The 288,358-nt window shown below is 42.4% G+C and overlaps 2 protein-coding genes and 3 pseudogenes across 8 annotated transcripts; 2 read left to right on the plus strand and 3 right to left on the minus strand.

Moving 5' to 3' along the window:
• Positions 1-72,739: 72,739 nt before the first annotated feature.
• Positions 72,740-73,657, minus strand: LOC147891797 (mitochondrial uncoupling protein 4 pseudogene; annotated as a pseudogene).
• A 26,997-nt stretch (positions 73,658-100,654) lies between these two features.
• On the minus strand, positions 100,655-232,490 carry LOC147891798 (mitochondrial uncoupling protein 5 pseudogene; annotated as a pseudogene).
• LOC147891799 (uncharacterized) lies at positions 179,780-182,279 on the minus strand. 6 transcript variants are annotated; one of them, XR_015542413.1, is made up of 4 exons: positions 182,049-182,279; positions 181,027-181,965; positions 180,344-180,933; positions 179,780-180,180 (listed from the first exon to the last, which is right to left on the minus strand). XR_015542413.1 is itself a non-coding variant. In XM_087387937.1 (4 exons), exons 3-4 carry the CDS (start codon positions 181,061-181,063, stop codon positions 180,515-180,517), a joined length of 456 nt encoding a protein of 151 aa, XP_087244063.1. In that variant the 5' UTR covers positions 181,064-181,823; positions 181,900-181,965; positions 182,099-182,279; the 3' UTR covers positions 179,780-180,514. The 6 variants fall into 6 exon arrangements, 5 of the variants coding, with proteins under 5 accessions (XP_087244063.1, XP_087244060.1, XP_087244059.1 ...); XM_087387937.1 differs by having other exon boundaries at positions 179,780-180,933; positions 181,027-181,823; positions 181,900-181,965; positions 182,099-182,279; XM_087387934.1 differs by having other exon boundaries at positions 179,780-180,933; positions 181,027-181,814; positions 181,900-181,965.
• LOC147891800 (uncharacterized) lies at positions 182,291-197,839 on the plus strand. Of its 2 annotated transcripts, none has more exons than XM_087387931.1 (5): positions 182,291-182,570; positions 182,675-182,829; positions 183,079-183,157; positions 183,318-183,452; positions 197,490-197,839. In XM_087387931.1, exons 1-5 carry the CDS (start codon positions 182,370-182,372, stop codon positions 197,547-197,549), a joined length of 630 nt encoding a protein of 209 aa, XP_087244057.1. In that variant the 5' UTR covers positions 182,291-182,369; the 3' UTR covers positions 197,550-197,839. The 2 variants fall into 2 exon arrangements, with proteins under 2 accessions (XP_087244057.1, XP_087244056.1); XM_087387930.1 differs by having other exon boundaries at positions 183,079-183,166; positions 197,490-197,838.
• Positions 221,513-222,460, plus strand: LOC147891801 (mitochondrial uncoupling protein 4 pseudogene; annotated as a pseudogene).
• Positions 232,491-288,358: the final 55,868 nt, after the last annotated feature.

A 288,358-nucleotide genomic window follows, 5' to 3' on the forward strand; every position in this document is an offset into this window, starting at 1 on the left:
GGCATGGTTCTTAGCAAGTCTAAGAAAGAAAATCCGAAAGGATATGAAAAAGATAAGTAGCTATGAAACATTCAGTGTTGCTCATGCGGCAGCCATTGACATCGAAGATGGCATGACAGACTCAGACACTAGCAGTGATGATGACTGAGCAAATGTACGAGATAAGTGCTCGAAAAAGGGTAAATCAAAGGACACTGCCGAAACATCCAATGAAGATCGCCTAGAGGCCATGACCTTGAAGCTGAAAGAAGATATGATGCAGGCCATGGATAAAAAACTCCACTTGTCTCAGCCGCTAAATCAAACATATCCATGGCGAGAAAATGTCTGGTGTCCACACTACCTGGCAAATCATACAACAAATGAATGCCCGGTCCTCAGAGCCAGGATCACTGCACAAGCAAATCCACTACCACGGTTGTGGTGCCATATCTGCATCGTCGGCGGCCATGATGAGAATAGTTGCATCTTCAACATGCGCAACCATCCGCCTCGACCTCCACAATACCAAGCAACACCCATGCCAGTATATAGGCAACCGGCACTTGCACAAGCACCACCAGCTCTGAGGCTAAATCCTGTTCCCGTTCGGACACAAGTCCCACAACTACTCAGGAATCCGAATCCATGACTGTATCCAAGAGCACCAAATCCAACTCCTCAGGCAGTTCCCATACATCAATTACAAGCCGAGGAAGTAGACTCACTATTTGAGTATGAAGCAGCGTATCCAGTGTACTATGTAGAAGGTGCAGAGGGTCTAATACCAAGAATACCTGTAAGACCTTGTGCCAATCATGGGACTTGAGCCCACTAAGCTTATTGTCCTTTAAAAATGCTCCTTTCAAGCAACGCATGTACCCTATCAGTGTTTGAAAAGAGGCAATGTCTACCTTGACCGCTGCCTCCTCCCTCGCAGAGAGGATCCATGTTGCTTTCGGGAGGACAACTTTTCCCAGAGCATGCACTTAGGGCAACAAACGAGACATCCTATTCATAGCACGCAAGTCTTCTCGCACTCTTCTCGAGTCTTTGGAACCAACCAAGTGTGCCCAAACAGTAGCCCCCACATTCTTGAAGATATACATGGGATCCAAGAGATGATTGATTTGTAACTAAACCCAATAAGGAAGCTGGTGAAAGATCGATACGAGGACGAGGAGGACGATGATGATGATTCGAATGAGTAGTAGTAGTTTGCATATACTTCGCCATGTATATCATTTTGTATATCGGCTCATTTGAGCGATTTTGTATCACCCTTTTCGAAAGGGTAATTTGGTAACAAACAATATTGTATATCTTCGACATGTATATGTTTTTGTTTCTCGATCATTTCATTTGAGCAATTTTGTATCACCCTTTTCGCAAGGGAAATTTTGTAATAAAAAACTTTTTTTGTAATTACAAAAAAAAAAACATTAGTGGGGCAAAACAGGGCTTGCTATGGCCCTGTTTAGCCCCACTAATGCTTTTTTTAAAGTTATGTTAATCTTCGCTATATAGCGACATTTACCAGTGTCGCTATATAGCAATGTTTATTAGCATCGCTATATAGCAACGGTTTATAGTGACCATTCTTTTTTGACGCTTATAACAATGTTAATAATGATGATTGCGCCTGTTTTTTTTTTAATAGTGTAAAAAACATCGGTATTTTCGTCTAAAAAGGGCCTATGCCTTGTAGTGACAACTCAAGTGCGCTTGGTTGTGCACATAGTTGATAAGGTGGTCATTGCAAGTACAGTTGATAGTCGGTTGATGTTTTTTCTCGAGCGGTTTATGAAAACTTCGAAGGGATTTGTAAGACAGAGGAAGACTAGAAGCAATCATGGTAGAGGGATGGCTTGTGCAAGTCATTAGTATATATCACGGAGTTTCTTGCATCCACGGATTCTGATATACCACAAGCTTGGCATAACAACGATGATGATTGCATCGTTAGCAAGGTTCCAAAGGAAAAGGGATTGAAAGAAAGATGATCGAAGAGCAAATGGAGAAATTCAATAAGTTTTATATCCTCAATAGCCAGGAGATGCAAAAGTGGATTGAGAGATATGAAGCAGCCAAAGCAGAAACAATCAATGCAAGGACGAGATTCAGAGTAACATACAGGTGGTCGACGCAACCACTTTGTCATCCTCATAGTTCAAGGCTATGGCTATTGACTTCAATCTCATAAGTGATGATGATGACATGATCCAAAAGGCCAAAAAAACTCTTGGCAATAAGTTTGAGATGGCAAGTGTATGATCGTGGTCCTTTATGTGGACGACCTTGTCATAACAGGGAACCATGAAGAGAAGATCTCGCAGGCAATGCATTTGCTAGGAAGAGAGTTTGAAATGATAGACCTCGGACTGATGCATTTCTGTTTGGGGATTGAAGTTTGTCAAGAGCCAAAATAGATCTTCATTTCATAGCTGAAGTATGCTGGAAAGATACTGAAGGCATTTGGCATGGCTGAGTGCAAGACAATTGGCACCCCTATGGAGGTTGACATGAAGCTCTCAATTGAGGATTCATCACCACTAGTGGACGAAGTGAAGTACAGAAGGCTTGTGGGCAGTTTGATTTACTTGTGCAACACACGGCCACGGACATTACTTTTGCGACTGGTGTACTAAGCAAGTTTTCCAATAAGCCCCAGAAGAACCATTGGAGGGCAAGGATGCGAGTGCTGAAATACATCAAAGGCACACTTGATTATGGCATCACCTATACCAAGGGCAACGCCTTGACCGGATTCTGTGACTCTGCAACATACATGGACAACATACATGGACAGCAGAAGATCAGTGATAGGTTACTGTTTCTCTCTTGGATCTGGAGCTGTGTCATGGGTCAGTAAGAAGCAACCCACAATTGCTCTTTCTTCTACCGAGGCTGAGTACAAATAGCATGTTTTGCTTCTTGTGAAGCAGTGTGGTTGAGGAGGATTTTAGGGAACATGGGTGCAGTGCAGAACAAGCCTACACAATTATCATGTGACAATCAAAGTTGCATGGCAATTGCAAAGAACCATGTGTTCCATGCTCGCACAAAACACATTGAGATTCAATATCACTTTGTACGCAAGCTCATCATGGATGGAGAGGTCGACTTGGTGTAATGTCCGACTACAGAGAATGCTGCGGACATCTTCACAAAGGCTCTTAGAAAAGACTTGCTGGAGAGACTCTTCATTGACTTGGCATTGGGCCGAAAAAGTAAGTTCACTTGCGGGTGGACATTGAGGGGGGGGTGTTAGATATCAATGCTCCACTCTCATGTAACTATGTGGGAACCAGCTAACTCTACTTGTAAGCCCCCCATATGAGGAGAAGGCATTTGAGTAGCTCGGTTATCTGATAAGACCTGGTTTGGACACCAGATGGGGGCCATGTGTGGCCTGATGGCTGGACGGCTTCAAATAGAGTTGGCACACTACCAACTAGACTACATGCAAGTGCGGGAAGGCATCCCATGATTGACCGCACCGAGGTAGATGGAGCATTTCCCGGGGCAGCCCACTCTCAGGTTGTCGGGCCCGTTTGGAGCCCTAGATGATCCCGGATGGCTCTGGGCCGAACAGCAACCGTAGGTTAGTTGCTCTATTTTGTGCCACGGTTCTAACGTGTGGTCGGTGGTCTATTTCAGGGCCGACCTCTAGTCGGTAGTTTTGGGTGAATTGGGTCGGTTACCCAATTGGGTCTAACCGACTATGACTGGTGGCTATATAAGAGCAAGCCCATGAAGCCCATTATCACCACTGGCTACAGCTACCCTAATTCCTTAGCATCCAACCTCTATCCTCTACTGTTTCCAGCACGCCATTGAAGCTTCTCACACAAGAGCGCACGGCTGGGAGGCAGCGCCATCTATTGTATAAGTTTTATAGTAATCAAATTTTTGATTCTCCATACTATCTGCTTTTCTCTCCTACATATGAGATCCTGTTATCTGTTGAGCACAGATGTATTGTTTTCTTAAGGAGCAACCACATGCCTTCTAACTATGCATGCGATATCACCCCCACTATGAGAGGATGCATTGAAGACTTGGGGAAATGTCACACTGGTTTAAACCAATAGGAATTTCCCTTAGTTTTATGAACCGCATTGTCTTTCATCTCTGCTCTAGTACTACTCCAATATGCATCACGTGATAGCCTAGTAAACCTTGGTATCCTTGATTGCAAATTTTTATCCCACTTACCATGGTTACCAAGTGAGGTTTACAGCTCTTGTCTTAAAGTTCTAATGAGCTTGTTAAAGGTAATAATACAATTCTCTCTCACCTATCAAGGATAGATGCTAGAGGTCCTCTTGGACTTCTTCACACGATTACTCTGCTAGAGCTTATACAATATCTCCTTAGATGTCAAGATGATTTAGATTCATTAGAAGGGATCCTTCAACTAGTTAGAGAGCACTAGATTAAAGTGAGACATATGATATAATTTGGACCAAGCATCTTTTGCAATTGAAGATGTAAGAGATTGTGGTAGATCAACCAGTAGCTACTAGTAGCAGTGTGGCACATCGAGTGCAATGTCTTAGTGGTTTTGGCATAGTTAGCAAAAAGCGGTTGTAAATAGGGAGAGGCAGAGAACAAGAAAGCAGTGTGTCAAGTTCTCTCCCTCTCACCTAAGCTTGCTAGATTAAGAAGTTTACTACTTGTTTGTAACCAGAAGATCAATATAATTTGACTATTTTTGTTTATAGTCTCTTGTTCTTCACAATGTCCTGCACTCAGTATCACTTTGCTTAAGTGCATATGAACTTGGGATTCTCCCATCATCATATAGTTCTCTTGTAAACAAAAAGCCCCGAGCTCTGAGTGTTAATGTTGTCATCTGTTCTATCACTGGTGATGTCCAGGGCCATCTCAAAATTTGCCGCATAGCGGCACCAAGGTCACTTTCTCCTAACACTTGGCTAGCAAATCCTTACATAGGACTCAAATGTTAGTTCACATGGCCATTGCCTTTGTGACATGGCTATTGATTAACCTCTCAAGCTCCCACTAAATTTTTGAATATTAAGAAGGAAGCTTGGGCATGGTCGGTTTAGGTAGCTAGCGAATCTGAGTAGTGATCAACTGTCATGGTCATCCTTGAAATTATTATACTATCACACGGCTTGCTCTTCTACAAAATGATTGAATTCCTTTATATCCCGATCGTACACCGATCGTACAGTGAGAGAACAGGATGAACTAGCCCAAGTACACCTTGATACAAAGATTGTGGGGGAGCAATGAACTCATCCTCTTCAATCTGCCGCTATGCATGATATCTAATAGGTATCTCCTCTCACCCTGGTACTTGGTGTACAACTTCAGCATAACTGGCACAGCCTCAGGAAGGTCTTTCCTTGGCAAAATTGGTATGGCATACAAAACTTGGTTGGATGTCTAGATTTTCCATGTCACATATGTCTACCAAAATTGTGACTTGTACTGCAGCGTCTAAAAATCATAGTAGCAAGTTTGGGTGGTCAATCGTATAGTTTACTCAGCCCACTGGATCAAGTAGGAGTAGTGCTTGGGCTATTACTTCCTCTACTACCTTATAGCCTGGGTTACCTTCATCTTTATTGGGCTTTGACCCTAAGGTAGTTGTCTAAGTATCGATCTTTAAGAGCTCACATACACCAGCCTGGCCTCCTAAATCATCATGGTCTAGTGGCTGTCTTTGGGGAAGCTTGGGGGGGTGTTCATTTGGAGCTTGGAGGAGACGTATGAGGGATTGAATTTGGGCATATTGCTCCAACTTTTCCTGTAGACGAGTATTATCCTTCCTTAGTTCTTTGGCATCAAGGCATATTGCTCCAACCTTTCCTGTAGACGAGTATTATCCTTCCTTAGTTCTTTGGCATCAGTAGTACCAAACTATTGAGCCATCGTGGTTTGGTGGCTCTCTTTGGGGAAGCTTGTAGGGGTGTTCACCTGGAGTTTGGAGGAGACGTATGAGGGATTGAAGTTGGGCATATTGCTTCAACTTTTCCTATAGATGAGTATTATCCTTCCTTAGTTCTTTGGCATCAGTAGTAACAACCACTTGTCATAGCCGAGAGTTCTCCTTTTCTAGCATTTCAGATTGAGCTTGGGCCTCCTGATAGAACTTTGGGTCAACCCTTGTTTGTTGCATCTTCGCCAACATATTTTGCAATTGGATGTTGGCCCCTACAACACCTAAAAGATAATTTTGGGACTTGGTAGCGACCATTTTTAGTATGTCCTCTTCAGACTTAAGATTGCCAAAATTCGTTTCCAGATCGGTGTGGCTTGGCTCATCTAGGGGTAATTTTGGAGCAGCTCATCATGCACCGCTCTCTTGCTATGTAGGCTCTTGCACTCTACTATCAGATGTGTGTCATCTCCATCTCAAGCCCACCGTCTGCTCTTTGAAAAACTTTGCCATCTCGTCTTGGCACTGAGTGTAAAGAAATAGATTATAATCTACAACCTAGGGAGGGAGCCAGTGGTTCGCTAAGTAGTCTAGAGCTTCTGCTGCATGCACTATATTATCCTTAGGATCTGCCAGTGGGACTCTGGTCTTGGTAATTATTATGTGTCAATAAGGGATCTAAGGATAATGACTCTAGAACCAGAAGATCTCGTAAAGGAGGAAGGGGCAAGGGTAGTGCAAGAGTTGTGTTTGGAATCTCTGTACTACCATACTGCTGCTTGGGCCCCTATTTGGTGGGGGTGTCTACGGAGACTGCTTGGTGTTGCCTTTGTTTGTTCCCTCGGTAGCTCCTCTGTCCTTTTCTCCCTACGCATTTCACTTCCATCTATTGCCTTAGCAGAACCTTGAAACACCTGCTCCTCGGAGGTGCCCTTACGTTGTTCCCCTTTGGAGTTTGATCTTACACATGCTCCTCAGAGGTACCCTTGGGGCTCTTTCCGTCTGGAGTTTGTTCCTATGCATTCTTCTCATCCCTTTGGTTGTTGTCTTTCTGTGCTTGACCCTGCTCTTCTAAGTGGTCTTTGTCATCCTTGTCTCCTTATGAGCTTGCTCCACCTGGTGCTAGAAGAGCATTGGGCTATTGTACCTAGCCTGTTGTAAGACAATGATGCAGCATACAAAGATGAGGGATGATCTTGCAGTGCATCGATCCCCTACTCACTGGCTTCAGTTGGGACTCAAACGCCATTTTAAAAGAAGTGAACCAGTCTACTACAAGGTCATCCTCTGATGGTCCCACCAAGCAAGCTACATATTGTCATGGAACATAGCGCACACTCTTCTTAAGACCGATGAACTCGAACAAAAATCCCTTAGGCCTTCATCCAATGCCTTGTTACTGATGAGGTAGCCCTATGAAGTCGAGTAGCTATCCTTGTCGAAGTAAGCATCGCTTGTTTTAGAAGAGGCTAGTTGTATGGGCCTTAGGTGTGCTTTGAAATGAAAAACTTCCTCCACCAATTCTAAGCTCAGATGGACATGTATGTCGTCTATCACAACGTTGTGATCTTCTTCTCATCGTATGAATCTAAGATCTCCTCCACCAAATCTTCATTCCACACCTACTTCCATGGATGTCATGAGAACTTTAGGAGATTATTGCTCCTCAAGCAAAAAGAAACTTAGCAGTGTTCAAAGCTTAGTTATCTCAGAGTGCCTTAGCTTCAACCCACTTAGTAGCATAGTCAATAGCTACAATGATGTATTTATTTTGTATAAACCTTGCGGGTTTGAAAGGGCCAACAAAATCCAAACTCCATCTTTGAAAAGCTTCCCAAGGTCAAGTGGGTTGTAATGGCATAGACTGATTGGCTAATAACCGTCCAGTGCACTGATAAACATCACAATGCATACATTTACTTTGAGCATCCTTAAACAAGGTTTCCCATCATAATCCAATTTGCAGCACACTTTTTTGGTAGTTAACTCCCCTTGCAAATGTCCTCTTGCAAAACTATTGCTCACTCGTGCAACCTAACCCATCTATGAAGAACTCCATTTGCACACTAACGATAAATATGTGCAGTAATTAAAGTGTATTTCTAAGACTTCAAGGCTAGTTGTCTACGCTTCTCATGAGGCATTATATCGGGAAATGTACCCTTGGAGAAATAATCCATCAACTCAAATCATGCTCACAATAGTCAACTACAAAGAGTCCAACATCTAGAAGTTTAGTAGTAATTCCCTGAGGATCCTCGAGTGTAGGAAGTCTAGATAAGTAGTTAGCTCCTACGTGGGTTTTCCCGGGTTAATTTAAAGTTGAACTCTTGAAGAAGAAGCATCCAACACACAAGGCGCCCTTGAATAGCAGTCTTATTGATTAGATAAAGTAATGCCTGATGGTCCACATTAAAAAATTTGTAGGCTTGTGTCTAGATACATGGCATTAGTTATACTAAAACTGAAGATATCAATAGAAAGGACACTACTAGTCGCCAGATGCATGGTGTTACTTTATGTTAAAAGTGAAGATATATACTAAAAGGGCCAAGTACCAGTGCATGATTAATGGAGCTAGATATTAGTCTTGCAAGCCCTCTTTTTCCACTTGTCGTATAGCCTTCTTAGCAATCCCTCTTTTGACACTAATCGTATAGCCTTCTTAGCAATCTCTAGCTGACTTTGATCCCACTCCCTTGCCTTGGTCCAACTCTGATCATACTCCTTACAAATCTTCACAGATTCTTGATGTTCTACCATAGTTGTATTTTGTACTACCTTTTGGAGTCCTTTTCCCCACCAAATACTTTGGATACTGACACTTCATCCACCACCCACCCTGGCTAGCACAATCCTAGCTTAGTTGCCCCTGCGAAGTCAGTTGTCCCTTTCATCCTTAGCGAAGGCCAATAGTGCTCTAAATACTCCCCATTATGTTTAGGAAATGTGGTTCCCTAAGTATGCAATGAAATTTAATAACCACCATATGAATCGCAAGGAGACAGTGCTCCAAGAAGAGATTCATTGCTAGATAAAACACCACAAGAGTTCACTATTGCAAAACCCCAAATAGCAATCTCATTTCAAAGGCTGTGACGCGCTTTTTTTTTGGGGTTGAAATAGGATCACACACACACACACACTTACTTCACACATATTACCCTTACTACACATAGGATCTTAGTCCTAATCCTCAATAGACTTGATGTTGAATAGAATTTACAAATGATTTTTCAAAACATCAATTTTAAATCCCTTTGTAAGTATACTCATGTTTACAAAACATATAAAATGTCTAATTAAGAAACCCTTTCTTATGAATGAACATGCTATCTTTCATATTCCTTAATGAACTAGTAAATTCCTTGGTATGTCGTGGACCAAAGGGACTTGTTATAATAAAGCTTTTAATGAGTTGCATCTTATGAAGCCCCTTGATAACTTCGTTCTTGCCATGTATCAAGCAATGGCATGCTAGTCCTCTCCTTGATCATCCAAGACTATACATAAGCACAACCACAATTGTATCCAAATTTTGCTTGCTTTCAATACATATGCATCCAACCAGCTTAAATTAATGCATACCCTTAAAAAGAACTGAAAATGTAATTTTGGAGCTTTTCTGCTAAATGCTTAAGTTGCATGCCTCAATATGCGACTAAGAGCAAAGACAAGGAGGCTACTGGAGAGTTTGTAACTAAATCATCCAACAAACAAGATGAACTTGTTGGTCAATGGTCAATTTTGTTCAACATTTTATCTCCTCTATGCTTGCACAAATAGTGATATCTAGCCAAGTGATGACGTCTTTACAATTAATCAGCTTCCATCATTGTCCAATACAACCAAGTACATCCTTCCCAAACAAATGACATGTCTTTAGCCAATAAATCCTCCCACTATGAATTGTCACAATAGGTGGCTTTATTAGATCCTAGCAACATTTGGCTTTGATTTTTCATTCCTTGTGTGTCCATTAGATGGCTCAAGGTAACCCTCCCTTAAAAAGGCAAAGAAAGGATGGATCATAGGAAAAGTACAAGAAATTGAAATTATACTTACATGCAAGCACTCATTCAAGAATGCATATCAAATCATTTGATTAATTCTGCAATGAAATATTCCAATAAGTTCATGCCCCAAAGTTACATGTTAGAACTGAAGTGGCGATGAGTGAATTAAGGTGGTTGAGTTTGTTAGTCTAGGTCTTTCTGAAGATCGCATTAAAAAATTGTAACTTCAGTCTTCAACAATAAGAGGGCTCTACCCTTTAGCAATTGGCTAGAGTCAATTTAAAACAAGGGAGAAGAAGGCATAAAAGGAATATTGTTTGAAAAGCTGAAAGGTGGATTCAATTAGACCTACCGAGTGTGTGCATCCATTCAAGCATGTCTAAGTTCATATGTTATGTATATATGCAAGCACAAGCATACAATTCTGACAATATGCTTTGTGCATTACAAGAAGAATTGATTGACCTACGCAAACAATATGATTGTGAAAGGGTGGCTTTTTAACCTTCCTCTAGATGAGCACAGTTTCAAATCTCCAAATATGAAAACTGCACATTAATCGACAGAAAAATCAGTTGCAACCAAGCAGAGCAGCCCCTCTCTGAGGCAGCCTTTAAAAAGACTCTTAATTTTGTGCACCAAAAGCTGCTGTACATGTTAGCAAACTCAACCTGCTGCTGCTCCTTTTTGTGAAGTAGAAACTCATCACGGCAACCTAAAACCTGTGAATTTCCATTCCACGAGTGTCACCTCAGCATCCCGTATATTCTATGGTACAAAATTCACCTGAACACTGGTTCAAAGGTCATTAGATCTGACCAGCATCCATGACACCTCATGAGCTGTATAACTTTATTTTCACACAACACTGGGCAATGTCTGTCACTGGAGCACTATTCCTGTTCCTCAGACCTGCAAGCACGATCCAAACAAAGTCATTTTACGGCACAAGTGTACTGTCACAAAACTCACAAAGCGTGACAACAAGAAAGAGAATGTGTGCATAAAGTCTTAACGGCTTCAGATCAAAAGGATGAAAGATACAATACTGACGTAAAGATTTCTATATAATTTATATCATGAGCAACCATATTTCCATAATGCAACTATTTGAAAAGAAGATTCACATTGACAGAATGATGATATGTATTGTACATATGGATCTCAATGTACAGACTCAAGGGAGGACTTCGTAACATCTAAGAACGAAAAAGCAAAGCAATAGGTCAGCCATAGTCACTACAACTTGCAGTAGAAAACACAAGTACATATTCTACAATGAACAGAGGGAGTGAGACCTGAACAGATCGATGCAAGGCTAGACGGCTTCTCATAGTGAAGGAAGGAAACAATGACTGGAGGTGAATACCCGACGTCATAGACACGATTGCCAAGGGAGTAGGTGCCTTGCAGTGAAGAAGAGGTGCTCATGAAGTCATTGATGCCATTGCCCAGGGAGTAAGTGCCTTGTGATGAAGAAGAGGTTGACGCGGCGTGAATTGCCCATCAAATCACCCAAGTTATCAAATGGAAGACCAGATAACCCCTGGATTTGTAGAGGAAACTCCCAACCACAGTGCCTCTGCACCGTTCAGGCATCGTCCTTCGTCCACCTTCATAGACTCAGCCTAGGAGATTCATAGTAGTCCAACAGCCTAGCAGATTCGGTGATCCAGATGTATAGAGGCCATAGATGGCTCTTAGACTGACCCTCTCCGCATCGTAGCCGGCCTCTTCCTTGGGCACCTCCCTCCTCCGTCTCACAACCACTCTTGGAGCAAATACAGTCCCTCCTACTCATCCCTCTTCCCTCCAGCTCATCTTCTTCTATTTAGCTGTCTCCTGCACGTCGTCACCTTCTAGGATAGCTCTCTTTTCTAAGAAGTCTTTGAGTGACATAGGTTAAGAAGACCTAACAATTTGAACAGAGCAATATGCCTACAAAGGAGAAATACGAGCCAAGATACAGTTCTTGGATATTATGCTTCCCATTGAAATGGTGGAGCAACAGATGCTTCCAGTCACCTGCCAGTTCCAGCTGGAGCAGCTTAGGTGCAGCTGACAATAAAAAGGTCGAGAGACCACAGCACATGGTAGAGAAGAACACACTAGCACCCAACCTTAATAAGTTATCCTCCTTGAGTCAAGCAAATATGACTGTAGAGACATCATCCCAAAAAGCGAATAAAAAGGTCGAGAGATGTAGGGCCACGTCACATGGTAAAGAAGAACGCACTACCACCCAGCATTAATAAGTTATCCTCCTTGAGTCAAGCATATACGACTGTAGGGACCTCATCCCAAAAGGCGAATATCAGTGAGGTCATGTGTGAGGGTAAGGCTTCCAGCATCCAGTGTCCCGATAGCTTTCTTTTGTATGGGCAAATCCACTAGTTCCATGTATTGTTTTCTAGACTTCCGTGCAAAAGTTTGAGTGACGCTCCTGCGAATGCTCCCACCCCTCCCCCGCTCCCGTCTACCCCCCCCTTGCGCTGCGCGGCCCCCTCTCCCCTCCCCCTCCTTTCTCTCCGCTGCCTCCCAGCTCGCAGCCGCCGCGCCTCCTCCGTCCCCCTCTCCTCCTTCTCCGCCCGCCATCCCCCCCCCCCTCTCCTTCCTTCTCCGCCCCTCCATCCTCTCCTCACCTCCCCCCCCTCGCATTGCGCTACCACCCCCCCGCCCCCTTCCTCCTCTTCCCCACCATTGCGCAACGCTGCCACCCTTCCCTCCTCTCCTTTCTTCCCCGCCCCCCCTCGCGCTACGCTGCCACACCCTCCCCTCTCCTCCCTCCTCTTCCTCACCCTGCGCTGCGCTGCCCCCCCCCTCCCTCCTCCTTTCCTTCCCCCCTTCGCCTTTTGATCCCCACTCCACCACCTCTCCTCCCCCCGCTTCCCCGTACTTCTCCATCCCTCCCTCTTTCCTCCCCCACCTCCGTCCCACACCCCCCTCCCTCGCCTCTGCCATTTCCTTTCCCCCGCCTTTTGGAGCTTTCGCAGTTTGTCGGTGCGGTATGGCAGCCGTGAGCCTGGAACCGGTGGCCCAGACGGACCCCCCCCCCTCCATCAGCCTACCGCATAACACTGACAGAGCATCAGGTCTCCTTGGTGAAGCAGGCCGCCACTGACTTCTCCCAGACGTTCGTTTATGGGAGAGTCATTGGCTACGCCCCTTCACGAGCAAACATCAAGGACTGGTTGCAGTCCACCCTCTACCTTGAGGACAGCCACATTGAGGAGGTCGCACTCATGGGACGTGGTATCTTCTGGCTCAAGCTCTCCTCAGCACAGGCTGCGAGCGATATGGTCAGACGGTCCCCTACTTCTGTGGGTGGGAAGATCATCCTTATGGTCCCATGGTATAGGGGTTTCAGTGTAGCGGACTTCGACGCCCGCTTCCGCATTCCTCGCCATCCAGTTACCCTCATTTTCCCAGGCCTCGCAACAGAGCTTCGCCCGATCATCAAGGACCTGGGGTGCACTTTGGCTGGCTCATGCAAGACACCTTCGTTGATGCGGCGACAGCCCAAGGGGTGCCACGTGTCAAAGTGGCAATCCTAGATCCGCAGAGTATCCCCTCAGAGTTCGAGATTGAGACGGACACAAGTGTGGTGACGCAGCGCATTATGGTCACTGGTCGCCCAGATTCGTGTTTGAGATGCCACGGCTTCGGGCACCAGGCGCGCTCCTGCCCTCGCTTCACGAGGACAGAACCTCAAATGGCCCCCATCCAGGCAACTCAGGATCCCCCCCGCCAGGCATCGACACCCCCTCCCAAAGGGAAAGGATGGACTGAGGTCAAAAGAAAATGGAAAGGAAACAAAACAGGACCAAAAAAGCCTTCCCATCTACAGCAAGAGACCCTTGTGGTCACCAATCAGCAGCAGCCCAGTAAGGAGAAGGAGAAAGGGAAGGAGAAGATCAGCCAGCCTCCCCCTCATCCTTCACCCCGCCCCCCCCCCTCCCCCCTCCTCCTCGGTCCCCCTACCTCCCCCCCCTCCGGGATCCCCCCCAGCACCTTTGGTTTCAGCCCCCCCCACTCCCTCGAGCATGATCCCGAGGGAACCCCCCATCCGCCTGCGGCCCCGAAGCCAGCACAGACCTCCTCCGCGCCTATCCCTCCTGGCCCAGTGGAGGGGGGAGGCCCTTCCCCGCAGATGGCCAGCACCACTCTAGCTCTCGTTCGACAGCCAGCACCCCTCTTTCTGGTTTTGACTCCTCATCCTCATCCCCACACCCAAGGGCAGCTCCTAGAGCTCTACCTTTGGAGTTTTACCGACCAGGACCTTGGGATTATTTGGATGCAGCTGGTATTGGCTCCTTCCCTGCATGCCTAGACATCAGCATCTTCTTCCTCCGAAGGGGGACGGAGGGTAAGGTGTCCGTCCTTGCCCCCCATGATGGTCCTAGCTATTCCTTCACTATCACCAGTGACGGGAATGAGCAATGGACGAATGAAAATATTTGGGAGATGATTCGAGATCAGTCCCAAGAGCAGGTGCAGGACTAGATCGGTAGCAGAGCAGCGGAGCTTCTTCAACAGCAATGGAAGGAGGGTGACGTTTGTCTGAGATGGCGCCATAGCGCCAAACGATTCTGCCTTTTGGTCATCATTCGACCGCCTCTGGAGTGGATCTACGCGGAAGGGCTCCGCCCTTGGAGGACCTCAGAGGTAGCGGGCTTCTACAGTATTTCCCTGGCGGAGGCTTCGAGTTGGTTAGAGAGAGCTTACCACCATGGGACGAAGGGCCTCTCCCCTCTGTTGAAGGTTTTAGAGGATGGGTCCAATGATCCGGCCTCTCCTTCGAAACCCTCGTAGAAGCGCCTTCGTCTGCACACTGGACATCCTCCGACCACCTCGACATCGACCACAAGTAGACAGCTATTTGTGGCCCATCTCCCCTCTTCATGAGTATACGCATTATCTCTTGGAACGTCAACGGGTTCCACTCATCAGGAACCCGTGGCCCCAGGAAGATGGTGCTCAAACAGGAGCTCCAGCTAGCCTTGGTGGGAAGGGTAGATGTGCTCCTATTGCAGGAACACAAGCTTTCGGCTTCTCAGACCAATAAGTGTGGGAAGGTCCTCACAGGATGCTCCCACACCTACTTGGAACCTTCGATTGGCGAGCAGGGGAGGAGTGGGGGTGTCTGTAGCTCCATCGATGCTTCTCTAGTTCAGCATGTGTGTGGTTTTGGCACCTTGATCCCAAGACGAGCGCTTTGGGTGGGCTTGAATATTGAGGGATCCCACATCGGCATCCTCAATATCTATGCCCCGACCGACCTCAGACGGAGAGCCGCTATCTGGAGCTCTTTGACAGACTTATTGCCAGAGATGGATTCTTGGATTGTAGGAGGGGACTTCAATAACCTTGAGACTTTAGAGGATCAGTAGGGACGGGGCCCAGAGTTCCTCGGTATAGCTCAAGCGGAGTAGGTGGATTGGGACTCCTTGTTCATTGTGGGAGGTCGGGACAGTTGGAGGGAGCCTTCCTTTTGCAGATGGACAGGGAGTCTGGACTTCTCTTGGGGTTACAGGAGGGAGGGAGGCAGACTTCTGGAGCGGTTGGACTGTTTCTATGTCAGCGATTGGGCGCTAGGCAAAGGTGGAGAGTCAGGAGTGGTTCCAAGAATGACCCTCTCTGACCATGCCCCAGTCATCCTAGTCCTGGACTCAGCCTCTCACTCCTTACCTCCACGCTCGTGCCAAATTCCAGACTCCATCTACTCTAGAGCAGCGGTTCGCAGCAGGATAGTGGACCTGTGGGAGCAGGATTGGGACCCCATGGGGGATATGGCAGCTCAGGTAGCTCAGGTTCTTGCCGAGTCTAGTCTCATCTATCAGCAGGAGGTGATTCAGGTCAGGCAGCAGTGGTGGGCGAAGGAGAGGGGTCTCAGACAAGATCTTGCCTCGATACAACAGATGCAGTAGTCTTCTCCAGGCTCTGAGGAGCTCAGACGACAGGAGGTTAGAGCCCGAGCCATGCTAGAGGAGATCACCCAGCGATGCTCAAAGTTCTCATTTCATGCTTCCAAGTCCTTTTGGGCTAGGAAAGGCGACAGGATGTGCAGAGAGTTCTTCAGGACTCATGGCTAGAGGTCAGCAGGGGAACAGCTCCGATCTCTTAGAGCGCAGGATGGTAGTGTCAGGACAGATTCAGACAAGGTCAGAGACTTGGCGACAAATTTCTACAGATCCCTGTTCCAACAGGAGCCCCCAGACCCTCGTGCCCGCCGATGCAGGGAGGTGTGGAGGTATACACTGTCGCTCGTGCAGCCTAGCATGAGTGAAACCCTTCTCGCCCCTTTCACCGTGGCAGAGATACAAGATGCGGTGAGTGCTATTGATGGGCAGAAATGCCCAGGTGAGGATGGGCTCTCTAGAGCTTTCTTCACCACCTTCTAGGAGCAGGTCCACCAGCCCTTGCTCACAGCCTTCCAGCATATCTTCTCCAGCGGATAGAAGCCAGAGAGCCTTGCGATAGGCTTGTTCTGCCTCATCCCCAAAGGGGGGGACCGTCAGGAGATCAGACAGTGGCGCCCTATCACCCTCCTCCCAACTGCCTATAAAATCCTCGTCAAGATGATCAATAGCCACATCCGCCCCCTGCTACATGACTTGATCCATGACACCCAGACTGGTTTTGTCCAAGATCGCAGCATTTTGGACAACATTTTCACATTCTCAGAGGTGACGGAGTGGGCCCAGTACAGTGGCCAGCACCTTGCCATACTCCTTCTTGACTTTGAGAAGGCGTACGACAAGGTAGACTGGTCCTTCTTGGAAGGTACACTCTCTCGATTCGGTTTCCCAGACGAGTGGATCAGAGGTATTGCTAGTCTCTACAGATCGGCCTCCAGCCGGGTTATCATCAACAACGGCAGGATGGGGGAGAGATTCACCCTCGAACGCTCGGTGCGTCAGGGCTGCCCGCTTGTGCCCTACCTCTTCCTATTTTTTGTGGAGGCCATGACTCACTTCCTACGAGCCCATACCACTAGTCTTCGAGGGATGCACCTCCCTATTTGGGATGATGCAGAACTTCTGGACTCCGAGTATGCAGACGACACGGCCCTGTATGTGCAGGATGATATCGAGTCACTGGAGCGAGTGAGACTATCTTTAGAGGTTTTTTGCCCAGCCGCTGGGGCGAAAATCAACTGGCATAAGTCAGTTGGTTTTCTCACGGATCCGAGTGCCAGCTCACAGTGGGGTATTTTCCTGGGGTTTCACTGGATCCCTAGAGGACAGACGACACGTTACCTGGGATTCCAGGTAGGTCTGGATATCACGCCGGCTCAGCAGTTTTTACCGGTCCTAGTCTCCATACGACGGAAGCTAGCCTTCTGCGGCTATCTTTGGCAGGCAGGGCCCTTGTGGTCAATCAGGTCCTTCTTGCCACCGCTTGGTACGTGGCATCTTGTTGGTGTTTCTCGAGGTCCTATGTAGCCCAGCTGAGAAGACTGGTGCGGAACTTTCTTTGGTCTGGCTCAGATGGTTTCAGCACCACCAGAGCCTGGGTCGCCTGGCAGACGCTCATTCTCCCCCAGACAGAGGGCGGTCTTGGCATCATAGATCCAGAACTGCAGAGTCAGGCATTACTTGGCAAGTTAGTCATCCGCGGTCTGACCCCAGGAGGGCAAACATGGAAGCTCTTGCTTCAGCATGGTCTCAGCACACGTGTATCCCCTAGAGAGGGGGTGATTGGCAGCCGTCTATCTGGTGGATTTTCAGTTCAGCCCCACTGACTCAGCCCCATTCCCCCTTCCTCCGTGGCCTCGTCTCGGTCTAGAGGAAGTTGCGGCACAACCTCTCTCAGGTTCCCCCAGCTGTCGAGAGGAGATAGACAGACAGCCCCTGATCTGGAGCAGCCAGGTGACAGATGATACAGGTCGCCAGCTTGGAGAGAGATCCCATATCCCATAGGCGCTCTAGGCGCGTGGGCCTGCGCGCTCGCTCCGGGTTTGGAGGGAAGTCTATAGCTAGTTGAGCCCAGGTGAGCTGGCAGCAGCAGTAGGTACGGCACGTGGGATCCAGGCTGGCGAGCGGAGATCAATGCTGCCATTCCTGTAGGTTGGAGGATTCCCATGATCACCAGACAGCTCCTCCGAGAGATGAGAGGTGGCTAGGGCAGTTCACACCCCGTGGCATTCCTTTGGTGGTTGCAGGCCTTTTCTCGGACTCCTTGATTCACTTCTTCTCCATCGTCGATGGTACCGTCTCCAGAGCAGAGAGGCTGTGATCGACCCCCAGCTTCCCTGGTAGTGCCTTCACATCATAGGGCTGCAAGGGAAAACGTGGCATATAGACCCCCTGATTATGCAGGACCAGGGGAGACTCTGGATTTGGGAGGGCCGCTCCTTGACAGAGGTAGAGTGGGACCTAAGGAGTGGCGCTGGCCACCACTCGAGACCTCAGAGAACCCTACCCCCTTCTTCTCATACAGTGCGCGTACTGGTAGGTGTGCTCTTGGGGCTCTCCAGCGCAGGCTACCCACACAGGCACATAGTTGGTATGCCCAAGGGATATCTCTGGTTTTTCTTCGCACATTCTGGAAGACTCTTTGGGCAAGCTGGCGACCGAGGAAGATCTCTTACTTTCTTTGGATGGTGGCCCACAAGGGGCTACCAGTTGGCAGATGGCTGAGGTAGATGGGGCAGGAGGGGCACTACCAGATGTGTTTTCAGGAGGAGTCGTCCCTGAAGCACTACCTTTGGAGCTGCTCGCATGCTCAGACAGTGTGGAAGGGAGTCATGGGGATCTTAGCGAGGGCTGCACCCGAGCTACCGGTCACTTGGGGAGCCGTTTGCTGGTGCAGCACCGAGATGGGACATCACTTGGCTTATGAGTTCTCTAGGCAGGATCCAATTTTCTTCATCATGCAGGCCACTTGGGCATACATGGACAGCTTCCCTTGGCATCTGACAGGGACAGATGCAGGAGCGATGACTCGGCACCCAGTTTGGGAGATCATAGGGAGTATTGTAGGCTGGCATATCTGGACTTCATGATGCGCGCAGATCTTAGGAGATCAGGCTTCTTCAGCTACCCAGACCCTAGCGGACATTCGGAGGACGATCATTCACACGCTCAAGGGTCAGTGGGATCAGATTCAGGGGGAGTCCTAGGCAGGGAAGGAGAAGAGACGGCGCTTCCTTCGCGACTGGGACCATCAAGACCTGTTCTTCCAGCACTCTGCTCAGAGTCTTCAGTGGCATTACTCCCCCCCACTGTGGCTGTTTGTCCACAATCCAATGATTATGCCCTGAGAGGCTTGTAATTATTATTTTGTTACCACGGGCTGTATCCATTTTGTGATTACAGCCCACTGGCCTTTAGGTCCTATTGTACGCTCGTTTTCAAGCAATATAACTAGCACTACATTTTGCGCAAAAAAAATGTATTGTTTTCTGGATAGAATCCAAATCTGACTTCATGGCTCTCATCCGATGATCACAGTCTTGAGCATCTTCAAAACTGTTAAGTTCATTTGTATCACACAGTGAACTTATCCAAGCCGCATCCGAATAGTTTGCTGCTCCTGTTCCTCTTGAACCAGCTCTTGTCCTATTGGAGACGAGGGCTAAAAGTCTGCTGTCCTGCAGAGTTTGTAATGGCCACCTGGGGACTATTCTAGCTTCCTGTGAAGCAGCTCTCTCCTCTCTGACAACCCCTTCAACATCATTGGATAGGCTGATCCTGGACCTGATTGGAAGCATCCAAAGGCTACTGAGTATCAGTATGTGCTGGCTGAATATTGATCTTAAACTGGCTGCTCGGAAGTGCCTTCAATTGCCAAAGGACGTAACCCTTTAAATACGTCCTGAGAACCTGTATACAGCTGCATAGCCTTCCTCCGTGGGAAATTAAATGAAGAAGTTTTTGTTAGTCAGCCTGTTGGTTTTCAGAATCCAGATGCCTGGTCTGGAAGACAAAAGTATGCAAGCTGCATTAGACACTTTATGGCCTGAAACAAGCCCCGTGGACTTGGTATGAGAAGTTTCATACATAATTGACCAGTCAGGGTCTGCAGAATAGTCCAACCATGAGTACCCTTTATGTCAAGAAGGACCAGAAGGATTTGTTGATTGTCATCTTGTACGTGGATGATATAATTCTCACGGACAAACGTGAATAGAAAATTGCAGATTTCAAGAATGATGTTGAAGCTTCATTTGAGATGTTTGGTCTGGGGCTGTTTACAGTATTATTTGGGCAGTCGGTTTATGTATTCAAATGACAGCATTTGCCTCTTGATCTGTTCTATTATCTGACATGATGCTTTCAGTGATTCAGATTGGGCTTGGGATTATGGGCTTGGGATTACGATACCAGTCACTCCACTCTCAATCCTCCCCCATTTCTAAGAATGCACCCAGCTACATTGGGCTGCATGTCAAGGCTTTCACTGTACATGGTTTTATGGATGGATTCAGCTTTGATCATATAGCAAAAGAGGGTTCATTGTGGACAGTTTTTGTTAATCTTGCTGCTCCACCATCTTGTCTTTATGTACAATTTCATTTCTCCTTTGTTAGAATAGCCTGTGAAGAACCCGAGGCTCCATAAGAGGCCACACGTCCTTACTGTTATGATAGGCTTGCATAGCAAGGGTCTCCCAAACTCAGCTGCCTACCACCGTGGAGCTCACATACCCCAAAGAGCACTCACCAGGAGAATCACCTCCTTGCACTAAAACCTTACTTATAGTACGTTAAGACTTTGTGCCGTCCCTATGTGGGATTTCTTCACATGGCACACATGCCACTTACTCCCATCAGGCACATAGCATAGCTGGCATATTTAAATATCCCTATGAGGGAAGAGGGCCATCATTCCAACAAAACCCCATGGGCTACAGCACCAACCTGTTAAGATCTTCAGCATTGTTAGCAACCTGCCACACAACAGGTATATGACTTCCCTGGCAGAGGGGCCACATGAGCTGTTAGTCTCGCCGTCATGCTTTCCCTTGTTCAATCACGATTGTGGCAACCCATGTGTGCAGTCGAATGGTACATGGACCCGTGATGTCCCACAAGGACCATCATCCATGCCGCCACATGTCTACATTATGAGTGGTATGGCCAGCCGCCATATACACTAAACCACTGACCACTCGTTACTTGCTTAGACACTTGAAGTTGCACCAATAAAAGCCACAGGGCTAGCTTCTAGTCTTACAACTCTAAGATCTTAAAGTCATTGGAATGCTAGCCATATTGGACTCTCTTAAAGCCATTGCAATACTAGCTACACATTGAAGTTGCACCAATAATTCCACAGACGTAGTTTCCAGTCTTACAACTCTCTTCAAAAATAAATCCAGTCCCATCTAATGTGGATCCTACTTGGATGACCAAAACTGCCAAGGACCTTCCCTTATTATGTGGTAGACATGAAAATCTAATGTCAACAAAAACTCTAATGCTGCATGGATGGGAATTGTTTCAAATGCACCCATCACAGGACATATACCTAGATGAATCTAGGAGCATTTCCAAACTCATCCTCTAAAAACACAACATAGTGCAGTTTCAATCTCATGATAGTCACTCATAAGGTTGAAAACCATAAAGTCCATCACGCATAGCAGGGACTAACTACTATGACATCCCCACTGACGGCGCCCAACAGTGGGGGTAGACCATAGTATAAAAATATGCTCTAACACCAAATCCACACACCCATACATACTTGAGCATCCATTTATACAAAGTCTTCATACTGAGCACAAAAACAAAAACTCCAAAAATGGAGTGAACACTATCCGGCCTCATAATCATGAAGTACAAGTTTATCTTGTAGCCGTTGCAGTCAACTGTCGCAATGAGATGTCACATTAGGTCGAGACATTGAGTATAACCCTTCTTTGAAATGTGTATGAAATTCAGGAAATGACAGAAATCCAGAAACATTCTTTGCTCACCTTAAGAATAAACCTATGGTCGTCGAAATGGCAGAACAATAAGCAACACTGATCTGTTATAAGCCACCGTGATCTTGATCCTCGAGTCCACGAGATGAATTCATAATGAAAATTAAAAGTTTATCATCGACTTAAAAAATTGTCCAACTGTTTCATACTCATACTTTGTAATCTAAATACATTGCCAAATGATAAGAATCCAGCAACAGGCCAGTCCTGCATAGGTGTTGCCTGTATCTGAGAGCAGATCATCTTTCAAAATGCTGGAGAGCACCAGAAGTGTTGCAGGTCGATGAGCATAGTCTCTTCAAATAATCATTTTTCAAATCAGCTAAAAGAATTTCATGAATCCTTCACATCACTCTCCACCTACTTGGTTGTTCAGGGTTAATCTGGGGATCTTTTCCCCATCTGGATGTACACTTCATAAACTGCTTTGGCCGTTTTATTCAAGTTTGAGCAACTGGCCAAGATTTGTAGAAACAAAGCAATTTAACTTCACTGCATAACTCTAAGAACGAATGTATGCCCTAAGTTTTCATTAACTGCCCATTACAATTTTGCAGGATAGAAACTGCTATCAGTGGCTTCATTTTTCCGGCTTGTACTCAAAAGAACCTCACAAGGCTTATTAGAACTACTGCATGAGAAGCTGCAATCTAGTACCTTAACACTAATGTAAGGCTTGAAATTAGAATTGTAATGGATAACTGACAATTCAATGATGACACACAGATTTCTTTGTTTACAAGGGATTTCATATATAAAAGGACCTCCAAAGTGACACATACCCAGCTGGGGTCAAAAGTGGGAGGCATGATCAATGAATTATTTGAATCAGAGATATCACTCATACGTATATTCGAAACAGTGATATCACCCCTCTGCATAGGCAATTCTGTAGAATCTCTCCTAATCTTTTGCAAAGGTGAAGACTCAAAGATTCCTGCAGGAAAGTCCAAACACACAAAGAGCACTGTAAAAAAGGATCCTTATTATGCAGAAAGCACCTGCAGGAAAAATGTTTTGAAAGGCAAAACTCTGGTATTTCACATTACACTACCAGTAGATGTAGCTGCTCCCTCTAAAACGTTCAAGCAGTAGTGATCAATTGTTTGTGCAAATGTGGTTTAAAATTTTGACAAAATGTTTGCTGCTCAGACCTAACCCAAGCAATGATGCACATATTGAAAAGCCCAAAATAGAAAAGTCCATTTTGTAGAGCGTCTCAAGCATGACTACGCAAAGGCTTGTCACCAGAAGATGTTTTGGTGAGGAAACTCCAACACGCAACCTGAAGCATACGATCAATCCCAATTAGAATCACCTACTTCAAGAACTCAAGGCATGGTGGTGGTGTCACTCATAGCAATGCATTGCATGAGATGTTCGACTGGTTTTTTAGATATTTACTAGGAAGGACTTTGAATTCTAAAAAGGCAAAGGCATTAGAACTTGCAAAAGCAGTTCAAATTGTATCAAAGAATAGAAGGCATAGTGCTTGGAAAGCATCCATAGGGAGTCGAGGAGTCGCACATTGGTTGCAAGCTAGAGTGAGAGAAGGGATCACATATGTCCAATTAGCAATAGAAGCTATGGTGTAATTGTCTCGTAATTGTATACAATTATAAAATAAATATATTGCTTATTTTGACCATAATTTGTGTACTCACTCTTGAATACATTTCTTATTTTGACTACAATTTTTGTACTCACTCTTGGAGTCCAAGGTTTATGTGAGGTAATGACATTAGGGAAGGTGGGGACATGCTGAAGGAGGGGGAAGTGAAGGGAGGGGCGTGGGGCGAGGCAAGGGGAGGGGTGGAGTTGTAGCACGGATGGGGGGAGGGGGGGGATGGGGGGTATTGGGGAGGGCGACTAGTGTGGGCGAGGCAAGTAGGGGGGAGGGTAATGGGGGGGGGAAGGGCAACGAGGGGGGGGTTGGAAGGGTTAGGGCAGGGGCAAGGGGCATGATGAAACCATAAACGTAATTAAAAGGAGTGTCAAAAGATGATGGGCCTAGTGAAGAACACTACTAGACTCACAAGACGCCGCCTCCACCCTTCCTCCTCTAGCTCTACCACCTCCATGGCATCTGCGCACATGAGCCTATCTAGGTCTAGTGGCACCTCATCAATCTCTTGTGAGCCCTCCCCCAAGTTCCGTGAGCTCACTCCTCAGTCTCGTGAGCCTTCTCCTCCTCCCGAGTCCCGTGAGCCCACTCCACAGTCTCGTGAGCCCACTCCAAAGTCCTAAGAGCATGAGCCTTCCCCTCAGGCTCCTTCCCCTCAACCTTCCCCTTATCCTTCCCCTCCCCATGAGAGCACTCCCCCAATTGAGCAAAATATATTTGAGAACCTCCCTTCCCCTTAGCCTTCCCCTCCCCATGAGAGGACTCCCCCGCACGAGCAAAATGTAATCGATAACCTCCTTGATATAGAGAGGCTTTCGGATAGGGGCCAATAGATTGCTAGAAAGAGCACAATCTTCCCTGTCCCACCCATCATGGAAATGGTACTTGTGCCCCTAAAGAGGGTAAAGTAGACGCTGAGCCCATCCCAAATAAGGACAAAGCTCAAGACATCCGCGAAAGGGGGATTCATAGGAGGATCAACATAGAGAAGAGCAGTGCAAGAAATTCAAGGCAGACAGGAGGCCGTGGAACCATGTTTGGGTACTTGTAAATCCTCCACCAAGAGTCAAAAAGCCAAACAGGAGCGTGGGCCCTAAGGGAGATCAGACAAATGCAGAAGACCACCGACAACGTGATCCCGCATGGTTCCTTCCAACGTGTGGTACAGGAGATAGTATAGGGGTACAAGGACGATGTGCGATACATCATAGGAGCTATGGGGGCACTCTAGGAAACTGCGAAGCAAGTGACCACTGCTATGTTCAAGGACGCCAACTTGTGTGCCATCCCCACAAAGTGCATCGTGATCATGGACAAGGACATGGCTCTGGCAAAGCGGCTACAGAGTGACCCAAGCTTGAAGCCCTAGATTCTCTTGGAGCCCACCCTTAGGACTTAGACTACCCCCTGCCCTTGAAGGCACTATCTTGTATCTGAGGCCCAAGGGCCGATCTTTTTTAATAAAATATATCCACGTTCTCTACACTATCCCATTGTTGTGAATTCTCCATGTTTATGACTGAAATTACTATTCATTTTAATGTAACTTTTAAATTCTATCAAATCCTGGAGGAATTTCACTGTGGTGTAGAAGGGAAAAGTATCCAGGACATTCCAAGAGCCTAGAATGCCTAAAACCCGCCACATTCAGGCCGTGGTGAGTTTTAGGCATTCTAGGCTCTTGGCGATGTCCCGGATACTTTTCGCTTCTGCGCCACGGTGAAATTCCTCCAGGATTTAATAGAATTGAACTCGATACCCAGAATTGGTGAAAATCATACTAAATTGGCTAAAAATGCAATAACAAAATTAAAAGGATGGAGAAAACATATCATCAACGACTTAAAAAAAATACAATGGAATAAATAATATGAATTCATGACGAGCAATGATGACTTAAAACAAATAATAAAGACATGTAGTCATGTATTTTTTGAAATAAATGTTTATATATACAAAAGGCCTCACAGGCTATCTTTCTTCTTAGCTAGTTCAAGTACATTGAGAATAGTTGTCTTTGAATCCCCTAGTGGATCCTAGATATAAACCTAGCCACAATAGCACTAACATTCTCCTCTCCTGCTGCCAAAGACAATTGTTGCCGTCAATGCCCTGCCACCATGAATGTGCTATCGAAAAGCATTGATAGCAGCCACAGGCGGTGTACCAAAATCACTTTGTCGACATTCTGAGTAATGTTGGAGTATTCGATAGCACGCAATAATGCCTTGTACTTCAGCAGCTCCGAAGGACCTCGAGGAGAAAATTTGTTGTGGAAGACCACGAGGTGCTCTACGACTTTGCCAAGGTAATGGGCCAAAGAATGATCTCGCCCAAATGCATTGCAAACATCACCCCATCAAGAGGAGAATTCATCAAGCTCAAATGCATCGTGCAACAATTCAACAAACATTAGAAGACCGACAAAACAAATTATACCGAAAGAACATCAAAATAAAAAATATTGTTTGAACTTACCACTACAACATCATTGACTTCTATCGCTTCCTCATTTGCAATGTTGATGGAACCAGGTGCTGTGTAATGTTCCATTTGGGAGGTGGACGCTTTCTTATAACTTGTGCTGGAGGTGGAAGCTTCTGCTTGAGAGTGCTGTGCATCATATACGGACATGTCTGCATCCCTCATTGAAACCAGCATCGTCAAGAGAAACTCTTCCACTGTCTGGTCTTCAGAACCTAAAACCTCAGGATCTTTGACACTTCCGTCAACATCGAACCTAGATAGGACTTCGAGTGCCTCATCCTCTCATAGTCCAAAAAGAACCTCTATGTCATTGCTCCATCGATGATGAGGGGGGACAAGGACCATAAGTTTGATTCTAGGTCAACGGTCTCCGTTGTAGATTCTTGCTCTACTGGGGGCTCTTGAAGTAGTCTCAATGCTTGTGCTACTTCCATCTCCTCTCTTGCATGGTCAAGACTCTCTTCCATGTACATGTCAGAGTCTAGTCTAGGGAGGAGCAGATCAACAATTGTACTAGAGGGGGTGCTAGACGATGAGGCTTCTTCCTCTAAATTTCCTTCTTAGAGCAGGAAGATGAATGCCATCTCCCATGAAAGGAATTTAGTGCCTATATTTCCCGTGATCCGTGCTTCTAAGATGTTTTTAAGGATATTAGATGTTTCTCTAAGTTGAGAGATGGACCTTTCAACTTGATTAGGAGGAATCGGTGGCCAGCTTCAGCTAGGGTTTTCAATGTGTCACTGATAACCCCTAGCTGTGTTCCTATATTTTGCATTCAAGTTTCAAGTTTTGTGAATTCCGTATACGAAATTCCATAATCACCATAGTTTATGACCTCCATTTCCATGCTATCCTCTTGAGTTTCAATTTGTACCTCCTCATATGTGTTTCCTCTCCAACTATCACTTTTCCTTTTCTAGCCCTTTTTTTGGCTTCTCTAACCATATCATCCCTTGTCATTTTAAAGACGCATATTTTCTAGAAATAACAAAGCAAAGCGCTTTATGTCAAAGAGAAAAATATGATGCCCACTTCCTTGATATTTGTTCGAGGTTTTGGATATGTCTTTGAAATCGACGCATCCTCGTGCTCTTTTAATTCACGATCTCGCTTTCTGATCTTGCTCCTTTTCTTCCCTTGATCTCAAATGTCTCGATTCGATTGTAAATGAACCTTAGAAAGAAAAGAGGTGAAATGAACTTTTGGACCTTTAGAGAAAGAGGGGGACTTATGACTTTGGAAAGGGGTAAAAGAACTAGATGACGTGGCTTTTTCAAAGCCCAAGGTAGCCTTAGATGATGTGGTTTTTCCCAAAGGTTTATCAACCTTTGTATGATGTGGCTACCAGCTCTCTGTAAATCAACGACCTTCTTCTATGCTTTTGCGCGGGCGACAATTTTCAATCGGGCTACTACATTGCGTCGCTTTTGTTCTCTTGACTGTCTTTGGAGTGGAAAGGACAGACCGTAGACATTTGTTTGAAGCAGTAGGCAGCAGTCCAAACGTTGCAGCTTTTCACATCAGTCCGTAAGTCATCTCTGATAGCCTTGGCGAGTCTGTGAAACGGGTCTGGCTGGTCATCAAAAGCTACCTTAACCTTGCAACTATCCTTGGAATCCCTTTGCTCACGTTAGAACCTCTGAACAGAATCCCAAATAAACCTGTCGCTGCGTGTAGACCCGCATCGTGAAATTTTCATCAAACCTTCATAAGCGTACGGGATTTCGTCATCAGTCTGTGCTAGCCCCTTGCGGACAACTGACGCTTATATCAGCGTTACGGATCTCCAAATACTTTCCATCAGCTGCTCAGGAACCTATCACTGTTTGCAATTCCATACACCTGTACACACATTTATTACGGTAGAACTGACGAAAGAATTTCCTCAGCCTCTGCTCCTTCTACGCTCCTACCCATTCTAGTCACCAAAATAATGTATCAACAATGGTAGAGCAAGGATTCTTGTCAGATCATCACTGTTAATGAAAACAGTGAGACAAGGCTCTTAATAAACCAATGGCAGACACTTGAATAAGAGGGCCAGTCGTATATTAGCTCCTTCTTCTCACTATCTTTCGTGAGGTCTTAACCTCCTTCCTTTTTCGAGATCCCTTTAGAATCCTCCCGTGAACCCAACACTTGACAAACGGCTCCTTCCGTTACTGCCACGAGTAACCTGACCTGTCTACGACGGGCTAGCGACCCGCTCCGCTGGGTCTCAAGATGCTAAAATGTCTAAAACCAGCAACATATTCTAACCAAAAAAAAAGTCTATGACATAGTACTTCAAAATATTACATCCGAAAGTAAAACCAGAGAACTCATTGATATGTCCAAATACACATCCGCATACAATGTCATAACTGAACATACAAAATCTACAATAGATACACAAACATCCCTAAAGGGAAAAGTCTGCGGCCATGTACTATAGGGAAAAGCTTGCATCAACCATGTACTCCACATCCGCCATGTCCAAAAAAAAATTTTGTATGACAGAGTACTTCAAAATATCCAAAAGTGCAGTCAAATGTCTGAACATGCAATAGCTACATCAAAGAACTGATTGATATATCCAAATACACAGCCGCAAATAAAGTCATAACTGAACATACAAAATCTACAATAGACACACAAACATCCCTAAGGGAAAAGTCTACGGCCATGTACTGCACGGAAAAGCTTGCGACGGCCATTCACTCCACGTCCACCGCGTCCACCACGGCTACGAACATACAACGGAGTACCAGCAATCGTATCTGGACTAGCATCACATAGAAAGATAATTGAGGAACTATAATTATTGAGCCATAAAACTTTTATACATGTATGTTGGTAAAACCCAACTCATTCTTTAGAGTACTTACTCAGACGCAAAGGGCTATCAACAATGCTCACATAGGTGTACGTGCAGTCCCCATTTTGCCCTCGATAGAAAAATCGTGTCCCCATACATTCATAGTATCCCAGCCAGCGAACAGTGATGGTCTGTGGTCCATCATCCCTATGAAGCCAACAAGCCAGGATAGCGTAATATCCCAAATGGACTCGTCCATCCAAAGGATTGTGGATGTGGAGATTCATTAGAAACCTTGGATCAGGAATAGTCCTAAAAGACAAACAATAGCATGTTTTTTCACTCACATATAACCGAAAAAAAAACCTTTTGTTTTAACAAAAAAATAAAGCAACAAATAATGTACACGATTCTTACCCAAGGTAGCTCTCCAGCTCAAGCAAATCCAACAACAGTTGTGCGCTCTCCAGAGATCCCCAGCCTGCAGGATCTGCAATTTTCTAAAAGTGAGTGACTATACTATTAAACATGTCAACATAAAACATGGTTGTCAAGAAACTATGTACCTTGCACCTACGCTCCTGTTTCGATGACAAATGTGAACTGCTTAGACATCCTATCGCATTGCAAAAAAAGAATGCATGTGTCAATCTACATATACTGGAAAAAAACAATAGGCTTGAAGAGAAAATAGGCTGTAGTATATTGCAAACCCATGACTCAAATGAAAAATGAAATCCAAACATTATCAAGGACAAAGTCATGAAATATTACGTCTCAGTTCATATTTCTGTAAATAGGCAACATTCCCGAAGACCTATGACAGTTGGAATATTGAAAGAAGTTTAAAAAAAGCTATACAAAGATTACCGAAATGAAGATTTGCCACCCAAGAAAGTCTCAAGAGGGCTTGAAAGAGCAATGTCATACTCTTAGGCTCTTGCTGTTGCCAATTGCAAAACTTCCTTGTACACAACATTTGTGGTAGAAGTATTATCCATCTCCTCGCCCCTGGCATCAGATGCACTCTGCAAAATAAAAACCTTAAGTAACAGCATTTGATGCTCGGATATGTGAAAATGCCACATAAAGTTGGCCATGATTGAATACCGGTGTCGCCAACTACAGCCCCAAAACAAACAATGTTTGGCCCTGTGGCTTATTGATTGTCATGCCAAATGCCAATCGGATAGGAAATTGCCGTCTCCTCATGTCGAATGGGAGTTTAAGGTTCGTCGGAATGAATGTTATCCTTCGAATAAACATTCTATCACCAGCATTGGTACCAGTAATGATTTTAGCTTCTAACACTTTCGTGTGAAACTCTTTCCAAATACACATCCGCAAACAAAGTCATAACTGAACATACAAAATCTACAATAGACACACAAACATCCCTAAAGGGAAAAGTCTACAGCCATGTACTATAGGGAAAAAGCCTACGCCGACCATGTACTCCACATCTGCCACATCCAAAAAAAATTTCTCTATGACAAAGTACTTCAAAAATATCACATCCAAAAGTGCAATCACATGTCTGAACATGCAATAGCTACATCAAACAACTGATTGATATATCCAAATACACAGCCACAAATAAAGTCATAACTGAACATACAAAATCTACAACAAACACACAAACATCCCTAAGGGAAAAGTCTGCGGCCATGTACTGTAGGGAAAAGCCTGCGACGTTCGCCACATCCATCGCGGCTATGAAAATACAATGGGGTACCAACAATCGTATCTGGGCCAGCATCACACAGAAAGATAATTTGGGAACTATAATTATTGAGCCGGCAATCTAGGACAATGTAATATCCAAAATGGATTCGTCCATCCAAATGATTATGGGCATGGAGATCCATTAGAAACCTTGAATCAGGAACAGTCCTAAAAGACAAACAATAGCATGTTTTCCCACTCAAATAAAAACTTTTGTTTTAACAAAAATAAAGCAACAAACAATGTACACGGTTCTAACCCAAGGTAGCTCTCTAGCTCAAGCAAATCCAACAACAGTTGTGCACTCTCCAGAGATCCCCAGTGTTTGATGCTCAGATATGTGAAAATGCCACGCATTGATGGCCATGACTAAATACCGGTGTCGCCAAGTAAAGCCCCCAAAACAGACAATGTTTGGCCCTGTGACTTATTGATTGTCATGCCAAATGCTAATCAGATAGGAAATTACCGTCTCCTCATGTCGAATGGAAGTTTAAGGTTGGTCGGAATGAATGTTATCCTTCAAATAAATGTTCTATCATGAGCATTGGTACCAATAATGATTTTAGCTTCTAACACTTCCGTGTGAAACTCTTTCGAGTAACCTGACCTGTCTACGACGGGCTAGTGACCTGCTCCGCTGGGTCTCAAGATGCTAAAATGTTTGAAACCAGCAACATATTCTAACAAAAAAAAATGTCTATGGCATAGTACTTCAAAATATTACATCCGAAAGTGAAACCAGAGAACTCATTGATATGTCCAAATACACATCCACATACAAAGTCATAACTGAACATACAAAATCTACAATAGACACACAAACATCCCTAAAGGAAAAAGTATGCGGCCATGTACTATAGGGAAAAGCCTGAAGAACTGATTAATATATCCAAATACATAGCCGCAAAATAAAGTCATAACCGAACATACAAAATCTACAATAGACACACAAACATCCCTAAGGGAAAAGTCTATGGCCATGTACTACACGGAAAAGCCTGTGATGGCCATTCACTCCACATCCACCACATCCGACGCGTCCACCGTGGCTACGAACATACAACGGAGTACCAACAATTGTATCTGGACTAGTATCACATAGAAAGATAATTGAGGAACTATAATTATTGAGCCATAAAACTTTTATACATGTATGTTGGTAAAACCCAACTCATTCTTTAGAGTACTTACTCAGATGCAAAGGGCTATCAACAATGCTCACATAGGTGTACGTGTAGTCCCCATTTTGCCCTCGATAGAAAATTCGTGTCCCCACACATTCATAGTATCCCAGCCAGCGAACAGTGATGGTCTGTGGTCCATCATCCCTATAAAGCCAGCAAGCCAAGACAGCGTAATATCCCAAATGGACTCGTCCATCCAAAGGATTGTGGATGTGGAGATTCATTAGAAACCTTGAATCACGAATAGTCCTAAAAGACAAACAATACCATGTCTTCCTGTTTTAACAAAAAAATAAAGCAACAAAGAATGTACATGATTCTTACCCAAGGTAGCTCTCGAGCTCAAGCAAATCCAACAATAGTTGCATGCTCTCTAGAGATCCCCAGCCCGCAGGATCTACAATTTTCTAAAAGTGAGTGACTATACCATTAAACATGTCAACATAAAACATGGTTGTCAAGCAACTATGTACCTTGCACCTGCGCTCCTGTCGTCTCCTCATGTCGAATGGAAGTTTAAGGTTGGTCGGAATGAATATTATCCTTCGAATAAACATTCTATCACCAGCATTGGTACCAATAATGATTTCAGCTTCTAACACTTTCGTGTGAAACTCTTTCAAGTAACCTGACCGGTCTACGATGAGCTAGCGACCTGCTCTGCTGGGTCTCAAGATGCTAAAATGTCTGAAACTAGCAACATATTCTAACCAAAAAAAAAGTTAATGACATAGTACTTCAAAATATTACATCCAAAAGTGAAACCAGAGAACTCATTGATATGTCCAAATACACATCCGCATACAAAATCATAACTGAACATACAAAATCTATAGTAGACACACAAACATCCCTAAAGGGAAAAGTCTGCGGCCATGTACTATAGGGAAAAGCCTGTGCCAGCCATGTACTCCACATCCGCCATGTTCAAAAAAAAGCTTCTCTATGACAGAGTACTTCAAAAATATCACATCCAAAAGTGCAGTCACATGTCTGAACATGCAATAGCTACATCAAAGAACTGATTGATATATCCAAATACACAGCCGCAAAATAAAGTCATAACTGAACATACAAAATCTACAATACACACACAAACATCCCTAAGGGAAAAGTCTGCGGCCATGTATTGCAGGGAAAACCTGCAACGGCCATTCACTCTACATCCACCACGTCTGCCGCGTCCACCGCGGCTACGAACATACAACAGAGTACCAACAATTATATCTGGACTAGCATCACATAGAAAGATAATTTAGGAACTATAATTATTGAGCCATAAATCTTTTATACATGTATGTTGGTAAAACCCAACTCATTCTTTAGAGTACTTACTCAGACGCAAAGGGCTCAACAATGCTGACAAAGGTATACGTGTAGTCCCCATTTTGCCCTCGATAGAAAATTTGTGTTTGCACACATTCATAGTATCCCAGCCAGCGAACAGTGATGGTCTGTGGTCCATCATCCCTATGAAGTCGGCAAGCCAGGACAGCGTAATATCCCAAATGGACTCGTTCATCCAAAGGATTGTGGATGTGGAGATTCATTAGAAACCTTGAATCAGGAATAGTCCTAAAAGACAAACAATAGCATGTTTTCCCACTCAAATATAATCCAAAAAAACTTTTGTTTTAACAAAAATAAAGCATTAAACAATGTACACAGTTCTTACCCAAGGTAGCTCTCCAACTCAAGCAAATCCAACAACAATTGCGCGCTCTCTAGAGATCCCCAGCCCGCAGGATCTACAATTTTCTAAAAAGTGAGTGACTATACTATTAAACGTGTCAACATAAAACGTGTTTGTCAAGCAACTATGTACCTTGCACCTGTGCTCTTGTTTCGGTGACAAATGTGAACTGCCTAGACATCCTATCACATTATTGCAAAAAAAGAATGCACGTGTCAATCTACATATACTGAAAAAAAACAATAGGCTTTGAAGAGAAAATAGCCTCTAGTGTATTGCAAACCCATAACTCAAATGAAAAATGAAATCCAAACATTATCAAGGACAAAGTCATGAAATATTACGTCTCACTTCATCTTTGTATAAATAGCCAACATTCCCAAAGACCTATGATAGTTGGAATATTGAAAGAACTTAAAAAAAGCTATAGAAAGATTACCGAAATGAAGATTTTCAACCCAAGAAAGTCTGAGGAGGGCTTGAAAGAGCAATGTCATACTCCTAGGCTCTTACTGTTGCTAATAGCAAAACTTCCTTGTACACAACATTTGTGGTAGAAGTATTATCCATCTCCTCACCCCTGGCATCAGACGCACTCTGCGAAATGAAAACCTTAACAATGTTTGATGCTCGGATACATGAAAATGCCACATATAATTGGCCATGACTGAATACCGGTGTCGCCAAATACAGCCCTAAAACTGACAATGTTTGGCCCTGTGACTTACTGATTGTCATGCCAAATGCCAATCGGATAGGAAATTGCCATCTCCTCATGTCGAATGGAAGTTTAAGGTTGGTTAGAATGAATGTTATCCTTGGAATAAACGTTCTATCACCAGCATTGTTACTAGTAATGATTTCAGCTTCTAACACTTTTGTGTGAAACTCTTTGCATATCAACCATGTCTCATTGCACAAACCCTGGCGAGGATTCAAATTACGCAACAAAATTATAGGAGCATTCCTTTTCAAAACCAACCGATGCGGGGGATATCCACCACCAAGATCAAGACTGTTCAAATACTCGACTGCAAACAAAAAGGAATCTCCCCCTAACTTGTCCACTGAGTCAGCACTTAGGTACTCCCTTTCCTCACCGGGCATTGCCTTCAATGCCATAGCATTAATTGCATCAACCTCGATGTTTCAAGGTGCAAGAATAGCGCTCTCTCGAAAGTATGGTGCACAGTCCAAAATAGTTGCAAGCCCTCGATACACCCATCCAATGAGGCCTTCCATGGACTTTGTCTCTAAAAGCATATGTGATGGAATCACAACAATATCTTCTTTTGTACATCTATTTATCCCATTGCCAATGTCCATAACCCATTGCATGAACTCTTGCTCAGCACAATTATCACCATTCTGAAGGACCCGCATATTCTGCGTCAACTTCAATACTGTAGTACGACCCCAAATCCTTGAGTGGCATAAGGTAGCATTGACAATGTCCTCTCTAACTGACTTTGGAAGAACTGGCAAGACTTGCCTAAAATCCCCCCCAACAATACCACCTTCCCACCAAAAAGTTGCTCATTGGACATGATATCTTGTAAAGTTCTGTCTAGTGCCTCGAAAGCAAACCGGTGAGTCATGGGTGCCTCATCCCATATTATCAGCCTAGCCATCTTCAAAACATCTGCGAGTTGACTATTAACCTTAATATTGCAACTGCTAGTACCATCATGCTCCAACGGTATCTTGAATCATGAGTGTGCTGTGCGTCCATTGGCTAGTAGCAATGCAGCAATCCCAAAAGATGCACATGCCAAAGCGATGAGCCCCTCCCCACGCAATCGAGAGAGCAAGCAATTGTAGAGAAAGGTCTTTCCAGACCCTCCCATACCATCAAGAAAAAAGACCTCACCACCATCTCCATAGACCCTTGCCAAAATCCGATCGAATGTAGCACGTTGATAGTGATTCAAGGACATTTCCATTTGCTGGGCAGTCTGTGCTTCTTTCACACAATCAAACATTCTTTCTTCTTGCAATAAGCCATTTCTAGCTTCTGACAAAGATGTTCTATCTACAACAGGCATTCCATCAAACTCAGACAACCTTCGCCCATGTTGTTGAAGAATGTGCTCCAAGTGCAATACAGCCTTCTTTATTGCTAGTTCACGACGACTAATTAAATTCCCAATACTTGATTCCAATATATTAAAAAAATCATCCGAAAGCTCAAGGGAAAATTTTTCCCACAAAAGTCGAGGAGACGTTGGCTCACAAAAAACCAATATTGTGACAAATAGGTGTCTCAGTTGTGCACTATTTTGATAAAACACAGCCTCTTGCATACACACAAACCATTCATCATCACTCTCCAACAATCCCCGTGCTATGCATGTTGCCTTAAAAGTAGGGTACACTTGGCTGTCAAAAGTACGTAGGTCATCAAAGGACTTGCATCCGGTGCACACACATTAAGAAGCATACGCATGAAGTAGAGCTCACCAGCTAAGGGGGAAATATTGTACATCCGACCTATGGTATTCCCCTTTTGTCTTCTAGTCCACCGCTTATTGGTTTTGTTCCAAACCAACTTGTCTGGCAAGTCACCATATAGAAGTTGCTTACGTCAGATTGCAACTGATTATAAGTGAACCATTCTGTGAGGGTGGTCTTTTGATTTTGTTCCCTGCCTACAACATTTTGCAAATCATCATCATCTCGAAAGATGACATTATTGTGCATCGGAAGATGAACCTACAATCTTTGCACATCGGGTTTTTCATTGTGCATGGCATACTCATAAATCCGCCAACATGCTTCTGATGTTGACACGTAACGTGCATCTAAGTAACTACTAATCTCATCAATGCCACCATCAACTATGTTGCGCAAATGCCCTTGCTCTCCTGCATTATTTAGCTGCATCTTGATAATGGCTCTATCATGACCTTTGTACACATATTTATACAAATACTTAACTGTAGTTATTGTGGAGCATATTTCAACATTTATGTGTGCCTTGTACTTCACGGAGAGGAAAGGATTAAATGGCACAATCCAACGATTATCAATCACACACCCTTTCACTTGCATCTTTCTACCATCATCACGATGCATGTAAACTGGATAGCCATCGTTGCCAATAGTAGTCATCTATGAGAATCCACGTGGATAATGACGAATGCATTTTCCATCAACCATGCAAGCTGCAGATGGATTTAGTGCACCACACGGACCATGGACATTACATTGCCCAATAATATCATGCAACTCTGGGAACATAGCCTTATCTGGCAATTCCGCACACACTAATCGGTCATAGTGACCGATCTCCACGGGTTTGAAACCACTTTCTAATATCAAAAATATGTGCCACCTTCCCAAACAAATTATGTTTTGTAATTGACTGCATCATGTCCTTATGCTTTTGGAAAAACACACGGGCTGTCAAATCTGGACGGTCTTGTGCAGTTTGCCCCGGTAACAATGCTATAGATATTTCAAGCCATTTGGGATTACAGGTGAATGTTATGAATAAATCAGGTTTGCCCCTTTTTTTGACAATTGCCATAGCATCTTGGTATAGCTGACACATATACCGAGGCCCTCCCGTAAAAGAAGGCAACACCACCCTATGCCCTGCAGCATTGCCAAGCACAGTACATGTCCCATCAGCTGTATTCACCATGTCCATCAACCCTTGATAGACTTCAGTGCATAGGGAAGCTTGGTTGTTTCGTATCCACACCAACTTGGACTCTTCCATGCTACTGTAGGCATCAACCATGTATTGCTGCAGCAATCTACCCCCACGCAAAAGACATGCATTTGTATCATATCTCACTTGCAAACGATATGCGTAGTATTGTCTCTGGGTGACACAACTCTGTCCAAGTATCTCGTGCAATGGTGTGTGATTAGGAACATCACTATATGGGATATATGGATGCCAACCATCTTTCCCCTGAGGGAACAAAAGAACATACATGAGAGGCATGTATGATCGGTGCAAATTAGATATTCTACGCACAAACCCATTGCGGCTAAAAATCTGAATGCCTCGATTTCCAATATCGAAGTCATCCCCTTGTCCTGGCATGATTGCAGCAACCTCGCTAGCCATAGGAGCCAAGTACTGCCTTGAGGTGGAGCGGCTCTCACAAATAACCATCCTCAGGTTTGTATGTGGATTTGTTCTTAGCACTTGCCCAATAGCCATCAATGCACTGGCATATGGATTGCACTCATGCATCATCCTCTACAACAACTCCAAAATGCCTGGCAAACCAGGCATCCCATGTAAACGGTGTTCTAGTTCATGATCAGTGTCATACACGTACAACTGTGCAAAACGTGGCATCTCTTGCCTAGCCTCATCGGGCAACAAATTTCCAACCCGATGATACACACTACCATGGACCTGAAAAGCATCATGTCCGTGTAGTAGAACTCTCAAAATCTCTGGTGGTTCTGCAAATGGCAACAATGACACATGACCAACTTTGCAACAGTGCTTGCCCACAACTTGATGCATATGCATTCGCGTCTCTTGTTTCCACAGTTGAGCTTGGCAAAAGCTGCATGTATGATCCATGGATCCGAGTGCATGAACAGAAGGAGCATTAAAGACCAGTGGATACAAAGATGGATGCTCTACATTTTCCCTTAACGAAAAAGTATGCAAGATAGAGAGGCTCCCTCCTGCACCCAAAATCACAGCCCTATTGTGAACAACATGCCTTCGGGCTCTTAAATGAGTAGCATCCCTGGTTGCATCCATTTGAGTAGTTGTACATACTACTGGAGCAGGTTCATGCTCATTACGTACTATTGGTGAAGTATGGAGGTCCATTGTATTTTCAGCAGTGCATGCTACATTACTGTGCCCATGCATTTGATTCTGTTCTCTGCATAGGCCAACTTCTACATCCATAGATTCCATTGCCACCCTCACGCTTCTAGCAACTTGTGTTCTCCACCTTGTTCTTTGTATAGCATAAACACGACGGGCCGCCCGCGTTGAATCCATTTGAGTAGTTGTACCTATTATTGGAGCATGTTCATGCTCATTATCTATAGTTGGTAAAGTATTGACATCCATTGTATTTTCAACAATGCATGCTACATTACTGTGCCCATACATTTGGTCTTGTTGTTTGCGAAGGCCGTCTTCTACATCCATAGATTCCACAGCCACCCTCACACTTCTAACTCCTTGTTTTTTCGACCTTGTTCTTTGTATAGCATAACTACGATGGGCCGCCCGCGTTGAATCCATTTGAGTAGGTGTACCTATCACTGAAGCATGTTGATGCACTCTACCTACTGTTACTGAAGTATTGAGGTCCATTGTATTTTCAGCCACAATGCACGCTACATTACTGCATCCATGTGTCTGATTATTTTGACTGCAAGCTCCTACTTCTACACCCATAGATTCCACAGCCACCCTCATGCTTCTAGCACCTTGTGTTTTAGACCTTGTTCTTTGTATAGCATAAGCACGACGGGCCGCCCGCATTGAATCCAACAATCTTCTCCTATGAGAACGTATTGAATGTAGCCTCTCTTTTATTTGTCTTGCCATCTTCTGTATCCACTCAACCAACTACATAAATATCTATTCCTCAAAGGGAAAAATAGCTTAATCAAATAACTAATGCATCATCCCTAACCATGACAAATTTGATGGATCTCAACAAATGTGCCCTAGGAAGAAAATAATTTAGAAAAGCAAGAAGCAAGGTTAATTAGCAAAGCCATCCCTTTCCCATCTATCTAAAATTGAGAGCGGACCATCTATGCATTGAACTCATAGTGTCCCATGACCAAGTTTTAGTGTCTCACTATGTTTGGTAAGAGTAATGCTCATATTTTTTCAACATGTGAGCAAAATACAATACCATATGTGCAACCATCATTTGAAACATAAAAACCAAAGCTAACATATCTAAAAAAACTCAAAGTTGACCATCTCAAAAAATTATAAGCATTGCATCAGCATTTATGCGAATACATGATTCAAAAAAATTACAAATATTTGAGTATATCTTAAATAAAACGAAAATGGGAAGGAACAATAGGCAATTCAAATATTGAATTAAATTAGCTTCCATTGCCATATATATGTCAAATGAAAGTAAATATAATCATTTGCAAAAAACTTGTCTTGCCAAATAACATAAGGGCAACCCAACTACATGAATCCCATAGAAGCATTTGGGATCCCAGTATAAAAAGTGACATAAAAGTCTCAGGAGTCAAACTTGTCTTGCCAAATAACATAAGGGCAACCCAAGTACATGAATCCCATAGAAGCATTTGGGATTCCTATACAAAAGGTGACACAAAAGTCTCAGGAGTCAAACTTGTCTTGCCAAATAACATAAGGGCAACCCAAGTACATGAATCCCATAGAAGCATTTGGGATTCCAGTACAAAAAGTGACATAAAAGTCTCAGGAGTCTCTTAATTATCACGGGTTGCGACCTGCTCTAGTTTACGACTCATCCTGGTCATCAAAGCAGTTAGCCTATTTAAACCAACTTTGAACATTGACACCTCAGTGGACAGTAGCTAAACTTGTTCTTTTAGCTTATCAACTTGTAGTCTACACCCATTCTCACATACAACTGCCCCTTCTCCACCTCTCCCCAAAATCTATTGCATCCATTGATTAGAGTCCTTAATGCTATTCTCAATTTGAGAAATCCTTGCAATGAGAGTTCCAGGCAATTCTGCCATGCCCTGTGCTACTACTGCAGCACCATCTGAATGGATTTCTCCCCACAAAGAGCCCAAATATCATGTGTTCATGGCACATGCATCCTTGTTATTCTCACACATGGATTGAATGGACTTTAAAAGATTGTAATGACTTGAATGCTCAGTTGCATGGGTTGAAGCTCTCCCCCTTGTAAGTTGTTTCATTTTTTGCACTTTGCGACGTTCGTGGCTAGACTTAAAACGCTTTGAAGGCAACTTGGGACCGTGATTTGCTCCATGGGTTGAAGTCTCGGCCCTTGCAAAAACTTGATTTATCACATGAAGGCTATCTGGCTCAAGAAAAGATGACAACACAATGTCAGAAATTGCAGAGCTCTCCACCCTTGCAGCTCGCTTTATTGCCCGAAGGCTTTGTCACCCATGGAAACCTGACTCCCCAAGATTTGAAACAACGGTAGAAGCCATTCCTAGAGCTGCATCCATAATAAAATACAAAAACCTTTTCGCGTATGTATTGGCTCAATTGTATAATTGGATCACATAGATTCCATAGAATAAACATGAGCAGAAATCAATTGGCATAGGAGTAGTACCGGTGCGCAAAACAGAGCAACTAACCTACGGTCCCCGTTTGGCCCATAGCATCCGGGATCATCTGAGGCTCCAAATGGGCCCTGTATGGGCTGCCCCGAGAAATGCTCCATCTACCCTCAGTGCGGTCAATCAAGGGATGCCTTCCTGCACTTGCATGTAGCCTAGTTGATGGTGTGCTAAATCTATCTAAAGCTATCCAGCCATCAAGCTACACATGACCCCCATTTGGTGTCCAAACCAAGACCTACCGGATAACCGAGCTACTCAAATGCCTTCTCCTCATATGGGGAGCTTACAAGTAGAGTTAGCTGGTTCCCGCGTAGTTATGCGAGAGTGGAGCATTGATATCTAACAATTAACAATATATATTTTTAGCAAAATAATATTTTAACATTAGTTACTAAAATTTTATTATATTATGGAGTAAAAATATTATAAATGGATTTCTCATATTAATAAAGTGTCGTGAGAAGAGTTTTTGGAGAGATTTATGGTTAAATTTTGTTTTGAAGTTGTTGCGTATGCAATAGGTAGGGAGGTTTGAGTGGTTTTAAGGTTGAGAGAGAAATTTGTAATAGATTGTTTTCTAATTTAATTTTTTTGAAAAATTATTGCATGCCTAATAGGTTGGGAGAGTTTGAGTTTGAGAGAAATTTATGACAATAGGTCATGAGAGTTTGAGGTAGAGAGGAAAATTTGTGGGAAAAAAGATTTAATGCAAAAGATGGTTTTTTGAAGTTCTTGTGTATGCAACACGTTTTTTGTAAAAGAATCGGATTTGGAAAAAAAATAAAATTCAAAAACTTGATCCTTAGAAGTCCTTGCATACACAATAGGTTGGAATTGAACTCACCTCTTGCAACATTTTGAAAATTTTGAGAATCTTGCAACAGGTTGATGAGAGAAGAGAAGTGTGGAGTGTGAAAGAATGAACTTTGAATGAAAGAGAGAATGAAGAATGTTCTACTTATAGTGAACCTAAAAGAACTAAAAAACCCTAAAAAACTAAAAAAAGCTGACTTGACCTAAAAGCTATCCATTTCCTATAAAACTCTACTTCTCCTCATTCTCTCTCACAACTTTCCTCGAGTTTCTCCACCACCTCCCCGCCTAGGTACTCCCTCCCTCCCTCCCTTCCCCTCTCCTCCCTCCCCTCCCTTCCCCTCTCCTCCCACTTCCCATCCCCTCTCCCTCTTCCTTCCCCTCTCCTCCCTCTTCCCTCCTCCCCTCCCTTCCCCTCTCCTCCTGCTTCCCTTCTCCCCTCCCTTCCCCTCTCCTCCTGCTTCCCATCCCCTCTCCCTCTTCCTTCTTCTCGTTCTTTTTATTCTCCCTTTCACCCTTCCTCCAACTCGTCCTCCTCTCCCTCTCTCCCCTTCCCCTTCTGGTGATGAATCCTCTCCCTCCCTCCCCTTTCCATTTGGGGTGACCTTTTCTTTTTACAGAGGCAGGGGCTTGGAGGCGAGGCAGTGCTAGTGAGGCCCGAGGGAGAGGGAGCAAGGCTCGGGGGGAGGGGTTGGTGAGGCGAGGTAGGTGAGAGGGGATGTGCAGACTGGGGGAGAGGTCGTAGGACAGCGGGGAAAGCAAGAGGGTGATTAACCCCCCCTAAACCTATTGCATGCACAATAGGTTCTGGGGGGGTTAATAAACCTCCCTTAAGTCCCCCAAGGGAGGGGGCCTATTGTGCATGCAACAGGTTCGTTGGGGGGGGGGTTTAATCCCCTCCCCTTATGGAGAGTGGGGGGCCCTTTCGGGCTCCTAAAAAATAAAATTAACAAATAATTTTAAAAAATGCTATAAATAAAATTAAAAATTTTAACAAAATTTAAAAAAATTCAATTAAAATTTTAAATAGATAGATAAATAAATAAATAACAAATACATAAATAAAATAATTTTAAAAAAAAATAAATAAAATTTTAGAGAAATTAAATTTAATTCTTTTATCTATGTTTATAAAATATTTTGACTTAAATTATTTATGTAAAAAAATAAATATATTTTTAAAAATATTTTTTAACTTTTGAAATCTTAATTAATTTTTAAATTTCAATATTTAAGTATTTAATTAGCAACTTTTTAATATTTTGAGTTTGAAAATCATTGTAATTCTCATTTTTTATTTTTGATTGCTTTGCAGAAAACTATGGCTTCAAGTTTTGGTTCCAAGGTGTCTTTCAAATATCTTGAACATGCTTGGTATTTTATGGAGTGCAAATCAAAGTTTTTTTTGGTGATCACTGCTGAGAATGTGTCAAGTGTGAAATATTCTCCAAAGGCAGTAAGAAATGGTGGCGTGGTCTCAACCATCAATATTAAAGAAAACAATTTGATAGAGGTTGTGTGGAAAGGAAAGAATGATAGAGGTTGTGGTCTACAGGTTACGAGTTATGCACAAGCACTTCTTGAAGCCCTTACCGGATTCAATTGAAGGATCCCAAGAATTACTTAGTGCCTTGGAAGCATTGAAGAAAATGTGGGATGCATTTCCAAGTGGTAGTGCTATACCTTCAGCAACAGTAACTATGCCATCTATAACATGAAGCCCTCAAGTTGTACCGCCAATATCTGTGGTGATAACTACGGTATCTTTGGTAAGAGTAACTACAATATCTATAGCAGTAACTAGTACAGTATCTCCAACTGTACCTACACCATCGACTGTTGCAACTATAGGAACAAGGAGTGATCATGGAGCAGATTCAAGTTCCACAGCTATTCCTAGAAAGAGAGCCAAAATAACTCCTACTCCACTTACAGATCGTTCAAGTGCAGGTTATTTAAAACCAGGTGAAAAATTAGACAGTGATGATCAAGAGGATCCGCAAGAAGAAGATACAAGTCTCATTGACTTTTCTATAAGTGTGGTAGACTTACATCCTCTAGAGGATGAGGGGTACATTTGGGGATTTTCACAATTCAGCGTGGCCAGAATGCTTATTGATCCAACTTCATTGTTCACAAATCAAAGAAAGCTAGATAAGACATTTGCACACAAATTGTATAAAGATACGAGGAAAACAAGAACTCTAGTTGCCACTAATATCACTCTTCATCCTATGGCATTTAAGAGGCTTCAAGAAGATGATCCTACATTGCCTGATGTCACATTTCAAAAGCGCATGGACTTTTTTGATGCCTTTGAGAACTTTAGGAGTGACTTTGTTCATGGAGAGGCTTTGTACCAAAGCCAACATGGGACTAACATTGAGAAGAGATATATGCTGGCAAAGAATAGATTCTTGGAAAGATGCAAGTTTGAGCCCATTGATGGGCAACACTTTTGTGAAGCTTGCAGGATCACCCTTGATGAGGGAAGAAAAGGAAACTTACTATAGATTGAGTGGATGGAAAAGTTTCAACAGGTCATTTGTCATGTATGCATATTTAAGATCCTGATAAAGGCAAGGGAGTTATGGGTGGGCTGTGGAAAGCCGCAAACAATGAAGGGTAGGAGACCTACATCTGAGTACATGGCAAAGAGGACTCAATTCTATAGATGCTTGAAAGGTGTTGTAAGCAATACGCAAGGCATACCAAGTAATAAGGTTGAGGCCAAGGATCTAAACACTGGCATTGCAAGATACAAGGATGTTACTTGCATTGTCTTCCACGAGGACTCAATGTTTTAGAGCATGGTGGATGTTTGTCAAGCATATGAGATAGGAAAGATATCCTTTGAGGCACCAAAGCACACTGCAACTCAGAGGAAAGAAATAATGAAACCGATCTGTATTGTTTCATGGAGAGCATTAAGGTTCATTCCAGATGCAATAACACAAGAAGTATGCAAGAAGATCCTAAGTGACTGCATCTTTGGAAAGAAGAGCAAGCATAGCAACTTGGATGAAGTGGTCACCCAAATGACTCAAAGTGAGGCTGCTCTCTCGGCACTATTTTTTTTATTGAAATCTGATGGTGAGTTAGCTAGCAAGTCGATTGGTGTGGATGAGAAGAAAGCACTTAGCCTAGGTCAACTCCTTGATAAGACATGGGCTAGAAAGTGTGAAGATAGTGGGAGAGAAGGAAGGAGTCTCACTTGCAGCTTTCTCACATACACAATGGGGGAATACACACAAAGGTGGAGGCTGAAAACAGTTTTCCTCTTCTTAGTTGTGAAATAGAAGAACCCTATATGTGGGTCTCAAATCAAACTTAGCTAACTAAGGTGGCATACTAACTGAGCCACGAACTAGAGTACATAAGGATAGCTATCATCCAGGTATTATTCATGGGCGGTGTAGCAACTGCATCTGCAGCTAACAAGTTGGTAACATAGATACACAACGGTCACCCTGGCATATCACGAGTGGAGCTCGATATCTCAACACTCCCCCTCAAGCTCAATCCCAATTCCTGCACACCAAGTAGGTCTCTGAACTTGCGCAACTTCTCTGCACCCAATGCCTTCGTGAATATGTCAGCTATCTGATTCTCTATGCTGACATAAACTAGATCAATAAGACCTAGTAAAACCTTCTCCCACACATAGTGATAATGCACCTCAATGTGCTTTGTTCTAGCATGATAGAATGGGTTATTTGCCAAGTGTATACTACTCATGTTGTCACAATAAATGACAACTGGCCCATCTGTAGACTAATGCATATCATAAAGTAGCTTATGCAACCAAGCTACCTCACATGCAACCATTGCTGCACCCCTATACTCAGCCTCTATCTCGACAAGGCAACTGTAGGCTGTTTCTTGCTACTCCAAGTGACTGCAGCACTCCCAAAAGAGAACACATATCCACTGGTAGATTGTCTATCAGAAGTACTACCAGCCCAATCAGCATCAGTGTATCCATGCAATTGTATCTGAACCCTAGCCTCATAAAATAGTCCATACTGCAATGTGGACTTCACATACCTGAGTATGCATCTAGCCACACCCAAATGCGGTTTCCTTCAAGTCTGCATAAACTGACTTACCAATCCAATAGCATAGCTCAAATTTGGCTTGGTAATAGTCATATAAATCAAAGTTCCTACTATGCGTTTGTACATAGTAGGGTCTTCCAGAAGCTCACCTACATCTGCGCTCAGCTTGACATTCTACTCCAAAGGAACTGAAATAGGCTTACAGCCTGTCATCCTATATTTGGATAGCATGTCCAATCCATACTGGCTCTGCAAGAGCCATATCCCACTTGGTGATCTAATCACCTCAAAGCCCAAGAAATAACGTAGCTCTCCGAACTCCTTCATCTCAAACTTCTGCTTCAATAGCATTTTCATATGAAGGATATCTTCATCACTATCACTTGTGATGATCAAATCATCAACATAAATGACAAGCATCATAATACCTTTCTCTATTTTTCTCACATAAAGTGAGAAATCTGCCTTGGAAATCTGAAAGCCAATAATGACAAGATACTATCCTATCTTGTCAAACCATGCTCTAGGTGCTTGCTTCAAGCCATACATGGCTTTCTTCAACTTGCATAAAAACTCAGGATGAATAGCATGAACATAACTTGGTGGCTGCTCCATAAAGACCTCTTCTTGCAAATCACCATCCAAGAAGGCATTCTTTACATCCATCTGATGTAAAGACCATCCCTTTGATGCATCCATAGCACTATTGCTCTTACAGTTGCCATCCTTGCAACCGGACTGAATGTTTCTTCATAATCAATGCCATATGTCTGTGCATACCCCTTGACAACTAATCTTGCCTTGTATCTGTTCATAGAACCATCTGCATTGTGCTTCACCTTATAAACCACTTACAGCCAATTGCATTCTGTCTTTAGGCAAAGGCACCAATTCCCATGTAGCATTTGCTTCTAAGGCATCCATTTCTTCATCCATGGCTTTCTCCCATTTTTCTTTTCCCATGGCTTGCTCAAAAGAAGTGGGTTCTAGTTCTTGTATCACTTTGACCATATAGGCATAGTGAATGGCTGTAAATCCATCATATTTCAGCCTATCCATAGGATACCTAGCTCTGGTAGACCTACGCAAAATAGGCTCACTTCCAAGTGCTCTCAAAACATCCCTGGTCTTCGTTACTCTAGGTGTAACAATAGAAGGAATACCCAACTCATCATCAATGCTCTGTTCTGAGCCATTGGATTCACCATCCACATAAGAATGACCTGCATTCACATCAAACATGGGCTGATCTACCTTCTCTTTTCCTTTTTATGATACCTGCATACCACTATCTACATTGCTTTGAGGAGATTCTCCTAATCTCAATCTGCCTGTCCATGGCAAAGTATGTGAACCATTGCTAGAGAACACTGTAGGTCCACTAATATTTTGTGATTGTTGCTGTGAATTCTATGTAGCATTACCATTTTGTGTATCTACATCATCAATCACATTTACTGGTTTATACCAGCTACTCACCTCATCAAAAACAACATCTCTACTCACTGTAAACCTAGAGTAGAAGGGTTATAGCATCTATACCCTTTTTGCCACTTCTCAGCTTTTGGATCCAACTTGGACCTCAACTCATCTGGCACATGAACATAGGCAATGCAGCCAAAAATTTTCAAATGAGAAATATCTAGTTTCCTACCAGTATACATCTCCTCTGGCATCATGCCATGTATTGCTGTAGTGGGAGCCCTATTCATTATGTAAACTATTGTAGCAACTGCTTCAGCCCAATAATAATTTGGTAGGTCTTTTTCATTTAGCATCGTCTGAGATACCTCTCCAATATGCCTGTTTTTCCTTTCTGCAATTCCATTTTGTTGTGGGGTATGACTGTATGAATATTGCTGCTTTATGCCATGCTCCTGTAGGAACCTTGCAAACTCATTTGAGAGGTACTCTCCCCCTCCATCTGACCTTAGGCCTAATTCTTTTTCAACCATAGCTGCTTTAAAAGCTTTGAAATGCCCAAACACTTCACTTTTCTTTTTCATAACATACACCCAAACTTTTCTGCTGTAGTCATCAATAAAAGTGAGAAAATAATGACAGCCTCCAATAGATGCAGCTTTAGTAGTCCACACATCAAAGTGGATTAATTCCAATGGCTTCTTACTCTCTTGAACATGTCTAGGAAATGGTTTCCTTGCCCGTTTTCCAAATTGATAGGCTGCACATACCTTATGCATTTTTGCAACCTTGAATTTAGGCAATCCTGCAACAATATTTTGGGCCTGCATTGATTTAAGTCATTGTACATTAACATGACCAATGCGTTTATGCAAGATATCAATATCTACAACTACACAAGTCCCATGTGCAAACAATGCTACACTCAATTCAGGCATGTCTGCATCCAATGTAAACATCCTGCCCTTCTTCTTTCCTTTTGCTATCAAGCGACCGTTATTTTTCATATCGTCAACAAAGCATCCATGAGGATTAAATCTGACTTGCAAGCCTTGCTCAACCATTTGACCAATAGAAACTAGGTTCTTGGTGATATTCAGGACATGAAATACATCAGACATGTATTTCTTTTTTCCATCCTGCATAGACAAAGGAATTTTACCAATCTACACAATAGGATGTGCAGTATCATCACCAGTCTCCACAAATCCTGGTTTTTTCATTTTCCTTGCATCTTGCATCCATTCTGCATGACGAGTCATGTGGTTTGATGCACCTAAGTCAACATACCACACATCATTGCTTTCTTCTGCACTTGTCACAGATTTGGTCATGTATTGCACCATAAACAAATGCTCATTTCTGTCATCACCCTATCTACTAGAGGATGCATAATTGCCTTGCTGCAATTTTCCATTCATAATGTCATTCTGCTTTTTGTAGGAGTCTTTAGCCATATGACCCATTTTACCACAATAGTAGCATTCAACATTGCTATTTGCATTTTGGCCTCTCTGCCATCCACCACGACCTCTTTGGCTCCCCCTTCCTCTAGAGTTACCACGTCCTCCTCCATAGGACTAGTTTTTTTGAGTTTGCTGCATATTCTGATTTCTAACACGGCCTCCAGATCATCGGCCTACTCTACCTCTACCTCTACCTCTTCCAGCATTCGAATAGAAGACAATATCTTTTGAAGTTTCTCTTGAAGAAGATGCACCACCATTTCTCTGCTCTTCAAAAATTAGAAGAGCAAACAATTCCTCAAAGTCAAGAAAATTTTCACGGACTGTGCATAATCCTTTCCTAGACCATTCAAGGTCACAGGAACTAAATCATCATCTTCCACTGGTGACCCAATGGAAGCAAGTGCATCTACAGTTTTCTTCACCTTCATGTGGTAGTCATTGATGCTCATATTTTCTCTCTGCACATTGTGCAACTCTTTCTTGAGCTGCATTTTTCTAGCTTGCGTATTTGTGCTGTACATTTTTGCCAAAGTATCCCATGCCTCCTTTGGCGTACTTGCATCCTAAATATGCACAATCATAGAATCTGAAATACTAATAGACAGCCAGTACATAACTTTTCTGGCTCTCTCATGCCATCCTTTAAATGCCTGCATTTCCTGTTGATTTGGAACATTAGGAAGAACTGGTTCTTCTTCATTTCCTATAATGAACTCCCAATAGCCTTTTACCATAAGGAAATTTGTCATTCTAAACTTCCATGCCTGGAAGTTGTTCTTGTCAAGCTTTTCAGTGACAATCTGTGAAAGAGAATCAGACACCATTATAGAACACTGCAAAATATTCTGTCACCGCGAAAAATACACCTGCATCACGAGCAAATCTGCAAAACTGACGAAAGTGATATTTGACCACACAGTCACTTCCTAGTGACGATTTTGCATCAACATGCAATAAGGATGATTCTGCAACTCCCAATATCTATGTGCACAGGCATACGATGCAATTCTTACGGCAACTTTTCACCGACCTGCAGAGTCGTGGTCACATAGAAAAGACAAGGCCTTTTTCTCAGTGCTTGCGGAGAACTTGCACCTCTAAAATGGGCCCCAAAATGGCCTCGAATCAAAAAAATAAAGTTGAATGGCATCTCCATCTAAGACAATGCACTCTTGCACTTTCCAGCTGTGCTACATGTAGAGATTCGCTCCCAAACTCGAAAAAGGAAAGCAACACTGGTTCTCTTACCAGGACGCCACGAACTTGGTTTGCTTTCTTGAGCTCCTTACCACGAACCAGGATCTGATACCATGTGAAGATAGTGGGAGAGAAGGAAGGAGTCTCACTTACGACTTTCTCCTATACACAATGGGGGAATACACACAAAGGTGGAGGCTGAAAACAACTTTTTTCTTCTTAGTTGTGAAAGCCAAAAGAACTCTAGTACAAAGAAATAGAAGAACCCTATATGTGGGTGTCAAACCAAACTCAACTAACTAAGGTGGCATACTAACTGAGCCACGAACTAGAGTGCATAAGAATAGTTGTCATCCAGCTATTATTCATGGGCGGTGTACCAACCGCATTTGTAGCTAACAAGTCAGTGACATAAATGCACAATGGTCCCCCTGGCATATCACGAGTGGAGCCCGATATCTCAACAGAAAGTGGTTGGATTCAATGGATGCAGATGCCACACCAACAAAGGATCTAAGAGCTAAAATGCCAAAGGTTGTTAAGATAGAATATATGGACATCAAGAAAAAGGCCTTGCAGTCCACTGCCCAAGGTAGAGCAATTGGTGGTTTAGATGATGGTTCTCCATTTAGGTTCTCCTATGATATCTTACTATCAAATAATGATACAAATTTCACACACATCAATGGCATTGATACAGAGCATTTCATAACAATGAGTAGTGATGCTTGGGAGAAGCCATGTATATTTTTCGCAGATGAATTGCAAGACCTTACAGTGTCACGGATAGTTGGACTTGTGTGGTTTATCATAGAAGGTCCTATGGCAGATAAGAAAAGATCAATGTTGGTCCTGTTCATAACTAAATCACAAAGGGATGCCTTGTATACGAGTTTAACATTTGCATTTGGGTATTACTTTCAAAAGTATACCATGGTATAGTCTTATGCAATCATATGACTATCTTGGAAGGCATTTCCATTCAAGTCTTGCAGCCTTTCTTTATGTGCTTCTTATCCAGGGGTGGTGGAAATCTAATCAAAATTCCTTTAAGGACTCTCGAGCTTTTGTACTTCGAGGACAATAAGGTTAAGCTTGATGTAGCAATGGTGGATTACAGAAAGCCGATGGATCCTGATGTGACACTAGAGATGACAAAGAATTTACTGAATGATGGGTGGGAAGTAGCATTGTATCGAATGGGTTTTGCTTGTTGAGAAATCGCTATGCCAAGGCAGAAATGTAAATGTCATTGATACCCCCCATCAGATTGACTTCTTTGACACATATTACAATTGCACTCCTTCTTTGAATAGGAAAATGTCAAAGAAGAGGGTAGTGAGTCTGAGGGTGATGATTCTAGCTCACGTGATGATGAGGATGAAAGCTCTGCATCCGATGACTTACACCGAGAAGAAATCCACATAGATTTTGAATCGGTTTAAATCTATGAAATCAAGTGATTGAAGACAAGAATAATATAATTAGACTCCCTTCTTTCATCCATTCTAGTCCTTCTACAAGCACATTCTTCGTTTATCACTCTTAATTTATCATATCTCCACCCACCATGGATGTCATTGGCATCGTCAGAGATGTGGAGTCTGGAATCGATAGTCTTAAACAATGGGTTGCTCACCAAGGAGCAAGGAGAGATGCAAGAATTCGACAAGGCTCTCCACTGACATGGACAGAGAGAGGAATTTGATGCACAAAGGCAGACAGAGAGGAAGGAGAATCAGAAGATAACAGAGAGTGAAAGACTTATACAATGTATTATAAAAGCATGACAAGATCTCTTGGACTTCTTAAGCAACCTACATTATTGAAGCACTCGGTACAGCCGATTTGATCGGGATGCTAAAAGAACAATAAAGGCCTCCCAAAGAGATTATAAAGAAACTATCTGTGACTGTTTGAATTTCTTCCTTCATTGTAATTATGTTGATGATACAGAAGTGGAGTCTGTGGAAGATTGGATTGTTGAGAAGATAAGAGATACTAATGATGAGATCTTCTATTGTGATCTTGGCCTCTGTGGCCTATCCATGATGATTGCTTGAATTTCTTCCTTCATTGTGATTATGTTGAGGATATGGACATGGAGTTTGTGGAAGATTGGATTGTTGAGAAGATAAGAGATACTAATTATGAGATCTTCTAGTGTGATCTTGGCTTCTAATAGTTTTGTATTCTCTGCAACAAGTCTGGTAGGGCTGAGCAGATCATATTAGAATTACTAATACAATTTATTTTTTTAGAATTGCTAATACAATAATAATAAAAATTGAATAAATATCATAAGTAAATATCCTAATGTATTGTAACATTTAACATAAGTTTAAAAAACACTATCATTAGTCAACACAAACAAGATAAAAATATTCAAGGATTCATGTTTCTTTCTACATGCTTTACAACTAAATAGAGTTTGATGAGTCCTCTTGAGGCTGTGATGCTCTAAGAGTACATTGAGTCTCTACTTATGGTGTACATTGAGATTCTACTTTTGGTGCAATCAGGATAGACTCAATCTCTTCCTCCTTTGCAAGATGTGATGTTGTAGATGCACACTAAGTCTCTACTTCTTGTGTAGGAAGAATGCATTGAGTCACTAATTTAAGTGGAGATTGTAATGCTTCTACTTGAGGCTGTGATGCAGAAGGAGATTGAATTGTCTCTTGTTTTTCTTTGGCTCCCTCAGGTTCTTCATTGAGTCCATCATGTTGTTTCCCAATGGTAGCAGTTAGGTAGTGAACAGTCCTAGCGATAAAATCTTGTAGCTCTAGCTTTGTATATGCTTTTATTGAGACATGTTCAAAAATTTCATTGAGGAACAACATGAAGTTGTAGGAAATTCTCCACCCACTAGTAAACTTGTCTTTCTGCTCCACTGTGAGGCATGTTTGGAAATTTGGTTGGTCTTGATGCTCCTGATTTTCATAATCGTAGATACTAACTTGTTTGCAGACCTGTCCATCATGACATATGACAAAGTAAGATGCATGTTCATAATTATGTGATAAAAGAACACTTACTTGAACACCCCGTGAAAGCTTGTAAATGAATTGACAAACCAACAATGGTTGTCATCAAGATCCCATACTATCAGGCTCTAATGTGAGCTACATCACCAATAAAGAGCAATGAGATTTATCAAAATATCAAGTATTAATTGACACAATATTACAAATAAAAGAGTTAAAGAAAGATTGAGATGATACTAACTTCTCATAATATGGTATAAAGACGACTAGCATGCCATCCAAGTCTAAAGGTTGTAGCATTGAACAAACATCAAACTGTGGTCATCATTTTGCTTTGTTGTGGGGCATGTTACATACTCTATTTGATCTTCTAAGTCACCTTCCATTTGCATAAGTGCATCTATAGCACCTTCCAACTTTCGAGCCGATCTACACATCAAAATAGATAACATAAATGAATGTGCGCATTGCATAGGATGCATCTCATTGACGTAATTGTGACACAAGTAGGTTATATTGTTAGATATCAATGGTCCACTCTCGTGTAACTACACAGGAACCAACTAATTGTACTTGTAAACCCCCCATATGAACAGAATGCATTTGAGTAGCTCAGTTATTCAATAGGTCTTGGTTTGGACACTAGATGGGGGCATGTGTGGCCTAATGGCTAGACAGAGTTGGCACACTACCAACTAGGCTACATGCAAGTGCGGGAAGGCATCCCATGGCTGATTGCATTGAGGATAGACGGAGCATTTCCTAGGGCAACCCACCACTCTCGGGTTGTGGGGCTCGTTTGGAGCCCCAGATGATCCTGGATGGCTCTCGGCTGAATGGCAACCATAGGTTAGTTGCTCTATTTTACACACCAGTTCTATCGTGTGGTTGGTGGCCTATTTCGAGACCGACCACTAGTCGGCCAGTTTGGCTGGATTGGGTCGGTCACGAAATTGGGTCTAACCGACTACAACTGGTGGCTATATAAGAGCCCGTGAAGCCCATTTCATCACTAGCTACAGCAGCCCTAATTCCTTAGCATCTAGCCTCTGTCCTCTACTATTTCCAACATGCCATCGAAGCTTCCTTCACAGGAGTGCATGGTTTGGAGGCAACGCCATTTATTGTATCAGTCCTATAGTAATCAAATTTTTTATTCTCCATACTATCTATTTTTCTCTCTTGCGTATGAGATCCTATTATCTATTGAGCATAGACGTTGTATTGTTTTCTTACATGGTATCAGAGCCTGGACTCTAGCAAGAAGATTTGGTAGTGTGTTTGTGTTTGTGAGCAGTTGTGAGAGATGGCCCAACCCGCAAGACTGCGAATCCCACCGTTCGGCGAAAGCGAAAAGTTGGATGGCTCTAACTATCCACTCTGGAAGTTCAAGATGAAGAACATCCTAAGTGCATACGAGCTTTGGGATACAATTACTGGGCTGGATGTGAAGCCGGTTGTGAGACCAGATCTAGCTAATGCAGGACAATAGATAGTACCAACTGCGGATGAGATTCTCCCGTAGACAAGAAAAAATGCAGATGCAATGTGTTCTATTGTCTGCAGTGTAAGTGATTCCATCATGGCATTAATTCAACATATCACCACAGTGGAGGAGGCATGGACGGTCTTGAAAAATCAGTACGAGACCACGAATCAAATGCGAATTCAGAATTTGGAGACTCAACTTGCGAACAAGAAATTGTTTGAGTCTGAAGTGACAGAGAAGTTCATCACCAGGGTAATAATCTGTGCAATCAGATGACTACGATTGGCATCACCATCACCAATGAGAATCTAGCACGAAGGTGCATATGAATTCTCCCACCAAAGGACAATGGTCTTGTTATGTAGAACAGAAATCCACCCCTCAACTTTGAGGATCTCAGCACGATGCTTCTGGAGGAGGAGATGCATCAAAAGACGAGGACTAGAGAAGATTCAGCTTTCTATGCGGGATCAAAGAAAGGTAAGGGTAAGGACTCTAGTAACCCATCTTCTTCTAATGATAAAAAGAGAAAGAAGAAGATCAAGTGCTTCTATTGCAATAAGGCAGGGCACAAGCAGAATGAGTGCCAAAAGAAGATTGCAAATGAGAAGAACGGAGTAAAGAAACTACCCAGCAACAGTGCGTAGGCAGTACTAGTAGAGTTGTTCATAGCAATTGAGGATATTTGCACGGAGGCAATTCATGTACCTGTGGATGAACCTTGGATTATTGATAGTGGTGCATCATGTGATATGACCAGTTGGAAAGATTGGTATACCTCTCTATAGCCGGTAGGGAATGACATCCTGGTAGCAGTTGACAATGATGCAAAATGTCCAGTAAAAGAAAAAGGTACGATTGCTCTCAAGTCAAATGGAGTTGTAAAATAGTTGTCCGATGTTCTTTATGTGCCAAATATCAAGAGGAACTTCTTGTCCATTTTTGGGATCACAAATCGGGACCTCAAAGTTCACTTCAATAAGAATGGCGCACAGATTTTAGATCTTTAAGGGAAGGTCATTGGTAAAAGTACAAGGCACAACAACATCTACAAACTCTCATCTTTTAGTGCTCGAGCCGATGTAAAGGACACCAAGCTGTGGCATGAGAGGTTTGGTCATCTAAACCTTAGTTCTTTAAAGTAGATGCATAAAAGTGGAATGATTGCAGACCTACCAGAAATTACAGATCTGCCCGATGTATGTGAAGCTTGCATGATGGGCAAGCAGCATTGGAAGCCCTTTCCTAAAGAGGCTAGTAGGGCAAAGGCTCCTCTAGAGCTCATTCACACGGACCTCTGCGAAAAGATGGAGACGGAAGGTTTGGGTGGTTCCTACTACTTCATGACACTGATCGACGACTACAGTAGAAGGATATGGATATACTTCTTGAAGACTAAAGACGAGGCTTTTAGTAAGTTCAAGGAATGGCAGAATGGTCGAGAAAGAATCGGGGAGGAAGGTGAAGAAATTGAGATCAGACAGAGGTGGGGAGCTCACATCAACTGAATTCGAAAGTTACTGTAAAAGTCACGAGATCAAGAGGCAAAAGCCCCCGCCACATACATCACAACAAAATGGAGTAGCAAAATGCAAGATACGCGTCATCTGTGAAATGGGTAAGAGTATGTTGAAAGGGAAAGATTTGCCAAAGACTTCTGGGCTGAAGCATGTAATACGATAGTTTACATTCTGAATCATAGCTACACGAAGGCTGTGAATGGGATGACTCCACTACATGCATTTTCTAGTAAGAAACCTTCAGCTGCACATTTTAGAGTTTTTGGATGTGATTGTTTTGTGCATGTCCCTGATGCTAATAGGACCAAATGGGAACCGAAGAGTCGGTAGTGTATTTTCTTGGGCTACAGTGAAGAGGCAAAGGGTTACCATCTCTATAACCCTGTTACCAAGAAAGTAATAGTAAGTCGCGATGTGGTCTTCTCAAAATAGCCGCATCAATTGGAGGAGGATGCTTCCTTCCTAGACAACCAGGACCAAGATATCCATCCAGTACCACCACCAACAACAAACCGAACTCCCCAAACGGTGCTTGGGAGGATTCAAGATAAAGAAGATGAAGAAGAGTTTATTGAGGAGGAACCATCCGAACACCGCCGGTCCAAGAGATTAGAGGAGAAAGAAGGGCGCAGGAACACTTGGTCAACTATGCTTTGATGACAGAAGTGATCCATGCTAATGAACCCAAGTGTCTTGAAGAGGCACAGGGTGATGATAGGTGGATGGAGGCTATGCAGTCGGAGTATGGCTCCATAATGAAGAACAACACTTGGGACCTTGTGGATCATCCACTAAAACACAAGGTAATCGGCACCAAGAGGGTCTACAAGACCAAGTACATGTTCGATGGCACATTGGATAAGTACAAGGCTCTCGGCTCATGGCAAAAGGATTTGCACAGGTACATGGTTTTGATTATTAGGATACTTTTACTCCCATAGCTTGACTAACCACAATTCATAGTGTTTTGGCTTTAGCTACCCAAGGAAGTTGGCCCATGTTTCAGATGGATGTAAAATCTACCTTTCTGAATGGAGATCTCAAGGAGGAGGTATATGTGGAACAACCACCAGGTTTTGAGATCCCTAGTTCAGAAGGTAAAGTTTGTAAACTAAAGAAGGCACTTTATGGGCTGAAATAGGCCCCATGAGCATGATGGTACAAGCGAATTGATGCCTACTTTCTGCAAAGTCATAACAGAGAACCATGAAGAGAAGATCTCGTAGACAAAGCATTTGCTCAGAAGAGAGTTTGAAATGACAGTAGACCTCGGTGGACTGATGCATTTTTGTTTGGGGATTGAGGTTTGGCAAGAGCCGAAATAGATCTTCATTTCATAGGTGAAGTATGCTGGAGAGATACTAAAGGCATTTGGCATGGCTGAGTCCAAGACAGTTGGTACACCTATGGAGGTTGACATGAAGCTCTCAAATGAGGATTCATCACCATTGGTGGACAAATCAAAGTACAGAAGGCTTGTGGATGGTTTGATTTACTTGTGCAACACGCGGCCGGACATCAGCTTTGCAACTAGTGTACTAAGCAGGTTTTCCAATAAGCCCCGGGAGAACCATTGGAGGGCAGGGATGCGGATGCTAAAATACATCAAAGGCTCACTTGATTATGGCATCACCTATACTAAGGGAAACATCTTGACTGGATTTTGTGACTCGGATTGGGCAAAAGACGTGCACAGTAGGAGGTCAGTGACAGGTTACTATTTCTTACTTGGATCTGGAGTTGTGTCATGGGTTAGCAAGAAGCAACCCATAGTTGCTCTTTCTTCTACCGAGGCTGAGTACAAATCGGCTTGCTTTGCTTCTTGCAAGGAAGTGTGGTTAAGGAGGATTTTAGGGGACATGGGTGCACTACAGAACAAGCCTACGTAGTTATCATGTGACAATCAGAGTTGCATGGTGATTACAAAGAACCCTGTGTTCCACGCTCACCTACAAGGCTCTCCCTTCTGCCTCCTCTACCTTGGCTTCTGCACCCTCCCTAAGAATTTCCTCAAGTTGCACTGCCTTTGCTACATCAATGGCTTTCTCTTGTAGAAAAGTCACCTTCTGAGACATCTTCTTATCGTATTACTCAAAAAAAACACTTTGAGGGTAAATGTCATTAGGTGCATTGCAACTCCAGCGATTTGAGATGACAATTGGGATTTGCCATCTACACAATTCTTTAGGTTGGTTATCATGCTCTTGATCGCCCTTAAGAAAGAGACATCACGTCCTTTCAATTGCTCTACTACTGCGTGAACATGCCAGAACTTCATGGTTCCTCTCATATTAGAAAAGATGTGCATTGTCTTCTTTAGTAGATCTTGCACGTCTGTTGGCAAGATAGAAAGATTGACTCCACCATCTTTTCTAATTTGAGCATTGGGGCATACATCTAGAATATCCTATCTCTTCCACTACTTGTTGAAGAAGTGTGATTGCAAATTGCCTCCAGGAATGCTTAGTGCATTTTCAACCACGCTTTTAGTGATGGTAATCTTCTAACCTTGAGACATTATTTGTCCCTCCTTCATGTTCAACTCTTGTACTAATTGGTGAAGTTGCTTAGAGCATCCAAATTGGGATTTTGAAGAGCGAATGAGGAGCTCCCAGATGTCACGATTTCAAGATCAAGGGAGGAAAGGCTCTCACATTGTGCTACAGAGGGGGTGGAAAGATTGTGTGAGGAGCTCTTAGACCATGCAAGGTCCAATAGAAGAGGGAATAGAAGTTTTAGGAAGAGTGCAAGGGAGATAGAAATGGTCGAGAGGGATAGAAGATGAAACAGTGAAGGAAATGGAATAGCCGAGGCTTAAGTTTGTAGTCCAAGTGCAAGGGATAAAGAAACGGTTGAGAGGGATAGAAGACAAAACAATGAAGGAAATGTAATAGAGGAGACTTAAGTTTATAGCCCCACTATAGGGAACTGTCAAGGTGAGAGCCACCATGGTGGTTGGACCGAATTTTGATTAATTCAAAGTAGCAGAACTACCTTGCATGGTAATGAGTGATTAGAGGTGGTGGCATCTAAGATTACCAACCACGTCTATGGTGGCGGCTAAGATTCCACCAGGCTAGCAGTTAACTACCAGCCACTATAGTGGCCCACAATTACCTGCCATTTACCACCACCGGGCTTGCAGGTATGATTACTACAAGTGCAGTAAATTACTAGTCACCAAGCTTGCATGCTTAGTAGAGTACTAGAGTTCATGGTAATGAGAGATTAGAGGCGATTAGGCTTCATGATTTAATTTTGTGGTCATTAGTGCCTAGTGATGATGGCTCTCATTAGCCATGTTCGTGGTGGCTAAGACGCCATCGAGTTGGCAGTTAATTACCAACCATCACACTGGCCTGCTCACCTATCTATTACCACCACTGGGCATCTACTTCACTATTACCAGCCTGTGTGGTGTGGCACTTAAGATTCCACCGCGGTGGATTGCATTTAATATGGATGGCACCCCGGGCCTCTAGGCTCCAGCCACCATGATGGATCAAACTTTATAATATATAAGATCTGTGGCATTTGGCATTTTAGTATGTTTCTCTCATCCACACCTACTCTGCTACTTTGCTCCACACACCCTCCTCTAGCTCTTTTCTGGCCCTACTCTACTTTTCTCCATGCTCCCTCCTCCAACTCTCATCACTCATCTGCTCCCTTGCTCATCTGTTGCTCACCCACTCATCTTCCCCATGCCTACTACCATCCCTCAATGCACTACTGCAATCCCAATGTTATTTGCCTTGTCATATAAGGTGATTGTGTTCACTCACTAGAGTAGAAATGATGGCACTAGTTGATACCCTTCGTTCCCACGGTCGATTCCCCCCATATCTGCACGTCACCACCTTAGATGACATGCTCACCTCTGGTCTCTTTATAGCTGTGCTATATACGTTCCCCCTAAACATCAATGAAGGCCTTAGGATTTTCACAGTAGAGTACTCTCGACTTGTTGGGGGGGTGTAATCTAAGTCATGGAAATGTGCATGGTCCACCCTAGTCTCCACCCTCCTTTGGATCCATCAAGTGCTATGTCCCACCTCCAACTTATTCTGCTCTTATTCCTAATTGTCTCTAAAGTGGTGGTAGTTCTCTTCCATGATTATCAAGTGGTAGATATGCGGTAAGACCTTGGTTGGTTGGGAAATATGTATATATATATATACATATATATATATAAGTTTTTTTGTAGATTGTATATGATCCACATTCACTAGTTGATTAGACCACATGGTTCAATGGGAGTAGATGACTTTTGAAATTTTCTCTATAAGCTTGGAGAAAGCTTAGTACCTCTACACCAAACTGCATCAACAAGCCAAAAAGTTGAGTTTTTTTTTAATACTTAGGCTAGAAGAGAAGACTCTTACCTCTAGTCAAGAAAAGATACTCAAAGCACATTGATGGAGAAGAGTGCTCATCTTTTCCTAAGAGTATAGGGAGGAAGCCCATGCAAGAGGTGCAAAAAGGTCCTCTTACGCAAGAGATCTACAAGGAGGATCCACAAGCTTTGTTTAAGCATTGGCATGTCCAAAAATCTCCTCATGGGATCCACTCAAAGCCAATGTAAGAAAAAATGTCAGTAAGGTGGCTTTCACAATGAGCTTGGTTACTCAATAAGAACATCAACCTGACGAGGCAAGCCAAGTTGCTGATTAATCAGATAGGGGAGCTGTTCTAGTTAACGTCCCCTGTGATGAAGTCTATTCAGGCCTTCTAAATGAGACAACACGATGGTGGCTGAGCACATAATGCTATTGTTGGTCATTGAGCACAAAACGCTATTGTTGGTGATAATGCCCCCCTAGCTATGTTTCTCCGACATGGATGAAGAAAGGGCCTTTATTTTTCAAGCTAGCATGAGGAATAATAGGATCTTTAGATATGAGTTGATTGATGCTTGCTAATGTTTCCTAACATGGTGGTTGCTTTTAAGAACAAGGTGATAATTTGGAGAATCGTGTTTGCTTGGTCCACCAAACTATCTCAAGAATGAGGTCACTATGTGTAGACACCAAGTTGATTTGGTTGCTAAAACGTGTAACTTATTGGAAAACATTGTGGAAGGCCTACTAGGATAATGAGGATCCAGATGTTGTTTCTCCTTCTTTAGCTCAGTTGTTTGCTCATCAACTTCTTATGCAGCCAGTCTGTCAAAACATTTAGCCTCTCAGTTTGATGGTACTTTGAGGAGGGCTCCATGAGTGTCACTTTCTAGCAAGAGAGGAGAAAAAGGCTATTGATGCTTAGAGCATTGAATGAGAGGTAGAAATTCAGAGATATCTAAAAGTCAATATTTGTTCTATCCCAAGAAAAAGGGATGTAGAGAAGACAAAAGCCATAATTTTGTGGAGTAGCAATCACATTGTATGGGGCTCATGTGCAAGAGATATGGGAGAGAAATTTGGAGACGATTGGGTGTCCCGTGAGATTCTATCTCCATCACAAGCCTCTCTTAGCTCACTCTTTTTTGGATTCCCGATGTTCAGCAAATGCATAGCGCACGGGCTAATTTGCAGTTAGAAGACAGAGAGTAAGCACTTGTTAATGCCATCAAGATTGCATGCTACACTAGAGGAAAGAGACATAGCAATGCAAAGACCTGTACAAAAATGCTTTGCAATAAGCCTCATAAGTAAATTGTGGGTGAAAACTATTTTCTCACAATGACAAGCAATTCATTTAAACCTTGCATTCTCTTAGCTTGCTTGTATATACTTCCAACATGCTACATACTTCATCTCACAAAATACTCCACAACAAAAGCACATCTAGTAAGCCTGGGTGAAGGTAGCAATATGAAGAATAGCAGCTCGTGAGGCAGCTATAGCCATTAGCAAACCAAAAGACAATATTGAATCGTGGGAGGTAGCATCAATAGATGAGAAAGACACTTGCATTAAAAAAAAGATCCATGATAGAGGTGAGAACCCTACATCAGGCTGGGCGATTGGCCAAAACCAACATCAGCACATGCAGAAGCAGAAAGATTACAACACTTAGCATAAAAAAAATTACATCATGATAGATAAGGGAAGCCTACAGTAGGCCGAGCGACTAGCCAAAATGAGCACATGACATATTTTACCCTTCTATCTTATCCACTCTATCCCCTTTGCTTTATATTTTTACTCTCCACATGACTCTGTGAAGATAGTGGGAGAGAGGGAAGGAGTCTCACTTGAGGCTTTCTCACAATCACAATGGGGGAATACACACAAAGGTAGAGGCTGAAAACAGTTTTCCTCTTCTTAGTTGTGAAAGCCAAAAGAACTCTAATACAAAGAAATAGAAGAACCCTATATGTGGGTCTCAAACCAAACTCAACTAACTAAGGTGGCATACTAACTGAGCCACGAACTAGTGTAGATAAGGATAGCTGTCATCCAGCTATTATTTGTGGGCGGTGTACCAACCGAATCTCCAGCTAACAAGTCGGTGACATAAGTACACAATGATCACCCTGGCATATCTCGAGTGGAGCTCGATATCTCAACACTCCCCCTCGAGCTCAATCCCAAATCCTGCACACCAAGCAGGTCTCTGAACTTGCGCAACTTCTCTGCGCCCAATGCTTTCGTGAATATGTCAGCTACCTGATACTCTGTGCTGACATAAACTAGATCAATAAGACCTAGTAAAACCTTCTCCCACACATAGTGATAATGCACCTCAATGTGCTTTGTTCTAGCATGAAAGACTGGGTTCTTTGCCAAGTGTATACTACTCATGTTGTCACAATAAATGACAACTGGCCCATCTGTAGACTGATGCATATCATAGAGTAGCTTATGCAACCAAGCTACCTCACATGCAGCCATTGCTGCACCCCTGTACTCAGCGTCTGTGCTCGACAAGGCAACTGTAGGCTGTTTCTTGCTGTTCCAAGTGACTGCAGCACTCCCAAAAGAGAACATATATCCACTGGTAGATCGTCTATCAGAAATACTACCAGCCCAATCAGCATCAGTGTATCCATGCAACTGTATCTGAACCCCAGCCTCATAAAATAGTCCATACTGCAATGTGGACTTCACATACCTGAGTATGCGTCTAGTTGCATCCAAATGTGGTTTCCTTGGAGCCTGCACAAACTGACTTACCAACCCAACAGCATAGCTCAAATCTGGCCTGGTAATAGTCATGTAAATCAAACTTCCTACTATGCGTCTGTACATAGTAGGGTCTTCCAGAAGCTCACCTGCATCTGTGCTCAGCTTCACATTCTGCTCCAAAGGAACTGAAATAGGCTTACAACTTGTCATCCCATATTTGGACAGCATGTCCAATCCATACTGCCTCTGCAAGAGCTGTATCCCACTTGGTGATCTAATCACCTCAATGCCCAAGAAATAACGTAGCTCTCCCAAATCCTTCATCTCAAACTTCTGCCTCAATAGCATTTTCACATGAAGGATATCTTCATCACTATCACCTGTGATGATCAAATCATCAACATAAATGACTAGCAGCATAATCCCTTTCTCTGTTTTTCTCACATAGAGTGAGAAATCTGCCTTGGAAATCTGAAAGCCAATAGTGACAAGATACAGTCGTATCTTGTCAGACCATGCTCTAGGTGCTTGCTTCAAGCCATACAAGGCTTTCTTCAACCTGCAAACAAACTCAGGATGAGTAGCATGAACATAACCTGCTGGCTGCTCCATAAAGACCTCTTCTTGCAAATCACCATGCAAGAAGGCATTCTTTACATACATCTGATGTAAAGACCATCCCTTTGATGTAGCCATAACAATGGCTGCTCTTACGGTTGCCATCCTTGCAACCGGGCTGAAAGTTTCTTCATAATCAATGCCATATGTCTGTGCATACCCCTTGACAACTAATCTTGCCTTGTATCTATTCACAGAACCATCTGCATTGTGCTTGATCTTATAAACCCACTTACAGCCAATTGCATTCTTGCCTTTAGGCAAAGGCACCAATTCCCATGTAGCATTAGCATCCAAGGCATCCATTTCTTCATCCATGGCTTTCTCCCATTTTTCATTTCCCATGGCTTGCTCAAAAGAAGTGGGCTCTGGTTCCTGTATCACTTTGACCATATAGGCATAGTGAATGGCTGTAAATCCATCATATTTCAGCCTATCCACAGGATACCTAACCTGGTAGACCTGCGCAAAATAGGCTCACTTCCAGGTGCTCTCAAAACATCCCTGGTCTTCCTTACTCCAGGTGTAACAACAGAAGGAATACCCAACTTATTATCAATGCTCTGTTCTGAGCCACTGGATTCACCATCCACAGAAGAGTGACCTACATTCACATCAAACATGGGCTGATCTACCTTCTCTTTTCCTTTTCGTGATACCTGCGTACCACTCTCTGCATTGCTTTGAGGAGATTCTCCTGATCTCAATCTGCCTGTCCATGGCGAAGTATGTGAACCACTGCTAGAGGACACTCCAGGTCCACTGATATTTTGTGATTGCTGCTGTGAATTCTGTGCAGCATTACCATTTTGTGCATCTACATCAATCATCACATTTACTGGTTTATACCAGCTGCTCATCTCATCAAAAACAACATCTCTGCTCACTGTGAACTTTCGTGTAGAAGGGTTATAGCATCTATACCCTTTTTGCTGCAGAGAATAACCAATAAAGATGCACTTCTCAGCTTTTGGATCTTGGACCTCAACTCATCTGGTACATGGACATAGGCAATGCAACCAAAAATTTTCAAATGAGAAATATCTGGTCTCCTATCAGTATACATCTCCTCTGGCATCATGCCATGTATTGCTGCAGTGGGAGTCCTGTTCATTACATACACTGCTGTAGCAACTGCTTCAGCCCAATAATAATCTGGTAGATCTTTTTCATTCAGCATAGCCCGAGATACCTCTCCAATATGCCTGTTTTTCCTTTCTGCAATTCCATTTTGTTGTGGGGTATGACTGCATGAATATTGCTGCTTTATACCATGCTCTTGCAAGAACCTTGCAAACTTATTTGAGAGGTACTCTCCCCCTCCATCCGACCTTAGGCATTTTATTTGCAGGCCTGTTTCTTTTTTAACCATAGCTTTGAAAGCTTTGAAGTGCCCAAACACTTCACTTTTCTTTTTCATAAAATACACCCACAGTTTTCTACTGAAGTCATCAATAAATGTGACAAAATAGTGACAGCCTCCAATAGATGCAGCTTTTGTAGTCCACACATCAGAGTGGATTAATTCCAATGGCTTTTTACTCTCTTGAACATGCCTAGGAAAAGGTTTCCTTGCCTGTTTCCCAAATTGACAGGCTTCACAAACCTTGTGCATTTCTGCAACCTTGAATTTAGGCAATCCTGCAACAATATTTTGGGCTTGCATTGATTTAAGTCACTGTATATTAACATGACCAATGCGTTTGTGCCAGATATCAATATCTGCAACTACACCGGTCCCATGTGCAAACATTGCTGCACTCAATTCAGGCATGTCCGCATCCAACGTAAACATCCTGCCCTTCTTCTTTCCTTTTGCTATCAAGCGACCATTATATTTATATCCTCAACAAAGCATCCATGAGGATTAAATCTGACCTGCAAGCCCTGCTCAACCATCTGACCAACAGAAACCAGGTTCTTGGTGATGTTCGGGACATGAATTACATCAGACAAGTATTTCTTTTTCCCATCCTGCATAGACAAAGGAATTTTGCCAATCTGCACAATAGGATGTGCAGTATCATCACCAGTCTCCACAAATCCTGGTTTTTCCATTTTCCTTGCATCTTGCATCCATTCTACATGACCTGTCATGTGGTTTGACGCACCTGAGTCAACATACCACACATCATTTCGTTCTTCTCTACACTTGTCACAGAATTGGTCATATGCTGTACCATAAATAGATGCTCATTTCTGTCATCACCCTGCCTACTAGAAGATGCATAATTGCCTTGCTGCAATTTTCCAGTCATAATGTCATTCTGCTTTTTATAGCAGTCCTTAGCCATATGACCCATTTTGCCACAATAGTAGCATTCAACATTGCTGTTTGCATTTTGGCCTCTCTGCCATCCACCATGGCCTCTTTGGCTCTCGGGGGGGTCACTCATCATATGTAACCCTATCACGTGAGTTCAACAGAAGGATATTTTTTATTTCTAAAATTTACAGAAATAAATATACATAAGGGACTATTTAAAATAGTTTTGAGAAAAATTTACAGATTTGTATAGAAAAGGGGTACATTTTATTAATGAAAAATTTACAGATAAGGGATTTTAGAAATAGGCCTTGAACGCACGTGGTATAGAGGGTTTATACATAGTGACCCCCCCGAGCTTTGGCTCCCCCTGCCTCTAGAGTTACCACGTCCTCCTGCATAGGACTGGTTTTCTTGCGTTTGCTGCATATTCTGATTTCTATGATGGCCTGCAGATCGGCCTCCTCTACCTCTGCCTCTACCTCTGCCAGCATTTGAGTAGAAGACAGTTTCTTTTGAAGTTCCTACTGAAGAAGATGCACCACCATTTCTCTGCTCTTCGGAAATTAGAAGAGCAATCAACTCCTCAAAATCAGGAAATTTTTCACGGACGGCAATGGATGTCCAGAACTGTGCATAATCCTTTCCTAGACCATTCAAGGTCACAGAGACCAAATCGTCATCATCCACTGGCGACCCAAAAGAAGCAAGTGCATCTACAATTTTCTTCACTTTCATGTGGTAGTCCTTTATGCTCAAATTTTCTCTTTGCACATTGTGCAACTCTTGTTTGAGTTGCATTTTCCTGGCTTGCGTATTTGTGCTATCATTTTTGCCAAAGTATCCCATGCCTCCTTTGGCGTATTTGCATCCTGAATATGCACAATCATGGAGTCCGAAATACTGATAGACAGCCAGTACATAACTTTCCTGGCTCTCTCATGCCATCCTTTGAATGCCTGCATTTCCTGTTGACTGGGAACATTAGGAAGAACAAGTTCTTCTTCATTTCCTGTAATGAACTCCCAATAGCCTTTTCCCATCAAGAAATTCGTCATTCTAAACTTCCATGCTTGGAAGTTGTTCTTGTCAAGCTTTTCAGTGACAATCTGTGAAAGAGAATCACATGCCATTACAGAACACTGCAAAATATTCTGTCACTGCCCTCTCGCCACACTGCGAAGGGCGTCTCAATCTGAGACAGTGCACTCTTGCACTTCTGGCTGTGCTACCTGCAGAGATTTGCTCCCAAACTCGAAATAGGAAAGCAACACTGGTCCTCTTACCAGGACACCACGAACTTGGCTTGCTTTCTTGAGCTCCTTACCACGAACAAGGCTCTGATACCATGTGAAGATAGTGAGAGAGAGGGAAGGAGTCTCACTTGAGGCTTTCTCACAATCACAATGGGGGAATACACACAAAGGTGGAGGCTGAAAATAGTTTTCCTCTTCTTAGTTGTGAAAGCCAAAAGAACTCTAATACAAAGAAATAGAAGAACCCTATATGTGGGTCTCAAACCAAACTCAACTAACTAAGGTGGCATACTAACTGAGCCACGAACTAGTGTAGATAAGGATAGCTGTCATCCAGCTATTATTCGTGGGCGATGTACCAACTGCATCTCCAGCTAACAAGTCAGTGACATAAGTACACAACGGTCACCCTGGCATATCTCGAGTGGAGCTCGATATCTCAACAGACTCTACCACATTTGCATCAGATCAATATCATATAGTATATTTTCTATATTTGTGCACAATTTCATTGATCACATGTATACATCTTTTTGCATGGAGATGGACCACCTCGCACATGATATTTTTCACCTTCCACCTCCCATTATCAATGTATGTCTTCACATTCCACCTCCAACACATAGTGATGCATTCATTAGCTACCTCATTTGTATCCATAGCTATGATGTTATGCAAGCATTCATACCATTTCTTGAGTATGCATATGATGAGCTTGGAGACACACTTCAAGATCCATGGACTGCACATCAATATTGCATCCTTTGATAGTCATTGTTTTTTATGTCACTCCATGGTTTGCCTCGCTTCTTTCCAGTGTTACAAGATCATCTTGACTTTTTTCATCCCAAGCTTATACGTAATGTCATGCAGCTTAATCCTTCTTTTGTTCCATCCCATGAGGCACCCCATGATTTATCCTCACCATGGAGCACCCCTCTGAGCCTATATGATTCTTCACTAATCATCAAATACCCTACCTTTATCATCCATATTTCCTAGAGACGTCTCCTCATCTCATCATCCCATCATTTGAGGAGACATCTCTTCCTTCATCGTCTATAGACATCCTACCATTTTCATCGAGCACCGCTTTGATGTCCAATGTCTTAGAGACTCCTCCTTTGCTCACTGCTACATGATTTGACGGAGAGCCTCTTCTTGATTCCATGGACACATCACGGTCAAATCTAGAGGTGTTAGCTCCTTTTAGACCTTGTATTCATTGATTTATGCTCATCACTGGCTATTGCTCGAGTGTTAGTTCTTAGAATGTACATGTCAGATATAAGCTTGTACCCCTGATAAATTTACAAAATTGAATGGGGTTTTACAAATAGGCCTTGAATGCACGTGATATATAAACTTCACACATAGTTATGCCCTTAAGAATTGACATTGGCTCTCACTCTACCCTTGGCCAACAGAATCAACTCTTGGGCACCCAAATGTTTTGGGAAATATAGCCTTCCCCATCTCATCTAAGGCACCTCGTCCTTCCACATCCCAACCCTTCTTCACCTGCCTCCCTTACCTCTACAATGCCAGTGCCTAGCCCCCAAAATTTGCAACACCACATCCAAGCCTCATTGTCAAAAGACCCTCATTTGGCCACCAAATTTTGAATGGAGTCTTGTTCATGTGGGTTTGGATCTGTGGGGACACAATTCAAGTAAAGTGGAGGTAAAATGTTTCCCTCAAGCTACCCAACCAACCCAAAGTAGGTCCTAGTAACTTGGCATGGGCAAACTAGGAGCTACCACCAAGAAGTTGAGAGGTGTGACCCCAAGCATCACATAATCCACATTATGGAGCCAACACCTAGTAGTGATATTGATTGGGTTCCCAAGTCTGAGATCAAATGGTGAATCACCAAAACCAACTAAGTTTAGACTTCTAGGCTACATAGGTCAGGATTTTAATCACAACAACCCTGCCCTGCTAGCTCCCTTTCTTTTGTGAGTGGTCAAAGTCTGAGTTAAGTAGGCTAGATAGGGTTGTGCCTTGCTACTCCTAATCAATGTCGCTTGTGGATTTACAAACTTTATCTCATTTCACTTCCATGCAAATCAAAATGGCAACTTTGGTGGTTTAAGAACCATGATAAATAATTATAAGTAGATGATTGGTTTAGGAATAAACTAATGGTACTTGATGACCAATGGTGGTACAAGATCATAGGAAATGGTGGGGAAGTTATTTGCATGGACAAATCAACCCAAGATCCCATTTCTCCCTTTAATGCCCATAGAGATATTAATTTTTGCACTGTCACAACATCATAGACAACTTCTTATCCATGATTTTTTTTAAGTGAGCTAACCACATCCAATTGGCCCTTGGATGTGGTGGAATGAAGATTTGTGCAAGTCTACACCACCATGGGATATCATTCTTCCTAATAAATAGAAAATAAAATTCCCTTTTAGGTAATGATGGAAGGAGGGTTATGTAGAAATGAATCACTAGAAGATCCCGCTTTCCCCTTTGATGTGCATGGAATTGTTGTTTTGGCACTTTTCACACAATGATCAATAATTAATCAACTATTCAAATCTCATCTAACACTGAGCATGCCAACTAGGTGGACAACTACCATAAATAGAGCTTCTAATCAACACCTTTGGAAAAACTAGCTACATTAGGTGGCCGCTGCCATCGGTTATTATAAAATGCATTTAGGACTTATTCTCTAATACCATACTAGCCAAACCAACCACGTTGATGACTACCATAGATAGAGCTTCGAATCAAACCCTTCAGCCACATGAGGTGGCTACCACTACCAATAATTATAAATTGCATTTAGGACCTATTCTCCCAATACCACACTAACCCAAGAATACACCAATATCTACGGTAGCTATGGGGAGCTGTAGCATTCCCTCTAGCAAGCATTTGCATTCATCATTGTCTCTACTTGACTATCTCTTTCCACTCTCGGGGGGGTCACTCATCTTATGTAACCCTATCACATGAGTTCAACGGAAGGATATTTTTAATTTCTAAAATTTAGAGAATTTAAGTTACATAAGGGATTTTAGAAAAAAATTATAGATTTCTATATAAAAAGGGTAGATTTTATTAATGAAAAATCTACGGGTAAGGGATTTTACAAATAAGCCTTGAATGCACGTGATATAGAGAGTTATACACGGTGACCCCCCTGAGTTTCTACTATTCAAAGTCAACAGACCATGAAGGCATCACCATGAAGCTCGCCGCCGGCATGGCCATTTTCCCTCTAGCAAGCATTTGCACTCATCGTTGCTTCTACTTGAGAACCTCTTTCCATACTATTCAAAGTCAACAAACCATGAAGGCATCACCATGAAGCTTGCCGGCATGGCTGCATGAGATCTTTCTAAGGCAATGAGAGAATTTATCATTGCAAGGCTTTGTAGTGGGTCCATCAAAAAAGTACTTGAAGGTTGTCTCGTGATTCCTCTTGAGGAGCTTGTTCATCTCTATAGAGTTGGAATCTTCAAGTTGGCTTTTGTGGGATTCGATCAGACAAAGTGTGGGTTTTGCACATTGGAGAAATGGGGGCCAGAGTCATATTCCTTTAATGATATAGAGAGAAAATGAGGCGTGAGTGGCAAATCAAAACTTTACAATCCTCATAGTTCACTAGGATAGAGATTATCTTATCTCAATGTTCATTACCTTATCTCTCAAAAATGTTGGATGATAGGTCAAGTTAAAAAGTACAAATATTTCACAATTTGTTTATTGAATCTCTCCTCTACATGTGCTTATTCCCCTTGCACAACCTCGGCAAGTTTGTGTACCATTTCATTTGTGTTTTATTCTCACATGTTTTTTCTTCCTATGAAATAGACTTCTATTAAGTATGAAAGCAGAAACCAAGAAAAGAAACTGAAGATAGTTAAAACTTTGGTGGTAAAACCCATATGTTAAACTAAGGTGATATGACAAGTGATCCCCTTGGGAAGGAAGTATACATCCAAATGACCATTTTGACATTTTGTAATTCGACATTGCCCTCAGGGGGGTCACTATGTATAAACCCTCTATACCACGTGCGTTCAAGGCCTATTTCTAAAATCCCTTATCTGTAAATTTTTCATTAATAAAATGTACCCCTTTTCTATACAAATCTGCAAATTTTTCCCAAAACTATTTTAAATAGTCCCTTATGTATATTAATTTCTATAAATTTTAGAAATTAAAAATATCCTTCTGTTGAACTCATGTGATAGGGTTACATATGATGAGTGACTCCCCCGAGACATTGCCTTGGATATATATGCACAAAAGTAAAGAAATCCTACTGCAACCAAAATGTGGATGATAGTGAAAAGTAGCTTCATGCCTTTGCAACATTATAAAGTTTACAAGCAACACATAATCTATTTGATTTAAAAATCAACAATAAATAAGTTGTGCAAGAGAGAAAAGTGGTGATGAGGGATTCAAGATGAACAATGCAATAAGATACAATTAGAGCACTAAAATGATGAGAAAATATCTAGAATAAGAGATGTACAGTTCGCTTAGCTTTACTTTTTTTTTGGGTTGTTTTTCTTGCAGGTGCTTCAATTTATTGTTGGACTAGCACTAGCTTCTCTCCACAACTTTTATTTATCCAGGTAGGTGATCACTTTTTTTCCAATTGACATTGTGTGTGTGTGTGTGTGTGTTTGCATCTTAAACATTTTCAAAATAATTGTAACCATTCCGATCTAATAATTCATGAATTCTCTGTTACATTCATGAAACCATTCTGATCATAATTCGTGGACGCTTAGATTCTTGGGAGGGGAAAATTGAACTAAGAACCATCTTTTTTCAAAAAGATAATGGAGGTGAGAGAGAGAGAGAGAGAGAGAGAGAGAGAAGCTTAGAAGCTACATTTTTAGAATCATCCAAACCATTATGATCTTATAGTTTCTAGATGATTATATTATTGAGACGGAAGAACTAAAAGATAATGGAGGTGAGAGAGAGAGAGAGAGAGAGGGAGAGAGAGAGAGAGGAAAAATATAATGGTGGATAGAAGTGAATTAAGTTAGTGTATTAGTTAGAGACAAGGCGATGATGGGGTTGGACCAATAATCATTAAATGTAATTGTATCTTTCATAAGGGCATCTTGATGACCTGGCAATATGTCTAGAGATAAGCTTGCACTGTCTACCCTAAGTGATCTAATCTAACCTTTATTTTGAGAAGCTAGCCTTGCTTTTCAATTGACTTTGCTTTCTATTTGGAATTCATTGCTTCCTTAGGACACGTTGTGTGTGTGTGTGTGTGTGTTTGCATCGTTTAAGACAAGCTACATTTTCAAAATCATTGAAACCATTCCGATCTGATAATTCATGAATTCTTTGCTTCCTTAGCACACATTGTGTGTGTGTGTGTGAGTTTGCATCATTTGAGACAAGCTACATTCATTGAAACCATTCTGATCTTATAATTCGTGGACGCTTAGATTCTTGGGAGGGGAAAACTAAACTAAGAACCATGTTTTTTCAAAGCACAAGATGAAAACACAAACTCTCATGAAGAACTATTTGCTCCCAACTTATGCATTTGGCACCACCACTTATACCTTGGCTGAGTGTGGTAATCATACCTTGTGTGCTTGGATGAAATGTAGATGATTGCATGCATTTTGATAGTTTTATAATAGCGATTCTTTGGATGGAAGTGTCCATATGTTGGATATTGTGCCTTTTTGGAGCCTTGTTGTGCTTGGATGAAATGTAAATGATTGCATGCATTTTGATAGTTTTATAATAGCTATTCTTTGGATGGAAGTGTCCATGCATGAATAAACAGTAGTTGTTGCTTCTCAGGTGTCAATGCATTTTCTGAGAAAGCTTTTCTTAAAAGTTGAATAAGAAACAAAGCTGATGTTTGTCCCAGCTAGTGTATAGGAAATCCGAGAGTGAGAAAATGCGCAGAGCTCAAAAATGTTGAAGCAAGTGACGGATCTGCTCGAGAGTGACGAAGAGAAGCACCGTGAAGGAGCCTTGTTTCATCAAGGTGGGCACGAACCCCTTGTACAGAGCCATTGGCCCTTCTGCTTCCACCGTCTTCATGGCACAGTCGAGCGCCCCTCTGTAAGAAACTTCTTGCCCAGCCTCCGCCTTCATGTTCATCACCCTCTTCTTTATCACGTCTATGGGATTCGACGCCACCGCCGCTACCACGCCTGCCGCGCAGCTCGCCGTCACATGCATGGCTGCCCCATCCTCCATCACACCTCTCTCCATCAAACTCTCCTTGGCTTGATCATACGTCGCTGCCTGCGACGCCGTCAACACCATCGCTCTTTGCACCCTCAGCGCCGAGCCCCTCCACAGAGACGTGACCCCTTCTTGCTTCACCATCCTCGCCAACGCGTCTGCCACACTCTTGTAGTTCCGTCTTTCGTGGAAGGGAAGCCGCCCGTCCGCCTGCATCCGTACCCTGGCACCCACTCCTCCTGCCACCAGACCAGCAGCGATCTTCTTGAGAACTAGAAAGCCCCCTTCCGTCGGCGGTTTGCTCCATTTCTGTTTCAGGACCTCGTACAGGCCGAGCCGCGTCGTGGAGTACAGGGGTTGCCTGAGAACGGTGGCGGAAAGGCCCGAGAAGAGAGCCTGCAGGCCTTGGGTACTGTGGGTGATTCGGAAGCCAACGGCGATGGGGCGTGAATCGGGGGAGGTGAAGGCGAGGGGGCCCGATGAGGAATTAGCGAGAGCGAGGGCGTGGTGAAGGGCGATGATCTCTTTCTGGAGCTGCATTGGGACGTTGATGAGATCGTGGAGGGGATGATGGGTGGAGCAACCATTGACGATGGAGGCGAGGCCACCTTCCACAAACCCGTTGAGGTTCTGCATGGAGGGATCAATGTGATGAGAGGAGAGAGCAGGGTAGATTGGCGAGGCTAAATGGAGAGCTTGCGATAAATAGCAAATGAAATGAGGGGGGGTTTAAAACTTATATACCCGAGATTTGGACGCGGTTGCACCTGCGGAAAGCTACGCTTTTCATTCGAGCATTCCCGCCTTTGCCACCTGGCTGAAAGCTACGCTTTTCATTAGCTCGAAATGTCTCTTGGGGGTTTTGCACCATTTTCGACTCATTGGCAAATGTGAGCATTGATGCGCCATTACTAGTACTCCAACCAATGGGCTTTTACCAAGTGGGATTCTAAGTATTGCATTCCTTGCTCCTCGAGCTGGCACCCTCCTCTTTCTATCCAATCAAACAACACCGCCTTTAAGTTTGCGGCACCCTGCAGCTGTCCCTACAAATCGTCAGACTTTCAGTGAGCTGAAAGAGATCATTAAGGGCACCTTCATTTTGGTTCACGCGAAATATTTCATTTGGAGCCTAGATATCACACGAGCCACACATTCTAGGCTACGTGTGCACTAGCCCTACAAGGAGCAACGGTAGCTCACGCGGTTTGGGAACTCTTTCACTTGAGGGGCTCTTCCATTCTGTTTCCTTCAAGGAAAAGATACCTCCTGCCTATTAGCGTAGGCCACAAACAATAGCGAGCATAGGCCACGGGCAGCATGCTCCTCATAGTTGTGCAGTGTGAGTTCAAAACAACAATTAAAATATTTAAAAATGCATAAATTTCTAAGCTTTTTCAACTTAGTTTCGTTAAGAAGCTAAAATTTTATATTCGTCTTGAAAGTTTGTATGCCCTAATAAAAATGAACATTTGAAAGATTCGCCAAGATTTGGAACTTCTATGCAAAAAATTTTAAAGTTTCGCCAGGATTTATATTTTTTACTTCAAAATTCAAAAGAAAATATATAAAAGTGTACTGTATCATATTAATATTGTGAAACTAAAAAACTGAACTCGATAAACTTTCGCCAAGATTTTTTATTAATATATAAACATAGCTTTGATAAAAACATCCATGGATCTTGCTAATATTAAGGCCTTTGAAAAGTACGAGATCCGTAAAATACATCCTAGATACATACATATATGGTAGAAGTTGATTGATGTGTTTTTCTCAACACATGAAAAGCACTAGTATACTCACCTCTAAGTCATTATCTTTAATCTGAAATTCATCACTCAAAACCTCCCATAGAATCTTGAATGTCTTGTAAAAGAAATGGTTCTCATTTCTCATTTGTAGCTTTCACCAAGTGCATGGACGTGTTGATGCTTTGGTTCCCTCACCCAAGGCTATCTCAGAAAAGGTGCTCAGTGTTAGCATAGCCCAATGTTGTGCTCAGTGAAGATGCCTTCTCTTGTAATCCTGAATATGGCATGATCGAGCACAGAATACATGACAACAATTACACTCAGAGGTTGAGGTCCTCTTTGTTGCAAGAGAACCATCTGATTACAAGAGAATACCGAGTTTTGTAAACTTAAGAACAATTAAAAGAAATAAAAAGTGCAATACAAAAGGGAGCAAAGTAATGAGTAAAACATAAACTTGTATTGGAACTCAAACTATCTTCAAAATAACAAGCCACCTCAGCTTGTAATGAACACTTTCTATTATAGCAAAGTTAGGTCAGATGAAGAGAAATTGGCACACTGCTCTCCTGTTCTCTTCTCTTCCTGTTACAACAATATCAATCTACCTAATGAAACCACCTTCTAAATGACTACACTTAGTGCACCAACCCCTAACTAGTGGTAGCGCCACAATCTCCTGCACCTCCACTACAAAACCGGTGCTCCATTAAGACTCCACCGCTTCCTTCCTAGGTCACCACTCAGTGACCACACTTAGTCATGGCTCCATGTTAGGCTAACCCAAGGGCTAACATTTTGCCTCATCTACCCTTGGTCATGCCCTCACAGACTAGAAGGGACCAACTACTCTGCTCACACATGGAGGCTCTAGCGTTAAAACCACATGGCTGTTGATGGCGATGCCTTCATTGGAGTGGAGGTTGGGGTCAAACTGGTTGGCGAGAAGGGCCAACATCTTTGGTGGAAGCTTGGGGAGGAAAGCGCAGTTGTTTGGCCTCAAAATGTTGCCCCTTGGGTGGCCATGGATATATTTTGCTGACGTCCATGGGAGGCCGAGTAAGCCACTCTATGGTCTAGGCTTCGACTACTAGATCTTTAGAGGGCACGTTGATGTCCAGTACCATTGTGAAATTGGTCATGTAGTGCTGGACCTGGCTAACCCACTCCTGCCACTTCATGCCTAGATCTTTAGATAAATTGTGTATATTATCTTGCATGGGCTTAGCTTTGGTCACATGAGTATTGATAAGCTTTTTGAGCTCTTGCAAAAGGTTGCCATAGTATGAAGGAAACTTGAGCATCGACGGCTAGGGCAGTTGGTATATTTGGATGATGATCAACCTATGCTCGACCTTGAAAATTTTGTGTTGATGTTGAGCATACTCCCCAATAAAATGGTTGAATGCCTTTATTGCTCAATCATACACCAAAACCAATGGTTGTACTAGCTTGGTGCATTGATTATGGGGGAGCAAACAACTCCATTTCCTCTATCTCTATAGGATAAACCCAGTAACAGATAGGCATCTCCTCCCATAGCACAAAACTATCGTAGTTGGGATTGCAATAGGGAGACCTTGAGTGAACAAAATACGCTCGGCATCCATCATTTTCATGGTATGTACACCCACCTCAGTTGTGTCTACCAAAATGTTCACTATACTGCAACATCTTCAAAAATACAAGCATCCCCAAAATTGTAGTAGGTCTGAGTAGTGATCTCTTTGCATTCTGATCAACCTGCTCAATGGAGCATGAAAAGTGCCTAGGCTAAGATACCTTCTACTACCTTAGTCTCTGAAGCAGCTCTTCCCGACTTATGCTCTAAGGTGCCCACCTGCCCACTCGAATTTCACAATTCCTCCCTCACACCAGCCTGGCCATCCAAGCCATCATGGTCTGGTGGCTGTTGGCAAGGTAGCTTATTGGGGTGTTCATCAGGAGCTTGGGGGAAGTGGTCTAATTGTTGGGGTTGGTTATACCAGTCTATCTGAGCTTGTAACCATGCATTCTCCTCCTTCGGGTCCTAGTTTTCTACAACATCTTGCCTTAGTCATGCATTTTTTTTCACAAGGACCTTGATCTAGGTCTAAAGCTTTGAAGGCTTATTGTTGACTGCACTACAGGCATGCTCCATCTACATCTTCTTCCCTGCTAGGTTCATCACCTCACCCTTGGCCTTGGTAGAGAGTGGAGTGTCCTTAACTTGTCCACCTCTACCTATAGGATTCCATAATCCATATTTAGCTCAATGTGGGCCTACTGCACGGTACTTGCAAATAGTTTTGGAGCATCTCTTCATAAGCCATGTTCCTTACATCTAGTTGCTTTTGGGGGCACTTGGACTTTGTAGACAAATATGCCTTGGCCCAACACAGGCTTGCGGTTTTCTCTTTGAAAAATTTGGGCATCTCCTCCCGGTACCGCATTTGAAGGAAGAGATTTTGCTCGAGTACCTGTGGAGGGAGCTAGTGGTTGGCTAAGAAATCCAATGCATGTGCCACATGAACCATATTCTTTTTTTGAACTTTCCACTGGTTCTCAATGTAGCCTGATCCTGTCGATGATTGTTCTCTATTGAGAGATCTCAACAATGAAAGCAAAACGGAAGAAGGTGAGAGAGAGGGAGAGTCTGAAGAGAGAGCCACACAAATTTTGGTGGGTGCAAAACACCCTAATCTTTTATGTCATCCATATATATATGTGTTTGAGTATTGTACATAATTGGGGTTAAGGTACAGTGACCTTTAAACCCACAACCTCCCACTAAAAGACCAATGTGTCTTTAAGGGAGAACGACCAATTGACATACAAGCCAATGCCCATCAATGCACGACAATACTCAAATCGCTAACTAGGTAGACTCTTCGTCAACATATCTACAGGGTTATCATCTGTATGAACCTTGAAAAGCTCTATGCGCTTGTCCTCAAGTACCTCCCTGATAAAATGGTACCTGACCTCAATGTATTTGGTCTTTTCATGAAAGATCTGATTTTGTGCTAGCTGAATAGCACTCATGGAATCACTATGCAATGTCAGTACACCTATATGAATCCCCAAATCTCCCACTAGCCGATCCAACCATATAGCCTCCTTGTAACCATCTGTGGCTCTGCAACATACTCGGCCTCTGTGGTAGACAAAGAAACGCACTTCTGTGCACGAGACATCCATGACATTGCACCACCTACACAGGTGAACACATAACTAGAAGTGGATCTCCTACTATCCACATGCCCTGCATAGTCTTAATCTATGTACCCAAGTACACGCATCTCTCCTTTGCCAAAGCAGATACACATCTCCTTGGTACCCTTCATGTACCTCATGATGCACTTAACTGCCTCCCAATGCCTCTTTCTTGGATTAGCCATATACGGGCTAATAATTCTCCCATTGCAAATGCAATGTCCGGTCTAGTAGCTATCATAGACTCTGAACCGTTGATGGATAAGGAACCTCATGGCCCTCTCCTCATCTGATTTGAGATTATCTGCCTTCACATATGGAGGCAATGGACTGCCTTCCCCCCCTCCATATTAAAATACTGCGACACTTTTGTAACATACTCCTTCTCTGAAAGCCAAAGTATTTTCCTACTCCGATCACGCATGATGCGCATACTAAGGATATGACCTGTAGGTCCCAAATCCTTCATGTCAAAGGCCTCATGCAACTCTTTCTTCAATGTATCTAGTGTTGAGATATCGAGCTCCACTCATGATATGCCAGGGTGACCGTTGTGTATTTATGTCACCGACTTGTTAGCTGCAGATGCGGTTGGTACACCGCCCGTGAATAATAGCAGGATGATAGCTATCTTTATGTACTCTAGTTAGTGGCTCAGTTAGTATGCCACCTAGGTTAGTTGAGTTTGGTTTGAGACCCACATATAGGATTCATCTATTCCTTTTTGTAAGAGAGAGAGTTTTTTGGCTTTCACAACTATGAAGAGGAAAACTATTTTCAGCCTCCACCTTTGTGTGTATTCCCCCATTGTGTATGTGAGAAAGCTACAAGTGAGACTCATTACCTCTCTCCCACTCTCTTCACATGGTATCGGAGCTCAGTTCATGGTAAGGAGCTCAAGGAAGCAAACCAAGTTCGCAATGTCTTGGTAAGAGGATGTGTTGCTTTCCTTTTTCGAGTTTGGGAGCAAATCTCTATAGGTAGCACAGCCGAAAAGTGTAAGAGTGCACTGTCTCAGATTGAGATGCCCTTCACAGTGCGGCGAGAGGGTTGTATATGCTACGGGACTGGGCAAAATGCTCAATGACATTATTTTTCTAATCTCAGGTCATTTCAGGGCCCCGTTTTGGTGGCGGAAGTTTTTCTAGGGGCACTCAAGAAAGTGGCTTGTTTTGGCTGTGCGACCATTGTTCTGCAGGTCTGTGAAAAGTTGCCGCAGAAATTGCATCATATGCCTATGCATAGAGATATTGGGAGTGACAGTATCATTCTTATTTCTTGTTGATGCAAAATTGTCAGTAGGAAGTGACTGTGTGGTCAAATACCACTTTTGTTAGTTTTGCAGATTTGCCTTGTGAGGCAGAAGTTGTGTTTTTTGCAGTGACAAAATATTTTGCAGTGTTTTGTAATGGCGTCTAACTCTCTTTCACAGATTATCACTGAAAAGCTTAACAAGAACAACTTCCAAGCATGGAAGTTTAGAATGACGAATTTCCTTATGGGAAAAGGCTATTGGGAGTTCATTATAGGAAATGAAGAAGAACCAGTTCTTCCTAATATTCCCAATCAACAGGAAATGCAGGCATTTAAAGCCTGGCATGAGAGAGCCAGAAAATTTATGGACTGGATGTCTATCAGTATTTTAGATTCTATGATTGTGCATATTCAAGATGCAAGCACGCAAAGGAGGCAATATGGGATACTTTGGCAAAAATGTACAGCACAAATACGCAAGCCAGGAAAATGCAACTCAAGCAGGAGTTGCACAATGTGCAGAGAGAAAATATGAGCATCAATGACTAGCACATGAAGGTGAAGAAGATTGCAGATTCACTTGCTTCCATTGGGTCACCAGTGGAAGATGATGATTTAGTTTCTATGACCTTGAATGGTCTAGGAAAGGATTATGCATAGTTCCGAACATCCATTGCCGTCCGTGAAAAATTTCCTGATTTTGAGTAGTTGATTGCTCTTCTAATTTCTGAAGAGCAGAGAAATGGTGGTGCATCTTCTTCAGGAGGAACTTCAAAAGAAACTGTCTTCTACTTAAATGCTAGAAGGGGTAGAGGCAGAGGTAGAGCAGGCCGATCTGGAGGCCATGGCAAAAATCAGAATATGCAGCAAATTCAAGAAAATCAGTCCCTATATGGTCAAAGTGATACAAGAACCAGAACCCACTTCTTTTGAGCAAGCCATGGGAAAAGAAAAATGGGAGAAAGCCATGGATGAAGAAATGGATGCCTTGGAAGCAAATGCTACTTGGGAATTGGTGCCTTTGCCTAAAGACAAGAATGCAATTGGCTGCAAGTGGGTCTATAAGGTGAAGCATAATGCAGAGGGTTCTGTGAGCAAATACAAGGCATGATTAGTTTTCAAGGGGTATGCACAAACATATGGCATTGATTATGAAGAAACATTCAGCCCAGTTGCAAGGATGGCAACTGTGAGAGCAGTCATTGCTATGGCTGCATTGAAGGAATGGTCTTTACATCAGATGTATGTAAAGATTGCCTTCTTGCATGGTGATTTGCAAGAAGAGGTCTATATGGAGCAGCCACCAGGTTATGTCCATGCTGTTCATCCTGAGTTTGTTTGCAGGTTGAAGAAAGCCTTGTATGGCTTGAAGCAAGCACCCAGAGCATGGTCTGATAAGATAGGACAGTATCTTGTCACTATTGGCTTTCAGATTTCCACGGCAGATTTCTCACTTTATGTGAGAAAAACAGAGAAAGGTATTATGTTTCTTGTCATTTATGTTGATGATTTAATCATCACAGGTGATAGTGATGAAGATATCCATGTGAAAATGTTATTGAAGCAGAAGTTTGAGATGAAGGATTTGGGAGAGCTGCATGCATTTTGGAGCCAACCCCTAGCAATGATTTTGCTCGGGTTCCCAAGTCTGAGATCAAACGGTGACTCACCAAAACCAACTTTAAAGTCTAGACTTCTAGGATGCATAGGTTTGAATTCTAATTACAACAACCTTGCCCATCGCTAGCTCCCTTTATTTTGTGAGTGGTTTAAGTCTAAGTTAAGTAGGCTAGATAGCGTTGTGCCTTGCTATGCCTAGTAAGTGTTGCTTGTTGATTTAAAAACATTATCTCATTTCATCCTTCCATGCAAATCAAAATGGCAACTTTGGTGGTTTTAGCACCATGACAAATAATTATAAGTAGATGATTGGTTTAGCAATAACCTAATGGCATTTGATGACCAATGGTGGTACAAGATCATAGAAAATGGTGGGGAAGTTATTTGCATGGACAAATCACCCCAAGATCCTATTTCTCCCTTCAATGCCCATGGAAATATTGATTTTTCCATTGTGATCACAACTTCATAGGTAGCTTCTTATCCATGATTCTTTTTAAGTGAGCCAACTGTATCCAATTGGCCCTTGGATGTGGTGGAATGAATATCTACGCAAGTCCACACCACCATGGGATATCTTTTTCCCCAATAAATACAAAATAAAAATGAACCTTTAGGTAATGATGGAAGGAGGGTTATGCAAGAATAAATCACCAGATGATCCTGCTTTCCCCTTTGATGTGCATGGAATTGTTGTTTTGACACTTTTCACACAATGATCAATAATTTATCAACTATTCAAACCTCATCTAACACTGAGCATGCCAACTAGGTGGAAAACTACCACAAATAGAGCTTCTAATCAAAACCTTTGGAAAAACTAGCCACATTAGGTGCTACCATAGATAGAGCTTCGAATCAAAACCTTCAGCCACATGAGGTGGATGCGACTACTAATAATTAGAAATTGCATTTAGGACCTATTCTCCCAATACCACACTAACCCATGAATACACCAATATTTGCAGCAGCTATGGGGGATTGTGGCATTTCCCTCTAGCAAGCATTTTCACTCATCATTGTCTCTACTTGACTTTCTCTTTCCATACTATTCAAAGTCAATAGACCATGAAGGCATCACCATGAAGCTCGTCGGCATGGCCATTTTCCCTCTAGCAAGCATTTGCAATCATTGTTGCCTCTACTTGACTACCTCTTTCCATATTATTCACAATCAACAGACCATGAAGGCATCACCATGAAGCTGGCCGACATGGTTGCATGAGATCTTTCCAAGGCAATGACAGAATCTATCATCGCAAGACCTTGTAGCTGGTCCACTCTGAATTAGGTACTCAAAAAATTTCTCGAAGGTTGTCTCACGATTCCTTTGGAGGAGCTTGTTCATCTCTATAGAGCTGGAGTCTTCAAGTTGGCTTTTGTGGGAGTCGATCATACAAAGGATGGGTTTTGCACATTTGAGAAATGGGGGCCAGAGCCATATCCCTTTAATGATGACATGATTGGGGTTTTACAGAGAGAAAATGAGGCATGAGTGGCAAATCAAAACTTACAATCCTCAGAGTTCACTAGGATAGAGATTATCTTATCTCAATGTTCATCACCTTATCTCATCAACGGAAGTTGGATGATAGGTCAAGTTTAAAAGTGCAAATATTTCACAATATTTTTAGTGAATCTCTCCTCTACATGTGCTTATTCCCCTTGTGCCACAGCCTTGGCAAGTTTGCATACCATTTCATTTGAATTTTATTCTCACATGTTTTTTTTTCCTGTGAAATAGAATTCTATTAAGTATGAAAGCGAAAACCAAGAAAAGAAACTAAAGATATTTAAAATTTTGGTGGTAAAACCCATCTGTTAAACTGAGGTGATATGACAAGTGAACCCCCTAGGAAGGAAGTGTACATCCAAATGATCATTTTGACATTTTGTAATTCGACATTGCCTTGGATGTATATGCACACACAAAAGGAAGGAAATTCTACAACCAAAATGTAGAAGATAGTGAAAAGTAGCTTCATGTCTTCGCAACATTGCAAAGTTAACAAGCAACACGTAATCTATTTGACTAAAAAATCAACATGAAATAAGTTGTGCAAGAGTGAGAAAAGTGGTGATGAGGGATTCAAGATGAACAATGCAATGAAGATACAATTCGAGCACTAAAATGATGAGAAAAGATGTAGAATACTAAAACTATTGTCATGTCGTGTAGAAAATGTACTTTAGAGGGGAGGCATTAGTTAGCATTACATTCTAGGTTACCAATTTGAAATTATTGGCATATAAGAAATGCATTCTAATTTGCACCAAAAGTTGCAAGAGAGAAAAGAGAGTCGAGAACTTTATGCATGTGGTGACAATTATGATTTGCTTTTTTTGCAATCATGAAAGGCTTTGGTTTATTATTATTTTGGTGAATAGAACCAATTTGATAGTCTAATGGGATTGGGAATTGTGTATGTATGTGTAGAAGTTTGTGAGGAGCCATTGTAAAAAGAAGAATGTGAGAGGAAACTTGAAAAGTAACAACGCATGCCGAATTTTAGCCTTTTACCATGGGTATGAAACTTCCACGACTCTCCTACCATGCTTGAAAGTGGTTTTGGCATACCAAACACAAAACTATAGCGTTTGTTTTGGGTTCTCTTAATTGTGCAAGGGCCTTAAAAGAATACTATGATAGAAGGGTAAAGCGAGAGGGGCTTTAATCTAAGGATGAGGTTGCCACATCTCCTTTGGTAGGCCTAGTGAAATTCTCACCTTGCTTATCCATGAAAAATGCAAAACAATGAATAGTAGGGCTTAGAAATTTATGCATTTAAAAATATTTTAATTGTTGTTTTGAACTCACACTGCACAACTATGAGGAGCATGTTGCCCGTGGCCTATGTTGGCTATTGTCTATGGCCTATGCTAATAGGCAGGAGGTATCTTTTCCCCAAAGGAAATGGAATGGCAGAGCCACTCAAGTGAAAGGGTTCCTAAACTGCGTGAGCTGTGGCTATTTCTTTTAGGGCCAGTGCACATGCAATCCGAAATGCGCGGCTAGTGTGATCTAGGCTCCAAATGAAATATTTTGCATGAACCAAAATGAAGGTGCCCTTAATGATCTCTTTGAGCTCACTAAAAGTCTGATGATCTACAGGGAGTGATGCAGGGTGCCACAAACTTATAGGTGGCACTGGTTGATTGGATAGAAAGAGGAGTGGAGTAGTAGTAATGGCACACCAATGCTCACATTTGCCAATTGGAGTACCAAGTAGGGCAGGGGAGCTCCAAATGAGCATCGAAAATCGTACAACACTCCAAAGAGACATTTTGACCTAATGAATAGCGTAGCTCTTGGCAAGGGCAACCGCATCCAAATCTCGAGTATATAAGTTTTAACCTCCCCTCATTTCATTTGCTCTTCATCGCACGCTCTCCATTCAAGCACTACATCTTTCCAATCTGTCCTCGGGGGGGTCACTCATCATATGTAACCCTATCACGTGAGTTCAACAGAAGGATTTTTTTTATTTCTAAAATTTACAGAAATAAATATACATAAGGGACTATTTAAAATAGTTTTCGAAAAAATTTACAGATTTGTATAGAAAAGGGGTACATTTTATTAATGAAATTTTTTACAGATAAGGGACTTTAAATATAGGCCTTGAACGCACGTGATATAGAGGGTTTATACATAGTGACCCCCCCGAGAATCTGTCCTGCTCTTTCCTCTAATCACATTGATCCCTCCATGCAGAGCCTCAAAGGGTTTGTGGAACGTGGCCTCGCCTTGTCAATGGTTGCTCCACCCATCATCCCCTCGATGATCTCCTCAACGTCCTAGTGTAGCTCCAGAAAGAGGTCATCACCCTTCAGCTCGCCCTCGCTCTTGCTAATTCCTCATCCAGCCTTGTCCCCTTCACCTCCCCTGATGCAGGTTCCATTGCCATTGGCTTTCGAATGCCCCACAGTACCCAAGGCCTGTAAGCTCTCTTCTCTGACGTTTTTGCCACCGTTCCTAGGAAACCCCTATACTCCACCATGCGGCTCGACCTGTTTGAGGTCCTAAAATAGAAATGGAGCAAACCGGCAGCTTCTCTTCCATGAAAGATGGAACTACAAGAGTGTGGAAGATGCGCTGGCAAAATTTAAAGTTTCAAATCTTGGTGAATGTTGCAAACATTTATTTTTTGTTGCAACATACAAACTTAACCTCCTTGTTCTTTTGAGAATTGGTAACATAGTGATCCTCATCCTATTGGTGATATACTTTTGGATTTGGGAACAACACTTTTTTTCAATGTCAATAATCTGAATCACGCACAATGGATCATCAACAATTGGCATGGCATGTACTTTTGATGCCAAATATGACTCCTAATTTATTCTTCTGTCATGGCAAAGGCTTTGGGTTGGGATGTCTTCGATGCATTCGTCATCTGTCTTACTTGGTAGATCAGATAGAATGTAGTGGATAAGAGCAAACATTCATAAGCAATTCGAATGAAGAACTCTCTTCATCTTGAGTCACCCCTTCATTACATTTGGATCATTCCGTGAAAGCATTTTTGGTGGCGCCTCAGGCTTACATTTGGGCTATGGAATACTTGAGCTTAAAAAATGACCCTTAATTTTCATTTACTTCTTGACGTCGATGCCACATCTTACCTTTTCTTGATCGGAGTTTTCTATCCATAGCCCTTATGCTTGGATCTTATTGAGCTTGAAGACCTAGCCTAAGAAACATGGTGCCTAATTTTATCTTTATTTCTCGAAGGCAACACCACATTTTCCTCCAATGACAACACATCCATAATGGTAAAATCGCAACACAAACACAACTAGCTAAATTACACACAAAATAAACATTAAAAATAAAACCGAAAAGAAATTAATTACATTATAGACACAAGAAATTGACACATTGGACTAAAAAACCAAAATAGACATTTTATTTTAGTCAAACAAGTATCCTCTACAAAGAACTAATTCTTTTGGTAACAACATCAATCCAACCAGAACTCTAGTCCCATAAATTTACATCTATCAAAAATCAACATCTCCTTCTTCAACCTTTGCGGATAAACTGCATGCAGCAAAACCATCCAATATTCCAATAGGAGCACCGCGAAACTTCAAACCCAAGGCCCTCCCTGTAATAGGAGAGACGTGACAGCTCCTCTAAAATCCATGAATTGTCTTCCCTTGAATACAGTGCGCCATAGTCCTTCTCTTCCTTATGAACAACATCAGTGGAAACATCACCTCCAGATGGACTAGGAGAAATAGAAACCACTTCGATGACATCATCAAAACCATCAACATTTTCTCCATCACCGCAAAAACATCAACCTTGTTCTCCATTAAACTAGAAGATCTTGCCCCAACAAAACCCTGCAAATCACCACTAGCCAAATCAACAATATTAACATTAGCAACACCCAATAATTTAAAACCAACCAAACCAGAAAGCACAACATGCACACTGACCACACTTGTAGCATAACCACCAATACGAAAAAACAAGAACAAACATAACACACCAAAAGAAACCGCAACTAGAAAAAATCACGTCCATCACCAGCAGAAACCGACGATGTCTCCACAACATCACCAGAATAGGGAACAAATGTTGAAGAATTTACAACACTATTGACTCCACAAGCTGGCAGTCCGAGACCAACCAAAGTAGAAACTCCACCATCAAGATTTACATATGAAAGCATACCACAAACAACACCTGCAATCAACAAAACACATATTAGCAAAATGTGTAAAACACAAACTCAAAAAACCAAACAAAACAACACCCACCAAAAGTGCAGAAACCGAACCATCACCACGAACCACACCATCAAGCCTCTCAGCATGCACCATGATAATCTCTTCCAAAATGTTTAGATAATTCCTCAAACCACCAAACTGATCATAAGGATTAGCTAATGCACCCACGCACCTATCTTGAGATTAGTCTTCTGATAACGAGTCAAGCTTACAGAGTAATTCTTACTCCTATATTCATTATACCTACAACAAAAACCAAAATGTTAACCCAACCTAAACAAAAACCCAAACAACCAATCAAAAACCCAAACAACCAAACAAAAATGCAAACAACCAATCAAAAGACAAAAACAAAAATACACATACTTGAATTAGTGACCAAGCTCGTCCGAATTCATCAAAAAATTAGCTTGTAACATCCCCTCCACCATCCATGATTATGACTTATCAAATCTATATCCAGACACGTACATGTCCACATATACACTCATGTGTCCCATAGCCTCTATCCTAATTACATTCTGCCCAACATACCCCCTTCAAATTGATCACCTCAACCCTGGTAGTAGTCCATGTGAAACCTCATGGTGCCCACCTCTAGTGGCAACACCCACGATCCCGACTTGGCACTCATTCTAGTTGCATCGGTAGTCAGGGATTTAAAAAGTATGTTTTTCAAAATAAAAATACGTACTTTTCAACTGAAGATCGCGTCCTAACATCCTAAACGCAAAAAAATGTGGTTCTTTACACCGGTTCTGAATCGGAAGACCACCGCATGGTATATGCTCTTAATGCACGATACCATTACGAAAACATTGTGTGGTGTCTATCCATACCATTCGATATCAGTTGCCCCACATGGTTCGTGGTCTATACCGACGGTAATTATTAGAGCACCACCGATAACATTCTTGTACCGACGGTAATTATTAGGCCATCAATAAACACCGTCGGTAACCTTCCTATACCACACGATGCATGTCCGATCGGCACATGTGATAGCTTGGATCATCCGATTGGGAAGGATATGAGATCTTGTACGTTGAGATACCACGCGGAATAGGAACCTCGCGATGCGCGGTGCTTTCTTTAGCAATCTCTATTGTAAGCTACAATCTCTCCTCCCACCTATTTCCGACAACCTCCCACTCTATTCTCCACTCCTCACCACTACTCACCCCTCTCCTAACACTTGTGCTCCCTCTCCACCCTTCTCCCTCTTTGGTTTCTTGAAAGGAAGTTTTTCAAGAAGGTGAGTCTCTTTGAACAATGTAGATTCATTTTTTGTGAGATTTTGTTTTGTGAGTGTTGAAGCATGTTTCTCCTTGTATTGCTAAAGTTGTGTACTAGTTTTCATGCTTGATTTCAAAGGATTGAAGACAAAAAAATGAGATTTCAAGAAAGAAAGAAGACTCACCTCTTCTAGTCTTTTTTGTATTTCTCTTCCTTCTCTTTCTCCTTGTCTCCTCAATCCAATCTCTTTGAGAAGTTGCTTCTGTAATCTCCTCCTTCCTCTAACTAGTTATTTAAAAAATGATATGTTTACTCTCTTTTGTAGGGCCAGTCCATAAAACACCAAGCGGGACGTACTATTCCAGGTAAGTGCTTCCTCTTTTTTCCATTTGTTATTTTTGTTATTTGCATTGGCCTACAGCTAGCGCTAGCTGCAGTGATGGGTGTAGGAACCCTCTCTTCCCCCCTCTTCCCCTCTCTCCCCTCTTCTTTCCCTCTTCTCTCCTCTTCTTTCCCTCCTTTCCTTCTCCTTATCCTTCAATCTTTCGATCTCTTTCCCCCTCTTTTTCCCTCTTTCCTTTCCCTCTTCTTCTCTCTTTCCCCCTTCTCTTATGCTCATGCATAAGCATGAGCATATGTCTCTTTTTTCCTCTTTCCTTTCCCTCTTCTTCTCTCTTTCTTTCCCTCTTTCCCCTTTTCCAATCTCTCTTTCCTTTCCCTCTTCTTCTCTCTTCTCCTCTTTTCCCCCTTCTTTTCCCTCTTTCATGCTCATGCCCTTATGCTCATGCATAAGCATAAGCATGTGCATATGTCTCCTTCTCTTATGCTTATGCTTATGCTTATGCATAAGGCTCCTAGATCATCCTAGATATGTCACCCCTTGGAATGAATTACCCCCCATAGTCACTCACTATAGGAGATTGGATGAGAATTTGGGACCATCCACGACTCCTCCTCCACTCTGCATGAGCCGGTAAGGGTTTGTAACTATTGTGTGCTATATTGAATGGAAATAAAGATTGTATGATAACACCATCTTTTGTCTACATACTCCATCTTTTATCGGCTACCATATTGGTCCCATCTCAAGATCAATCACACTACAAGGCATAGGCCATTTTCCGACGGAAATACCGACGCTTTTTACATTAAAATTTTTTTTTTTCACGGGCGCAAAGGTCGCTATAAAAGTCGTTAAAATCGTCGGAAAAGGAGCGTCGCTATAAATCGTCGCTATATAGCGACGCTGTTAATCGTCGCTATATAGCGACGATGTAAACGTCGCTATATAGCGACGATATAAACGTCGCTATATAGCGACTCTGTTAATCGTCGCTATATAGCGACACTGGTAAACGTCGCTATATAGCGACGATTAACAGAAGGTAAAAAAAAAGGTTAGTGGGGCTAAACAGGGCCAAAAGGAAGCCCTGTTTAGCCCCACTAACCATTTTTTTTTTTTTGTAATTACAAAAGAAAGTTTTTTATAACAAAATTTCCCTTGCTTGCAGGGTGATACAAAATTGTTCTTGTGAACGATGAGGAAGAAATGCATATACATATACAACTGTGTTTGAAACAAAATTACCCTGTGAAAGGGCGATACAAAATGGCTCTAACGAGCGGATATGAAAAATGCTACTACCACTACTAATCCGAATCCGAATCCGAATCGTCTTGTTGGGCTGTTCCCTGGTCCTCGGCACCTGCATCTTCTCCCTCGTCCCCGACACCTGCGTCTTCTCCTTCGTCATCGGCACCTGCGTCCGATCCTTGCCCCTGTTGATCGCTCGTCTCTGATGATGGGACGCTTGAGCTTTGACCCTGAGACTGAACCAAATAAATCGAAAATTAGATTGGAACTTAAATTAAAAAGTGAGATTACAAGCAGGAGTAAACTTATACCGTGCGAGCAGCCACCTCAGCCCAATCGACTGTCGCTCCCATTGCCTCTTGCTCAATGAACCACGGCTTGGTTCCTATCCGAAATGCGCGCCGCGTCTCTGCATCCGTAGGAAGACGACCCATCGCAGCTTGCTGTGGATCCAATTTACGAGAGTTAGAGTTAGCTAAAGTGCATGTAATATGTAAGTAAAACAAATAGAACAATACATTAAATGGAAAGAAGTAAACTTACCACGGTTGCCTCGAACGCATACCGTCCACCTGCACCAAAGTGCGAAGTACCTACGACATCCAGCCGTCTCTTCGCAGCCCTCCTCTGACCCTCGAACATTTCAGGATGGTCCGTATTCTACTTCTTCAAGAACTTCCAATCAGCTTTGTCTGCCCAGCTGGGTTTAGACAACCCCTTTGTAATGGAAGTACGCATGGTTGATCTGCGATGCTTTAGGACCAAACCCATGCGCTCGAGCATATAACTGTTATTAAACTCCACATTTGGCGGATTAGGAAATCTGAGTTTTAACTCATCGATCACCGCCTGCTTCTTTTGGCCATCTTGATACCGCCAATCGATATTTATGCCGCTCTTGAAGTGATGACTCATCAACCGCCTCATGGCGGCCATCACTGCTTTGCCCTTTTTGTCTTCTATTATCTCTCCGGCAGATGTGATTTGATAGGAGAGATCCCCTGATGAGTAAGGGGGACTGACGGTAGCAGAGTCTGAAGGAGTGGAAGCTGCGCGACCGCTTCCGGATCGAGGAGTAGCTGTGGGAGTAGGAGAGGGAAAGGGACCTGACTGATACTGTGTCTCCGGACCAAGTGGAGACCTAAAGGAGCGTGAGTGTGCTGACTCGTCTACATCTCCTGAGTCAGCACAACATGAGCCGCCCATCCTACTCTTCCTTCCCTTGCGGGAGGCATGCGCAGGTGATGATCCCGCGGTCGAAGGGGCACGAGGGGATGGCTGGGCTGTACGTCCACCCGTCGGTGTAGGGGAAGGAATTGCGGAGGTCCTCTGAGAGAGCAGAGAGAAGAATCTCGCTGCCTCCTCATCGCTCATCTGCGCTACAAACTCGTCGGGAGTCCCAACAAATCCATGCGCGGCTAGCAAAGGAGTCCCCTGAGGGGTAGTGGCAGTGCTACGTGGAAGAGGGGTCGGACCAGGGGTAGTCACAGTGCTAGGACCGAGAGGAGTCGGACCAGGGGTAGTCCTCGGGGTAGTCGCCTGAGAGGAATCAAAGTCCTCTGGAGCATATAGATCGTGAGCTCTCCTCCTGCGAGGCTGTCTGTACTCGTCGGATGAGCGACGTGATCCCATGTCTAACATAGACACAAACACGAAAACAGAAAACAAATAAACAAACATGAGAATAAGAGAAGAGGGAAAAAAGAGAAGGGGGAAAATGAGAAAAAGAGAAGGGGGAAGAGAGGGTTCCTACGCCCATCACTGCAGCTAGCGCTTAAGGCGCTAGCTGCAGGCAAATGCAAATAACAAAAAGCTTAAATGGAAAGAAGAGGAAGCACTTACCTGTAAAAGTATGTCCCGCTCGGTGTAGTGGACTGGGCCCACAAAAGAGAGACTATGTCCCGCTCGGTGTAGTGGACTGGCCCTACAAAAGAGAGAAAACAACCCATTTTTTCAAATAAGATGTTAGTGGAAAGAGGAGATCACAAAAGCAACTTCTTGAAAGGAGACAAGGAAAGAGAAGATTGAGGAGACAAGGAAAGGAGGAGATTGAGGAGAAGAGAAGGAAGAGAAATACAGAAAGAAGAGGTGAGTTTCTTTCTTTCTTTCTTGAAATTTCGTTTTTTGTTTGAATCCTTTCTAATCAAGCATGAAAACTAGTTTAAAACTTTAGCAATACAAGTAGAAACACTCACAAAACCAAAGCTAACAAACAAACAACCTACATTGTTGAAAAAAACTCACCTTTTGAAGAACTTTCTTTCTGGAAACCAAAGAGGGAAAAAGGAGAGAGAGGGTGCACAAGAGGTAGGAGGAGGGTGAGGAGTGGGAAATAGGGTAGGAGGTTGCTTGGAATAGATGGGAGGTCAGTGAAAATAGGTGGGAGGAGATTTTGGAGAGCTTAGTTTAGAGATTAGGAAAGCTTTGAGCAAAACGCCGCGGGTTTCGCCGTTTCGGGTTTTAACCCACAGCGTCACTATATAGCGACGCTTATTCGTCGCTATATAGCGACGTTTTTAATTGAAAACGTCGCTATATAGCGACGCTTTCAATTAAAATCGTCGCTATATAGCGACTGAACAGAGCGTCGCTATATAGCGACGCTTACTGTTTGTTTTTTAATGAGGCCTCTTGTGACTCAAACATGCTATGCCTATAATTGTCAATATCTCCTCTTACTACATAGCCTTACTATATAGGATTTTTTGTTTCAATCCTTACTATATAGCGATGTCATTCTTTTTATATAGCCTCAAGAGAAGCTCAAATTAAACATGCTATGCTCATAATTGTGTACATCTCCTCTTCATGCTTATGTTTTGGTTTTATAAGTGTAGATGGAAGGGACGAGTGGAAGCTCATCCGATGATGCGCCAACGCCCGGGAGCACGAAGTGGCTTACGGAGAGGTTATATTGTCATTGCACTCATTGCAAGCGAGAAGTACGACATCAACGTCGTATTATCATGTGCCACTTGCGGATGTATGGGGAGGAGCCGGAACCAGTACCCCCCGTTGGTGTTGCACATGTTGATGGATCATCGGTAAGTCAAAGCTATTTAAGTTCGCAATCTTATTGTATACCCGGAATTAGAAGATCTTCTATTTACACGAATGAGCTTATGACAGGATGACGAGGGTGACGAGGGTACACATATACCTTCTCACTTTCAACAAGACTATAGTCTCCCAGATGACGACGAGGGTATGGTCGACATGATGGATTCCATTTTTAGGGGCACTACATCCCACGTACACGTGATGTCAGAGTTTGAGGTGAAAATGCGAGAGTTGCAATCAACACAATTGTACGAGGGTGCCAGGATGTCTAAACTACGTGCTTGTCTCTCAATCTTGAATCTACAAGTACAGTATGGGTGGTCGGATACAAGTGTCTCGGCCTTAATGAGGTTAGCCCTTGCATTAATTTGATTGACTCATTATTTGGATATTGTTTGTTTTGAGAATCATCATTTGGATAGTGTCTTTGTCATAGGTTGCTCCAAAAGATGTTGCCTGCACCAAATACCATGCCCGCATCAAGAGATGAAGCAAAAAAGATGCTAACAATGGTGGGTATGGATTATGATACCATCCATGCTTGCCGTAATGATTGTATTCTCTTTCGTCGTGAGCATGGAGATTTGGCTAGTTGTCCAAAGTGTGGGGAACAACGATATAGAGATGACTTGCAGGGTGAGAGGATACCGGTAAAGGTCTTAAGACACTTTCCCATCATTGCAAGAATACAACACATGTTTCGATGCAAAACCATAGCGGAGTTGATGACATGGCATGCATCTCATCGGTCCACTGATCACACATTGAGGATTCCCGCAGATTGTGCGGCTTGGAAGCACATAGATAATCAGTGGCCGGACTTTGCGAGAGAGCCACGCAACTTACATCTTGGGCTAGCCATGGACGGCGTGAATCCTTTCGGGTTACGCTCGACATCTTGGTCGACATGGCCCATAGTCGTGGTGAATTACAATATCCCACCATGGCTAACAATAAAAAAGGGACACCTCATGCTTGCACTACTTGTGCCAGGAAAGTACAAGGCAAGAAACATGGACGTGTACATGGCACCTTTGATAGAGGAGTTACAGATATTATGGAGAGGAGTGCAGGTCTTTGATATTTCCAGAGCTCCTAGGCATACCAATGATATTTCCGTCAGGGGTATCTTGATGTGGACCATGCATGACTACCCAAGATATGGAGAGTGCGCAGGTACGTGGTTATGTCTTTACATGTACAATGAGGGATTATGCTTTTTTTACTCTCTTTTGCACGCATGTCTTGTACTAACATATTCATGCACGCGTGCAGGGCTTGCTACAAGTGGGTACCATGCTTGTCCTGTTTGTGGACCCGCTCTGAAATCGCTTGCACGCTACTCCAAACACATGAGGAAAAATGTTTATGAAGGTCATGCTCGATACCTTCCGCTCGACCATCTCGCACGTGGAGGTCAGCTTGATCCACCACCATCATATTTAAAAGCAAGTGATTGGATTCAAGCTTGGAGGGAGAATGGAGAGGAACCTCCTCCTGGTATGAAGAGGCTATCGATCTTTCACGAGCTTCCTTATTGGGGTCAGTTACAAATCAATCATCTCTTGGATCCCATGCATATCTTTAAGAATGTGGGGGCTACCATTTGGGCACACTTGGTTGGTTCCAAGGACTCGAGAGGAGTGCGAGAAGACTTGCATGCTATGAATAGGATGTCTCGTTTGTGGCCCCAAGTGCATGCTTCAGGAAAAGTTGTCCTCCCGAAAGCAACGTGGATCCTCTCTACGAGGGAGGAGGCAGCGATCAAGGCAGACATTGCCTCTTTTCAAACACCGACAGGGTACATGCGTTGCTTGAAAGGAGCATTTTCAAAGGACAATAAGCTTAGTGGCCTCAAGTCCCATGATTGGCACAAGGTCTTACAGGTATTCTAAGTAGAATTAGTGTACCGATAATAGTGATGCATTAGCGTAATTATTATTATGTTATATTGTTGACATGATTTCATTGTTGCTTTGATAGTTCATCCTTCCAATTACAATAAAAGGGTGCTTACAAGAAGATGTTAGAAATGCTATATTCAAGATCTGTGGTATTGTGAGGTATGCTTACTATCAATTCGCATTATCTATTTTCTTCATGGACATGTGAAATAGGTGGATATCTCAAATATCTTACATATGCATGGACATGTGAAATAGGTGGATATCTCAAAAAGAGATCTCTATATCAAGCATCGAGAAGGCTAGGGTGGAATCCATCGAAGCCGTATGCTTGCTTGAGAAGCACTTTCCCTCAAGCATTATGACAACTCAAGTCCACTTGCTTGTGCACATAGTTGATGAGGTGGCTATAGCAGGTACCGTTCATAATCGATGGATGTTTTTTCTCGAGCGGTTTATGAAAACTTTAAAGGGGTTTGTAAGACAAAGAGCAAGACCAGAAGCAAGCATGGCAGAGGGATGGCTTGTGCAAGAGTCATTAGTATATATCACAGAGTTTCTTGCATCCACGGATCCTGATATGCCGCAAGCTTGGCACAACAAGGATGATGATCGCATCATTGGCGAGGTCCCCCAAGGAAAAGGGATTGAAAGAAAGATGAGCGAAGAGCAAATGGAGAAATTCAATAAGTTTTGTATCCTCAATAGCCCTGAGATGCAGAAGTGGATTGAGAGATATGAAGTGGCCAAAGCAGAAAGAATAAATGCAAGGACGAGATTCAGAGTAATGTACAGGCGATCACAACCATATCCACGAGATCTGGCTCTTCTCCCTACTCACATGTCACTTGATTGGCTACAACTAGCTATACGTAAAGCCGAACGTGATGGAGAGACAATAAACGAGCGCGAGAGGGAGTTATCATCTGGATGTATGGTGCATGTAAGTTTCTTATCTCTTGATGTAATTAAGTAATTATTTGTGGCAATATATGCTATAAAATAGGTGCATCTTCATTGTTTTAATGATGCTCTTTTACAGTACAAAAAGTACAGTGCATTATGGTCATATGGACGACATTTTCGCATAGAACGCATCGATTCAAAGAGAGTCACGTATGATTGTGGAGTCATGGCTAACTTCACACAAGATAGCCGAGCAAGTGCTTCGGATACCAATCTTCTCTCCTCACAGTTGGATTATTGTGGAACCATACGCGACATCTATGAAATTGATTTCAGACGATTTACTATTTTCATTCTTGATGTAAAATGGTTTAGAACTACTTACAACGGTCCCCATGCAACTGTGAGAAAAGATGGTAGCGGTCTCTTTGCAATAGACTCCACCAAACATTGGACCGATGAAAGTGATACTTTTGTTCTTCCCGAGCACTGTGAGCAGGTGCATACTAATGATTTAATTAGTCGAAGCTTTCGTTTTTTAAGTCCATTGATATATATATAATTGACGACATTTGGCACGTGATTTTTCATCTTCAATATAGGTGGTTTTTCATCCGGATCGTTCTGATCCAAGATGGTGGTACGTGATCCAAGTTGCGCCACGAAGTAAGCAGATTTTTGAAGATCGAGATGTGGATATGGAGATGCCACTACCAAATCCGAATCCAATTGATGAATCTAGCGAAGAAGATGTAGATCACCATATGAGGCAAGAGGAAGATGCGCATAATGACATCGCACGGGAGGAGGATGGAGATCACGATATTGACGAGGAAGACAACAATCGTCAAGATCGATCACCACACTTAAGCTTAATTGAAGAAGATGATCAAATACTTTTAGGTGAACGTACGATGCTAGAGTACGATGATGATATAGGAGATCAACTCGGTATAGAGTTGGAGATAGACTTGCTTGGCGCCTTAGACTTGGCTCAAGATGAAACAGTTGATGTAAATGCTCTTATTTAATTTGATTTTTCTCATCTCCAACTTGGACATGAATATATGAGCTTCAAAGGCTTGATGTACATGCTCTCATTTTTTATTTCTCTATGAGCTCAAACATGTATGAAAATTTAAAAAATTTTGTCATTGGAAGAAAATAAATTTTAAGACTTAAAAAAAAAAAAAAACCTCTCTGTAAAACGTCGCTATAATATAGTCTCAGTGTCGCTATATAGCGACCTTTAAAAGTCGCTATATAGCGACTTTAGTAGAAGTCGCTATATAGCGACCTTTCATAGTCGCTATATAGCGACCATTACTAACGTCGCTATATAGCGACGCTTCTTAAAAGTCGCTATATAGCGACGATTTACGACACCCGATTTTTATACCGACGATTAACGCTAAGCGGGCGCTAATCGTCGGTACGTAAACGTCGCAATAGGATGCGTGTGTAGTAGTGTCACCTACTTGATCCCATGCATATCTTCAAGAATGTGGCATCTACCATTTGGGAACATTTGAATGGGACCCGAGATTCCATAGGCATAAGAGAGGATCTATGCACCACAGGGAGGTTGCATGAAGCTTGGCCACAAGAGAGACCAAATGGGCATGTCTTTTTACCCCGTGCACCATGGAAGTTATCAAATCTAGAGATGGTGGCAGTGAAGCAGGCTATCACTACAATTTGTTCTCCCTTTAGATGCATGAGGTGTTTGAAGGGGCCTTCACAAAGAGAAAGAAAAGAGGTGTAGAGTAATTATATGAATTGAAATCTCATGATTGGCATAAGATGCTCCAAGTAAGTATGACTTGGCATAATCTCTTTTTCCTTCCAAATTTGTGAGTGTCGAAGTAACTAATCAACCATCGCTCATGTGTTCAGTTCATACTACCTACTAGCATTTCTCATAGTGCATCAAAGGACATGAAGGATTGTATTTACAATATGGGCGAGCTTGTGAGGTACTTCACACTATACAAAATGTGAAGCGTATCAATGCTCCATGCAAGGTTTTCATATTGCTAATATGGTGCACTTTTTTCTTTCTAGGTATGTGAGTTCAAAGGAAATAGATCCCACCATGCTTGAGGATGCTCAAGTTATGTCAGTGGAGGTGGTTTGTTTAGTGGAGGAGACCTTTCCACATTCTATTCTCACAAGCCAACTACATCTCATAGTGCATTTGGTAAATGAGATTGCTATATGCAGCACTATACATGCACGATGGTTGTTCTTCCTCAGGCACTTCTTCATTGAAGACCTTGAAGGGTTTCATGAGGCAAAATGCAAGGCCCAAAGGTAGCATGGCCACGGGTTGGTTGGTACAAGAGTCACTTGTATATATTTCTTAGTTTCTTGTTGATGTGGATAGCTCTCTCCCACGACTATGGAGAGATGATTAAGAACTAAGGATGACTTCTGTTATGCCTTAAGGGAAAGGACGGAGCAAAGTAATGGACACGGAGTTGCTTAATAATCTCAACCTCTATTGCATGCTTAATAGTGATGAGATAGTGATGTGATGAAAAGATGGGTGACAAGATACGAGGATGCAAAGGCAAGAAGACAAGGAGAAAGGGACCTCTTTCATACACACCATAAATCTCGTGTGCCATAACCTGAGCATCTAAGAGCACTTCCAAAGGATATTCATATGGATTGGCTACTTGACGAAATGAAGAGAGTAGAGAGAGACGAGGGGATGCATATCACAATGGAAGAATGGGAGTATGCTAGAGGATGCATGCAAAAGGTCGGTATACAGAATGTTATGCATAAGTTAGGGGCTTTCAACAATTTAGATTGCTTATTCTCAATTGATTTTGTCTTGGTGTAGTGTACTATGTTTAATGCTATATGGTGTGAGGACAAGCATTTTCAGACACAACAAATTAATGATACAAGAAACACATAAGATTGCGGCATCATTGGTAGCTTTGAGGGAGCCAATGGAGCCATGGATGATTATTGTGGCATAATCCAAGATATTATTAAGCTTGACTTTCGATGCTTCTTTGTGTATGTTTTGGATGTCAAGTGGTTTAAGGATGTGGTGTAAAGAGGCCCGAATGCAACAATCAAACGCCATGCAAGTGGCTTTGTAGCTATTGACTCCACAAAGTTTTGGCAAAGCAAGAAAGATACAATAGTACTACTGCAACAATGTGAACAGGTACTATACACATATATACAAATACTCACATTTTAATATTGGATACCTTCGATGCAAGAAAAATAACATGTTTGTATTTGTGTTTGAATTAGGTTGTCTATCAACCAATGGTGGATAATAATAGATGGTGGCACGTCATACCTATTACGCCATGTTCCAAAGTGATGTATAGTACATTTACTAATATAGAGCATATGGAGGATGATCATGGCCATGGAGGTGATGAAGATCATGAGATAGGAGATACAGATATTCAAGCCATTACCCATGAGGAAGAGCTTATCATTGGTGATGCTGATTTTGATGAGCACACTAACATAAGTAGTAGTGGGCTGAATGTATTTGTAGATCTCAACATTGGTTTGGATATTGAAGTAGATAGGATGAGATCAAAACTGTAGCCCATCATTGATATTGCCAAAACTATTATATATATTGTCTCATTCTCCTCACCTCAATCTTTGTATATGTGGGTTTGCCAAAAAGCATATTATCATGTGTGACACATGCATAGCACTCATATTTTTTTAAAATTATGTGCTTTGGTAATCATGGGCAATGTTTGGAAAGCACTGATGTACATTTATCATCCTGTAGAAAAATTTTACTCTCTGTTGCACGTTTATAAATGCATCTAAAACACAGTGTACACATGCTAATAGACACATGAATAACTACGCAATTAGATGCACTAATAGATGCACAAGTATTTTCACTAATTCTATCTGCACCTATAGACGTGCCTGCTATTTTGCACATCTGTTAGTTGCTTTGTCTTGTTGTGGCCTAATGAAGATGAAGAAGAACCAAAAGATGTTGAGGAAATAGAGGAGGCCAATTTTATCGAATGTAATTAATTTCTTTTGGGTTTTATTCTTTAATGTTGATATTGTGTGTAATTTAGCTGGTTGTTTTTCTCTTGCGATTTTATTACTACGGATGTGTTGTCATTAGAGGATCAGGATTAATTCTCGTGCAACCCTTGCCATTGATGCGAAAAAGTCATGCTAAAATCTGGTGTTGCTTCGAGAAATAAAGAGAAAATTAGGCACCATTGTCCTATGGCTAGGTCTTCAAGCTCAATAAGCTCCAAGTACAAGGGCTATGGATAGAAAACTCTGATCATGAAAAGGTAAGATGATGTGGCATCGACGTCTCATGAAGTAAATGAAACTTAGGGGTCCTTTTTTAAACTCAAGTATTCCATAGCCCGAGGTGCCACTAGAAATGCTTTCACAATAGAATGATCCAAATGTAATGAGGGGGTGACTCAAGATGAAGAGATTTCTTCATTCGAATTACTTACGAATGTTTGCTCCTGTCCACTACATTCTATGTGATCTACTAAGTAAGACAGATGACGAATGCATCAAAGCCATCGTAGTCCAAAGCCTTTGACATGGCAGAAGAGTAATAAATTAGGAGTCAGATTTGGCATCAAAAGTACATGCCAATTGTTGATGATCCATTGTGCGTAATTCAGATTATTGACATTGAAAAAAGGTGTTTTTACCAAATCTAAAAGTATGTCACCAATTATAGCATGAGGATCACTATGTTACCAATTCTCAAAAGAACAAGGAGGTTATAAAGCTTTGTTTTCTTCAACATTCACCAAGTATACTCGTATGTAAGTAGGCATGAATGAAAAACATGTCCAAAAGTTGACACTAAAAATGCTAGCAATATAAGCTCCTCGATTAATACTTCGATCCAAAATGGGGATTTGTGGACAACATCAAAACTTAGCACAAGATGAAAACACAAACTCTCATGAAGAACTATTTGCTCCCAACTTATGCATTTGGCACCACCACTTATACCTTGGCTGAGTGTGGTAATCATACCTTGTGTGCTTGGATGAAATGTAGATGATTGCATGCATTTTGATAGTTTTATAATAGCGATTCTTTGGATGGAAGTGTCCATATGTTGGATATTGTGCCTTTTTGGAGCCTTGTTGTGCTTGGATGAAATGTAAATGATTGCATGCATTTTGATAGTTTTATAATAGCTATTCTTTGGATGGAAGTGTCCATGCATGAATAAACAGTAGTTGTTGCTTCTCAGGTGTCAATGCATTTTCTGAGAAAGCTTTTCTTAAAAGTTGAATAAGAAACAAAGCTGATGTTTGTCCCAGCTAGTGTATAGGAAATCCGAGAGTGAGAAAATGCGCAGAGCTCAAAAATGTTGAAGCAAGTGACGGATCTGCTCGAGAGTGACGAAGAGAAGCACCGTGAAGGAGCCTTGTTTCATCAAGGTGGGCACGAACCCCTTGTACAGAGCCATTGGCCCTTCTGCTTCCACCGTCTTCATGGCACAGTCGAGCGCCCCTCTGTAAGAAACTTCTTGCCCAGCCTCCGCCTTCATGTTCATCACCCTCTTCTTTATCACGTCTATGGGATTCGACGCCACCGCCGCTACCACGCCTGCCGCGCAGCTCGCCGTCACATGCATGGCTACCCCATCCTCCATCACACCTCTCTCCATCAAACTCTCCTTGGCTTGATCATACGTCGCTGCCTGCGACGCCGTCAACACCATCGCTCTTTGCACCCTCAGCGCCGAGCCCCTCCACAGAGACGTGACCCCTTCTTGCTTCACCATCCTCGCCAACGCGTCTGCCACACTCTTGTAGTTCCGTCTTTCGTGGAAGGGAAGCCGCCCGTCCGCCTGCATCCGTACCCTGGCCACATCTGCGGGATTCATGCCCACAGCGGCACCCACTCCTCCTGCCACCAGACCAGCAGCGATCTTCTTGAGAACTGGAAAGCCCCCTTCCGTCGGCGGTGATCTCTTTCTGGAGGAATTAGCGAGAGCGAGGGCGTGGTGAAGGGCGATGATCTCTTTCTGGAGCTGCATTGGGACGTTGATCAGATCGTGGAGGGGATGATGGGTGGAGCAACCATTGACGATGGAGGCGAGGCCACCTTCCACAAACCCGTTGAGGCTCTGCATGGAGGGATCAATGTGATGAGAGGAGAGAGCAGGATAGATTAGAAAGAGGCAGTGGCGAGGCTGAATGGAGAGCTTCCCATGAAGAGCAAATGAAATGAGGGGGGGTTTAAAACTTATATACACAAGATTTGGACGCGGTTGCACCTGCGGAAAGCTACGCTTTTCATTCGAGTATTCCCGCCTTTGCCACCTGGCTGAAAGCTACGCTTTTCATTAGCTCGAAATGTCTCTTTGGGGTTTTGCACGATTTTCGACTCATCGGCAAATGTGAGCATTGATGGTCCGTTACTACTACTCCAACCAATGGGCTTTTGCCAAGTGGGATTCTAAGTATTGCATTCCCTGCTCCTCGAGCTGACACCCTCCTCTTTCTATCCAATCAAACAACGCCGCCTATAAGTTTGCGGCACCCTACAACTATCCTTGCAAATCGTCAGACTTTCAGTGAGCTCAAAGAGATCATTAAGGGCACCTTCACTCTGGTTCACGCGAAATATTTCATTTGGAGCCTAGATATCACACCAGCCACACATTCTAGGCTACGTGTGCACTAGCCCTACAAGGAGCAACGGTAGCTCACGCGGTTTGGGAACTCTTTCACTTGAGTGGCTCTTCCATTCTGTTTCCTTCAGGGAAAAGATACCTCCTGCCTAATAGCGTAGGCCACAAACAATAGCCAGCATAGTCCACGGGCAGCATGCTCCTCATAGTTGTGCAGTGTGAGTTCAAAACAACAATTAAAATATTTAAAAATGCATAAATTTCTAAGCTTTTAAGTCAAATAGATTATGTGTTGCTTGTAAACTTTGCAATGTTGCGAAGGCATGAAGCTACTTTTCACTATCTTCTACATTTTCATTGTAGGATTTCCTTGCTTTTGTGTGTGCATATATATCCAAGGCAATGTCGAATAACAAAATGTCAAAATGATCATTTGGATGTACACTTCCTTGCCAAGGAGGTCACTTGTCATATGTAACCCTATCACCTTAGTTTAACAGATGGGTTTTACCACCAAACTTTTATATCTTCAATTTCTTTTCTTGGTTTTCACTTTCATACTTAATAGAAGTCTATTGCACAAGAAGAAAAAACATGTGAGAATAAAACTCAAATTAAATGGTATGCAAACTTGCCGAGGTTGTGCAAGGGGAATAAGCACTTGTATGCTAGCTTGAAAAAGAAAGGGGCTTTCTTCATCCATCTTGAGAAACATCTAGCTAGGGGGGCATTTTCACCAATTGTAATAGCATTCTGTGCTCAGCCACCATCATGTTGTTTCATTTAGAAGACCTGAATAGACTTTACCACAAAGGGTGTTAACTAGAATAGCTCCCCTATCCAATTGATTAACAACTTGGCTTGCCTCGTAAGGTTGACGTTCTTCTTGAGTAAGCAAGCTCATTGAGAAAGCTACCTTACAGATTATTTTTCTTACATTGGTGCTAAGTGGATCCCATGAGGAGAGTTTCGGGCATGCCAATGCTTAAACAAAGCTTGTGGATCCTCCTTGTAGATCTCCTCCATAAGAGGACTTTTTTTGCACCTCTCGCATGGGCTTACTCCTTGTGCTGTTAGGCTGAGATGACTACACTTTTCCATCAATGTGCTTTGGGTATCTTTTCTAGATTGCCAGGTAAGATTCTTTTCTCCTGGCCCAAATATTTTCGTAAAACTCAACTTTTTGGCTTGTTGATGCAGGTTAGCGCCGAGCTGCTCCAAGCTGATAGACAAACTTTCAAAAGGCATCTACTCCCATTGAGCCATGTGGTCTAATGATCAACTTGTGAATGTGGATCATATACAATCTACAAAACAACTTACACACACACACACACACACACACACACACATATAAATACAAATATTGCCCAACCAACTAAGGTCTTACAAAATATTTGCCACTTGACGATCATGGAAGAGAACTACCACCACTTTAGAGACAATTAGGAACAAGAACAAAATAAGTTGGTGGGACATAGCACTTGGCGGATCCAAAGGAGGGTGGAGATAAGGGCAAAACAAGAGGTGCAACAGGAGTGTTGAGTGGGAGGTGAGGGTGGAGTAGTGGGCTATGGAGATGAGGGTGGAGAAATGTGAAGTCAATGAAGGTGGTGGCTCGATACAAGGGTGGAGTCATGTGAAGTGGACGAGGCTGCATGGCACTTAAATAGCCACTACCTACACAGCCACCTTGACGAGCAATTGGCTATTTTGATCAAATTGCAATCAATGAGAAACTCATTGCATAACTGAGGGGAACTACCATAAATTTTTCCCAACATGGCACTTTGTTTTGAAGGAAAAAAAGGGCAAAACCCCAAACCTCTTTGAAATGCATCGCAAACTTCACTAGCCACAATGGTGGTATAAGATGATAATCCCATCATGAAAGCCAGGTGCTTGTAGAAGCTTGGCCCAGTATCTCATCGGTTATAAGCTTGATGGCTAAAAAGCAACAAATTTGAGTCATCCCACTTAATTCTAATAGATCTTCAATGGTAGGCACTTAATCCTAACCACCCATTAGTTCACCTAGACGACGCTAGGTCTACACCATCTTTTTTCCAAATACCATTATGTTACGTCACATTATCAAATTTGTGTCTATAAAGATGAAGGCGACATAAGTTACAAGGGTTAAAAACTAGTACTCACTAAATATTTTTGCTAGTGTTAATAGTTAGAAGTCACGTATGCACGATCACTAACTAGTAATACGTGGTAGTGCCACCAAGGTGGCCAATTTCTACCATGATTATTATAAGTGTCCATGTTCCAATTAAGCCTATTCAAAGCCATCCTCGGGGGGGTCACTCATCATATGTAACCCTATCACGTGAGTTCAACAGATGGGTTTTTATTAATTCAATTACTTATAGATTTATATATACATAATGAAGTAATTTAATACCCAAAGGTTAATATACAGAAGGGCGTTTTATATTAAAAATTGTCTAGAAGCTTGCAACATGTGACATGGATATTTGCATAGAGTGGCTTATGTCATGGGACATTTTGAAGTGCTATTACTGGCATTTTCCTTTTGAAATGAGTCAGCGCTCCTCTTGCATTTTCTTGAATTCTAGAGAATTCTAAAAACCTTTTCTCTCTTTATTGCTCTTTTTGGCCTTTGCATTAGGATGAGATTAGGATACTATGGTTTCTTGAATTCTAGAGAATTCTAAAAACCTTTTCTCTCTTTATTGCTCTTTTTGGCCTTTGCATTAGGATGAGATTATGATGCTATGATTTTCTCTCTTTATTGCTCTTTTTTGGCCTTTTCATTAGGATGAGATTAGGATGCTATGCTTTCTTGCATACATTGATCTCTAATCTTGATGAACATTAAATTTGAATTTATTTTTTGAAGTTTTTTAATCTCATCACTTTCTTTTTCTTTCTATCCACAGAGAGATTGCATTGAATCAATGGTGGAGGAGTATTTTTGAAGTTGATGCCCCTTATACTTGATTTTCTTTAGTTCTACTCAGTCTATTTAGCACTGCCTTTGTAAAGATCCTTCAGGCTCTCAAACAATTGATCTATTATTTGAAAATGGATAGATAGTGGAGAAACACTTCTATAATTAAATCCATCGGATAAAACCTGTGAGAGTAAAGAAGTAAGGTATCTATTTTTAGATACCCCTATTCAAAAGGATTCTCCCACTTGGGAAAATATAGTATCCATATAGCACTTGTGCCTAGAGTTGTAGATTAGCAAGTACCATGAGCATCACTACCAGTTAGTTTGAACTAGAACATGGTAAACATGATCAATTTAAAGTAAATGAAAGAATAAAACATAGGTGTTAGCATGGCTCTCTACAAGCTCTCTACAAGCTGTGAAGGTAATAACTCATGCAATCTTATCTTAATCTTGCTAAATCTTGCTGCCAAAATCTAATGGCCCTTCAATGGGCCGCCGCTTTTGAAATCCCCTCCTAATCCTCTTCCATCTTCCTCGCCATCTCCTTCTCCCCCATCCTCCACGATCCCCTCTTGCTAAATCAACACCCTCTCCACTTCTTCCTCTTCGAACACTGATGTGGATCTATCAAAGGCTTCACCTTCCCTGGATTCCTTGAGCATGCAATGCTTTACCTGCCTCGATTCAGGCATCCCTAGATTCCTTTTGATCTCTTGCAGGTTGTAGATTACTGCCCAACTCTCCAGGACTGCTATTGGACCTATCGTAATCTTGGTTGCTTTGGGCTGCAGCACTGTGATTGTTGCATGCATGAGACGTTGGTCTGGTGCAGTCATTGCCAGTAGCTTCATCCATTGGTCATTGAAGGTCTCCATCTCTAGGATCACATCCAGGTTCTTATTGATTTTGCAATTGGCCCTGTGGCTCACCAGGATGGAAGGGAGGGCTAATCGTAAGGCAAAGAAAGAAAAAATTCTTTTTCTTTACCATTCTGGGATCGTCGCACATTTCGATGTCTGGCTTTGTTTCACCAAATTCTACTCCTGTTTGGGGTCGGAGTCTACCCTCATCTTGATCTTCCATTTTTGGTGAGAAAGACCTTTTGTTGACGTCAGGGGTCTTTAAGTTGCCCTATTCTGTGCCTCTTTTGGGCGAGAGAATGCCTTGCATGGCTTCTACAACTTTGGCTAAGGCCTTCATAGCCATTTCTTTTGGGTTCTTGCCCATTCGTACATCTACATCTTTTGGCTGCAGGTCGCCTTTGATGTTTCCTACATTTTTTGGTAGCAGGTTACCATCGCCATTTGTGGGGTCTTTAGCTCGTCGTGTTTTTCTCCATGACTGGGCTGGAGGGTGCCTTTGTCAGTGTCTTTGTGCCCTTCTTTTTGTCTTTGCCCTTCGGTGAGGGGATGGAGATCTATGTCTACTGTAGTGTCATTGGCTGCTTTACTATTTGCCTGGTCCTTTCTTTTTGTCAGGTCTTGCTGGGTCTTTCCTGTAGGAGCATCTGCATTTGTAGGCTGCAGGTTGCCTTTGTTTTGTAGGTCTATGTTTGCTGCATATTAACTTTGCCCTTTGATTTTGGGTAGGCCCAAGATTGTGTTCTCTGCTCGATCGTCTTCCTCATTGAGGAGAATTAGGAGACCTGTGGGTCACGGAAGTCCATGGCTGGTTTAGGTCCATGCCCAGCTTGATACCATGTAGAAATCTGAGTCGTGCGGATAGACATAGAATTGATTATATTGAATCTTTGGAATGTGTCAATTACATAGGTGTTGATAAGACGGTTACCAAGAGTTGTGACCTCTTGGATCTTTCGTGTGTGTGCATGAGACCTTAATGGCCTTAGTTCCAAGAGAAATGCTCTTGATATCCCAGACTAACGAACATAAGTGATGACATCACGGCCCATAAGCTCATTTGAAATGTGCTTACAGGGCATATTTATTCTCAATAATGGATTCTTCTGTCTACCTCATGATACTCCGAAACCCTTTTAGAGATACCCACTTTCATTCATGGCTTTCCACATGTATGCAAATCAGTTTCATGGGATCCTCATCACTCTATGGACGTTGCTTCAATTTTGTTCAGTCGTTGGTTGACTGTAAGATTTTAAAGTCTAATATGCACAATTCGAAGTTGGGTTGCTCATCCATAGCTTAGGATTTCTCATTTACCTTACTCCTTCCCCTTTACCTTACATAAGCTCTCTAATAAGTTTGTTCATAAGGCATTGCATCTCGAAAAGGCAGTTTTGGGAACGACTCAATTGGAGTTTATAGCTTGCCTTCTACTGAGAGGGTTTCTATTAATTGTCCCTTGGATTTGTGCAGGTCACCAAGGAGACTCTCTGTTCGTTTTGTGCCTAGTTAGCAATCCAAAATCAAAACTATAATTGAAATAAAGGTATGATAGTTTTTCTTTCTCTGCTCAATGACCCATCTGTTGGCAAATTTTCGATAAGTTGATAAGGTTACATGAATTCTTGAGTTCCAACCTCAATGGACCTTCTTTATCAATGACAAAGCGAGGGCAAAGACTTGCTACTCAGTTTGTACCTGATATACATGGATATCTTTTTGATGCAATCACTGAAATTTATGAAAAAGAAAAAGAAAAGCATGGAATCATGTCAAGGATTCCCTTCATCATAGTGGAAGATGAAACTGCAATAAAGAAGCGGATAAGGTAACCTCCTTTTTCTCTAAATTATTTTCATAATCTAAATCTTGTTTTTGAATTCAAGAGGATTGCATATGATCTTACAAACTTGTGCTTATTATTGCTTGTAGGTGGAATCCAAAGGATGACATGCTTGTGGGTTTTGATGGATATAAAGTAGATGATCATGAGTGCATGACTACATGCATGATCAAAGTGGGAGAAGGACAAAAAGGATATGATCAGATTATTGATGCATTTCAAAATTGTGTCATTGGTGGATGTGCAAGAGTTTTTCTTGCCAATCCATTGCATGATGCACTCCCACGCTTGGTTCTTGCACTTGATTGCACTTGCAGCCGATTTGATGCAAGTTTTGTTCGCAAGCAATGGGATGCTATTTTAAACTTATGGAATGAGAAGCTAAAGACCACGGTTGTGGTCCAATTATTGGACATGCATCTGATGGTGATAGTCAGTGAAGAACATTGATGATCTCCAATTATCTAGATAAAAGAGGTAGTAGATCTGGGATTAAATGGGATGGATGGCCTCTCTTTGTAAAAATTTTAGAAAATCAAGTTTTTGGGTTGCATGATCAAGATTTTGTACATAATGGAAAAAAGTTAGTCAATGTTCTTGACAAGCCTAAGCGCCAATTAGCTATTGGCAATGTTTGGATCACCTTAAATCATGTCATTATTGTGTATGATGCTTTTTCTATCGACAACCATATGCTAAGGGAGGGAGACATTAGGCGAGATGACCGCCAAAATTGGGCTAGAGCTCAAAGAATATGCAGTAGACAAGTGCAATGGTGCTTGGGAGAATTGGCAAACAATGGAATTCATAGAAAAGAGAGGAGCATGCTAGGAACACAAGCTTATCTTGAAATTGCTGGAGACTACATCGACATCTTCTTATCTCCACATTTGAATCTTGTGGATCGAGTCTATCTTGCAGGCAAAGTCTCTTTTTTCTTTCAAATTTGGAGGTCTTGGATTGTTCATCATGCCAACTATACGTTGAATAGAAACTTCATAACTAAGGAAGCTTTCTTGGATGTGCAACTCTCATGCCATTTTGTGGTCCTATTGATCAAGTACTTTAGAGAATTTTGTCCAGGCCTAAGGTGTCCTTTACATCTTACAGGTTCAAATGCAGTTGAAATCTTCTTCAGCAAGATTGGAAGCATGGTGGGACAAGAACACGCTTATGACTTGATGGATATGCTACATAGTGCAGGTAGTATGAATAGGCTTGTGGGAAGTAGCAAGCTAAGGGTGTCCACTTTTTGTTCACTCCCCAATCCTTAGGAGGTGGAAAAACAAGCTTTTTAGCACACAAAAATGCAAATCTCACCTACTTCCCTATGGATCTAGTCTTTGAAGTCTTCTGACACAACATCACACTTGCTATTGTGCACACAATCGTGTAGTATGATCAAAAATTCGATGCACACACTAAAAATTTCTTTGTGTCACACGGCATGGTTCCAAGGTGGTCACACGTTTGTCACGAACAGAGAGTGTCATATTAAATTCTAAATTTCTCACTTATTTTAGATTAAATGTTATTGAAACTTTGTAAGTGGTCTCTTTGCATTATGTAGAGCTTAACTTGATTTATTGGTAATTTTTTGAATGATTTATCTAATTATAAATAATTATTTATAATGAATAAAGTCATAAAATACATGCATTTTAGTAGCACACCACATTTTTTTAGTATTTTGAATAATTAAGCAAATCCAATTCACATAAAGGTGTGTGGTTGAATCATCAAATCCCAAATCCAACGGTTAGATTTAGGAAGATTGAAGTTTAATTTTTACTTTTACTCCTCAAAGGATCAACAAAGAATATTAAAAATAAATCTAGTAATTCTCAAACATGACCAAACATTTCAAAAATGTCAATATTTTTAGTCCTCTGCATGATGAATAAGAGGAAAAAATTTTGGTTAAATTTGAGTAAGGGAAACGTACAATATGGCCTCCAAGAGTGAAATCTCCCTTTTGTGGGGGAAAAAGGGTCACCCAAGCCTAATACCAAGACAAGGTAGGCTGGGTATTAGGCTTGGTGAGGTAGGCTAAAAGCATCATCGACCCTAGTGGCAAGCCTTTGGAGTGTGCATGCTGCCCATGCGGAAGGTTGAGTCATCAAAACCATGCCACGTTGTTAGACCACGTGGTGCCATGTCATCAAGGAAATGTGACATCACTCCTTGCCATGTCACCTTACATTGCCACACGTGCTGCCACATGTGTCACCTCATCATTCCACATCATGAGCCATGTCATCACACCTTGCCACCTTGGCATACCTCGTCAACCTTGCCACGTCACCAATCCCTCCACCTCAATTTGCCATGTCAATCTACCACCTCATGAATGCCAACTCATCATGCCACATCACCTTTCCATGTCATGGAAGAGACTATATTGCCACATCATGACCATGCATGGTGCCACATCAGCCACATGTATACACATGACGATGTGCAAGGCATAGAATACCTCGATCGAGGTATATGACCTGCGTGAGGCATACAATACCTCGATCGAGGTATATGACCGAGGGGTATGTGGGGTATGTGCTATGACTGAGGGGTACCTCGATCGAGGTTTATACATGCGTAATGCATTGAATACCTCGATTGAGGTATATGATCTGATCGAGGTATATGATCTGGGCATAGCATACCTCGATCGAGGTATTTGAAGGTACAAAACTTAGCCAATTAGTTTCAATCTTAGCACCAAAACTTAGCCAATTAGTTTCAATCTTAGCACCTCTCCACCAATAATAATGAAGAGCAATCTAAGAGCAATCTAGTGGATGAGTTAAGGCTCTCTATAAGACACCACGTTTTGGTTCATTTCACCCATTCTTAGCCATTCTTGCCTCCTCATCACTTTGTCACACCTTCCATCCTACTTTCATTGAGAATGGGTTCTCAAAGCCATAGAGCTAGTAGACGTGAAAGATGTAGGAACCCCCCCCCAAATCTCATTGACGAGGAGCGCAAGTGGAAGGCCCGTGAGCGCAAGAGAGCCTCTAGAGCTTGAGCTCGCGCTGCCACCACTGATCCACCTCCATCTCTACCTCTACATCCCACCTCCACGCCCACCTCCACCCCCACCCCCACCCCCACCTCCATTGTCCCCCCATCCTCATCTGCTCCCCTACCTCTAGCCTCCGCCCTTCCCCTAGCCACCTACATTTTGGCCTCCACCTCTACCTCTTCCCCCTCCACCCTCCCCCCTCCCCCTCCCCCTCTCCCTCCCCCCGCTCCCCTTGGCGCCTCCCTTCCCCCATCCACCCTACCATCTCCCATTGATCCCCTTGCCCCACCTTGCAGCAGCAGTGTTGGTTCACGACGTGACTTGCCGAAGTCCACTATCCATCGTCGTACTAGCAAGATTGTGCAGTCTTTTTTTGTGACCTCACGCAAACTTCGCAGTCTTCTCTTCTCACGTCCTTGATTGATCACCCTGACTTGGTAGAGTGTAGGAGGCTTGCTGGTCTTGGTGCATGTAGAGATAGGGTTGTATCTAGCGAGGTCCTTAGTAGTGTTCGATGTTCCTATTCTTCTATTAAGCATAGGAACTCCAGTGATGCCTTGGCAGCACGTCGTGCTATTGTGGCTACCATTAATAGACCTCATATGATAGGCCATGTGCATACCACTTCACGTCTTCTTCAGATTGCACCGCGCACATTGCGAGCAGGCATTGCGAGCAGGCATCATTAGGAGGCAGAGTCTAGAGGATAGTGAGACTGATGCTCTTTGGGCTTCGAGTGGTCGTGCACCTCGCAGCGATCGATTGTTGGATGATTCCACTAGGTCCTTCATACAACAGTTTTGGGAACTCCAGTGATGCCTTGGCAGCACGTCGTGCTATTGTGGCTACCATTAATATACCTCATATGATAGGCCATGTGCATACCACTTCACGTCTTCTTCAGATTGCACCGCGCACATTGCGAGCAGGCATCATTAGGAGGCAGAGTCTAGAGGATAGTGAGACTGATGCTCTTTGGGCTTCGAGTGGTCGTGCACCTCGCAGCGATCGATTGTTGGATGATTCCACTAGGTCCTTCATACAACAGTTTTGGGAGGAGCATTGCAGAGCATCCCCGGTGTTCAAGAAGGCATTGTGGAAGAGGGTGTCACGCGGTGTGTACATTGAGCATGGTGCTTTTTTTTTGGAGTGTACCCAGACTGAGTTGTACACTCAGTTTGTAGAGGTGCACCCGGAGTTCAAGATTGGGCAAAGGTCATTTGAGCGATGCAGGCCATGGTTTGTGCGATGCTCTCAGGAGCGTGACACATGCTGTTGTGACTACCATGTGGATTTTGGATTGATGTATGACGTATTCCGTTCCCTTGATGGTCATAGGGGAGTGGTTCCTACTAGCCCTCACAACTTCATTCATTCCATATTGTGTACACGAGATGGTGATGCTTTATTCCACTCGATTATGTGGAAGGCAGGTGTACTTTGTGTGGCGACTTTGCTAGAGTGCCACGAGTTGCACTAGATACTTGTGATGTGCAGATGGTTCGTTGGTAGCAGTATGAGTACAGTACCTTGACATTAGATGGTGGTGCACAGTCGAGGAGGTTGCAGCTTGTGGGGAAGGAGACACCACGTGTTGTATTCATTGACAGTTTTCGAGGGAAGTTGCCACCGCTACATATGCCACTCGCACACTGCGAAATGGGAGGATCGTCAGTTCCGTGCATGTTTGAGGACATTTCCTAAAGGGGTGGTTGTCTCAGTGGTGGACTTTGCGGAGAATTACACCTTTGCACCACAACATGAGATCCAATCGGAGTATTATTTCTCCGAACAGGTGACGTGTGATTGAGTATTGATTTTTTCCCCGCCTCATTATATTGAATTATTTCAATAGTCATATTTTTCTTCAATGCCATATTGCAGGTTGCTATATTTGTGCACATTAGCTATCGTCATGCACAGGCTCATGTGGATGGCATTGATAGCACCATGGACTCACGCATCATTGTGCGAGAGTATCACTTCTACATTAGTGATGATCGATCGCATGATGCCCATTTTGTGCAGCATTGCTTCACTTTGCATGATAGTTTCTTGAGGGATCATGGTGTCACATGGCAGCGGCACTAGATCTGGTCAGACGGCTGCGGTGGTCAGTTCAAATCCATTAGACAGTTTTATTGGTTCTGCAGATGGCACCATGAGACAGGCATTTCGATCACATGGAGCTACTTCGAGACAGGGCACGGTAAGGGAGAGCACGATGGTGCAGGTGCTTGCGTGAAGCATGCTTTGCGTCGATACCAGTTGCGTCACAATGCCAATCGCTTCAAGGATGCACATGATGTGGTGCGGTGGTGCAGCCAGCACTTATCCACTAGTGCTATCTCCTCGTTTCAGTCGCGTGACGATAGGGTGGTGAGCCGGTATTTTTGGTGCATGGACATTGGGAGTCTTGATCGGTCTAGGCCTTTTGATTGTCATTCTATGCCTGGCACTCTTGATTTTCATTCCATTAGGAGCGTAGGTGAGTCTCACCCCATGATCTTTTCTGATATTTTGCGTATTGGTGATATCTTCGCGGTTATTGCTTCGGAGGGCAATGAGGAGGGTGTGGATTATTACTTGTTGCGATGCTCTATACTAAAGAGTGTGCTGAATGAGGATACAGTGGATGGGCATGGGATGCACTTCAATGCTCATAGCATGATTGTAGATGGCCACTATTTTCAGCAAATACAAAGGCGTGGTTGCTATATTGAGTTCCAGGAGTACATGGCGGATCAGGAGGCATACATGCATTCTCATCTTGTTGTTGGGATCAAGATTACTTTGAGTCGTGTTTGCACTCGCAAGGCGACATCCACTCCACAATGGGGCCTTGCAGTGGCGGATCACGAGAGCATACTTGCAACTATTGGCATGAGAGCTGATCCTGAGGAGTAGCACATTACATATCATATTTTTTGGGATCATCAGTTGATCAAATTGATTTTTATTGGGTATCACTAGTTGATTACACATTTTTGTATTCAATATGTATAGGCTCACTGTGTGACCGTACCATTGTAATTTTCATGGACTCATATTTTGTATTTCACTTTGATGGCTATATACACGTTCATACACATCATTGTATTAGATTCTATTTTATACATGATGTCCGATGTCTTCTCAATGGTATTTGTTCTATTTGTAAAACAAAAAATTGTTTATTAGTAGTAATGTTGTAATTTGTTTTGTGCTTTAGGACATTTTAAAAATGTGATTAAGAAAATTCGTGCACATACTAATGAAATATGCATGTGGACTTATCTGTTGAGGATGAAACTTCGCACGACTCTTAGGCCACCCTAGACATACATCCATGCAAGATTTGGTCTCCAACTGATTTGGTATGCGCCACGTGGAAGGTATAATGCGTACATTTTTACAATCCCTACTAGCACGACTATGTATGAAAAATGGCACACGTACTAATGAAATATGCATGTGGACTTATCTGTTGGAGATTAAACTTTGCACGGCTCTTAGGCTACTGTAGAGGTACATCCATGCAAGATTTGGTGCCCAACTGATTTGGTATGTGCCACGTGGAAGGACAAATGCGTACATTTTTAGAATCCCTACTAGCACGACTACGTATGAAAAATAGCACACGTACTAATGAAATACGCACGTGGACTTATCTGTTAGGGATGAAACTTCACACGGCTCTTAGACTACCCTAGACGTACATCCACGCAAGATTTGGTCTCGAACTAATTTGCTATGCGCCACGTGGAAGGTATAATGCGTACATTTTTACAATCCCTACTAGCACGACTACGTGTGAAAAATGGCGCACGTACTAACGAAATATGCATGTGGACTTATCTGTTGGAGATTGAACTTTGCACGACTCTTAGGCTACCGTAGACGTACATTCACGCAAGATTTGGTGCCTAACTGATTTGGTATGCGCCACGTGGAAGGTCAAATGTGTACATTTTTATAATCCCTACTAGCACGACTACGTATGAAAAATGGCGCACGTACTAATGAAATACGCACGTGGACTTATCTGTTGGGGATGAAACTTCACACGGCTCTTAGACTACCCTAGACGTACATCCACGCAAGATTTGGTCTCCAACTGATTTGTTATGTGCACGTGGAAGGTATAATGCGTACATTTTTACAATCCCTACTAGCACGACTACGTGTGAAAAATGGCGCACGTACTAACGAAATATGCAGGTGGACTTATCTGTTGGACATTAAACTTTGCACGGCTCTTAGGCTACCGTAGACATACATCCACGCAAGATTTGGTGTCCAACTGATTTGGTATGCGCCACGTGGAAGGACAAATGCGTACATTTTTACAATCCCTACTAGCACGACTACGTATGAAAAATGGCGCACGTACTAATGAAATATGCATGTGGACTTATCTGTTGGGGATGAAACTTCACACAGCTCTTAGGCTACGCTAGACGTACATCCACGCAAGATTTGGTCTCCAATTGATTTGGTTTGCACCACGTAGAAGGTATAATGCGTACATTTTTACAATCCCTACTAGCACGACTAAACCCTAAACCCTAAATCCTAAACCCTGTTGGGGATGAAACTTCACACAGCTCTTAGGCTACCCTAGACGTACATCCACGCAAGATTTGGTCTCCAACTAATTTGGTTTATGCCACGTACAAGGTATAATGTACAAGGTATAATGCATACATTTTTACAATCCCTACTAGCACGACCAAACCCTAAACCCTAAACCCTGAACCCTAAATCCTAAACCCTGTTGGGGATGAAACTTCACACAGCTCTTAGGCTACCCTAGACGTACATCCACGCAAGATTTGGTCTCCAACTGATTTGGTTTGCGCCACGTAGAAGGTATAATGTGTACATTTTTACAATCCCTACTAGCACGACCAAACCCTAAACCCTAAACCCTGAACCCTAAATCCTAAACCATATTGGGGATGAAACTTCACATGGCTCTTAGGCTACCCTAGACATACATCCATGCAAAATTTGGTCTCCAACTGATTTGGTTTGCGCCACGTAGAAGGTATAATGCGTACATTTTTACAATCCCTATTAGCACGACCAAACCCTGAACCCTAAATCCTAAACTCTGTTGGGAATGAAACTTCACACGGCTCTTAGGCTACCCTAGATGTACATCCATGCAAGATTTGGTCTCTAACTGATTTGGTTTGCACCATGTAGAAGGTATAATGCGTACATTTTTACAATCCCTACTAGCACGACCAAACCCTAAACCCTAAACCCTGAACCCTAAATCCTAAACCCTGTTGGGGATGAAACTTCACATGGCTCTTAGGCTACCTAGATGTACATCCACGCAAGATTTGGTCTCCAACTGATTTGGTTTGTGGCATGTAGAAGGTAAAATGTGTACATTTTTACAACCCTACTAGCACGACTAAACCCTAAACCCTAAACCCTGAACCATAAATCCTAAACCCTGTTGGGGATAAAACTTCACACAGCTCTTAGGCTACCCTAGACATACATCCATGCAAGATTTGGTCTCCAACTGATTTTGTTTGCGCCACGTAGAAGGTATAATGCGTACATTTTTACAATCCCTATTAGCACAACCAAACCCTAAACCCTAAACCCTAAACCCTAAATCCTAAACCCTGTTGGGGATGAAACTTCACACGGCTCTTAGGCTACCCTAGACGTACATCCACGCAAGATTTGGTCTCTAACTGATTTGGTTTGTGCCACATAGAAGGTATAATGCGTACATTTTTACAATCCCTACTAGCATGACCAAACCCTAAACCCTAAACCCTAAACCCTAAATCCTAAACCCTGTTGGGGATGAAACTTCACACGGCTCTTAGGCTACCCTAGACATACATCCATGCAAGATTTGGTCTCCAACTGATTTGGTATGCGCCACGTGGAAGGTATAATGCATACATTTTTGCAAGCACCTTTTCAATGCTTAATGTTTACAATTACGACACACGGCATTATTTTTAAAATACATTATGTTTTAGATGTGTGAATTGAGACCGTTACTCTAATCAGCTTGACCATCAATCCCTAAAGGCCAATTGTGCTTTCATTAATGACATCAAGCTGACATTTTTGAAACTAGCTAAGTTGATTAACTAACAACGGCTTATAGCTAGCATTTGATGGGTGAAGAGTAGGATGTCAACATATAGGGAATTCATCCAATAAAAGTGTGGCTATGGTGAAATATGTTTAATGAAATTGCTAATAGGCTCAAAAAAATTATCCTATATATGGGGCAGCTGATAGATTTAATTGCTACTACCATGCATTGTATCATGATAAACATTTATGAAACATTTGTAAACTAGGCTTTGTCTAAACAAAGCATGATCATGTTAATACCTGAAATCCATAGTCTAAATCTATTGATTCAAAAAACAAAGGCTACTATCGCTAATCAATTGGTGTAGAAACTTTTACCAAAAGATGCAGATGCATGAGCATCATAAATGAATTGTTGTGAGCACAAGTCGAGTAATAAACTACCACAACAACTCCAAAGTTTTACTGCCAACCATAGCCAATTGAGCCAATTATGGGATGCATGGCTAGTGACTTGTACTGCAATAGAAAATATGACTTGGTTCGGAAAAAAGAAGATTCTCAAGAATTGAGTGCAAAAGGTGACTTTATTCAAAATCATACTCTTAATTTTAAATACGGACATGGGGATGAAACTTTGCACGGCTCTTAGGTTTAGTGTAATAATTGCAAGCATTGATATATACGAAATTCAATATGATATTCAAAATGATAAAGTTTATACTTGAACACTTTTTCAATGCTTAATGTTTACAATTACTTCACATGGCATTCTTTTTTAAATACCTTATGTATTAGATGTGTGAATTGAGATATTCGAAATTCAAAATCATACTCCTAGTTTTAAATGTTTATGTTAGATTTGAACAAACTATAAACTGAGATAAAAAAAGTGTGAAGAACATCATGAAAGTATGAAAATGCTCATACATCATAAAAGTAAGAACAATATCATGAAAGTACCAAAATGAATCTGTACATCATCATCATCATCGTGCAGAAGTGCATCCCTAAAAAAGAAATGTGTGAAGCCTAAACAATCATCCTGAATCAGAATCTGATAACTCCACATATGATCCTCTAGTCATCCTCTGACGTGGCTCCTGTATGACCCGCTGCCCAACCATCCGCTGTGTGCCCTCAGGCAGCGGATCAGATGGGCCAACCTCATCCTGATGAAGAGGAGGGCATGTTGCACGAGCCACCGCTGCCATCTCTGCCTCCCTCGCCTCCTCTATGTATGCGCATCTCAGCTCCCATAGTCGTGCATCTGCGAATACTCGTGCCTCAAATCTAGTGCGAGTAATCGTCTCTACATGTAGAAGATGCTGGCCGCCCAAGCTGCTACTCCACCCACTGCTGCAATGATGTCTGCAGCTCTGCCTCTCGCTCAATACGGTGTGCCTCCTCTACTCGTGCCTCGTCACCTGGCATGAAATCACCATATGAAAAGTGTCGTGGAATGCACGCTGCAACCACCGATGTATCAGCACCCTCCTGCATCAGCAACGCTCTCTGTGCCTCCTCCCTGTAGTGCTCTGTCAAGACCATGCGAGCGAATGGATCAATGGCCTAATGATGACCAGGATACAGATCATCCATGCCTAATCCTCTGTATGTGGCCACATCAATGTCAGCAAAGCATACAGGGCACACTGATCATGCCACCATGTGGCGGGTCATGCAATGGAGATGTGCGATGTGGCCGCACCCTAGTCCAAACCACCCTACGGTGTCAAACTCCTTGTGGCAAAGGATGCAAGTGGTAGTAGGAAGCCTGGCTATGACTGTTGCGTCTATGGGTGTCCTAGTCGGCACATCTACAGGAGGAGCGGGGTATAGGGCCACGCTGGGGTCGATCCTATGGCGAGATGGATCATGACTAATATGCCTCAACTACAAAATATAGTGCTCCGCATGATGGTATGCTATGCGTGTCCGAATCCTCTGCTCCTCCAAATCTGCCTCCAACAGTCGTACATGAGACTCCATATCCTGACGCAATAGATGTGCCTGCAAAATGCAAACATGTCGCGTACATGGTGAGAATTAACCAAAAAACTTCAGTTCAAAACACGCTACAAAAAAATAAACTAACATAATCAAAATAACTAACCTCATCCCTAGACTTGGCCAACAATGCCTCCAACTCTGCAATCCGTGCATCTCGAGCCTCTAACTCGTGTTGAGGCGGTGTAGATGTGGGAGGTGGTGTAGATGTGGGAGGCTCCATCGATGATCGAGGTGGGGGAGGTGGAATCGAAAGTGATCTTGATAGGGCAGAGACCATGTGCTGCAAGGATGATGCCACTGAATGAACATCCCCCCTAATCCGTCCTCCAACAGCTCGCAATGCCGGTGCAGGGATGGTGTGCAACTCTAGTGCCTCGCGTCGACGCCGGAACACCTGCAGTCTGATGCTCCCGATGCCCCATCCTACCATGTTCCGCTCCTGATCCTGGACGGGTACTAAGGTAGTCTACCCGATGACCAAGCACAAGCTCAGCGTATAGCTGCATGGCAAATGACCTGGCTATTTGATGGTTGTGAGGCAATCGACCACCATCCACAGCGAGATATCTCAGATAAATGTGTGCTGCTATGATGGGGTGCCTACAACGTAAAATATGCAAGGGGAGCCCCGATCGTGGTCGCATCGCCTCAGTGTGACCATCCCAAAACATATCCTCTGAGGCCTGCTTGTGATGTGACTCACGCTCAAACAACTGTCGAATGGCTCTCCAATCCAAGCTATCACCAGTGATCTCTGCCTCAGCCTGTGCCTGAAAGCTATCCACAATGTCCTCAACTGTGTCCAATAGACCTAGAGCCTCAATAACTAAATCTAGACTCGCAACCAAGTGAGGGGGTGCCCTAGCATCCTGCAGTGCCCTCATCTCAGCTCTCAGAATCTCTATCTGCATACGAATAGTGGTGCCAGAACCTGTGTGCTGGCTAGCGCATGCACAAAAAAAACACATGGAAATTAATATTCTATTTGGGTAATGAAAATAATATTCTATTCAATATGACTTATAATCTATTTATGTAATGAAAACTATTTGTACGTACTCCTTGATGAGGTAGGATATCGTTGGGATCATCCTATGCACCTACCAGTAAATGGGCCAAATGTGTGGCTCAATATTATGTTTATCAAACTCAATATTATTAAAATTTCTTAATTTTGATTAAAAGTTTTTCAAACTCTAGTTGTTGCATTTTTAAACTTCAATGTCTCAAATATTTTTTCCTTATATGTTTCCCTTTTTTTACTTTTTATCCAATATGAAACTTTTCCACATGTGGTGTAAGGACCACATTGTCCACTTATGGCCCCTATACTAAGGACAGATAGTGGAGAGGTTTGGTTAATAAGACCTTCTTTGAATGCTTTACTGCCTTGGGTTTGCGATAGATATGGAGGAGATAGAAGGATACCTAATGCATTACTTTGAATGATACACAAGCAAGGCGCATCTAGTATTTCTCGGACTACACATTAAAAAAGAGAGCGGGTTGACACTACAAACCTTTTAAAGCGAGAACTTTGAGAAAATAATTAGGCCTTTTCAATATTATCTATTTTGGTTGGGCAATCCACCTCAACTAGTGGCCATTCCTATAGATCATCACTTGGTTCCCATGCCTAGGGAGAGAGGAGACCTTTGGACAATCATTTACGTATGTGTTTTCGATGCGCTGGTGCATTTAGAAGATCCAATTAGCCATACGCTTATGCATCTAACCACTCTAGTGTTGGGATCTTTGCCCATGTGGTGTGATGTTTTAGGGATAATGCCCATGTGGTGTTTTATACAGCCTACTTACTCTACATAAATTATGAAACAACTCTTAACCAACTATATAATCTATAATATTCCACATAAAGATTGATAAACGCACACCGCTACCTTAAACTCTTATTTTCTTTTTTTTTTAAAGATGATTTTGAAGACTAAAATTTAAACGTTTTTTTATTTAAATAAAAATAGCACCAATTTCAAAAATAACATAAAACCTACTTTAATCTCTTTTTTTCTTGTTCTTGTTTTCTTGTTTTCTTGTTTTTAATACATGATTTTCTTATTTTAACAAAAACTCTTATTTTCTTGTTCTTAATACATGATTTCTAAAAATAAAATTTAAACGTTATATTAAATTCAAAACTTCAGTAATTTCTAAACTTCAGTTATAAATTTTTTTAAATAGATTATTTTAAAAAACAAATTATATACTTTTTGACATTTGAATAAAAACTTCACTAACTTAAACTCTTATTTTCTTTTTTTTTAAAATCATTTTTAAAAATAAAATTTAAACGTTTTTTTATTTAAATATAAATAACATTAATAAAAAAATATCTTTAATCTCTTTTTTTTAAAAGATGATTTCAAAAAATAAAATATATACATTTTCACATTTTAAATAAAAAATTACGTAATTCTAAAAATAATTTTAAAAAACTTTAAAATGCATTTTAAATTTAGAAATACTTTATAATTATTCCTATAAACTAAAATTTAAACGTTTCTTTATTTAAATAAAAATAGCACTAATTTAAAAAATAACTTTAATCTCTTTTTTTTTAAAGATGATTTTAAAAACAAAATATTTACATTTTCACATTTTAAATAAAAAATTACGTAATTCCAAAAATAATTTAAAAAAACTTTAAAATGCATTTCAAATTTAGAACTATTTTTTAATTATTCCTACAAACTAAGATTTAAACGTTTTTTTATTTAAATAAAAATAGCTCTAATTTAAAAAATAACTTTAATCTCTTTTTTTCCAAAGATGATTTTTAAAAACCAAATTTTTACATTTTCACATTTCAAATAAAAAAGGTCGTAATTCAAAAAAAAAAACTTTAAAATGCATTTGAAATTTAGAAATATTTTATAATTATTCCTATGAACTAAAATTTAAACATTTTTTTATTTAAATAAAAATAGCTCTAATTTAAAAAATAACTTTAATCTCTTTTTTTCCAAAGATGATTTTAAAAAACAGAATTTTTACATTTTCACATTTTGAATAAAAAAATGTTGTAATTCAAAAATTTTTTAAAAACTTTAAAATGCATTTCAAATTTAGAAATATTTTATAATTATTCCTGTGAACTAAAATTTAAACGTTTTTTTATTTAAATAAAAATAGCTCTAATTTAAAAAATAACTTTAATCTCTTTTTTTTCGAAGATCATTTTAAAAAACAAAATTTTTACATTTTCACATTTTAAATAAAAAATGTTGTTGTTCAAAAATTTAAAAAAAAAATTAAAATGCATTTGAAATTTAGAAATATTTTATAATTATTCCTATGAAACGTTTTTTTATTTAATGAAAATAGCTCTAATTTAAAAAATAACTTTAATCTCTTTTTTTCCAAAGATGATTTTAAAAAACAAAATTTTCACATTTTCACGTTTTAAATAAAAAATGTCGTAATTCAAAAATTTCAAAAAAACTTTAAAATGCATTTGAAATTTAGAAATTTTTTATAATTATTCCTATAAAGTAAAATTTAAATAAATTTTAGCAAAAAAAAAATGCTACATAAAAAAAACCCTACCTGGACTCTCCCGCTCCGTCCATCTTCGTCGCTGTCCGTCGGTCGCTCTCCGTCGCTCGCGCAATTCCGTCCACGTCCCGCAAATCCGAAATCGGTCGATGAGGAGGAGCTCGATTGAGGTATGAAGAATGTGGGGGGTCGCTCTCCTTTTATAAGAAAATTTAGGGTTTCCCTATCTCAATCGAGGTATTTCACATGCAACATACATATCGCTCCATCATACCTCGATCGAGGTATAGACATGCCACGATACCTCGATCGAGGTATTTTGACATGCCCATACATCTCGACACATCTACCTCGAGACATGCCACCATACCTCGATCGAGGTATGTCAGCAGTAGCCGGATGCCACATGTCTCGATTGACGTATTCGACATGCGGCCAAGTCATCGGTCCAGTATACCTCGATTGAGGTATGTCAGCTACCCTGTCGGATGGCACATACCTCGATCGAGGTATAGCTGGACATGCCACACTACCTCGATCGAGGTGTAGCTGGATTGCCACGATACCTCGAACGAGGTATATGTGGCATGTATAGGTGGCATGCCAGCAAACCTCGATCGAGGTATAGGCTCGGTCCGGTGAAAAAAGCCCAGCACCTCGATCGAGGTATTGGCTTGGCTCGGTTGTCCTCGTGTGTGATTTTCATTGGAACTAATACCTTGATCGAGGTATTGCAGACCGAAGCAAAACCTTTGTATTTTCACTCGAGCGGGTGTCACACTCACCCAAAAGTGGTCCGGAAGTGGACACCCTTAGCTTGCTACCACCCTTGCACACTTTGAATGCAAAGAGGATAGTCCTCTATTTACAAGAGCACATAAGAAGCAAGAACATGTCTGGAGAGAATTGAATCTCAAAGAGAACATGCGAGAAGCTAATCTAGGGGACTATGAGTGTGTGTCAACTGATGATAACATCATCAAAGCATTGAAGAAGGGACTAAAAAGTGCTCAAGAAAGGTGTGAAAGTTCGCATATGAAGCCAAAGGGTGAGAATATGAAGTGGTGGATGGAACCTTGGTCAAATGGATTTGCAGATGCATATTCACAAGAATTTGATTCTAAAGAAGAAGACCAATGTCAAGCAGATCATGTGTCAGAAATAGATGATAATGACAACGATGCCTCCATAAGTAAAATCAGGCATGGGTGGTAGCAAGCTAAGGGTGTCCACTTCCGGACCACTTTCGGGTGAGTGTGACACCCGCTCGAGTGAAAATACAAAGGTTTTGCTTCAGTCTGCGCAATACCTCGATCGAGGTATTAGTTCCAATGAAAATCACACACGAGGACAACCGAGCCAAGCCAATACCTCGATCGATGTGCTGGGATTTTTTCACCGGATCGAGCCTATACCTCGATCGAGGTTTGCTGGCAAGCCACCTATACATGCCACATCTACCTCGTTCGAGGTATCCTGGCAATCCAGCTAAACCTCGATCGAGGTAATGTGGCATGTCCAGCATACCTCGATCGAGGTATGTGCCATCCGACAGGGCAAATGACATACCTCGAACGAGGTATGCTGGACTGATGACTTGGCCGCATGTCGAATATGTCAATCGAGACATGTGGCATCCGGCTGCTGCCGACATACCTCGATCGAGGTATCGTGGCATGTCAAATACCTTGATCAAGGTAGATGTACCGAGATGTATGGGCATGTCACAATACCTCGATCGAGGTATTGTGGCATGTCTATACCTCGATCGAGGTAGATGTAACGAGATGTATGGGCATGTCAAAATACCTCGATCGAGGTATCGTGGCATGTCTATACCGCGATCCGATATGTATGTTGCATGCGAAATACCTCGATCGAGGTAGGGAAACCCTAAATTTTCTTATAAAAGGAGAGCGACCCCCCTCATTCTGCATATCTCGATCGAGCTCCTCCTCATGGACCGATTTCGGATTTGCGGGACGTCAACGGAATTGCGCCAGCGACGGAGAGCGACCGACGGACATCGACGGAGATGGACGGAGCGGGAGAGTCCAGGTATGGTTTTTTTTATGTAGCTTTTTTTCTTGGCTAAAATTTAATTAAATTTTAGTTTATAGGAATAATTATAAAAAATTTCTAAATTTCAAATGCATTTTAATGTTTTTTTGAAATTTTTGAATTACGACATTTTTTATTTAAAATGTGAAAATGAAAATTTTTTTAATTAGAGCTATTTTTATTAAATAAAAAAACGTTCATAGGAATAATTATAAAATATTTCTAAATTTCAAATGCATTTGTAAATTTTTTTAAAATTTTTGAATTTCGACATTTTTAATTTAAAATGTGAAAATGTAAAAATTATTGTTTTTTAAAATCATCTTTGAAAATAAAGAAATTAAAGTTATTTTTTAAATTAGAGCTATTTTTATTTAAATAAAAAATCGTTTAAATTTTAGTTCACAGGAATAATTATAAAATATTTTTAAATTTAAAATGCATTTTAAAGTTTTTTTTAAATTTTTGAATTACGACATTTTTTATTCAAAATGTGAAAATGTAAAAATTCTGTTTTTTAAAATCATCTTTGAAAAAAAAGAGATTAAAGTTATTTTTTAAATTAGAGCTATTTTTAATTAAATAAAAAAACGTTTAAATTTTAGTTCACAGGAATAATTATAAAATATTTTTAAATTTGAAATGCCTTTTAAAGTTTTTTTTAAATTTTTGAATTACGACATTTTTAATTCAAAATGTGAAACTGTAAAAATTCTGTTTTTTAAAATCATCTTTGAAAAAAAAGAGATTAAAGTTATTTTTTAAATTAGAGCTATATTTATTTAAATAAAAAAACATTTAAATTTTAGTTCATAAGAATAATTATAAAATATTTCAAATTTCAAATGCATTTTTAATTTTTATTTAAAATGTGAAAATGTAAAAATTAGGTTTTTAAAAATCATCTTTGGAAAAAAAGAGATTAAAGTTATTTTTTTAAATTAGAGCTATTTTTATTGAAATAAAAAACGTTTAAATCTTAGTTTATAGGAATAATTATAAAATATTTCTAAATTTGAAATGCATTTTAAAGTTTTTTTAAATTATTTTTGGAATTACGTAATTTTTTATTTAAAATGTGAAAATGTAAATATTTTGTTTTTAAAATCATCTTTTTTTAAAAAAAGATTAAAGTTATTTTTTAAATTAGTGCTATTTTTATTTAAATAAAGAAACGTTTAAATTTTAGTTTATAGGAATAATTATAAAATATTTTTAAATTTGAAATGCATTTTAAAGTTTTTTTAAATTATTTTTGAAATTACGTAATTTTTTATTTAAAGCCTGAAAATGTATATATTTTGTTTTTTGAAATCATCTTTTAAAAAAAAGAGATTAAAGATATTTTTTTTATTAGTTTTATTTATATTTAAATAAAAAAACGTTTAAATTTTATTTTTTTAAATGATCTTTAAAAAAAAAGAAAATAAGAGTTTAAGTTAGTGAAGTTTTTATTTAAATGTCAAAAAGTATATAATTTGTTTTTTAAAATAATCTATTAAAGAAAATTTATAAGTGAAGTTTACAAATTACTGAAGTTTTGAATTTAATATAACGTTTAAATTTTGTTTTTAGAAATCATGTATCAAGAACAAGAAAATAAGAATTTTGTTAAAATAAGAAAATCATGTATTAAAAACAAGAAAACAAGAAAACAAGAACAAGAAAAAGAGAGATTAAAGTAGGTTTTATGCTATTTTTGAAATTGGTGCTATTTTTATTTAAATAAAAAAACGTTTAAATTTTAGTCTTCAAAACCATCTTTTAAAAAATCATCTTTTATGTGGAATATTATAGATTATATAGTTGGTTAAGAGTTGTTTCATAATTTAGGTAGAGTAAGTAGGCTGTATAAAACACCACATGGGCATTATCCCTAAAACACCACACCACATGGGCAAAGACCCCAACACTAGAGTGGTTAGATGCATAAGCGTATGGCTAATTGGATCTTCTAAATGCACCAACGCATCGAAAACACATACGTAATTTATGATTGTCCAAAGGTCTCCTCTCTCCCTAAGCATGGGAACCAAGTGATGATCTATAGGAATGGCCACTAGTTGAGGTGGATTGCCCAACCAAAATAGATAATATTGAAAAGGCTTAATTATTTTCTCAAAGTTCTCGCTTTAAAAGGTCTGTAGTGTCAACCCGCTCTCTTTTTTAATGTGTAGTCCGAGAAATACTAGATGCGCCTTGCTTGTGTATCGTTCAAAGTAATGTATTAGGTATCCTTCTATCTCCTCCATATCTATTGCAAACCCAAGGCAGTAAAGCATTCAAAGAAGGTCTTATTAACCAAACCTCTCCACTATCTGTCCTTAGTATAGGGGCCATAAGTGGACAATGTGTTCCTTACACCACATGTAGAAAAGTTTCATATTGGATAAAAAGTAAAAAAAGGGAAACATATAAGGAAAAAATATTTGAGACATCTAAGTTTAAAAATGCAACAACTAGAGTTTGAAAAAATTTTAATCAAAATTAAGAATTTTTAATAATATTGAGTTTGATAAACATAATATTGAGCCACACATTTGGCCCATCTACCGGTAGGTGCATAGGATGATCCCAACGACATCCTACCTCATCAAGGAGTACGTACAAATAGTTTTCATTACGTAAATAGATTATAAGTCATATTGAATAGAATATTATTTTCATTACCCAAATAGAATATTAATTTCCATGTGTTTTTTTTGTGCATGTGCCAGCCAGCACACAGGTTCTAGCACCACTATTCGTATGCAGATAGAGATGCTGAGAGCTGAGATGAGGGCACTGCAAGATGCTAGGGCACCCCCTCACTTGGTTGCAAGTCTAGATTCAGTTATTGAGGCTCTGGGTCGATTGGACACAGTTGAGGATGTTGTGGATAGCTTTCAGGCACAGGTTGAGGCAGAGATCACTGGTGGTGGCTTGGATTGGAGAGCCATTCAATAGTTGTTTGAGCGTGAGTCACATCACAGGCAGGCCTTAGAGGATATGTTTTGGGATGGTCACACTGAGGCGATGCGACCACGATCAGGGCTCCCCTTGCATATTTTACGTTGTAGGCACCCCATCATAGCAGCAGACATTTATCAGAGATATCTCGCTGCGAATGGTGGTCGATTGCCTCACAACCGTCAGATAGCCAGGTCATTTGCCATGCAGCTATACGCTGAGTTTGTGCTTGGTCATCGGGTAGACTACCTTAGTACCCATCCAAGATCAAGAGCGGGACATGGTAGGATGGGGCGTCAGGAGCGTTAGATTGTAGGTATTCGGCGTCGACGCGAGGCACCAGAGTTGCACACCATCCCTGCACCGACATTGCGAGCTATTGGAGGACAGATTAGGGGGGATGTTCATTCAGTGGCATCATCCTTGCAGCACATGGTCTCTGCCCTATTGAGATCACTTTCGATTCCACCTCCCCCACCTCGATCATCGATGGAGCCTCCCACATCTACACCACCTCCCACATCTACACTGCCTCAGCATGAGTTGGAGGCTCGAGACGCACAGATTGTAGAGTTGGAGGCATTGTTGGCCGAGTCTAGGGACGAGGTTAGTTATTTTGATTATGTTAGTTTATTTTTTTGTAGCGTGTTTTGAACTGATTGATGTGGCCACATACAGAGGACTAGGCATGGATGATCTATATCTTGGTCATCGTCAGGCCATTGATCCATTCGCTCGCATAGTCTTGACAGAGCACGACAGGGAGGAGGCACAGAGAGCGTTGCTGATGCAGGAGGGTGCTCATACATCGATGGTTGTAGAGTGCGTTCCACAACGCTTTTCATATGGTGATTTCATGCCAAGTGACGAGGCACGAGCAGAGGAGGCACGCCGAATTGAGCGAGAGGCAGAGCTGCAGACATCATTGCAGCAATGGGTGGAGCATCAGCTTGGGCGGGGCCGAGACCAGCATCTTCTACATATAGAGACGATTACTCACGCTAGATTTGAGGCACGAGTATTCGCAGATGCACGACTATGGGAGTTGAGATGCGCATACATAGAGGAGGCGAGGGAGGCAGAGATGGCAGCGGTGGCGCATGCAGCATGCCCTCCTCTTCATCAGGATGAGGTTGGCCCATCTCATGCAGGTGATGAGGCTGGCCCATCTCATGCAGGTGATGAGGCTGGCCCATCTGATCTGGCTTTGCCTGAGGGCACACAGCGGACGGTTGGGCAGCGGGTCATACAGGAGCCACGTCAGCGTTCCACTAGAGGATCATATGTGGAGTTATCAGATTCTGATTCAGGATGATTGTTTAGGCTTCACACATTTCTTGTATAGGGATGCACTTCTGCGGCATGATGATGATGATGTACAGACTCATTTTGGTATTTTCATGATATTGTTCTTACTTTTATGATGTATGAGCATTTTCGTACTTTCATGATGTTCTTCACACTTTGTTTATCTCAGTTTATAGTTTGTTTAAATGTAACATAAACATTTAAAATTAGGAGTATGATTTTGAATTTCGAATATCTCAATTCACACATCTAATACATAAGGTATTTAAAAAAGAATGCCATGTGAAGTAATTGTAAACATTAAGCATTGAAAAAGTGTTCAAGTTCCAACTTTATCATTTTGAATATCATATTGAATTTCGTATATATCAATGCTTGCAATTATTACACTAAACCTAAGAGCCGTGCGAAGTTTCATCCCCATGTGCGTATTTAAAATTAAGAGTATGATTTTGAATTTCAAATATCTCAATTCACACATCTAATACATAATGTATTTTAAAAATAATGCCATGTGTCGTAATTGTAAACATTAAGCATTGAAAAGGTGCTTGCAAGAATGTATGCATTATACCTTCCACGTGGCGCAAACTAGATCAGTTGGAGACCAAATCTTGCGTGGATGTACGTCTAGGGTAGCCTAAGAGCCATGTGAAGTTTCATCCCCAATAGGGTTTAGGATTTAGGGTTCAGGGTTTAGGGTTTAGGGTTTAGTCGTGCTAGTAAGGATTATAAAAATGTACGCATTATACCTTCCACGTGGTGCATATCAAATCAGTTGGAGACCAAATCTTGGTTGGATGCACGTCTAGGGTAGCCTAAGAGCCCTATGAAGTTTCATCCCCAACAGGGTTTAGGATTTAGGGTTCAGGGTTTAGGGTTTAGGGTTTATTTGTGCTAGTAGGGATTGTAAAAATGTATGCATTATACTTTCCACATGGCGCAAACCAGACCAGTTGGAGACCAAATCTTGCGTGGATGTACGTCTCGGGTAGCCTAAGAGCCGTGTGAAGTTTCATCCCCAACAGGGTTTAGGATTTAGCGTTCAGGGTTTAGGGTTTAGGGTTTAGTCGTGCTAGTAGGGATTGTAAAAATGTACGCATTATACCTTCCACGTGGCACATACCAAATCAATTGGAGACCAAATCTCGCATGGATGTACGTCTAGGGTAGCCTAAGAGCCGTGTGAAGTTTCATCCCCAACAGGGTTTAGGATTTAGGCTTTAGGGTTTAGTCGTGCTAGTAGGAATTGTAAAAATGTACGCATTTGTCCTTCCACGTGGCGCATACCAAATCAGTTGGAGACCAAATCTTGCGTGGATGTACATCTAGGGTAGCCTAAGAGCCATGTGAAGTTTCATCCCCAACAGGGTTTAGGATTTAGGGTTCAGGGTTTAGGGTTTAGGGTTTAGTCGTGCTAGTAGGGATTGTAAAAATGTATACATTATACCTTCTACGTGGCGCAAACTAAATTAGTTGGAGACCAAATCTTGCGTGGATGTACGTATAGGGTAGCCTAAGAGCCGTGTGAAGTTTCGTCCCCAATAAGGTTTAGGATTTAGGGTTCAGGGTTTAGGGTTTAGGGTTTAGTCGTGCTAGTAGGGATTGTAAAAATGTACACATTTGTCCTTCCACATGGCGCATACCAAATCAGTTGGAGACCAAATCTTGCGTGGATGTACGTCCAAGGTAGTCTAAGAGCTGTGTGAAGTTTCATCCCCAACAGATAAGTCCACGTGCATATTTCATTAGTACGTGCGCCATTTTTCATACGTAGTCGTGCTAGTAGGGATTGTAAAAATGTACGCATTTGTCCTTCCACGTGGCGCATACCAAATCAGTTGGGCACCAAATCTTGCATGGATGTACGTCTACAGTAGCCTAAGAGTCGTGCAAAGTTTAATCTCCAACAGATAAGTCCACATGCATATTTCGTTAGTACGTGCGCCATTTCTCACACAAGTAGGGATTGTAAAAATGTAGGCATTATACCTTCCATCTGGCGCAAACTAAATCAGTTGGAGACCAAATCTTGCGTGGATGTACGTCTAGGGTAGCCTAAGAGCTGTTTGAAGTTTCATCCCCAACAGATAAGTCCACGTGCATATTTCATTAGTATGTGCGCCATTTTTCATACGTAGTCGTGCTAGTAGGGATTGTAAAAATGTACGCATTTGTCCTTTCACGTGGCGCATACCAAATCAGTTGGGCACCAAATCTTGCATGGATGTACGTCTACGGTAGCCTAAGAGCCGTGCAAAGTTTAATCTCCAACAGATAAGTCCACATGCATATTTCGTTAGTACGTGTGCCATTTTTCACACATAGTCGTGCTAGGAATTGTAAAATGTACGCATTATACCTTCCACGTGGCGCAAACCAAATCAGTTGGAGACCAAATCTTGCGTGGATGTACGTCTAGTGTAGCCTAAGAGCCGTGTGAAGTTTCATCCCCAACAGATAAGTCCACGTGCATATTTCATTAGTATGTTGCCATTTTTCATACGTAGTCGTGCTAGTAGGGATTGTAAAAATGTACGCATTTGTCCTTCCACATGGCGTATACCAAATCAGTTGGGCATTAAATCATGCATGGATGTACGTCTATGGTAGCCTAAGAGCCATGCAAAGTTTAATCTCCAACAGATAAGTCCACGTGCATATTTCGTTAGTACGTGCGCCATTTTTCACACGTAGTCGTGCTAGTAGGGATTGTAAAAATATACGCATTATACCTTCCACGTGGCGCATACCAAATTAGTTGAAGACCAAATCTTGCATGGATGTATGTCTAGGGTGGCCTAAGAGTCATGCAAAGTTTCATTCCCAACAGATAAGTCCACACGCGTATTTCGTTAGTACATGCACCATAGCTTTACCGTAGTCGTGCTAGTAGGGATTGTAAAAATGTACGCATTGTACCTTCCACGTGGCACATACCAAATCAGTTCAGACCAAATCTCGCATGGATGTATGTCTAGGGTGGCCTAAGAGTCGTGCGAAGTTTCATCCCCAACAAGTAAGTCCACATGCGTATTTCGTTAGTACGTGCGCGAATTTTCTTAGTCACATTTTTAAAATGTCCTAAAGCACAAAACAAATTACAACATTACTACTAATAAACAATTTTTTGTTTTACAAACACAACAAATCCCATTGAGAAGACATCGGACATCATGTATAAAATAGAATCTAATACAATGATGTGTATGAATGTGTATACAGCCATCATAGTGAAATACAAAATATGAGTCCATGAAAATTACAATGGTACGGTCACACAGTGAGCCTATACATATCGAATACAAAAAAATGTAATCAACTAGTGATACCCAATAAAAATCAATCTGATCAACTGATGATCCCAAAAAATATGATATGTAATGTGCTACTCCTCAGGATCAACTCTCATGCCAATAGTTGCAAGTATGCTCTCGTGATCTGCCACTACAAGGCGCCATCGTGGAGTGGACGTCGCCTTGTGAGTGCGAATACGACTCAAAGTAATCTTGATCCCAACAACAAGAAGAGAATACATGTATGCCTCCTGATCTGCCATGTACTCCTGGAACTCAATATAGCGACCATGCCTCTGTATCTGCTGAAAATAGTGGCCACCTACGATCATGCTATGAGCATTGAAGTGCATCCCATGCCCATCCACTATATCCTCATTCAGCACACTCTTCAGCATAGAGCATCGGAACAAGTAATAATCCACACCCTCCTCATTGCCCTCCGAAGTAATAACTGCGAAGATATCACCAATATGCAAAATATCTGTAAGCTGGTCATAATCTCTAGAGGAACTGAATCCCGCATCCTGATCATCATGTACCTCCTCCCAAGGCTGGAAGGGAGAAAGCACTCGCCGTACCCATGGATCGGCCCATGGTATCATGGAGCACCCTCCCTAATCATCATCAATGCATGTAGAGCAAAAACATGCAAACCATCGAGAAAAGATCGTGGGGTGAGACTCACCTATGCTCCTGATGGAATGGAAATCAAGAGTGCCAGGCACAGAACGACAATCAAAAGGCCTAGACCGATCAAGACTCCCAATGTCCATGCACCAAAAATACTGGCTCACCACCCTATCGTCACACGACTGAAACGAGGAGGTAGCACTAGTGGATAAGTGCTGGCTGCACCACCGCACCACATCATGTGCATCCTTGAAGTGATCGACACTGTGATGCAACTGGTATCGACGCAAAGCACGCTTCATGCAAGCACCTGCACCATCGTGCTCTCCCTTACCGTGCCCTGTCTCAAAGTAGCTCCATGTGATCAGAATGCTTGTCTCACGGTGCCATCTACAGAACCAATAAAACTATCTAGCAGATTTGAACTGACCACCGCAGCCGTCGTCTGACCAGATCCAGCGCTGCTGCCATGTGACACCATGATCCCTCAAGAAACTATCATGCAAAGTGAAGCAATGCTGCACAAAATGGGCATCATGCGATCGATCATCACTAATGTAGAAGTGATACTCTCGCACAATGACGTGTGAGTCCATGGTGCTATCAATGCCATCCACATGAGCCTGTGCATGACGATAGCTAATGTGCACAAATATAGCAACCTGCAATATGGCATTGAAAAAAAATATGACTTGAAATAATTCAATATAATGAGGCGGGGAAAAAATCAATACTCAATCACACGTCACCTATTCGGAGAAATAATACTCCGATTGGATCTCATGCTGTGGTGCAAAGGTGTAATTCTCCATAAAGTCCACCACTGAGACAACCACCCCTGTAGGAAATGTCCTCAAACATGCACGAAACTGATGATCCTCCCATTTCGCAGTGTGCGAGTGGCGTATGTAGCGGTACAGCTTCCCTCGAAAACTGTCAATAAATACAACACGTGGTATCTCCTTCCCCACAAGCTGCAACCTCCTCGACTGTGCACCACCATCTAATGTCAAGGTACAGTACTCATACTGCTGCCAACGAACCATCTGCACATCACAAGTATCTAGTGCAACTCGTGGCACTCTAGCAAAGTCACCACACAAAGTACACGTGCCTTCCACACAATCAAGGAAGTGGAATAAAGCATCACCATCTCGTGTACACAATATGGAATGAATGAAGTTGCGAGGGCTAGTAGGAACCACTCCCCTATGACCATCAAGGGAACGGAATACGTCATACATCAATCCAAAATCCACATGGTAGCGACAACAGCATGTGTCACGCTCCTGAGAGCATCGCACAAACCATGGCCTGCATCGCTCAAATGACCTCTACCCAATCTTGAACTCCAGGTGTGCCTCTACAAACTGAGTGTACAACTCAGTCTGGGTACACTCCAAAAAACATGCACCATGCTCAATGTACACACCGCATGACACCCTCTTCCGCAATGCCTTCTTGAACACCGGGGATGCTCTGCAATGCTCCTCCCAAAACTGTTGTATGAAGGACCTAGTGGAATCATCCAACAATCGATCACTGCGAGGTGCATGACCACTCGAAGCCCAAAGAGAGTCTCACTATCCTCTAGACTCTGCCTCCTAATGATGCCTGCTCGCAATGCCTACTCGCAATGTGCGCGGTGCAATCTGAAGAAGACGTGAAGCGGTACGCACATGGCCTATCATACGAGGCCTACTAATGGCAGCCACAATAGCACGACGTGCTGCCAAGGCATCACTGGAGTTCCTATGCTTAATAGAAGCATAGGAACGTCGAACACTGCTAAGGACCTCGCTAGATACAACCCTATCTCTACGTGCACCAAGACCAGCAAGCCTCCACTCTACCAAATCAGGGTGATCAATCAGGGACGTGAGAAGAGAAGACTGCGAAGCTGGCGTGAGGTCACAAAAAAAAGACTGCACAATCTTGCTAGTACGACGACGGATAGTGGACTTCGGCAAGTCACGTCGTGAAGCAACACTACTGCTGCAAGGTGGGGCAAGGGGATCAATGGGAGATGGTAGGGTGGACGGGGGAAGGGAGGCGCCAAGCGAAGCGGGGGGAGGGGGAGGGGGACGGGGGAGGGTGGAGGGGGAAGAGGTAGAGGTGGAGGCTAGAGGTAGGGGAGCGGATGAGGATGGGGGGACAATGGAGGTGGGGGTGGGGGTGGAGGTGGGGGTGGAGGTGGGATGTAGAGGTAGATCTGGAGGTGGATCAGTGGTGGCAGCGCGAGCTCGAGCTCTAGAGGCTCTCTTGCGCTCACGAGCCTTCTGCTTGCGCTCCTCGTCAATGAGATTTGGGGGGGGGTTCCTACATCTTTCACGTCTACTAGCTCTACAGCTTTGAGAACCCATTCTCAATGAAAGTAGGATGGAAGGTGTGACAAAGTGATGAGGAGGCAAGAATGGGTGAAATGAACCAAAACGTGGTGTCTTATAAAGAGCCTCAACTCATCCACTAGATTGCTCTTAGATTGCTCTTCATTATTATTGGTGGAGAGGTGCTAAGATTGAAACTAATTGGCTAAGTTTTGTACCTTCAAATACCTCGATCGAGGTCTGCTATGCCCAGAGCCCAGATCATATACCTCGATCAGACCATTTACCTCGATCGAGGTATTCAATGCATTACGCATGTATAAACCTCGATCGAGGTATCCTTTGGTGTCCTCGGTCATATACATCGATCGAGGTATTGTATGCCTCACGCAGGTCATATAGCTCGATCGAGGTATTCTATGCCTCGCACATCGTCATGTGTATACATCTGGCTGATGTGGCACCATGCATGGTCATGATGTGGTAATATAGTCTCTTCCATGACATTGAAAGGTGATGTGGCATGATGAGTTGGCATTCATGAGGTGGTAGATTGACATGGCAAATTGAGGTGGAGGGATTGGTGATGTGGCAAGGTTGAGGAGGTATGCCAAGGTGGCATTGTGTGATCACATGGCTCATGATGTGGAATGATGAGGTGGCACATGTGGCAGCACGTGTGGCAATGTAAGGTGACATGGCAAGGAGTGATGTCACATCTCCTTGATGAGATGGCACCACGTGGTCTAACAACGTGGCATGGTTTTGATGACTCAGCCTTCCGCATGGGCAGCATGCAGACTCCAAAGGCTTGCCACTAGGGTCAGTGATGCTCCTAGCCTACCTCACCAAGCCTAATACTAAGCCTACCTTGTCTTGGTATTAGGCTTGGGTGGCCCTTTTTCCCCCACAAAAGGGAGATTTCATTGTTGGAGGCCATATCGTACGTTTCCCTTACTCAAATTTAACCAAAATTTTTTCCTCTTATTCATCATGCAGAGGACTAAAAATATTGACATTTTTGAAATGTTTGGTCATGTTTGAGAATTACTAGATTTATTTTTAATATTCTTTGTTGATCCTTTGAGGAGTAAAAGTAAAAATTAAACTTCAATCTTCCTTAATCTAATCGTTGGATTTGGGATTTGATGATTCAACCACACACCCTTATGTGCCTACTAACCTTCCACCGAATTGGATTTTCTTAATTATTCAAAATACTAAAAAAATGTGGTGTGCTACTAAAATGCATGTATTTTATGACTTTATTTATTATAAATAATTATTTATAATTAGATAAATCATTCAAAAAATTACCAATAAATCAAGTTAAGCTCTACATAATGCAAAGAGACCACTTACAAAGTTTCAATAACATTTAATCTAAAATGAGTGAGAAATTTAGAATTTAATATGACACTCTCTGTTCGTGACAAACGTGTGACCACCCTGGAACCATGCCGTGTGACACAAAGAAATTTTTTGTGTGTGCATCGAATTTTCGATTAGACTATACGATTGTGTGCACAATAGCAAGTGTGATGTTGTGTCAGAAGACTTCAAAGACTAGATCCATAGGGAAGTAGGTGAGATTTGCATTTTTGTGTGCTAAAAAGCTTGTTTTTCCACCTCCTAAGGATTGGGGAGTGAACAAAAAGTGGACACCCTTAACTTGCTACTTCCCGCATGTGGTGGATTCTCTCCTAGATGAATAAGAAGCAGTGAGCCCAGATGTTACCATTGATGGTAAAACTCTCTTTAAGTCCACATTGGTAAGCCAACTTAATGGAAATCCCACACTCTCTAAAGATAGACTCACAAGGGTTCACCGAGGAGTATACTACTCTAAGGAAGATATATCTCTTGCTACATCAAATGAGAAAGTATTTGGAATAGGTTCCGATTGTGCCGTATTCTTTCACGAAGAACACAAAACAAGGAAAAGCAAAAGGAAATGCAATACAAGATCTTTGCAAAAAAAGAAAACACAAGCTATATGGTATCTTGGACGAGTTCAAAAAATGAGGAGAAAGGTTGGTGGGGGGTATGTGGAATATAAAAGAGGGTTCAACCTTTCAGATAGACCTTTTGGAGTAGAAGTCTAGCTTGGGTGGAATCAAAAGGCAAAAGGTTCAAGATGCTTCACATATGACCTTACAGACCTTGACATGATAAATATTGAGAGCGTAATTGCATTGGCAAACCTAACCTATGAGTGTAATAGCAATAAGTATACTTTAGATGACAATGATTGGAATGTATCCAATGACTTTGTAAAGGGGCATTAAACACACTTGGTAGGGGCTTCTTTGTAATCTTTCTAATATGATAAAAGCTTTATTATGATTATTACTATGCGCTAAGTTTAGTTTGATTTGTCTTGATGGATTTTTTAAATTATTTTTTTGTAGGACCTTGAATCACAGAAGTGGATGATTTGCAACCGCCTGGGTACTTTTGTTTATATGAATGCCATTAAGCAAGTTTGAAAATGCTATTTTGGCATCGAGTACAACAAGATGTATGAATGTAGCCTCTATGGTTTTAATACCATGGTTTGATATGACTTACTAAGGGTTTTCATGGAAGAAAAAAAGTGGAAATCTCTTCTATAAATGTGAGAAAGAAGAATGATATTTCCATCTTTTGCTTCTCTAATAATCAAGACATCGAAAAAGTGGCAAGGCCAATCGTGAATGTGGCTGAAAGCATGGTGTTGTAGTTTTGTCTTCTCTACTCCTTCTCTAACAATAAAGACATGGAAGAAATTACTAAGTCTCAGATATACATTGTTTAAATAGGTTTCCAATCTTTCTCATAAGAAAGTTCTAGATGTTTGTATTTGGCAAGAAATAAATATTATATATCGTCATTGAATGCTTTATAAAATTGGCTAATCTATCATCCCTTCTCCTAGCTGAAACACCCATACATATGGTTTTGTAAAAAATTGAAAGATATAAAGCATTTATAAAAGCTCCCAATCTTTCATGTAGTATTTTTATAAAGGTTGTTTCTTGAGCTCTTTACGTGTTTCAAGTGACTTTGCACAATTCTTTGCTCTTGGTGTACGACAGACATGATTTGTCTTGTTTGATATTTGTTCCTGTTAATTTTTGCACATATGTCTTTATTCTTTGTTTCTCTTGCCTTATGGCATCATCAAGACACAAACCCATCTTAAACTTATGCATTGCCTATTATTGCAATTGGTACCTGTGTGTAGATTCAAATAATGCAGGTGATGTAGAGATCTTACATTCTAAATATCTCATCCTACCTAAAGGGAATCCAAAAGTAGCAGTGTATGACTCACATAAGGACTTTTAAAATTCCTCTAGGAAAATAAATATACTTACAGAAGGGGATTTATAAAATTTCCCAAATTTTACAGAGGGGATACTAGGAAATACTAGAAATAGGTTACATAGGGATTTAGAAAAGAACCCTTGAATGCACGTGATATAGACATATTACACTGAGTGACCCCGCCGAGAAGCCATCATTAATATAAGTGACCATGTACCAATTAAGCCTATTGAATGCTAGCACAGTGATCGATTTTATCCAAAGTGGAAATTAGTAAAACTGTTACTAGGAAGTTCAAAATAACATAAGTTACAAGGGTTACAAGGTTTTTGACTAACACTAGTACTCACTAACTGGTTCTGCTAGTGGGAATTATAGTTAGAAGTCATGCATATAATCACTAACTAGTAGTAACTGGTAGTGCCAACATAGTGGCCAGTTTCCACCATCCAATGTTACTCATTAAAGTTCTTATAAAATGATATTGAGTCATGCATAGAAAGAATTCCTCATAATGGACCTTATCTTGTAGATAGATATTTGGACATTGTTTGACAAATGTCCTTTCACCACAATTGGGAGATTAAACTTTAGAAGCAAGTTACAATGGTAACAATAAGAAGATAATAAATTGAAAGACAAGCATATTTAAGATCGTGTGCCAATCATGGGATTTAAGGCCACTAAGCTTGTTGTCTCTTTTAAAGGAAACCTTCAAACATTACATGTACCTTGTTGGTGTTTGGAAAGAGGTGATGCCCATATGCCTCCTCCCACTCATAGTAAAGATCCATGGGGCTTTCGAAAGCATAACCTTGGTACCCTTCTAAGACCTTTCTTTCTAGCCATAACTACTTGATCTTGTCCTCGCTTCTCAAAAGTACTCTCATGAGTATATTGTATCCATCTAACTTCCCAATGTGTCCAAATGGCACATCCCATATTCTTGAAGACATGGGTTTGGAAACATCTATTGAAGCAACCTATAACAAATCAACAAAGTAGTTGACATTAAAAATATGTTGAAATGGATCACTAAATTAGATTACAAAAGCACTCATACTTAAAATAGAAAATAAAATTAAAATAGATCATTGCTAAATTAGAATTAAAAAACACTCATTCCCACCTCCATGAAGATGTCAACATGCTTATGTTTGCCCATCAAGTTTCTTGTAAAGGTTGTAGCTCCAATATATGTGAATCCTCATATAGTGTTGTTGATTGAAACTCCCTTGTCATGCTCTCTAGCTTAGATATTGCACATAAGTCCTTCATTGTGCCTCTAAAAAGCACATTCATCATGTCATCCATTCCCTCATCTCCTATGATATCCATTAAATAGATATACATGTGGTAGAAGACCATTGATGCATATTTTTAAACACTTATATATGATACATGGTGAAAATAAGAAAACGGGCACACCCAACCATGAAAACGAAATCTAATCAAGATCAAACTTTTCCATCACATGGATCTTGCCATGGATGATTTTTTCAACTTAGTTTCGTTAAGAAGCTAAAATTTTATATTCGTGTTGAAAGTTTGTATGCCCTAATAAAAATGAACATTTGAAAGATTCGCCAAGATTTGAAACTTCTATGCAAAAAATTTTAAAGTTTCACCAGGATTTAGATTTTTTACTTCAAAGTTCAAAAGAAAACATATAAAAGTGTACTATATCATATTAATATTGTGAAACTAAAAAACTGAACTCAATAAACTTTCGCCAAGATTTTTTATTAATATATAAACATAGCTTTGATAAAAACATCCATGGATCTTGCTAATATTAAGGCCTTTGAAAAGTACCAGATCCGTAAAATACATCCTAGATACATACATATATGGTAGAAGTTGATTGATGTGTTTTTCTCAACACATGAAAAGCACTAGTATACTCACCTCTAAGTCACCATCTTTAATCTAAAATTCATCACTCAAAACCTCCCATAGAATCTTGAATGTCTTGTAAAAGAAATGGTTCTCATTTCCCATTTGTAGCTTTCACCAAGTGCATGGACGTGTTGATGCTTTGGCTCCCTCACCCAAGGCTATCTCAAAAAAGGTGCTCAGTGTTAGCATAGCCCAATGTTGTGCTCAGTGAAGATGCCTTCTCTTGCAATCCTAAATATGGCATGATCGAGTGCAGAATACATGACAACAATTACACTCAGAGGTTGAGGTCCTCTTTGTTGCAAGAGAACCGTCTGATTACAAGAGAATACCGAGTTTTGTAAACTTAAGAACAATTAAAAGAAATAAAAAGTGCAATACAAAAGGGGGCAAAGTAATGAGTAAAACATAAACTTGTATTGGAACTCAAACTATCTTCAGAATAACAAGCCACCTCAGCTTGTAATGAACACTTTCTATTATAGCAAAGTTAGGTCAGATGAAGAGAACTTGGCACACTGCTCTCCTGTTCTCTCTTCTCTTCCTGTTACAACAATATCAATCTACCTAACAAAACCACCTTCTAAATGACTACACTCAGTGCACCAACCCCTAACTAGTGGTAGTGCCACAATCTCCTGCACCTCCACTACAAAACCGGTGCTCCATTAAGACTCCACCGCTTCCTTCCTAGGTCACCACTCAGTGACCACACTTAGTCATGGCTCCATGTTAGGCTAACCCAAGGGCTAACATTTTGCCTCAGCTACCCTTGGTCATGCCCTCATAGACTAGAAGGGACCAGCTACTCTGCTCACACATGGAGGCTCTAGCATTAAAACCACATGGCTGTTGATGGCGATGCCTTCATCGAAGTGGAGGTTGGGGTCAAACTGGTTGGCGAGAAGGGCCAACATCTTTGGTGGCAAAAGCTTGGGGAGGAAAGTGCAGTTGTTTGGCCTCAAAATGTTGCCCCTTGGATGGCCATGGATATATTTTGCTGATGTCCATGGGAGGCCGAGTAAGCCACCCTATGGTCTAGGCTTCGGCTACTAGATCTTTAGAGGGCATGTTGATGTCTAGGACCATTGTGAAATTGGTCATGTAGTGCTGGACCTGGCTAACCCACTCCTGCCACTTCATGCCTAGATCTTTAGATAAATTGTGTATATTATCTTACATGGGCTTAGCTTTGGTCACATGACTATTGATAAGCTTTTTGAGCTCTTGCAAAAGGTTGCCATAGTATGAAGGAAACTTGAGCGACGGCTAGGGCAGTTGGTATATTTGGATGACGATCAACCTACACTCGACCTTGAAAATTTTGTGTTGATGTTGAGCATACTCCCCAATAAAATGGTTGAACGCCTTTATTGCTCGATCATACACCAAAACCAATGGTTGTACTAGCTTCATGCATTGATTATGGGGGAACGAACAACTCCATTTCCTCTATCTGTGTAGATAAACCTAGTAACAGATAGGCATCTCCTCCCATAGCACAAAACTATCGTAGTTGGGATTGCAATAGGGAGACCTTGAGTGAACAAAATAGGCTCGGCATCCATCATTTTCATGGTATGTACACCCACCTCAGTTGTGTCTACCAAAATTTTCACTGTACTGCAACATCTTCAAAAATACAAGCATCCCCAAAATTGTAGTAGGTCTAAGTAGTGATCTCTTTGCATTCTGATCAACCTGCTCAATGGAGCACGAGAAGTGCCTAGGCTAAGATACCTTCTACTACCTTAGTCTCTGAAGCAGCTCCTCCCTTAATGGACTTATGCTCTAAGGTGCCCACCTGCCCACTCGAATTTGACAATTACTCCATCACACCAGCCTGGCCATCCAAGCCATCATGGTCTGGTGGCTGTTGGCAAGGTAGCATGTTGGGGTGTTCATCAGGAGCTTGGGGGAGGCGGTCTAATTGTTGGAGTTGGTTATACCAGTCTCTCTGAGCTTGTAACCATGCATTCTCCTCCTTCGGGTCCTAGTTTTCTACAACATCTTGCCTTAGTCATGCATTTTCTTATTCAAGGACCTTGATCTAGGTCCCAATTCCCTGCTCTGTTTGTGAAGCTTTGAAGGCTTATTGTTGACTGCACTACAGGCATGCTCCATCTACATCTTCTTCCCTGCTAGGTTCATCACCTCACCCTTGGCCTTGGTAGAGAGTGGAGTGTCCTTAACTTGTCCACCTCTAACTATAGGATTCCATAATCCATCTTTAGCTCAATGTGGGTCTACTGCTGTACTTGCAAATAGTTTTGGAGCATCTCTTCATAAGCCATGTTCCTTCCATCTAGTTGCTTTTGGGGGCACTTGGACTTTGTAGACAAATATGCCTTGGCCCAACACAGGCTTGCAGTTTTCTCTTTGAAAAATTTGGGCATCTCCTCCCGGTACCGCATTTGAAGGAAGAGATTTTGCTCGAGTACCTATGGAGGGAGCTAGTGGTTGGCTAAGAAATCCAATGCATGTGCCACATGAACCATATTCTTTTTTTGAACTTTCCACTGGTTCTCGATGTGGCCTGATCCTGTCGATGATTGTTCTCTATTGAGAGATCTCAACAATGAAAGCAAAACGGAAGAAGGTGAGAGAGAGGGAGAGTCTAAAGAGAGAGCCACACAAATTTTGGTGGGTACAAAACACCCTAATCTTATATGTCATCCATATATATATGTGTTTGAGTATTGTACATAACTGGGGTTAAGGTACAGTGACCTTTAAACCCCACAACCGCCCACTGAAAAACCAATGTGTCTTTAAGCGAGAACGACCAATTGACATACTAGCCAATGCCCATCAATGCACGACAATACTCAAATCGCTAACTAGGTAGACTCTTTGTCAACATATCTACAGGGTTATCATCTGTATGAACCTTGAAAAGCTCTATGCGCTTGTCCTCAAGTACCTCCTTGATAAAATGGTACTTGACCTCAATGTATTTGGTCTTTTCATGAAAGATCGGATTTTGTGCTAGCTGAATAGCACTCATGGAATCACTATGCAATGTCATTACACCTGTATCAATCTCCAAATCTCCCACTAGCCGATCCAGCCATATAGCCTCCTTGCAACCATCTGTGGCTCTGCAACATACTCAGCCTCTGTGGTAGACAAAGCAATGCACTTCTATGCATGAGACATCCATGACACTGCACCACCTACAAAGGTGAACACATAACCAGAAGTGGATCTCCTACTATCCACATGCCCTGCATAGTCTTAATCTATGTACCCAAGTACATGCATCTCTCCTCTGCCAAAGCAGATACACATCTCCTTGGTACCCTTCATGTACCTCATGATGCACTTAACTGCCTCCCAATGCCTCTTTCTTGGATTAGCCATATACCGGCTAACAGTTTTCCCACTGCAAATGCAATGTCCGGTCTAGTAGCTATCATAGACTCCCAACCGCTGATGGATAAGGAACCTCATGGCCCTCTCCTCATCTGATTTGAGATTATCTGCCTTCACATATGGAGGCAATGGAGGACTTACTGCCTTCCCCTCCTCCATATTGAAAGTGACTGCGACACTTTTGTAACATACTCCTTCTCTGAAAGCCAAAGTATTTTCCTACTCCGATCATGCATGATGCACATACTAAGGATATGACTTATAGGTCCCAAATCCTTCATGTCAAAGGCCTCATGCAACTCTTTCTTCAATGTATCTAATGTTGAGATATCGAGCTCCACTCATGATATGCCAAGGTGACCCTTGTGTATTTATGTCACCGACTTGTTAGCTGCAGATGCGGTTGGTACACTGCCCATGAATAATAGCGGGATGATAGCTATCTTTATGTACTCTAGTTAGTGGCTCAGTTAGTATGCCACCTAGGTTAGTTGAGTTTGGTTTGAGACCCACATATAGGATTCATCTATTCCTTTTTGTAAGAGAGAGAGTTTTTTGGCTTTCACAACTAAGAAGAGGAAAACTATTTTCAGCCTCCACCTTTGTGTGTATTCCCCCATTGTGTATGTGAGAAAGCTGCAAGTGAGACTCATTACCTCTCTCCCACTCTCTTCACATGGTATCAGAGCTTGGTTCATGGTAAGGAGCTCAAGGAGGCAAACCAAGTTCGCAGTGTCTTGGTAAGAGGATGTGTTGCTTTCCTTTTTCGAGTCTAGGAGCAAATCTCTGCAGGTAGCACAGCTAAAAAGTGCAAGAGTGCACTGTCTCAGATTGAGACGCCGTTCGTGGTGCGGCGAGAGGGTTGTATATGCTACGGGACTGGGCAAAATGCTCAATGACATTATTTTTCTGATTTCAGGTCGTTTCAGGGCCCGTTTTGGTGGCAGAAGTTTTTCCCAGGCACTCAAAAAAGTGGCCTATTTTGGCTGTGCGACCATTGTTTTGCAGGTCCGTGAAAATTTGCTGCAGAAATTGCATCGTATGCCTATGCGCAGAGATATTGGGAGTGACAGTATCATTCTTATTGCCTGTTGATGCAAAATTGTCACTAGGAAGTGACTGTGTGGTCAAATACCACTTTCGTCAGTTTTGCAGATTTGCCTTGTGAGGCAGAAGTTGTGTTTTTTGCAGTGACATAATATTTTGTAGTGTTCTGTAATGGCGTCTGACTCTCTTTCACATATTGTCACTGAAAAGCTTTACAAGAACAACTTCCAAGCATGGAAGTTTAAAATGACAAATTTCCTTATGGGAAAAGGCTATTGGGAGTTCATTATAGGAAATAAAGAAGAACCAGTTCTTCCTAATGTTCCCAATCAACAGGAAATGCAGGCATTTAAAGCCTGGCATGAGAGAGCCAGAAAAGTTATGTATTGGATGTCTATCAGTATTTTAGATTCTATGATTGTGCATATTCAAGATGCAAGCACGCAAAGGAGGCATGGGATACTTTGGCAAAAATGTACAGCACAAATACGCAAGCCAGGAAAATGCAGCTCAAGCAGGAGTTGCACAATGTGCAGAGAGAAAATATGAGCATCAATGACTACCACATGAAGGTGAAGAAGATTGCAGATTCACTTGCTTCCATTGGGTTGCCAGTGGAAGATGATGATTTAGTTTCTGTGACCTTGAATGGTCTAGGAAAGGATTATGCACAGTTCCGAACATCCATTGCCGTCCGTGAAAAATATCCTGATTTTGAGTAGTTGATTACTCTTCTAATTTCTGAAGAGCAGAGAAATGGTGGTGCATCTTCTTTAGGAGGAACTTCAAAGGAAACTGTCTTCTACTCAAATGCTAGAAGAGGTAGAGGCAGAGGTAGAGCAGGCCGCTCTGGAGGCCATGGCAAAAATAAAAAAATGCAGCAAATTCAAGAAAACCAGTCCCTATATGGTCAAAGTGATACAAGAACCAGAACCCACTTCTTTTGAGCAAGCCATGGGAAAAGAAAAATGGGAGAAAGCCATGGATGAAGAAATGGATGCCTTGGAAGCAAATGCTACATGGGAATTGGTGCCTTTGCCTAAAGACAAGAATGCAATTGGCTGCAAGTGGGTCTATAAGGTGAAGCACAATGCAGATGGTTCTGTAGCCCGGTTGCAAGGATGGCAACTGTGAGAGCAGTCATTGCTATGGCTACATCGAAGGGATGGTCTTTACATCAGATGGATGTAAAGAATGCCTTCTTGTATGGTGATTTGCAAGAAGAGGTCTATATGGAGTAGCCACCAGGTTATGTGCATGCTGTTCATCCTGAGTTTGTTTGCAGGTTGAAGAAAGCCTTGTATGGCTTGAAGCAAGCACCCAAAGCATGGTCTGACAAGATAGGACAATATCTTGTCACTATTGGCTTTCAGATTTCCACGGCAGATTTCTCACTTTATGTGAGAAAAACAAAGAAAGGTATTATGTTGCTTGTCATTTATGTTGATGATTTAATCATCACAGGTGATAGTGATGAAGATATCCTTCATGTGAAAATGCTAGTGAAGTAGAAGTTTGAGATGAAGGATTTGGAAGAGCTGCGTTACTTCTTGGGCATTGAGGTGATTAGATCCACAAGTGGGATATGGCTCTTGAAGAGGCAGTATGGATTGGACATGCTGTCCAAATATGGGATGACAGGCTGTAAGCCTATTTCAGCTCCTTTGGAGCAGAATGTGAAGCTGAGTGCAGATGCAAGTGAGCTTCTAGAAGATCCTATTATGTATAGACACATAGTAGGAAGTTTGATTTATATGACTATTACCAGGCCAGATTTGAGCTATGATGTTGGGTTGGTAAGTCAGTTTATGTAGGCTCTAAGGAAACCGCATTTGGATGCAGCTAGACGCATACTGAGGCATGTTAAGTCCACATTGCAATATGAACTATTTTATGAGACTGGGGTTTAGATATAGTTGCATGGATACACTGATGCTGATTGGGCTGGTAGTATTTCTGATAGACGATCTACGAGTGGATATGTGTTTTCTTTTAGGAGTGCTGCAGTCACTTGGAGCAGCAAGAAACATCCTTTAGTTGCCTTGTCGAGCACAGAGGCTGAATACAGGGGTGCAGCAATGGCTACATGTGAGGCAGCTTGGTTGCATAAGCTACTTTATGATATGCATTAGCCTATAGATAGGCCAGTTGTCATTTATTGTGACAACATGAGCAGTATACACTTGGCAAATAACCCAGTCTATCATGCTAGAACAAAGCACATTGAGGTGCATTACCACTATGTATGGGAGAAGGTTCTAGTAGGTATTATTGATCTAGTTTATGTCACCACAGAGGATTAGGTAGCTGACATATTCATGAAGGCATTGGGTGTAGAGAAGCTGCACAAGTTCAAAGACCTGCTTGGTGTGTAGGAATTGGGATTGAGCTCGAGGGGGAGTGTTGAGACATCGAGCTCCACTCGTGATATGCTAGGGTGACCGTTGTGCATTTATGTCACCGACTTGTTAGCTACAGATATAGTTGGTACACCACCCATGAATAATAGCTAGATGACAGCTATCTTTATGTACTCTAGTTAGTGGCTCAGTTAGTATGCCACCTAGGTTAGTTGAGTTTGGTTTGAGACCCACATATAGGGTTCATTAATTCCTTTTTGTAAGAGAGAGAGTTTTTTGGATTTCACAACTAAGAAGAGGAAAACTGTTTTCAACCTCCATCTTTGTGTGTATTCCCCCATTGTGTATGTGAGAAAGCTACAAGTGAGACTCCTTACCTCTCTCCCACTCTCTTCGCATCTAGCTCATAAGTGTTCTTACTAGTAGCCAATAGCATATCATCCACATAAAGTGCCAGAAGTATTAGGCTATTATTCTTAGCCCTTTTAGTGTAGATGCACTGATCGATCTCACTTCTTCTGAAACCTTGGGACTGAATGAAAGCATAAGCTTCTAATACCATTCTCTAGGTGCTTGTTTAAGGCCATAGGGACTATTTTTTCAGCTTGCAAACCAAATTCTCTTTGCCCTCTTCTTCAAAGCCTTCCAGATCTATGATGTAAATTTCCTCATGCAAATCCCCATGCAAGAAAGTTGTCTTGACATCCATCTACATAAGCTCCATATCCTTAGCTACCACAAGTCCAAGTACACATCTATGTATGGTCATCTTCACAATGAGAGAGAAGATCTCATCAAAGTCCACACCCTTCTCTTGCTTGAACCCTTTAGCAACCAAACGGGCCTTGTACTTAGACACATCATCACCTGTTACCTTCATCTTGTAGACCCATTTACATGGAAATGCTTTCTTTCCTTGTGGCAAAGAAACCAAGTCCTAGTCTTATTTTTCATGAGTGAATTCATCTTTAATTGCATAGTGTTAACATCCACAGAGTATAGTCACAGAATGCAAGGTAACCAGTGATTAGAGGTGATTAAGCTTCATGATTTACTTCAACGGTTGCAACCATGGAAGGAGTGCAGTACAAGCTCATAGGGTTTGAGCCACAAATATCCCAAGCGGTCACAGGTTCAAGCTGCAAATTGCCACAAACACATCATATGGTTATTTGCCTCACGAGGGTCAAACCGCAAGTAGCTCAAGATCGGCCTCACCACTCTAGGTTTTGAGGCTCATATATGGGGTTTGAGCCCCAAATAGCTTCATCCTCGGAGGCTCGAGTCTAAAACAAGTGCTATTTAGCAATCTTATATGATTAACAGAAGTGCTATTTCCAACACACAATAGTGGAATAGTAGGGGAGAGATGGAAAGGATTGCAAAGATGCCTTGGCACCCTACAGCAGGCCCAAGAGCCTTTCTAAATATAAAGAAAGAGAGGATGCTAAAAGGAAAAAGGTTGGCCCTCCCTTCAAAAGGTGACATGTATAAAAGACCAAATGGCTGACTTTGGTCTTCATTGTTGTATGCACAAGTTTAAAATACAAGCTCCCTCTTCTCTTCAAGAGTGTCTTTGGGTGTTCTCTTGTTTCCTTTGTAGTGCCTTTGTGTTTGCCACTCCATCCCCCTTCACTCTCCTCTTCCCTTCTCCTTCTCCCTCCCTTCTCCCCTCCCTTCTCCCCTCTCCCCCTTCCCTCTTTCGCTCACGGAAACACACTACAACAATCTAGAAGCCGCTTGCATGACACAAGTGGACCGCTATGGAGGAATCTTGGGACTTGGCAACAGGGATACCTTACCCTTCTTGGTGAGCTTCTTCATGGCCTTGTCTAGTGCCTTGGCATGCATCCTTGTAATGACTTGTAGTGTCAGTGTGGCCACATGGCCTTGTTCGATGCTAAGTAGATTGAGGCTGGTGCTGTTTGGCAGGGTGAGTGGAGTGGTTGGTCTTCTCGTGGGACAGATGCTCTGTGCCACATCCTATGCACAAGGGATCGGGGTTGGTTGCGGTTGGGGTGGTGGGCATATGATCCCTACTGTGGGGGTTAAAGGTCACTATGCCTTTACCCCAGTTATGTACAATACTCAAACACATATATAAATGAATGAAAAAGAAGATTAGGGTGGTTCTGCACCCACCAAACTTGTGTGGCTCTCTATCTCTCTCTCTCCTTCTTCCATTCTTGCTTCCGTTGAGAGCACTCTCAACTGGTATCAGGGCCCGAGTGATCTAGCTGAGCGTGCGTGAATGCTTAGAAGCTCAGCAGCTCTATGGGAGGAAGGAGAAGCTCTGTGGGAAGCTTTGTGGGTGACTTTACTTGCATCCGAGTATGCGGAGACCTTGGAGGAACCTTTGGAAAAGTCACTTTGGCTTTGCAAAGTGGTTTTGAGAGCGTGTTAAGAGCTTTCAAAGAAAAAGTCGTTTTTTGAGCTTTTCCCTGTTCTGTTCGATGACAGAGACTCCATATTGACTTGTAGAGGCAACTATTGCTTGCTTTTGGTGTCCACTTCACTTCAGGAGCTTGGAAACACCTTCATTCTTGAATCTGGGATTATTTCATTGGATTTCTGACTCACTGTCTCAGTTTCTACGTTTTTTGCTTAGGTGTTGGAACTCAAGTTTGGAGCAACCATTTGCAGATCTGTCAGTTTCGGTGGACTCAGGAGGTCCTAAAATTTCTATGTTGCTCATCATTCGCACTCCGGTGGAGTTTACAGATAGCTCTGTTTCCAAAAACGTTTTTCAGTCCGTGTGTTGGACCCAGTGATTGAGACCACGGTTTCCAAAACCGTCTGTCCCATTGCGTTTCGGATGCCCAAAAACCCCTACCTGTCAGTTCTTGCGTGATTCGGTGAAGGATTTTCAGAGTTATAGATCTCTGTGTATTCGATTTCGTCTCTCTGTTATGCATTTTTCATTCTAAGGTTTTGAAACCTTAGATTTATGCCACATGGCAGTGGATAAGTGTTGACTCCCATTTCTCACTCATCGGTTGGGATTTTGGAGTTCTGGCAAAAGAGAGATATTTGCACGTTGCCTGGTATCTTTAGACTTTTGGGTGGGCTTAGGGTATTTGGGGATCAAACTCCCTGAGTTTGAGCTATACTCCTTCCGTGTGCACATTGCTTGTAATTATTGACCTTGGCGTATTTGTGTATTAAACTCTCTTGAGCTTGTCATGTTGAAGTAGATCATTCGGCTTGGTCACCTTTACTCATTGATTACCCTATATTTGGCGGTTGTACTCTATGGATGTTAACAGACATATATACATCTCTGTTTAGGACATGAATGGCACTTATACATATCAAAAGATGGCTCGTATGTTTGCTAATTGGGATCTTGCCATTATTGCCTTCATCAATAAAAAATTAGAGGAGGCTAGAAAATCAGAAGAAGGTAGTAAAGATGGATTGACAATGCATCATGCTTGTACAAATACTAGAACACGACCATATCTTCACCAAAAATCCAAAAAATTGAGAAACTAAAAATCCATTAGTTTTGACCTAACTTGTCTCTTCCATGGGCTAATAACACACCCTTTTGGTCTACCCAGTGTGTAGCATCCCTCAGTGCAACTTGCACTTTTTTTTATACAAAATTCTTTTTGGATTTAGATAAAGGTCAAGCTGCATGTGCAGCCTGTGTAGATACCTAATGGTGTGTTGATATTTTAAATGAGTTCCTAACATTGTGACATAGTCAATTGGTTCATGCTTCCTTTATACAAGGCTAGATGAATGGCTTTTAATACATTTCCCCCTTTTTGTCCTTCTTTTTGTGGGCTAAAAGCTAACATTACCTCCTCCATGGAAGGCTAGATCTTTGCTTAATTTGGCACAATTGATTGTTTCATGCCTCCTCTATGGAAGGCTAGATGAATGTGTCTTAACGTGGTTTTTTCCTTCTATTGTCTTTCTTTGGCTTTAGCTAATGCTGCCTCTGCCATGGAAAGTTTGGTCTTATTTTCACTTTATGAGATAGATGCCTCATACATGGTAGGCTTACTAATCTATCATGCCTCTTTTTGCAGTTGCTTAAGGGTCAAGTTGCTTGTGTGGCCTATGTAGCTACCTAATTGTGATTTGATTTTCTCAATGTGTTCCTAACATAGTGACATAGTCAATTGGTTCATGCCTCCTCTATGGAAGGCTAGATGAGTGTCTTTTAATACATTTTTCCTTTTGATTGTCCCTCTTTTTGTTTGCTAAAAGCTAATGTTACCTCCTCCATGGAAGGCTAGGTCTTTGCACGCATGTGCACGCGCACGCGCGCACACACACACACACACACACACACACTTGGGGACCCTTGTGGACCTTGAGTGTATCATTTTTTGAGCTTGTGTCCCCTTTTTGTCAGATCTCTTGGAATTATTGTTGGGATGGAGGTGGGCTGTGGGATTGAGCATATTGGTGGTGGTGTTAATCGTAGGACCCACCTTATACTTCCCTTCAAACATGATGTCTATTGGCATAAAAGGAAGAGTGGGAAATAGAAAAAATGGTGGAGAAGTTATGTTCTTGCCTTAGTGGGAGATTTCCCACAATCTTAGGAGTGGAGAAGATGGAGAAATATATGACCAATCCTTTAGGACCACATTTGGAGAAATGGACACTTATATTATGGCAAAGGATATGAGTTTGAAATTTCCTAGCCTGCCTATATGGAGAATTGACTTCATTGGGAGGTATGTCTTCCCTTCCCCTCAAACTGGAAGGACACTTGCATTGAGGAGAACACACTCGAGGCACTCGAACCACTACTCCAAACACTTGAACTTGCGATGAGCTCAGTTGAAGAAGAGGTTGAGCTATAGGAGTAGTGCTATTGACATTCCATTAGAGAGATGAACTTCTACTATGTGCAATAGGTCAGTTATTCCACGTCCCCCTTCATTTTGTATTAGATTTGGTTTACCTACTTGGGAGAGATGAATTCACGATGACTACTACTAGCTTGGCCATAAGTTAGCCACGTGATGCATTTTATGAGCAGGGGATCATGGTATTTTCATTCATTAGAGTCGACTATCTTGTAGTGTGTCCGAATGTAGACTGTCGAGTCTTTGCACCAAGAAGGTGTTGGGACGATCACTAAGAGCTTAGACAAATACATCTACTACCTTATGTCATGAGTTGAAAGTGCAAACACTTTTTGGAGCCAAAAAGATGAGTAAGGGAGCCTCCATGACAACAATATTTTGCCCAGATAATACAACTTTGAAATTGAAACAGTGTTATGAGGATGCTGCTCCTAAGAGCGAGAAGGTTTACCTGGATGGAATCACCTCTCAAATGCATGTTACATAGTCCACTTAAAATGCTATAGTTCTGAGTCTCTTCTCCTTTGTTAATTTCTTCCAAGTGATGTAAGACCCTTTGATTGTTTATGCCATGCCTAAGACTGGTAAATGACCATGAGGCACTGAATAGAGGAGCCATGTGAATGATATGACAAACTCAGATAATGCACAATTGCATAGAGGCACTGGATAGTCTCCTAGCAATGGATAGGCATAGGATTTGGAATTATATTGTAGCTAGAGCGTCCCTATAAACTATATTACTACTGGCACACTTCTCTCTATGTTGCTCTTTGGAGGATTGACGTCTACTCGTAATGCTTCTCTACCTTGTTGGAGTGCTAGACGTGAAGATTGCTGTGGGAAATAATAGTTTAATTTCCATACAACCTTGATTATAAAAAGCTATAATGCACTACTACACATGGGCCTTATTTCGACGGTTAAGCACCGATGTTTAGCATGCACGGGGTGCTAATCGTCGGTAAGTAAAGCGGGTTTAAGAAGGTGTCGGTATATACCAACGTTTACTAGACTTGTAAAAGGTCATTATATGGTGACTCTGATACACTTTCCTATAGCGACATTTTAAAGAGAGTGTTTTTCCCCATACTGACGTTTAAAGATAGTTTTTCCCAATGACAAAAAAAATTTCTTTTCATACATGTTTGATCCTTTGAAAGACTAAAAGTACAAGAGCATATACATCAAGATTGAAGCTCATATATTCATGTCCAAGTTTGAGATGAAAAAAATCAATGAAGAGCATTTACATCAACGGCTTCATCCTAAGCTAAGTCCAGCACGCCAAACAAGTCTATCTCCAACTCTATACCGAGTTGATCTCCTATATCATCATCATACTTTGGCATCATATGTTCACCTAAGACTTGATCATCTTCTTCAATAAAGTCGAGTGATTCTTGATGATCGTCATCTTCTTCCTCAATATCGTGATCTCCATCTTCCTCCCATATGATGTCATTATGCGCATCTTCCTCTTGTCTCATATTGCGATCTGCATCTTCGCTAGATCCATTTGGATCAATTGGATCTAGCATTGGTAGTGGCATCTCCATATCTACATCTCTATCTCCAAAACTTTTCTTACTTCGTGGTGTAACTTGGATCATGTACCATCATCTTGGATCAGAACGATTCAGATGAAAAACCACCTATATTGAAGATGGGTGTCAAATGCCATCAATTATATGAATTTATGCTTAAGTACATGTACCAAATGATATTTAAAAATGAAAGCTTCGATAATTAAATCATTATTATGCACCTACTCACAATGCTCGAGAAGAACAAAAGTATCACTTTCATTGGTCCAAAGTTTGGTGGAGTCTGTCGTAAAGAAACCACTACTCTCTTTCCTCACTGTTGCATGGGGACTGTTGTAAATAGTTCTAAACCATTTTACATCAAGAATCAAAATACTAAATTGTCTGAAATCAATTTCATAAATTTTGTGTATGGTCCCACAATAATTCAACTGCGAGGAGAGAAGAGTGGTATCCAAAGCACTTGCTCGGCCATCTTGTGTGAAGTTAGCCATGACTCCACAATATATGTGACTCTCTTTGAATCGATGCGTTCCATGCAAAAATGTCATCCATATGACCATAATGCACCGTACTTTTTGTACTTCAAAAGAGAATCATTAAAACAATGAGGATGCATCTATTTTATAGCATATATTGCCACAAATAATTACTTAATTACACCAAGAGGTAAGACACTTACATGCATCATACATCCAAATGATAACTTTGGCTTGCGCTTGTTTATTGTCTCTCCATATCATTTGGCTTTAGATAGAGCCATTTATAGCCAATCAAGTGACATGTGAGTGGGGGGAAGGGCGAGATCCCATAGATATGGTTGCACTCGCATTACTCTGAATCTCATCCTTGCATTTATTCTTTTTGCTTTGGCTGCTTCATATCTCTCAATCCACTTCTGCATCTCCTTGCTATTGAGGATACAAAACTTATTGAATTTCTCCATTTGTTCTTTGCTCATCTTTCCTTCAATCCCTTTTCCTTGGGGAACCTCGCCACAATGATGCGATCATCATCCTTATTATGCCAAGCCTGCGGCATATCGGGATCCATGAATGCAAGAAACTCTGTGATATATACTAATGACTCTTGCACAAGCCATTCCTCTACCATGCTTGCTTTCGGTCTTGCTCTCTGCCTTACAAATCCATTTAAAGTTTTCATAAACTACTCGAGAAAAAACATCCATTGACTGTGAATGGTACCTGCAATGGCCACCTCATCAACTATGTGCACAAGCAAGTGCACTTGAGTTGTCATAATGCTCGAGGGAAAGTGCTTCTTAAGCAAGCATACGGCTTTGATGGAGTGCACCCTAGCCTTCTTGATGCTGGATATGGAGATCTCTTTTTGAGATATCGACCTATTTCATGTGCCCATGTAAGATATATTCATAATCAATCTACATATTATTCAACTTAAATTGAAGAAAATGCAATCAATGCGAGTTGATAGTAAGCATACCTCACAATACCACTGGTCTTGAATATAGTATTTCTAACATCTTCTTGTAAGCACCCTTTCACTGTAATTGGGAGGATGAAACTATCCAAGCAACAAAGAAGTCATGTCAATAATATAACATAATCATAATTACACTAATGCATCACGATTATCGATACACTAATCCTACATCTTAGAATACCTGTAAGATCTTATGCCAATCATGGGACTTGAGGCCACTAAGCTTATTGTCCTTGGAGCAATGCATGTACCCCATTGGTGTTCAAAAAGAGGCAATGTCCACCTTGACTGCTACCTTTTCTCTCTTGGAGAGGATCCATGTTGCTTTTAGGAGGACAACTTTATGAACACACACTTGGAGCCACAAATGAGGCATCCTATTCATAATGCGCAAGTCTTCTCGCACTCCTCTAGAGTCTTTGTCACCAGCCAAGTCTACCCAAATAGTAACCCCCACATTCTTAAAGATATGCATGGGATCCAAGAGATGATTGATTTGTAACTGACCCCAATAATCAAGCTCGTGAAAGATGGATAGCCTCTTCATACCAAGAGGAGGCTCCTCTCCATTCTCCCTCCAAGCTTGAATCTAGTGACTTGCCTTCAAATATGGTGGTGGTGGATCAAGCTAGCCTCCACGGGCGAGATGGTCTAGCGGAAGGTATCAAGCATGACCTTCATAAACAATTTTCCTCATATGTTTGGAATATCGTGCAAGCACACTCAAACCCTTCCCACAAATAGGACAAGCATGGTACCCACTTATTGCAAGTCCTGTAGGAATCCTTGAATGTGTTAGTACTTGACATGCGCTAGAAAGAGAGTCATTAAAGTATCATATATTATACATGTAAAGACATAGCCACATACCTACACACTCTCCATATCCTGGGTAGTCATGCATGGTCCACATCAAGATTCCCCTAACCAAAATGTCATTGGTATGTCTAGAAGCTTTGGAAATATCAAAGACCCGCACTCCTCTCCATAAAATCTGTAACTTCTCTATCAAAGTGCCATGTACATGTCCATATTTTTGGCCTTGTACTTCTGTGGCACAAGCCATGCAAGCATGATATATCCCTTCTTTATTGTTAGCCATGGTGGGATATTGTAATTCACCAAGACTATGGACCATGTCGACCAAGATGTCGAGCATAACCTGAAAGGGTTCACGCCATCCATGGCAAGCCCAAGATGTAAGTTGCGTGGCTCCCTCATAAAGTCCAACCACCACTAATTGTCTATGTGCTTCCAAGCTACACAATCTATAGGAATCCTCAATGTGTCATTAGTGGACCGATGTGTAGCATGCCAAGTCATCAACTTCGCTATGGATTTGTATCAAAACATGTGCTATATTCTAGCAATGATGGGAAAGTGTCTCAAGACCGCCGATCTACTCACCCTACAAGTTATCTCTATATTGTTGTTCCCCACACTCTAGACAACTAGCCAAAGCTCCATGCTCATGATGAAACAGAATACAATCATTACGACAAGCATGGATGGTATCATAATCCATACCCACCATTGTCTGCATCTTCTTCGCTTCATCTCTTAATGCGGGCATGGTATTTGGTGTAGGCAACATCTTCTAGAGCAACCTATCGCAATTCAAACATACATAGGCTTTGAATAATGAGAAATTATGATGATTCTTAAAACAAAAAATATCCAAATAATGAGATAACTTAATGCAGGAGCTAACCTCATTAAGGCCGAGACACTTGTATCTGACCACCCATACTTTGCTTGCAGATTCAAGATTTAAAGACAAGCCCATAGTTTTGACATCCCAGCACCTTCGTACAACTATTGTAGTAGAAGGAATTGATCCTTTGAAGGAGGCTGTGCCTTGGAGGTAAGGATACTATGGACAGAGTGTCCAATCCTTTGACTTTTAATAACAATGAGACTGGAAGCTCACACAAAGCCTTTCTTTCTTTCTCTCAGAATGAACGGAATTGGAATGAACAACTTCTCTCTCTCTCTTTTTCTTGAATAAGGAGAAGAATAGATGGAAATATAGACAGAAATTCCTCTCAACGTGGATGGAAATTTTCTCTTAATCTCTCATGGATGGAATTCTCACATGAACTGAAATTTCTCTCATGGAAGAGAAAACTCGATCTCAATCTCTCAATCACTTTCTCACACTCTCAAGAATTGCAATGCCTCAGCGGAAGGCAAGGGAGCTCTGATACCATGACAAAATATGAAGAGGGGAGAGGAGAAGAGTGGAGATGAGGAGAGAGAGCACAGCTAGAGAGCACATCACAAATGACTAACTATACACTAGATTTAGTTGAAAAAATAGAATATATACAAACCCATTTAGGGTTAGGGTTAGGGGATCCAACCCTTTCCTTTATAGCACTCTATAAGGTTAGTGCTATGCACATATGATCACATGATGGCACACATGATCACATGATGTTGAGCGTGAACTCTCAATAGGGGTTTTGGGAGGACAGCCATGAGTGAGGGCGTGGTTCCTCCATTTAGAATTTGTTTGAAAAAAAAAGAACCAAATACGGCTAAGGAGCAAAAGAAAAAATAGGAAAAGATTCTTGAGAAAAAGACAGCCTGACATTGAGCAAGCATTTACAGACTCCTACATTTAAAGAGAGAAAGAAAGAGAGGAAAAGAGAGGAAAAAAGAGAGGAAAAGAGAAGGGAAAAGAGAGGAAAAGAGAGGAAAAAAGAGGAGAAAAGAGAGGGGAAAAGAGAGGAAAAAAGAGAGGAAAAGAGAGGGGGTAAGAGAGGAAAGAGAGGGGGAAAGAGGGGAAAAGAAGGAAGCGATTGATAGAGAGGAAGAGAGAAGAAAAAAGAGGGGTAAAGAAGAAAAGAGTAGAAAAAGAGAGAAAGCATGTGAGTGTAAGCACACACAAATGCATATGCTTATGAAAAGAGAGAAAAGAGGATGAAAGAGAGGGAAAAAGAAGAGAAGGAAGCAATTGAAAGAGAGGAAGAGAGAAGGAAAAAGAGAGCAAAAAAGAAGAAAAGAGAGAAAGTATATGAGCATAAGCATGCACAAATGCATATGCTTATGAAAAGAGAGAAAAGAGGATGAACGAGAGGGGAAAAGAGTGGGAAAAAGAAGAGAAGGAAGCGATTGAAAGAGAGGATGAGAGAAGAAAAAAGAGAGGGGAAAAGAAGAAAAGAGCAAAAAAAAGAGAAAGCATATGGGCATAAGCATACGCAAATGCATATGCTTATGAAAAGAGAGAAGAGAGGATGAAAGGGAGGGGAAAAGAGAGGGAAAAATAAGAAAAGGAAGCGATTGAAAGAGAGGAAGAGAGAAGAAAAAAGAGAGGGGAAAAGGAGAAAAAGAGAAAACATATGCTTACGCTTATGCATGAGCATATGAGCTCACAATGGAAGATTCTAAGCCGAGCTAAGAATGGCTGCCAAGTGCATGGACAATAGATATGAGCATCACCCACAAAGAAAAATGGTAAGCTGAACGGCCTGCTAGGATCACTTGTTATCACTTTCGCACTCCTGAGTTTCTCCAAATCCCTCATTTGAAACCCCAAATTTTAATGATTTGATGTTATTGAATTTTTGCAAAAACAAGGTAAATTGCATTCAAATGGCTTGCCCAAACTTGAATAATGTAATTTTCATAAGATTAATTGTCTAGGATTGAGGTGTACATGAGAGAATGGTCAGACCAATAGCTTATGACCGAAGTTTATTTTTGTTGTACACATGTGATCTATTAAGAATCCGTATATTGTTGTGGGTGTATGTATGAGCTGATGTAGATTACTTTTGTCCATGAAACATGTGAATATGGATGTCATTGTTATATGATTGTTCATGTCAATGTTAAAGTCTCCACTAGTGTCTGTTTGCATTTGCCTTGGTATTTGTGATAGCATTTGTAAGTGGACATTAGCGTAGTTGTTTTTGCTTTTGGGTGTTTGTATATGTTGATTATAGCAATTGAGTCATGTTTGTTAAGTTTGTGGATTGTCAGCATCGACTCTATTCCACTTTCACATTCTTGTTGAGTGTGAGCAATTTCATTTTCTCATTGTAGTATCACCAGCACATGCGAGTTTGAGTCCTTGTAGTTGTAGATTCTAGGTGTTAGTTTCATGAGTCTCTTGTATATAGAGAAATGTTGCGGCCAATATGCTTTCAGAATGCATGATTTCTTCCTTATAGTATATAAAGACCTGGTGTTTAGAGATTTGATGTTCCAGCATTTGTTTTCAGGCATGGATAAGTCCAACTGTTCTGTCTTCCATGCCGCTTGTGTTTTTAGCCTTTCTATTTCCTAGAGGATGTTAATGTCGACCTTAATCTGCTTTGTGTTGATTTTGTTGAGCAAGTAAATATTACAAGGATGCATCTTCTTCTCATTGTAGACTACATCATGGCTGCATATGATCTTCTTTGCTTCTAGATCCCAGAGACGATAGCCCATCTCTCCACTTTCACCATAACCCAGAAAGATGCATTTCCTAGACTTAGGATCTAGCTTCTTTCGAAGCTCTTTTGGCACATGTGCATATGCCTCACGCCCAAATATACGCAAATGAGAGTAAGAGGGCTTCTTGCCACTCCATGCCTCTTCAGGAATACCACCATCCAAACTCTTACTAGGTGATCTATTAATCACATGCACTGCAGTCTTCATTGCCTCAGCCCAAAAACCACAAGAAAGACTTGCATTGGAAAGCATGCATTGCAACCTTTCTTGAATGGTATGGTTCATCTTTTCTACAACTGGATTTTGCTCTAGAGTACGAGGGGATGTGAGCTCCCTCTTTCTAATTTTAGAAAGTGTTGTGTACACTAGGCCGTGTGATTTGATATGTGATGGGTCGAACACAAGGTCATTTATAGACAAGCCTTGAGCTCAATGTATTATTCTTGTTGCTGCTAGTTGGATTGGGAATCGAGTCCTTGTAACAATGTTTTACCAAAACCTAGAATTCCCTTGTCACTGGGAGGATAGACGTCCAGGTAGTTGGTATGTTGTTGTTGCATAGGGAACTATTCTGTGCATGTGTGATCTTTCCAATGCTTTTGTCAATGAACTCAATCCACAGTATGTTGTTAGATTTGTTAATGTGTGTCGTCATGAAAGTTCCATCAGCTCCATTTACTAAGCCTTCATTGGTGTTCAAGTTACTCGAACATATTTCTATGAGCATGCCTTCTTTTAAATTGAGCTTGGCATGCAATCCAGTCATTGTTATGGGGTCGCTTGGTAGTTTAATTGATTTACTACATGTTTCGTGCCTCGTGTCCTTTGCCTTTATTTTATGTGCTTTTGAGGTCAATACTTGGAAGACGTCATTATTGTGCTTATCCTTTGTAGCATTTGTGTAGAAGCGATGTGGCAATGTATGTTTTTGTGCTGATTGTATTTGGTACTTCTTGTTAAGGTATGTGATGTCCTTGTCCGCGTGTTTACCAACATCGATCCTATTCAATATTTCAAGGAAGCGTGAGTTTTTTTACACATGGGATTTGTTAGCTCGTAGTATTGGACATTGTTTCGATGGACAAAGGGTAACATTGTTGTAGATGTGGGATTTTTTGAGAAAATCCATGTGTCTTTTGTTGGGATTGCTTGGCACAAGTCTGCACATAATAGTACATCAACTCCTCCAAAGGGTTCCATGTGATTGTGCTTTATCTCATGCATACGCATGTAGGCTACGATAAACATGTTTTGATCGATCAAGGAAATTTCGTCAAACACAATAAGTTCTACATTCTTATTGTGTAGTCTCAATGGGTACTCACATATCATGGGGACCTTGAAGGAATGTCGATGGAGCCTCCACTCCAAGCTACTCCTTATGAGAGCAATGCAAAGCACGAGCCATCTACATGTGTCACTCAAGCAGCTCCTGAATTGTTGCAATGTGCTTTCACGAGAGAAAGAGGGAAGGGGGAGAAGCGAGAGAAGGGGGAGAAATGGAGAAAAGAGGGTAGAGAGGAGGGAGAAGGAGGAGGGAAGGAGAGAGTGAAGGGGGATGAAGTGGCAAACACAAAGGCACTGCAAGGGAAACAAGAGAACACCCAAAGACACTCTTGAAGAGAAGAGGGAGCTTGTATTCCAAACTTGTGCATACAACAATTAAGACCAAAGTCAACCATTTAACATTTTATACAAGTCACCTTTTAAAGGGAGGTCTAACCCTTTTCCTTTTTGCACTCTCCCTCTCTTTACATTTACAAGGCTCTTGGGCCCATATGGTGTTAGATATGCTCAATGCCCCACCCTCCTAGTAACCACCAGTGGTCCAAGGTGCTCAAGTTGTAAGGCCCCCATATGAGGACAAGCCATGTGTGAGCCCGGGACATTGGATGGATCCTGACTTGCATGTCAAATGAGGTCTATCAAAATGAGACTGTTGATGGCAGAAAGGTGATTGTGTGGGAGCCCCTTATTCTTGCTGGGGCCTAGGGGCTAGTGGCCCCCTGGTGGGGGTTCGGGGCCGAGAGCCCCTAAGGCGATGGTATAGGGAATATTCCCTGAATATTCCATGGACAACTAGTCGGTTCCACTGACTAGGTTGACTGGTCGGCTTCACCAACTAGGTTGACTGGTCGGTTCCACTGACTACATTGATTTGACTACCGCCATCATAGCTATAAAGAGGCGATCTCCCCAGTCCATTGTATCAGATCAGTTCAGATCAGATTAGATCTTCTAGCTAGTAGCTCTTCACCTAGTATCTATCTACATTGCCATCTAAGCTCCACTGTGGAAGCGCACGAGTGGACGGAGCCATCATTTGTACTACATTAGTATTGAAGGAAAACTTTGTTCATCTCCAGTTTGTTGTGTACTCTCTATTCTTTGTTCAGTTTCTGTTCCACTGTGTCATGTAATTTAACATGGTATCAGAGCCCACCAGGCGGCTCTAAGGATCGAAGAATAGAAGAGAGGCGAGGGCTTCAATAGCATACGGAGTGATGGCAACAGGAAGTGGCTCGATTTCAGCAGTTGTTGCTACACCAACAATCCAGGCGTTGAGGATTCGCCCACCAGCCTTCATTGAAGGCAAGCTAGATGGTACGAACTACATTCTATGGAAGTTTAAAATTACTGCTATTCTGGATTCATATGAGCTTCTGGAGACAGTGACCCAGAACCACAAGGAACCCCTAACCCAGCAAATATGGGGAGTATGATACCTCCTAATGCTGACCTTCTACGAGCTTGGAAATGCATGAACACAGATGCTCTGTGTGCCCTAGTTACAAGTACTACTGATAGTGTTTTGACCTTGATTCAACATACATCTAAGGCAATTGTGGCCTGGAACATATTGAAGAGTCACTATGAGATGTAACAAGGATCCAAAACCTGGAGAATCAGCTCGTAGTTGAGAAGTTTAATGAAGGAGAGACAATAGAGGCATTCATAACCCGAATCACAAATTTGTGTGACCAGATGGCTAGTGCAGTGGAGGCAGATAAGAGCTCTTCCACTTTATCATCGAGCGAAGAGGTAATTCACTATGGACCCGTCCCAAGAGCTATAAAGGAGGAGGAAATATCAGGTGATGAAGGTATAAGTCACGAACCTGTTGTTACACCATCAGAAAAGCCATTGCCACAATGGGTAAGGCAGCTCTATGACCATGATAACCAAATGCCTATGTCTGTTGAGTAGCATGCAGATGGACCAAGGTGGCGGTCTCAGAGAATCAAGGAGCAAAGGAGGGCTTCTACTCACATAGTAAATATGGCCTTGATGGTTGAGATTATTGCAGAAGTAAAGGAGCCTGCGAGTTTGGAGGAAGCACTTGCAGACCGAGATTGGAAAAACGCTATGCAAGTAGAATATGACAGCATCATGAAGAATGAAACTTGGGAGCTGGTAGATCGACCACCTAACAGAAACTTGGGAGCTGGTAGATCGACCACCTAACAGAAAGGTTATTGGCACCAAGTGGGTTTGGAAATTAAAGTACAAGGCCGATGGGACTTTGGAAAAGTACAAAGCTAGATTGGTTGCACAAGGATTTTTGTAGGTTGAAGGGTTTGATTTTCAAGAATCTTTCACTCCGACTACCAGAATGACCACTATTCGCACAGTACTATCGGTGGCTGCTCATAAAAAGTGGCCAGTTTATCAAATGGATGTTAAATCATCATTCTTGAATGGTGACCTCAAGGAGGAGGTGTACGTGGCTTAGCCACTTGGGTTTGAGGCCCCCCATTCTGAGAACAAGGTATGTAAGATGAAGAAGGCTCTGTACAAGCTGAAACAAGCCCCAAGAGCATGGTATCAACAATGGATAGACAAATTCTTTCATAAATTAAACTTCAAAAGATGTGCCTTAGATGCTAACTTGTATGTGTACAAGAAAGGTGGAAAATGTGCTATTATTGTTCTATATGTAGATGATCTCCTTATTACAAGTGATTATGAAGATATGATCCAGCAGACTAGAAAGGCGTTGAGCATAGAGTTTGAGATGACAGCAGACTTAGGCTTGATGCACTACTATTTTGGGGATTGAAGTCTGGCAAGAGCCAGGCAAGATATTCATCTCTAAGCATAAATATGCAAGGGAGATCTTGAAGGCATTTGGTATGTCCGAGTGCAAGGAGATAGCTAGAGGTAAATGCGAGGTTGTCTATGGAGGATGCCTCACCATCAGCAGACAAGGAATTTGGTCAGTAGTCTCATCTATTTGTGCAATACCAGACCGAGACATTAGTTTTGCTGTTGGCATTTTGAGCAGGTTCTCCAATAAGCCCCAAGAGAATCATTGGAATGCAGGGATGCGGGTGCTTAGGTATGTGAAGGGCACTCTTGATTATGGCATCACATATGGTGCGGGCACTTCCTTGGCTGGTCATTGTGACTCAGATTGGGCTGGAGATGTTGATTCTAGAAAATTAGTTTCTGGATATTGTTTCTCTTTAGGTTCAGGTATCTTCTCTTGGATCAGTAAGAAACAACCAACAGTTGCATTGTCTTCTACTGAGGCTGAGTACAAGGTAGCATGTTTTGCCACTTGTGAAGCAGTGTGGCTAAGGAGGATCTTATGGCACATGGGAGTGCAAGAGGATGAGGCAACTATGCTGAGGTGCAACAATCAAAGTTGCATGGCCATTGCTAAAAATCCAATGTTTCATGCACGCACAAAACATATAGAGATTCAGTATCATGTGTGTGATTTGATCGAGGATGGGATAGTGGAATTGGTCTACTGTCCAACAAAGAAAAATGGAGCAGATATCTTCACCAAGGCACTCGGGAAGGATCAGCTTCAGGGTCATCTTCAGAGACTCGACATTGGACCGAGAATGTAGTTCACCTACGGGTGGACATTGAGGGGGGGTGTTAGATATGCTCAATGCCCCACCCTCCTGGTGGTAACCACCAGTGGTCCAAGGTGCTCAAGTTGTAAGGTCCCCATATGAGGAGAAGCCATGTGTGAGCCCGGGCCACTGGATGGATCCTGACTTGCATGTCAGATGAGGTCCATCAATGAGACCATTGATGGTAGAAAGGTGATTGTGTGCGAACCCCTTATTCTTGCTGGGGCTTGGGGGGTCCCAAGGGGGCCAACGACCCCCCTAGTGGGGGTTCGGGGGCAAGAGCCACCGAGGCGATGATATACGAAATATTCCTTGAATATTCCATGGACGACTAGTCGGTTCCACCCACGTTCCACCGACTAGGTTGACTGGTCAGCTTCACCGACTAGGTTGACTGATCGGTTCCACCGACTACGTTGATCTGACTACCGCCCTCATAGCTATAAAGAGGCAACCTCCCTAGTCCACTGTATCAGATCAGTTCATATCAAATCAGATCTTCTAACTCTAGTAGCTCCACCTAGTATCTATCTAGATCGCCATCTAAGCTCCACTGTGGGAGCACACGGGTGGACGGAGCCATCATCTGTACTACATCAGTATTGAAGGAAAATTTTGTTCATGTCCAATTTGCTGTGTACTCTCTATTCTTTGTTTCAGTTTTTGTTCCATCGCGCCGTGTAATTTAACATATGGGTGCCAAGGCATCTTCTCTGTCCTTTTCTTCCCTCTTTCTATTGCAGCTCTTGTTGTTGCGCTTATCGTGTGTCAAAAATAGCACTTTTGTTAACCATATAATATCGCTTGGGATAATCCTGGCATTAGAAGGTGCTCCTTCCATGATCCCAAATAGCACTTGTGTTAACGTCTTGTTGCCTGTTGTCCGGGATCCAAATGGCTCGTGTTATCTTTGCTTATCTAGATGGTCCCGGTGCTTGCCTTTGTCCTAAGCCATTTGAGGCTCAAAACCCAGATAGCGTGGTCAATGTTGAGCCATTTGTAGCCCAAAACCCATATGGCCCGTAACTATGCTCCATGGTTGTGGTTATTAAAGTAAATCATGAAGCATAATCATGAAGCCTAATCACCTCTAATCGCTCATTACCATGCATTCTAGTACTCTACTGAGCTTGCAAGCTATGGTTGTGACTGTTAACATGCCCCCCTTCTCGTTGTTGAGCCGCCCTTGGATCAACCGCGCTGGAGGAGGTGGGTGGAGAGGGCTGTTTGTAGGACTATGTAGTGGTCTAATTGGGGGGGGGGGGTGATTTGGGTGAAGTACGAGAAAAACTTCCAAAAGTGGGTGGTATGCATGTCCTTGAAGGTGAAAATGTGATGGCCATCGAGGTTGTAGACTCGAAGGTAGAGGCAACGGTCCTGGAACTGAGAGGGGCCGATGTCGGGGTTGAAGACAATTTGGTTGTTGAGATTATGGAGCTTGTCATCAATCGGCCAATTGTGGGCGGGGGAGATCCCAGAGGAGCAAGAGGATGAGGCAGTTCAAGTGGACCACTGAAATGACCATGGGGTCAAGAATAGAGCCATAGGAATCGTTGAATGATGGGAGGCAGAAGCAAAATCCTCCAGGGTCATTTCCTTGGGAAAATTATACTTTGAAACGTTGTATAGAATATTGGGGTCCTTTTGTTGGAGCTTGCAGAAGTGGGCCCAGTAGCATTCCATGGGCATGTAAAGGGGGTGGACCTGCCGATTGACTTCAGGGGATGGATCCGCTGCTTGACATGCACACTACGATAGTAGCGCCAAAATTGCTCCTTCTTCAAAAAAGGAATGTGCTAATGAGGTTGAAGGCTAGTGTCGGAGTCGGTGAGGGGAACATGCGCATCGGGAGCGAGGTGGTACCCATCGCGTGTGCACTTTAGATGGGCCCATCACTAGTGATTGAAGGACTAGGTAATAAGTTGGGTAAGGGGGCGAACTTTCATAATTTCATAGAGGGTGGAGGTGAGAGCCTTCAAGTTGCATCTTCCAATGATGCATTAGGGCACTGTCGAGCAGATCTTGGAAGGACTATAGATTGGGTCGCCATTGGACATCTTCAGGCGGGGAGGAGGGGGTTGTTGGAGGGACATCGTTGTCATCCTTATGCATGGGTTCCTCTTTAGCAGTCCCTGTGGGTGATGTATCAATGTGCATAGGTTCAAAATTTGCCAGCTAGAGGAGCGTGCTGAGTGCCTCCTCCAAAAGGTCGACATGAGCGTTGGAGGAGATGGACTGGCAGGTCTCGTGCTATGTAGAGCTTGTGTTGGAGGTGTTAAAGTACTTGGGGAGGATTATGCAGGGGAGTGGGGGAAGGACAGGATTTGTGGGTTGTTTGGGGGGTTTGGGCAATATCAACAAGAGGTGGCTATGGGATTTCGACGGGGGAGGGCGATGGAATTGAAGGTTGGTATGGCTTCTTTCCCTTCCTCCTTGGTGACCTCTTTGGGGTATGCTATGAGGATTGTTTCAAAATTGCTGACCAAGGACTTAAGAGAGTCATGGAGAGCTTGTAGCACCTGGTTATACAGAATGATTATGCCAAGGGGATGGTAGGCGGTAAAGTAATATGCAACTAGGTGCCCTTGTGTTTGGCCAGTTGAGGCCTAATATCATCTTGGAGGCTGTTGGGAGTGCAGACCCATGGGATGAGTTCATTTGGCTTGGCTAGTTGCATCACGTCATCATCCTTTGGTTGACTCTATGATGACCTAGCACCACGCTTGGAAGTTGAGCAAGATGGGGTAGGCAACGTGGGTCTGAAGGTCAGAGGGAGAGGCTGGTGGGATGAAGATTGAGGGATAAATATGACATGGAGAGGATGGGGTGGCAATGGTCCAGATTGTGGCGGAGGATGGTTTAGAGTGCATTGGGTGGAAGGGGGGCGATGAGGTCTATGTGGAAGATGAGGTTTTGTGCGTGGAGTGTGTCAAAGTGTGTTTGGAGTGTTTAGGGGATGGTATGTGGGACGAGGGTGTACGTGGCGAGTTGTGCGGAGACCTCTAAGTACATCTGGAACTCCTATTGCTCCAAGTCTTCTAATGCGGATTCCTTTGGGTCGCCAGAGGTACGTAGGCACTTGTTTTCTACCTTCATGGTTATGGTGACGGACCGCTTCTGTGCCAAGAGATCCTAGAGGGTTTGGATCTTCTTGTCAGATCCCTCCTTGAGCCTGGTTTGCTTCTCCTCGGCTTGCGCCTTGCATTCTTCTGCAATGCGAAGGCTAGATTCTACCTTGTCCAATTGGTCCATGAGGGTTTGGAATAGGGATTCACTGGTAAAAAGCTCATCTTTGAGCTTGATGATGGAGACTTCCAGCTCTTTGGCCTTGGTTTGATACTCCTCTACTCTGTCGAGGGCTTGTGCAGCGACCATGAGCATGTGCTTGTCGTGCATGCTAAGTTTTGCCTGGAGGAGAGTGGAGGATAGCTGAGGAATGGTCTTGCCTCCTTTGTAAAATCGTTCATGCCACTTGTGGGAGCTAGGCCATCACATCCAGTAGTAGAGCTGGAGCTCCATCTGATCGACATGGGAGAGCTGCTCATTTGACATGGTGTTGTAGCCGTTTGTGGTCTGATACTGGGGTGCACTACAAATTTGAAGGGTGTTTCTATAGCATATGGTAGAGTACTGGCATGTAGAGCATGGCGTTGGCAAGGGCTTTTCCATGTGTCTTGAGGTCCTCTCGCATCTGGGTGCAGAAGTACTCTACCCAGTTGGTGATGTGTTGGGTTGCCAGTCTTGCCAGGATGTTGGGCACGATGGATTGGTGGTGATCCCTATGCTTGACCTGGGTCAACCACCACTAGAGTGAGCATGCCAATTTCTCTAATGTTGGCTTGGTGATTTTGGGGAAGTGGATGTGACCCTTGCTCTTCTTTCGGTCATATTTGCAGATCTGGCTGACGGCCTCATGCATCTTTTTCTTATGGGAGTACTTGTCTACAATGATGGGGAGGTCGAAGGCACACATCCACATTGAGGTGGTAGAAGTGGGGGGTGCTTGTTGTCTCGCACAAGCTGCCGAAGTGGGTGTTGGGGTTGTAGGCTTGCAGGAATTTTCCAAGTAGTTTCATGTCTAGGTGACAGGAGAGACGGTCCACCCACGGATCCAAGACCTGTCAGTGCTAGGGAGGCTTGAATCTCTAGCTCCTTGAGGGATTGATACGCAGCCGTGTTGTGGTAGTGGAGGGTGTAGTCATGTCCCTCGTAGGCGTATTGGGAGTGGATGGCACATCTATTGAGTTGCTACAGCTAGGATTCTCCAATTGGTGAGTGCATCTGGGATTGCACAATCTTGTACTCCCCTTGCATTGGGGCAGGAGTGTGCTTTATGGATGTCTTGGGGAGTAGTGACAGTTGTTGTTGGTGGATCTTGAGTGGCCTGCTGCATCAAGATCACTTCCTCTACTTGTAGGTCCTCTGTTGGGATGTCAAAGAGCATTCAGATTGTCCTTCAGGGCATACTCTAGGATTTGGAGGGGCCGGTGGGCTATGGATTTGTTGGGGGGTGGCGATCGAGCTCTATCTCGAATTCAAAGAATTTGTTCTCGGGATCCATGGGAAAAAAGGAGGGTAGTTGCATGAGAAGAGAGTCAATGGAGGAGGAGGAGGCTAAGGACATTCAATGAGGGCTAGAATGTAGGTTGGGAAAGGGTAGGGGGCTGATCTAGCAGAAATTTGACCGAGTTTTGCTGTCTTTGCTAAGGCGATGAATCGAGGGGATAGGGGGGCCTTTTATAGTTTTTGGTATCCCTATAGCTGGTGGGATGGCATAAGGTGATGGGTCGTGGGGATAGGAGCTATGGCGATGGTTGACAAGATGGGAGCTATGACAACGGTCGACAGGTTACCATGCAGGCGAGATCGATGGGACGGGAGCTATGGCAATGGTTGGCAAGTTACCAGGAAGGCAACGATCGATGGGATAGAAGATATGGCAATGGGCCGTGGGGTGGTAGGAAAGCAATGGCCATGGGGATAGCATAAAGGCGATGACTGGCAAGATAGTAGAAAGGTGATAGCCTATGGGATAGCAAAAAGGTGACGGTCGTGGGGATACTAATTGTCAAAATTTGTGAGAGAGAGGAGGGGGTGGGAGAGGAAAAAGGGTAGAGTAGGGAAGAAGGGGAAAAAGAAAAAAAGAAAAAAAAGGAAAAGGAGGGGGTTATGGATGCCGAGGGCATCGTGCAAAGGGAAACCGAGGTGAACGAACTAGGTGTCGCATAGATTTGTGGGGTCAGTGTGCAAGGATGCAAAACATGAAGATAATGCACAAGAGATGTAATGGCTATATTCACCTAACTCTGACCGTGAAGGTGAGTGGATGCACTGGCATACCAGGGACTTGTGAGCTGCGGGTGCATGGTGGTGATATGCCTACCATACAGACTCACCTAGACCTAGACTTGATGATTATGTGGAATGCAATGGAGACGAATGCCGAGCGCCTGCATACCGTGTAATCAGCCAAGTAGAGAACGTGTTGATTTTGTGCCCCATCCTAGTTGTCAAGGGTGTAGTGGTGCTGTGGCATTCACTCTGACTTTTTTGGGGTAGGATACACGGGTTTTTGTGTGACTATAATCGGTACAGAAATAGGTTCTTGTGGTACCGCGACCCTTGATGTAGTAGGTGGGTTAGGTTCGGGTAGCCTTGGTGCTCTATTATGATTAAGACGTCCTTTGATGGCGTGCGCATGGGCCTAGAGGAAGGTTCTTGTGTAACTACCCCCTTTCTAGGGGTTGGTTCTTGTGTTACTTCCTCGATGACCTGGGTGGCCTTCTCATTGAGTTGCACTATTTGTGGAATCATGGCACTCCGGGGGCTTGGGGGCCTGTTCGTTGCAATAAGCTTGAGGGTAGGTTCTTATGGAGGTGCATCCAGGGTTGACATAGGTTCTTGTGTTACTACCTTCTGAACCTGAGCGAGTTGGCCTCGCATATTTGGTGCCGTCGAAAGTTTCTGGACCCAAGCGGCCTGCTTGCCTTGGTAATAGCCCTGGGCTTCGAAGAGATTTATGGCAACCCAATGCTTGTGGGGTTGTTGTGCTTCTATTGGCAGGTTCATTGCTGGCAATCGAGGTGATTGGTGGCGTTGAGCTCTTCTCTTAGATGGGGTTGCCCATGTAGGTGTAGGGATTGGGGACCCTTCCCCTACTTTGGTCCTTTCGAGCCGTCAACTACTGTTGAAGTGGCATTGTGCACAAAGAATAGCTTCTTGCACCTATTGTTCACAGCTTTTCTAGGTGGGCGGTAGGGGTGGCAGAGTAGCTTGCAGCACGGTCTGTTGTCTCGCTATGATTAGAATTTTGTACTGTCTAGGCCTTGACTTCCTTTCGAGGGTCGGGGCCAAAGTGCTATTTAAAATTTCCTTACCTCTGGTGAGTAGTGGTACTGTGGGGGGGCTGGGATGTTCACAGAGCAAAATTACTACAGTCCTGCCCCCATTTGTGAGAGATGTTGTTCCAGCCCTCCAGTCGATTTGGCAGTTCACGACGTAGCACCAGGTCCTTCCCAATATCATCTGTTCATTGGTTTCCTCTGTGGGGAGAACATAAAAGGAAATCTCTACTTCCTCGCAAACAACCATTAGTTTCAAGTCCACATACCCTAATGTGCTTAAGAGGAGTTAACCATTGATGGCGTGGACTGAAGCCATAGTAAGGTTTAGGGGTACCTACAACGTTTCCCATACTTCGTGGGAGATGAAGTTATGGCTCGCTCCCTGATCCACGAGTGCCTAGATGCATAAGCTCGGCGGACCCCTGCAATTGGGCATTCAACCTAGCTGGATCTATCGTTAGCTCATCAATCAGTCTTGGATGTTCGAGTGTTGCCTTGAGCAAGGCCATTTGCTTACCTTGTTTGATCTTGGCATTACATGCCTTGGCTTCTTCGATGGCCTGACGTTTCATCCGGGCCACCTCGACCTTAAGCTCCTTTTCCCTATGGATGGCTTGGAGGGTCTGTAGGGTGAGGGAGCTATAGTATCTTTTCAATTTACTCCCATTGAGGTAGCCATCCATTTCTACTCCATCCAGGGTAGCTATTTGGCATGCCCCTTGCAGAATAATCTCGACCACGTGGTAGGGACCCATGATCCTATACTTAAGCTTACGTTCAGTGTTGCAGATGTTGTAGAGAAGTGCAAGATCTCCTTCCTTAAGGTCCTTGTTTTTGAGGTTGTGGTCAAACCATTTTTTGTGCCATGCCTTCTCCACTCGGAGGTAATAGGCTGCATGCAATCTTATCTCGTTTAGTCATTCAAGATCGATTAAGCACTCCACCAAGGCATTTTTGGTGAACCTTTCCATGACTGTAATGCGAAGGTTGGGCACTACATATTCCATTGGCATAATTGCTTCCACCCCAAAAGCTAGGTTGAAAGGGGTGCAATTCTTGGCCACTTTATAAGATGCTTGGTAGGACCACAAGGCTGCGATGAGCTTGTTCTCCCAATCGGTACGGCTTGGCTTCGACAATGCAAGTTATAATCTTGCAGCACATTTTTTTTGAGCTATCAGTGAGGCTGTTTGCCTTGGGGTAGAATATGGCATCGACTTTCTATGTATAATCATGAATTCTCACTAGTCAAGATCTCTATAGTTTCGTTGAGGAAATGAGTTCCTTGATCATTGACCAATTCTAAGGGACACCCAAACCATGCAATGACTTGCTTGTATAAAAACTTGGTTGTGGATCATGCATCGGCTTTTCTTGTGGCTCTCCCTTCCACCCATTTGGTGAAATAATCTGTCGCCAAGATAATGTATTTGCCCCTTGTTGCTTTAGTTGTTGGGATTATCGATCCAATAAAGTCTATGCCCTATTTCTCAAAGGGCTAATCAATTAGTATTCTTGTTACGGGCATCATATCTACTTTATGTGGGATTTGCACTCTTTGGCAGGGGTTGCATTGCTTGATAAAATCAACTGCATCTTCGAAGAGAGTTGGCCCACCAAAGGCTAGCTTGCAGCACTTTACGTGCTGTAACGTCAGTGGTGGCAAAGTGATCGCTTGCTATTCCAAAATGTGCTTCTTTGAGCACGTCGATGTATTCATGCTTGCACATGCATCTACACATGATGCCATCCTTGCCCATGCGGTATAGCTGGCGTGCGATTAGCTTTGATATGGCTTTACATCCTTGATGTGTTCACAAGCTCTATCTGTCTTGAGGGCCTTATCTAGAGGCAACCCGTTTGCCAAGTAGTGACCTATTTCGACTACCCATTCAGGAATAAGGTCAATGAGGAAAAGGGGAGCATCTGGGAGATCATCCTTGACTCCCATCGGAGCTTCCCCATTGGGAATCCTTGAGGTCCTATAGAGCTTGTTAACCAAATTTAGTAATTCTTATTGATGATCCACAAAAAAGATGAACTTGTTGGCTAATAAGTAATGCTTGAACTTCTTAACTGCGTAGACCATGGCTAGGCCTTCCCTCTCCGTGGTCATGTAATTAACCTCGGCATCATTTAATTGCCGACTAGTGAAGTACACAGGGTAGTCCAACTTATACTCCCCTAGTTGGGCTAACACACACCCGATAGTAAAATTGGAGGCATCTATGTGAACGTGGAATATGAGATTCCAGTCCGGGGCCCGGTAGAACCGGTGCTATGGCTAGAGCTAGCTTGAGGTTTCAAAGGATTTTTGACATTCCTTGTTCCACTCAAAGACTACTAATAGCATGTACAATGGGCAGGCTATGTCTTCATAGAACAGGATGAACCTTCGATAGTAGTGGCGTATGGCCTGTAAACCACTGCACACTGTTGGCATTTGTGGGGGGAGGTAACTCTAGAATGAGATTGATCTTATTGTTATCCATGGAGATATCATTCTTGGACACTATGGGGCCAAGAATCACGCCGTGTTTGACCCAAAATTGGCACTAAAGGGGATTCAGCGATATATGGTACAACTTGTACCTTTCTAGGACCAATTTCAAGTATCTCAGGTGATCATCCCATGTCGAGTTCATGCACAACGTCATCCAAGAAGACTTCCACAAAGGCCCGTAGTAGGTACTCCCTGAAGACGGTGATCATCAAGTGTTGAAATGTGGCAGGTACATTGGTAAGCCCAAATATCATTACTTTGGCTGCATACACACCCCACTCGGTTGTGAAGGCAGTGTTATGTTGATCCTGCGGGACAATGGACATTTGATTGTATCCCAAGAATCCATCTAGGAAGCTATATGCTTCCTTTTCTGGCTACTCTTTCTAGGACATGTTTCATGAAAAGCAAGGGATAGTGGTCGTACCTGGTGGTAGCATTGACTTTTTTCATATCCACACATACTCGAATCTTTCCATTCTTCTTTAAAACTATCATGATGGGTGGCACCTAGTTTGTATGCTCTATCTCATAGATGAATCTCGCATCTACCACATCGAGGGTCCTACTATTGTCAAGAAAGCAGTTGGAGAAGGAGGTACATCAAGCTTGTCTCTTCACATAGATGTTACTATGAATCATGGATAATTTTTTCATGTTATTTTTGTTAAGAAGTGAAACTTTTATATTGCCATCAGAAGTTTATATGCCCTAGTAACATTCTCCAAGATATGAAACTTTTATGCAAAAATTTCAAAAGTTTTGCCACCAGGATTTACATATTTTACTTAGAAATTTAAAAGGACATATATCAATTGTACTATATTTTGTCTAATATCATGAAATTACATTTTCCATGTATTTGTTGTGAATCTCTTATGTTCAAATGACAATTAGTGAGATTAGCTAATCGATGTGTTCTCTATAGCCGAGGTTGTACTGATTCAAGAAGTTAGGAATCCCAATGACAAAAAAATATGCTCACTATGTGCAAAACAAGTAAAGCAAAATAAAGTGCCCATACTTTCGCACGCGCATATGAACCTACCTAACAAAATAATATACATATCCAAACTTAATGAAATTCAAGCTAGGCTAATTGCAATATGAATTCCATTCTTTCAAATAAGGGAGTTGTCATATAATGGATAATATGGCTTGCGTGGCAGCATCATTAACATCCTTGTCGATGTTGATAGAGCACAAAGGGTACTTCTTGTTTTCTATTCGACAATTCCACAATTGCAGTTGCAATAAGAAGAAAGTTAGAGTATACTCACAACTACATCAGCATTAGTGTTGTACATCCAACATTAACTATGTGTGCTTTGGAAGAGCTATTGCCAACACCACTATACAAGCAAAACAATGTCAAGTTGAACCCTTTATGGATGGACCACATCGTCAACTTGTAGGACTACACAAAACCTCAAGAGTATATCACAAATGCCGATGAGTTTATGCTTAATGAAGATGAAGTACACATAGATACATTGGTACATGCTATATATATTGCCTTGTTTTATGGCCAACCAAGAAGCTATGACATTCCTATGCGGACAAGGTACCAAGAAATAGCTCGATGGGAACTCATAAACAAGGGTCATCGTTTCGCATACTCAATAGAGAACTTGTTCTTCAAGACCATCAAAATTCTTGTGTGCGATAAGTCCTCTCTTCTGTATGGGGGTGCATGAGAAAAGGCTAGCTATGAGGAAGAACCCTTAACGTGAAAGATACAATTAAAGAAACAAACATCGAGAAGCTTTTACAATAGAACATAGGATACCGGGACTTCACGTATCTTCGTACATCCTTAGATTATAAATTCAAGCTAAAGAAGAACTTATTTATAATGATTCGACAATTGGGATGTCCTACATTCTTTGTAACCTTCTCCTCTATAGAGAAACAATGGGAACCACTCACTGCATGCTTACAACATCTACACCATGCTTCATATGGTCCAAACGAAAGTGAAGTACACAAAAGGATAAGAGATCTCATTAGATCTGATCTTGTCACCATAGCTAGGTACTATATCAACAAGTTCCAAACGATGAAGAGGTTACTTAAGCGAGATCAAACAATTGTGGGCAAAGTGGTAGACTACTTTTTTGTAACTAAGATTCAAAATCATGGTAGCCAACACAACCATGGTCTGTTATGGGTACAGAACGCTCCAAAGTATGGAATCTCAATAGATGAAGACATTATCAACTTCATCAACAACTATTACACAACAAACGGGTCCATGTTATCTTCAACCAACACCGAACTTTAAACGCATGGGCACAAGAAAACTTGTAGTAGAAGGGGAAAAAACTGTAGATTCGAATTCCCCCACCCGCTGATGCAAAGAACAACGATCATATACCCATTGGAGCCTACACTAATGACAGCAAACATCAAGCAGAAAGTAAAGAACATTGAGAAGGTCTTTGCAGACGCTTCAACTATGACTATAGACTTCAATGGCTTCCTAGAAAAGTTAGCACTAAACAAATGACGAATACATTGACTGCCTATACGAGCAACAGTTACACAGCCAACAATAATGCTACAACGAAAGCTAAAAGATATGTACACACACAATTTCAATCCAAGAATATCTAGGCTATGGGATGCAAACACAAACATATAGGTCATCCAAAACTCAAATGGTGCAGTTGCATACTGCGAGCATAATGCACATCATACATGACCAAAGCAAACAAAGCAACAACAGAAGCAATCAAAGAAGCAATGATAGCATCCATAAGTAGCGATGCTCTAGCATTTGAGCGGATACGCAAGGTAAGCAACGCTATACTTATAACACACAACACATAAGCACACATCAAGCTGTTTATGTAGCCCTATCTTGACCCCTCACAAGTAGCACCATGAATTTTGTTTATATTAACACAAGCGCTTCACAAGACCATACACTTCTATTGAAACGACACCAGCATCTAGAGGCATTGGACCCAAATAGTACATATTTTTTTCTCGAATATCAAATAAGAAAATCTTGCAAGCATAATGCTAGCATGCAACACTTGTGCTTAGCGGAATTGATAGCAAACTACATTTATAAAAAAAAGGAATTGCACAAAAGGAAGCAGCCAAAGATTATTCGTTTTAATAATTACAATATGATAAAGGACCTCGAAAACTATTTTCGTGAGCTATGCCTCCTATACTTACTATTCCTTGGAAATGAACATGAACTTGACAATGAGTTTCAGACATGGCATGATAAATACAAGGAAAATTAGGAAAAAATAGAGCATAACAAACAACAATTAAATAGACTACTAGCCAAAGAAATTGGCAACAACATGTGTACTACAATAAATGACACATCTTCAAGTGACTTCGACGGACCACAAGTTCACGAAGGGTTTGACCTCGCGTCGACGGAAGTAGATCTATCATGAAAGAAGAAACAAACTAATTTGAACGATAGCTTTGTATATAGAACAATGCCAAACAATGAGTTTCAATACAAAGTCAGACAGCTTACACAAGAGCAAATACTCTTACTGAAAGACTTAATGCTAAACAAACACAAAGCCTGATTTGTATGTGAACTTATTTTTAACTAGCAACACAAGAACAGGTAAAAATTTCATGTTGCTACTTATTGTGCAAGCACTTCTCAAGCATTATAATCACAAGCAAACGTCAGACATTGACCTTCCAAGGGTCCTTCTCTTAGCATACATTGGAAGAACATCATTCATCATAGGGGGTGCAACCATCTACACTTGCCTCTTTTGACATCGAATTACACAAGCTTATCCTCATACAAGCTTCAATAGCTATTAGTACTATATAAGTGTTAACAGCCACAACCATAGCTTGCAAGCTTAGTAGAGTACTAGAATGCATGGTAATGAGTGATTAGAGGTGATTAGGCTTCATGATTTATTTTAACAGCCACAACCATGGAGTACAGTTACAGGCCATATGAGTTTTGAGCCATAAATGGCTCAACATCCACCTCGCCATCCGAGTTTTGAGCCTCAAATGGCTTAGGACAAAGGCAGGCACTGGGACCATCCAGATTGGCAAGGATAACACAAGAGCCATTTGGATCCCAGGCAGGCAACAAGAGGTTAACACAAGCGCTATTTGGGATTGTGGCAAGAGCACCTTCTAATGCCAAGATTATCCCAAGCGCTATTATATGGTTAACACAAGTGCTATTTTTGACACAAGGAGACGCGCGACAACAAGAGCTATAATAGAAAGAGGAAAGGAAAGGATAGAGAAGATGCCTTGGCACCATATGGGCCTAAGAGCCTTGTAAATGTAAAGAGAGGAAGAGTGCAAAAAGGAAAAGGGTTGGACCTCCCTTCAAAAGGCGACTAGTATAAAAGGCCAAATGGTTAACTTTGGTCTTGATTGTTGTATGCACAAGTTTGGAATACAAGCTCCCTCTTCTCTTTAAGAGTATCTCTGGGTATTCTCTTGTTTCCCTTGTTGTGTCTTTGTGTTTGCCACTCCATCCCCCTTCACTCTCTCCTTCCCTTCTCCTTCTCCCTCCCTTCTCCCCCCTCTTCCCTACTTCTCCCTCTCCTCTCCCTTCTCCCCCTTCCTCTTTCTCTCGTGGAAACACATTGCAACAATCCAGGAGATGCTTGAGTGACACATGCGGACGGCTCATGCTTTGCATTGCTCTCACAAGGAGAAGCTTGGAGTGAAGGCTCCATTGGCATTCCTTTAAGATCCCCACGACATGTGAGTCACCGTTGAAACTACATATCTTTGGTACCATTGCCAAGGAGTTCAAGGTATGCTTTTGTATTGCACTTGCCTTGTCTCATCATCTATCCATTGCTCATTGTTTCAAGCTTAACTTGGAGCTTTGATAGTGGAGTTGTAGGAGAGGAATGAGGGAAGAAGTTTTTGTGTGGATGAAAAAAAGATGAAAACTGCCATTTTATATTTGGAAGCATTTTTTATCATGGGAAGCTTGTTTTTATGTTTGTTAGTGTTTTGAAGTGATAGGAAGGTAGTTTAGAAGACTGCTAAGGTGTGTGTGAGAAAACTCTAACAAGAGCATCCAAAAATGGAGATGAAATCTGAATTTTAAAGTGATTCTTGAGTGTGGATAGCCCCACTTGGAGAAATTTAGCATTCATGCACCAAAAGTTGATGTTTTGAGCTTTTGGTTTGCCCTCTAGGTAGCCATAGCAGAGATTTAGTTCTAGGAAAGCAAAAAATAAGAATTTTTAAAATATAGTTAACAACAAAATTGTGATTGGTTGCCTGGGGTGCATTTAAATCACACTGTGGTTACATTAAGGATGCAAATCAGCAAGCCTTGATGATGGCAAAAAAATATTCTCTACATTGGTTGAGAAACGACGTATATTTGTTTGCATGGATAGGGCACAATAGGCTCCCTTACCACCTCCGATATTGGGTCCGCAACCTCCCCCCACCTCGTATAACTCCAATCAATCAAGTGTTGGTGGAGGAACTACCCAATGATTGGGAGGAGCCGGAACAGGATTACAGTCACCCCGACTATTACCCTTGCGAGGAGGGAATTGGCATCATAAGTCACTACCTCCTACATGAGGATCAACATGTCCTAGTGTTCCAGATAGCTCCCGTAGCCGCAAGGGCAAGAGACATGAACTCCGTAATGCAAAGGCCCCCGATCCAAGGCTCTCTCTAAATTTCGACACATACATGCGCGACTACTAAGGTGACAATGTCACAATCATGATGATCGGTGAACTCAGCCCTTAGTAATGTGGGATATGATACATCCCTAGCCTTGGAGGTCCCGTATTTAACTAACAACTTCCCCTCAAACACAAATCAAAAGCATATGAACTTGGATATCCCCACCCCACACAAAGTTATCTCCAGCAGCAACCAATGCTCTTGTGGGCTCGCTTTTGCACCTACGTATAGGGTCGTTGATGGAATTCACTTCATTACCACATTCTTTTTTTGCAGCAGATTTTCTACTTGCTGCATATATGCATATGCATCCATTAGTAAAACACCAAACAGAAAATCAAATGTGTGAACAAGGTCCTATGACTCCTCTTCACTAACAAAATAGTGTATGGTTTTGTTCCCTCTGCTAACATCAGAAAATAACAGCTAGCCGAAACTACATGACAAGAAAATGAAGAATTAGGGAGATGAAAACTTGCTAGTATTCCCTATGCCCAAAGTATTTGCAATGCTAAGACACAGTACATTGTCAGTGTAGGACAAAGAGTAGCTATCTAAGAAGCAAAGCTGCAATTAAACGTTGCGGGTTTGTATGTCCTGCAAGTACAAATGCATGACCACTAGCAGAATGGCAAAAAGAAATTACAGTTTCACTGCATCAGCACTTACTTTTTTCCCTGCACAGTTCCTACCTGCTAAAGTATCCATATGCTGCATTGCTGTAACAACAAACATAAAATAATATGTGTGTGCACAAGCTTCTACAACCCCCCTTCAGTGATCACACAGTCTATGAATTTGTTCGCTGTGCAGCAACTTCAATAAGAAAATACAGTTCCACTTCATGAACACTTATTTTTATCCCTGCACAGTCTGTACCTGCTCCAAGTATGCTAACAGTCCCACAAAAGAAATACAGTTTCACTGCATGAACACTAATTTTTTTCCCTACACGGTTTGTACCTGGTCCAAGTATGCACGTGTGTGCACTACTCGAACAACAAATAGAAAATAATGTGCGCGCATGAGCCTCTACAACCCCTCTTCAGTGATCACGAATACGTTCGTTGTGGAATAGCTCCAATGTAAGAGTCTACAGAAAGTACATCGGGAGCAAAATCAAGCATTAAGGAGATGGCCCGATGTGTATGGAATACTAACAAACCAAAAATTATCTATCTACAATAAAGACCAACGATCTGAGAAGCAAACCTGCACTATTACTATAGTGGAACAACAAACAAAAAATCAAATGTGTGTGGGACCCTACAACCCCACTTTAGTGACTAGCATTGCATCAATTTGTTTCAATCTGGTACAACTGCAGTTCAATAGTCATTAAAAGTACATGGGAGGCATGTCAAGCATTGGGGAAAGAGTTTGGAGTTCTAATGCATAGTAAACTCTATTTCTACACCACGAGCATTGATCTCAGGAGAGAATGGTCAATTAAAGGCTCTCCTAATCACATTTTCCTACAACAATTTCTTTTCTCCTCACAAACCACATGTGATGAATAGAGTGATGGCTCCTGGCAGATGTTACCATTGAATGGCAATTGCATTTACTATACTTGCAATAGTTCGACTGAGGCTAGGGTTTGAGTAAAAAAATCTTGCAAAAAATAAGACAACAAGTCGGTACGTGTTGCTATTTTACTCTCAGTGGCTTTGAGGTTCTTCCTTTGTTTATCGTTGAAATGGTCTCTGTACTTCCAGGCAGCACTCTCTTCTGTTGTCTGCACACACTGCATTAGGATAAGAGAAGGCTATTAGGGGAAACAATTTGCCAGTTCTGCTCCCAAAATTATCTTGAAGAGGAGATACTAGTGTTTTTGCTAGCCATGCTTTGAAAGTAGATGCTGCTGCTCCTGATCTAGTGAAACTTTTGAAGCCAGCATTGTAGCATACTTATATGTGATTTGCATCATTGTTTGATGCATCTTTGCATCAATGTTGCAGTCATCTTTGGTCATGCTTTCCTATCGCAGTAGTGTTGCATCTGCTATCTTTCTTTCATGGTTTCTGTGCACGGTAATTTCTGGAATATGATGTTTCATCCTCCATTTTTTTTTCATAAGGTTAATAGCTGTGCTGGTTTTGTGAAGTAGAGGACACTGCTTCGTCGAATGCGCCCAAGGTTATGAGACCGTAATCTGTAGCACTGAAACCTGGTGGCATTTCAAAGGCTGGTGAATACAGAAAGCAACAGCTGCTAAGTCCAGGCGGAAAGCTTTCCTTGCTGCAGCGAGGCCAGCGTATGCAGAAGGTAATGTTCTTTTTTCTTTCGATTAACTTTGTGTGTTGTGCAACAACCAAAATTTGCAGTAGTAGGAATTGATAACTTTGGAGAACAAAAAATACTGCAACTCCACGTGTTACTAGTGGGTGCCCAAAAGTTGAACAACGCGAAGAATCACTAGCCAACTTAATCTCAAATTCAATTACGGGAAACTTCGATGACTGGCCAACCTCCCTCGCAGTGGTTAACGGCGACAAACCTACCAAGCATCAGCCAACAACATTGTTGATGAAACAACATGACACAAAAACTCAACCACGTACAACTAAAGAAAACATGACAACATGCTTACCCTTGAAAACGCTGCTTGCCAAAGGCGAACCCTGCATAAACAATACGCTAACTCTGCCACCTATTTGGTCGACAACTTAAAACTCTGATGATTAACATGAACCCACCTAACTCAAGGGTTATATGAACCCTAAGCCTCGAATGATGAAAACTCTGATCTACGGTTCATACGCTAACTCTGCTGCTCCCTCATTGCTACAATGTATACTGCTCATCCCACAGTAAGCTCCAGTATATTGAAACAAGCAGCGTCACGGCAGAGGTTTTAGGAGGGCACGAATTTCAAGGAAGACGTACAAACAGTAGGTCGGAATATCTGAGCAACGAAGAAAACAGTGAAGGGACATGATTACACGGAGTCCTCAAAAGATTTATGAAAGGAAATGCATGCCTAAAACTAAACGACATGTTACCCTATGCTGTTCCAAATCTTGACCGGTTACCCCTTCCTGATCTTGCGATGTCAATTCCTCATGAACAATGTAATTTTCGACGAGAATCTCATGCGAACGTAGTAAGAAGGAAGGGTTAAGAAATTATTTGCTGGACTCCCAATTCGTTTCAGAATGTTTCTCCTCCACATAGTCCCTGTCCAAGTCTAGCACAAGTAAACCATAAGTACCAGAAATGAGGAACACAAAACGAATCGCAAGAATGGGAAGTGAAGAAAGTGAATGAAAATGAAGAAGAAGTCAGCAATATCTTTGAAAACTAGTGCTTTTAGTGTCCATCGGCTGCAAAGAGACATCCATCTTCTTGTTGCCTTCCATTGTCACTACAAAAGATGAACTGGAACACCTAGCACCCCTACTAACCGTGAGCGAACTAGGTAAAACACACAATGCGATCCAAGTGCAACAATATCACTGCTTACATAGAAGGTCCCCCATCCTTGAAGCCTAGAGATGCATCAACCTCATGCATGACGAAAGAAGAGATCCTGCACACACCCCGACAAGAAAATAGGCATGCAAGCAACTGATGGCCTAAAGAATCACATTGAACATCACTGAGCTCAGAAACCTGCTGTAGAGAACGCCATGGAGTTGAGGAGGCGCCCCAAAAGCCCATACCGAGCGTCAGAAGGCAAAGAGCGTCAGAACGAGCTCCAAAATAGGCATGCAAGCAATCCAAATCGAGAAAATGGGATGGAGATCAGCAGCAGCAACAGGGAGCCTGAAGAATAACGCCGAAGACCACGGAGCTGAGAAATCTTCTTGAAACGATGATCGTGAAGAGCAGCGACCTCAAAAGATTCCGGGCGAAGGCCTAAGAATGGGAGATAGTATAATAACAACAACAATGATCACCCACAATGGAAAACTGCGAGGAGCTTAGCTAAGGATGGCTTGCCAGGAACAATTGTTATGGCTTTTGGGCTCCGGTTTGCAATCCAGTTTCTCCAAATCCCTCCCTCCCCCTCTTTCCATCAAGCCCATCCTCACCACATCCAACACTCCCCGCATTGTCGCCCATCTCCTCCTCCCCTTCCCTTCCCGCCGTTCCTTCCTCTTCACCCTCTCTGCTCCTCTCTTCCCTCCCCTGGTTTGCACTTTTGCCTGCCCCTCCCTTCCTCTTTTTTTGGCTTGCCCAACTGTTTTTTTATCGCTCCATCAACTGCCCTTCTCTTTTATCTTTGATTTCCTTAGGACAGATACGCTCGCGCGGACGAGTTTGTCGACCCATTGGAGCAAGCGCTTGTCGACACTCTTGACGCCCGTGATTCCCTTCCGTTGCTTTGTGAATATATCGATCGATTTAAATTAAGAGTCGCGTCAAGCGCTGATTTACAGACTCCCAGAAGGTGAGACTTTGCAGTCCCTCGTGTGCAATTGTACAATTATCAATAACGACTTTAAATTCACTCTGTAAGCTAAATTTTCTGAAACCCTTACAACTCTTAATAATTTCCAGATGCAATTAAGCAAGTTAAGCGCACCCAGCTCTACACATGTACACACTAATTTTAAGCTGAACTAGTTACATCGAGAACTCTGTTGAGTCCTCATTTTAGCACTGTTGGGTTGTCAAAACTTTTTTTAATTTGCTGCAGAACTCTGGGTGGGATTTACGAGAGCTTGGAGTCAAGCCTTCCGAAGCTTGCAGAGCAGTTTGAACTTGAAGAGGATACTGTACAGGAAGTACTTTATTTTCAATTGCACTCATTTATGTTTTATCCAGACTACTTCCATAATGCAACTTATTAGCGAGTGAAATCTGCATCTACGTAGACCATTCATGGCGTTTCGTGATGATTGATTTTTATATTTCAATGCTCTTCCTATTGCACAGGTGCTGGAAAATCTGGCATATGCTCAGGACACTTTTCTAAGGAGCTGCTTTGCAAGCAGTCCACTTTATGGTCTTGACAACTGTCTAAAGTTGCTTAAACTGGCTAGCGTGCAAATGGATGAGCTACTTGAGCAGGTGTGTATTTTTTGCTTCCCTACTGGTATTAGGTATGGGTACTCTATTGTTGAGATTGTGCTCCATCTTTCTTATGTTATACTGGCCAGTTTCAGTTGCCAAAATTTAAAACTGGTTGCCAGGTCAGACCCTCACCACGTTTTCCTGACCATTTCATTTCATTATAGAACTGACCCAAATGCGATGGAAATACTTTTTGTTTATTCCATGTGACATCTGCTCTCTTTGTGGAAACGTTACATATTGGGAGATCTATCAGCTTCTATGGGGTACCTTTTTTCAGTACGGGTGATAATGGCTTTCAGACTTAGACATCAGAGTGAGCCTCCTGGTTCTTATCACAGTTATGATTTGGAATAACGGAGTTTTTAGCTTGGAGGAACTTGCCTTAAGCTTGAGGGAGAGGACTTGAAGTGATAATGTAGTCTGTTTGGTTTTTCTTCTTTGGTTTTATTTTTGAAAATGCTTCTAGACGTCACAGTAGTAGTTCCTGTTGTGTACGAGGAGCACATTTTGATAACCTTAGGGGTTAGCATCAGAACTGATGTTGTAGCTGTTTATAGCCCAGCCAAATGTCCAGCAATGGAGCTATTAGGTTGACAGAAATAGGCCAGAGGAAGGGCCAGATCAGGTCAGCAGAGGGCCAGACCTGGTAGGCCAGCAGCAGGTCAGGTCGGTCAAAATAGGGGTTAGGTTAGCGATGTGGTTGGCCAGATCCCTATATTAAGGCGCATTGTGGGCACATCATTGTAATCATTCTGCAGGAGCTTTTACACCATCCAGGTGCACACAGAGAGGCAGATCTACATGCTGATACTGTGGTGCACAGGAGGATCCACAGGGAGATCAGCAGTAGACTCACTGAGAGCAGCCACTGAAGTCTGATGGAGACGTGCGGTGATCTAGGAGAGGTTTACATCAGCTAAACAGCAAACAGAAATCGGTGCCCTACCTAAGCGGATGTTTGCTGATGGTGATGGCCCAGATTTGAATAGTTTTGTACTTGGATGTGTTATCTATCTATGAAACTGTTTGGTTGTACATCTGTGTGTATTCTCTCTCTATCTGAAGTGTACAAGCACACGGAATGAGTTGGCATTTGAAGTTTTCGTTGTGGGATCTTAAGACGTTTTATTCCAGTGTGTACTGAGGGGTGGTGACTATTTTGGGGAGGAGCAGCCACATTCAGGTGTGTTGTATTGATGTGCATTGAGTGCAGAAACAGGTCAAAAGACTTCAGGTCATCTCCACCCTGCCATGCGATCCAGTCCACGCGTTCCAATTTCGGTGAGTCTGGGAAGTCGGATGGAACCAACTATCCTTTATGGAAAGTGAAGGTGCACAGTCATCTATTGGCTAGGGATATCACGGCCAAAGCCTGTTGTTGTGTTGGATGCGGCAGATCCAGATAGTGTGAAGGATTGGAACCTCGTTTACTCTCCATGAATATCGGGATGGCTATGGATGCTTTCATACTTGGAAGACCTTACAGGATCTTTATGAATCTAAAAACATAGGGAGAATGATCATACTACAGAACCTTCATCATGTGTTCATCATGATGATGGGAAAGGAGAGTCAGTCCATGACTTCCTTGTGAAGGTGAAGAATCTTAGGGATGAACTCTCACCAGTTGGTCACCAGGTGGGCAGCAATCAATTGTCTATGCTTCTGGTCAACAAGCTTCCAAGAGGGTTGGTGACGCTCTCACCATCGGAGAATAGGTAAGGCCAATCATGTTTGAGGAAGTAGGCCCATGTTGCTTCAAGAAGAAGCCTAGATTAAGTTGTACAACGGAAGTGACTATGGTGACGAAAAGGCTTCCATAGCCAAAAGCAAGAATGGAAAAGGGAAGCCACAGAAAAAGGAGGATGCCAAGAATTCAAATAACGACGGGGAGGCTTTTGATGGGTAGAACAAGAAGAAGAGAAAAAACAAGAAAAAGTGCTTCTATTGTGACATGCCTAGACATTTTACTAAATACTGCAAGAAGAAAAAGGATGACCAAGCAAGGGAGGAGGACTAGTTCGACACAGCATTGCTCAATATGGTAAAGAGGAACTTTTCTTAACGACGACTCCATGTCTGTAGACCTAGATGCAACAGTGCTTATTACGAGAGATATTGAAGAGTGGAGCACAGAGTTGGACTTTGTGGTGGAAGTTGGAAGGTGTTGCTTAGGCTTGGGATCTAAGGATCTGTCCAATACTACCTACAGAGATGGAGGAGCTGAGCTCGATGAGCTAAAGTCACTAGGGGCATCATGAATACAAGCTTACATAAAGGCACCGAAGAAGTGGGCACTTTTGGGAAGTGCTTGGCTTGCTCCAATCCTCAATATGCTTCATGGGAGATTTCAATAGATTGCTTTGGGATGGTTGTTTGTACATGAATTCTGAGTTGGATGGAGAATGGAGGGCAAAAGCCTTCCGTACTGTTAGAGGGGGGTTTCGCATTGCGGAGGCTTTTGACACATCAGTGGCAAGCTTACTCTTGAGATTAGTGATGAAGACTTCGACAAGTTCTAGTTGCTAATCAGTGGACATAATCATGACAAGCCATACACACTCTACTGCTGTTGTGAGGCTGCTACTGTACCTAGCTTCACATGAGGAGGTGGGCACACCAGGTTGCGTCTTGCTCTCAAAAACTAACAGTTTCCAGTGTGGACTGCTTACTGTCATAGTTGCCAGCCCAATCTGAATCAGAAAATGCATAAATTTGAAAGTCACCCCGCTTGGCAAGATGCTGCGCTTAACTGCATACTGTTGTGTGGTCTTGGGGCTGTGCATATATCTGCTCACCTGTGTCATCCCAAATTGAATGTTAGGACGTGTGTTGCATGGGTGATTAAGGCAGCCAACAGCCTGGCTGTATGGAGTTGCATCAACAGATTCACTGCCATCATACATTGACAGCTTAAGCCCAAGTTCAACCGGAGTATGATAAGCTGTGTAGCAGCCCTTGTATATACTTTGACCAAGTTCTGAACAGTCTATACAAGGTCTGCCAGACAGCTTAAACCCAAGTTCAAAGTATATACAAGGGCTACTACACATCATAAAACACTTCCAACTTGTAGAAAAGGGGGTAGGGGCAGATTTGGAGTAAGGGGGATAGACTAGCAGAAGGGAAGAGAGATAGGGGAAGAAGGGAGGAGAAGGGGTCGGAGAGAGAATGAGGTAGGAAAGAGAGGGACTAGGGAAGAGAGAGAGAGAGGGAGTGAGCGTAGGCAGGAAGGAGGAAGGGAGAGTAGATAGGATTAGATGTCACATCAAAAAGTGTCCTTGTACATGAGAGGATGGTACTTAAATAGTACCTCCTTAGCCCTTTAGACCCCTCTATCTTGCAAACACCCCAAATACTAATTATCCTAACCCCACTAACTTGACCAAGGTTTGGCCTTCATTACAACCATCCCTGCTCAATAAAATTTTGTCCTCAAAATTGCAAAGTGGTGGCTGGAAATAAAGGCTCCTTGCTGCTGCTGCAAAAAAAAGTCATGCATGCCACTTGGGTCAAAAGGAAAAGTAAGATAGTTGTTGTCCCCATAAGTTGTAGTGCCACCGGGGTCATGTAAGTGTTGATCCCACCTAGCATGCTCATCAGGAAGAAGCTCCAAAATCACACAAAGATTGGCGGTCCCTACGGCACTTATTATGTGGACCTCTCTATGCGATCAGGAGATGTCCCCTCTAAGCCATGAGCTGAGCTATTGGCACGAACTCCCAACCAGATCCTAACCAGCTTGGTGTCCCATACCACCAGGTGGCGCTGTTTGGGATCTGCTGTTGGGCCTTGGGCTATGCTATGATGCAGGCACGTGTCCGCAACTCAACAGACCTAGAACCTGGGAACGAGACTTGCTCCCATCGGCTCTCTGAGAACTGAACCTTTGGGCCCCTTATATAGACTCGGGCCCCAAGCGCCAAAAATAGCGAAGACCTCTAATTGGTTCGTACCCTTGCCATACTTCCTCTCCTCTAAGAACTCACTCCTGAGTTCGCTAAAAAACCCGGGAATGTCCTCTGGAGGTTCTGTAATGTCTCCCATGTTGCATCCTCCTCAACACAATCTTTTCACTTGATCTTGTATTCCGTGATAGTTCTATTACGAATCTGTCTTTCACGAAATTCGAATAAAAGTCAAATTGGTAACTTCTATTATTTCTTGAGGAGAAACAAGTTGATCATCTGCACCCAGTAACTCTTTCAGTCTACTGACATGAAATACTAGATGTACTTTAACATCAGGAGGCAATTCTAGTTTATATGCAACTGGTCCAATTCTTTTAATAACCTTAAACGGACCACAGTATCTGCGGGATAACTTTGGAACCAAACCAGTACTTAGGCTCTTGGATTCCTTGGGAATACGTAAATATACCATCGTTCCTTCAGAGAACTCTCTAGGTGAATGATGTCTATTAGCATAAAATCTGTCCCGATCTTGGGTACTTCTAATAGACTCCTTGGCAAACTGCAACATTTCTTGCATGTCTTGCAAGAATGTCTTTGCAGCATCATTTTGGATTCCCTTTAACCGAACCATAACTGGTGACTTAGGTCGAAACCTGTACATAAGCATAAAAGAACTGTAACCAGTACTCGAATGCTTTGCACTATTATAAGCAAATTCTATCATAGGTAGATAATCTTCCCATGAAGATTGTCTCTTAGAAACATATGCCCGAAGCATATCTTCAGCATTTCTTGCAAGAATATCTTTGCAGCATCATTTTGGATCCCCTTTAACCCAACTATAACTGGTGACTAGGTTGAAACCCGTACATAAGCATAAAAGGACTGTAACTAGTACTCGAATGCTTTGCACTGTTATAAGCAAATTCTATCATAGGTAGATAATCTTCCCATGAAGATTATCTCTTAGAAACATATGCCCGAAGCATATCTTCAACCAATTGGTTGACCTTCTGTGTACTGCCATCAGATTGTGCATGATCTGAGGAACTCATACTTAGAGTAGTTTCCAACTTCTCAAAAACAAGTGTCCAGAAGTTACTTGTAAACTTCGAGTCCCTGTCGCTAACTATGTCAGATGGCAAACTATACAGCTTAAGCAAGTGGTCCACAAACTCGTGAGCCAGCTGAACAGCTGAGATGGTTGTTCTAGTAGGTAAGAATCTAGCCTTTTTTGTCAGACGGTCCTCTATGACCCAAATGGAGTCATGACCCTTGCGCGTTCTAGGCAAACCGGTAATAAAATCCATGGAAATACTTTTCCATTTATTACCCGGGATTCGCAATGGTTGTAATAAACCCACGCTGCTAAGGCAATCTGCCTTAGCAACCTGACAAACTTGGCAACCTACCACATAGTTTTCAATAAATGCATGCATCTTAGGCTAATAAAAGGTATGCTTCACAAGAGAGAGAGTCCGATGTATACCTGGATGTCCAGCACTAGGAGCATCATGACACTCAAAGAATCTGGGATTGAAGATCTGAAACATCTGGCACATATATCTTTCCATTCCGGAACAGCAAGCCGTTCCTAATCATCCATTGACCTCCTGCCGCCTGTACCATAGGTGGCACAATCACTGAGTCCTGGTCAACCATGGAGCTCCCATCCTGGACTTTCTACCAATAAGAACTGAAATGACTCAGTTGCGCAAAGCCCTCTCAAGGATCGAAATAGGTCTAAGGATATTTCCATAAATGACATAGCATTTACAAACTTGACTCGACTTAAGGCATCCGCCACACTATTCATCGAGCCCTTTCGATAACGTATTTCAAAATCAAAATCTTGCATTAACTCTGCCCATCTAGTCTTTCTTCCCCTCAATTCAGACCCGTCACACATACTTGATTGGCTGATGATTTGTCAGTACAAGAAACTTCGAACCATACAAGTAGTGTCTCCAAGCCTTCAGAGCATACACAACTGCATAAAGTTCTTTTTCTAGTGTGGGCCAACGAAATTGGGTGTCGTCTAGCTTTTTACTCTTAAAAGCTACAGGTTTGCCCTCTTGGAATAGAGCTGCCCCAATCACAAAATCACTTGCATCGTCCTCTAAAACATAAGGCCAACGTTTGGCCTTCATTACACAACTAGGCCAGAGGAAGATCTCCAAGAGAATGCTCATCCTAGAGAGTGATGCAAGGAGGAATGAAAGGAATGATAAACATCCACCAAAGGGTGCCCACAAACGAATGTATTATGTTACGGGCATGATAAAATGACCACAGAGCCTAGTAGCGACACCAACAGAGAAAGTGACATAATTTGGTGTAGAGGTATAACTCTCGAGTGCCCATACAAACGAATGTTACAAATGAATGCCCATACAAATGAATGTTATGAGTGCCCATACAAATAAAAGTTACGGGCATGAATTTTTTTAACAGAAAAAAGGAACTATTCATGCTTGAGAAAAACCTACTTACAAATCAGCAAAACCAAAGGTGCTGATCAAGGGAAAAAGACAAAAAAAGAAGCCACGTGAAGGATCCATCCTGTTTCTTGAGCTCCCAGCATACTGCCTAGAGAGTCTTTGGAACAAGGGCTAACAACCACAATGGTGGACTATACAACCAACGGATGCCTCTCTCCGTGAGAACATAGGAGCTTGCAGGCCATGCCTTGCAGAGGCGCGCATGCCTTTCGGGTGTCGCTCTAGATCCCGGAGTCCCACGCTCCCATATAGCACGCAGAGTGTAGATAATGTCCTGCTAGATGGTAGCTGGCCGCCCATCACCCAACTACAGTGAGCGACACCTCTGGGCCTCTCCCTGGCAAAGGATGGTGGTGCCGGCTGATGTTTGCTGCTGAAACATATGCTCCCGGATCAGAAGGAAATCCACTGACCTCCCAACCAGTGCTCTTGAAAGCTCCCAACGAAGGATTAGATATTGTGGCTAGCTACTGACGTGCACGGTCATGGAGTCCTTGCACGTTCCAACTCACTAGTGTCCAGCTTGTGGAGAGGCTTGAGGAAACAGAGCTCTCTTGTGAGGAGCCTGCGTGGATGTATCTGATTTCTAAGATTTTGAAGGGGTTTACATAGAGAGTAGTCGGCATCCGTGCGCCGTCGGATCAAGGGCATAATAGGCTCCATGCCAATCTTGAGGGCCCACTGCATCATGAAGGACACCTCAATCCCCAATTTGGCTGCACACTGGTGTAAGGACCAATGTGTGACCTATGAGTAATTTATCTCTGGTCCGAGGTGGATGATGCCTATGGCGTACCCTATGCCAGGTCTCTCAGGGGGGAAACCAAGATGAAAAGTGGCTGTGCTGCCATGATTGAGCCAAATGTCCACCTCCTAGAGACCCATCCACTCCTCCATGCTGCAAATCTGATCCTACATCCTCTGATCGAACAAATCATGTGTCCATCTTTCTTTATCGGTTGTAGCAAAGGCGAACCCCCCAAAAGGGGCGAGTGCAGGAACCGACAAGCCCAATCAAGCCCCCTCTGCGGGGCTGCAATGTCATAGTCATCACCTTTGGAGTGAGGGGGTAAGCATCAGGTACCTCCAGGTAGTTCCAGGAACCTATCCTTCGGAAGTCCTAGGCAAAGGCTTCCCAGGGTAAGGTGCTGGTTCTAAAGGCTGAGATAAGTCTCCTGGAGAGGCCTTCTACGACGAGGCTGTGTCCTGCAAAGGAGGACGATTGAGACTGCACCGCAGAAGCCGTAGGAAGAAGAGACTGCTAGCCCTACCTCAGCGGGAGGGGGAGTGGGGGGAGAGGGAGGGCTGACAACTCGATTTTGGGTGGTGGGGATGACAGCACCAGTAGGGGGAGGAGGAAGAGGGGGAGGGGGGAGGAAGGAGGGGGGGGAGGCTGCGGGGGGGAAGGGGTAGTTGCTGTCATGGCTGTCTGGGGAGTGGAGGAAGAGGCCCTAAATTTGCTAACACTGACGTTGCTGAAGCCCTCTGATCCTATTGTAGACTCGACTCCCGAAAGACGTGACTTGTTGGAGCTAATGGAACTGTCTAGGCAGTAGCTAGAGTCCCTGTCTTCTACACATTGGGGTGGCTCACTCCTGTCACCTCTGCCTGCTTCCCCTTTGGCTGGGGAGGGGCGTGCTTCCCCTGTGTTTGAGGAGTGGCCTCATGCTCTGTCATCCTCTCCCGCTGCCTGGCACGACGTCTTCTCTGTCCTCCTCTTTTGCTGTTTATGGCATTTTTGCTGGGTTTCTTCTGCTTCACCTTGGTCCAAGCCCCTCCAGAAGGCTCTACCTAGGGGGTCTGGGACTGCATGCGCTAACCTATCCCATGATGTCCTCCTGGGCGAATAATCTGTTGCTCAGGGCGTTGCAGAGGGGCATCCTTGCTTTGCCCTCTCCTGGAATCCCTGGCTAGGTATCCCATCTGTTTGTAAAATGTAAACACTGCCTTGGCAACAAAGCTAGAAATCTCTATCTGCTGTCTAAACTCGCCACCATCCAATGTCTCTAGAAAAATCTCCTCTAGGAGAGTCTCCGGACTGGGAACCCCATCATCTGCAACCACTGAAGCAGCCGTTTGAGGCGATGGCTCCAACACCATGCCCAATGGAGTGGAAAATGGACCTGTGCTCCTTGGGGAGCCCCGGGAATCGGAGTGTTACTGAGAAGCGAGGTACGTGATGGGTCGACTCCATATCATCAACCGTGAACCCATGGTACCAAGGGATGAGGTAAACCAGATGAGAGCCCACAAGGATCAAGTGTGATTGGGTAGTGTCGGTGGAACTCAAATGGAGAAGGAAAGCCCCTCTGCCATAGGTGGTAACCTCCTAAATGTGGCTCCCATCCAAAGCTAAGCTCGCCCAACTATCCTACCTACCACTGCTCTATCCTATAGTGACTGTATGGCTTTCTTCACCTGGTGTTTGTCCTCTGGAGAGAGAAGAACCTTAACGGCTTGGTGAGTCGAGGGTGCTGCCATTTGAACCCCTCTGGCCAAACCAATGATCGCCACCAAGATTCACACTTTAGAGGAAAAGACACAACCGCTGCGCTGAGAGAAGAGGAGAGAGGAAACAACCAGCAAAGGAACAAGGGCAAGCCCTTCGGAAGCTTGCCATGAAAAGCAAGCAAAAGGCAGCTGACCCAAAGGCGAAGGCAGGCTATAGGCTGCACCTCGATGGCCAAAAAAACCACCACCAAAAGCTGTCCCAAAAAAGTGCAAACTGAGAGTGAAAGCTCCAAGAGAAGTCTTGAACCGGATCTCAAACTCTTCGAACCTGCAAGGGTGATAATATGGAACCGGAGGCAAGAGCCTCTACTGCCTAAAACGACCACAAGGGAGGGGGCTGCTTACACAAACTGGCCGCTTGAGGATAGTCCTTGCTTTAGAGGGATTGGGCCCTCGGAGGGAGGTCCAAGGTGTAGCCCGAGGCTGCTCCCGTCTATACCACACCCGGGGGAAGCCCAGGGGGACACGCAGCTGCTCGTTGTACCATGATGCCAGGCTGGGGGCTGAAACCCATGAACCCACAGAAGGGGCGCTTGGAGGCCGAAGGCCCATTGCGGGGCTTCACACAGATGTAGCGGCTGTTTGCTGCTTCACAATGCCAGGCGGGGGGCTGAAGCCCGCGCACCCGCGGCGGTAGGGGTGCCTAGAGGCTGCAAGCTCCTTGTGGGACTTCACACAGCCTAGGAGCCAGATCGCACGAAGGATGGACAAAGGATGCCGCCAAGAGTGCAAGAGGAGGGGGCCGGGGGCGGGGGGGGGGGGGGGGGGAGGAAGCTAGGAAGGAAGGGAGGAGTGCAGCGGGAGCAGGAGAGAAGCCCAAATATGATCTTCAACACCTTATGGGCATGAATTAATGACCACAAAGCCCAGTAGCGACACCAGCGGGAAACTAAGCATAATTTGGCGTAGAGGCATATATATCGAACAACCAAAACTGCCTGCCAAATAAATCTTGGGAAAACAAGCATGAAGATAAATCCTCAATCTGGGAAGAAAATCATGAGCAACAGAGGAGTTCCAAAGCAAGTGCAAGACCATCTCCCTCGGATGTGAACAGGAAGGGAACGCCAAAGAAGCTATATGCCTGGCAGCCAACAAAGAACCCACTGGTAATGCGCCGATCAAACAACGCCACAGGAAAACCTGCTGCCAAAGAGGGAGTTTACTGCTCCAGATGCGACGGAGACAAACCTTCCACAAAAAAAGAGATTTATCAAGATGCCAGAAATGATTCCCATGCTCCTGAATCCACGGCTGTGGAAGTAAAATATTATAAGCTTTCTTCGCAATAAGATCTGCAAATGGGAAAGAAGAATAACCTGAAGTCGCCGATCAAACTTCCAATCCACCAAAAAAAGAGTAGTAAACCGACGGGAACAGCCTGAAAAGATTGCATCAAGCTGGTGTGAATGCGCCAAATAGACCTATGATGCAAACCCAAACAAAATTGTCTTTTGGCTTGAAAAAAGAGTGTGTAAGCCCAGTCATCCACCACATCGTGCACTGTAGAAATAGCCAAACTATGCAGGAAAGAAGCTTTTCTAGGCTGAAGATGGCCAAAAGGGATGGCAAAGACATGGCATCCAATGGATGCCTTGCAAATCGAAGGTAGTCCCAAGATCCAGGAGGACGGCCTGACCAATGCAGATGAGCTGCGAGCTGCTGCGAATCATGAATCAAACGAGTAGAAAAAGGATGCCCAAGAATACGACCATGCAAATGGTTAAAAATAACATCTGATATGGCAAGAATCTAAAGGCATCTGTATAAAGAGAGCCAATTAGACAGGAAAGCACAACGGCCCATGGTTGGTGTTGCTCCAAAAAGGTGAGGAAAAGCGTGGCCTTGCGAGCTAACACGTGCGGGGGGGGGGGGAGGGGGAGGGGGGAGGAAGCTAGGAAGGAAGGGAGGAGTGCAGCGGGAGCAGGAGAGAAGCCCAAATATGATCTTCAACACCTCATGGGCATGAATTAATGACCACAAAGCCCAGTAGCGACACCAGCGAGAAACTAAGCATAATCTGGCGTAGAGGCATATATATCGAACAACCAAAACTGCCTGCCAAATAAATCTTGGGAAAACAAGCATGAAGATAAATCCTCAATCTGGGAAGAAAATCATGAGCAACAGAGGAGTTCCAAAGCAAGTGCAAGACCATCTCCCTCGGATGTGAACAGGAAGGGAACACCAAAGAAGCTATATACCTGGCAGCCAACAAAGAACCCACTGGTAATGCGCCGATCAAACAACGCCACAGGAAAACCTGCTGCCAGAGAGGGAGTTTACTGCTCCAGATGCGACGGAGACAAACCTTCCACAAAAAAAGAGATTTATCAAGATGCCAGAAATGATTCCCATGCTCCTGAATCCACGGCTGTGGAAGTAAAATATGATAAGCTTTCTTCGCAATAAGATCTGCAAATGGGAAAGAAGAATAACCTGAAGTCGCCGATCAAACTTCCAATCCACCAAAAAAAGAGTAGTAAACAGACAGGGAACAGCCTGAAAAGATTGCATCAAGCTGGTGTGAATGCGCCAAATAGACCTATGATGCAAACCCAAACAAAATTGTCTTTTGGCTTGAGAAAAAGAGTGTGTAAGCTCAGTCATCCACCACATCGTGCACTGTAGAAATAGCCAAACTATGCAGGAAAGAAGCTTTTATGGGCTGAAGATGGCCAAAAGGGATGGCAAAGACATGGCATCCAATGGATGCCATTGGATGCCTTGCAAATAGAGGGTAGTCCCAAGATGCAGGAGGACGGCCTGACCAATGCAGATGAGCTGCGAGCTGCTGCGAATCATGAATCAAATGAGTAGAAAAAGGATGCCCAAGAATATGACCATGCAAATGGTTAAAAATAACATCCGATATGGCAAGAATCTAAAGGCATCTGTATAAAGAGAGCCAATTAGACAGGAAAGCATAACGGCCCATGGTTGGTGTTGCTCCAAAAAGGTGAGGAAAAGCGTGGCCTTGCGAGCTAACACGTGAGTGTGAATGTTAAAATATTCAAACCCCCATGCATCTTGGGCGAACAGCTTAATTGTTTTTGAGGAGCCGGAGTGTTGTCAGTCTTCTTGTGTGCCAAAGGCATTCCATAATACACGTACATTTTTTGTAGAAAGGACCATTTCTTAATGTACATTCAGAGCTGTCCCAAAGCGGAACAGCTACTACCCAAAGACTAGAAACACTGATAGAAAACTTCCAATTGGGCCAAAGGAAGGTCTCCGAGGAAATAAGCATCCTGGAGCAACCTAATCAAAGATGAACGAAACAAATGAATTACATGAAGAGAACAATGCCCATGCCCATATGGTCGAATGTCACGGGCATGATATAAGGCCCAAAGAGGACACCTTGAAAAGAAATGATCATCGTCTAGTTTGGAAGCATATTGACCGAACAACCAGAACTGTCTGCCAAAGGTGATCCTAGGAAAATGAGATCTGTTGAAATCTCGAGCAGTAGGACAGGTCCAAGAGAGATGGAGCACAAGAAGACCTCCTATTTGAGGGGAAGCTTGCTATTCCAAATGCGACGAAGACAAGCCTTCCACCAAGCAAGAGGCTCGTGAAGGTGCCAAAAGAGATCCCCATGCTGTTGAATCCAAGGATGTGGAAGCAAGAATGATAATCTTTCTGAGCAGAGAGATCTGCAAATGAAAAGGAGGTATAACCCAGAGAGTCCCGCTCAAACTTCCAAACCTAGGAAGAGTGGTAAACAGATGGGGGACATGCTGAAAAGGCTGTAGCATACTCAAACAGTACAGCCTACAGAAAAGAAAGAATGCAGCCCCGATCATCCACAACATCCTAGAAACACACACACACACACACACTACGCATGTGCGCGTGCGCATGCACGCTTATTGTATGCATTCCGTATTGGAAGTTTTCTGGGCTGATGTCTGATTAAGCTGTTGGGAGACATTCTCTTATCTTTCAGCTATTATTCATACTCTTCTCAAGGTGTTGCTACTTGGAACATAACTTGCATTGCTTGTAGGGCCAACCCCTTGTCTATGTAGTTCATGTATACCATGCCCTTCATAGATGCTGACGTCTCAGGATTTCTCTCATGTAAGTCTAGCATGCACGATGGTATATATATATATATATAGAGAGAGAGAGAGAGAGAGAGAGAGAGAGTTGATTTGAACCGTACAGCTTATAAATTGGTTTGAACTTCACAGCTTATAAATAGGACCTCTTTATGAGGATTGGCTTCAGTAGTAGCTTGACATGGTATAGCCGTGCATTGCCCCACATGTACATCTCTGTTTCAGTCGCTCTCTATCTTCCAGAGCTGTAATCATGGGCCAAATCTCAGATTTTTCTGTGACATGTACTAATGCACGTTGTTAGAATTGACTTCCTGATGCTTTTGTGGACCTTGATTGTGCTGGTCTCAGAAGCTTTTAGTAATTATGGGTTTAGTAGGATGCCTAGTAGTTTGACCCTAGCCCCTTGTGTAAGCTGTATATATTCCTGAGAATCCTGAATAACTTTGCTGCTTCTTGTAGAAAAGAGACAGGAGGATGTTCTGGATTTGTCCTATTGTCTTGCAAACATGAATGTAAGAAACACATTTTTCAACTGCCATGCAGTAGCTGTGGTATAAGAGAAATGCTAGCCAGATTCTAATGTGCCTAACTTTTGTCTGTACATTAAGCTGTGGATTGGAGTCTTTTTATCTATGTATGTACCTTTTCTGTATTTTATTAAGTAAATACACTGTTTGCTGGTTTATATGCTCCTCAAATCAGAGAAATTCAAGTACATAATGCTCTAATATCCTTTAATGAAAGGTCTTTTGGTATGTCTCACATTAGTACCTTGTTTAAGAGAGCGCTCCCATGTCCTACTTTCGTGTGTTTACTGCCTTCATATTTTTAGTTCATTCTCGATATTGAAATAAGCTAGGATTGGACGTATCTGGTGAGATATTGCTAAAGTCCATTGAAGCTTCTTATTGGTCTTGTTTCAGGGTACATGTTTGGAGTAGCTGTGTGATTTAATTTTGATGTTTCAGTATTCTGCTCCTATCTGACAGCAGGAAGCGGAAGTTTGATCATGACTGTTATTCACTCTTCTCGCAGGTGCCAACAAAAATGATAGAATCAGTACAGCTGATAAGAGGTGTCCGGCCAACTGCATGATGATAATTTGTGGCAACAACCAATTGCCCTATCCTTTCACATGGCTAATCAAAGCCATGGTGCCATGCAGTCGACGTTTTTTGACTTATGAAACACAGTATCTTGATAAGCAAACTTTTAGCTTGTATGCTTTGTGTTCTTTTACATACCCAACCAAACTGCATTTCTTACTTTTGGCATCGCTTAGCTCTTTTGTCTTTTTGGGGCATGGGTGTAAGTTGTTGATCCAACGGCTTCAAGATGCCAGACTTTTTTACTTGTGTCTTGTGTATGCTTTCTTTGTTGTCGTTGCATAAGGCATGGGTGGTGACTTATGAATCAAGTGTGCTGATGTGCATATTGCTTCTATACAAAAATCTATCAAGCATATCCTTGGTTTGTGTAACACTCCTTGTGCACTTCACTATCATGTCGTTTTTTGTTTAGCCAAACCATTTTCTTGTCAATTCTTAGGTAAGGAAATTTTTGTGTGGATACCCCAATAGGTGTGAACATTAGTAAATGCTTTTGAGGTGTATTTATCCTTATTGTAAGATTAAGGGCTTTTGACCTGGCAATTTTGCTATGGTCTAGAATTCTTTATAAACTTGACAATCATTTAAAACCATTTTTTCATGCATAAGACAAATACTTTTCAAAAGTGATGGAGTATATCGCGTTTTGTTAGTGATGGTGAATAAGAATCTTTTTGACTCGTTCATAGGTGCGTCTGTAGTCATTTCAAGGAATTACATGGCCCTAAATTGAAGATGAATGAATTGTTAAACATCATAAATTGGGGTCATAGTGTGTTATCATACACACACGTTGACTTGGAAGTGGCATTACAAGACTATAAACGATGCTATTTGTCCTTTCTATCATAAAATTCAACCACATTGTAGGGTTGATAAAAGCTTCATTGGAAGACCAATCATAAATAAAACCTGATATGTTGATTTGATTTGCATATCTGGTGGTTAGATTGGGACGCCATCAATTTCTTTAATTGGCGATGGGTGGTTGTCATCAAGATGCATGTCTAGTGTACTTGTGATTGGATTATGGTCTTTAACCATCCTTGGTTATCCAAATGTAATTAGAATAAAATGCCCTTTGTGATGGCAGTGTTACAAAGGAGTCTGGGGATAGAGAGGCTAGAGGAGGAGGAGAGCATTTCAAAGAAAATTGAGAATGTCTCAACAAAGAAGAACAAGACTAAGCCACCTATGAGGCAAGAGAAGAATGGAATTGAGCCACTCAAGTAGCAGGAGGGAAATGAGATGGCCTTGCTTAAGAGGCTAAGGATTCATCCAATAAAATACAACAAAAAGTGCATTTTAGTTTCCTTGCATTTGACACATGGAATTGGCACAAGTGGCTCACAAACACTATGATGTAGCTTGAGAGCTTGGAGAAAAATGCAATTGGGAGGATTTCATCAACGATTTATGTTTCTAGTTCTTGGCCCCATAATATTTGGACCATTTGAAGTTGCTATCATTTTAGATGTCTCAAGGATCAGGTGAGATGCTCAACCATTATGCTAATAGGTGGACATCTGGCTATGCGAGGACAAGGGGAACAAATGCAACAAGTTTCTCCATGGCCTTAGCTTAGACATTGAGTGTTCTGTCTAAAGCTTTAGGCTCAAGGGCTACGATGCACCATCTATGAGGTGCTGAAAGTTTGTCATGAGTAATGGTTGTTCTCAATAAAAAGTATAAGAGCTGTGTAAGTGTAAGAATAATGATGGTTGGTAGAACAATAAGAACTAGATAGGTGAGAATAATTACGGATATGGTGGTTAAACACAAAGATGTGTGCCAAATACAATGAAGGAATATCATAGTCACCATTATCATTTCCAAGGGCACAAGAAGCAAGACCGGCTATTACAAGAAATTGTGTGAGGAGATGGCTATATTAGTTGATCCAATCACATTCAATACAACCCTAGCACCAACCAAGATGACCTTGGTCATCATAGAGGAGCTTGAGAATCAACAAAAGTGGGAACAACATGCCTTTCCTACCATGTTCCAGATAGTTAGAAATTTTGTTTAGATTAGGGATAATTACGTCACTTTTTTCTTCATACATATGTCAAAAAGAAGGTGGCATTACCAAGGATGTATGTGGACTAACATGCACTCAACAAGATCACAGCCAAGAGACATTCCCCCAGATTCCTTCCAACATAGATATGAAGAGTAGGTGCCATAAGATCTAGATCCACAAAGTAGATTTTCATAAGCTATCTTTCCAACTTTTTGAGGCATCAACCTCTTTAGTGTTGAGTTGAACTTTAGCAAGGTTGAAAGAATCTTTGAGCTGGAGGTACCCACCAACTTACACTAGAAGCCTACATGTTTATGGGACTTTGTAAGCTTTGGCAATGATTGTGGCTTATTTTGTTGAAAGAAGTAATTACCATGGCTCCATGGTTCCATGGCTAGATTTATCTTGATTTGATCAACCTTTTGATGAGAAGATCAACATCAATGGCTTTTCCTTGGAGTAGTGTTGGGAAGAATCATAATCTGATAGTATTGTTGTGAGGGCCACAAGAGGATATTAGCAGAAACCAAGTATTCTATACATGACATTTGTCATTTATGCTTGGAAGCATTAATTTTTTGGACAAGAGTTCAAAGTTTGGTTTAATCATCAAGCCTTGAGATGGCTGTGAAGCATGCCAAACTAATAGACTTGATGGAGTCATACCTTTTAGTAGTTTCACAGAATGAGTATTCCTCATTCTTAGAGGACATGGCTATAAAATATATTTGAAAGGTGTCATCAACTTTATATGTATGGCAACTCCATAGTGTTCTAGAAAAAGTAATACATATTCTAACCAACCTACATTCGTGATAGGTTTTTGTTCTATATGCATGACAATTCCCTAGAATTCTAGCAATACTCATCCAAAGCCATGGTGGATAACCAACTTGCATTTATGACAGGTTGTTATCGTATAAATGATGTTTTAACTTTCTTCTTCAATTTGGATTATCTTTGTTGCATGCATGCCATGATTTGATAGCTAGTCGACATTGTGGAATCCAAGACACTTTGAAAAAGCTAGATTGCAAGCTTTTTTGGCCACACCTTCAAAGTGTCTGCATTGTTATGTTTCTCATTTCTAGGTTTGCCAAAGAGTCATGATAAGTTGCATGGTTTGATCTAGCCCCCCTTGAGATCTTAAAAGATCCTTTCAATAGATTAGTATGGACTTTCTAACAAAGTTTCCCCTAACCATTGTTACCAAGCATACGATATGTTTGATAGTTAGGGATAGGTTCATCAAATTTGTGATGTTGATTTTGTACAAGGGCATGATTGATTCTTAGGACATAGCTTGCTTGTCATCAACTATTGGTACCTAATGTGTGGCATCATTATGGTCATAGTGCTGGATAGAGACCCAAAGCTCACTAGGTGGGTAGGGATCTCCCTTCGATAGCTTTGGTACACAATTGAGTTTCTCTAGTATTTTTCATTCTCATTTGGATAATCATGCAAAGTTTTACAAGTAGCTAGATTTTGATATATTGAAATGATACATTAGTGAGAAGGGAGCAATAACTTCCATTAATGTGGGGGATCCTAAATTAAATGTATTCACCTTCTTGGGGAAGGACCCTAGCTCGAGGAATGTTAGGCAAGAAGTTCCATTCTCTTGTTATTTGGATGCTAGAAAAGTCTATAAAGTTGATTCAAGAACTTGATCATGTAGTGGTAAACGCTATTGAACACCCTTTCTTGGCTCCTTGCATGCCCATGTACCAATAAGACCTCAATGGAATAGTTTAAAGCAATCATTTATGTAAAATTATTGATCATTGTGTGAAAAGTGCCAAAATGACAATTCCATGCACATCAAAGGGGAAAGAAGGATCTTGTGGTGATTCATTCTTGCATAACCCTCCTTCCATCATTACGTAAAAGGAAATTTTATTTTGTATTTATTGGGGCAAAAGGTATTCCATGATGGTTTGGAATTGCACAGATCTTCATTCCACCACATCCACAGGCCAATTGGATATGGTTGGCTCACTTTAAACATGGATAAGAAGTTGCCTACGATGTTGTGAAAGTGCAAAAACCAATATCTCCATGGTCATTAAAGGGAAAAATGGGATCTTGGGGTGATTTGTCCATGCAAATAACTTCCCCACCGTTTCCAATGATCCTGTACCACCATTGGCCATTAAATGCCATTAGTTTATTGCTAAGCCAATCATCTATTTATAATTATTTGTCATGGTGCTAAAACCACCAAAGTTGCCATTTTGATTTGCATGGAAGGGTGAAACGAGATAAAGTTTGTAAATCTACAAACTTTTCTAGCACCATAGTGTGTTCCAATTAGACATGATGGCCCAGATTAAGATAATTATTTATGAAAAGTTCTATGTGCCATGGTGTTAGAAGTGACAAAAACATTATTCCATGTGCATCAAAAGTAAACTAATGGAAGTATGTTTTGATTTGGTGTAACATAAACCTTCTTCCCACCATTCCTTATGCATTTGACATCCATCCACTAATTGGACCTTGTCGAATAAGTGTAAAACAATCAATTATAGAAAATTGTGGGCCAGAGTGTCAAAAGCAACAAAAACTCATTTTCAAGGGGAGAATGGGATGTTATGGGAGTCTAGGTCTCATAAATCTTCCTTCCACCACTCATGTATTTGCACCCAAGGGAAAAGTGGCAGTATTTTCCCACTCTAAACCAATCGTTTGTTAAAAACTTACTTGTCATGGTGTGAAAAAATACCGAAAGGGCAATTTTGTGGGAATTGAGGGGTGCAAATGGAATCCCATGGGCCTTGCACTAATATTTATTCCAGCATTCTCTAGGTCTTTACAAATACAAGGCCAATCGAACCCTATAATCCCACATTAAAACCCTAATGTATGAAAAAGTTCTTAACGCAAAACATGCTTGGCTTGGTACCAAAAAAGGTAGCATGATTTGGGCCCGGTTCTTGGATGAGAAAATTAAACGGAAGATTCCCTCTCTTGCACTCTAGGGCTGCTTGGTGTGTGGAACCTACTCGGTGAATTTGGGAAACCTTGGCCTTTGGATGGAGGTGGATGGTGGATGGATCAAAGGCCTAAGATGCTCAAAATGGTGGGAGACTTAAGGGAGGTGCCTTTGGTGGGCTCCAAACTGGAAAACTTTGACAAATAGGAGGGGTATTGAAGAGCGAGAAGGTGCCTCTAGTTGTGGATTGTTGGATCTTGAGTAGATCTATGGTGGAGATGGGCTAGACAATTGAAGGGTGGAGATGGAGGCACATTTTGGAGGGTGCAAATGCATTTATGCAATTGGATGGCTAGGATTGAAGTGCATAATCAATGGCTTAGATTAGGTAGCCTAGAAGTCTAGACTTAGTTTGTTTTGGTGAATCACTATTTGATCTCGGACTTGGGAACCCTCAAAATCGTTACTAGGGGTTGGCTCCACAATGTGGATTGTGAGATGCTTGGGGTCGCACCACTCAACTTCTTGGTGGTGGTAGCTCCTAGTTCATCCATGCCGAGTTACTAGGACTTGACTTGGATTGGTTGGGTAGCTTGAGGGAAACATTTCACCTCCACTTTACTTGAATTGTGTCCCCACGGATCCAAACCCACATGAACAAGTCTCCATTCAAAATTTGGTGGCCAAATGAGGGTCTTTTGGCAATGAGGCTTGGATGTGGTCTTGCATCTTTTGGGGCTAGTAGGCATTGTCATTGTAGAGACAAGGGAGGCAAGTGAAGAAGGGCTGGGATGTGGAGAGACAAGGTGCCTCTCATTAGGTGGGGAAGGCTGTACCTCCTAAGAAATCTAGCTGCCCAAGAGTTGATGGTGTTGGCCAAGGGTAGATTGAGCCAATGTCAATTCTCAGGGGCATAACTATGTATAAAATCTATATATCATGTGCATTCAAGGCCTTTTTGTAAAACCCCTTATTTGTAAATTTATCCTGAATAAAACACACCCTTTTTCTACTCAATCTATGAATACCCCCTTTATATAATACACTTTTGTATGTGAAAATTTGTAAAAAGGGGAGTTTTTAAACTCCTTTTTTTGAACCCACATGCTAGGGTTACATATCTATAAGTGACCCCCTCGAGTGTCAATTGGATCCTACTTTGGGGGTTAGAGCCAACCACTACTCTGGAATGAGTCTTTCGGGTCTACTATGCCCAACTCCTTGGGCTTAAACCTTTGTCTTTGGAACTAAGAGAGAGGCTCTATCCATTTATTAGTGGGATTTTAGAAACATCAAATAAATTTTGCCGCATAGGCATGGCTTTTGTCATTGCATATCCCATCAATTTCTCAAGCAAATGTAGTAGTTTGGTGCAATACATAGGTCAACAATGTGTCCATTGTTAGATGAGGTAGTGCTTGGATCTTGTCTATGAGTGCTTCTCGGCTCTAAATGTTTCATTTAGCATTGAACTTTATCTCTTATCATATATGGACACCTTGACGGGTGAGTCACCCAAGGGCTTTGCCTGGTGGAGGGGCTGATCTACATTGGACTGGATGAACTGGACTCAACAACTTGGGCTAGGGGAAAATTGAAGTAGTAATAAAACAAACTTTACCAGGCACATCACGTAGTCAAGGCTGCATGTTCTACTTGTAGGAGGTTGGTGTGGGCCTATTTAAGACTATCATTCTCCATCTACAACTTGGTTTGCTCTCGCTTAAGGCCGTTAGGCTCTTCTCAGTGCTCACAAAATTGAGATTGACTTCATAAAAAGATTCAACTTACTTCTTGTAAGCCACATGCTATTGCTTGTTGTGTATGAGATCTTGAGGAGGTACTTGATGTCTATCTACATAGAGCAGGGTGCGAGTGGCTATCAAGGCCTCCTCTCTGAGGTGATGCCAATTAGCCATCATGACATCACAAGGAGCATCATCCTCAAATGAAAAAAATTGGTTAGTTATTTTACCCATTATAACCCTCTAGGGTGGTGATAGCAACACCACATCTTGGGGTGGATCAATGTATCAATAGACCTTAGAATTGTTTGCCCTACTTAGCGTGGTCCCTGCTTCTTGGGCACCAAGAATTGCACCCTTCACACTTGGGTCAGGTAGCTCAATGATAATCTTTTTCCTTCTACATCAAAGCACTATGATCATCTACAACTACTCGTCCACCACTGTCTTCTTGGGGCCCTTGGAACTAGACTTTTCTGTGACCACATTTTTTCCCTTGGAATTTGTGAGTGCTATCATAGCCAATTGCCCCTCGATAATCTTCTCAACTCCTTGTAACCCATCTACCCAGTGAGACTACTTTTGTGCCTATTTGTTCTTCTTGTCCTTAGAGTGATTGGCCAAAGATTCTTCTGCTACCTTTTTTGTGTTCTTCCCCAGATATGCTAGCATCCTTGGCAAGATCTTGGTTGTTGACACACTCAAAAGGGGTGTGAGGCTCTTCCTCTAGTACACTGACAGGAGGAGGAGGCACGAGCTATTGAGGCGATGGATGAGCAAGAGTCTCTAGACAAGATAAGGGAGCCGAAGATTATGGATGAGGAGAAGGAGACATAGATTGCAACTATGAAGGTTTGAAAATTAATTTTATTGTTTCAGGAGGAGGCTTGGTTGGCTTGGATTAGGTGGGACTGGCTTGAAAAGTCATTTTGGGATCAGGAACAAACCCGATAGGATTGGGAATCACCCAAGAGGCAAGTTGGTTCTCTAAATCTAGAGTTGACAATCTAGATTGGTCTATTAGTGTAAATGCAAGAACCTCAATAAAGCAGAGAGATGAGGTACTTCTGGGTCACTTTGGGTGGAAGCACGTCCTGAGGCAGAGGAGGTAGTGAGGGTGGCTATCTCCTCATCGAAACCGTCTTGAATGAGCACCTGGTCATACCTACCTATGGCTTTGGCTTGCATCCTTGTGATGACCTTTAAGGGTATCGCAGCCACCTGGACTTGTTCGATACTGAGCAAGTTAAGGCTGGTGCTCTTAGGTGGGGGTAACTGGGGTTGGTCTTCTCAAGGGACAGTCCTTGAACAAATGCTCAATTCTGCGTGTCCTAATTATTGTGTTCACAGTCCCTTTTCACCATGGATAGAGAATTGGATTCAGCTATCTTATATCACAGAAGTACACGGGTGAGAAAGCTAGGATAAAAATTCTCAGAGACGCCAAATTTGTTGAATTTAATGTTTAACTTGAAACCCACAAGCGATAAGTTCCAACGCACATAAGGGGAAGGCCTCCATCTTATTACATTGTTGTTGGCATTGTGTTTGCTGCAGTCTCTCTACCCTACCTCTGCTCAGAGGTATTCAGCTAGTGTTTGGTTTTCCCTAAGAAGCTAGCACTTGAGGGATGAAAGTTGAAGCTTTGAAGCTTTTGTTTGTCCTCTTCCACCCCTCGTCCTCTGCCCCCCCTCCACCCTCTCCACCACCACCCCCTCCACCCCCCCCCTCTCCACCCCCCCCCCTCTTCATTCCCCCCCTCTCCACCCCTCTCCACCCCCCTCCCAAACCGCCCCCCCCTTCTCCACCACCCCCTTCACCCCCCCTCTCCCCCCTAGGGCTAGTTGTGGGAGGAGTGGCTGGGGTAAGATCCCTATAAGGGCAATCCTTTAAGAAATGCGGCCCCTGACACTTGAAGCATGACATCGGAGGGCTCAAAGTACCTTTGTAGGGGCATCACTTGCTTTTTGCGACAGGCCCCGGCAGGTATAGCATTGGATCAGGGGCCTTTGAGTGATTGAGTTTATGGCTCTGGCCCTTGCGTTCAAGGGAGCAGTCTGGAACACGGGGACTTGCGGATCCTCTTGCAGGAGGTAGTGACTTAGGGTGCCAGTACCTTCCTCGTAGGGGTAGTAGTCGAGGGGTCCTTGGTCTGGATCCGCCGTCTCCTCCCAATCATTGGGCACTTCCTCTAACAATACTTGATTGACAGGAGCTATACGGGGTAGGGGAGGTTGAGGAACCAGTATGGGCGTTGGTAATGGACCCTATTGTGCTCTGTACTGGCTTGAACTAGCCAAAGGGGCACCTTGTGCATTTATAGGATTAGGCAGAGCCGTTAGGGCTAATGGGGGTCACGCTTGATACATAGATTGGGGCAAGGACCTTGGAAATCAGCATTGACAGGTATCGTGGTTCCCCCATCTATGACAAGGCGAGGATACTCATTGGAGGGATGGTTGCTGTTACATTCCCCGCACCAGACGTTGTCTCTTCGTGGAAACAAGTGGGGGCTGCTTGGAGCCTCCTTGGAGGTCCCTGGCTGACCTCTACTATTGGCCCAACTTATTCAACAAATTTGAGGCCAGCTCACTCATATCCAAGCCCTTGGGCTCGTTGATCTCCTTCTTGGTCGCTGGAAAACCTAACCGATGGTGAAATTTCTGATGGGGCCGAGGTTTTATCTGAGTAGCCTTGTCCATCATATTATCACTTATATGGATAATCACCTTGCTGCATAGTTCAAAGGAGGTAGGATTCATAACCATTTAAAGGTGGTCATGTAGCTTCGGGTTTGGCAACCCGATGAGGAAGTGGGGCAACAATCATTCGTTGCTCATACGCTCATATGGTCTGCAATAGGAATTGAGGCGATTGATTCTAGCTATGTAGTGCCAAAGGGATTCCTTATCATTCTGCTTCACCTCATATAACTGATTAATCGGGATCCATTTATGTCCACTGGGGGCAAACCCTACAATGAAGGCTTTTCTCAGCGTCTCCCACTTGACTTTTTCTTTCGGGGTGAGAGCCCTATACCATTGTCTTGCTTTGCTATCCAGATGGAGACCAAATGCACTAGCCATTTCTAGATCTCCGGGAGGTCCAAAGGCTTCACATATCTGCTCAAACCACTTCATGTGGGAGACCAAGTGTCCTTCCCCAAGGAATTTGGTCATTAATTGGAGATGGCTATGGGTCGGCTCCTTGAGGGATTTGTGATCCCTGCGGGAAACATTGGGGCGGGCGGAGGTGGTGTGGCCCCCCTTCCTAGGGCATTCACTAGGATGGGCATAGCCTCATCTGATAGCACCATTTGGGTAGCTGGTGGAGACGGCGCCATTGTGGGCCTAACAGGACGTAGGGGTGGCCTTAAGCTTGGCCCTGATGGTGGAATCCATTGAGTTGCTAGTACTAGCATTGGAAGAGATGCGCCAAGGCCTACATTCATTGGAGCAACAGATGCGAGTGGAAACAGTCGAACTCCTGGACGGGGTGGGTCATGGGGCATTGTTGAGAACTCCTAGCCAACAAACATTTCAAATCATCTTGTTGAACTCATAAAATAATAGTGAAAATACATACACTGGCATGGAGGTCCCTTGCATTGGGCCATAGGGTGGAACTTGTGGGGCCACATAGTTGGCGAAGGTCGGTGGCACCGGGAAGGTTGGGGGTTCATAAGACATCCCTCCTTGGGAGTCTCTTACATCTCCTCATCTAGGGCCTTGTCCTCGGAAGTCCCTCATCCATGGATCTTCATCCTCCATGCATTCCCACCACTGAGGGTTCCTTGTGAAGGAGGTGGACCTTGGGTCCACAAAGGTGGTTTCAGTCCCTGTCTGCGTTTTAGGAGCTGGTTGTTGCTGACCTTCCCTTCCCACTAACATGCCAACGAAGGGGTTCTCCATGTTTGCCGATTCATCTATTCGACCTAAACATCCAAACATGTTGGAGAATGTACCTCTTAACCTAGACGCTACAGAAGGAGCAAGAGAGTTGGAAGAGGCCACACTAGTGAAGGGGGTTCGGAAGCCCTTGGACCTGCAGGGTCTTGCATCTCTCGTCCAAACTCTTCATCTCGTCGGAGCTAGATGGATCCTCCTGTCGAGGTCCTATTATGGAGTGGGAGCTAGGAATTGAGATTCTGGTTTGGACTGGATCCTCAGCTAGGCCGAAAGGTGGGTTGAGCATAGCTTGAAGCCCTGTCTTCAAGCACGGGCTCGTTGGACAAAATTCTTCTAGATCGCAAGTGCATGTATAAGATCTCTAACAGGGCACACTTAGGCTGAAACCTTAGTCTTGTATTTTTTTTGGGGACTACCCCAGGGGTATCCCAACGGGCGTAGGGATAGGGGTATGACAATGATTGTAGGGATAGCTTAACATGCTGGTCGACGAGATACCATTATGGCGACGGGCGACGAGATAGTTCTTAAGGCACCAGTCACGGGATGGGTAGTGCCACGTGTTGGCAGGATGGGATGCAAGTGGTATCCCCATGGTCATAGGGATGAGCTAAGGCTACAGGTGGAGGGATAACGAGGTCAGCGGGATAATGGTATGAGCGTGGGGGTAGCAAGATGGCAACGGTCGTGGGGATGAGCTTAACATGCCGATTGGTGGGATACCAAAATGGCGATGAGCGTGGGGATAACTGGAGGCATTGATCGGAGGGATGCTATTATAGCAACGGTCGTGGGGGTAGCGCTAAGGCCACGAGTCAACGAGTGTCAGACCGGTGGGATAGCTAACTCTGACAATTAATTAGGGCGATGGATTAGACCATGGTCAAAGGTTAGGTCGTGTGGCTAGGTGCTATGGCCACGGGTCAATGGAGTTTGATCGATGGGATAGGGCTATAGTGACGATTGACGGGATAGCTCTTAGCCATTGACCCATGGAGATAGGAATGCCCTATGTCGTCGACTGATTTTTGACAGATTTGGAGTTTCTATTTAGGTTTTTTTGTGCTAGGGGATGCTATACTACCTAGTCTACCTATTCAATGCAAAAAACATGAAAGAAAAACAACATTTGAGTGCGAAAATGAGAGATTTCTGAGAGGTGATTGTTAACACACAAAACAACTTCGAATTTCAGCTTGATTCTTCATTCTTGGTTGTTTTTTGTGAGATTTGACAACATACACACCTTAGCAATATGAGAAACTACCTTCCTGTATTTCAAAACTCTAACAAACCTCAAAAACAAGCTTCCTAAACTCAAAATTTCTCTTCAACATAAAATTACAGTTTTTTGTATCTTTTCCGTCCAACTCACACTTCTTCCTCATACCTCTTCTAAAAATCCACCAACAAAGCTCCAAATAAAGCTTGAAGCCTTGTGCAATGGGTGGATTACGAAAGAAAGCAAGTGCAAATGCAAAAGCATACCTTGAAATCCCCGGCATCAGTGCCAAAAATGTGTTGTCTCGACGGCGAGTCACGTGTCGTGGGGATCTTGAAGGAATGCCATTGGAGTCTCCACTCCAAGCTACTTCTTTGTAAGAGCAATGCAAGCACGAGCTGTCCACTTGTGTCCCCTGCAAGCGGCTTCTAGATTGTTGCAGTGTGTTTCTGTGAGCGAAAGAGGGAAGGGGGAGAGGGGAGAAGGGAGGGGAGAAGGGAGGGAGAAGGAGAAGGGAAGAGGAGAGTGAAGGGGGATGGAGTGGCAAACACAAAGGCACTACAAAGGAAACAAGAGAACACCCAAAGACACTCTTGAAGAGAAGAGGGAGCTTGTATTTCAAACTTGTGCATACAACAATGAAGACCAAAGTCAGCCATTTGGTCTTTTATACATGTCACCTTTTGAAGGGAGGGCCAACCCTTTTCCTTTTAGCATCCTCTCTTTCTTTATATTTAGAAAGGCTCTTGGGCCCGCCGTAGGGTGCCAAGGCATCTTTGCAATCCTTTCCATCTCTCCCCTACTATTCCACTATTGTGTGTTGGAAATAGCACTTTTGTTAATCATATAAGATTGCTAAATAGCACTTGTTTTAGACTCGAGCCTCCGAGGATGAAGCTATGTCAGACCATGCTCTGGGTGCTTGCTTCAAGCCATACAAGGCTTTCTTCAACTTGCAAGCAAACTCAGGATGAACAGCATGCACATAACCTGGTGGCTGCTCCATATAGACCTCTTCTTGCAAATCACCATGCAAGAAGGCATTCTTTACATCCATCTGATGTAAAGACCATCCCTTTGATGCGTCCATAGCAATGACTGCTCTCACAGTTGCCATCCTTGCAACTGGGCTGAATGTTTCTTCATAATCAATGCCATATGTCTGTGCATACCCCTTGACAACTAATCTTGCCTTGTATCTACTCACAGAACCATCTGCATTGTGCTTCACCTTATAGACCCACTTGCAGCCAATTGCATTCTTGTCTTTAGGCAAAGGCACCAATTCCCATGTAGCATTTGCTTCCAAGGCATCCATTTCTTCATCCATGGATTTCTCCCATTTTTCTTTACCCATGGCTTGCTCAAAAGAAGTGGGTTCTGGTTCTTGTATCACTTTGACCATATAGGCATAGTGAATGGCTGTAAATCCATCATATTTCAGCCTATCCTGTGGATACTTGACTTTGGTAGACTTGCGCAAAATAGGCTCACTACCAGGTGCTCTCAAAACATCCCTAGTCTTCCTTACTCTAGGTGTAACAACAAAAGGAATACCCAACTCATCATCAAAGCTATGTTCAGAGCCACTGGATTCACCATCCACATAAGAGTGACCTGCATTCACATCAACCATGGGCTGATCTACTTTCTCTTTTCCTTTTTGTGATACTTGCATACCACTATCTACATGCTTTGAGGAGATTCTCCTAATCTCAATCTGCCTGTCCATGGCGAAGTATGTGAACCACTACTAGAGGACACTGCAGGTCCACTAATATTTTGTGATTGCTGTTGTGAATTCTGTGTAGCATTACCATTTTGTGCATCTACATCATCAACCACATTTACTGGTTTATAACAGCTGCTCATCTCATCAAAAACAACATCTCTGCTCATTGTAAACTTACGAGTAGAAGGATTATAGCATCTATACCCTTTCTGTTGCAGAGAATAACCAATAAAGATGGACTTCTCAGCTTTTGGATCCAACTTGGATCTCAACTCATCTGGCACATGAACATAGGCAATGCAACCAAAAACTTTCAAATGAGAAATATCTGGTTTTCTACCAGTATACCTCTCCTCTGGTGTCATGCCATGTATTGCTGTAGTGGGAGTCATCTTCATTATGTAGACTGTTGTAGCAACTACTTCAACCCAATAAAAATCTGGCAGGTCTTTTTCGTTGAGCATGGCACGAGATACCTCTCCAATATGCCTGTTTTTCCTTTCTGCAAGTCCATTTTGCTGTGGGGTATGACCGCATGAATATTACTGCTTTATGCCATGCTCCTGTAGGAACCTTGCAAACTCATTTGAGAGGTACTCTCCCCCTCCATCTGACCTTAGGCATTTTATTTGCAAGCCTGTTTCTTTTTCAACCATAGCTTTAAAAGCTTTGAAATGCCCAAGAACTTCACTTTTCTTTTTCATAAAATACACCCAAACTTTTCTGTTGTAGTCATCAATAAAAGTGACAAAATAATGATAGCCTCCAATAGATGCAGCTTTAGTAGTCCACACATCAGAGTGGATTAATTCCAATGGCCTTTTACTCTCTTCAACATGTCTAGGAAATGGTTTCCTTGCATGTTTTCCAAATTGACAGGCTTCACATATCTTATGCATTTCTGCAACCTTGAACTTGGGCAATCCTACAACAATATTTTGGGCATGCATTAATTTAAGTCGTTGTACATTAACATGACCAATGCATTTATGCCAGATATCAATATCTACAACTACAGCGGTCCCATGTGCAAACATTGCTGCACTCAATTCAGACATGTCTGCATCCAATGTAAACATCCTGTCCTTCTTCTTCCCTTTTGCTATCAAGCGACCTTTATTTTTCATATCCTCAACAAAGCATCCATGAGGATTAAATCTGACCTGCAAGCCCTGCTCAACCATTTGACCAACAGAAACCAAGTTCTTGGTGATGTTCGGAACATGAAATACATCAGACAGGTATTCCTTTTTCCCATCCTACATAGACAAAGGAATTTTACCATTCTCCACAATAGGATGTGCAATATCATCACCAGTCTCCACAAATCCTAGTTTTTCCATTTTTCTTGTGTCCTGCATCCATTCTGCATGACCTGTCATGTGGTTTGACGCACCTGAGTCAACAAACCACACATCATTGCTTTCTTCTGCACTTGTCACAGAATTGGTCATGTGCTGCATCATAAACAAATGCTCATTTCTATCATCACCCTATCTACTAGAGGATGCATAATTGCTTTGCTGCAATTTTCCATTCATAATGTCATTCTGCTTTTTGTAGTAGTCTTTAGCCATATGACCCATTTTACCACAATAGTAGCATTCAACATTGTTGTTTGCATTTTGGCCTCTTTGCCATCCACCACAACCTCTTTGGCTCCCCTTGCCTCTAAGGTTACCACGTCCTCCTCCATAGGACTGGTTTTCTTGAATTTGCTGCATATTCTGATTTCTATCAACATTGTTGTTTGCATTTTGGCCTCTTTGCCATCCACCACAACCTCTTTGGCTCCCCCTACCTCTAAGGTTACCACGTCCTCCTCCATAGGACTAGTTTTCTTGAATTTGCTGCATATTCTGATTTCTGCCATGGCCTCCAGATCGGCCTGCTCTACCTCTGCCTCTACCTCTTCTAGCATTTGAGTAGAAGACAGTTTCTTTTGAAGTTCCTCCTGAAGAATATGCACCACCATTTCTCTGCTCTTCAGAAATTAGAAGAGCAATCGCGGACGGCAATGGATGTCCGGAACTGTGCATAATCCTTTCCTAGACCATTCAAGGTCACAAAAACTAAATCATCATCTTCCACTGGTGACCCAATGGAAGCAAGTGCATCTGCAATCTTCTTCACCTTCATGTGGTAGTCATTGATGCTCATATTTTCTCTCTGCACATTGTGCAACTCTTGCTTGAGCTGCATTTTCCTGGCTTGTGTATTTGTGCTGTGTACATTTTTGCCAAAGTATCCCATGCCTCCTTTGGTGTGCTTGCATCTTGAATATGCACAATCATAGAATCCAAAATACTGATAGACAGCTAGTGCATAACTTTTCTAGCTCTCTCATGGTAGGCTTTAAATGCCTGCATTTCCTATTGATTGGGAACATTAAGAAGAACTGGTTCTTCTTCATTTCTTGTAATGAACTCCTAATAGCCTTTTCCCATAAGGAAATTCGTCATTCTAAACTTCCATGCTTGGAACAATCTGTGAAAGAGAGTCAGACGCTATTACAGAACAATGCAAAATATTCTGTCACTGTAAAAAACACAACTTCTGCCTCACAAGGCAAATATGCAAAACTGACGAAAGTGGTATTTGACCACACAGTCACTTCCTAGTGACAATTTTGCATCAACAGGCAATAAGAATGATACTGTCACTCCCAATATCTCTGTGCATAGGCATACAATTCAATTTCCGCGCCAACTTTTCACGGACCTGCAAAACAATGATCGCACAACCAAAACAGGCCACTTTTCTGAGTGCCTACATAAAAACCTTCCGCCACCAAAACGGGCCCCAAGACGACTTGAAATCAGAAAAATAATATACTACCCTCTCGCCGCACCGCAAAGGGTGTCTCAATCTAAAACAGTGTACTCTTGCACTTTTCGGCTGTGCTACCTGCAAAGATTTGCTCCCAAACTTGAAAAAGGAAAGCAACACATCCTCTTACCAAGACTACGAACTTGGTTTGCTTCCTTGAGCTCCTTACCATGAACCGAGCTCTGATACCATGTGAAGAGAGTGGGAGAGAGGTAATGAGTCTCACTTGCAGCTTTCTCACATACAAAATGGGGGAATACACACAAAGGTGGAGGCTGAAAATAGTTTTCCTCTTCTTAGTTGTGAAAGCCAAAAAACTCTCTCTCTTACAAAAAGGAATAGATGAACCCTATATGTGGGTCTCAAACCAAACTCAACTAACCTAGGTGGCATACTAACTGAGCCACTAACTAGAGTACATAAAGATAGCTGTCATCCAACTATTATTCATGGGCGGTGTACCAACCGCATCTGCAGCTAACAAGTCGGTGACATAAATACACAACGGTCACCCTGGCATATCGCGAGCTGAGCTCGATATCTCAACACTAGATACATTGAAGGAAGAGTTGCATGAGGCCTTTGACATGAAGGATTTGGGACCTACAGGTCATATCCTTAGTATGCGCATCATGCGTTATCGGAGTAGGAAAATACTTTGGGTTTCAGAGAAGGAATATGTTACAAAAGTGTTGCAGTGTTTCAATATGGAGGGGGGGAAGGCAGTAAGTACTCCATTGCCTCCATATGTGAAGGCAGATAATCTCAAATCAGATGAGGAGAGGGCCATGAGGTTCCTTATCCATCAGCGGTTGGGAGTCTATGATAGCTACTAGACTGGACATTGCATTTGTAATGGGAGTTGTTAGCTGGTATATGGCTAATCCAAGAAAGAGGCATTGGGAGGCAGTTAAGTGCATCATGAGGTACATGAAGGGTACCAAGGAGATGTGTATCTGCTTTGGCAGAAGAGAGATGCATGTACTTGGGTACATAGATTAAGACTATGCAGGGCATGTGGATAGTAGTAGATCCACTTCTGGCTATGTGTTCACCTTTGTAGGTGGTGCAGTGTCATGTATGTCTCATGCACAGAAGTGCATTGCTTTGTCTACCACAGAGGCTGAGTATGTTGCAAAGCCATAGAGGGTTGCAAGGAGGCTATATGGCTGGATCAGCTAATGGGAGATTTGGGGATTCATACATGTGTACTGACATTGCATAGTGATTCCATGAGTGCTATTCAACTAGCACAAAATCTGATCTTTCATGAAAAGACCAAATACATTGAGGTCAGGTACCATTTTATCAGGGAGGTACTTGAGGACAAGCGCATAGAGCTTTTCAAGGTTCATACAGATGACAACCCTATAGATTTGTTGACGAAGAATCTACCTAGTTAGCGATTTGAGTATTGTCGTGCATTGATGGGCATTGGCTAATATGTCAATCGATCATTCTCCCTTAAAGACACATTGGTCTTTCAGTGGGAGGTTATGGGGTTTAAAGGTCACTGTACCTTAACCCCAGTTATGTACAATACTCAAACACATATATATATGGATGACATAGAAGATTAGGGTGTTTTGCACCCACCAAAATTTGTGTGGCTCTCTCTTCAGACTCTCCCTCTCTCTCACCTTCTTCTGCTTTGCTTTCATTGTTGAGATCTCTCAATAGAGAACAATCATCGATAGGATCAGGCTCGGATCGCCACACCAAGAACTAGTGGAAAGTTTAAAAAAAGAATATGGTTCATGTGGCACATGCATTGGATTTCTTAGCCAACCACTAGCTTCCTCCACAGATACTCGAGCAAAATCTCTTCCTTCAAATGCGATACCGGGAGGAGATGCCCAAATTTTTCAAAGAGAAAGCCGCAAGTCTGTGTTGGCCGAGGCATATTTGTCTATAGAGTCCAAGTGCCCCCAAAAGCAACTAGATGGAAGGAATATGGCTTATGAAGAGATGCTCCAAAACTATTTGCAAGTACAGCAGTAGGCCCACATTGAGCTAAAGATGGATTATGGAATCCTATAGTCAGAGGTGGACAAGTTAAGGACACTCCACTCTCTACCAAGGCCAAGGGTAAGGTGATGAACCTAGTAGGGAAGAAGATGTAGATGGAGCATGCCTGTAGTGCAGTCAACAATAAGCCTTCAAAGCTTCGTAAATAGAGCAGGGAATTGGGACCTAGATCAAGGTCCTTGAAAAAGAAAATGCATGACTAAGGCAAGATGTTGTAGAAAACTAGGACCTGAAGGAGGAGAATGCATGGTTACAAGCTTAGATAGACTGGTATAACCAACTCCAACAATTAGACCACCTCCCCCATGAACACCCCAACAAGCTACCTCACCAACAACCACCAGACCATGACGGCTTGGATGGCCAGGCTGGTGTGAGGGAGGAATTGTCAAATTCGAGTGGGCAGGTGGGCACCTTAGAGCATAAGACCATTGAGGGAGGAGCTGCTTCAGAGATTAGGTAGTAGAAGGTATCTTAGCCTAGGCACTTCTCATGCTCCATTGAGCAGGTTGATCAAAATGCAAAGAGATCACTACTCAGACCTACTACAATTTTGGGGATGCTTGTATTTTTTAAGATGTTACAGTAAAGTGAACATTTTGGTAGACACAACTGAGGTGGGTGTACATACCATGAAAATGATGGATGCCGAGCCTATTTTGTTCACTCAAGGTCTCCCTATTGCAATCCCAACTACGATAGTTTTGTGCTGAGTTTTGGAATGGGAGGAGATGCCTATCTGTTACTGGGTTTATCTACAGAGATAGAGGAAATGGAGTTGTTTGCTCCCCCATAATCAATGCACCAAGCTAGTACAACCGTTGGTTTTGGTGTATGATCGAGCATGTATGATCGAGCAATAAAGGCGTTCAACCATTTTATTGGGGAGTGTGCTCAACATCAACACAAAATTTTCAAGGACGAGCATAGGTTGATTGTCATCCAAATATACGAACTTCCCTAGCCGTCGATGCTGAAGTTTCCTTCATACTATGGCAACCTTTTCAAGAGCTCAAAAAGCTTATCAATACTCATTTTGACCAAAGCTAAGCCCATGCAAGATAATATACACAATTTATCTAAAGATCTAGGCATGAAGTGGTAGGAGTGGGTTAGCCAGGTCCAGCACTACATGACCAATTTCACAATGGTACTGGACATCAACGCACCCTCTAAAGATCTAGTAGTCGAAGCCTAGACCATAGAGTGGCTTACTCGCCCTCTCATGGACATCAGCAAAATATATCCATGGCCACCCAAGGGGCAACATTTTGAGGCCAAACAACTGCGCTTTCCTCCCCAAGCTTTTGCCACCAAAGATGTTGGGCCTTCTCGCCAACCAACCTCCACTCCGATGAAGGCATCACCATCAACAACCATGTGGTTTTAACGCTAGAGCCTCCATGTGTGAGCAGAGTAGCTGGTCCCTTCTAGTCTGTGAGGGCATGACCAAGGGTAGCTAAGGCGAAATGTTAGCCCTTGGGTTAGCCTAAGATGGAGCCATGACTAAGTGTGGTCATTGAGTGGTGACCTAGGAAGGAAGCGGTGGAGTCTTAATGGAGCACTAGTTTTGTAGCTGAGGTGCAGGAGATTGTGGCGCTACCACTAGTTAGGGGTTGGTGCACTGAGTGTAGTCATTTAGAAGGTGGTTTCGTTAGGTAGATTGATATTGTTGTAATAGGAAGAGAAGAGAACAGGAGAGCAGTGTGCCAAGTTCTCTTCATCTGACCTAACTTTGCTATAATAGAAAGTGTTCATTACAAGCTGAGGTGGCTTGTTATTCTGAAGATAGTTTGAGTTCCAATACAAGTTTATGTTTTACTCATTACTTTGCTCCCTTTTGTATTGCACTTTTTATTTCTTTTAATTGTTCTTAAGTTTACAAAACTCGGTATTCTCTTGTAATCAGATGGTTCTCTTGCAACAAAGAGGACCTCAACCTCTGAGTGTAATTGTTGTCATGTATTTTGCGCTCGATCATGCCATATTTAGGATTGCAAGAGAAGGCATCTTCACTAAGAAAAACATTGGGCTATGCTAACATTGAGCACCTTTTCTGAGATAGCCTTGGGTGAGGGAACCAAAGCATCAACACGTCCATGCACTTGGTGAAAGCTACAAATGAGAAATGAGAACCATTTCTTTTACAAGACATTCAAGATTCTATGGGAGGTTTTGAGTGATGAATTTCAGATTAAAGATGGCAACTTAGAGGTGAGTTTACTAGTGCTTTTCATGTGTTGAGAAAAACACATCAATCGACTTCTACCATATATGTATGTATCTAGGATGTATTTTACGGATCTGGTACTTTTCAAAGGCCTTAATATTAGCAAGATCCATGGATGTTTTTATCAAAGCTATGTTTATATATTAATAAAAATTTTTGGCGAAAGTTTATCGAGTTTAGTTTTTTAGTTTCACAATATTAATATGATACAGTACAATTTTATATATTCTCTTTTGAATTTTGAAGTAAAAAATCTAAATCCTGGCGAAACTTTAAAATTTTTTGCATAGAAGTTTCAAATCTTGGCGAATCTTTCGAATGTTCATTTTTATTAGGGCATACAAACTTTCAACACGAATATAAAATTTTAGCTTCTTAATGAAAATAAGTTGAAAAAATCATCCATGGCAAGATCCATGTGATGGTTCCAAAAGTTTGATCTGGATTAGATTTTGTTTTCATGGTTGGGTATGCCCATTTTCTTATTTTCACCATGTATCATATATAAGTGTTTAAAAATATGCATCAATGGTCTTCTACCACATGTGTATCTATTTAATGGATATCATAGGAGATGAGGGAATGGATGACATGATGAATGTGCTTTTTAGAGGCACGATGAAGGACTTATGTGCAATATCTAAGCTAGAGAGCATGACAAGGGAGTTTCAATCAACAACACTATATGAGGCTTCACATATATTGGAGCTACAACCTTTACAAGAAACTTGATGGGCAAACATAAGCATGTTGACATCTTCATTGAGGTGGGAATGAGTGTTTTTTAATTCTAATTTAACAATGATCTATTTTAATTTTATTTTCTATTTTAAGTATGAGTGCTTTTGTAATCTAATTTAGTGATCCATTTCAACATATTTTTAATGTCAAGTGCTTTGTTGATTTGTTATAGTTTGCTTCAATAGATGTTTCCAAACCCATGTCTTCAAGAATATGGGATGTGCCATTTGGACACATTGGGAAGTTAGATGGATACAATAGACTCATGAGAGTACTTTTGAGAAGTGAGGACAAGATCAAGCAGTTATGGCTAGAAAGAAAGGGTCTTAGAAGGGTACCCAGGTTATGCTTTCGAAAGCCCCATGGATCTTTACTATGAGTGGGAGGAGGCATATGGGCATCACGTCTTTCCAAACACCAACAAGGTACATGTAGTGTTTGAAGGTTTCCTTTAAAAGAGACAACAAGCTTAGTGGCCTTAAATCCCATGATTGGCACACGATCTTAGATATGCTTGTCTTTCAATTTATTATCTTCTGATTGTTACCATTGTAACTTGCTTCTAAAGTTTAATCTCCCAATTGTGGTGAAAGGACATTTGTCAAACAATGTCCAAATATCTATCTACAAGATAAGGTCCATTATGAGGAATTCTTTCTATGCATGACTCAATATCATTTTATAAGAACTTTAATGAGTAACATTGGATGGTGGAAACTGGCCACTATGTTGGCACTACCAGTTACTACTAGTTAGTGATTATATGCATGACTTCTAACTATAATTCCCACTAGCAGAACCAGTTAGTGAGTACTAGTGTTAGTCAAAAACCTTGTAACCCTTGTAACTTATGTTATTTTGAACTTCCTAGTAACAGTTTTACTAATTTCCACTTTGGATAAAATCGATCACTGTGCTGGCATTCAATAGGCTTAATTGGTACATGGTCACCTATATTAATGATGGCTTTGAATAGGCTTAATTGGAACATGGACACTTATAATAATCATGGTAGAAATTGGCCACCTTGCTGGCACTACCATGTATTACTAGTTAGTGATCATGCATGCGTGACTTCTAACTATTAACACTAGTGAGTACTAGTTTTTATCCCTTGTAACTTATGTTACCTTCATCTTTACAGACACAAATTTGATAATGTGACGTAACATAATGGTATTTGGAAAAAAGATGGTGTAGATCTAGCATCGTTTAGGTGAACTAATGGTGTGGTTAGGATTAAGTACCTACCATCAAAGATCTATTAGAATTAAGTGGGATGACTCAAATTTGTTGCTTTTTAGCCATCAAGCTTATAACCGATGAGATAATGGGCCAAGCTTCTACAAGCACCTGGCTTTCATGATGGGATTATCATCTTATACCACCATTGTGGCTAGTGAAGTTTGTGATGCATTTCAAAGAGGTTTGGGGTTTTGCCCTTTTTTTCCTTCAAAACAAAGTGCCATGTTGGGAAAAATTTATGGTAGTGCCCCTCAGTTATGCAATGAGTTTCTCATTGATTGCAATTTGATCAAAATAGCCAATTACTCGTCAAGGTGGCTGTGTAGGTAGTGGCTATTTAAGTGCCATGTAGCCTCGTCCACTTCACACAACTCCACGCTTGTATCAAGCCACCACCTTCATTGACCACATTTCTCCACCCTCATCTCCATAGCCCACTGCTCCACCCTCACCTCCCACTCAACGCTCCTGTTGCACCTCTTGTTTTGCCCTTATCTCCACCCTCCTTTGGATCCGCCAAGTGCTATGTCCCACCAACTTATTTTGTTCTTGTTCCTAATTGTCTCTAAAGTGGTGGTAGTTATCTTCCATGATCGTCAAGTGGCAAATATTTTGTAAGACCTTAGTTGGTTGGGCAATATTTGTATTTATATATATATGTGTGTGTGTGTGTGTGTGTGTGTGTGTGTGTGTGTAAGTTGTTTTGTAGATTGTATATGATCCACATTCACAAGTTGATCATTAGACCACATGGCTCAATGGGAGTAGACGCCTTTTGAAAGTTTCTCTATCAGCTTGGAGAAAGCTCAGCAACTCGGTGCTAACCTACATCAACAAGCCAAAAAGTTGAGTTTTACGAAAATATTTGGGCCAGGAGAAAAGAATCTTACCTGGCAGTCTAGAAAAGATACTCAAAGCACATTGATGGAAAAGTGTAGTCATCTCAGCCTAACAGCGCAAGGAGTAAGCACATGCGAGAGGTGCAAAAAAAGTCCTCTTATGGAGGAGATCTACAAGGAGGATCCACAAGCTTTGTTTAAGCATTGGCATGCCCGAAACTCTCCTCATGGGATCCACTTAGCACCAATGTAAGAAAAATAATGTGTAAGGCAGCTTTCTCAATGAGCTTGCTTACTCAAGAAGAACGTTAACCTTACGAGGCAAGCCAAGTTGTTGATCAATTGGATAGGGGAGCTATTCTAGCCCCTCATTTCATTTGCTCTTCATGGGAAGCTCTCCATTCAGCCTCGCCACTGCCTCTTTCTAATCTATCCTGCTCTCTCCTCTCATCACATTGATCCCTCCATGCAGAGCCTCAACGGGTTTGTGGAAGGTGGCCTCGCCTCCATCGTCAATGGTTGCTCCACCCATCATCCCCTCCACGATCTCATCAACGTCCCAATGCAGCTCCAGAAAGAGATCATCGCCCTTCACCACGCCCTCGCTCTCGCTAATTCCTCATCGGGCCCCCTCGCCTTCACCTCCCCCGATTCACGCCCCATCGCCGTTGGCTTCCGAATCCCCCACAGTACCCAAGGCCTGCAGGCTCTCTTCTCGGGCCTTTCCGCCACCGTTCTCAGGCAACCCCTGTACTCCACGACGCGGCTCGGCCTGTACGAGGTCCTGAAACAGAAATGGAGCAAACCGCCGACGGAAGGGGGCTTTCCAGTTCTCAAGAAGATCGCTGCTGGTCTGGTGGCAGGAGGAGTGGGTGCCGCTGTGGGCATGAATCCCGCAGATGTGGCCAGGGTACGGATGCAGGCGGACGGGCGGCTTCCCTTCCACGAAAGACGGAACTACAAGAGTGTGGCAGACGCGTTGGCGAGGATGGTGAAGCAAGAAGGGGTCACGTCTCTGTGGAGGGGCTCGGCGCTGAGGGTGCAAAGAGCGATGGTGTTGACGGCGTCGCAGGCAGCGACGTATGATCAAGCCAAGGAGAGTTTGATGGAGAGAGGTGTGATGGAGGATGGGGCAGCCATGCATGTGACGGCGAGCTGCGCGGCAGGCGTGGTAGCGGCGGTGGCGTCGAATCCCATAGACGTGATAAAGAAGAGGGTGATGAACATGAAGGCGGAGGCTGGGCAAGAAGTTTCTTACAGAGGGGCGCTCGACTGTGCCATGAAGACGGTGGAAGCAGAAGGGCCAATGGCTCTGTACAAGGGGTTCGTGCCCACCTTGATGAAACAAGGCTCCTTCACGGTGCTTCTCTTCGTCACTCTCGAGCAGATCCGTCACTTGCTTCAACATTTTTGAGCTCTGCGCATTTTCTCACTCTCGGATTTCCTATACACTAGCTGGGACAAACATCAGCTTTGTTTCTTATTCAACTTTTAAGAAAAGCTTTCTCAGAAAATGCATTGACACCTGAGAAGCAACAACTACTGTTTATTCATGCATGGACACTTCCATCCAAAGAATAGCTATTATAAAACTATCAAAATGCATGCAATCATTTACATTTCATCCAAGCACAACAAGGCTCCAAAAAGGCACAATATCCAACATATGGACACTTCCATCCAAAGAATCGCTATTATAAAACTATCAAAATGCATGCAATCATCTACATTTCATCCAAGCACACAAGGTATGATTACCACACTCAGCCAAGGTATAAGTGGTGGTGCCAAATGCATAAGTTGGGAGCAAATAGTTCTTCATGAGAGTTTGTGTTTTCATCTTGTGCTAAGTTTTGATGTCCACAAATCCCCATTTTGGGTCGAAGTATTGATCGAGGAGCTTATAGTGCTAGCATTTTTAGTGTCAACTTTTGGACATGTTTTTCATTCATGCCTACTTATATACGAGTATACTTGGTGAATGTTGAAGAAAACAAAGCTTTATAACCTCCTTGTTCTTTTGAGAATTGGTAACATAGTGATCCTCATGCTATAATTGGTGATATACTTTTAGATTTGGTAAAAACACCTTTTTTCAATGTCAAAAATCTAAATTATACACAATGGATCATCAACAATTGGCATGTACTTTTGATGCCAAATCCGACTCCTAATTTATTACTCTTCTGTCATGTCAAAGGCTTTGGACTACGATGGCTTTAATGCATTCGTCATCTGTCTTACTTGGTAGATCACATAGAATGTAGTGGACAGGAGCAAACATTTGTAAGTAATTCGAATGAAGAAATCTCTTCATCTTGAGTCACCCCTTCATTACATTTGGATCATTCTATTGTGAAAGCATTTCTGGTGGCACCTCGGGCTATGGAATACTTGAGTTTAAAAAAGAACCCTTAAGTTTCATTTACTTCATGAGATGTCAATGCCACATCATCTTACCTTTTCATTATCAGAGTTTTCTATCCATAGCCCTTGTACTTGGAGCTTATTGAGCTTGAAGACCTAGCCTAAGGACAATGATGCCTAATTTTCTCTTTATTTCTCGAAGGCAACACCAGATTTTAGCATGACTTTTTCGTATCAATGGCAAGGGTTACACATAAATTAATCCTAATCCTCCAATGACAACACATCCGTAATGGTAAAATTGCTCTAAAATCGCAAGAGAAAAACAACCAGCTAAATTACACACAATATCAACATTAAAGAATAAAACCCAAAAGAAATTAATTACATTATAATCACACAAGAAATTGAGACATTGGACTAAAAACCCAAAATAGACATTTTATTTTATTCCAAAAAGTATCCTTTAGAAAAAACCAGTTCTTTCGATAACAACATCAATCCAACCAAAACTCTAATCCTAGAAATTTACATCCGTCAAAAATCAACATCTCCTTCAATTTTTGCAGAGAAGTTGCACGTAGCAGTTATTGAAGACAAAATCATCCAATATTCCAATAGGATCACCAGGAAGCTTCAAACCCAAGGCCCTCGCTACAATAGGAGGGACATGCGGTAGCTTATCCAAAATCTGTGAATTGTTTATCGTCAAATACATCGCACCATAGTCCTTCTGTTCCTTATGAACAACATCAGTGGAAACATCACCTCCAGATGGACCAGCAGAAATAGGAACACTTTGACGACATCATCAGAACCATCAGACTTTTCTCCACCACCGCAAAAACATCAACCTTGTTCTCCATTAAACCAGAAGATCTTGCCCCAACGAATAAATCACCACCAGCCAAGTAAAGAATATCAACATTAGCAACACCCAATAATTTGGAACCAACCAAACCAAAAAGCACAACATGCACACCGACCACACCTGTAGAACACCACCAATATCAAAAAATAAAAACCAACATAACACACCAAAACAAACCGCAATTAGAAAAAATCACTTCCATCACCAACAAAAACCTATGATGTCTCCACAACATCAACAGAATAGGGAAAAAATGCAGAAGAATTTACAACACTATCAACTCCACAAGCTGGGAGTCCAACACCAGCCAAAGTAGAAACTCCATCATCAGCATTAACATATGAAAGTGTACCACAAACAACACCTGCAATCAACAAAACACGTATCAGCAAAATGTATAAAACATAAACTAAAACAACAACCAAACAAAACAACACCCACCAAAAGTGTAGAAACCGAACCATTACCACAAACCACAACCTCTCAGCATACATCATGATATTCTCTTCCAAAATGTTAAACCACCAAATGGATCATAAGGATTAGCCAATGCACCCACGCACCTGGCCTAAGATTAGTCTTCTGATAACAAGTCAAGCTAACAAAGTAATTCTTACTCCTCCATTCATTATACCTACCACAAAAACCAAAATGTTAACTCAACCTAAACAAAAACCCAAACAACCAATCAAAAACCCAAACAACCAATCAAAAAAAAAAACAAAAATACACATACTTGAATTATTGACTAAGGTCATCAAAATTCATCCAAAAATCAGCTGGCAAAATCCCCTACACCATCCATGATTATGACTTATCAAATCTATATCCACACATGTACATGTCCACATACACACTCATGTGTCCCATAGCCTCTATCCTAATTACATCATGCCCAACATACCCCCCTCAAATTGATGATGTCAACCGTGGTGGTAGTCCATGTGAAACTTCATGGCTTGCCCACCTCTACTAGTGGCAACACTCATGATCCCGACTTGGCACTCATTGTAGTTGCATCAGTAGTAGACTCATTTGGGTGTCCTCACCCCAATATGATCTCACTATGAATTTGGTCTCTTGATTTAAATCTCTGACAAGATTACTAGGAGTATCTCTAGACACTATGAATTACTCAAAACAAGACAAACTCACACTCATACTCAAAGCAATACAATCATTTTAGGGGGATTACCCAAGGTAGAGAACCCTTGTTCCAACACACACTAACTTTCAAAAGACCATTCATGTTCAATAAAATTGGCCTCCTCTGTTTCCTCAACATCTTTTGGTTCTTCTTCATCTTCATTAGGCCACACCAAGACAAAGCAACTAATAGATGTGCGAAATAGCAGGCATGTCTATAGGTGCAAATAGAATTAGTGAAAATACTTGCGCATCTATTAGTGCATCTAATTGCGCAGTTATTCACACGTCTATTAGCATGTGTACACTGTGTTTTAGATGCATTTATAAACATGCAACAGAGAGTAAAATTTTTCTGCAGGATGATAAATGTACATCAGTGCTTTCCAAACATTGCCCATGATTACCAAAGCACATAATTTTAAAAAAATATCAATGCTATGCACGTGTCACACACGATAATGTGCTTTTTGGCAAACCCACATATACAAAGATTGAGGTAAGGAGAATGAGACAATATATAGTTTTGGCGATATCAATGATGGGCTATGGTTTGATCTCATCCTCAATGAGATCAACCCTTGCCAAACTATCTACTTCAATATCCAAACCAATGTTGAGATCTACAAATACATTCAGCCCACTACTACTTATGTTAGTGTGCTCATCGAAATCAACATCACCAATGATAGGCTCGTCCTCATGGGTAATGGCCTGAATATCTATATCTCCTATCTCATGATCTTCATCACCTCCATGGCCATGATCATCCTCCATATGCTCTATATTAGTAAATGTACTCTACATCACTTTGGAACGTGGCATAATAGGTATGATGTGCCACTATCTATTATTATCCACCATTGGTTGATAGACAAGCTAATTCAAACACAAATACAAACATGTTATTTTCCTTGCATCGAAGGTATCAAATATTAAAAACTGAGTATTTGTATATATGTGTACAGTACCTGTTCACATTGTTGCAGTAGTATTATTGTGTCCTTCTTGCTTTGCCAAAACTTTGTGGAGTCAATAGTTACAAAGCCACTTACATGGTGTTGGATTGTTGCATTAGGGCCTCTTTCCACCACGTCCTTAAACCACTTGACATCCAAAACGTACACAAAGAAGCATCGAAATTCAAGCTTAATAATGTCTTGGATTATGCCACAATAATCATCCATGGCTCCATTGGCTCCCTCAAAGCTAGCAATGATGCTGCAATCTTATGTGTTTCTTGTATCATCAATCTGCTATGTCCGAAAATGCTTACCCTCACACCATATAGCATTAAACATAGTACACTACACCAAGACAAAATCAATTGAGAATAAGCAATCTAAATTGTTGAAAGCTCCTAACTTATGCATAACATTCTGTATACCAACCTTTTGCATGCATTCTCTAGCATACTCCCATTCTTCCATTGTCATATGCATCCCCTCGTCTCTCTCTGCTCTCTTCATTTTGTCAAGTAGCCAATCCACATGAATATCCTTTGGAAGTGCTCTTAGATGCTCAGGGTATGGCACATGAGATCTGTGGTGTGTATGAAAGAGGTCCCTTTCTCCTTGTCTTCTTGCCTTTGCATCCTCGTATCTTGTCACCCATCTTTTCATCACATCACTATTAAGCATGCAATAGAGGTTGAGATTATTAAGTAACTCTGTGTCCATTACTTTGCTCCGCCCTTTCCCTTGAGGTGCAACATAAGTCCTCCTTAGGTCTTAATCATCTCTCCATAGTCGTGGGAGAGAGCTATCCACATCAACAAGAAACTAAGAAATATATACAAGTGACTCTTGTACCAACCAACCCTTGGCCATGCTACCTTCGGGCCTTACATTTTGCCTCATAAAACCCTTCAAGGTCTTCAATGAAGAAGCGCTTGAGGAAGAACAACCATCGTGCATGTACAATGCTGCATATAGCAATCTCATTTACCAAATGCACTATGAGATGTAGTTGGCTTGTGAGAATAGAATGTGGAAAGGTCTCCTCCACTAAACAAACCACCTCCACTCACATAACTTGAGCATCCTCAAGCATGGTGGGATCTATTTCCTTTGAGCTCACAAACCTAGAAAGAAAAAAGTGCACCATATTAGCAATATGAATACCTTGCATGGAGCATTGATACGCTTCACATTTTGTATAGTGTAACGTACCTCACAAGCTCGCCCATATTGTAAATACAATCCTTCATGTCCTTCGATGCACTATGAGAAATGCTAGTAGGTAGTATGAACTGAACACATGAGCGATGGTTGATTAGTTGCTTCGACACTCACAAATTTGGAAGGAAAAAGAGATTATGCCAAGTCATACTTACTTGGAGCATCTTATGCCAATCATGAGATTTCAATTCATATAATTACTCTGTGAAGTCCCCCTTCAAACACCTCATGCATCTAAAGGGAGTACAAATTGTAGTGATAGCCTGCTTCACCGCCACCATCTCTAGCTTTGATAACTTCCATGGTGCACGGGGTAAAAAGACATGCCCATTTGGTCTCTCTTGTGGCCAAGCTTCATGCATCCTCCCTGTGGTGCATAGATCCTCTCTTATGCCTATGGAATCTCGGGTCCCATTCAAATGTTCCCAAATGGTAGATGCCACATTCTTGAAGATATGCATGGGATCAAGTAGGTGATTGATCTTGAGATGGGACCAATATGGTAGCCGATAAAAGATGGAGTATGTAAACAAAAGATGGTGTTATCATACAATCTTTATTTCCATTCAATATAGCACACAATAGTTACAAACCCTTACCGGCTCATGCAAAGTGGAGGAGGAGTCGTGGATGGTCCCAAATTCTCATCCAATCTCCTATAGTGAGTGGCTATGGGGGGTAATTCATTCCAAGGGGTGACATATCTAGGATGATCTAGGAGCCTTATGCATAAGCATAAGCATAAGCATAAGAGAAGGAGACATATGCACATGCTTATGCTTATGCATGAGCATAAGAGCATGAGCATGAAAGAGGGAAAAGAGGGGGGAAAAGAGGAGAAGAGAGAAGAAGAGGGAAAGGAAAGAGAGATTGGAAAAGGGGAAAGAGGGAAAGAAAGAGAGAAGAAGAGGGAAAGGAAAGAGGGAAAAAGAGACATATGCTCATGCTTATGCATGAGCATAAGAGAAGGGGGAAATAGAGAAGAAGAGGGAAAGGAAAGAGGGAAAAAGAGGGGGAAAGAGATTGAAAGATTGAAGGATAAGGAGAAGGAAAGGAGGGAAAGAAGAGGAGAGAAGAGGGAAAGAAGAGGGAAGAGAGGGGAAGAGGGGGGAAGAGAGGGTTCCTACACCCATCACTGCAGCTAGGGTGCTAGCTGCAGGCCAATGCAAATAACAAAAATAACAAATGGAAAAAAGAGGAAGCACTTACCTGGAATAGTACATCCCGCTCGGTGTTTTATGGACTGGCCCTATAAAAGAGAGTAAACATATCATTTTTCAAATAACTAGTTAGAGGAAGGAGGAGATTACAGAAGCAACTTCTCAAAGAGATTGGATTGAGGAGACAAGGAGAAAGAGAAGGAAGAGAAATACAAAAAAGACTAGAAGAGGTGAGTCTTCTTTCTTTCTTGAAATCTCATTTTTTTGTCTTCAATCCTTTAAAATCAAGCATGAAAACTAGTACACAACTTTAGCAATACAAGGAGAAACATGCTTCAACACTCACAAAACGAAATCTCACAAAAAATGAACCTACATTGTTCAAAGAGGCTCACCTTCTTGAAAAACTTCCTTTCAAGAAACCAAAGAGGGAGAAGGGTGGAGAGGGAGCACAAGTGTTAGGAGAGGGGTGAGTAGTGGTGAGGAGTGGAGAATAGAGTGGGAGGTTGTCGAAAATAGGTGGGAGGAGAGATTGTAGCTTACAATAGAGATTGCTAAAGAAAGCGCCGCGCGTCGCGAGGTTCCTATTCCGCGTGGTATCTCAATGTACAAGATCTCATATCCTTCCCAATCGGATGATCCAAGCTGTCACATGTGCTGATTGGACATGCACCGTGCAGTATAGGAAGGTTACCGACGGTGTTTATTGATGGCCTAATAATTACCGTCGGTACAAGAATGTTATCGGTGGTGCCCTAATAATTACAATTGGTATAGACCACGGACCATGTGGGGCAACTGATATCGCATGGTATGGCTAGACACCGCACAATGTTTTCGTAATGGTATCGTGCGTTAAGAGCGTATACCGTGCGGTGGTCTTCCGATGTAAAGAACTGCATTTTTTTGCGTTTAGGATGTTAGGACGCGATCTTCAGTCGAAAAGTGCGTATTTTTATTTTGAAAAACATACTTTTTAAATCCCTGATTATCGATGCAACTAGAGTGAGTGCCAAGTCGGGATCGTGGGTGTTGCCACTAGAGGTGGGCGCCATGAGGTTTCACATGGACTACTACCAGGGTTGAGGTGATCAATTTGATGGGGGTATGTTGGGCATGATGTAATTAGGATAGAGGCTATGGGACACATGAGTGTATATGTGGACATGTACGTCTGTGGATATAGATTTGATAAGTCATAATCATGGATGGTGGAGGGCATGTTACAAGCTGATTTTCTAATGAATTCTAACGAGCTTGGTCACTAATTCAAGTATGTGTATTTTTGTTTTTGTTTTTTGATTGGTTGTTTGCGTTTTTGTTTGGTTGTTTGGGTTTTTAATTGGTTGTTTGGGTTTTTGTTTAGGTTGGGTTAACATTTTGGTTTTTATTGTAGGTATAATGAATATAGGAGTAAGAATTACTCTGTAAGCTTGACTCGTTATCAGAAGACTGATCTCAAGACAGGTGCGTGGGTGCATTGGCTAATCCTTATGATCAGTTTGGTGGTTTGAGGAATTATCTAAACATTTTGGAAGAGAATATCATGGTGTATGCTGAGAGGCTTGATGGTGTGGTTCGTGGTGATGGTTCGGTTTCTGCACTTTTGGTGTGTGTTGTTTTGTTTGGTTTTTTGAGTTTGTGTTTTACACATTTTGCTAATATGTGTTTTGTTGATTGCAGGTGTTGTTTGTGGTATGCTTTCATATGTAAATCCTGATGGTGGAGTTTCTACTTTGGTTGGTCTCAGATTGCCAGCTTGTGGAGTCAATAGTGTTGTAAATTCTTCAACATTTGTTCCCTATTCTGGGATGTTGTGGAGACATCGTCGGTTTCTGCTGGTGATGGAAGTGATTTTTTCTAGTTGCGGTTTCTTTTGGTGTGTTATATTTGTTTTTGTTTTTTCATATTGGTGGTTGTTCTACAAGTGTGGTCGGTGTGCATGTTGTGCTTTCTGGTTTGGTTGGTTCTAAATTATTGGGTGTTGCTAATGTTAATATTGTTGATTTGGCTAGTGATGATTTGGAGGGTTTTGTTGGGGCAAGATCTTCTAGTTTAATGGAGAACAAGGTTGATGTTTTTGCGGTGATGGAGAAAATGTTGATGGTTTTGATGATGTCATCGAAGTGGTTCCTATTTCTCTTGGTCCATCTGGAGGTGATGTTTCCACTGATGTTGTTCATAAGGAAGAGAAGGACTATGGCGTGCTGTATTAAAGGGAAGACAATTCATGGATTTTGGAGGAGCTGTCACGTCTCTCCTATTACAGGGAGGGCCTTGGGTTTGAAGTTTCGCGGTGCTCCTATTGGAATATTGGATGGTTTTGTCCTCAATAATTGCTGCGTGCAGTTTATCCGCAAAGGTTGAAGAAGGAGATGTTGATTTTTGACAGATGTAAATTTATGGGACTAGAGTTCTGGTTGGATTGATGTTGTTACCGAAAGAATCAGTTCTTTGTAGAGGATACTTTTTTGACTAAAATAAAATGTCTATTTTGGTTTTTTAGTCCAATGTGTCAATTTCTTGTGTCTATAATGTAATTAATTTCTTTTCGGTTTTATTTTTAATGTTTGTTTTGTGTGTAATTTAGCTAGTTGTGTTTGTGCTGCGATTTTACCATTATGGATGTGTTGTCATTGGAGGAAAATGTGGTGTTGCCTTCGAGAAATAAAGATAAAATTAGGCACCATTGTCCTTAGGCTAGGTCTTCAAGCTCAATAAGCTCCAAGCACAAGGGCTATGGATAGAAAACTCCGATCAAGAAAAGGTAAGATGTGGCATCGACGTCAAGAAATGAAAGTTAAGGGTCATTTACTTCATTTTTGAAATGAAGTAAATGAAAGTTAAGGGTCATTTTTTAAACTCAAGTATTCCATAGCCCAAATGTAAGCCCAAGGTGCCACCAAAAATGCTTTCACGGAATGATCCAAATGTAATGAGGGGGTGACTCAAGATGAAGACAGTTCTACATTTGAATTGCTTATGAATGTTTGCTCTTATCCACTACATTCTATCTGATCTACCAAGTAAGACAGATGACGAATGCATCGAAGACATCCCAGCCCAAAGCCTTTGCCATGACAGAGAATAAATTAGAAGTCATATTTGGCATCAAAAGTACATGCCAATTGTTGATGATCCATTGTGCGTGATTCAGATTATTGACATTGAAAAAAAGTGTTGTTCCCAAATCTAAAAGTATATCACCAATAGCATGAGGATCACTATGTTACCAATTCTCAAAAGAACAAGGAGGTTAAGTTTGTATGTCGCAACAAAAAATAAATGTTTGCAACATTCACCAAGATTTGAAACTTTAAATTTTGCCAGCGCGTCTTCCACACTCTTGTAGTTCCGTCTTTCATGGAAGGGAAGCCGCCGGTTTGCTCCATTTCTGTTTCAGGACCTCAAACAGGCCGAGCCGCATGGTGGAGTACAGGGGTTTCCTAAGAACGGTGGCGAAAACGTCAGAGAAGAGAGCCTGCAGCCTTGGGTACTGTGGGGCATTCGAAAGCCAATGGCAATGGAACCTGCATCAGGGGAGGTGAAGGGGACGGGGCTGGATGAGGAATTAGCGAGAGCGAGGGCGTGGTGAAGGGCAATGATCTCTTTCTGGAGCTGCATTGGGACGTTGATGAGATCGTGGAGGGGATGATGGGTGGAGCAACCATTGACGATGGAGGCGAGGCCACCTTCCACAAACCCGTTGAGGCTCTGCATGGAGGGATCAATGTGATGAGAGGAGAGAGCAGGACAGATTGGAAAGAGGCAGTGCTTGAATGGAGAGCGTGCGATGAAGAGCACGGTTGCCCCTGCCAAGAGCTACGCTTTTCATTAGGTCGAAATGTCTCTTTGGAGTGTTGTACGATTTTCGATGCTCATTTGGAGCTCCCCTGCCCCACTTGGTACTCCAATTGGCAAATGTGAGCATTGGTGTGCCATTACTACTACTCCAACCAATGGGCTTTTGCCAAGTGGGATTCTGAGTATTGCATTCCCTCCTCCTCGAGCTGATACCCTCCTCTTTCTATCCAATCAACCAGTGCCACCTATAAGTTTGTGGCACCCTGCATCACTCCCTGTAGATCGTCAGACTTTTAGTGAGCTCAAAGAGATCATTAAGGGCACCTTAATTTTGGTTCATGCAAAATATTTCATTTGGAGCCTAGATCACACCAGCCGCGCATTTCGGACTGCGTGTGCACTGGCCCTAAAAGAAATAGCCGCAGCTCACGCAGTTTAGGAATCCTTTCACTTGAGTGGCTCTTCCATTCCGTTTCCTTCGGGGAAAAGATACCTCCTGCCTATTAGCATAGGCCACAGACAATAGCCAGCATAGGCCACGGGCAACATGCTCCTCATAGTTGTGCAGTGTGAGTTCAAAACAATAATTAAAATATTTTAAAATGCATAAATTTCTAAGCCCTACTATTCATTGTTTTGCATTTTTCATGGATAAACAAGGTGAGAATTTCACTAGGCCTACCAAAGGAGATGTGGCCTTAGATTAAAGCCCCTCTCGCTTTACCCTTCTATCATAGTATTCTTTTAAGGCCCTTGCACAATTAAGAGAACCCAAAACAAATGCTATAGTTTTGTGTTTGGTATGCCAAAACCACTTTCAAGCAATAAGATAATCTCTATCCTAGTGAACTCTGAGGATTGTAAGTCTTGATTTGCCATTCATGCCTCATTTTCTCTCTGTAAAACCCCAATCATGTCATCATTAAAGGGATATGGCTCTGGCCCCCATTTCTCAAATGTGCAAAACCCATCCTTTGTATGATCGACTCCCACAAAAGCCAACTTGAAGATTCCAGCTCTGTAGAGATGAACAAGCTCCTCCAAAGAAATCGTGAGACAACCTTCAAGCAATATTTTGAGTACCTAATTCAGAGTGGACCCGCTACAAGGCCTTGCGATGATAGATTCTCTCATTGCCTTGGAAAGATCTCATGCAGCCATGCCGGTGAGCTTCATGGTGATGCCTTCATGGTCTGTTGACTCTGATTTAATATGGAAAGAGGTAGTCAAGGAGAGGCAACAATGATTGCAAATGCTTGCTAGAGGGCAAATGGCCATGCCGACGAGCTTCATGGTGATGCCTTCATGGTCTATTGACTTTGAATAATATGAAAGAGAAAGTCAAGTAGCGACAATGATGAGTGAAAATGCTTGCTAGAGGGAAATGCCACAATCCCCCATAGCTGCTGCAAATATTGGTGTATTCAGGGGTTAGTGTGGTATTGGGACAATAGGTCCTAAATGCAATTTATAATTATTAGTAGTCGCATCCACCTCATGTGGCTGAAGGTTTTGATTCGAAGCTCTATCTATGGTAGTCATCAATGTGATTGGTTTGGCCAGCATGGTATTAGAGAATAGATCCTAAATGCAGTATCCTAAATGCAGTTTATAATAACTAGTGGCAGAGGCCACCTAATGTGGCTAGTTTTTCCAAAGGTTTTGATTAGAAGCTCTATTTGTGGTAGTTGTCCACCTAGTTGGCATGGTCAGTGTTAGATGAGGTTTGAATAGTTGATAAATTATTGATCATTGTGTGAAAAGTGTCAAAACAACAATTCCATGCACATCAAAGGGGAAAGCAGGATCGTCTGGTGATTTATTCTTGCATAACCCTCCTTCCATCATTACCTAAAGGTGCATTTTTATTTTGTATTTATTGGGGAAAAAGAAATCCCATGGTGGTGTGGACTTGCATAGATATTCATTCCACCACATCCAAGGGCGAATTGGATACAGTTGGCTCACTTAAAAAGAATCATGGATAAGAAGCTACCTATGAAGTTGTGACAGTGGAAAAATCAATATTTCCATGGGCATTGAAGGGAGAAATAGGATCTTGGGGTGATTTGTCCATGCAAATAACTTCCCCACCATTTTCTATGATCTTGTACCACCATTGGTCATCAAATGCCATTAGGTTATTGCTAAACCAATCATCTACTTATAATTATTTGTCATGGTGCTAAAACCACCAAAGTTGCCATTTTGATTTGCATGGAAGGATGAAATGAGATAATGTTTTTAAATCAACAAGCAACACTTACTAGGCATAGCAAGGCGCAACGCTATCTAGCCTACTTAACTTAGGCTTAGACCACTCACAAAATAAAGGGAGCTAGCGGGGGGCAAGGTTGTTGTAATTAGAATTCAAACCGATGCAGCCTAGAAGTCTAGACTTAGTTGGTTTTGGGGAGTCACCGTTTGATCTCAGACTTGGGAACCCGAGCAAAATCATTGCTAGGGGTTGGCTCCACAATGTGGATTGTGTGATGCTTGGGGTCACACCGCTCAACTTCTTGGTGGTAGCTCCTAGTTCACCCATGCCAAGTTACTTGGGTTGGTTGGGTAGCTTGAGGGAAACATTTCACCTCCACTTTACTTGAATTGTGTCCCCACGGATCCAACCCCACATGAACAAGTCTCCATTCAAAATTTGGTGGACAAACGAGGGTCTTTTGACAATGAGGCTTGGATGTGGTCTTGCACATTTTGGGGGCAAGGCACTGGCATTGTAGAGACAAGGGAGGCAGGTGAAGAAGGGTTGGGATGTGGAAGGATGAGGTGCCTTAGATGAGCTGGGGAAGGCTATACTTCCCAAAAACTCTGGGTGCCCAAGAGTTGATTCTGTTGGCCAAGGGTAGAGTGAGCCAATGTCAATTCTAAGGGGCATAACTATGTATGAACTCTATATATCACTGCATTCAAGCCCTATTTGTAAAACCCCATATAATTTTGTAAATTATCATGAATAAAACACACCTTTTTCTATTCAATCTATGAATACCCCCTTTATATAGTACCCTTTTGTATGTGAAAAATGTGTAAAAAGAGGACTTTTAAAACTCCTTGTGTTCAACCCACATGCTATGGTTACATATCTATGAGTGACCTCCTCGAGTGTTAGTTGGCTCCTACTCTGGGGGTTAGAACCAATCTATTGACCACTACTCTACAATGAGGTCTTTTGGGTCTACTATGCCCAACTCCTTGAACTTAAACCTATGTCTTTGGAACTAAGAGAAAGGCTCTATCCATTTCTTAGTGGGATTTTTGAAAACATCAAATAAATGTTGCCGCATAGGCATGTCTTTTGTCATTGCATATCCCATCAAATTCTCAAGCAAATGTAGCAGTTTTGAGTAGTACATAGGTCAACAATGTGTCCATTGTTAGATGGGGCAGTGCTTGGATCTTGTCTATGAGTGCTTGGTGTTCAGCTCTAAATGTTGCCTTTGGCATTGACCTTTATCTCTTATCATATATGGACACCTTGATGGGTAAGTCATCGCCCAAGGGCTTTGCTTGGTGGAGGGGCTGATCTACACATGGAGTGGATGAAATGGACCAAATAGCTTGGGCTAGGGGCAAATTGTAGTAAGTAGTAACAGAAAAATCTTTACCAAGCACATCACGTAGTATGCTTCAGGAGTCATATGCCAATATTACCTCTTGATCCAAAGGAATAGGCTCTGCAAATGAAATTTGTTTTGGGGAAGTCTATACCATTGCCTCAATAAAGCATGGAGAGATTGTCTATGTACATGTCTATCCATTCACATGAGGACAAAGATCCATTAGTGTGAGGAAAGGCACAAGATGTGGATCCACGTCTACTAAAAATTAGGACATGGACAGCATTTTCTCCTCCAAGTCTAACCCTATACCCTACTTGGTGGTGGGTGTCTAGCGTTCCTTAGCCGCCTTGATTTGGGAGCCAGTAGTTCCTTTGAAAGTGGTCGGTGTATGCAGCTTGGTCCCAAATGGTGGGAAGCTGACCTTGGGCTGCCTTGATAGAAAGTGTCATCCCTATCATCATCTGGTTCCTTAAGCTAAGTGAACTTGTTAGGATGCTCCTTAGGGGCATTCAACTTTTGTAGCAGTAAGGCCTCGATTTACACAAGATGTCATGCAAGCACTACTCACTCATGGCTACTTGATTGTGAGACCTTATGCTCAAGGATGGCTAGGTGCCATGACCACACTCAAGCAACCCTAGACAAGAAGAAAGGTATGCCACTTCTAGCGCATATGCAAGAAGGAAACTCCACTAAGTCATGCAAGCATAAGAACTATCAAGGGCCTCTCACATTCACAAGACTTCAAGAAAGCAAAGAGATGAAGAGGAACCAACTATGTACAAACTCATACAAGCAAACACAATTGGACTCCAAACTAGAGCCGGTGGAATGAGGAGTCATCCCACCATGTCAATATATAGCTCAAGAGGGGGTAGCCCTATGCCATGTGGCATACAATGAGAGGCTCCATGGATTGAAACCAATAGGATGTGGAGTTGGATCTAATCCTCCTACCTATGGTCCAACCCACGTGCTATGTGCGCAAATAATGTAATACATTGTGGTGCAAAATGTGCACATAAACCCTAGCTGGAATCTAAAATGAATGGGCAATATGTTAACCCTAGAAATGGGTTAACATGCCCCCACCTCTAAAGTACATTCCATCCTCCGAATGTGAATGTGAAAAGCACATCAATAAAAATGCAATATACATGGAACAGAAAAATATGACTCAAGGGCAAAATGCTGACTGATGAGTATATGCCAATGAAGTCCATGATCCATATTAATGGTGACTCAGATGAGGGAGTCTTCCCCACCTTTAAAGTACACACTACTCGACCTGGGTCCCAAATGAAAATAGGGAAGTCAAATAGCTCCCCAAGTGAAGATACATGAAACCAAGAGGTAACTGAAGGTGGTGTCGATGAAGCACATGTCAATGAAGCGCAAGATGAACCTTTGGGGTACAAGCTTATATCCCACATGTAGATGCTAAGAACTGCTTATATCCCACATGTAGATGCTAAGACCTGACACTCTAGCAATAGCCAGTGATGAGCATAAATCAAAGAATACAAGGTCTAGAAGGAGCTAACACCTCCAGATCTGACCGTGATGTGTCCATGGAATCAAGAAGAGGCTCTCCCTCAAATCATGTAGCAGTGAGCAAAGGAGGAGTCTCTAAGACATTGGACATCAAAATAGTTCTCGATGAAAATGGTAGGATGTCAATCGATGAAGGAAAAGATGTCTCCTCAAATGATGGGATGATGAGAGGGGGGAGATGTCTCTATGGAATATGGATGACGAAGGTAGGGTATTTGATGATTAGTGAAGAATCATATAGGCTCAGAGGGGTGCTCCATGGTGAGGATAAATCATGGGGTGCCTCATGGGATGGAACAAAAGAAGGATTAAGCTGCATGACATCACATATAAGCTCGGGATGAAAATTGTCAAGATCATCCTGTAACACTGGCAAGAAGTGAGGCAAACCATGGAGTGACATCAAACACGATGACAATCGAAAGATACAATATTGATGCACAGTCCATGGGTCTTGAAGTGTGTCTCCGAGCTCATCATATGCATACTCAAGAAATTGTATGAATGCCTGCATTCATAGCTATGGATACAAATGAGGTAGCTAATGAGTGCATCACTATGTGTTGGAGGTGGAATGTGAAGACATACATTGATGATGGGAGGTGGACGGTGAAAAATATCATGTGTGAGGTGGTACATCTCCATGCAAAAAGATGTATGTAATCAATGAAATCACCCACAAATATAAAAAATATGCTATATGATATTGATCCGATGCCAATATGGTAGAGTCATGTGGAGAGTAAAAATATAAAGCAAAGGGGGTAGACTGGATAAAATAGAACGGTAAAATAAATAATAAAGTACAATTGAAAGGTGAGGGGTGTAATGGGTGAAACAAAAAAAGGGGATAAGAAAAGACAAGAAAAAAAAAGTGGGGGAAGGGTTTGTTAAAATTTTTAACAGGGATGGGGATGGAGTGGGATGAGGGGTGAGGGGATATGGAGTAAGTGGGGTGAAGTTGAGGTGGTGAGGTATGAGTGGAAGAGGTTGTGAGGTGGCAAGTGGGTAGGTGCAGAAAGGTGGATTATGTGTGGATGGGGAGGGTGGAGGGATAAAGGAGCAGGTGAGTAGGGTGTGAGATGGTGAGTAACAGTAGGGTTAGGGTACAATAACCATCTACATAGAAACCTCCTAAAGCTCGCCAATTTTGTATGTGCCACCTCTTGATCATTCCAACTATAACCACTAACTTCTTCTTGAGCCCTACTTAAAGTTTTCATTTGATCGTCACCCGTTGTGCTCACATCGGTACGGTGATCTAGGCTTCTCCTCCAAGTTGCTACCCCATTTCACTACTCCATTGCTACTCATGCTGATGATCATTTTGGCTAGTCGCTCGGCCTATTGTAGGCTTCCCACTTCTATCATGATGAAATTTTTTCTATGCTAAGCATTGTTTTGTTTCTACTGCACGTGTTGATGCTTGTTTTGGCCAATCTCCTAGCCTTATGTAGGCTTCTCACCTCTATCATGGATCCTTTTTGTTGCAAGTGTCTTTCTCATCTATCAATGCTACCTCCCACGAGTCAATATTGTCTTTTAGTTTGCCAGTGGGGCTGTAGCCACCTCACGAGATGATATTCTTCCTATTGCTACCTTCACTCAGGCTTACCAGATGTGCTTTTGTTGTGGAGTATTTTGTGAGATGAAGTATGTAGCATGCTGGAAGTATATACAAGCGAGCTAAGAGAATGCAACGTTTAAATGAATTGCTTGTCATTGTGAGCAAATATTTTTCACCCACAATTTACTTGTGAGGCTTATTGCAAAGCATTTTTTTACAGGGCTTTGCATCGCCATGTCTCTTTCCTCTCATGTAGTGTCATCACAACCTTGCTAGCATTATCGACTTATTACTCTCCGTCTTCCCACTGCAAATTAGCCCATGTGCTATGCATTTATTGAACTTCGGGTATCCAAAAAAGAGTGAGCTAAGAGAGGCTTGCAATGGAGATAGAATCTGACAGGACAACCCATCCTCTCCAGCTTTCTCTCCCAGATCTCTTGCACATGAACCCCATACAATGTGATTGCTACTCCACAAAATGATGGCTTTTGTCTTCCCTACGTCCCTTTTTCCTGGGATAGAACAAATATCAACTTTTTAGATATCTTTGAATTTCCACCTCTCATTCAGTGCTCTAAGCATCAGTAGCCTTTGTCTCCTCTCCTACTAGAAAGTGACACTCATGGAGCCCTCCTCAAAGGACCAACAAACTGAGAGGCTAAATGTTTTTAGAGACTAGCTACATGAGAATCTAATGAGCAACCAATTGAGCTAAAGAAGGAGAAATAGCATCTGGATCCTCATTATCTAGTAGGCTTTCCACAATAAGTTACACATTTTAGCAACCACAATGTTTCTTAATAAGTTACACGTTTTAGCAACCAAATCAACTTGCTGTCTACCCATAGTGACCTCCTTCTTGAGATAGTTTGGTGGACCGAGCAAACACACTTCTACAAATTATCACCTTGTTCTTAAAAGCAACCACCATGTTAGGAAACATTAGCAAGATTCAATCAAGTCATATCTAAAGGTCCTATCATTCCTCATGCTAGCTTGAAAAATAAAGGGCCTTTCTTCATCCATGTCGAGAAACATAGCTAGGGGGCATTATCACCAACAATAGCATTACGTGCTCAGTGACCAACAATAGCATTATGTGCTCAGCCACCATCGTGTTGTTTCATTTAGAAGTCTTGAATAGACTTCACCACAATGGATGTTAACTAGAATAGCTCCCCTATCCATTTGATCAGTGGCTTGGCTTGCCTCGTCAAATTGATGATCTTCTTGAGTAACCAAGATCATTGAGAAAGCCACCTTATTGTCAATTTTTCTTACATTGGTTCTGAGTGGATCCCATGAGGAGAGTTTTGGACATGCCAGTGTTTAAAAAAAGCTTGTGGATCCTCCTTGTAGATCTCTTGCATAAGAGGACCTTTTTTGCACCTCTTGCATGGGCTCCCTCCCTATATTGTTAGGAAAAGATGACTACACTTCTCCATCAATGTGCTTTGAGTATCTTTTCTCAACTGCTAGGTAAGAGTCTTCTCTTCTAGCCCAAGTATTTTTAAAAAACTCAACTTTTTGGCTTGTTGATGCAGTTTGGCACCAAGCTACTAAGCTTTCTCCAAGCTTATAGAGAAACTTGCAAAAGTCATCTACTCCCATTGAGCCATGTGGTCTAATCAACTTGTGAATGTGGACCATATACGATCTACAAAAAACCATATATATATATATATATACATATTTCCCAACCAACTAATGTCTTACCACATTTCTACCACTTGACAATCATGGAAGACAACTACCACCACTTTAGAGACAATTAGGAATAAAAGCAGAATAAGTTGGAGGTAGTACATAGCACTTGGTGGGTCCAAAGGAGGGTGGAGACAAGGGTGTACCATTGCACATTTCCAGGACTTAGATTACGACCCCCCCAACAAGTCGAGAGTTTTCTGCTGTGAAAATCTTGAGGACTTTGTCGGTCTAGGGGGAACCTATATAGCACAGCGATAAAGAGGCCAGAGGTGAACATGTCATCTAAGGTGGTGACATGCAAATATGGGGGGAATCGACCGTGGTAATGAAGGGTATCCACTAGTGCCATTAATTTTGCTCTAGGTGAGTACAACACAATCTCAACACAATCACCTTATATGAGAAGGCAAATAACATTGGGATTACAGTGCATCAAGGGGTGGTAGTAGGCATGGTGAAGATGAGTGGGTGAGCAGCAAATGAGCAGGGGAGCAGATGAGTGACAAGAGTTGGAGGTGGGAGCATGGAGCAAAGTAAAGTAGGGGCAGAAAAGAGTTAGAGGAGGGTGTGTGGAGCAAAGTAGCAGAGCAGGGGTAGATGAGAGCAATGTACTAAAATGCCAAATGCCATGTATCTTTTATATTATAAAGTTCGAGCCACCGTGGTGGTGGTGGTGGTGGTGGTGGTTGGAGGTTTAGAGGCTTGGGGTTCCATCCATATTGATTGCAAGCCACCACAGTGGAATCTTAGGTGCCACCCCACATGGGCTAGTAATAATGAAGTAGATGCCTAGTGGTGGTAACTAGTAGGTGAGTAGGCCACTGTGGTGGGTGGTTGGTAATTAACTGCGAACTTGGTGGCATCTTACCCACCACAGACGTGGCTTATCAGAGCCACCACCATTGGGCACTAATGACCACAAAAGTAAATCATGACACCTAATCACCTCTAATCACTCATTATCATGCACTCTAGTACTCTGCTAAGCATGCAAGCCCATTGACTAGTAATTTACCGCACTCATAGTAATCATACACACAAGCCCGGTGGTGGTAAATGGCAAGTGAGTAATTTTGGGCCACTACAATGGCTGTTAATTAACTACCAGCCTCGTGGAATATTAGTCGCCACCATAGATGTGATTGGAAATCTTAGACGCCACCACCTCTAATCACTCATTACCATGCAAGGTAGTACCGCTGCTTTGAATTAATCAAAATTCGGGCCAACCATCATGGTGGCTCTAACCTTAATAGCTCCTTGTAGTCGAGCTATAAACTTAAGTCTCCACTATTCCATTCCGTTGATTGTTTTGTCTTCTATCCCTCTCGACTATTTCTTTCTCCCTTGCACTTGGACTACAACCTTAAGCCTCCATTATTCCATTTCCTTCACTATTTCATCTTCTATCCCTCTCAACCATTTCTATTTCCCTTGCACTCTTCTTGAAACTTCTATCCCCTATCGTAATGGACCCTGCACAGTCCGGGAGTTCCTCACACAATCTTTCCACCCCCTCTGCAGCACAATGCGAGAGCCTCACCTCCCCTGATCTTGAAATCGTGACATCTGGGAGCTCCTCACTCACTCTTCAAAATCCCAATTTGGATGCTCTCAACAACTTCACCAAGTTGGTACAAGAGGTGAGCATGAAGGAGGGACAAATAGTCTCTCAAGGTCAGAAGATTACCATCACTGAAAGCGTGATTGAAAATGTGCTAGGCATTTGTGGAGGCAATTTGAAAGCACACTTCTTCAACAAGCAGTGGAAGAGATAGGATGTTCTAGATGTATACCCCAACGCTCAACTTGGAAAAGATGGTGGAGCCAAGATTTCTATCTTGCCAACAGACCTCCAAGATGTGCTAAAGAAGACAATGCACTTCTTTTCTAATATAAGAGGAACCAAGGTTCAAGTAGAAGTAGAGATACTGAAAGGAGTTTTCTCAAGGGTGATCTCCAAGAGCATGATAACCAACCTGAAGAATTGCATGGATGGCAGATCCCAATTGTCATCTCAGTCTGTTGGACTTGCAATGAACCTGATGACATCTATCCTCAAAGGGATTTTTGAGTAATATGATAAGAAGATGTCTCAGAAGGTGGCTTTTCTACAAGAGAAAGCCATCGATGCAGCAAAGCCAGCGTAACTTGAGGAAATTCTTAGGGAGGGTGCAAAAGCCAAGGTAGAGAGACAAAAGTGAGGGCCTTGTAGGCATGAGAGCAACTTGAGGCCACTACAAACATGGTCAACATGGAAAGGTATCTCTGTGAATGAAAAGGAAAGAATGCAACACAATGGAAATAAAATGAAATGGAAGTGGACAATAGTAATGAACCAAAATACTCACGTGTAGATAGCTTGATGTTGACTGATGTGTCAAGATTAGAAAGTACAATGCCTTTATAGAATAGACACACACACTCTAGGTGTCACATGTATATGGGATAAGTCCCATAGTGACACATGGCACTCTAGGATATAAAGTAGTCTAGTACTACTCTAGAACACTAGAAAACACTCACTTTGGCTTCATGTTCCAACACCCCCCCATGAAGGCAAGGTGAGAGATTACTAGAATGGAGCCAAGAACATGACATGATGAATCTACTAATTTGTACATCCCAAATAGCTCAGAGGCTCAACAGAGAAGCATGGCTACCTGACCCAACAAAACGGTCTAGGGAGTGCACCAACATCCTGGGCCTGATAACAAAATCCATCAATGCCAATAATAGGACTCCCATAGTACATCCCCCCCTGGCTTCATAACACGAAGTGGTAGGAAGCCACACACAAATAAAGTAAAAGAGAATAACATCATTTTAGGAGGACTATCCAAGGCTGAGAACCTTTATTGACTCAACACACATGATTTATTTGCATTCATTTTAGGGGGACTCCCAAGGCAGAGTACCTTCCACATATTCAGAAAACAAAGTCAAGATCATCCGGTGCATAGACCTCTTGAGAGAGATCTTGGATGTGAGTAGTGAGAGCATGAATCAGAGTAGAGGTGTCTGCATCATCTTCGTCTTCGCTGGATACAGTCCCAACCAAGTTGGCATGGTCTTTAGATTGTTGTTTGGCCAGCTTTTGAAAGCAACGATCTTCGGTGTGACCAAGCTTTCCACAGTAAGTGCACTTGAAAGGTTTGAAGTTACCTTTCCCTTTAGGAAACCTCCCTTTAGAAAATAGTGCATTGGCGTCAGGAGTATCACTATGCCTTCTTTCATGATCAAGAAGCATAGCAACCATGTCATGGTAGCTCATGCTTGCCACTCTTAGTGCTGGTATGATCTCTCGATACTTAGGAATTTCTTCAATGCTCGTGAGGAGCACCGCAACTTGGTCATCATCCCCAACTGGGGCCTTCAATGCAGCAAGTTGAGTGATGAGAGACTCCATATCATTCAGATGGGTGAGAAGAGAGCCCTCATGCTTCATCTGGAGTTTGAAGAATTCTTGGCAAAGAAAGACCTTAGAATTGATTACCTTATTGCCGAAGAGACCTTCAAACTTCTCCCATAATTCTTCAGCAGTGGAATCAAAGTCAAGATGATGAATAACTTCATCACCCAAACCCAAATCAATGAGAGAAAGGGCTTTGTCGTTTAAATTCTCCCAGTGCAGGATTTTCTTTTCATCCGATTGTGGCTTCCTATCCTTACCATAAGCAACATTCCACACCCTGTCTTTCATAAGGATAAGACGTAGCTTTGTTTGCCATGTCGGAAAGTTCTTACCCGTGAACTTTTGAATAAAGGCACTTGACTTCGAGGACTCCATGGCAATCAACTTGCAAGTAGCAAATCTAGAGGTGGAACCTTGTGAACGTCAATACTTCGAGTAAGAAATGAAGCAGGGAGCCACGAGCTAGATCTAGGGGCAACCACGAATTGGAGCAAGATAATCCATGAACGAAGAGGATATCACGGGCAGTTGGAGTAGATGCAGTAGGAGCAGGTCGTGCAGAATCCGAGCAGCCAGCAGGCTGAGCAGAATTGTGGGCTTCAGCACGGGCAGATTGACGGGCAGTATGTACAGCCAACAAGTCTTCAGGGCGGAAGAAATTACAGAAAAGCCAGATAGCACGCTGATTCTTCAAAGTCTGGGTAGCAAACTGTAGTGCACTCTAGAATAAAGGTAGTCTTCTCTGAATGTAAGCAATGAATAAAAAAAATGCCCCCAATAGCTTCAGCTACAGTTCAAAAAAAAAGAGTGCACCACCTCCAACCAATAGCAAGATCAAGAGATAACGGGTAGATTCAGCAAATCATGAGTAGGAGCAGCAGCCTGTTGATGTGTGGCCTGTAGAAGGGGCTGGCAGATACTTCAGAGCACGTGGACAGTAGCAGCAACTCCAAAAGATGGTCGTGGGGCAGCCAGCAGTAAAAGAAAACTTTCTCCACGATTTCGACCAGTAATGGTGCATTTCAAAAAAGAGGAAGCGTAGTCAGAAACGGGCAGGTACACCAGCAAAAGATGATGCGCAGATAGGCAGCAGCCTCTTGAGTGGTGACGCCTCCAACAACTGCACTCGTCCAACAGATGAAGAGCAGGCAGATTCGGAAAATGGCGCCTAGTTTCTTCAGCAGCAACTTGATTGTAGATGAGATGATATGTGAGCAGGATGAAGAAGCTATGGCGAGGAAGGAGAGCATGCTCTCTTGCACTTAGAGAAAGAGAGAGAGGGCATGGCTTCTCTTTCTGGCCTCCCTCTCCTCAATCTCTAGGAGCAAAGGAGCAGTGGCTCTGATACCATATGAAGGAACATGTGGCAAGCTATCTCTGTGAATGAAAAGGAAAGAATGCAACACAATGGAAATAAAATGAAATGGAAGTGGACAATAGTAATGAACCAAAATACTCACGTGTAGATAGCTTGATGTTGACTGATGTGTCAAGATTAGAAAGTACAATGCCTTTATAGAATAGACACACACACTCTAGGTGTCACATGTATATGGGATAAGTCCCATAGTAACACATGGCACTCTAGGATATAAAGTAGTCTAGTACTACTCTAGAACACTAGAAAACACTCACTTTGGCTTCATGTTCCAACAATTCTTAGGGAGGGTGCAAAAGCCAAGGTAGAGGAGACAAAAGTGAGGGCCTTGTAGGCATGAGAGCAACTTGAGGCCACTACAAACATGGTCAACATGGAAAGGTAGAGAGAACTGCATCAAGGAGCTCCAAGATAAGCTTGAAGAAGTTAGAAGTGATGGGGACATCGCAGACAAGGAGCTAGCAATGATGCAAAAGGAGCTTGAAGACCAAAGAGCCAAAAAATAGGGTCTTTACAAATGGCTCTGCAACATGCAGAATGCATTGAACAATGAAAAAGATCAGATGATGAAGGTCGTCAAAAGGGAGAATGGAGAAACTAGAGCGGTGATGCTGGATCTGCGAGAGAGCTTCAAGGCAGAGAGTAGTCAAGTGGAGAAGAAATGAGGCAACTCTCCAGGCTATGCAGGATGCAGAGAGCAGCCACGATGGAGCAAGTTGCAACAACAGCCACAGTGGGGTTATTTTTTTAAAACATTGTTGGAAGTTCAAAGAGTAAGCTATAAGACCATGCAACAAGATTACAATAGGGTTGTACACAAGATTGCAATGGCTTTCCAAAGTTTTAAAAGGCATTCCATCATCATGAGAGATTTCCAAACTAGAGTGGAAGTTTTGGAAATGGCCCATGTTGATGTTTAATTTGCAAAATTTAAGCACCTTCAATACATGCTGAGGGATTCAGGTGATGTTGTTGCATGGAGTGAGCAAAGAGTGGAGGAGATGAAGGAGAACATTTGCAACCTTAGGATGAGGAAGGAAGGAATCAAGAAGCAATTTCATATGTACAGAGCAAGAATATGGTGTTGATGGCCACAATAGTTAAATCACATGCCTATCCTACTATGCAACAAGGTCCAAAATGCATGGTCTGCCATACCCCCATCATAGATGACTGCATGATCCGATGGCCTCCGTGCTACCACCCTATGCATATTTTCTTGCTTTTTGGTATTTGTGCATGCAAGATTGCTATGTAGGGACTATCATTTGCCATTGCACAGGTCATGGTGGACAGCTCAAATGTGCCTACCTGCTACTGTAGCTATCTACAACACAAAAGTAGATGTTGCAGCTCAGTTTGCCAGCTCAGTTTGCCATTAGGGCACGCAAAAGACAAGAAGCTTAAATTGAAAAAGGCCAATCCTGAGCCTAATTACAAGGAAAAGGAGCCTGAAGAGAGGAACCAATCCCCTTCAAGAAGGGAGCAAGAAGGGCCACCCCTACAACCAGGAAGCTTAAATCAAAGAAAGAGGAAGCAAGATGAAGGGAGGGGCCAAGCTCCTAAAGGAAGGAACCAGCCCTCTTCTAGAAAGGAGCACAAAAAGGAGCAAGGAGGACTGAGCCTGCAATCAAGGAGCTCAAAAAGGCGACCTACTCAAAGCAATGTGGAACTAGCCCCCTGAAGGAAAGGAGTCCTTCAGATGTAATCTAAAGGAAAGGAGTCTTTGAAATGTAATATATGTAATCTGTGTGTAATCTATTCAATTATTAATTTTCTCTAGAGTTTACTTGGGCAATGTATATGTTTTAGGATAGCACCAACACAGTGGTTTGCTTCTATTATCATGTGGGTCAATGTTTGCTTGGGTACAGTCAATCGCTACACCCAAAAATGGCTACACCCAAAATTAACTACCACCAGCGTGGTGGTTTGCTTCTATTATTACAAGGATATAAACTTCACTGCCACCAGCACGGTGGTTTTCTTCTATTGTTATTTTCATAAGACAAGATGAATGGCATATAATTCATTCATTTAGGAATTGTGGATTAGTTATGGGATTTCATATTTCTCAATGTAAGTGCACTTGTTAATATATATATATATATATATATATATATATATATATATATATACATATAATAATATATGTATATGTATATATATGCAATATTATAATATTTCCAAAGTGACTAAAGTGATGTTTTTTGATCCGCTATGTGACTAGATAGTGTCCTTTGATAGGTCAAGGACCATAATGTGAGATGAAATATTTTGATTAAACAAATAATGTGAGACGAAAGATTTTGATTAGACAAATAATGTGAGACGAAAGATTTTGATTAAATACTCCAATACGAGAGGTGGACATGTCAGTTCGTATGAAAGAAGAATGAGAAGGCCGGGCTCAATGAACTCTCTTCCTATTTAAGTGCAGTGCATACACAACTAGGAGCCCATTATGACATCTATCCCCAAAACTATGTACACCGATCCACCAACTGCAAATCTATAGTATGCCTAAAAGACTTTGGAATGTTCATGTTCTATCTAAGAACAATGTTGGATGACCTCCTCTCACAGAAATAGACCGAGAGAAGACGGAGGAAAATACCTACAAGGAGGACATGCTTCGCAATTGGCTATATGACTTGGAGTCGGCAAAGATGGTGAATATTAATTTCCCTGGCTATCATTTTTCTTGCTCCTTTAACATACTTGTCAAGCTCATGATGTAGTTTTCTTTTGGGAGGACATGATGGCGATGCGAAGTTGTATAAATTGCCAATACCAGGATGAAGAGGACCACGAGCAAAAGGAGGAGTTCCTATGAGCATACAAGTTAGTAGAGGCAAGCAAGCAGTGGGTTGTCCAAGTGTGTAATGAGGTCAGCGATAGTTCATCACACTAGCCTAAAGAGCTAGAAGATGCTTGCTATAGAGAGGTTGATAAGATAGTTGCGAGTTCAGAAGTTCCTTGAGCTATGAAATGTCATCATATTTTTGAAAAAGTAAAAATCTCAAAAGCATTTCTTGGACTTGTGGACTTTCTCAGACTACCATCATCCATGATCTATGGTCACATCGAAATAGGACAATGCCAAACCAAAGTCTGTACAAGGTCACGTTGAGGTGTGACATGCGGTTTGTTGGGCATTTGCAGTAGGCCGGGGGCAGGTTGCAAGTACTTAATCTTTCAAGATGGACGGCAGGTGGGAAATTTTGAAATTCGTGGAAGTAGCAAAATTTTCAGCTACCGGTTTTCCCCCTCCGATGATACATGTCAGCAGAATTGGATATCCCAAACAAGTGCAATGTGGCCTAAAATGCTTCAAAACACAAATAGGCCAAAGGGCATGCTATCAGGTTTGATGATGTGTTTCATGAAATGCAATGACCTTTGGCATGCTTATGAACCATATATCAAGCAAGTGGATGGAAAAAGAAACAATTCAAAATTGTAAATAATGTTGGATCTATTAAAAGATTTTTGCACATGCACAAATTGCACATTTTTAACTTCTTCCATTTTAGGGTGAATCTAGATACCAATACCAACAACTATCAATGTTTTAAGACCACTTTTTAGTAGTCCCACTAGTTTGGATTCCAAATTTTCAATCCATTTTGGTTTTCAACAAATCAAAAAAACGTTATGGAGTGTGCCCTCAAATGGGTGTGCGTCACTTTAGCACAACATTGGAAGCCCATTAATCCATGCCTAATATTTTCATTTAAGCATGACCTTGGGTTCATGAGAAGCTTATGTACTGTACTTTTGAAAGATTACTTGGCTACATGTATATACATAACAAAAATTTGAAGTTTTTGAATAAATTGCTATATCCTATAGTCTTCAGGATGCATGCTTCACATGCAATATAGCACTTGTAATGCTTCAATGGTCTCATTACAAATTCTTATTCCATAAGTTCTTGGTTTCATCTTCAATTTTGGAATGTGTACTACAAGTTGCATGCGCTATTATATACATCTATAGACGTGCTCTGACAGACAAATCTCGACCTTTGCTTCTCCTTCTCCTTCCCCTTCCCCTTCCCCTTCCCCTTCCCCTTCCTCGCTTCTCCTTAATCCATTCCCCCTTCTCCTTCCATTCTCCCTCCTTCTTCCATTCTCCCATCCTCCCTTCTCTTTCCTTTCTCCTTTCCCTTGTATGCATGTTTAAGTTGAATTTTCAATGCCTTAAGCATTCATGAGGAAATAAGGGATTGCATAAATGATGGAAATATTAAGTGATTGCATGAGGGAAATTGAACTACAGCATGAGTACGGCATAAAGAAAGAGGGCATGCATGATGGAAATCTTCTTCTCTTCTTTTCTGTAGTTCATCATGTGGCCAGGAAGCTCTTCAGGAGCCTCGCCTAATCTTTGGGATGCTGTATTACAGCAATTATATAATATTTTAGGGCACTACCACTCCACAGGAGTTATACACATACATAATGAGTACTCAAAACACCCCCCAGATGTTGGCAGTATAGACTCCAAACCACTCCATACCCACATCAGCTGAGATTAGTCCTGTGGAGTCAAGGCAGCCTAGCAGGCGGTAGAGTCGCCAGTCTTCTCCCTAATCATCAGGAGTCCCTTCTCCCCTGCAGTCTGGAGTCCCTTCTCCCCTACAGTCTAGAGTCCCTTCTCCCGTGCAATCATCAAGAGTCCCTTCTCCCCCGTGGTGGTCTAGAGTCCCTTCTCCCTTGTGGTCAGGAGGCCTTTCTGCCTCATAAAGCTACCAGTGTACTCCTGTGCAGTTGGGAGTCCCTTCTCTAGAGGTGAGTGCCCATCGTACTGGCTTGTCATGATAGGGTAGTAGGCGTAGTAGTAAGGAGAGCTCTGGGGGATGCATGGCACAATGGTTTGGGGGTAATGGTGGGGGTGGGGAGGATTCAGATGATGCAGACATGCCAGAGTGTGATGGTACGATCTTGTATGACATCATTGTGATAGGCAACATCTTGATGGATGCACGAGGGAAGGACATCACGGCCTTCATGCACTCTATAGTTGCTAACAACTATAGAGATTGCTTTATTCCATTCAAAGAGCAAAAAAAAAGTTTGGCTAATGATACGATCAATGCTATAATATGCTCTAGATATCCCAATCCCTCTAATGTTGAGTTCATAGATAAATGGGCAAAGTCAAAGATTACCATTATACTTGCCAATAGAATATATTTTCTTGAGAGGCAGGCACTAGCTGAGATTGCTAGGAGAGAGGGAGGTCAACCACCAAGGGGCCAACCCCACACTTCTCATAAGCACGAGTGGAAGAAAGCGATGAAGGCAATGAAGGTGGACCAGAGTCTATAGCACGTGGAGGCATGAAGGATCCAAATGGAGCAATATGGAAATGTGCATTTTGGAGCAGGGGGGATTGCATCATGGGAGGCCCAATTTGTAAGTATCGATCTCAAATTATATTGTGTTTGTGTGGTTTATTAGGAGGTTGTTTCTTTGTACTAACCCCTCCGCAACTTGTGTCATCTTGCAGCTTGATATCATGGGCAGATACCCTACTCCTGCCGAGATAGCCTACCATCATGGACATCACAGATGACATACATGGAGGCACTTCTATGATGAGAGGTTGATTATTGAGGAGCAGTATATCTGGGATATGGGAGCACCCCACTAGGTATTTAAAAGTACTTAAATAATGTCAATGTTGTAAATAAAGATTTGATTTTTCATACATTAAAAGGATGCACGATGATAGGTGGCCAGGCGAGACACTACACTATGCAAAGCAATGGAAATATGCACGATGTAGTGCAGAGCTACTGTAGGTTGAGATCTACTGTGTTCAGAATAAATAGATTGCATCTCATTATTATGTCAGTGCGACATCATGACATTGGGAAAATTTCCAACGAGAGTGCGGGTCCACATAAAATTCAAAATCTCACCCAAGAGTGTGTCATGCCATGGCCCTCAAATGGCCTCAAAAATAGTTCTACGATTGGCTACACCCAAGCCAACATTGAACCGATGTGTAATCGAGAGTTGGTGATAGTAGTCTGTTTTGCTTTCAGGTGTGGTGTAATTCCAATCAAGCTAGTGAGAAGTCTCTTAATCGGCTTGTGAAATCTATGTTGTCTACTGTGGGTTATCTTGGTGTCAAGAGGCAAAGAAATAAAATGTTTTGCAGTAGCCTTTGTGAGGTTTCAGAATCTGTAGGGAAATTGGTTACTGGTCATTGTAGGGTGTCTTGCTACAAAAAATGCGTTAAGAGTAATAATTTGAAAATTGTTGCAGCTCAATCCATATTGGCTAATCCTTATGATCCGTTTGGTGGTTTGAGGTAGTTGGGCGATACTATGGGCTAGCTGTTGTTTAAATTTGAGCTCATTTGGTTGACAAGAAATTATTAAAATACTAGTGAGAATTCAAGATGCAAGCACATATTTTTGGCTACCCTCTAAGCTGGACATTCTCTTGTATATGAGCTTCATTTATGTATAAAAATCCTTGTGAATAGAGCTATGATCTATGAAAATTTTAGCCTCCAACTTGCATGTCTGCTATTTGGTGAATTTTCACTAGTCTTGTTGAAGATCTCGTTGCATTGACTTCTAACAAGTGCTAGAAGGCAAGGTCTTTTGTTCATGTGCAAGCGTTTGACTAATTTGAAGTGATAGTTGAAGGGAATATGACCCATTCTTGTTGTTCTTGAATCAAAATCTACTTACATTAAGAAGAAGAAGACGATTTTGAGAGGTATCCTACTTGAAATGAGTGCAAATGTGTGTTGAGGCTGATGCACTAATAGTAGACACTCAATTCTAAAGGGATTGTAGCATTGCAGCATTGTAAGGGATTAGGCACTATCGTATTACAGTAAGACCTTCCCCTATGACCAATTCAACAAAGCTCAAGACGAATTTGATAAGAATTCCTTTCATACTTGGCTCATACTTGGTAGACCAAGTTAAAGTTTAGTCTCATGAGGAGGGACTTTGGAACATTGCAAATGGCAAAAAGAAGAAACCGGGAACACAAGAAGCAGAAACAATATAAATAGTGAAAGATGAGAAGGCACGTGTAATTATTGCCTTAGGATTAAGTGATGAATTCATCCATCATATTGATCTAGAAAGACACATCCATCATATTATTGCCTTAGTTCTTTATATTGAAGAGTGTATTTTTTACTGTACATCTCAATCAAATGAAGAGTTTGACTACTCAACGCACGTAGGAGTCAAAGTAAATATGGATGAAGATGTGTGCATAGCAATTTTATTAAAGAGTCTACCACAGGAAGACTACGCTCGACTACACCAAGAAAAGGCTTCCTACAAACCTTGTCAAAGCCGACAACAACACAATGCATCCATAGATGTGCGTACAGATGCGTTTCCTGAATTTTTAAAAAAAGTACAAGTGCATCTATTTGCATGTCTACAGACCCTCGTCTATAGGCGCATCTATATGTTATATAGGCACATCTATATAATAGATAGATGCACCTATAGGCATGCTATTAGACACTCTATAGAAATTTAAAAAAGAAAAGAAAGACACTCTAATAGATGTGCTTATAGATGCTTTGGAGAATTTTTTTTTAAAAAGCAGAATTATGTGTGGTTAAATAGAATGCAGTGTATGCTGTGTGGTTGCAGGAATCCCATTTCTACAGTGTGCAATTCAATTCTTATAGCCAATCATATTTTAATTTGCACGATTCCATGCACGTCTATAGCCTATGATTACAATTCCAAATAAAACATTACAACTCCAAATCGTTCAATTCACAAGGCATTCATTGATAGAACATTGCACAAGGAAATTGAATGCCAAAAAAATAAGAGGAGTGTATATTAATTCATAGCCCAAAAGGTTCTTGTATATACCTATAGCATGAATCCAAGCCACCTATGGCTTCAAGTACAAAACATAAGAGGAGTGTATATACAACAGAGGCAAGAGGCCAATCCAATGGCTTCAAGTACAAAAAAGAGTAGCTAGTACTAATTCTAGCACTACTTATACGACTAATCTAATTCATCCGCTGTGTGGATAAAAATGGAGAAATATTTTTCACTTGTTGCATGTTGCTGGGTGAGTGCATAGCTATGTATATAGCTAGTTGGTTGTGGAAATGAGCTATGGATACTCTCATGAAGGACTCCACACTGATGATATATTGTCTTGAGATGGAAGACACTTCTACAAGGACTTCTGGGAGATAATGAAGTGCAATGTGGTTGCAGCAAGCAATCCAGAGCAGTGTAACGGGGTTTTGTTGTGGGATGACATTTACTCTTCATGGTTATCCCGAATCCTTTTTGTAGGAGGACATGAGTATTTTTTTGTCGTGGCTGTCTTGAAAATCCATTATGTCGAAATGGTGCTCACCATATGTGGCAGCATGGGCAATATGGTGCTAAGTGCTTTTAGCATGCATTGGTGCGTTAAAGAATGGGATTTTTGGCATCCATGACCTTGGTGTAAAGTTTGAAGGAAAGAGTGGGGGAGTGGTGAAAAAGCAAAAGGTGACGTGGCCATAATCAAAAAAGCATCCATGCAGGTGGCTACGTGAGGACAAGGCGAGGAGGTTCTGGATGGCGAGGTGGCGACTGCAAGTAGCATGCTACGAGGAGAGGGTGTGCTCCGTGGAGCAGAAGAGGCTCTTCTGGATGAAGGACAGGAGAAGTAGTTTAGAAGGAGCTTGAAGACTGGATGAGGGGGGGGATATGGTTCAAAAGCTTCACATGAAGGAGAGGCTCTGAAGGATGAAGGCGACGGCTAGAAGGAGTGAAAGGGGAAGCTGCGGTATTGGCTATGATCACTTGACGAGTGACGGAAGGGCGGTCGTTGCCTTAGCTGGGAGCGGCTGGGAGCGGCTGGATTTGATGAAGAGGACGATTGTCCATACTAGAGGTTGAGGGATCTGGCTCGAGGGCCGTTGCCCTTATTGAGAGGTTCTCAGAAGAGGATAGAGGGGAGTTTGGTTAAAAAAGCAAAACATGAGCAAGGGGAGCAAGGAAGAGGGCAGCTATGGCGACGCGATTGCACACTGCATGGTTCTGGAGGAGAGCTGCAGCAAGAGAAGCCGCAAGGGGCCACCATAGCGTGACGAGGTGAGGGATAACAGTGGTGATGGTCTAGAAGCTCCGAAACGGGGAGGCTGCTATGCTTACATGAAGGAAAAAGGTGACAAGGAGCTTTGTAATCTCTGTGAGCTGGAGGATTTTGGACCACAGGCAATGCGAGTTCGTTGAAGGAGGAGCTACTGGAGTATAAGGAGGCCTGGATCATGCAAGAAGAAGCGGCTGTGTGTGTTCAGAGAGTAAGCTTGGAGAAGCTGCTAACAGTTCGTGTACCGATTGAAGGAAGGGATGGCACGAAAAAGGAGTTGAGGAGCGGTTGCTGGTGTAGAGGATGGGTGACAAAGGGAGAGGACAAGAGGCCGAGGAGGTCGACGATGACCAGTGTGGAGGGCTCTTGGTCTTGGGTGATGGGTTCTTGAGAAGTTGGCATCTCGGTTCGTTGTGGGTGACGAGGGGAGTTTTGTGAGCAATGAAAGCTACGATGAAGACTATTGTGTGTGAAGAGTGTGGAAGCACGTAGAAGCGGAAGGTCTAAGGGAGGAAGTAGGTTCGGTAAACATGAGGTGACAGATGTGGAAGCTTCTAAGAGTGGAAGGGCTACGAGAGAGCAGGAGAGGTATGCAAGCTCGTAGGAGGAGCAGAGGTCGAGGAGTTTAGAGGGTGAAGATCCCAAAAGAGAACACATGAGCTGAGAGAGAAGGTGAACTCAGTGAGCAGGGAAGAGATATGCAGGGAGATAGAGATGAAGGCTGTCTCGAATGATGCTTGACAGTTGAGCTGTAGCAATGTCTGTCGGGAGCTTTCGAATGGGAGAGGGTCTCAACCATAGAGGCTTGGATCAATACCTTGGATACAAGAGGGCCGTGAGTTGGTATGCTTTGTAAGGGAAGCTTGTTTTCAGAGAATTTGAAGGCCTTGTGAGCTTGAGCTCAGTCATCAGTAGGAGCTTGTGTTGGGCTGTGTGATCCACTGGGTTTTTGATTGAGGTTGTTGGGCTTCTAGAGGAAATGAGGCCAAAATGTGAGTTGTATTAGAAGGTATGAGTAGAGCAATGATGTTGTATGAATGCCTTTTGCCTTGTGATTGTGTTGTTCGGGTGTTTTAAACGTGGATGAGGGTGGCTGTGAAGGCGGATTGGGCTCTACTGCTTTTGTCCATCCACCGCGTCCTCACTCCCTTCTTCATCGCCTTCTTCCTCCTTATTATCCTTGCCTTTTTCCTCCTGAATATCCCCAGGGGCCTATAAATGAGGGACAACATGACGGAGGTTTGCCACTCGTCATGGGGCAACGCACCCATGTAGATCATGAAAATCAAAGGTTGGCTTGGAGAGACCACCACATTGGTTCTTGGCATAATAATGAGACACAATCTATCATTTTAAACATTATTGTAGGTAGTCTTTGGCCTGACCACTTGTCATTGCTCAACCTTTTGCCGCAGCTTTGCCACCTATCACTAGTCAGTGCGCCCATGCAGATCATAGGTTGGCTTGGAGTTGTAGCTCCGTTACCTATTTTTATGTATTACAGGAGGAGTTCTATGATGACCACCGTGTTGGCAAATTGAAGGAGATCTATGACAACCACCGCACTGGTTCTTGGAGTCATGGATGATTTTTTCCTCTTAGTTTCATTAAGAAATGAAACTTTTACATTGGTGTCGAAAGTTTGTATGCCTTGATAAAAATAAAGGTTTGAAAAATTCGCTAGGATCTGAAACTTTTATGACAAAAAATTTAAAGTTTTGCCAGGATTTACAAAATTTTCTTTAAAATTCAAAAGAAAATATATAAAATTGTAATAAGTTTTGAGATTTGCTCTATATCTTGCCTCTCCACAAGTAGGACACTCTCTTGCCTCCTTATGTGATCCACAAAATAGAATGCAATCATTGACACATGCATGGATGCGCTTGTAATCCAACCCTCACATGTTGCCTTGCCATATCTCTTGAGGTCGGTAATTTATTCGGTGGCAGCCCATGCTTTTGGAAAGTTCCCTATTGTTGGAGATCTGTGGTAGCCTGTGGAGTTTGCTGCTAGACTGTTTGTGCTGTAGAAGCGGCTACTCAGTCTACTTATGCTGAGTAGTCATTGGAGGCAGCCTTGCAAAAGTAGTAGCTATACTAGACCAGGCCGAGGTCTTCTTCGTTGCCTATGGTTGCTTGGCAGTTGTATGAAGGCTTCCCTAGTAGTAAGCTGTCGATTAGTGCTTCGACAGATTTCGAATTAAGAGGCTCTTTCAATTTCTGTCTCAAGAAATCTTTCTCTTTCTTTTCTAAAAAAATACTCATATAGAGTCTCTCAATGAACAGAATCAGTTCTTTCATGGAAGAAATAGCTCTCTCTCTCTCTCTCTCTCGCAATAGAAATCTCTCACTCGAATAAGGAAGAATTCTCTCACTGGAAGAGATGCAATGAATGGAATTCTCTATCTCTCAATGGACTATTTTTTTTTCACTAAGTGAACGGAAATTTTCTCTCACGGAAGAGAAAAGTACTCGATCTCTCAATCTCTCAGTCACTCTCACTCTCTCAAGAATCGCAATGCCTCAGCGAAAGGCAAGGGAGCTCTGATGCCATGACAAAATATAAAGAGGGGAGAGGAGAAGAGTGGAGATGAGAAGAGAGGGCACAGCTAGAGAGCACACGACAAATGACTAACTGTACACTAGATTTAGTTGAAAATGTAGAATACATACAAACCCATTTAGGGTTAGGGTTGGGGCATCTAAGCCTTTCCTTTATAGAACTCTATATGTGTTAGTGCATGCACATGTAACCACATGATGTTGAGCATGGTCTCTCAACACTCACTATGCAGCTTCTTCTCATTGATGCATATAGCCTCTACTTGTCTCTCCGCCCTCAGCCACATATGATTGGCTTCTACGACCCTGAAATAGAATTTAGGCTATCCTCATTTATGTGGAGATGGCCAATAAAAAGGTTGCACGATGGAATGCCAAATGGGAAGGTCTAGCATCACATCCAAATCCTGAGAACTATACTCAACCGATGAAATATTTTAATAGGTGAGGTAAGCTACATATGCACTAGGCGACACCCTGAGGAGACATGCTTGAGCAAAGTATTCTTGATTAGCTTTCTACAAGAAACTTGAGTGAGTGCTGGTGGTTCGTGGAGACTTCCAAAACATGATAGCTGCTCACGGTTATCTAGAGATGTCTGCCACGAGTATCACTTAGACGAACTGATCCAAGATCTACTGGACTAATACGTGAGGAACTCATCTGAGATGGTCTGTTGAGCTAATACAATCGCGAGCTAGGCATAGGTAAGACATTCAATGCTTTGTGTGGTATGAATAGCCACTTTTCTATAGGCCGCCTTCAATATAGGACGATTACCTCCCATGCAAATGATTGCTTGATAGCTTGCAGGTCGGCTACAACGCATCAATTGCGTGGTTGGAATGCTGGCATTTTGAAGCCATGAGCTTTTGTCAACTTGAATACCTGGAGTTGTGAGCACACGGATTGGCAAGGTACTTTCATATAGCCACCGATTTGTCACATGTTAATGCTATCAATAGATTCAAGTGGCCTTATATATGACTAATGATAAGGAAACTGGGATTAGTATTACGATTAGTTAATTGGGAGGTAAGACCTTTATAGCTATATGGCTATTAATGGGAAGCTCTTGTTGTGGTATAATACGAGACTAAAGTAGCTATTTTTGCTACTGAGGGATCATTGACTCATCTTGACTATGACTTACATCATAGAAGGCAGCCCACAAGCTTACGACATCATTACATTGATGGGCAAGTGTCTCAGTGCTTGCATACTCACTACTAAGAGCATGGAGTAAAGGACTTTACATACCAAACAAAGTCGGTCAGATTGAGAAAGTTCAGATTGTCTTCACAAGAGATGTGATTTCTTTATTGTTGCACTTGCTATATATAAGTAAACATCATTATGTGGCACTTTTTTTTATATAAACGTTATGTGTTATCTTACCATCCCAGTAAGGATTGGCTGTGGAACACCATGGATATGGGAAATTGGTCCTATCATGGATTTAATATCGAATAATGTGTGTGTGCGATATAAAGTATGAATGGCATGGGCAAGTCTTTGTCTTATTAGCATAAAGAAGCATTTGATGAAAGACAGCTATGACTTCCACATAGGAATATAATCCTATATTGTGATGACTATAGCTTCCTTTTTTTTTATAATGTCAAGTTAACCATTGTCCTTGGGAGAAGTTACCATTCAAATAATGATGTGAAGTCTCTTGTCGACCCCTACTTGGGGAAATTTGTAATATGGTAGTCCAAAAAGAGGGAATTACATACATCATTCTCATGGAGCATCTCGATACCTGTGACTCAAATGTTAGGTGCCACACGATGCACCACCATCCAAGGTCGATATATTGTACTATTATAAATGGCTTATGATGTTGTGACATTGATAACAAGTGGAGCTGCACTTTGAAGCCTGCAGTCCCACAAGTAAGGATCCTTGTTCTAACTTGTCCTTGTTGTGGATGGATGCAGGTGAGTGAAGCTTCGTCAATATCATTCAGTATTTATAAATTACATGTTTTTGTCATAAAGACCTCCTTGTAAAGATTATCCTGACACGTACTGTCTTGAAAGATAAAGTCTAAGATGGATAATGTTTGTCTTGAAATGCACACACACACACTTGGGAGATGGAGAAGCACACACACACACTTGTGATTTGAATCACACACACACACACATACATCTACACACACAAATAGACACACACACACACACACACACACACACATACTCACACACACACACACACACACACACACACACACACATACACACACATACACACACACACGTACTAACCCCCCTATTTCTCTCTTTCTCTCTCTCTTTCTCTCTCTTTCTCACACACACACATAAAATAACACACACACACTCACGCACACACACACACACACACACACACACTCACGCACACATACACACACACACTCTTTATCACATACACACACATACGCATATGCACACACACATAATTGTTGATGATACTTGGGATATCTATGCCAACTCATTATGTAATTTTTTTGGCTATTGCTAGTAATTATTTTTTGGTAATACATACATGGCTAGTCCATACTTGCTATGACGTCCTTTTTGCCATTCCGTACCGTATGAATAATTGAAATAATTGTGCTGAATTCTTGTCATAAGTAATGGTTAAAATCTTAAGCTCATGAAATTCTTCCCCTAGCCCTACCCTAGTCACACACACACACACACACACAATGTTTATCCCACTCGTGACTCCTCACACATACACATAGGTTGTCAAAAAACGCTAGCCAACCCAATTCTTTTATGATTTCTCACTCTTTCACTTCTTTCTCAAATAGTCAAGTACACTTTATCACCCTTTGTGACAATTAATGATACTTTGTGTAAATGATATGCAGCTTACCGAAGGATATGTACAAAGTCAAAGAGTTGGCACTCAATTGTGTATCGACATTGGGAATACCGTAGTAATACCTTATAAGATTTTGAAAGATTAAATATATCTATCCATGATTTCTTGGCTATAACTACGTACTATTGATCCACTAACTCGATAAGATCCTAACTAATAGAACGTTTTAGTTTTTAGTCATACCTATCTTTTTAGGTGTATTGAAAAGGGCATGTGCCATCTACCTATTTAGATACCCCTATCCTAGACCTTACACGACCTCTATCTTCTTGCCTATACTCGACGCTAATCCTGCCTCAACAACTTGCCCTCCCGCTCTCTCAGCTCTACGCTTCTTCTCATCGCCTCCATCTCCTACGCACTCCCAAGCACTCATGGCCTCCTCTCAGGTGGGTGTGTTTTGGCTTATGTGAGCTGTCCCTACGAACGACGACCTATGCTTGGCTATTGTTCACTTGCTTTTGCTACGACAATGGTCCGTATGATACGTTGGCTAGATGAATTCCAGAACTCTGCCCTAGTGGGTAGCTGGCTACTCGCCCTTTGCACGTCTCCTGTGACTGGCATGCCAAGCCGCAATTGAACGTTTACTTCCCAAAGATGGGATAGCAAGTTGTATATTGTCTTTGTTGTTAGCGCTGGTCACTATCTATCTTATAATAATTCCTGCTACGTTGGGACATTACTACAAGTCTTTGCTGGAGCGATACGCGACGGTGCTTACGTACGTGTTTTGTGGTATCACTTGCCCATCACGGTTTCAGCCGATGGCTGTAGGCCATGTGCATTCGGTAGCATTGCTCACTACCATACAGTGCGCCGAAGGCGTGGTTGCTGTGACAGATCCCAGTGAAGGTAAGTATACGATAGCGCTAGCCATGTCAGCTTTCTCTTCCCCGGTAGACTCTATGTACGTAGCAAAGCCGATGTTGCGTTTTCACGAGTCGCAGGCGTGGGCCTTGTTGTTATGTTCATGCGTAGGTAGTTACGCAGCTGGTAGGGAACGTAGAACTACTCCTAATAAACTTTCTAATAGCTTATGCTAGTTACGATATGATTATTAGGGTAATTATGGCACTAGCTACGATAGGTATATTTGTAATAGTTTGTGTTAGTTACGATATGTTAGTCTGTGGTAGGTACGATATGTTAGTCTGTGATAGTTACTGGTAATAGTCTGTCTTAATTACGATATGTTTATAGCTATGGTAGTTATAGGACTAGTTTTCGTACTTAGTCGTTTTAGCTAGGCCTTCTAAAGCTCTAGTTAGCGTACGGTTTGATAATGCTTGGTCTTTTAGCCTAGATGAGTTATCGCTCTAACTAACTTTTGGTTTGGTGTCAATAAGTATATAGGCTTTAATCATCGCCTTCTTTCCTTCATGGTAGTTTATTTCCTACGCCCCCCAATTTTTTTAAAAATTTCCTTCATGATTATGCTATTGTAATACACTTATTAGGGCTTGTTGGAGATGTCTTCGGTAAATAATTAGTTGGCTAGAAATACTTTGATACATCGGCAGGATTGTCCCTTGTAGATAATGGATAGTATTATATGTTATCATACTTTTTCGTGTTGTGAGACTATGGATACTTGAGGACTAGTAGGTTGTGTATGTTGCTGCCACCTACTTGCTCTTTCATACGGACATTGTGGTGGGCCTCAGCGGTGACTCACATGTCGTGGGGTAGTTGAAGATATGCCGATGGAGCTTCCACTCCTGACTACTCCTTGTGGGAGCAATGCATAGCATGAGTCGTCCGCAAGTGTCACAGTGGCCTCCAGATTGTTGCAATGTGGTTTCACGCGAGAAAGAGGGAAGGGGAAGAGGCAAGGGGAGAGGAAGAGGAGGGAGAAGGGAGGAGGAGGAAGGGAAGAAGGAGAAGTGAGTGAAGAGGGACAGAGTGACAACCACAAAGGCACTATAATGGAAACAAGAGAACACCTAGAATACTCTCTTGGAAGAGAAGAGGGAGCTTGTATTCAAACTTGTGCAAACAACAATGAAGACCAAAGTCAAACTTTTGGCCTTTTATACAAGTCACCTTTTGAAGGGAGGGCCAACCCTTTTCCTTTTTAGCACTCTCCCTCACTTTACAACCATGGGCTCTTGGGCTCGTAGGGCACCAAGGCATATTGCTATTCTTATCGACTCTCCCTACTAGTGGAAATAGCGCTTGTGTTAACCATATTAAAGCGTTTGGGACAAAGCTAGTATTAGGAGGTGGTCCTAACTGGTTCCCAAATAGCGCTTGTGTTAGCCTCGCCACTCCTAGGCTCGGGTGATTTGGGGCTCAAACTCCCTGAGCGCCCTCACACCTTCACCTGTTTGTGGTCATGCATGATGCATGAGCCTCAAACCTGGAGTGGTGAGACTCTGTTTTGTTGGGACACTCAATGGTAACCCTGTCCCGGGATGATATTTGGGAAACAAACTCCTTGAGCTTGAGCTGTACTCCTTTCATGGCTATTTTCATTGGTGTCGCTATTTCCTGTGAATGTGGAGCTAAAAAGTGCAAGGCGCATGCACTCTTCGTGGCCTAGAAGTGTGCATCTCATTGTTCCTTTACCTCTTTGTTTCAGCTGGGGGCAGTTGGAACATATAGCCTATGCATGTTGCCTGGGATCTTTGGACTTTTGGGCGGACTTAGGGTATTTGGGAATCAAACTCCTTGAGTTTGAGCTATACTCCTTCCGTGTGCACATTGCTTGTAATCATTGACCTTGGCATATTTGGGTATCAAACTCCCTTGAGCTTGTCCTATTGAAGTAGATCATTCGGCTTGGTCAACCTTACTCATTGATTACCTTGCATTGGGTGATTGTACTCTGTGGATGTTAACATGCCCCCTTTCGTGTTGCTGATCGTCCCTGGGTCAGCCGCGCTAGAGGAGGGTGGTGGAGAGGACTGATTGCAGGATGGCGTAGCGGTCAGCTGCCATGAAGTGAGGCAAGCGAATGAGTGGTACTTCCAAAAATGGATGGCATGCATATCCTCGTAAGTGCAGAGGTGACGCCCATGGAGGTTGCGGATGCGTAGGTAGAGATGGAGGTCCTAGAACTGAGTTGGACCAATGTCGAGGTTGAAGACAATCTGGTTGGTCAGATTGTGAATGCATTTGTCGATGGGGTGGCTGTGGGCGGGAAGATCACGGAGGAGTAAGAGAATGAGGCGATTGAAGTGGACAGCGGCGATGACGGTTGGATTTGGGACGAAAGCTGTAGGTGTTATTGAATGACTGGAGGCGAAAGCAAAAGCCTTCTTGTGTCATTTCTTTTGGGAAGTTTTACTTAGGAAAATTGTACAGCACATTGGGGTCCTTTTGTTGGAGAGCTTGAAAGGTGGCCCAAGTCCAACATCATTCCATGGGCATGTAGAGGGGGTGGACTCGACGATCGACTGGTGCACTGCAGTAGTAGCACCAAAATTTCTCCAGCTTTAAAAATGGGAGCCACCAATTGGGTTGTAGACCGGCATTCATCGGTCACAGGGACGGTGGCATCGGGGGCGAGGTTGTATCCTCCTCTTGTGTGCTTGGGATGTGCTTGTCGCTAGTTGTCAAATGACTGCATTATGAACTGTGTGAGAGGGAGCACCTCCAAAATTTCGTAGAGATGGAGGTTGGAGCCCTCGAGCTGGTGCTTCCAATGGTGCGTTAGCGCACTATCTAGCAACTCTTGGAAGGACTGCAAGTCTGGACGCCAATGAACATCCTCAGGAGGAGACCTTGGTGGGGATGGCAGAGCTTCGTCATCGGTAAGCGGCATAGGCTCTGTCTCTCAGGGGTCTGTCGGAGTTGCGGCGATGTCAGTGCTTTGTACAAAATGTGCTGCTTTGAGCAGCATGTTGAATGCCTCATCAGGGAGGTCGATCGGAGCAGTGGAGGTGATGGACGGGGAGGGTCCGTGCTATGTAGTGGTGGTGTTGGAGGCATTGGATGAGTACTCAGGCAGTGTTGTCCGAGGGAGAGGAGGTTGGGTAGCTTATTGGGTGGGTTGGGTAGGATCTAGTGGAAGCAGTAATAAAATATGTACACAGGACGGTGGTATGAAAGAGGGTGATGGCATTTTTTTCTTCATCCTCGGTTATTTCCTCAGGGTATGCTACGTGAATTGTTTCAAAATTGCTCACCAAGGACTCAAGTGAGTCTTGGAGAGCTTGTAGTACACCCGATTAAAGAGTATTATTATTCTGAGGGGTTGGTAGGTGGTGGTCCGGTAGGCTGCAAGGTGTCCTTGAGCTTGGACTGCTAAGACTCGACCGTAGGTATGCATCCAAGTTATGCCTACATGCAGACTTTCGAGAGTGTAGATCCATGGTGCGAGTTCTTCAGGCTTTGCGAGTTGCATCACCTCATCGTCCGTAGGATAATTAAGGGACTTAGTGATGATGCGGCTTGAAAATTAAGAAGAATGGGATGGGCGTATAGGGTTTGGAGATTGGAGGGGCAAAGAAGAGATAGGGAGGTGTGCTGAAGGTCCAGAGAAAAATAAGACATAGCTAAGATGGGGCGGCAGTGGTCGAGATTACGATGGAGAATAGTTTGAAGGGCTTTGGGCAGTAGTGGAGTAATGAGGTCTAGGTGGAAGGTAAGGTTTTGTGCACGAAGTGCATTTGGAGGGTTTGAGTGATGGTGCATGGTGCAAGTGTATATGTGGTTAATTGTGCAGACACCTCTTGGTACATCATGAACTCTTACTGCTCATGGTCTTCCAACCCTGACTCACTTTTTAGGTAATAGAGGACCGGCATGTACAACATGGGATTGCCGATGATGTCCTCGTGGGTGCTAAGGTCATCTCTCATCTGGCTGCAGTAGTAGTCAGCCCAATTCATCACTTGAAGGTTCACCATTCTCAGCAAGATATTGGGCACAATGGATTGATCCATGTGCTTCACTTGAGTGAGCCATTGCAGGGCTCTTGCTGGGCACTCTATCTCAGGCCTGTAGATGGTAGTGAACTGAATGTGGCCTTTGCACCTATGGCGGTCGTAGGGACAGACCGTCTTTAGGGAGTCGAGGTTCTTATTTTTCTTGGAATATTTCTTTGCCACCACTGGTGGGTTGAATACTTCCCCCACCGTGTTTTGATTGATCTGGTAGTGGTGGGGGTTGCGGGCTGTGTCACTCAAGACACCAATGTTAGTGTTGCTGTCATATGTTGTGAGGAACTCTACTTGTAGCTTCATGTCCAGGTGGCATGGGAAACGAGCTGCTACTCTTCCCAAGCTTGAAAAGTTAAGGGCTTCCATGATTGCCGGGTCCTAGAGAATGGCATATGCTACTATGGTGTGGTAGTGGAGGGTATAGTCCCAACCCTTGAAGGTGAAGCACGCGTGGATCATGCAAGCATCTAGCTCTTGGAGCCATGCTTCTCCCAATGGCAAGTGCACTTGTGAACGCACAATCTTGTATTCGCCAGCGGTTGGTGTCGGGGTGCACTTTCATGTTTTCGTGGGGGTTGTGCCTCTTGTGGTGGGCTCTTCTTTAGTAGCCTATCTAGTGGAGGTTTCTTTGTGTTGTAAGTCCTCTGAGGGTATTTCATCCGACCTTCGAATTATGTCCGAAGGAGTGCTCTGAGACTCTGATGGGCCAGTGGCCTCTGGAATAAGGCGAGGGTGGAGATCTATGTGAGTCTCGAATTCGAAAAAGTCATGTTCAGACTCGATGGCAAACAAAAGTGGAAGTTGCGTGATGAGGGAATCGGTGGATGAGGAGGAACATGAGGACATCAATTTGTTGGTGGGGATGGAGAAGAAGTGGACATGAAATTGTCAGATTTTTGGATAAATTTTGACAGAGTTTTGCTGCAATAGTTATGGTGGATGACCTAGCGGGGTAGGCCTGCTTTTATAGATTTCTATCCCCCCGACTAGCGGGATACTAGTATGGCGACGGTCGGTGTTGAACTTGATGGCAACGGTTGGTGGTGAACTTTGATGGCGACAGTCAGTGTGGAGTATCTTAGGCTGTGGTCAGCATAGTAACCAAATGGCAACGGGGGCGGTGCTATGTTGGATGGCGATGACTCAACGGGGATCTGGTCGGTGATAAACCTTTCGGCGATGATCGGTGGGAAATGCTTCAGCCAACGATCGGTGGTGAACGCTTCAGTGATGGTCGGTGGGGTAGTGACTGTGTAGAAAAATAGGAAAAAAGGGAAGGAAGCAAGAGAGAGGTGGGAGAAATGTGGACGGAGCGGAGTGCACTTGTGTTGTGCAACATGTTAATGAGGTCAGTGTGCAAGAACATGAGCACTTGTAAAAAATGCAAGAACGGACTCTAGTCACCTAGTGCTGACCATGTGTGCACGTGCGGTGTGTTCGGCAGAGACTAGTGTGCTGCTGGTGCGTCAGGTGAGATGCCTACCGTACTGACTCACCTAGACCTAGATGTGATGATTATGATGAATGCGATGGAGGCGGATGCCATACTGCAACGTAGCGAGTAAGGAGCCATGTAGAGTACATGTCTAGCTTGTTCTTTACCTTGGATGCCAGAGGCACCTTCGTGTCAGACTTTGTTGCTGTTGTTGTTGCGGGCTCCGACGTCGTGTTTGTTCCCAAGGTGAGGTTCTTGTGTAACTCTTTGTGGGGCAGGATTCGGTTCCTGTGGGGTCTCTCGATTGGTGGTGGTGATGCTTGTGCTGAGTCAGACTAGCCGTGGCACCATTGCATATTCGAGACCTTGAGGCTGGCATGTTGTGTCTGGATCGTTGGCAGGTTCTTATGGCATTGTATTCTGGGAGGACACACGTTCTTGTGGTACTACCTTCATCACCGTTGGGGTTTGCAATGTCTTCTTTTGGATCCAGGTGACTTTGTTGCCTTGGCTGTGCGAGCGAGCAATGTTGCTCGAATTGTTGGTGATGCGTGGCAGTGGATGAGGCATGAGCATTGCATGTGGCTTCCTCCGGGTAGTGCATGTGTGTGGCGAAAGCGATCTCGAGATGGCTAAAGCTGCTGTTGTTGCGTTGCCATTCTCCGGGCATTGGTTTCGATCGAAGTGATGTTGGGTGATGAGGATAGCATCTTGTACTTGCAGATCCTGAATTTCTTGAGTGGAGGATGGTGGTCTGGGCAATGGCATTGGTTTACCCCTATGGCGAGCTTTGTGCTCCTTTTGAGCTTGGGCCTTGGGGCGGTGTGCTGGTGGAAGCTGGGTCGTCTGGTCGTCTTTGCTGCATCACTTCATTGTCATGAATCGGCGAGGTTGAGGCAGAAGAGGGGGGCTTGTTCTACACAGTGGGACTATCGCTGTTTGACCACCATTGGTAAGCGAAGCAGTTCGGGCATGCGAATTGACTTGGCAATTGATGGCGTAGCACCAGGTTCTTCCTAGAATAATCTGCTCTTTGGTGGCTTTTGTAGGGAGAACATAAAAGTGTATATCCACAGCTTGGCGAACAACCATTAGACTTAGATTTACATAACCCAAGGTTTGTAGAAGTTGGTTGTTTATAGCTCTTATTGAGGTGATAGTGAGGGTTAGGGGTACCTGTAACTTTTCCCATACCTCTCGTGAGATGAAATTGTGGCTCGCTCCTAGGTCCATGAGTGCTTTGATATGCAAGCATGGTACTTGTAGCTAAACAAGCAACCTGGTGGCTTTATTGTTAGCTCAGCCATTAGTTGAATTTGTTTAGTTGTTGCCTTTAAAAGGGTCATTTGTCTACGCTATCAGATCTTAGCATTACGGATTCTGGCTTCCTCGATGGCCTGGCGCTTCATCCTAGCCACCTCTACCTTGAGTCATTTTTCTCTATGCATGGCTTGAAGGGTAGGGATAGTGAGTGGTCCATAGTATATTTTCAATTTACTTCTGTTTAGGTACCCATCCATTTTTGTCCCATCAAGGGTGGCTATTTGGCACGCCCCTTGGGGGGTGATCTCAACTACGTGCTAAGGACCCATACCTAGGTACTTAAGCTTACGTTTGGTGTTGCGGACACTATACAGGACTGCCAAGTCTCCTTCTACTACGTCCTTGTTCTTGAGGTTGTGGTCAAACCACTTTTTACGTCGGGATTTTTATACTTCGAAAGCGTAGGTTGCTCGCAACCTTGTCTCTTCTAGCTTTTCGAGGTCAACTAGCCTTTCGGCTAGCGCATTTTCTGTGAGTCTTTCCTTTACGGCAAGACGGAGGCTAGGCATTACATACTCCATGGACATTACTGCCTCTACCCCAAAAGCTAACTTGAAGGGGTACAATGTGTTACCACCTTGTAGGAGGTCCTGTAGGCCCATAACGTTGCTATGAGCTTATCCCAATCGGTACGACTGGCTTCTACCGTACATGTGATAATCTTACAGCAAGTTTTGTTGGAGCTTTTGGCCAAGCCATTTGCTTTGGGGTAATATGGCATTGTTTTCCTATGAATGATCATAAACTCGCTTGTCAGGATTGCTATGGTTTCATTGAGGAAGTGGGTTCCTCAGTTGCTGTGACTAACTCCAACGGGCATCCAAACCATGTGATGACTTGTTCATATAAGAACTTGGTGGTGGATCTTCCATCAGCCTTTACCATGACCCTTCCTTCTACCCACTTGGTGAAGTAGTCGGTGGCTAGGATGATGTATCCAGCCTCAGTCTCAAAGCAACAGCTGGGCTTATGGGACCAATGAAATTGATGCCCTACTTCTCGAAGGATTGGTCAGCCAGGATCCCGATCAGGGGCATCATGTCTATCATATGTGGGATTTGGATGCGCTAGCAGGGGTCACATTGTTTGACGAATTTGGTTGCATCTCCGAAGAGCATTGGCCACCAGAGACCAGCTTGCAGCACTTTTCATGCTGTAACCTTAGCGGCAAAATGGCCTCTTGTGATTCTTGAGTGGGCTTCTTCAAGCACCTCAATGTATTTGTGTTCGCATACGCACCTTCATAGTATGCCATCCTTACCCATGTGGTAGAGTTGGCCTACTATCATAGCAGTTGATATGGCATTGCATCCTTAATGAGTTTACGAGCTCTATCCTTCTTAAGGTCTTGGCTTAGGGGTAGTCCGTTGGCCAAGTAGTGGCCAATTTCGACGGCCCATTCTGGAATGACGTCGAGGAAGAAGAGGGAAGCATCGGGGAGATCATCTTCTACTCCTGTTGGAGCTTCGCCGCCAGTTAGGGATCTTTGATAGGTGGTTAGCTAGAACGTGGGTTTTGCCTTTGCGCACAGCGACTGTAAAGTCAAATTCTAGCAGGATCAGCATCCACCTAGTGATACATCCCATCATGCAGGGTTTGTTGACCAAGTACAGTAGTGCTTGATGGTCCACGAAGAAGACAAACTTGTTAGCTAACAAGTAGTGCATGAATTTCTTGACTGCATAGACCATGGCAAGATCCTCTCTCTCGGTGGTGGTGTACTTAACTTCGGCCTCATTTAGTTGACGGCTTGCAAAGTATACCGGGTAATCCAAATTATGCTCCTCGGTCTGAGCTAACACACATCCAATGGCAAAGTTAGAGGCATCAATGTGGACGTGGAATGTTAAATTCTAGTCGGGAGACCTCAGTACTGGGGCGGTGGCTAGAACTAGCTTGAGGGTTTTAAAGGATGTCTGGCATTCTTCAGTCCACTCAAAGGATACTAGCAGTTTGTATAACGGGCGGGCTATGTTGGCATAGAACAAAATAAATCTCCAGTAATAGCCCGTATGGCCAGTAAATCGTTGGACTCCATTAGTGTTGGTGGGGGCTAGTAACTCCAAGATGAGCTTGATTTTATTATGGTCCATAGAGATTCCATTCTGGGACACTATGTGACCCAGGATGACATCATGTTTGACCCAAAACTGGCACTTAAGGGGGTTGAGGGATATGCAGTATAAGCGGCACTTCTCGAGGATGAGCCTGAGATACTTTAGGTGGTCATCCCATTTCGAGTTCACGCAGATATCATCCAAGAAGACTTCCACAAAGTCCCTCAGGGATTCTTTGAATACCATGATCATCATATGTTGGAAAGTAGCTGGGGCATTGGTTAAACCAAATATCATAACCCTGGCTGCATATACTCTCCATTCGATTGTGAAGGCGGTCTTATGTTGATCTTGGGGGGCGATTGAGACTTGGTTGTAACCTAAAAATCCATCTAGGAAGCTATAAGCTTCCTTTTTGGCTACCCTTTCTAGAACATGTTCTGTGAATGGCAAGGGGTAGTGGGCACGCCTCCTAGCTATGTTAACCTTCTTCAAATCCATGCACACTCTGATTTTTCCGTTCTTCTTTAGGACTATCACAATGGGTGATACCCAGTTTGTATGCTTGATCTCATAGATGAATCCTGCATCTACGAGTTTCTTGATTTCTTCCCTCAATATGAGCGCGTATTTAGGATTTATAGGATAGGGGCATTGCCATACTGGCTTGTCATCATCCATCATGGGGATTGTATGCTGCACTACTGCAGCCAATACTCCTTTCATGTCCGTGTACTTCCAGGCCATGCAATCCTTATATTCCCATAGGAGAGCTATTAAGGCATTCTCCTCACTGGGAGTGAGGTCATCGATGACAAACATGGGTTGTGGGTCCTGGCCTTCCAGGGCTAAGTTTACTTCCTTGACCAGGGCCGGTCCATCATATCCTTGAGAACAACCATCCTCTCAGGTTCTTTGGGCCTATTGGTATAAGATCTTGTGATCCTAAATAGTATAGGCCTTGTAGTGGGTTGGAACCTATCGCAGGTCTTCTTTATCCTCAATCTCCTTCTCATTTTCTATCGGGGCAGTAACCTTTTTGGGCTTTGCATGGAGGGGATTTGGGACCTGAAGGGGGCTGTTCCCTTGTACTTATAGAGCCGATGGGGGTGGTTACCTTACTTACCCTGTTTGCCCAATTAGAGGAGAACTCGTGGTGGGCGGTCATGGCACCTATGTAGGTCAGCTAGTGAAGATCTGATTTTACCCTTATTGTTCCCTTGCTTACCTCTTCGGGTTTGAACATATTGAACATGTATCCTTAGGGGAACCACTAGGATCAGACCCTTGAGCTTTGGGGTGGTGATCTAAAACCCTACTCTTTTTGGGACATCTATGTTGGCTAAGATGTGCATCCAGTTCTGCGAGAATTCTGGCTCGGGGAGAGGTGCATACCAAAAGTTGTTAGATTCCTTCTCATCCTCTCCCTTGTCATGGGGTTGGAAAAGAAGGGTCTACCTAGGATAGCTTCATATCCGGGCTATCGTGTGAAGTCCATGACCATGAACCTGACAGGGTACGTGAATCCAAACACCTTAATGTTTATGTCAGGTCAATACTCCCAGAGGTTCAGTGGTTCCTCCATCGTCTAGCTTTACTACCAGATGGGTCTGATCGAGCGTGGGTTTTTCCCATTTTTCGCAGCATTCCTTGGTGCAGACACTCACTCCTGCTCCCCCATCCGAAATATATAAACTGAGCATGTAAGAGTTGATCGGTCTTGACTTGCTTGGCATAATTGGGATTCATTCTGTATCTTTGTAGCCGTATTGGTTTAGCATCTCGTACTAAAGGTATTTTATGTTGACACAACTCAAGAGAAACTCCCCTTAAGTCTGTGTAACTCCATGCACACACATCCTTATGTTTGAGGAATAAATCTCTTATCATTCCGAGTTTCTTGGTGGATGGATTGGCTCTCACTACTACCATAGTCGGTTGATATTTTGCAGCAAGATTTAATTCTTGTGTCGGTTTTTGAACTAACTGTTCAATTCCGAGTTGAGTGATAATCATTGGCATTTTAGAAATCTCCCTCTCACCCTCAATGTGGCTCTCTCTCCTTTTCTTGCATTCTGTTGAAGCCCATGGACTTCTCGAATCATGATGACCGTGCATTGCTTCCACTCTGCATTCAACTGTTGGAGACACATTGGTCCTTCTAATTGACAAAATCTTCGACATTGTGTGCTCAAGCCATTTCTCCTTTGTTTCATGGGATGCCAACATAGCTAATGTCTTCCTCTTTTCAACTAGTTGATCTAGATTATGCACCCCTTTCACTTTCACTAGGCCATTTCTTAGGTTAGAGAGCATCGCCTCTTGGGCATGCATCTCCAGAGGTGTAGGTAGGGTTGTCACTCTACAAACTTTAGGGTGTAGGCTAAATCTTGTGAAGACTCAAGATTAGTATTCATGTGAATGGCCTGATGTTGCTACCTCAAAAGCTCCCACCAATCGTGACACCACAACTCGTGTTCTTTGCCCCGATGGCAACAATTGAATGTGTGCATCTGCAACTGCTTCTTACTACTACTCTGCAAGGAGTCTTCTTTCTTCTTATTGTTTCTCCCTTTGTAAACATTGCAAAAGTGTCTTCCATTGCCGTTTTAATACCGTGCCATTGCTTTCCTCGACTCGCATTTTTAGCAAACCAATCTTTCTGCATCCATCCGCATCATCCCCCCCTCTCAAAAGAAAACACTAAATAAATGTTTCTCTAATTTTTTATAAAATTGTGGTGTCGCAAAGGCCTAGTTGGGGGTTGAACTCACACATGCATGCTCTCTCTCTCTCTCTCTCTCTCTCTCTCTCTCTCTCTCTCTCTCTCTCTCTCTCTCTCTCTCTCTCTCTCTCTCTCTCTGTGTATGTCTGTTTGTCTGTCTGTCTGTCTGTCTCTCTCTCTCTCTCTCTCTCTCTCACACACACACACACACACACACACACACACACACACACACACATGCATGCACGAATGCCCGCACGCACACACACGTGCTCTTACACACACACACATGCATGCACGAATGCCCGCATGCACACAGACGTGCTCACACACACACACACACTTTCTTACCACCAGGCTCGGACCCTATTGGCAAAACAAATGCTACTCTTCGTCATTGAGCTCTCAAGGCTAACTGCCATCTATCCAAAATTAATCAACAAAACCCTAGTCTATACCTCTGAGACACGAATGATAGAGCATCAAAAAGCATTGCTGAGGCCACATGGAATCCTAGATAGACACCCCACCCTCCCTTCTTTTTCTATATTGAGGTATGAGTTTTTCCTCAAATGATTATTTAATTTCTATCTATATTTTGTTCTTCTTGAGGTGCCATATCTGAAATTACTAGAATCATCCCCTCCAAGCCATGAACTTCTAGTTCCCGATGAGGTCCTCCAATATCTTTAGGCCGTCCACCCAAAAATTATTAGGATGTACCCAACTAGCCTCCCAAACCTTTTCGTCATCAGAAGCGTTGATCATCGGCTCATCCATGCCCAGTCCCAAACACCAATTGCACTCTATTGAATCAGCTAGTTGTCCCTGTGTAAGAGCCTAGCTCTTCTCTTTCCACTTTTTATATTTTGCAAGAAAAATCAGCTTTATTTTTACCAAACTGGCCTTATTTTTACCAAACTGGCCTTTATTTTTACCAAACAACAAGATCTTTGTAGGAGAGAGAGAGAGAGAAAGAGAGGGGGGGTGGGGAGAGGGAGGGAGGGAGGTAGCTTCTTCTTCCTAGTCATGTGCTTCATTGAAGAAACTTTGATGGCAAGATAGAAAACTAAGGATAGAGGTTCTATGTCAGTCAAATACAAGGGCAATAGAGAGTGAATCACACTTTTGTTCAATGACGAGTCTATGAGAAGCAATTTGATAATAATAATAAATTTTAATATGTTTTTAAATCCCTCTCTCTCTCTCTCTCTCAATATTTCAATATAAAAAACATATTATATTAAAAAAAACACGGTCCTAGGTGTGTTATTCAAACAAATACTTATTGGATGGGGGCATCTTTGCACACAAGTCAATACCATCTTGGTTGAGGTACACGCAAAGTATTGTGCCCATCAGATATGATTTGCATGGTCGATCATGCATTGTACACCATTTTCCTCCTAGTGTTTTGCACCACTGTCAAAAAACAGGCTCCTAGGTGTGTTATCCAAACAAGTACTTATGGTATGGGTGTTCCACTTTGCATGAAGGTAAATAACCCCTGGTAGAAGCCTATGCAAAGTATTGTTCCCATTAGATATAATTTGCATGGTCGACCAAGCATTAAACTCCGTTTTTGTGTTAGTGTCATGCACAAGCATCAAAAAACACTGTCCTAGGTGTGTTATTCCAACCAGTACTTATCGGATTGGCGTGCCACATTTCATGCAACTCAATACTGCCTAGGTTGAGGTGCGTACAAATTATTGTGCCCATCATATATGCTTTGCATGGTCGATCACACATTATGCACCTTTTTTCCCCTAGTGTTATGCACAACCGCATCAAAAAACGCGCTCCCAGGTGTGTTATGCAAACAAGTACTTATGGGATGGGGGAGCCACTTTCATGCAAGTAAATACCACATAGGTTGAGGCATGTGCAAAGTATTGTGCCCATCGGATAGGCTTTGCATTGTCGATCAAGCATTAAACACCATTTTTGCCTCAGTATGATGCACATCTGTAACAAAATATGCTCGTACGTGTGTTATCTGAACAAGTACTTTTTGGATTTTTTTGGCAAAAAGGATAAAGATCATTTCATGGAAGATTGCATCATCCAACATGTCAAATGCAGTAAAGAGTGCAATTGAATATTTGCTTGTAGAAAAAAATATTCCAATTAGCCAATGTAAGATTGATCATAGCATTGTGAGGCAGATGGCATCAGCTTTATTGTTGCCTAAACAGAAGGCTTGGGCACATAAATGGGTGAAGGTAGAAGATGATGGATCTGAAATTACTCCTTCTATGGCAAGTGACATTTCGAAAAATGTGTACGCATATGCTCAAAAAGTCATCAATAAGCACACTCTCAGAAAAGCAAAAACTTTGAACAAGGGTTTTTTTTTCATACATGAAATAATTTCAGAATCTGGAAAGAGTGTTGAGTGCAAGGGAGTTTCATTGAATGATTTTTTGTCTGATGACACTGCTTGGGAGAGGCCTCAGCTTTTCTTTGTCTTTGAAATATCACTAGATGACATTCGTCAACTCCTTGACAAAATACTACATACCACCATTGGTAGAGTGGGACTATGTAACATAGTCATATTTGCTGATAAAGATGACAATGAAAAAATGTCTACTACCCTAGAAAAACAATATGGCAATGAGCTTAAGATTTACAATTGTATATACTCAAGAAAGACAAGAGAATGCAAGTCTAACTTATTATATTAAAAAATATCTCATGATGAGATTCTAATAATTATATCATTCTTGTGTTCCATCATTTTATTTTATAGATTTCAATGTACTGATCACTGTCTTACATGTCTCGCATTACGGTCTTGCATCCCATCATTTTATTTTATAGATTTCAATGTACTCACTGTCTTACATGTCTCACATGTCTCACATTACGGTCTTGCATCTGTTACTTCAGATAATCTAGTGATCTCAGCCTCTACCAATTCTTTATTCTAAATCTTTCATCTCACATTATGAGTCTACACTTCTATAAACCCCTTAGTAGTCATTAGTCTTCTATATCTCGCCCGCAGCAAACACTTCTTCCACTTTGCTCTTCTTACCTTATTCCTCTCCTCAAGCTTACTCCTTCCATTTTGGTTGCGCGTAGCCGTACCTCCTCTCCTCAAGCATACTCCACTACAAGGCATAGGCCCTTTTCCGACGAAAATACCGACACTTTTACATTAATTTTTTTTTAAAAACAGACGCAAACGTCGTTATTAAAGTCATTAAAAGCATCAAAAAAGAACGATCGCTATAAACCGTCTCTATATAGTGATGCTAATAAACGTTGCTATATAGCGACACTGATAATCGTCGCTATATAGAGACACTGCTAAATGTCGCTATATAGCGACGATTAACAAAACTTAAAAAAAAGCATTAGTGGGGCAAAACAGGGCCATAGCAAGCCCTGTCTTGCCCCACTAATTTTTTTTTAAAAAATTATAAAAAAAGGTTTTTTATTACAAAATTTCCCTTGCGGAAAGGGTGATACAAAATCGCTCAAATGAAATGATCGAGCAACAAAAGCATATACATGTCGAACATATACAACATTGTTTGTTACAAAATTATCCTTTCTAAAAGGGTGATACAAAATCGCTCAAACGAGCGGATATACAAAATGACATACATGACGAAGTATATGCAAAGTGCTACTACTACTACTATTACTCATTCGAATTGTCCTCATTGTCCTCGTCCTCGTCCTCATCTTGTTGGCCTGTTCCTTGGTCCTCGTGAGCTGCGCCTTCTCCCTGACCCTCGTCATGTGCGTGTGATCCCTGGCCCTGGTGATCGCTTGCCTCCGGTGATGGGATGCTCGAGCTTTGACCCTAAGAGTGAACCATATAAATTGAAAATTAGATTGGAGCTTAAAGAAAAAAATATTAAAAAGTGAGATTACAAGTAGGAGTAGACTTATACCATGCGAGTAGCCACCTCAGCCCAATCGACCGTCGCTCCCATTGCCTCTTGCTTAATAAACCATGGCTTTATTCCTATGCAAAACACGCGTCGCATCTCTGCATCTGTAGGATGATGACCCATCGTAGCTTGCTGTGGATCCAATTTACGAGAGTTAGAGTTAGATAAAGTGCATGTAATATGTAGTGCACGATGAAGGTGACACGCTACTCGAAAGAGTTCACCGACCGACTCTATTGCTCCATCTCCGTTGCGCTCCTCGCATACGGGGCTCATACGACGGGCACTCCCTGCTCCAATCGACTCACAAAACGAGTCTTGCCTCCACAACAAACTCCTTTGCCAACACCTCCAGGTCCAACAACTACACCAAAGAGTAGTGCGTTGACCTCCCCAAGGCGCACCTCAAGCCTTCAGCTTAGCCCGGACAACCTCTACAGTGCCATCCACTAGAGCCCAGCTCCTTCAACAGCTCATGCATCTATTCCCTACTCTAACGCAGCACCTCGACGAGATCGGCTGATAGCCATGCCTCCAACAGCAACCAGCCCATGCTCCAAGCCACAAGCTTCTCGATGGCTCCTTCTCTAGCGAGATGACTCCTCGAAGCACTGACCACAGCAAAGATCTGCATGCACATCGACTGTGCCTCCACGTAACCCACAGCACGGTGACCAGCTCAAGACCTCTGCGCCATCGACAAAACGCCTCGACGAAATTTTCCTTCGTTGACAGAATCTTTGACAGATTCTGTCAGATCTCCCACGCAACACATAGTAGATAAGGGGTTAGCCTTATCCCCTGGTTCACCACACACTGGTTAGAAGGTTGCCACATGGCAGCCTTATCTACCACATCACCTAGGGTTACCTAACCCTAGGTACATTTAATTGTACCTCGTGCCATGTCAGCACCTCGAGCCTGATTACCAGGCCACGTCATTAGTTGATTCATCATTGCTACATCAGCTTTGACCAAGTCAAAGGCCCAATCATCGACCACCTCAGTTGTCCAGTCAGTAGTGCCATGTCATCACTGCCCCCCTCCATGCACATTGTACCCTTGCCACGCACATTGTATGTGACCACCTATGCCACCTCATCACATAGTGCCCCAAAGGCACATCCCTTGGCAAGCACACTCTTGCATGTTAACACAGTGGCCACATCATCATTGAGCACATTTGCACTCCTTTTTCCCCTCCACCTACATCTTGATATCAAGGAAGAATTTGAGAGCACTCTGAAAAGGAAAATCGCTCGATTTTTCATGCTCTATGCGCTCGTCACATCACGTGCACATTTTGGCACAAGTATTACTCACTTTGGAGCCTTGCCAACAAATCCACTTCCTACACGTACATCAACCTCTACATTGATGCATGTGACCCAACACATAAAAAGAACCAAAGAAAAAGAAATTATTTGACGTTTCTTTTCATCGATCGATGGTTGGTCTAGATCTAGATCAGAGTAGACAAAATTGCCATAGAGGAGACGCTTTGAATCATCAAATTGCCTGAAACCTAACGTTCGTCAGTTCAATGAGTAGAATTCAGGGTGTCCAAAGGAATTGACCGATTGATCAGTGGGCAGATAGCACATGATTTGATTTTGCACACACATGCCATCATTGTAAAGCCTATTCGGCTATTTTCACGGCATTGTGCACTTTATTACAGCCTTGTATTTAGCCTCTTGGTTATTCCCAGCATTATTTGCCACAAGCCTTGTAATAGATCGGATTATATTTCGCAGTTATACCTTCACCGACAGTTCAGATTTCACTTACTATAGTTAGTGTTTTGTAGTTGATTCAGACAATGACATTTACGACAGAGTCTAAGTACATTTCTTGCACCATGTCTACATCTAGCAACCTCAATCTAGAGGCATCTGCTAAGCTAGACAACTCCAATTACGGCATGTGGAAATACCAAAATTTGGAGACCATTCTTATACTTCATGTTAAATGGGAGTATGTCAATGGATCTACACCTAGACCATTGGACAATCCAGCCAGCAATGGCTCTACTCCACCTATTGTCATAGCACTAGCAGTAGGATCTCCAGCTACACTAATAGTTTCTGCACCTATATAGCAGATCCTGCCACTGACCAAGCACAGGCAGAATGGGATAAGAAAGACAAGTATGCATATCATTTGATCAAGCAGAATGTGCAAGATGTCATGCTAGGATCGCTCAACACAATCAAGACATCAAAAGAAGCATGGGATATGTTCGTAGCTCTCTAGAGTCCAAGAACACTTCCAGGATTCTCACACTAAGAAACTAGATAAACTAGAGTTTCCACAACAATAGTGAAACCAGTCATGCTTACGTACTCAGGATCGAAGACTACAACAATCAACTCGCAGCAGCAGGAGAGACCATGAATCCAGCAGAAATGGTTCAAATCATCCTAAATGGACTAGGAGAGGGATATGAGAATCTAGTCTAGAGTATTGCCATCCAACCGCAAATTCTGACACTAGAAGAACTTCGGTTAGTTTTACTTGGTGAAGAACTCAGGACCTCAGGCCATTCATGCATGCAAAGGTCATTCCAATGATCAAGCATTCACAACTTCATATAGAAGCAAAGGCAGAGGTAGATCATTCCAGCAAAGTGGTCATCATCAGCAACAAAATCATCAACAATGTCAAACTCAGCATCAGCATCATCCTTAGCAACATCAAAATCAGTAAAGAAGAAATCATTCCAACTGAGGAAGATTCCAATAAGGATGATGGAATGCATCCACCAACATGTCAAAACATCCAGTGCAACTTCTGTCATAAGTTTGAACACTATGAAACAGAAATTTGCAAGAAGCAGTACGACCAAGGCGGTCCATCCAAATCAAGGGAATTTCTGCGGAAGAGGAAATCATCGTGGTGGACATTCTAGTCACAGTCATTATGCAAATGAACATGGGAATATGTTTCTTGCAAACCAAGAAATGCAAAAGACTAATACAGTGTATCTAGACACTGATTGCAATTCAAAAGAGGATTTCAGCTATCAAGTCAACCAAGCATATCAAGATCCTTGGTACATCAACAATGGTGCATCATCTCATATGACAAAGCTTCAGGAATGGTTCACAAAGATGAAACCATTAGAAGGTCTGATTGATCTTAAGGGAAGGTGTTGAGCTCTAACACACATAGAGTGCTATAAAGGAAAGGGTTAGATGCCCTAACCCTAACCCTAAATGGGTTTGTATATATTCTACATTTTCAACTAAATCTAGTGTACAATTAGTCATTTGTGGTGTGCTCTCTAGTTGTGCCCTCTCTCCTCATCTCCACTCTTCTCCTCTCCCCTCTTCATATTTTGTCAGTGAGTAGGTATGGCTTGTAGGGGCGGCTTATATAGCCATTTTGCACCCTAGACCGACCCAGTTCATTCGTTTCTACACTTAGTTTTATTTTTACATGAGGAATTCCATGCAAATCACAATAATGCGCATGATTACCCTGCAAATTTTTATTAATGAAAACCATGTATTTTTGTAGGCCTTCCCAAGATAGTCCTATATTGTCGTTTTGGAAAAAAGAAGAAGAACTCAATAGACTTATATCCTCTAGAGGCTCCCATCAGACATATCAATGACAAGGGAAAACATATCATCAGATTTATTATTACCACCACTATTAAGATCCACTAGTGAGTGCCAGTCCACTCATGTAAATTTATGAGCCTTTTGAGATAGTCTTGTAGTTTGGAAAAAGAGACGAAGAAGAGCCTCATAGAGTAATCTCTTCATTATCATCCATAGGCTCCCATCAAGTATACTATAGAGATGACTATAAATGTCATTGGTTCTTACTATTGATAAGGGGGAATACCAATCCATCATTGTCAAGATCCAATAGTGAGTGCTAGTCCAACATTATACTGCTAAATAGAGCCTACACTTGTGTGTGTGTGTGTGTGTGTGTGTGTGTGTGTGCACGCGCACGCACACGTGTGCATGCGTGCATGTGTGTGTGTGTGTGTGTGTGTGTGTGTGTGTGTGTGTGCGCGCGCGTGTCTGTGAGAGAGAGAGAGACACACACACACACACACACATAGAAACCATTTCTCTCATCTATTAACACTTGAAGGAGACATTTTACACCATTGCCATAAAATTTAATAATGAAGGCTACAAGAATCAGAGTCATCCTCATCTTGCTCATCATCATTGTGGTTTGGAAAACCAATAAGATTATCCTCATCCTCCTCTTCCTCATGATGCTCATAGCTAATATGACTTTTTCTTTAACCTTGTCCTCAAATTCTTTGGACTACAAGAACATAAATTTCACTTATGGGAGGACTTTGCAAGGGGTGGAGTTGGGAACAACATGAGATACCCATGTCAAAGCTTGCTCCTCATATCTTGCATCTCCAAAGGTAGCTAACATTTTATGATTACAATAAATATACAAGCTTCTTGGCTCGACCTTCTAGGAGTCTGTTCCTCAAAGTTTTGTGAGTCATACCAACCTGCATAGTATTGCACCATGTAGTTCCATGCATCTTGCATGTCCACATTGTCAACCATACTTAATGGATAACCAGAATGCAAATTTGATCTACCAAGAATGTATTGAGCCATCTCCAGGTCCTCATTCCAAATGATGCTTGTATTTCTTGACTCTGTGATGGACGCAAGCTTACATCAACACTACTGAGATGGCTTGAGTAACCTCACTCTTGGTGGAAACTTATGTGGTTGAAATCTAAGCTCCCGTTGCAATGGTGGAAGATGCGACATCAGAACTTTCGCTCATAATTGGGCAAAATGTTCTTTTTCGCCTTTGTTCCTGACATAGACCTCGCCCACACCTTAGACAGCCTTGCCTCATTGGTACAAGACTTTGCCACCAGCCTTCCTCATAACTCAATCCACGCGGGGCCGAGATAGGAAGATGCCTCAAAACCCTTGGTTTGGCTATGTACCACACCAATCCAATGCCATTTTATTAGGCAGCTACAAGCTTAAATTTGATCCTAGTACTATTATGGGTCATTGGCCTAGTCATCAATTGTTTACATATGATATATGGGTTAGATGCTTAAGATTATAGGGAACTCTAGAAGGGACTTGAGTCATATGTGTCTTTGTGGACTTATGATAACCCGCTCTATGGTTCAGTAGATATTGTCTATGTTTGTACTTTGTAATAATGAAAGGAGATTGTGTACATTTGTATAGGCAAGATGACTGTGGTTTGGTCTCTTTCTCTTTCTATGTGTGTAGAGTGCGAGTTGTGTGCTCATTTCAACATGGTATCAAAATTGTACGGTTTAGCTTGGTGAGTGGATAACTTCTTTGTATAACATCATGTATGTGTGAACATGAATAATTCGATTGCCCTTTAATGTCAAGATGTTGAATGCAAATTGTAATATTTCCTCTATGTTCATTCTTTTAATTTTCTATGGATAAGTTAATGGCATTGCTCAAGCTCGTGTAGATTACGTAAACCTTCTTCATTGTATTGTTTGCAAACTAATAGTTTCCTCTTCTTCCTTTCCAAAGTTTAAAGGTACATATAGCATAATCACATCAGCATCAAACTTCCTTCAAATATGAAGGGTAATCTCTTTATTTTGGCTATGCGTTTTTATATTCTGAAGGAGAACTACTTGCCTAAGGAGAAGGGCACATTCCTTGGTTTATAGCAAGGGTGCCAAGGTCACCCTTTGTATCTTTGTTTACCAATATTTATTAATATTTACCAATTTGTTAATTATATCATATACTCTATATTCTAAAGGAAAATTACTTGCCTGGAGAGAAAGGCATACTCCTTGGCGCAAGGATGTTAACTCACCCCTAGTATTTCATGTGGCGATTGTTTACTAGTATTTATACATATTTACAAGTTTATTTTAAAACAACACGTAATTTTTCATTGTATATGGCAATTTTCTATTTGACTTTTAGAACATTTACTTAGACATAAGACAAGCAATCATGGAATAGGGAGGTATTGAAAATGGCATTAGTTAAGTATAGCCTTTCCCTTTACCCTCATCTAGAAATTGAAACTTTTTTATTGAAAGGAGATGGTTTGCTTTTATTATTATGAAAAAGATAAGAAACATGCATAGAATGTTGTCCTCATAATTAGAACACATGTGCGCGCACACACACAAAGGGGCCATGTGTCCTCAGGAACCCAACCCATTCGGAATTTTGTCACACGTGTCTTCTTCCACCGAATTCATCTGAGACGTAGCACATGGTGGGGTGAGAATATAATAGAAATACATGTGAATTCCCCTCCCCATGCCTCCTTTCTCTTACAACATCCATCTACCTTATCCTCTTTCCTTGTTTTTTTTAAACTTTAAATGGCATTATTTTTCTTGCATTAATACACCCACTTAATTAAATTGGCATCATCTATACAAGCATCAATAGCTTTAATTGTTTTTATAAAAAAATCCCCCCTGCCTAGGTATCCCCTTTCCTAGTTTTTCATGCTAACCCCCTTATGTCTACCTATCACTAAGTCTGTGCGAGGAGCAAGTTTTTTGAGCGAGTTTTGGAGTGAGTTTTTTTTTGCAACCAACATGTTTTGTTCCACCTATTCCACTTATGACACATCTGTGTGTGTGTGTTTGTGTGTGTGTGTGTGTGTGTGTGTGTGTACGTGTGTATCTTATTTGTCTCTTTGTCCTACATATGGACCCTCTATCTTCGTCTATGTCTAACTCTGTCACATCTCTCTCTACCCCCTCTCTCATGCATGCATTGTAGTACCGTCTCTCTCTCTCTCTCTCTCTCTCTCCTTTTTTACCATCATAACTTCTCTTTTTTCCCACCATTTTGGATAAATTTTTAGCCCAAAAGGACTTCTAGAGGAGAGCTAGAATGCATAGAATCCCACTAGAGACAGAATATCATGAAACTGGGCTTTTAAAATAATCATTGATTTCTTTTTTTAGTCCCTCTCTCTCTCTCTCTCTCTCTCTCTCTCTCTCTCTCTCTCTCTCTCTCTCTCTCTCTCCCTCTCTCTCTCTTACACACACATGCACGCGCGTGCGAGGGGGAGAGAGAGAGAGAGGGGGGCTAAAAAAAGAAATCAATGAAATTTTTAAACCCCAAATTGGCATCCAAAGGATGGTGCCGGCGCCCTCCTCTGGATGCTAGTTTGGGCTTTAAAAAAATTCACAACTTTTGCTAGAAATATCCAAATTTTGTCATGTTTGGTATCCAAAAAATCGAAACACATTAAATGACCTCATTTCTCTTGATATTTCATGAAATTCTGTCTCTGGTGTGAATCTGTGCATGCTAGCTCTCCTCTAGAAGCCCTTTTGGGCTGAAAAATTTACCCAAAATGGTGGGAAAAAAAGACAAATTATCATGGTGAGATAGAAAGATAGATATTAACGTCTCTAAAAGACGAAACGGCCTATGAGACTAAAACAGTTGATACATCTGCTAGTGTTGTCTCATCAAAGAGAACAACAAAATAAATAAGCTGAAAGCTAAGAGCTACTAATGGTACTTACAGTCAGAGGGACTGCAAGTGACCCAAAACTAATGAATTACCAAGCAAGTATTACTAAAAAGTACCAATTGATCAGAGCAGAAAGCTAATCAATAGAAAGGTTGCACTCTTCTCATGTCAAAAATCCCAATCATGGGCAGCTCTAGGATCATCCGATGAAGTATACCTCGATATGGCGATGGCTCGGTCCGAAATCACACCACTAGAGTGTGGCAATCTGCCTGTGTGTGATAAGGTGGTGGTGGCGCCAGGGGTTTCTAATGGCGGGGAGGGCATAAAACTATTGCTAGCAGTGAAGAAGTCTCTGACAAAGTCTCTCTATGTCAGTTGAGCTTTGATAAAAAGTCTCTCTATGTCGCTTGAGAGAGAGACTTTTTATGTCAGTTGAGCTTTGATAAAAAGTCTCTCTATGTCGCTTGAGCTTTGATAAAAAGTCTCTCTATGTCGCTTGAGAGAGAGAGAGAGAGAGACTACAAATGAAATCAAATAACTTTTTCTTAGCCCAATTTGGCATCTAGAGGAGGGCGCCAGCGCCAGTTTGGGCTAAAAACAATTTCATAACTTTTGTTAGAAATATCCAAATTCAGTCATGTTTGGTATCAAAATGATCAGAACACATCAAATGATCTCATTTCTCTTGTTAGTTTCATGAAATTCTGTCTCTGGTGTGATTCTGTGCATGCTAGCTCTCCTCTAGAAGCCCTTTTGGGCTGAAAATTTTACCCAAAATGGTGGGAAAAAAGACAAATTATCATGGTAAAAAAGGTGGGGAGAGAGAGAGAGAGAGAGAGAGAGAGAGAGAGCATGCATGAGAGAGGGGATAGAGAGAGATATGACAGAGTTACACATAGATGGAGATAGAGGGTCTATACATAAGACGAAGAGAGAGAGAGAGAGAGAGAGAGAGAGATGTCATAAGTGAAATAGGTGGAACAAAACACGCTGGTTGCCAAAAACAACTCGCTCCTAAACTCACTCAAAAAACTCGCTTCTTGCCCTTTCCCCCTGTCACTCACTACCTTAAGCCCCCCCCCCCCCCAATTTATAGCAATTGCGCCTCTGATGCACCTTATTACAATTATTTGCTTTTTAACTTCCCCCCTTTTTTTACGCTAACAGCCTACACACACACATACACCCAAATTTTGATTAGTAAATGTATCTCACACACACAAACACTTATTTCTTTACACACACACACACACACACACATGTATACTTCCCCAACTATGAATTATTCTTTTATGTACCCCCCCATGAAATCTCCCATTTACACTCTCTTTTTAACCACCCCACACACCAAGCACACTAATGCTCCCTCCTATAATCCCTTCTTAGCCCATGCACTCATTCGCTCCTTACTACACTTGTGACTTAAACTTCTCTTGTGACTTAAACCTTTTTATTAATTATCTAAGAATCCATATGGTTTTCTATATTCCTAGGTAAAGCGATAACAAGCCAGAGAAAACAGGCATTACCTAACTACCCAAACGTAACTATGATGTTCTAACACCTGGTTTGTTTGGAGGGTGGCAAGTAAGTGGACCCTGACCTCAGAACTTGGACAGCTACCTGAGGATTTGACATCCTTTTACAATATTGTGTTTGTCAAACTCAATATTATTAAAAATTCTTAATTTTGGTGGAAAATTTTGCAAACTCTAGTTGTTGCAGCTTTCAACTTAGATGTCTAAAATTCTAGTCTTACAAAGGTATATATAGATGTCTAAAACATTTTTTCCTTCTATGTTTATCTAATTGATGTGTCAAAAAATTTGTACTTTTTACTTTTTCCTTATATGTTTCCCTTTTTTAACTTTTTATCCAATTGATGGAATTAATTGTATGGCTCAATTATTGATGAGACTTTTTAATCTAAACACACACACACACACTTACTTATGAATCTCAACCCCCACCGCCCACCCCCCCTTCCTTGCACTTATAATGCACAACTTTTACACACATACACTAAACTTTCTATTCAGTCGCAATTGACCCCCTTAACTACCCCCCCTACCTATCCCCCCTCAAACCACTCACTAACAACTCCCTAACCTAAGCAAGCCCCTTAACATGCAAACTCGTGCTTGGCTACTCACTACCATGCACGTTTTACGTTTCCCACTGCCAACCTTGCATAACTAGCCATGGGCCTTCTTGATTCTCCTCCATGACCCTCTCCCCCTGCATGTCATCCAATCATACACACTCGCGGGCTTTTGCATAAGGGCATAAACATGCACCTTTCTTCATAATCTCAACTTTCTAAAAATTCCAATAATTTGTGTACAATCAATCAAATAGCATGCAACTATGATCTCTCCACATAATGTATATATGTTGGATTACCAAATTCAAAGTAATCAACACACAAATGCTTTGGAAAACATCGAAGAATGTTTCTTAAATGTTGAGAGGATTTTATAAGAATTGAGATGGAACTCATAACTAAATGAAACATATGATTATGTTAGATACTTACATGTAGATGTATATTAAAATTCACCTTCTCATTCCCCCTAGTTGACTTTTCCTTCAAGTTTGATTACGCATAAAATCTTGGATTTAGGAAAACCATAACATATTAAAAAAGAAGAAGAAATAACATATAATTGTTTTGCTTATTATGATACACTTGTATTGCTTATTACAATGCAATTGAATAGTCTAGAGGATACTTTTGGATGAGTAAGTAAAGAGTTTTTATGAGTCAAATATATGTGCACACATCTATATATGAAGAAGGCATCCAACTACACGTCCCCCAATATTGTGGCATGAGGTCTAATTATGACATAGCTAAATCTTATTCACTTAAAGAGATGTCTCATGATTTGATAGCTTAAAAAGTCATATGGATATAGAAGATACAAAAGTCAAAGCTAGGAAATAAATGAAATATATGTACTAATCTTTCACAATTCTCTATAAATGATTACCTCTCTTATCAAAGGTTTAAGACCATGATTGTTGATGTTGGAGACTATTTACAATGTTCACATAATCTAGGCATATGGCTAGGGGATCCAAAGTCACTCATGTTTAGATGATTGATAAAATCTATTGCACATAAGACCAATTCAAGGGAAATTTACACTATCATATGCATGAAAGTTGCACATGGATTCTTGGGATTGAAGGTACGAGTGCATGGGACTATTGTTATAATGATTTAGTAGCACACTCCATGTGCATGCATGAAGACTACCATATCATGTGGCTGGATCTTTGGTTTACTTGCCTTGTCATTTTGTCATTCTTTGCATTGGTGTGGCCTTTAATGTTTGAAAGCTTTAGTCTTCTTTGTGCTTTTGTGGTTATTCAAATTTCTTGGACTTGTTTAGGTATATTTGTTGCATGTGATTTTTTACCCCGTGATTTTGTTAGCTATTTTGGGTTATGTTAGGTGTCTCACATGCACACATGCCCACATACACTACTTGCATACATGTTGAAGAGGATGGCACATGTATGCATACATGCACATCCATGTGCAACCCACACATGTGTGGGTATACATGAGTATAATGATACCCGCACACATGTTTCTCACATGCTAGCCTGAACCAAAGCACATCATACATGCATCATAATTTGGAGTGTGAGTATTTATAACACATTTTCTCATGTTTGTACTGTCTAAATGGGGTGATTAGAGTTTAAATTCTTGTGTATCTTTTAAACTAAAGGAAATGTAGCTTTTGTTAGGTTTATCTTTTAACACCATGCGTAGGAAAAAGTAGAAATTTTTATTGCATTTATAATATTTTGGAAACTAGCAACTTCACAAACCACAAGTGTATGGTCCCATTTTAGAACACATGCAAAGCCATTCAATATGTGTCGCATTATTAATAGATGCTATGCTACCAAACAAAGAGAATGGTTTCTCACTTATAAACAAGTTTAGACTTTAAAAGCCTATGAGCTTGACTTGTGGAGGTCCAAAGATGTAAGAAACGACAAGAGATCGCAAGGCATCTATTGAAGGAAAAACATATTTTACAGCTACAAGAACCACATCATTTTGGATGTACATGTCTCAAAGTAGGGTTAGCAAGACTTCCATGGGAGTATCTAGTTAAAGTATTCTAGGAGGATCTTCTCAAGTTCTCCTGTATATACATTTGGCTATGGAATCCTTGTTAAATCTTATGGTGGTCCTTT

This window comes from Dipteris shenzhenensis, chromosome 17, assembly GCF_047967505.1.
Source record: "Dipteris shenzhenensis isolate YYH24624 ecotype China chromosome 17, Dip_SZ_1.0, whole genome shotgun sequence".
NCBI classification, from domain to species: Eukaryota; Viridiplantae; Streptophyta; class Polypodiopsida; order Gleicheniales; family Dipteridaceae; genus Dipteris; species Dipteris shenzhenensis.

Bases quoted from the DNA above. Each gene is read 5' to 3' on its own strand.
- LOC147891799 (XM_087387937.1), bottom strand. From the start codon at position 181,063: ATGCAGGGTTCGCCTTTGGCAAGCAGCGTTTTCAAGG. The intron at 180,934-181,026 runs GTAAGCATGTTG...GATGCTTGGTAG, and splicing joins GGCAAGCAGCGTTTTCAAGG to GTTTGTCGCCGTTAACCACT.
- LOC147891800 (XM_087387930.1), top strand. From the start codon at position 182,370: ATGGCTTGCCAGGAACAATTGTTATGGCTTTTGGGCTCCGGTTTGCAA. The intron at 182,830-183,078 runs GTGAGACTTTGC...AATTTGCTGCAG, and splicing joins GATTTACAGACTCCCAGAAG to AACTCTGGGTGGGATTTACG. The intron at 183,167-183,317 runs GTACTTTATTTT...CCTATTGCACAG, and splicing joins AAGAGGATACTGTACAGGAA to GTGCTGGAAAATCTGGCATA.